This window comes from Parambassis ranga, chromosome 8, assembly GCF_900634625.1.
Source record: "Parambassis ranga chromosome 8, fParRan2.1, whole genome shotgun sequence".
NCBI classification, from domain to species: domain Eukaryota; kingdom Metazoa; phylum Chordata; class Actinopteri; family Ambassidae; genus Parambassis; species Parambassis ranga.
Genome location: NC_041029.1, coordinates 5,677,527 through 5,944,872, shown reverse-complemented (window position 1 = coordinate 5,944,872; position 267,346 = coordinate 5,677,527). Strand labels below are relative to the sequence as shown.

Below are 267,346 nucleotides of genomic sequence, written 5' to 3'. Positions count from 1 at the left end.
AGCATGACAGCAGGCCTGCATTGATCAGTGCTTTCATGCTGCCATATCCTCTGCTCTCCTCTCTCTCTATTCAAGTACGAGGATGCACAAAAATAGATTTCTCTTCGCTCATGAATGCAAATAGATTGACTTGGCCTCTTATCATTACAATAGGCGCTCTTTCCTAGCCTGTCTTCTCTGCGCTCTATTCAACTGTTAGTGTCATTTAGGTGAAGGAGTCAGCTTATGGCAGCCGTGCACTATATCATTCAGCAGATTGAAATGAAAATGAGCCATTTCTTGAAATAGCTGCGGGCGAACTGAGTGAGGGGGGAGAGCTAGTTGTCAGAGGATTGCGGGTGACTGGAGGTGAAGATATATGTTATGACTTTCTGTGTGTTTTAGAGCTCGCTGCTTGTTTGCTATGCTGAATGCCTCATGAGATATGTCACAGGTGTTATGACTGATACAGAACAGGGTGTGCTGCATTTACTTTGTGATTGCTTTACACTGTGCAAATGTGTGCGCTTGTATTATTGTGTGCATATTTCAGTCCCCCCCGGCCCCCTCCACACCCCCCCCCCCTCGGCCCATTGGTCTTTGTGATGGTGTGTCTGTATGTGTTTGCATATTTTGGTTGAGACACAGCAAAGGAGGAAATGAACGACTAACACGCAGCTTTGCATTTATCTTCTTAATAAAGATCAGTGAATTACTGAAGCGATTGTTTTTCGATGTAGGATTGAGACATCCGGGATAACAGCTGTTACCCCCGACAATGGAAAAAGTTTGAAGTTATAAGGTCATCTTGACAACCATTAGCGATGTTGTCATGATGCGTCCACACACACTCAAGGCATCAAGCCTCCCTGCTGTCCCCGCTCCACTGGGGCCGTGGGATATGTGCACTGACGCAAGCTCCAGTCTCTCTTGGGCAGCCATGCAGGTAAATAAACTGGTGATTGTGTGCTGAGGGAGGACATGACATGCTCAGATGAAAAAGCCCGTTGATTAGTGATTGGTTTATCCGCAGCAGCAATACTCTGACTCACAGCGTCTGGATGAGCACTGGATCAATGTTTAATAGGGTGACTGAAATACAAATCTTGTATTGACCTGCAGGAAAATTCTCCCGCGGCTTGTGTTTAATTGCAGGAAGATGATGTAAACTACCCTTCCCCTTAATAACAAGTCATAAAAAAACAAAAGTCTTTATATAAATGTAGAAAAGAAATGTCAGATTCAAGTTATATTTATGGATTTAAAAAAAAAAAGTTTATTCCCAGAAATCTGTGATTTAAAAGTGAGATTCAGGATTCAGAATTCTAAATTTTATTTATCGGCACTTTGTGACCTTAGAATTCTGAGAAGTCAAAATGGCAACCCTTTTTATTTGCAATTAAAATTTACTGAGTCAGAAAATCAAAGTTATTAAAGAAAAAAGCATTTCAGTAAATAAAAATCTGCCTTTTTTATCTCAGAATTCTCAGAACCCAGATATTAAATTCAAAAAAGAGAGGGGAAAAAAACCTGAATTCAGTTCATTTTTTCTTCCTTAGTCACAGTGATAGTGGTTTTGACTCGTATCACCTTGGTCAGACGCTGGTGACACGGCTCATACTTGGCACAGTCTTGGTGTATGATCAGTCGCTTCCTCTGTTTTTTTTTATATAGTCTGGAGAATGTTTGTGGCTTTGTAGCAGACAGGGTGAAGGGACCTGAGCTCTATGCGTTATGTGTTGTCATGCATTTGTGAAATCTCTATGTTAAGAGTTTGGTTTGACTCAGATTTTAAATGAGTGTGTGTCATGTAGTGTTTGCTTCACATTCTTCGTGGTTCTTTTGATGCATTAGCAGCAGATGTTAAAGGATTAACACTCCTTCTGTGTTGCCGTTGCTTATGTTAAGGAAGGTTAAGGTGGGATCAAACGCATACACACATATACATATATAAGGGTTCTTCACTTCCAACAATGCATTAATTAGTGTATATCCTGTGCTAACAAAGTGCCATATTGGGGGTTAACGGTCTTGAATATGAATGTTTTTCACTTCAAATGAAAAGCACTTGTAACATCACGAGTCCTATCCATCATTATCCCTCTTTACCATTATTCATCTCCAATAAGCGCTGCAGCTCCCCTCGGGGTGACAACACAAGGTTTGAAGCAGTTCAATCCTAATCAGACAGTATTTGCCTGTTTTGTGGACTGGCTGTTATGTTCGCTTGAGACGTTGAAAGGCGCGGTGCCTCAGGCACAGCTGACGACGATGGGGCCCCCACAAGGGGACCCCACGGTTGCTCCATGGGGAGGAGTTCCTAATCCAGGATTATTCTCCCAGACCCGCAGCCAGCTGGATTAGGGGATAGTCGGTGGAAAAGGGCACCGTCAGCACTTCTTTCCTCAGCAGCTCAGTGGATTAGAACGGTGCAGGCGCTGAGCTGCCAGAGAGGTGCAGGAACACTGAGCCTCGCCGGTCCCCCTCAGCAGCACCATACATGGAGATGGAAAAAAAAAAGGAATGGTTGAGTGCACACTCATTTTTCCAGTCTTGCCTTGGCGATCATATATGGTGTCAGGAGATAATGATCATCTTTAAGGGGAGATTGTGCTGAACTAGAGAATTGCAGTTAAATTAATTTAAATAAAAACCCATTTTTTTATACTTAGGCCTGTGTGTGTGCAGTTATTAGAAAGATCATCTTTACAGCCTGTGTGACTTTGTACAGTTTACTTGAAGTGAGAGCAAGTGAAGTGTGAAAACAGTCACTGGTTCGCTTGTGTATATCTTGTGGTCTATCTGTGTGAAAAAAAACGAGTGCATGATAATAGTAGCAACCAGCTCGTTTCTCCAGCCAGCAATCAGCTACTATTGATTGCAAAGTAGTCAATGAGAGTAAAGTCTCAATGTGCCCCCCAATGCTGCTGCTGAAGGGTCGATCCGCTGCTGCTGAGCCTTTGTGTGACCAGCATACTGGAATGTGTGCGGTGTTTTAGTGTACACTGCTCCTCTTGATATTCAGAACTTCCGTGTGATTTGTGAATGTGAAAAGCATTTCTTTGCAAACAGTTGCACGCATTCTTCCCTGTAGTCTGAAATGCATGCACCCACATTACCTCCTCATCAAAACCACATCCTATCAACTTAATGTAGATAAAGGGGCCATATTGAAATTGCCAGGTGCCTAATTTGGTCTTTGTCGCACATAATTGAAACCACTCATCCCTCCCCCCACTGAAGTGGAGAGAGAAAGAGAAAGAGAGAGAGGGAGAGAGGGAGATAATTGCCTTATAAGGCAGTAGGCTGTTATGGATGTGACGTCTCATTCCCAGCAGCATGCTGGCAGATGATGCGGTAAAGCCCACATCTCAAATCCATCTGAAGAAAGCTGGCTCTCACAGGCTTTGATTTGATAGCTCCAGCTGTCTAGTTTAGAACTGCATGTGTGTGTACATGTATATATATATGTGTGTGTGTGTGTGTGTGCGCGTTTAGGGAGGGGAAGGATGGTGGATGGGGGGGGCGTTGTGTGTGTGTTATTGACTCCTGAATTACTTCTCTGCAGGGGGATTTTGTTGGAATGTGCATGTGTGTGGCGGCGAGAACATGGATGATGAATACATAGGAGTGTGTGTGTTGTGTGTGCGTGAGGACGGAGAGGTATGCTGAGTCAGGTGGATGATTTGCAGTAGTTGAGGGCAGGTAGAGGCACACACACACATAGACATGACATGTAACACAATTTTTTTTCACTTCCTCTTTTGTTGTTTTGTTTTCATACTGGCGCGCCGCCTCCAGTGTTCATCTTTCTGTCTCTGCCTCCGCGCCTTCCCAACCCTCCCCTCCTTGTTCCATCCGTCTCTATCCCTCTCCTCTCCCAGCCGATCCCCTCTTCTCTCTCCATCACTATCCCTCTCCATCTCCTTGAATCTCACTGTACCCTTCCCCCAACCAGACAGCCAGACTTGATGTGTGCGTGTGTTTGTGTGCGTGCGCACTCCCAGCTGGGGGCAGCAGTAGGGAGGGATGTTCTTTGGGGAAATGGTGGACGGTATGCAGTCTGCTCCTCTTGGAAAGCCATCAGTGTATCATGTCTTCCTCTCTTTCTCTCCTTTGTTAGCTGTGAATCTGTTCTGCTGCTCTATTTTAAACATAACTGCTATAAAAAAAATGTTTCAATCTACCTGTCATCCCCTCTCTGCTCTCTCTCTTCCTTCCATCTCTCCCCTTGCTGGTGTGTGGGGATTTTTTTTCACTGTTGCTGGTGTCTTCTCAGCATGTGCGGCTGTCCCCCACCGAGAGGGGTTTTCTCCTGTCACTACACACTCCACACAGGGTATCCTCTTGCTATATACCAGCAGTGTCTTTAAAGCCCGGCCTTTCATTTATCTCAGCTTTCCCTTTTTTTCTTTTTTTTTTTAACCACAATCTCCTTTCAATTATCTTCCCTTTTGCTCTCAGCAGTCTCTGGGAGACAGCCTCTTTGTGCAAATATTTGCTTTTCATGAATATGCCATCATTAAGCACCCTGCATAGGTGTGGGCACGGCACTGACGAAATGTTAATTGTGGCTTGGTGAGGCCCTCATGTGCATTCCTCCCCTTGCAGGAATCTGGCAGGAGCTCAGACAGGGAACAGACGTCTGGGTCAGGGCAGGCTCAGGCAGAGAGACTTAGAAAAAGAAAGAGAGAGAGAGAAAGAGACGAAGGAGGTGAAGGAAAATGGGAGAAATAAGGGTCAAAGATGCAGATACAAGCAGGGAAGCTATTCTTATCCTCCAGGCTCAGGTCAAGAGCTGCTTTGTATATTTAAAACACATTGCCTGATCACATGAAGCCACGTTAGACACTTTTAAAATCAAACCTTAAAATGAATTCTTGCCAAATGTCCTCCTCTTTTGCCCTTTGTAATGAAACATGCGTTTTTTATAAAATGCATTATCACTATTATTACTAAATCCTGAAGAAATGAGAGCACACATGCCCCCAGGGGAGTTCAGTTGTCAATTCTAGTACAACTGGATGAGGACCAAGAGGCCCGCATGAAAAGAGGGATTAGAGTCCGTTTCAACGTAGAGCTGGTATCTGTTGCAAGATCGTCTTAATATGGTGAACAGCAACGGCTTTGTTTTAGGCGAGGAATGTAGCCGGTCAGCTAAATTAGAGGCGGCCATTTCCGTTGGCATAAGGGCTTGGCTAGGTTGGCAGAGCTTGTTGGGGGAAGCTATGTGATACGTAGAGTAAAGCATCAACAATCACAACCAAAGAGAAGCGATTGAGTCGAGTGAGGAGAAGTTTCTGCAGATTTTTTTTTAATTTTAATCACTGGATTGATTTTAAGTTGTTAGGTTTGCAAGTCAGGTGCTAATCAGTTATGCATCAATGCATCCAATCATTGCCCTGATTGGGTTCACACTACATAGGAAACAGCTGGGGAAGCCTTTCCACAAAGTTTAGGAGTGTGTTTATGGGAATTTTGACCATACTTTGTGAGGTCACATACTAAGGTTGGATGAGAAGGCTTTCACTCTGTGTGGTCAGGACTGTGCAGGCCGGTCAAGTTCTTCCACACCAGACTCGCTCGTCCATGTCTTTATGGACCTTGCTTTGTACACTGGTGCTTAGTCATGTTGGAACAGGAAGAAGCCATCCTCAAACTGTTCCCACAAAGTTGGGAGCATGGAGTTGTCCAAAATCTCTTGGTATGCTGAAGCATTCAGAGTTCCTTTCAGTGGAACTAAGGGGCCAAACCTGGCTCCTGAAAAACAACTTCACACCATAATCCTTCACACAAGTACCGTTCTCCTGGCAACCACTAAACTCAGACTCATCCATCAGATTGCCAGATGGAGAAGTGTGATTTGTCACTCCAGAAAACGCTTTGCTATGTGCTTGGTGATGTGTGGCTTGGATGCAGCTGCTCGGCCATGGAAACCCATTCCATGAAGCTCTTTCCACACGGTTCTTGAGCGAATCTGAAGGCTACATGAAGTTTGCAGGTCTGTCTGCAGAAAGTTGCGACCTCTGCACACTATGTGCCAGAGCATCCGCTAAACCAATCTGTCATTTTACGTGGTCTGAGTTGCTGCCGTTCCTAATTGCTTCCACTCTGTCACACTGACAGTTGAGGAATATTTATTAGTGAGGAAGTTTCACGACTGGACTTGTTGCACAGGTGGCATCCTATCACAGTACCACGCTGGAAATAACGGAGCTCCTGAGAGCGGCTCATTCTTTTACAAATGTTTATAGAAGCAGTCTGCATGCAGAGTAACTTGATTTCACACACCTGAGGCCATGGAAGTGTCCTGCTGTAGCATGGATTGTAGCTGATTTGTAGGTCAGAGTGAGTCTAGGAGAGATCTCCAGGCTTCATGACAACAGGAGGCTTCAGCACTGGAAACGGACCGTCAGACACACCACCATACGTAACCCAGATGAAGAAAGACAGCTCACTCTTTGTTGTTTATATTTTTAGTTGTCGTTCAGGATATGTGTGAAATTGCTGTACAGTCACACGGACAACATATGACTGTGGTTAATCACAGCAGGCCAACATGACTGCTCCCACTGATGAATGTGCTGTCTGTGCTTCGTCTGCTCCGCTGTCGTCTCACTTTATAAGTTAAGGGGTTTTCACATATCAGGCAGAGAACGAGCAGTGAGAAGATGCTCTTTTGCATTTTTTCCCCTTCAGCCTTTCACTGAAATGTGTTAACATGTGGATTTTTTTTTCATCTGGAGAACCTCCAGTTTCTCCTCTGCATGATTTTCTTTGCTTCTCATTCTGCCTCATTCTTTGAAAATCCTTCTTTTTTTTCCGTTACTGTCATCAAATTTGAAAGTATCATGTTCTTGCAGTGCAGGTGTGTGTGGGCGGAAGGATGCTTCCCTTTTTGTTTCTTTATTTTTTTTGCCAGGCGCCTCATTATCCCCTTGTTTCATCCGTTTGCTTTAACCCTCTTCCTCGGCTCTGCTCTCTTCCTTTTCCACAGGTGAATTTTTTTCCTCCCTTTGTCTCTGCTCTCACCCCCCCCCCCCTCACCCCTCAGCCCCCCTTCTCTCCCAACCTCCCATCCCCACTCTCCTGCTGCTTTCCCGAAGTCAACCTGTTATCAGCAGGGTCTATGAATAGAACAGGGTTAGAGCTGCGACCCACTCACCTCCCTAACGTTGCTCATGTCTTATGTATTGCTCCTGCATTTCAGGATCTCCTAAGCTCTACTTCTAGTCCAAAAAAAATCCCACACAATATGATAATATTGTAAGGAATGATGCGTATTTAATAATGCATTGAATGTGCATACTAAAGGAAATATTTCAGTGTGCTCAAATATATGTGAACAGTTCATTAACAGTAGACAGTTTATCTCTGTGACTGCTGGCGGCTCAGCTACTCCTGAGCTGAAAAGATCGAGGGAAAAAATGTGTGAAACTGCTAATAAATAATTAAACTCATTTGCATCCAGCACACTTTTTTCTCTCACCTTTTCTGCACCTGACTACTGTAAATGTATTTACTGGTTCTGGCTCTGCATATGTACCCACAGAGAATGCGCTGCAGCTGATGCCATCGTTCTTCCTGGATATTCAAGATGCTTATTTTTCCAAACCTGTTTACAATCAGTGAGCAGGGGTTATCATCATCTTCCTTCTTCACCTCCTCCTCCTCCTCTCAGTGTTTCTCCTGTATGCCACAGCTCCAATAATACACCAGGGACAAGGGGCTTAGCAGTGACAGCCCCAAATCCCTCTTTCCACAGCACTGATTTCTGGATTAAGGAGGGGAGATTTCCACACCTCTGAATAGTATTGTGTTACAGGGCTTCACACATCTTGTCATGCATCTTTTCTTCTGCAGTGTGAAATGGAAGTATTTCCTTATTTACACAGATTTAGAGCTCAAACGCAGTGATGAGGTTTGAGGAATGGAGGATGTAGAGAATAGGAGTGATTGTTGTGGTAAAACACCCTTTATGGGGGAATTTTGGAACTTCTTCATAAACACCTAAACAGGGTGCTTGTGCATATTTTAATTCCTGAAAAGCACGCTCACTGCAAAAGCATGCTTGGCACCGAATACGGCAATGCTTCAAATCTGGATTCTCCTATGACTTTGACAGATATTTTCATTCCTGTGTGATTAAAAAAAAAAAATCCTCCCTGCTTAATTCTTCCTCCTCCTCTGCCTCCAACTTGTTGGCCACTCCTCTTTTCCTCTCCCTTGTTCCTGTCCTCCATGACCTTCCTCACGCCCGTTCGTCATTTTTCCCCCTCATTCCATCACTGAACATTGTTTTGACTTTCCAGGTTCCGCATTCCTCCGAGCAGCATACCAACCTGCCTGTCAGGCTGCCGGAAGAATTCCTGGCCTGTGATTATGCACTCATATTTCATGTACACACACACACACACACACACATGAGGAGCAAACAAGAAATTAATGGCATGGGCTTTACTGTTTTATTACCTCTGAAGAAAGGTTTATTGTTTCTTGTTTCAGGGAATTAAATTGATTTACTGAAACATAGCAAAATGTCCAAATGCCATTGATCCACTTTGGAGTGATCAATCTGAGGAGATATGTATACGTAGTGTGTGTGTGTGCTGCTCTAATTGTCCTTCTTCTTTGTGAGCCTGATTAAACACAGCTTTATTTAATGTTTATATAGAGAAATTCACTTCTGAGGAGCTATCAATGCAGAAATAATAAAAATATACATCAATCAAACAGAAATTTCCCTCCCAACAGATACCAACGCACAACAGACACTCTGTCAGCACAACTGTATTTCTTTCCAGATGAACAAACAAATTAGAACTAGAACTGACACACACACACACACAAACACACACACACACAGAGCAGTCAGCAGTGGGTGTTAATTGTGTTGGGCCTCAGGGCAAAAATAACATTGCACCAAAGACAGAAAAATAGTGTGTCCTGTCTTTCAGCAGCCTTTCTGTCGAGACAAAACACACTCATGCCAAGATTACCATGAACTAGCTTCCTCATTAATATACAAATTATACTATTATATATTGTGTTTTGTTCAGATATATTTTTTCTTTTTTATTTACAGTCAATCCCAAAAGACAGTGTTGTCATGACTGTATGACTGTTAATTGCTAATTAGGCTGGTGTAGCAACAGACCCCTGTGTGAGGTGATAGCTCTGTGTCGGTGTACACAGAATAATTACAATGAAAGGTGTTGTAGGAACGTGTCAACATCTGCTCCCTGTGTGGCTGCACGACACGCGCGCACACACACACACACACACACAAGGTCTTTGAAAAGAAGCTCACGCAAATGTGACAGGTTGTAATTTTTTTGGCATGTTGTATTTATGCAAATTACGGAATCAGCCAAAAATTTCACAGGTCATTGGCTCCGGGACAGTTGATGAATGTGAGAACTGTGAATGGTAGCATAATTTTTTTGGTTTTGTATAAAATAATGTTTTAAAATCGACAAAGGTTGTGGTTAAACAATCAAATACACTTTGTTTGTGTGAGTAATTTCTGGGCTAAAGCCACTCTAGGAGGAAACCCATGACCGCATTTCTGCACACACAAGCTTTCGTGGGGTAAAAATGAAGCTGAAACCGAGAAATCCTCATGACTTCTGCAGTCATTTCACCCAGGACGAAGGCCAATTAGACCCTTTCACATTTGGATAAAAGCCACATGTTAGTTTGATTGTCACATAACCCATGACAGTAAATACCCCTTTATACCAGCAGGGGACAGTGGTCTGTATTCATCCTTTGAAAAATGGAAACCGAAAGAGTTACTTACAAACTGTACACACGATGCTTGTTTCCGTCCAGTCTTTGTCATGCAGTTCTTTAGTTCTCACCCCAGATGATTCTGGTGCTGGTTTGGAAAGCTAAAAGCTGAGCAGCCAATCGGAGCGATCCCTGTTTTCAGGAGGCTCGACCTCTAAATTATAGCATTGGACGTTAAATGTCACCTTGAGATAGCCATACAAATATTTGTGTGTCCTCTTGTGAGCATTGTGGATGGTTCTGACACACCTTTACCAGACTTGGTTTCACGGCTCAGGTTTATGGCAAAGTGTGTTCAGACAGTCATACAAATGTGTGTGTGTGTGTGTGAGAGAGAGAGCTAGTCAGTCAGTCAGGAATTTGGGGAGTTATAAAAACATGTAACCAGTAAAACAGGATTTAAAGGCTAAGAATGACAATGATCGTCTCATGAAATAATTACATCTATCAGCTCTCTCTCTCACACACACACCTCCCCCATGTTCTGCTTTACACACTGCCTATGTAAATCCTGTGTGTGTGTGTGTGTGAGAGAGGTCAGGGGCTGCAGCATGCTAAAACGCCTGTCTGTGGGTAGAAGTTGTCTGAAAACACATGTTGGTCTAATGGTTTTAATATGGCTGTAACCATCAGCGCAGCGTCGCAGTGTCAGTACCACTCACATGGAAATGAACAATACTTGAGTGTCCTTAATGGTTTATTCAAAGATTCATCAGCGGTGTGTGTGTGTGTGTGTGTGTGTGTGTGAGAGAGAGAGAGACAGCTGGAAGTTTTGCATATTGCATGTAGGCCAACATCTGGTGTGTGTCACACCTGTTCCTTTGAAGAAACAGAATAGAGAAAAAGTAATGGAAGTGAAGATTTTTTATAAATAACGTGCATTTATTTTGGATAAAACACAGAGAGAAAGGAGGAAATGCTGTGATGAGTGTGTCATTGTGGAGCTTGTAGTTCAGACATCTGTAAGGTGAACTTAATGACTTTAAGTATGTAATTACAGAGGTTGTTCATGGGAGACATGAGTCACCCACCTCTCTCTCTTTCGCTCTCTTTCAGTGTGAACCAAAGCAGGAAAGGCAAAGTGGAGTGATCTGTTTCGCTCTGACTCACAGCACCGTGGTGGCTTTGACCAAAACAAGCCACAAGATCAACCAGGCAGTGTGTGAAGTTGCACTGCAGCACTGAAGCGTAGATGTGCTGTTCCTCAACGTGGTGTGGCGACAAATTAGCCGCTCTGACGGTGACAGCTAACATAGTGGTGGATTCATAACATGATCTGTGTTGTCACATTATCAATCCATGCAGACAGCCTATGAAAATCACCATAGCTTTTTGTCATCACAGAGTCTGCTGGCCATATTTGAGATTCCTAATAAGCCAAGACTGTGGGCTACAGGCAAGCATAGACAGCAATGAGAGAATCTTCTCTATGAATATTAATGTGTGGTAAAGGGGGGGGGGTAGTTGAGGAGGAGGGAGGGTGGAGGAACCAAAGCCTCCTCCAAATCCTTTGCAGATAAACTGAGAGGGGAAGAGAGATGATTACACGCATGGTTTTTCACAGGGCTCTCCCAAATCTCATTTTCTGTAGTGCATTTTAATGGGATCCTCGCAGACACCTCAGCCGGGCTAAGTCTCTTGGATGCTGCCGTTAAAGACGTTTTCTCAGATAAATTCCCAGCCCCCGTGAATTTTTTATGCGGCACTATGAGGTCGAGCTGCAGCGCCCGCTCTTGTCACGGTCTTTTACGCGAGCAAAAACTGGGCCTTGTCGCCCTTTTGTCTTTGTAATGTGCCGTATGTATCACTGTCATTTAAATGTGGCCTCAGACAATGGGGAGATGGAGGAGACGGATGAGATGAGGTGCTTGAAATAGGAATCAAAGTCATTCTCTGCTGCATATGATGGAAGAGGGTCACCACGTTTAGGGTCCAGAGGGAGAAAGATTTGGATATATATGTGTGACATGAAGACACGACAGAAAATGAGTTTGTATGAAGAGGAATTACTCGTGTTTGATGATGTGTTTGCTTTGGACAAACACCCCAGCATTCCTGCAAGTGGAAAAAAAAAGGCCTGGATTGACCTTCATTCCTGTCATGATTTCCAGTTTTGAAATCCAACACTCTTACATTGATCTCCATCCACTGTCTGTCCACCTCCTGTTTATTGCTGATAGCCATCGGGGCGACCCGAGCACACACGGGGGACTATTTAATTACACACGTTCCACACATGCCCGTCAATAATCCAGCCGATGCAATCATTCATGTGGCATTTGTAATCAATACTTTCATGAGAACTAGCAGTCAGACTCTGGGTCATTTCACTGAGTTGTCATCATCACTACTAGTAGTTTATTTTACTATGTTGACTTTATCAGCCAGCATCAATTTGTTGTTATTGTGCTTTCTGTACTGGCTTTGTAACTTGAACAGAAATATATTTACTGATGACTGGCTTGTAAGTTAAATACTTTTTACACAAAAAACCCACTAAGACCCACTTACATTTAGCTTTTGTCTGCAGTTGAAGAGTTCATGCCTTGATCCTGCATATCACTCATTCCAGAGTACTAAATGTTGACCATGAGGTGCTTTGTTGACTGGTGCAGGTTCTGTATTGTATTTCTGGATCACTTCCTCTTTTTGCCTGGGCTTCTGCATGTGTACAGAAACATGTATAACATGAGCAGACTGGAGCTTACAATGCTAGAAAAGCCCATGGGCTCATATGTGTGCGCTGTGCTGGTTTAACCAACATTATCTGGACGTTTTGTTGCAATATATAGGAGCATATGATACATTGGAGATACCGTATGTGTACATGTGTGTGCATATGCATCATATATTTAGTTATTAGTGTCTGCGGTGTGTGTGTGTGTGTGTGTGTGTGTGTGTGCAGGGACGCTGCATATGTGAAACTTTCTTTTTTTGGTGTAGGCTGCCTGGTTGTGTTTCTGTAGCTGCATCCCTGCTCTAGCCGGATGTGTGAAGAGTGTGGTGTTATTCTGCTTCGACCACAAAGGTCTGTCTTTGAAAGATTCACACACATGATACCACTTTATCCAAACGGCAGGCTGCAAACAACAAGGAAGCTCTGCACACATTTCAATCGGCTCTATATTTTTACAGATTTTATGTAGCTTTAAATCTTTGTTAGATTTGTTGACTAAACTAATAAATAATAATAATAAAATAGAAACTGCCTTGTGAGCATGTGCGTGAACCCGAGCCTTTATATTTTATATGTATTGAGTAGAATGATAAAAAAGAGTGAGTTCAGGCATCCCTGCCTCCCTCCTGTCTTACCGCTCTGACACTCAGCCCAGGCCTGTGCAGAAGCATGTGTGCTCACAGGTATGCTGAAGAAAATCCAATAAATCTTTTCCTTAACTCAGTTTTAGCCACAGCAACCCAACTGATTGCACTTTCTGCAAAGGTGTGATGCACACTCTGAGATCTGATGTACAGTAGAGCCACAAACTCTTAAAAGCAGTTGTTGCATGTTTGCCCATATTTTGAGTTTTTTTTTCAGAAATGCTTTGTGTTTTGCATTCACACCGATCAATGAAACATGAATGAGAAGTTGTTTGATCTGATCTGAAGGGGGGGGGGGGTCACGCTGACAGCTTGTTAGTCACCCGGGCTTCTCAGGCTGCACAAAGACAAAAGAGACTCTTTAAAACAAGAACCCAGCCGTGACCCAAGGAGTTTGGCCAGAGCTTCGCCATGTCGAGGGCTCTCCAACTCGGCACACAAAGAAGACAACCTTCCCTTTGTCAGTGTGGGAGTGTGAGTAAAGCCGAACAGTCACGAACTGTTACTTCAGCTGTCATCATATCTGGATATGTAGCTAACTCCCTTATTTCCCACCCACAGTATCCACATCCTTCATTTATACCCAAAGGCTATCAACGCCAGCGGTGGCGGGAGTGATTAAGCAGGATTTGCTGCCGATCCTCATCTCTCCTCCTCCTCCTCCTCCTCCTCCTCCTCCTGCAAAGCCAGGTTCGCAGCACTTCAGAGTGTGGTGAGTCATGGAGGGATTGCAAGCTGTGTCAGAGATAAAGACGATGGAGGAGGCCCTGACTGCCAGGATGGAAAGTGTAAACACACACACACCCAAAAAAAACCTCTGGGCATTTGGTGTATTGATGGCTGTCTAGTTTCTCTCTGTGTTCCCGCTGGTTTGTGGAGACTCATTTACTTGTTTCCTTTGATTTAGGTCTTCTTGCCATCTTCTCATTCCTGCCTGCAAACCCTTCCACTCTACAGAAAAAAACAGCATTCCTCTGTGGATCCATTCCCGTGTTGTCTGCCCAGTAGGAAACTGCTGTCCAATCCATAAGTCATGATAACAACCGTCTTCCTCCTTTTCCCTCCTACAACCCTGACCCCCCCCCCCAACACACACACACACACACACACAGTAACTCTTGCAGTGGAGAAAACCTTCTACTTGTGTGGAGCATGATGTCAGATGTCTCTCTGCTGACACGCCTTGCCATGGGAAAAGCATGCATAAGTGTGTCAGCACACACACTACAGGGACCTTTCATGCACATCAGCTTGTGTGTCTAGCTGACCAAACAAAGTGTTCATAATAATATCCACAATTTTCAACCATGGCACAAGTTTCGTTGTGATGTAACCAAATGTTTGCATTCAACTCCACTAACGGCAAAAGTGATCAAACATTTATTTTTATAATGCAGTTTTAAAACCCATTTATTCCTTTGTGCCAGAATTCCACTTCAATTTAGCCTCCCATCCTTTAAGCTGCTCTATGAAATTCCCTCTCTCTCTCTCTCTCTCTCTCTCTCTTTCTCCCCGTATGGCTTGTGTTATTGATTTGCTATTATGTTGTGTGGGGGGAGAAAAATCCATGGGCCTCCCTTTAAATAACCATCACATGAAGACAAGAGAGATATATCATAGGGAAACCATATCGAATTGGAACACACGGAACACCCAGTGTAAGCACGGCAATCTTCTCTGCGCGTCTTACGCCTGACAAAGAAAGAAGCTGAGGAGTTATCTTAAGCTTTGCTGAATCAAGCTTTTCTAGAGACCCAAAGAGTATTGCTGGAAGGGATATCACTTTACATAGAGGCTCTGGCAACAAATCTGAACATACAGCGCTCATATCTCTCAGTTCTTTGTTGGCCCGGAATATATTATAAAACAAAAAAGAACCACAATGAGTGCTGTGTGGCTTTTTAAAGATAAAGTTGAGTTGATGTTGGTCTGACTGTTTGTGAGGTTTCGTGTGTTCAGGTAACGCCCTTGACATTTAAAACACATTCAAACTTTACACATATAAAGTGATTTGAATGACCAAATAAATCCTTTCTGTGCATGAATTGATAGAAAAAGTCTGCATTTGTGAATATGTGAATACGTGCAAATCATGGAGATATTCCACTCGCAGGCAGTTGCACTATAAAATGTGTGAACTGCATTGGTCAGGAGTGAAGTATTTATTAATTAATATTTCAGCTATTTCACTGATGAATGCCCGATGAAGGTCGAACTGTTGTGAAGGCGTAAATATTCCAGCAGTCAAGATAGTGGTGGCTGGTTTTTATTTATGTGTATGACCTTGGACTGAGTCAGTTCAGTCGAACAATCATGAACTTCCCAAGAATTGCAAAAGTGTTTTTATTTGCACAACCTTCAAAATATTGGATCATTTGCATCCAAAACAACACACACCCTCTTACAGTTACACTCATACATTTGACACACAAGATTTTTTTCGTGTACGTTCTCTTTAGACACAGAGCAAGACTATTAATGATTAATTTATAAAGTATTAATCGTGCAGGGGTATTATCTAATACACTTGTGGAGCATACGTCGCAGTGACATACAGGACATGCAGCAGACAGAGGGCTGTCTGCTGTAGTGTTCAGGAAGAGGCCGTGCTCGCTCTGATGTGGTGAGCTGCAGTACCTATGACACACACACACACCGAGTTCCTGTGTTGAGTGTATGATGTCTGCTACGCATGTTTAAGAGTGGCAGGGGTGACGACTGACAGACACACGTACTTGCCTGCCCTGCTTTTTATAGGTCCTGACATGCTTGCCTCGGGCCGTCAGTGTGGGAGTGAGAGGTGATTATGCAGTCATGTGGCTAATGTGGATGATTGTCTGAAAACTTTTTCTATAATGTAGAATAGTTTTATGCAAATGAGAGCACTGAGAAGACGGGTAAACAATCTGAGATGGAGCAAATTAAATTTTTTAATGTGTAGCTCAGGAATGAGGGAAAAAAAAAGAAGGAATAAGAGCACGAGCTAGAAAACAATAGATAATATTGAACAGCAAAGCCTTTGTTTACATTGTCATTTAAAACTGCTGTGTATGGCAGTTTATGTCACTTTTTTTTTGGCGACGCTCCATGGTGGCTTGATTATCTCTCTAAATTTAATACAAATCTTAAATCCCTGCTGTGGTCTTTGCTCAAGTAAAGGAAGCTTGCTTTATCTCTCCACTCCTCCTCTTCTCTTTTCTCTCCCCGCAGCCAATCAAAGCCAAGGCAAAGTGAATTAAGAAAAAAAAATGAAGCAGCAGCCTGTGTGGCTGAATTTCCATATAGATAGTCAACCACATTAAACTTGTTCATCTGCACCCTCTCTGTCCACTCCTTTTCTTATTATATTTTGATAGAAAGATGGCTGCTTCATCTACATTATAAACTCACATCACATTACCCCTCCCTCCCTCTCTCTCTGTCATGTTTCTATCTGCCCCGGACACTTGATTGTTCCTGAACCGAAGTTGACCCCATAAAGAGGAACCTGTGCCTGTTTTTTCTGTTGTGGTTTTGTTGTTCGTATTGCTCCATATAGCCTCTTCTTCCTCTTGTAAAACCAGTTCATGAGTCCTCAGTGGTGAGAGAGGGGGCAAAAAAGCACCTCCTCATCATGGTGCTTCCAGGCTTACATGTAAATTAAAACGCAATTAAAAACAGGCAAATAAGCACTTCCCGGGAGGTGGGGGGAGGTGGGGGAATGGAAGGAGAGGGGAGAAGAGGAAAGCGAGGAAAGGGTTCTCAGGATAAGGGCCTGTGTCACTCATCATTAGCATGGCATTAGACTGAAGGGAGCTAAATCTGAACACTGGGTCACAAGCACATTTATAGGAACTGTGCCTGCCACTGTCAGGTCTCTGCGCTAATGCAAACAACCACATCCTCCCTTCCAGAGGGAACCATTTCTGCTTTCCATCAGACAAAAATCCACACAATTATGTAGTGGATTATTCAGCTATTGTTCTCTGAAGCGTACTATTGTGTGCACACCATTGTGTTTTTTTTTCTGCACAAAGCTGTGGCGTATTCATCACTGATGGCAGTGAGCAAATAATTTCAACAGGCAGTAGCAGATATTTGTGTCACTGTGCTGCAGAAAGATGCAGCTTCTCTCAGCACTCCTCGCCCTTCCTGCTGCAGCTCAGTATCGACAAGGCGTGTGTTCAGCCTCAATCTGCCGGAATTCCACTGCACCACCTTCTTCTGGCCTTGGCCCTCACGCCTACCAACCCCCTGGAAGCCTGGTGCCCCCTCCCCTCACCATCCCCTCTCTCACCCTGCACACACCCCCCTCCCACCTCCTGCTCAGGCTCCTGGGTAGAAGAGGATCAATGATGGTGGTGGTGGTGGTGGTGGAAGGGGGGTGGAGGGTAAGGGTGGGGGGGTGAACCCCACACGACGGCAGCCTTGCAGGCAAGCAGGCGTTTGGGGTGCAGAGTGGAAGAAAAAAAACGGGAAGGGAGGGAGGGTTGGAGGCATGGCGGTGGGGGGCCACCCTGGCAGAGGAGCACCCCTCTCTGCAGACCTGTCGCCTTGGTGCAACAATGGCCGTGACAATGACACTGGAGGAGGAATTTCCGCTGCACCCCCCCCCCCCCCCCCCCCCTCTACCACCACACACACACACACCTCCCCACCCGGTCTTCATAGCGCATTAAAATCTGCAGTGCCAAGATGAATGACTTCCTAATAGCTTTCATTTGTTACAATTATCATAATTAAACATATGTCAGGGCAGACAAAGGGAAGGGGAGACTTCTATGTTAGCACCTGAAGCAGAAAGAATACAGGCGCTGGAAAGAGGATTGCTTTTGTTTCAGCCTAATTAGTCCAAATAGACTTGTATATGGGAATCAGTGAGCATATTTACAGCAGCTAATTACAGGCGCTGTGTTTCAGTAATTTAGAGTTTCCATAATCTGTTTCCAGCAGCAGCATGGACCTTACGTCTTTTAGGATTCTTGTTTCAACTGGATGTACTTACTACATCAGTGCATTTGATAGTGGAGCCTAATGACTGCCTGCTGAGCACTGTGAGAACGGCTGAAGGCCCTCTTAACATTTTTGTAATAACCCCCTCCTTCCCCTCCTCTCCACCCTGTCCTTGCATTCTGTCCCTTAAACCAATCAACTCCTTCCTTCCTTGTCGCTGAATGAATCAGGCCGATGCAGAGGCTCTCTCTCTCTCTTGTCTCCATTTTGCTGTCTCCATCTACCATTTTCCCCTCTTTTCCACCTTTTTTTCTGCAGTCCTGTCACACTTTTTTTGGCTATACCTTCTCCTTCTCCTCCTCCTCCCACCACCCACCCTCATCTCCCCATTCCCTCAGCTGGCACTCCTCCTGGCACTGTGGGTGGTGCGGTGCCAAGGAGAGGAGGCCTTCCTGGCTTTCCTTTAGAGCCACCATTTTGTGCACTACTCTGAGTAAGCCAGCTGTGTGGATGCAAAGAGTGTGTGCAAGTGTGTCTATGTGTGTGTGAAAGAGAGAAAGGGGGGAGAGTGATGAAAGAAATTGGTGTTGCAATGGATGTAAGGTCACAAGGCTGAGCTGTCTGTGCTTCCTGCTGAGACCAGACCAGAGATCATGACTTAACCTGACCCTGGCCCTCCTACACACACACACACACACATCTTTCATGTGCTCACATTTTCTCTTCGTGTTCAGGTTTAAAACTTTCTATAAGTCAAAGATAAATAGAGAAGCTTGAAGGTTTGCTTTTAGATTCTTGATTTAAACTGATGTTTTAATATTTTATAGACGAATAGTAAAAGTCGTTTTTGCTAAAACACCATATAGACTGTTTGAAAAGAGTCCCTATGAGAGATAAAAAACAGACTGGCTGACCCTGAGTTTATCCTCATGTTGTAGATAACAGCTGGTTTGACCTTGACGGGCCGCAGCAAGGACAAAATAAACATGGAGCTGTTTCTTTCCACGCTGCATGCGCGCAAAAACAAAAACAGGTCCACAAATGTGAGTTTCTACAAGTTTTCAGACGGTTTAGAAATAGAACATTGCTGCCTGCGTGTCTGTGTTAGGGCTGCATTATGAGACGTATCAGATAATGAGAGAATTTTAAGAGAAGAGCAATAAAAGCGTTTCTGCTCTGTTAGAAAAATAGACTAAGAACTTCTTCTTGTATCTTAATCAAAGCGCCATATTGGCACCGATATATTCTGATCGTTTCATTTTTGTGTGTGTGTCTTTTTATTTGAGTGGAATCTTTGCCTACAGTTTTACGGGTTTTTTTAGCGCTCGATAATCGAATGTGTCCGTTGATTTCCACTCACCGGCTTTTATCTTGAGCTTTAAAGTCACAGGTGGACAAATGAGAGAGGACGTGATCTCACCTGAGCGCAGTCCTGAGACGGCGCGCAGAGCAGAGGAGCGACGGCGCTGTGAAATTTGAAAAGAAGCTTGCAGAGAGGACAAACCTATCAATTTGATCTGATCATGTCTCTTCCCTTGATGATCAGCAATTACCGCAGAGCTTCGGGGGAATATGGATCTCTCGGCCACACAGAGAGGATGCACACAGCTCCTCAGAGCTGCTGTTTAAAGGGGGGGAAATGTTTTAAAGACAGAATCCCTCAAATGTTCATGACCTTAAAAGGTTGCAGTAAATTTAGAAAACCCAGCGCACGTTGGGGACGCTGTTTCACTTTACACTATAGCCACATCATTGAATCCCACTGAGCTAAACTCTGTTGATTACAGAAGCACTGTCAGGTATATTCCTGTTTCTTATGGGCGCTGTGATCAGATCACGCCGACAAGCTGAGTCAGAAGACTTTCTAAATCATCATCTGTGTATTTACGCAGACCTCGGGCGTCCTTCCATTGAGTACAAATCCAAAAATGAGACATAATTTGTATTTTGGGTGTCTGAGGAGTAAACGGAGCTGTTAGTGGATACATCTGTCCCTAAACATTTGCTCAGCAATGCTGTCAGACCTTTGCTTCTTTCAATATGCATTTCGATTCGGGAAGATGTGTTGACGGACAAAATAATGTTAGAGGAAACGACAGCTCCATTTTATCAAGAGCTTGTTTGTTTTATCATAAACTTAAATTCCCTCTCTCCCTCTCTCTCTGCGTCTCACTGCCTCTCTCTCCCCCCTTTCATGCTGTTGCTAGGGAAGCAGGGCGTATACGCTCCCTGGCCGCGGATGAAGGGCACAGGGAAAAAACGGGAATTGTGCGTCAATAAGAAGGGTTAATCGAACGTGTTTGTAACAGACAGGGTCTCGAACCCCACCAGTACCCATTTCAGGTCTCAAAGCCGAGAATTACGGAGCGTAAAGTGCGATATTTCGTCGCTTTTTCTCCATTACCTTATATGGCAGGGCAGAGATATATCGTGCCTGCATTTAATAGGCTGGCCGCTGCCGCTCTGCCTAAGAGGCTTCGTTTTAACCCTTGTGGTGCTGAATTATTTTAGGAGCAAGAAAAGCATCGGCTTTAGCCTCTGTAAATGTCTTTTTTTTACAATATCAGTGCGTCATAAACAAACAAAATGCGCCGTTTTGGTGTGAATCTTGTCTACGGATCGTACTTTACGCACAGAAATCCGTATTTTACGCACAGAGACGCGTATTCGCTACTGTTTCTAATTAAGCCTCCATAAATCAGTTGACTTAATGTGGGTGACATTTACAGCACAAAATACATGATCACTGGTGATGTGGTTTATGCCGCCGGGTTTAAATAGTCTTGATGTAGAGACGTGCTACGACCAATATTTCAACCAATAACAAGACGCAGTGATGGATTTAAAGGGGAGAAAACAAGCTGCGCGCTCTGGCAGCGAAGGAGTCCACCATTAGAAAGTTGCCACAGGTAGACTGCAGGCTGCACAGCAACCCTCTGCTGTGTGTCAAATTAACGGCAGTTGAGCCCAGAGGATACGACACTGGTTTGACTATCAGACTGTGTGAGTGTGTGTGACCTATATTTGCACAGCGCTGTTAGCAGATCGAAGTCATCTGTGCTGCTTTAAGGGGGATCGGAAATAAAAAGGGAACTTTTATCATCAGTGTATAAACAGAAGCTCTGGTGACTGTGTGCTGTCACGTCCTCACCATGTTGGTTGGTGCTTTGTTACACACTAATCAAACTATCTGTGATTGCTGCGGACACATAGATGACAAGCTGAATTTCAGCTCTCACTTGCAGTTTTTCTGCCTTTGAAATGATCGATGCTGCTGAACACATATTTTCTTTATTATTGTCTATGTTGTGTTTTCCGCATTTTTGATTTTCATACAGAAAATGAGTAAAAGTACTTACTCTAATATTTACATCTCCACATGAAATGTAGACTAACTTCTATACAAGTCAGTGTTTCCCCACAATAGTAGACATTTGGAGAAGGCGTTTCTCCAACCTTTATGGCACAAAATAATAGGCCATAACTGCGGAGTAGACATTATACATATCTCCTGTGACAGTAACGTAGTCATTGATTTGAATTTCCAAACATCCCTCCTGCAGTTCAGCACGCTCGGGATAAAACCCCAACCTTTCTGCAAGGTCTCCACCTCCCCCTCCCCTTCCTGACGTCATACACCGAGCTGAAGCTATTGCACGAAAAGAGCTGCTCACAGCTCCACTACTGTGAATGTCTCTATGCCAGGACTGTGTGTGAGAGTGTGCAAAGAAGCGAGAGAGAGAGAGAGTGTGAGAGAGCGAGAGGGGAGAGGTGGAGGTAATTCAGTTGGATTTGGATACAACTGGAAAACTACCAAGCGCGCACAGCACGCACGGAGCGGAAGGCACATCGACTGTGGTGCGTAGCCAACATTTCACCTACTCCCCGTCCCCCTGCGATCCGATCCAGCCGAGAATGGAGCTCCCTGCCGCCGGAGAGCACGTCTTTGCGGTGGAGGAGATCGAAAAGAAGCGCATTCGGAAGGTATCCGCAGCGGAACAGTCAGTGCAGAAAAAGCACAGTGCTGACGCTTAAATGTTGAGCCTCACCAATTTGTTTTTTTTTCTCCTTCACCACCATCACAGGGCAAGACAGAGTACCTGGTCAAGTGGCGAGGCTGGTCTTCCAAGTAAGTCTCAATATAAGCTTCTCTCAAATAGCTGCAGCGTTCCAGCAGCGCGGTAATACGCGCGAGCATTATGTAACAAAACGAGGTGTTGTTATTTCAAAATGACATCTTTCAAGGGCGTGCGCGCATTCTGTGGTTGTGTGCGTGTGTGTGTGTGTGTGCGCGCGCGTTTGTGTGTGTTTGAACTGGGAGAGCGCGGTCGCTATGTGTTCCAGTGTATCCGCGGATGCCTTCACTAATTTATGCGAGGGAAGGGGGTAGGCACAGCCATGTAATCCCGTTTTAATTATTTCTGCTCTGCCAGCGAATTTACGAGACAGTGGTGCTAAAATGGCCGACTGTATGTTGGTCCTGGAGGACGGTTTTTTTTTTGGTGAGCATATACACTTTTTGTTTGACACCCCCCACCCCCCATCTGCAGTATAGGTTGTTGGTGAGCTTCTGTGGGAATGTGACTAACGGTTGTTTTGGAATAGAACAAGAATGATACAAATCTATATTTTGACATTAAATTGGAGGCTCCCTCTGTATCTGCACGCCAATGGTGAAGATGTGTGTGTGTGTGTGTGGACACTGACAGAGGCCTGTAAGTCAGTTAGGAGGGGGACCAAAAAAAAAAAAAAAGGAAGTCTGCACGTGACAGCTCTCTGACAGTTGTTTGCTCCTCTCTGCAGATACAACACATGGGAACCAGAGGAAAACATCCTTGACCCGCGTCTCCTCGTTGCGTTTCAACACAGGTGAGAAAGATGTGGACTTCGGACGAGGCCGCGCAGCCTCCAGTTCAGCCATGACCATATAAGGGCATGGGAGGAGGGGCGCTGTGGTAACTCAACCCGCCCCACCACCACCACCACCACCTCCTCCTCCCCTCTGCTCTCCCCAAAGGACTGTCTCCTGGGGGAAAAAGGCTGGATAGAGTAGTGAGAATTCCTAAATCTTATTACTGGAAGGAAGTGACCTGCTGAAATATGCATGAATATATATATAAGACTTAAAGATTATGGGTTTGTCAAGGAACCAAAGGCAAGCTAATCTGAAAAAGAAAACTGAAGCTGCAGCCTTTTTCCTGCCAGAAAGAGTCTGATTGATCATGAAAAATCTCAGTTATTTGTATGTGATCATCTATTACCAAATAATTTGTTGATGCTCAGACAGGTGTTTATTTGCACTGAAACATTTTGCAGGCTGAATACAAACAGCTTTCCACCAGCAACCAACAGGCAATTCCCTTCATTTTGTCACATGGACCTGTGTATTTTAACACTGTGTGCATCAGCTGATGATGTGACTTCAATCTGGATGCACACAGGCTCGTATCAGAAACATGTTGTCTGTCTGAGAGGTGGAGATGTAAATTCAAATGCTGTTGCCGTTTTAGCTTTATGGCGGCGTGCACAGTTGCATCTCGGATCCACGAGGCCTCTGAGATTTCGTCTCTCTCTCTGTAGGCCGGCAGGCTGCTCATGGGACCGGGCTAAGTCATGATGGCTGGAGAAAGGAATTTGCGTTTCTGAAAAGGCTAATTGACACGCAGTGTGCATTTCAACATTTCCAGTGTAACGCTCTCATATTCCCCCGCAGCCTGCCTGCCTGCCCGCCCGCCTGCCTGCCTGGGTGTGTGTGTGTGTATGTGTGTCTGTGTGCTGCTGATGGTCATGGAGTGCTGCCTCTGCACTGTGTGTGTGGATTCCTCTCTGCTCCCAGTGGATGGGGGAGGGGATTCGATGAGGGAGTCTGTAATTGCCAAATCTTCTGTGAATAGGGGTCACCCTGTTAGACGCTGTTTGAAATCGTACGCAGGCTGTTTATTGTGACGATTTTCAGGCAGCTCTTGATAGTTTAAACATCTGTAATGCAAGGCCAACAATGGACTGGGGGTTACACAAGCCTGTGTTCGGCTGGCCTTCACCCACCGCTGGTTATTTATGAGCCAATGATGAGTCAAGGTTTTATAGCAGGGAGCAATATTTCAGCGCTCGGCCTGGTCACTGCAACTACAATAACACGTTTCTCTCTCCTCCCTCAATAAAAACAGAGAGTTGATGTTAGTTGTTATTTATCACCATGCACTGGTAAAGTGTAGGCGTAGCGTTGCACAAGACCTGGCAATGTTTTGGTGTTGCATGTATCGCGGAATTACTCCACAATGTTGTATTTATCCCATTCCGTTTGTGCCTCATGACCCTAATTAGAGATTGTAATGTAAGGAGTGGAAGGCTTGCTGAAGGAGGGAGGATGTTTGAAAGACAAGCAGAGATTCTCCCTGCTGTAGCCTTAATTGAATTTCTCCAGGATAATGAGAATATGGAACAGGCCGATTACCATGGAGAGCTATGCAAATAAGGACCATGATGCTTTTGTAGCGGGTCACACGTGGGCATTCATTAGTCTCTCTGAATCAAAATTCCATTTCTGACCTTGAATAGGTAAAAGAAAATGAAGGAATACTCCAAATGTCAAACCTGTAATTTGCTGTGTGATATTATTTTTTAATGTGGTGAGGTTTTTTTTTTTTTTGAGAAGAATGTGTTGTTTCTAATGTGATCGAATGTCTTTTGTTTCCACAGAGAGAGGCAGGAGCAGCTGATGGGATATCGTAAACGTGGGCCGAAACCAAAACATCTTTTACTCCAGGTAATCTATGAAAGTTTCACTCTGAGAGACCAGAAGAGGACAGTTACTGCCAGGTGTGCTGTATAGCTGCTGTCATTGTGGCCATGGTTATTTATAGTTTTCTATAAGAGAGCAGCAGAGAGCAGATCCACAGCTTGATCTCTTGTCTGCACTCACCAGCTCTGTTGTTCTGAGGTTGCAAAAGCGTTGCTTGAGTGCGCTCATTTTATCTGCATGTTCAGTGTTTCTGTAGGCCAAACGGCCTTGTATGCAAAACACAAGAGACTAGAGCGTTCTGTCAGTCTTTCTTTCATTTCCCTGTTTGTTTCCTCCCCACCAGAATAAATCTGTGAACATAGCAGTACGGCTGTACTTTGACTATCTTCAGTCAGGCATTTACAGGAGCACATTCTGAGCCAAATGTGATTATATATTTTGAGCTGATTGCTATGCAGTGTCACTCCTTTGGAGGCATACCCCTCTGCCAGAGTCACACGTGGCCAGCAATCAGGGATAAAGCGTGACATGTCTGGTGGCACTTCTCTGACCTCAGGTCAGAGCCAAAGCGTCTTGAGCGTTCCGCTGCAGTGCCCCTCTTGACGGCTGAGGGGGGGGGGGTCAGCCTGTGGAGGAGGAGGAGAGGACAAGACTGTGGGAGGGAGCCCGTAAACTGAGTCCTGATTGGATGGCTTTATTTTGCCAATCAGACGTCTTTAAATATAATTGATGCAGCAGTTGTTTTTATCCAGCCCATTAAAAATGTTGCTACAACATGCTCGGTGCTTCTGGAGGATTATTGTCAAGTCCGAGCAAAAAAAACCCTGCTGATGTCATAGTGATGTCATCAGAGTTATCTCTGCTTAGACATGAAATCCCCCCCGAGTAGACAATTATTTGAAAATGTTCATTTAGTAACAACATTTAATCTAGTCCTCCCAACATCAGCGGAATATCCCTTTAAAACTCTGAATCTTGGGCAGGTTTTTAAATTTTTGTTTGGGTCCTGTACCTGTGAATGTCAGGGTTTTTTACATGACTCTTGACTGGGTCAGTTGTAGCTTCCCAGTTTTGTTGAGTGTTTTTTTTGTTGGTATTTTAAAAAATTGTGTTTCATTAAAATGCATTTTAAGGTTATATTAGTCTTAATATTTTCTTCTTTGTTGCTTTTCTTGTGATGATCATTGGTAAAAATCGTAATTTCGTGTCTCGACTCTTCTTTAAGGTGCCCTCATTTGCCAGAAGATCAAGCATCCCTGCGGGTTTTGAGGAGATATCTCCAGATGCAGAAGGCAGCCACAAGTCTGATCCCCTCCAGGTCCAGCGCTCCCAGCCTCAGCAGTACCAGCTCAACAGCAAGAAGCACCATCAGTACCAGCCCAGCAGCCAGGGGGTCCCAGCTGACCAGATAGCCAACGGCAAGAAGAAGTTCATCTACCAGCTGAACAGCAAGAAGCACCACCACTATGAGCCTGACCCAAATATGTACGATGCCCAGGCTTCCAGGCTCAAAGAGGTGGTCAAAGTTCAGGAACCTGCCAGTAAACCAGCAAATCCTGGCTGGAACTTACCCTTGGCCCTGCAGCAGAAATGGGTCAGAGACAAAGACACTGGCTGCTTGAGCAAAGTCAAAGAGCTGGCAGTGGAAGTGAGGAAACCGGCTGTGAAAGAGGCAGAGAGCGAGCACGCCCTTAAACCTAATCCTAAAGATGCAACCCTGCCGAGCTCCATCAGCAGTAAAATGAAGATAATCAAGAACAAAAACAAAAACGGACGTATTGTTATTGTCATGAGTAAATATATGGACAGCAACAAGGTTCATGGAGCCAAGGGTAAACATGGAGAATCATCAAGAGAAGAGAAATCCCAAAAACCTTCAGAAAACAATCCAGCACACAGAACCAAAATGGCAGAGCACCCTGAGAACGGCATCCCCAAAGAGATCTGTAACGGCAGTTCCCTCTCTGCTGCAGAGCATCCCATAAAGTGCTCCCCGAAGGACAGACAGTTCTCCAAACCTTCACCGAGCACAGCAGAGGAATACAACACGGAGGTGGCTCGCGGTCAGGCTGATTTGCCAGACGATTTGCCCTTACAGCTGACTGCTAGCTCGCCGGTGGCGTCTTGGGCTGTTGATACCAACACCCCAACCCCAACCGCTGTCGACCAGATCAGGATCCCTTCATTTCCCGGTGACCGCAAGAGGAAGCTGTCGGATCCTGTGGAGGACAGGAGTGTCTCTAAGGTCTACCTGACGTCGAGGAGCTTCAGTGTGCCCAGCACTGTGGTCACGCCACCTCAGGACAAACCCATGGACCTGCACTGTAGCAGCTCACGTCGCAGCAGCACGTGTACATATGAGGATATGGGCAGCCAAGATGAACCGATGGACCTCAGCTGCCCTAAAAATAAGACACAGATCCAAACTGAAACACCGCCAGAGCCCGAACCTGTCCAGGACACGCCTCCTGTAACAGAGGACACACAAAAATCAGACACATCTAAAGAAGCTGTTAAAAAAGTCTCTCCTTTTATGGGAAATATCATCATCACTGACATCACGACGAACAGCCTCACCGTTACCTTCAAGGAATACGTTTCTTTCTAAGAAAACAGGACTACCAGTGTTTGTTCATATGTGCATATGTAAAAAAAAACATCAGAATTTTGTATATATGGAAATTTATAATTTATCATTGAAATTCAATATGTTTCTTATAATGTTTTATACTGTAACTCCTCTGTGATGTTGTAGCCAAGAAAGTGCCCTCGAGGATTTGAGTGAATGCATTCAGGTGGATGTGTTCCACTTAAAACAAAAAGCAAACAAAAAAACTACTTTGGAAAAAAAATGGTTGTTGTTTCATACTTGTACCAAACTTGTAACCTAAAACGTATGAAGGTTTATACATATTTTGTATTAACAATAACTCTTATTTTGGTCCTGATAGAAGGTAGAGAGGATTGAATATATGGTGATCAAAGATCCAATCGAAAGCACTTAATTACATTTCATTGCTTCTTTGTGTCATTAATGGAGAAACAGCTACTAGTCTTATTTTTGTGTTATAGAGGTACTCTGGCGTATTTTTGTTACACGTTTTATTTTGGGGGGCCAGTTTCCATTAATTAGCAGGTGCATCCATGGCAACACAAATGTAGCCCTTTTCCTTTGTGGGGTTTCAAAGCTGTTATTGCACATTTAAGGAGTAAAAACCTCACAAAGTTTTTAAATTTCCATTAGGAAAATTGTGTCATTTATCAACTATGTGACTTCCCGTTAGGATGATGTATGCATTGTTACTATAATTAGAGCATGATTTATGACCTCACTCATTGCTGGAGTTACTTTAGGAGGCGTTGTGTCACACAGATTTACAACGTTCATCTCATTCAAGCTCCTTTTAGAATCTGAAGAATACATCTGAGCACTGTTTGTTTTACAGTAAACAACAACAACAACAAAAAGCTACCAGGGTCATTGATGAGTATGTAATGGAGATTAAATGTGAGTCGACTTTGTGCACTGTTACATGCAATCCGACGAATGCAAGCTGTTTCTGATTATGCTGCTGTAAAGAAATCAGATTTAAAAGCTGTTGGATGTAACAATGGCCTTCTACATGCACATCTAATGCAAAACCAGTCCGAATGCTAACATGCTATAATAATATTGATGATTAAAAAAAAATGAAGAGTGCATATTTATTGACAGCAGTTACGAGGAACAGTTTCTCCTTCCTGAATGATTTTGCTCCTTTCTTCCTTTTTGCTTCGCTCATTGTTTCTTGCACTCGGCTTATAGTCAAAATGATTGTTATAAAGTATGATACACCAGGAGTTGGCTGACTTATTGATGTTGGCACAGCTTGTTGGATGATATGTTTCACAATAAAGAAAGAGATTTGACCTCTGATATTGTGTTTTTATGTGTTTTTATGCTGGAGGGAGGCAAACTAGGAATGTTTGTATGTTGTTTTTTTTCCCTTTTATTTTTACGGGCATAGTTTTCTTTGCGGTTCCAGATTCATGCATCATTATTCCCGCCCTGTAGTTCCAGTGAAAACTCTGGAAAGAACGTCAAACAGTAGAGACACTAACTTGGTTGAACCATGAATAGGAAAACAGATCGTGTTGCATAATCACAAACGATCCCTGCACAAAGGGCCCTCTGTATTGCATAACTGCACCGGTCACTTGTATTATTAAAACCTTACCCCTGCATTATTTTTCTATTGCAGCTGGACCCCAGGCAGGAATGTAAACATACAACATAACTTGGGGGGGCGGGGGAGGGCAGGGCTGGCTCTTAGGGGTCTTAGGCTTCAGGTTGGTGAGTGTGTTAAAAGTGTGCAATCCAACACAGTGGAGCAGGAACTGTGTCAATAATGTGCCTCCTATATAATGGTTATAATGCGGAGGCCTGTGTCACAGTGACACAGCACCTCTGACACAAAGCTGCAGACACACATTTGTTCACAACTTTTTATGAATGAACTTTACATGCTGACCTTGGTGGACCTCAGGCAGACCACTGAGGGCCTGAGCTGGACTCTGCTCAGACTCTGCAGACAGAAATAGTTATTCTGTCATGCTGGGATCTCTGAGTGCTTTTAACATGAAGGCTCCGCTTGTTGCCTATCAAAGCATGACATAGCCAGGAATGGAATGAGAAGGCAATTCTGATGAAATTATTAAAGGATCATTTATTTTTGGATCATGAACTGTTTGTATTTTCAAGACTTTGCTCTAATTTTAACTGATCAAATCTTCGCCTGTGCTTTAATGTGATCTGTTTGTCACTCACTTCCTGTATAGAAATGACTTTAAAGGTCATAAAAATTAAGATCAATGGAAATTATTCATCTTTTTTTAAAACAAATTATACAAACCAATGGGTGTAAGAATAAATGCACCAGAAGGAGCAGTATCTGATTTTGCCTTTTACAGAGCTGTAATCTCATTTCACAAGAATTACCTTCTTCTTGACCTCTTATCGAAATTTCCGCATGCAAAGTCTTCTCTGTGGTTTGGTGTTGGGTACAGTTGCTGCAATATGAGGCTGAAGAGTAATGAGCTGTCACTGTAGGCTATGAATGTATTTTACAAATGAAAGCGTTCACTTCTGATTTCAGTATTTAAGCACATTTCTGTGCAAAAGAAAATGTGACGATCAGTTGATTTTATAATAAACTGCCAACCAACGTGGCGTGTTTTCTAAAGTTCTTAAACTGACTTCACACATAAGCGAAATTTCAGTTCTCACGCACACACGCAGCTCACTTCTCTGTCTTCCTCTCGGCCTGCCATGAGTCAGACATGCATGAGCAGCTATAAGGAAACTGAAACATGGTTGAGCAGTAGAACATATTTATAGACCAAGTGTGATGTTTCACATTCCCTCTTTATCTTCGTGCCCAGCAGCGGCAGAAGCCTGCGCAACGTTGCTTTCCTCTGCGCGCAGCATGAACTTTAATCCATGCGTGTGACCCTGTAACCTGTATTAGAAATTAAAGAATTATATAAAGATAATAATCTGAGATCATGGTGAAGAAGTTCTGTCTTTGTCTTAGCAGACAGTCTGTGGCCTCAGTGGACTTCTCAGGATGTAACCTAAAAACCCTGAATAGGTTCTGTGTGCTTTCAGGCCGCGGTAACTAAAGGATGCTGTCTATTCATAACATGCGCTGAAACATGCCTGCTCTGTCGTGTCTCGTGGTTTTATATATATGTGTGTATATATATATGTGTGTGTGTGTGTGTGAGCCACCTTCAGCAGAAAATGTCGCCCGGTAAGTAGGACAGTGAAGAGCGAGCTGTGCAGCAGCCAGTTGCCCAGAAACCAGAGAGCCAATAATGTTTCTCACAGAGCCAGCTCTGTTTATTCATGTGCGGCTGTCGCCATTGCGGCTCCTGCAGACTCACTTTTCATCGACTCACAGCCAAATATGGAGAACCACAGCAGCAGAAGCTGCAAGCGTGCAATCTGAGGCTGCTGCTGCTGCTGCGTCTCCTCGGCACGCACAGGTCCTCTTTCTGCCTGAAACCGTGCAGGCTATAGAGCCATTCTAGTACCGACAGGAAATGTCGGGTCTACAGGCTATGAGTATCAAAATGGTGGTTCATATTTCGACGGCAGCCACAACGCATCATTTGTCCGCGGCGCGCCCGCCTTTGTCTGCTCCACTGCGGGAAGAATTTAAACAGACAGATAGCTGCGAATATATCCGCATATCTTTCCTTATTTTTAAACGTGGCGCAGACCGAAGGTCGCTGCTGCGCCTCTCCACAGACCGCAGAGCAAGGCAGGCTGCCTCTTTCACTTTAATGCTCTCGCTCATCTAATTAACCTTTCAAATAATTCACCTCAATTCTGAAGGTGATATTTAACGTGAAAAAGAAACCCCACCTTTTCTGGTTTGTTCAGTGAAACGGAGAACATTGATCCATAAAAAATATAGATATTACTGCGCAATTCTCTTAAATGATGCTAAAAATCCAGAGTAAAAAATCTCACTGTGTCTAAAGTTTCGTGTTGTAGCTGTGTCTTTCCATGAATGCTGCAGTGTTTTTTAAATTCTCCATAAATGTTTTCAAATGTAGATAAAAGGAAATATTTGCCCTCAGTCACAGCAGCAGCTAAAATGTTCCTGGCTTTAATATAATTATTGATGTGTGGAGTTTTGCTTTAGTCGTGTATTAAACAGGCACAGGCCTGTCCAAAGGCTGCGCAGCCACAATGTTGGTTCTCATCTTAAACAGGAGCCAAATGTTATCCAAATCATGCTGTTTTCATGTTGGTCATTCATTAGTTGGGTTTGGATTTATTTTTTTTAATTAATTTTAATTATTTAAAAAAAGACTGATTTTTCTCTGACATCCAGGCCTAATTTATTATTTTTTTAAATATTATTTTAAACGAATAAGTTAAATGTAAGGCCCACAGCAATGCCATGCAGTGGGATGAAAGCTCTATAATCACGTTTAATCCGTTTATTTATCCGTGTTTAAAACATGTTCCAGAAAAGCCTACTAATAAATAGGCTACTAATAATAACTGTAATAATAACTCATATTTTTTCTTCTTATCACTGCAGTTCCACCTGCAAGAGTATGTATGTTTTAAATCTGCATTTACCTTTCAAAAATGTTTATTTATGAAAGAAAGCAAAAATTAAACCGAAAATATATTATATCAAATGAGACAATACCCAATGACTGTGTGGATGTATTTGTTATTGTTAATAAACACATTGGTTCTGTGCGTCATATTTCATAGAAACTGTCAATTTCATTTGTTTCGGTCTAATTCTTGGTTAATTTTCATTTTGGTACATTTCCCCTCAAAATTTAAAACTTGATAACATGACTCGAAGGTCTCTCATGTTATTTAGAATATATATATATATATATATATATATATATATATATATATATATATATATATATAATCTGTCAGGCTTTGATACAGGTTATTTAAAATAACCCCATGACTTATTTGGATCGTCTGTAACAATCGAAGCAGTTAAAATGAATAATAAATCGAACTTTTCTTTGCATTCAGTGCGCTGCAGGTGAGTTCAGCCTGTGGAGTTTTATTATCTCACTGATGTTCAGTCTGTGGTTATGATTATAATCACAGACACTCACAGACTGAGTAAAATAATGATTCCATTATTATTCACACTGCCGTCCACTTCAACAACCAGACCTTATTCAACAGCTGAACCTGAAACAGTTTCAACTGTAAATGAAAGTTTACTGTCATGTTAAATTAATCATTGTGAATAATGACCGACGGGGCTACAGAGCAATTAAACTGTGTGTGTGTGTGGATTACTGCAGGCCAGCGGCGCGCATGACGCATCATCAAAAAAGGTACATTCAATGCGCATTAAATTCATGTATATGTATTAATAAATTATATTGATTATACTGAATTGTTTATGTTAAATCATATTTTACATAAGTTTCATAGTGGCTGTAATGGGGCTGTTTCTAAGATTGGCTCGGTTATTACACAAACATCTCCTGAAATCGTTGATTTAATTTCATAATTTTGTTAATTTAAATTTTTTTTTTGATTGCAGTGTGGATTCTTTGAGCCCACCCAGGACCGCGGGGGTCAGTGGACTCGCTCTGGGGAGCCTCTGAATTTGCTCGCTCCCCTGTGCCAGACATTCCTGTACAGAAGCCAGAGCAGCGGGACTCCGCCCCTTCACTCAGAAACCCGGAGCACGTAGCAACAAACTGAGCCAATGTGCTCCGCCACGATCCGTCCTACCGAGCGCGGTGCCTGGCAACAGAAAAAGACGTGATGACGTCCTCTCCAGATTGCGTATTATGGGATGTGCGGAATTAAACAACCCGAAGAGGACGAGGGAAGCCAAAAAATAATAAAAGAAACAGAAATAAACGAGGTGCATGGTGAATCATGGAGCTCTCGGCTATTGGTGAGAGCGTCTTTGCAGCCGAGTCCATCATTAAACGGCGAATCAGACGGGTATTCGCTGCTTTTTCACCCGCAGGCTGTGCCTCTACACCTATTACGCAAACATGTGTCCGTGCCCGGGCCGACAGGCTGGTCTTTGATAACCTAACTCTATTACGGATCTGTTTTGCAGGGTCGCTGGGAATATCTCGTGAAATGGAAGGGCTGGTCTCAGAAGTGAGTATAATATCCGAGGCTGTGAAGGACAGCGCTCCATCCTGGCCGCTCCTTACAACTGCACCGCCACACGGGCTGTCGTTACTCAGCCTGTGGATGTTTTTGAATCCATTTCTCGTGCTGTTTGTAGCGTGCTGTGTGTTCGCTGGCGTGTGTGCAGCCGTCAGGTGTTGAAAATGTTCATGAGCTTGATTGCGCGGAGCTGTTTTTTTTAAGTCCTTATACTAGCTTTAGCAATGGCTGGGTTCACCATGCGTCACTGTCCGCTACGTAGTCTGTAATTGCAGCGCACGCAGCAAGATTGCTTTTGATAAAAGTATGAAACCCACGCGTGTGCGACGTTTGCCACGCGATCTAATGAATGTAACGTGCGCCAAACATCTGTCTTTGTGGGTTTGTTGTGACACAGGTACAGCACATGGGAGCCGGAGGAAAACATTCTGGACGCACGTCTGTTCGCTGCCTTCGAGGAGAGGTGAGGGTTTGACAGCGAGACAGTATAGTAGGCCTCATGTGCAGAGATGGCAGCGCGCACTCTGCATCACCACATGTCCTTTAAAATAACTCCATTAAACTAAATTACAGCCTTTAAAACGTGTTGTGCTGAAAGTCAGGAAGAGACATGTGCGTGTGGTGAGGTGGTTTCCCCCCTCAGCACTTTCATCAGGTTATTTGTTTTATTCGTCCTTATTATTTGTTTTTAATTCCACCAGAAAAAAAAATGTGTTCATTTAGCTTCATTGTCAAACGTTGGGTCTCAAACTACAAGCTTTCATTTAATGTAAACTTTTTTTGAGCGTTTTAATTTGTATATTTTATTTTGTATTTATCAGGGAGCGCGAAAGGGAGAAGTTCGGCCCGAAAAAGAGGGGACCCAAACCCGAGACCTTTCTCCTGAAGGTCGGTTTCTTGCTTTTTCTGAGGAGTGCGATAAATGCTGCAGAGAAGATGAATCATTTAAATGATTTGGTCATTTTTAAACTTTTATTTTGTGGCTCAGATTAGATCAAATGTGTCATTCACACGTGATTTACACGAGGTTATGTTGGGCAAGGCTTGTACATTTCAGGATAATAAAGGATTACATATTTTATATATGTTCTATTTTATATCCTTGCATTCCTTTAAACCAGAGTCATTTTAGGGCCTTGACGTGCAGCTAAACAGATCATCATGATTGCTTCTCTTCCTCAGAGGACTTAAAATGTTCATCTCATGAAACCTCCATTCATAAATGTTATTTGCTCTGTTCTCAGGCCAAAGCCAAGGAGAAGACCTATGAATTTAGAAGAGAGGCTTCCAGAGGTATCCAGGTTTCCTATCCCGTCCCGGAGCATGTCATAACGCCGAGGGCCCGGGAAGGTTTACGCGCCGTGGTCCCCACAATCTTTCCACCAAGTACGGTCAACAGAGGGGAAAGTGTCCACATCCGACCACCGGAACCCGAGAGGAGGCCAAGGCCGACCCCACCAAGTGCCCTGAACGCCCCTGAATCCCTGCGGTTCCCCAAAAAGAGAGGACGCAAACCAAAGCTGCTTCTGCGTTATGACAAAGAAGATGGGAGCAGCTCAGCTGAGCCGCCGGACACCAAACGGAGCAGGTTACACGAGGAGCCCGTGTCCCACTGCCTGTCCAAAATGTCCCGACGCCTGCATCATTACCACCATCATCACCACCATCACCATCATCATCATCACGGAGAGACCTCTGAACACAGCCTGCTACAGCTGACCAAGAGGTTCCAGGAGGAGACCACGATAACACCCAGATCCAGCAGCGAGCAGAGACCCACGGGAGGAGCTGGCCTGTCCTACACCTGCGCCTTTAGTTCAAATCGAAGTGATCCGGGGGGGCACAGGACTAAATGTTTGAAGGTGTCGTCCATTCCCCAGCTGAAGCACTCTGCGGGGCAGCAGGGCCGAGAGGTGAAGGAGTCTGCCGCCATGTCCTCACAGTCCTCATCCTGGACTCCCTGTTTGACCATGGACTCCGTGACCGTGACAGATGTCACCATTAACTTCCTGACAGTCACCATCAAGGAGAGCAGCACAGACAAAGGCTTTTTCAGAGATAAACGATGAGCGCTGCATGTAGTTCAGAGGTAAACAATTGTTTAACTACAGGCCAACTGTCATTCTATATTTTTTCTATATTTCAAACCTGTACACACATATTTAATACGCTGCTGAGAACAGTAAAACTAAGTGACACGGTAGGTTTAACGAGTAGTATTATTGCTGTTTTTGCACTTTGTGCCATTGCTGCTTTTTGACTATTTCTAACATCAAGTAAACACCATATTTTAACCCTGTCTTCGTGGGAGTGTCGCGACATGGTGGTCATTCATTTCAAACACTGAGTGGAATTCTAAATAAGTGCGGACTCTTTGACCTCTTGCAGCCTGACTTTCATTTTTGGTTTAATCACGGTGTAACGCAAAATCTATACGTGCATCCTTTCTTCATTGCTTTAGTTACTTAAAATAAAAAATAATTATATTTTTATTTGCCCACAAATTATTGTGAATGTTTTTAGAAAGAGTGGTAATAAACCAAAAATATATTTACCTGCTTTTACAGTGATTTTTTTTTTGGACTTTAACTGTTCTTCAACATGAAAAGGTTTGGTACGCGTTTCTATTTTATATCATAAATATTCAATATTTGTTTTTAAATACACTTATTATTTGATTAAGAGAGGCCGTGTCTCTCTGTGGTCAAGTGGTTCCTTCAGTCAGATAAAAACGCTTTTATTATAATTACAATTTATTTTATTTAGAGTGTGTGTGTGTGTGTGTGTGTGTGTAGCACAGCATATTTGTTACCAAAAAATATAAAGTGTAAAATGTTTGGGTGACCCAGTCGATTCAGCTCCAAACTGTCAAATAAGGCCTGACCTCAAGTTCCTAGAATTCGTTAGCTTTTCATTTAGTTTATTAATTTGGATTATTGCAATAAATTTCATGAGAATAAGAAGTGATCAGTGGAGCTATTATGAATCTTATTACAAATTAAAATCTATACAAGCATCTGTTCTTCCTTACTCTGAACGCTTTCTGACTCCAAAGGTCGAGTTAGGCCTTAAAGATGACAGGCGGGTTAGTTTTTTCCACAGTGCAGTAACACTGGATTATTTAATGTCTCTCTGTAACATGTAACTGATATAAACTATAGTTTGGCTGTATGTTCTGCAGCAGAGCAGCTGGCCCCTGATGACCGCGCCTAAAATCAAAAGAGCCATGCTCTCCGATTTTATTCTCTGATGCTTCTAAATGCGGTCCTTGGTCTGATCATGGTTTTTGTTGGTTATCATTAACAGTTTTGTTCATTAGGCCAAGAGTAGACAAATGAAGGCTCTGACACATGCTTACATGTGACTCACTCTATCTGGTCATCCGGATCAAGAACACCTACGGCCACACTCACTTTAATTTGTTTAATTAAAGCTACAGGTTTTTACAAAGATAGGACATGTGTTGGAAGCGAAATTTTCCTCAAAATATGTACTTAAAGGAAAAATAAGAATAATTCAAATAATTCATTCGATCGTTAATTAATTGCCAATAATCATACTGATAATAATCACCCCCAACTTCATCCAAATGTGCTACTGAGAGCAGGAAACGCTTCTTCTGACTAAATTCTGCGTATGAGTGCAAAGACATCCCAAACCTGGAGGCGCTGGTCTGCTCTGCCCTCTGGGCCTCCGTCATTAAGTTAAGTTGAGAGAAGCAGCCAGCAGCCCTCACAGTGGCCTGCACGGTTCACAGAGTTTACCTCCACAAGATGTCGCCACCAGCAAGACCTTGAAAAGGTGCCAGGTGCCCCCCCCCCTCTCGCATTTCGCACCCTGCAGGTTGAAATTGAATAAACTGCTCCTCCTTAGCGGATTAATCATTGATGAAAGCTGGTTCCACTTATTAACATTATTAAAGGTCGTTGAGTTACAGCCCGATCCCGCTGTTGGATTTCTTCGAGGCATTTAAAAAAAAAAAGCTACATTTTATTTTCCAGATGTGAAGAGTGCAGCTGTGTGCTGCATCATTCCGCCACTAGATGGCCCTAGTACAAAAACACACAGCCTGCTGTTTAAATTATTTATTTACTTAAGCTCAGCTAATAAATGGATCCGATATTATACTCTTAACACGACAACAACTGGAGTGAAAGAAAACCACTTGCTGAGAGCGTGGAGGAGTGAAGTGTGAGTGAAGCACTGCGCAGAGAGGAGCGCTGACGTTAACAGATGGCTGAAGGCTTTCTGATGGTCTTTAAAGAGAGCAAAGACAAAAGAACTGCAGAGGCCAGCAGTCCCCCAACTGGACCAGTCCTAATTAGAGACTGAGTGAGAAGACGACAGTGCGTTAAACTGTGTGTGTGTGTCTGGGAGGGGAGAGAGAGAGACAGAGAGAGAGAGAGAGACAGAGGGAGAGAGACAGAGAGAGAGAGTCTTCATGAAGCGCGTCAGTTCAGAGGCTGCAGCAGCACTCCCTCAGATCAACTCTCCAGCCATGCACCTCCATCATCGTTTGGGATGTTTTACTTTTTGTGGGTGAGATGTGGCCACATGTGATCATTTTGATGTGTTTGGCTCTTCAGTTATGTCACTGTGCAGCTGATCTCTGCAACTGGACTGGAGGGTAAGACGCCTTTTTTTAGGATTGCAGTGTAGATAACTGAGCAACATTTTGAAGGGCACAATGTCTCCTAAGCTGGTGTCTCATAGACATAAATGTTTATTAGGATAATACTTTAAAGTACAATTTCAGATGCAATATTGTTTCATTCATCCATTGATAACCTGGATTTAATGTCTCAACACATTTATAATGCCTAACTGCAGACCTGCTTTTTTATAAAGTTATAAATCCACCAGCAGTTATTGCCTTTTGATTTGAGTTTTGCAGAATGCGATCATAAGGGCTCATTTAAATGTTTCCATCCAGCGGTTTTGCAGCTGGCCTGAACTCCAGGATCGTTCTCCAGGTTCGGCTACGCTGCACAGAGGGCTCTGTGAGGTGGGTCTACCCGGGTCAGGCTCTCAGGGTGGTCTTGGAGCCCAACGTGTCCTCCGCATCCCGGGGATCTACTATCTGCATCAAACCGTTTCCCTCCGCCTTTGGAGCGAGCGTCTTCATCGAACGCGCAGGAATCCTGGAGCTGCTGGTGACGGACGCGTCGAGCGGGCGGACCGAGCAGCAGGTGTTCTGTTTCCGGGCAGATGGTCCACATAGGCCCGCTATCTACCTCCAGGCTAGCCCGCAGAGTGACGGACCCTGGAGCAGACACACGGTGGGCTTTAGATACGAGCTGCTGGGCAACAGGAGTGATGCTGCGCCCAGCCTGGGCCACAGCGTGCTGAAAAGTGAGCACCTCTTCATTTCTTTGATTTTACATTTACTCAGTATAGTCTGTGGGGAAAAAAAGAAACTTGGCCAACTAGTAAATTTATGTAAAACACACGTGTATTAGTCCTGCATTTAATTTCACTGTAGCCAGAATATAAACTATGAAAATTGTGAAAATGTCTCATAAGACTGAAAACGGCAGTGGGAAATTGTGAATGGGTCTAATTTTTTTGTTTAGTTTTGTTTTAGCTATATAAAGTAGAATAAAAAAGAAAGCTACAATATAGGGTGACTGGTTTAGCAACCATTAAATAACAAAACCTTGATAACATGTGGGGCTCCGTTCGAATGCTTCTGTTTGGCTTTACGCACACAGCCTGTGTAACTGGAAACTGAAAGGTAACATTTCTTCTTAAATGCAGAACAACCAGACTATTCTGTCAACGCATGATTATGGCGGCAATATGATCTGTGGAGTCAACGCGTCACCACAGACTTTAAGCACGAAGTTCACGTGATGAAGTTGAAAGAGCTCAGGGCATCTAGAAATCCGTCTCTTCACTCCTTCCTCATAACTTGTTGGGGTCAGGCAGTCTAAATTATACTCTTACCCGGGGTTTGATTTGAGTCTGTCGGACCTTTTCTCGGTTCTTCTCTTTTGTGCGCACCTTTGCGCACGGCCCGTCCAGCGTCGTGTAAAATGGAGGAGAAGCACATGGCGGATCCAGCAGGTACACAGGCCTACATACAGGTTAGATCATGCCCGGATGCCACTGGAAGACGCTATAGGACTTATTATTGTTGTTGGACTGATTGAAAATTGGAACTTACATTGATTCAGTAGCTCTTGTAATGTAAGCTCTCTTCATTTAATATTTAGGACCGCAATGCATGGAGGTCCTAGACCAGTAGAACAGTTCGTATGAGATCATAGCTGCTTTTCGCCTCTAAAACAAGTGTTTTATTTCTATTTATTTATTTATTCATTTATTTTCTAGAATATAAACCAATATTAAATAAATCCTATAGAGAGTCTCATTGAGAATATCATTGTAATATCAAAGCTTTGTGTTGCCAAACAGCTGATTCATAGATATGTGTGAGAGTCTGCTGGCCACTTATAAAAATAGTAGTTATTTAATTAGGGAGTCCTGGACCATGCAGCTGCTGGTCAGTCTTGTGTTTTGTCTGGTTTCCATCAGGGGACAAAGCAGAGAGGACGGAGCAGACTGCAGAGAGGCTGCAGGGCACCAGGCCAAGGGGCTTGAATTGAGTCTGCAAATACTCTGCAGATTCCACAAATGCCTTATCATTGTGCATGTCTGTTTATTAGCATTCATCCCTGTGTGTGGGCCAGTCCCAGCGTGGTGATGTCACTCTGAGTCCATAATAATAGACAGCCTCTGGTTTCTGTATTACCCAAGAGTTTGACTCCTGCCGTCCCCTGATCGGCACGGGGGTCATTCAATTAGGTAAATACAATGAGAGTCAAACACAGGGTCAGACTATTGCAGGGTTTTTGATCTCGGGGTGGGCAAAGCACCAATACAGGAGCAGCATTCCTTCATCTCCATGGTCTCTGCAGTCTTGAGATGAATGCAGCTGGTATGTGGGGCAGATTGTGTGTCACTAATGTGGTGGGGCGGCAGAGTGGCGTCTATCAATCATTGTCACAGCACTGTGGATGATTGACAGAGAAAAGTGGGTCAGGTGAGAGAAACCATTATTTGCCGTTATGATGTATACATTTCTCTTTCCCTCCACAGCTTCATGTCGACCCTGCAACGACACAGAACTCCTCATGGCTGTCTGCAACAGTGACTTTGGTGGGTACGAAGCCTGCAGCAGATTCTTTCTCTACAGCTCATTGCTGATCTTTAAACACATATGGTTCTCCTTTTTTTTTTGGTCCTTTCAGTGGTCCGAGGCCACATTAAAAACGTCTCCCACAACTTCAAACATCAGACATCACTGGTGGAGGTGTCAGCGGTGAGGGTGTACTGGCAGCGCAGTGGAGTGTTTGAGCAGCGAATGGATCCGTCCCTGTTGTTTCCGTCTTGGCGTGGACACATTCACACACTCCTGCAGTGCCATGTGAAGCCCGGGAACGGAGAGTTTCTCTTCACAGGGTCAGAACACTTTGGGGAAGCTTGGTTAGGGTGTGCTCCGCGATTCAAAGACTTCCTGTCTGTCTACTACAATGCCCGGGCGACACATCAGAATTCCTGTGACTTCCCTTTGGACTGAGGGTGTGGCTTGTTTCAGCAGCCTATGTCCAAAGTAATCCCTGCTCTCGAGGTAGTCGTGTCACCAGTTTGGATAGACCTACTGAAATGCTGCTGAAAAAGAAGTGTAGCTTCTTGTTTTTCTGTTGAAATGTAAAGAACAGGCCTGAGTTCAGGCTCTGGCTCTGAACCAAACTGGCCCTCAAACTGCTTTGGTAGAAAAGGGTTAAGAGAGGGCCAGCCTTTGTCCCTCTCTCATCACTGCCCTCAGTCCTGGGAGACTAAAGAGGGGTTGGGTTGCTGCACTCTCTTTGTGCCTCTCCCCACATCAACTGTTGTTCACTTCGCTGGCTCTGTGTGACAATTGCCCTTTGAACTGAGGTGGGAGGACAGACTGAGGGACGGCCATTTGTCACTGCCATTTTGTCATGTAAAGGTTGTCAGTGTATGCTAGTAAAAGTCATCTTCTGTATTTATGCTGTAGTTTTAACTTCTTTATTTTATTTCTGTCTGCTGCAGTATACACAACGTTCCTCATTGTTCAGCTGGGGCTTGTGGCAAAAACATGTCTTGGTTGGGCAAATAAATCATGTACAAAACAGGTCTACATTATCTCATCCCAACTCAGTATAGTCCTATTTTTACCCTTCCAAGTAACATTTAAACCACATTGTGTCCACTTCTCATTTGTGATGTTTTAAGGTTTAATATGTGGACATTTGTTTTACAATGCCACGTCAAGACAAATACATTTAATAAAAAATAATACTTCAACCAATGCTGATTAAAATGTCTTATCTTAATTTTAAATATTGTACATTTTTTGCGAGGGAGTGTTTTTATGTGAACTGAGCACAAGAGCAACGAATAAAAAATCTTTAAATGAATATAACACTGTGTTTTTAAGTGGCTTTGAAACCAGTTGAATAAATGCACACCCCCTGTCCTCATCATAATTCAACATAATCCCTGTTTTTATCAGAGAATGGGATTAAATGCCAAAGTGTCCCTACAAGCTGATTTTGTCCCTTTTCCTTCTTCATCACATCTTTTCCCCTGATAATCAGATTTGTATGATAATAGGATAACCCTTCCATAGAACGACGCACAGGATCTCCTCACCCGGCTCTGAGCAGGCTGAGTCTTTTGAGTAGTGCGTCCCATGCATCACAGCAAGAAGACGAATGGACAGATGTGAGGCCCCTTGGACCCTCCCCTGCAAAGGAGAACAATTAATTGACTTATAAAGCGGCTGCTTTCTGAGCCTATTCCACACTTCTTCTTGGCTGAGCAGGGCTCACAAATTGGTGTGTTGAACTTTTTATGAGGACTAAATAGCTGCCAATGAAAGTGTAAATGACTGTGCGGTGAAAGGGGCCCACACAATGGCCCTGCAGTGACAAGGCCTCTGGCAGACATAATGACCATTGTCACAGTGGCTGTCATCTAGAAACCATCAGGGCTTATGAATCCCAGAAGGAGGGGCGAGTCCGACTTTTATTCCAGCCACATGTTTCTGCACTGATTTGCAGTTTGTCTCTTAAACTCAAATAAAGTGTGATTTTAAAGAAGCATCTGTGGCTAAAAAAAAATGCATTTTAACGCATTTCATGGTTATATGACTCCATGTTTGTGGGAGGATGGGCCTGACTTGCTTTACAAAAAATGAATAATAAATAAAAATGCAGCCTTCCACAGGAGCCCTGCTTCATGTCCCCTCCTTCAGCATTGTCCAAGGAGGCCACCATGTCAAATTTCCAAGCAAAATAGTGTCTCTTTCCCGGCCTTTTGAGACCACACAATTCTCATCTCTGGGAATTCCAGCAGGCTCTCATGGGGCATCGAGCCGGGAAGGGGGCTCGCCCTGGAGCTGCTGCACGGTGCGCTCCAGCTAGGAGTCCACTCAGACTCAAGGGGGGTAATTGGTTTATCCCGCCCGCCTGGCCTGCTTTCCCATGTGGGCCACTGCTGCGGGGAGGCCCAGGGGTACAATATGGAAACAGCATGATACCTTCAAGTGCTGAAGAAGCATTCACTGCTCCTGCTATAGAGAGCAGGGAGCAGGGGAGCAGGAGCACAAAGCTGCAGCAGAGATGTGCCTCAGTTTTCAAAAGGTTGCCATTTGGTCTCCTTTTAGAAGCGGGCAGCAATTCTGACTGAAAATGTGAAGTAATTGAATTTTGACTAAAGCTTCTTTTTTATATGAATAAATGTGGCAGTGAGTCTAGTGTTTGCACCTGGCTGAACATTAGATTAGGGGTCTTGGAAAAACACAGAGCAGAATTTATTGTGAGGTAGTTCTAAAAAGAGAGAGAAAGAGAATGCATAATAAAACATCACATGATCTACCACAATGTTTCAAACCACATACCCTGTATGTCATTATTGGAGGGAAATAATGCTTTACAGCTCTCTGAGGCTTTAACAGTATGATATTAAATCCATTTTTTTTGCAAGTTGATGATGTCATTTTGAATGATTGTTTGTCTTTACTGTGTAAACAAGTAGTCAAAAAGAGTCAAATAGGTCCAGTAGTTGTTCATGTTTGGTGGACCAAAGGCTGTGGCTGGATTCAGACAAGTGCCAGATGCATCTCCCCTGAATCTTCCCATGAAATATTTTATAATATTGTGTGAAAGTCACCTGGCCTAAATGTTGATGGTAACCATGCAGCAGGAGACTTCAGGTTTTGGTGCTCCTAGCAGCACCACCATGGTCTCCAGGCAGGTCAGGGTGACCCCTTCAATCAGAGTTCCATCTACCACAGAGCAAACACAGTTAAGTGGGTTTCGGGGTACTTCACTCTGAAGGCTTGAAGCTTGAACGTAAAACACCTTAATAGTAGACATCCGAATGTGGCAGGTTCACCTTCATCATAGCAGCTCCACGCACTCCTTCGACCAGCTGACATGCAAGATCATGCCCCCCACACAGACAGATGGCGGATTCAAGGTGGAGCATTGAAACAGGAACAACTGGGGAGACAAATATAAAGAAATTCGTTTCTATATGTTCACTTCAGCAAAAACATTTGTGGGGGTGAAGGGCATTAAAATCAACAGTCAAAAATGGTGTATTTAAATGAACATAAAATGCACATCCAGCTCTGCTGAGGAAGTCGTCATGGCAGAAAACAGCCACAAGGTGGCAGCAGATCACTCTGAACAGTGTTAAGTGGGGACTAACTGATCTGAAATCAGCCCAGAGGTCAGAAGGCACGCAAACATGTAGTCAGCTCTGAATAAGCCTACCTGTGACACAGACTGACTCTGAAGCAGCTCTTAACTGTTCGAGACTTTGTTGCGCGTTTTGTGTAATTAGGTGGTTTTGCAACACTTCAACTGTAAAAAAAAGTCAACCCACTTCAGTGCCTGTATCCACTCTGACTTTGCTGTGGACATGACAGACCTAAAGCTGAGTCAGTGCGTTTTTTTTCTCTCCTGCTGAGGTATCACATGTCACCATCGGGGCCATGCTGCTTACAGTCCGGGAAGTAAAGGCACTTCCTCCTTCCTATCACACTGGTTGTTCTGAAACCAGTCAGCGACTCTGACATTCGTGCCAATGGAGATCCTGACGCTCGTCACAGGTTGTTTCCACTGATTGTCCATTCTGTTTGTGTGAGGCAGCGGCGGCCAATGTCAGGAAACACATTCAGCTGCACTCATTATTATTATTAATACAAAAAGTGGTCGGAGTGCAGCCGTTCTTCATTCTTTTGCCAGTATGGCTGCGACGTAGCGCAACTTTTTGGATCCACGGGGGAGGATCGACCGCAACTTTTACAGACTTGCAGGAGACGCCGAGAAGACTCACATCATGAAGAAACAGTTTAATCGCATGAGGCAACTCGCCAACCAGACTGTTGGAAGGTGAGCGTTTAAATTCAACAATAATGCATTGCTGTATGTTGATGTCATGTATTTATTCTGGTAGGCCAGCGTGATTATGTTGAACCATTGTCATCCGTCTTCTTGTTGTGGGCGGTGTCGGAAGGGCTGGGCTGTAGTTTTTGTGTAATCAATACCTGAGTGGTCCAAACTCAGGAAAAGAAAGAAAGGATCTATTTGCAGTCAGTTAATGATGTCAATAAATAGGCTACACCAAAGTTGCCATCAAGTCACACGAAATTTGATCTGAAGGAGTTTAAAAAGAATTAAAGTGTGTCATTTAAAATGTATTTGTTGTTGACCATGACAGCAGGAACAGGTAACAACAGACATGTTTTCCAGGGGACCCCAAAAAGTGATGGACCCAATGAAACAAAAAGGCAATCAGGATGTTAAAAATACCACAAATCCATTTTAACACATTTCCAACATCACACATTTAAATAAAAAAAATAAACAGTCGGCACTTAACAACAAGTATGTTACAGACTGGTCCGTCACTTTTTGGGGTCCCCCAGAAACTTTTCTGTTGTTGTCTGTGTCTGTGTTTATTCGAGGATGGTGTTTCCTGTAGGTTCTGTTTTGTTATGTTTTTAAGCTGCAGTGTGTTACGCCTTATCTGGCACTATTTATAATTAATTTGTTTATAAATTATATTTACTGATTACAAAGCAGGCAGCAGTGAAGGGCTCATTGTTCTGTTCTCTCTTAAATGAAATGTAAGATATAATATGTTAAACCCTCATGCAATTGTATTTCTGAGATGCTATATGTACACATCAACACATTTTCTTATTTTTTTGGAGATGCTGGCAGTAACTTCACATACAGCAAAAGACCTGTTTAATGATCTCCAGGGAGTACAATCACAGCTGAATCCATATTCCTAAAAAAGCAACCCTGAAAAATCAGGCTTTACTTTCGTTTCTGTCTCCTCCGTCCCCTCCTTGGGTGGTGTTGTATTCAGGTTCAAGTCCCCACCAGGATGTAAAAGCAAGTACAAACAAAATAAATGCCTACAATGGTCTCCGTCACCATGAGGCTGTGCAGCCCTGTTTTCCCATCAGTAGCCACCGCTGATATTGATATCTCCAGTTATCACTGCATTAATAAATCAAATGTCCTCAGTGAAACTAAGCAGAATCACAGCAAAGGTGGTCTGCTGGCACACAAGCACGCTGGATCACTGCTGGATAGAGCTGCTTGATTTAAAGAACGTGGTTTAAAGCAACATTGTGAGAATGAGATGAGCAAATGAATACACTAGCTCTGAATCTGTGTCACCACGCTCCATGAAGGTTTGTGATGATTGGTGGTTTTTCAGGAGGAGCCAGGCTCAGAGGGTTTCTGTGGAGTAAGCATTTCCGTGGTTGTTGAGCGGGGGACACAGTAGAGGGCCGGGATCGTCATGCAGCCACAGAGAGGGTGTTATTTTATAAAAGAGGAAGCCCGTTTGATTTGCATGTGGTTAATAAGAGGAAACCGTTCACGTGCAGAGTAGATGCAGAGGAGCGGTGTTTATGAATCTGTGCACACCTGATAAGCACACATCAAGATTTAGAATGTGCTGATGGATTTGCAGTGTCCTTCAGTCTTCTTTCAGGGTCTGGGCTCCACCATTGTGTACATATATACGTCTATTTTTAGAACAATAGCTGCTGAGAGTGAAGCCAGTCAAATCAATGCTAATTCAGTATTGATGGAAATCTGTGTAGCTTTTTTCCTCTTGAGGTGAGCCAGTGAAGCCTTAATGTGTAATGCGATCATGTGGGTTCAGGGTGTAGGTATTCTGGCTGCAGATCATATGTCTAACACCATCACAAACTGTTCATCTACACCCATATAAATAAATGCTTTCCGTTGCAGTCCGAATGATTTATTCGCGTGTATTTTTACGACTTCTAGTTTCAGTTTCTTTTCCGCTTGTATTGTTTGTTATTTTTGGAAGCTGGGCTTCGGTATAACTTTATTTTTGTCAGCACATTTCAGCACAAACACACTTTGCTTTAATAAAATGCTCTAAAACTGGTTCAAGTAATAGATACCAAACCAAAAAATATTCATAAATAACTTAAATTTGGTCGGGTTTTTCTTTAAAACAAGCACTTAAATGATTATTAATCTGTCTGTCTGCCTTTGGAGCCATTTTCTATCACAAGTGAGGATATTTCAGGCATGAGAGAGGAAGGTCTTTGTGGGTGTGACATGAAGATTTTATGTTTTAGTCTTGCCGTATTAGGTAATAACTTGTGCATGGGAGAGCGTTAATTGATCCCTGTGAAATTTAAATCTATAGTGTGGGCCTTCGCTGGAGAGAAGAGAGGTCTTTATGGATTTGTGTGTGTGTCTGTGTGTGTCTGTGTGTGTGTCTGTGGCAAGATCCGAACCCGAGAAGAGTGACTCTGCAGCGCGTCAGAGGTCACACACAGCACTGGATATGTTTGTTATCAGTGATGTTATGCAGGTTGTTTTGGCATTTTGTCAACATTTCTTAGAAGTTTTGGAGTGATGTCACTCCGTTATATTTTCCACCACAATGTGCACTGTGTTTCAACAAGCTATTCCGCAGCCGCACACACACACCTTCACTTTCTGTTGCCATAACAAACAAGGTGCAGATGAGACAAAAGGAAGTGTGTTTTCAGAGGCAGGGTGGAGGAATCCAACAGGTTGCATAAATGTTGAGTTGTACAAAGTAGCCAGTGAATCCTAATGAATGTTCCTAATGGTTCTATACTGGTTTTCAGCATATTGTGATGTGCTGCAGGCACACACACACACACAAACAGTGCACACAGCAGACAGGTTGGGCAGGTTTGGTCTGATGGTCTGCTCACCAGCTGTTTTTCTACAGCAAGTTAAGTAAAGTGAAGGTTTTAAGTTCAGAGCAGGTTCAGTCTATAAACAGGCTCATCTGCTGCAAAGACGAAAGCAGCCAGTAATCTCCTTATTTCCATAGAAAAGTTGTCTCAAAAGACTGAGACACATGAACGTCTTTTTAGTCTTTATACACCATGATCACATTCATGTGCAAACTGAGTCTTAACACAGAACAGCTGTGTCCTTTATGGGACTGGAGTTTTGGATCTGATGCTAAAAATGTACATATTGATCCCTTGTTAATAACAATAACAATTTGAGATCATCTGGACAACAGGCGTCTGGATACTAATATAGCTGTGATGGGCTAATATCAGCCATTTTCTATTGACTTCATACAGAGTGTGTGCTTTAACTGTTGATTCACAAAGGTATATTACACTGTCAGTTTTTGACTCATGGCCTTTCTGCTTCTCATCACAGGGCGGAGAAAACAGAAGTCCTGAGTGATGATCTCCTACAGGTAAATATCACATTCACCTCAATGTAAAAAAAATACAACGATAGCTTCATTCTTTATACGACTGTACATTTTTATCATTATTTGAAGCTAACATTTATTATATATTGTTTGTTTTGTAAAGCTAATAGGTAAACAGATTATTTCTGGGGCACAGCTTCTCAAAATATGACAATGTGGCTGGTTTTTTTGGTGTACTATGTGTATCTTGAAAGGTTTATTCTACCAGTCACAGTTCTTCCAGGACTTGGAATAAACCCTGAAGCCTGTGTCCTGTCCCCTAAAGGTTCATGTCAATGTCTTAACACCACCTCCCTTAAACTAATGCCTCGCATGTGAACAGTTCTTCTAAAAATCTGGTGGAGTAAAATATGGAAGTTATCAAAAACCTGACATTCCCTTCAGAGTCTCTGTTAAAGCCATCATGTCTTAAGCAGCCCATTGATGCCAAGCTTCTCTGCTAGTCTTGGAGTAGGACCGCTGGTATTAAAACATGACTGGGTAGTCTTTCATTGAGTAAAGCCTCAGCAGCTCAGGGCTTTGGCTCTGCAGGAAGTGGTGCCTCAATGTTCTCCTCTCAAGGCAAACTTTGGTAATGTTCTGTTATATTGGATGTACACTGTTCATGTAGGGTGTGTGTGTGTGTGTGTGTGCTGGGGGATGGGAACAGCCTATGAAACTGTGGGATCACTGTTTTACCAGCTCTCATTCAGTCAGAGGTTTATGACAAGCAGCAGTGAACTATGAACTATGAACTCCGTGAGATTTACACACCACACTAACACTTGGCTCATTAACAGAGGTAATGGCTACATTTTTGCACAAACTGAGCCGGCCCCTCTGCAGCATTCTGTTCCTCGTCCTTTTGGAGCTTTGGGCTGTGTTAGACATTCCTGAAGCTCCAGCTCTCTGTCAGGAATGTGATTGTCAGGATGTCTTTTTGCTTAACAATGTCAGCTTCAGAACAAACACACATCTAATAGCCAGTCAGGACTCGTGCTGCACACAGTCAGCTCTCAGATCTGCTGCTTGATTACAGCAGAATGTGTGGCTCACAGTTCACCGATTCAGAGACCAGTGAATCAGTATCAGCTTCGTAATTTAATCACACTGCCTGGAAAAGTTTTTCTCCCTCTTTCCAAACATGAGCAGAAAGAGAACCCTTTTTTTCCGATCCCCCTCCCCACATGGGCCCACCCCTCCAAAACCCCCCCTTTCTATGAGCAGTCCAGCTTGTAATTTGACACTATGATTTCCATGGTGTTGTAGTAGTCTTTTCCATTTTTCCATGGTGTTTTGCATTGGTTAAAGGCATTTATCTTGTTTGGACACGTCCCGCCTCAGCGGGAGAGTTGAGAGGTGGATGTCAGGCTGGATTGTACTCTGCCTGCCTGGTCTCACACAGGAGAGAGTCCAGGCTACAACTGGTGCCTTATCTCAGCATTTGAATATAACTGAGGATATGATTGACTGCTCTTATGGTGGATACTGGTCTGTGATGATATCTGATACTGTATAATGAGCAGGTAACTGTCAGAGAGCCAGCTGGTGAGCTCACCACAACACCTGATTCGTTGTTGAGTTTTAGATTAGACAACTTACGTGTGTGTGTGTGTTAGTTATGAAGCTATAGCAGCCAATTAGCTTAGCCTAAAACCTGTGAGAACTTGGCAGCAACAAAACCTACAGAAATAATAACGGTCCCAAAATGCAACTTTCAACCAAGAATTTAAACTTAGAAATCTGAAATCTGAATTCAGAGAAACTTTTTAAGCAAACATGACTGTTTGGACCGTTGCTGCGTTTGAATCGTGTTTCTGTTTCTGCCGTCATCAGCTAGTCACCGACAGCACGCCGTCATGCCAACAAGGTCAGCCAGCTACTAATCTGCCAGCAAGCCAGCCATTAGTTAACCAGCTATCCAGTCAGCTAAAGCCAGAAAACAGAACTGTATCCACCCGTCTGGTTCCTCTATGACTCACAACGTCCCATATTTTCTGCTCTGGCAGGTCAGAGGTCGCCAGCTCTCTCTGCTCGTTGTTTTCATTGTCTGTTAAGAAAATGTGGGCAATGATTGGCCTGTAAACCTTTGGACAGATCTGTGAAAGGGATTGTCTCTGTTAATGTGTGGGCTTGTCTGTGCCTATGATCAGGGTGTTTTCCCATGTTTTCTCTGTGACATAAGTCGGTCTGGGTGTTTCTCTGTTTCCATAATTGAGGTTTTCCCAGAGGACTGATCTCTTACAGTGAGCACAGTCAATCCTGCAGCTTCAGAGCATAACAGTGTTTGTCAAGAGAAGCTGAGAAGGATTGTTAAACTTTTGACAAATTATGGATGTGAACTGTGCACAAAAAAGGCCATATGTGTTGTTTTGTGTGTCCACAGAGTCATTTAGTGTACTCTAACAAAAAACACAGACAGACAATGTGATTACCAAGTGTAGCAGTCCACAGTACCGCCCATGCTGCAGTCGGCCCTTTTCTTTCTTTCCTTCTTGGCACCGGCTGTTAGAAGTCTGGATTCAATCACGCCGTCACCAGATAGAGCTAGACTTCCATGCATTAATCAGAGTCAGGGATCAGCTGAATGGTGAGCAAATCAATTGGATCCACTGCGAGGAAGCCAAGTCCAGCTGTGGTCTGGCATGGTGCAACAGCTGCAGAAAAGAGAGAGCAGAGATGCAGGGAAGAAGAAGAAGAGACGTGACTCAAGTGGAGCAAAGAGGAGAGTGAACTTTGAGGATAAAAGTGAAGGAAAAAAGAATGGATCAGACATCAGATTTGTAGCGGTTAAGCTGGATGTTTACACTGAAACAGGAAGAGGAAGTGAATACTTACGACTGGCAGCTCATCAGATGCAAAATCAGCATGTCACAGGCTGTAGAAGCAGACTGCATTTTCACCATATCCTTTTTATTCTTACAACTTTAACTTTCATCACTGTGACTACAGCAGTTTATTCACAACTAGCAAAGACTTGAGACTTCACACATTAGACGTGACTGTTGCTGGTGGTGCATTCAAGGAAAATCAGATCAAAAAGAGAGAACATGAGAGTAGATGCTTCAGTTCAAGTAACTGTATTATATGTTACTCCATTATTTTAGATATATTTAAGCAATTTCCCAACAACATGTCTGAAAACATAGCCTGTATATGTCCTGGTATATGACCTGCTGGTGACAGTATAAGCCTGCAGTCAGACCGATTCATCTGCTTTCCTTGATGATATCTCTTCATATCTCATGATAGCAAAGCCTTCCTTGTTCTGAGTAAAGACTACAATCCATCACTCTGTTATCGTCAACAGACTCCTTTCATCCGTCTGTCAGAGCTGCAGGATCAAACCAGACAAACGGCGCATACATCCTCCATTATTAATTCAATAACACGAACAGGATGAGGTGTTGTGCTGTGCAGCATCTGCGTTTTGACATGAAGCTCTCACCTGTTTTTTAGCAGGAACAGGAAGATGTCAGAGGATGAAACTGTTCTTACACTGTTTCCTTCTTCAAGGTTTAAATCAGTTAAAGGTGGCAGACTCAGAAAGCTGGCTCTCAGTGTGTGTAGATGTGCACTGCGAGACTAAATGTTGAATTTTATGTGCAGATCGAGAGGCGGATGGAGCTGGTACGTTTGGTGTCGCACAACACGCACAAGAGGCTGGTGTCCTGTCTGCAGGGTCAACTGGGCACGGACACAGAAAAGAGACATGTAAGATCACCTTTTACCTTTATCAGATTTTATTCCACTAAACTAAAGCGGCCTGTTATGACCTAATTTTATTAATTAATTTTTATTCAAAGGCTCATACACAAACTAAATAAGGGCGAAGCACTGTGACACACCGCAGTCAGTATTAGCAGAGACCTTCTATCTTGTGTTGTGAACACGTAGCATCTCTTCTTATGTAACACATAGATATGAGTGAGACTCAGGAGAAAAATATTCAGCCCTGGCCTGCTGCCAGCTCCACTATCCCTGTGGAGCAGAAACAACCCACACAGCCGGTAAAACTGACAGAACCCAGTGGGGATCGCAGCTATATGTTACTTTGACATGCTTTTCCTTACCTTTTTCACTTAAATCATGTAGACAGCACATTGTTTGACACCACAGAAGTTATCTGATAAGGCAGCAGCGCATGGGGATTCCTCAAGGTTTATCTCTGACATGTGTTTTGGCTTTTTGTGCATAAACGTTTGGTTAAATCTTCAAATATGTGTCTTTTCTAAAATGTATTTGTTGGTCTTTGTGCAGAAAAAGCTGCCCCTGACGGCACTGTCCCAGACCATGCAGGAGGGAGGTGGACAACTAGGAGATGAGAGCCTGATCGGGTGAGAGTTTCAGAGGAACTGTTGTGTGGTTTGTTTTTGAATTGACCTTTAACTCACTACGAGACAGGTGGTGATAACTGGCCTATTTGCATGTTAATCTATGTGTGTGCATACATGCAGCAAGATGATGGAGGTGTGTGGGGAGGCGGAGGGCCGGTTAGCCACTGAACTGATGCAGCATGAGGTGAATATTGGGAGAGACATTCTGGATCCTCTCAACCTGCTGGCTGAGGTAAAAAAAATATTAACAAGACATTCTCACAGCAAATCTCCCTGCAGTGCTACCTGTAGTTTGACTATAAAATGCAAGTGTAGTCATGCTGTTCACTGTTTATCTCACAGGTAGAGATTCCCAATATACTAAAACAGAGGAAGCAACTGGCTAAGCTGGTTCTCGACTATGACTCTGCTAAGACGAGGTACATTTTCACACAGTCTTGTGCCAACTTTAGTTGCAGGCTTCACAGTTTTTAAAGAAAAGTGTGTGAGTGTGTTTTCTTGGGTTGCAGGTGGTACCAGGCGACAAAGTCCAACAACCAGACCATGGCAGCTAAAGCCGATTCACTCAAAGATGAGATGGATGAAGCTGTCAATAAAGTTGAAATATGCAAGGTAGATTTATTTTTGTAATATTTTGCTGCTCTACATCAGCGCAGTGTTGTAGGTATACTGTATAAAAAGAATCTCCTACAGACTAATAACTGTTCATGGCGGCTGGGGCCTCTACATAAGGTTAAGATCACATCTAATAACCTGGCTAAACAATGGAAGCTTTGTAACAGGAATGAATCATGCTATGCTCACTGTTAGGGCCATGTAATTAAAGGTCACTGCTTTGTCATCTGGACTTCATCTGTGTCTTAATGAAGGGTTTGTTGGTCAGCAGAAGGGTTAAGGTTGCCATCATATTTGCCATGTATGCAGAAATGTTGTTTTTTTTCCATCCTGCAGGACCAGCTCGCTGCAGACATGTACAACTTTGCTTCCAAAGAGGGAGAATACGCACGTTATTATGTGATGGTGAGTACACCTGAGTGTAGTGTCAATGGTCTGGAACTGAAATGGAAAATATGATGCAAATACTCCACAATCTGGGTGCCAAATATTTTGTGTATGTGGTCAATGTGTATATGTTTGTGTGTGTTTACCAGTTATTAGAAGCCCAGGCTGATTACCACAGGAGGTCTTTGGCAGCTCTGGAGGCAGCTATACCCACCATCCAAATGCAGCAAGGTGAGAAAGAGGACACATAAATCAGACATTTAAAACACATTAGCATCCAAAGCATACAAAGTGACTAAAATCACATTTGATTGCATCAGGTTCGGATGTTGCAATGCTATTCGCAGGCTGTAATCACTCCTATATACCTATGGCTAACAGCACCTGCTAACAGACAGCAGATAGTACACTCACACTCATGATGTTCCTCTCACCTAGACTCATGGATGGAGAAGCCGGCATTCGGCACGGCACTGGAGGAGCACCTGAAGAGGAGTAACCGTGAGATCGCTCTGCCCATTGAGGCCTGCGTCATGATGCTGCTGGAGACCGGCATGAAAGAGGAGGTACGGATGAGGAGATGACTGTTTAAAGTTCATGGCGACATGAGCAGACATAAATTTGTACCCGTACTTTCTGCTTGAGCTAGAAGGACATGTGGGACGTGTGGACCGCTCACGATAAATTATGGCATGTACAGGCTGGAAACATCTGTGGCCAAATTGTGGCCAGCTAGTCCTGGGCCTGCAGGAATACGAGCTGTGTGTGTGTGTGTGTTGGCAGACATCTGTTAGTTATTAGCATGTTCACTGTTGCATTCTTTAAATGTAGCAATATCACTAGGCTCCCAGTGGAGTGCGATTTAAAATGGAAACAAACCTCTTTTTTGTCTCTCTGGTGCTCATCCTGAAAGAGCCACATCTCTACTAATGACAAAGCAATTCCTCTCCTGGCTTTATCAGGCACTCAATAGGTGGTACACTTAAGTTTACTTCCACTTTCCAGTGACCAGCCAGGACTCACTTCTTTATTTTCAGGACTGAAATATGTCACCTGTACCCTGAGTGTGTCCTCACACTCTGCATTTCTCTCCCAGGGTCTCTTCAGAATAGCTGCTGGAGCGTCCAAACTGAAAAAGCTAAAAGCAGCACTGGACTGCTCCACCTCACAGCTGGAAGATTTCTACTCTGATCCCCATGCTGTCGCTGGTACCACCTCTTCACACAAATCCAGAAAAAAAGTAAAACCATCTGCTCCAGATTTTTTTTTTCCTCATAACATTTCTCCTCATACACAGGAGCTCTGAAGTCCTACCTCAGGGAACTTCCTGAACCTCTAATGACTTTTGGCCTGTATGATGAGTGGCTACAGGCCTCCAAGTAAGACATGCCTCTTTTAATATCCTGTAAAAAGACACACAGCGCTAACAAGCTATAAACACACACCTGAGGTAGTGTTTGCTGACAGGTTGTTTTCTAGCGCTTATACAACAGGCAGATATTGAGTGTGTGTGTGTGTTTTCAGTGTGTCTGACCCTGACAAGAGGCTTCAGGCCTTATGGGTGACATGTGACCGTTTGCCAAAGACCCACAAATCCAACCTCAGGTATGCAGATCTTTACGTCTGTTCTCCACGTGTCCTATACAGGATTCAGATGCTACAGCAGCAGATTCTTGCAGGCTGTAAAGCAGTTTGAGTCTCTGTTGCAGGTATCTGGTCAAGTTCCTGGCTAAACTGGCTCAGGACAGCGATGTTAACAAAATGACTCCCAGCAACATCGCCATAGTCCTCGGACCCAACCTACTTTGGGCAAAAGCCGAGGGGTGAGAATATTCACGTTACTCCATTGCACACTTAAGTGAATCGGTTGATAAAGCTTACTGACCTTCCTCCCTTCTTTAACGCAGCACGCTGGCAGAGATGGCAGCAGCCACATCTGTCCATGTAGTGGCCATCATTGAGCCCATTATCCAGCATGCTGACTGGTTCTTCCCTGAAGGTAAAACACACATCTCTCTTTGCAGAAATACATCTTCTCTCTGTCGTCCCGAAAAAGTTGTCAAATGCAAAAGAACACAATAGAAAATTGTATTAACTCTGCATGTTTGCCATGTTTCTCCCAGATAAACCCCAAAAATCAAGACAATGCTAGGTTCTGTTTGTCCATTGAGTTCAGATGGAGCAGAATTTATTTGCAGATGTTGTCTTAAACTGAAAAACTGAAGTAAAAGTAGCTGAGTCTACATGGCTGTGCACTCTGTCTGGTGTGGAAGTGTGGAAGTGTGGAAGGGATTAGGGACACATACAACATACAGCTTATTACCATAGATGGAGTAAAAACAAACATGATACATCAATAAAATCAAATTTTGACTTGTTACAGTTCCTTCTATGGTTAGTGTGGTTTAAAAAAAACAGCACTAATATTTGAGGTATTGATCCTCACACTCACTTTTTCCCCTCCAGAGGTGGACTTCAACGTGTCCGGCGTGTTCGCTTTGCCCACCCATCCGGCCACCCCAGACCTGGAGCCCAGCCTGGACAGGAAACGCCCCGGCAGCATGGGGCAGGACGGGGACAGTCACACCCCCCGTAAAGACAGGTACCTGTCTCGTCCCAACCTCAGCCTCAGCCTGCCCCTCACCCTCCCGTCCCGTCCCAAGACAATGAGCAGGCAGGAGTCGCGGGGCCCAGCCGTGTCAGCCCTTTATGTAGTGGCCGACGAGTCCATCACAGTCACTGAAACCCCCACTGAAGATCTGCCCAGTCCAGACTTCAAAGCTGTGTCATAGTCAAAATGTAGCTCCCTGAATCCAGTTACTGACACATGAAAGAAGGGATCGATGCTCTGTGTGATTTCTGCACTATGCTCCTGTCATGTTTGGGTCTAATCACTTATGTTTTCTTCAAGGTTGGTACGAAGTATGAAATAATTCTTCATGAAACACGCCATTTTGTGTTGTTTCTCTTGTGTTACTGTTGTGTACTCTTTAATTTCCTATTAAAGCTTAGGTCACACTGTAGGTTGCTGGTTTTATGTTTTGTGTGGGCTTCCTGTGTTGCATTTTGTCTGTACGGTGTGCATCTGTTTCTTCTGTCCCTGCAGCGACGGTGCAGTTCAAAGTATTTGGAAGGTCACTGTCATGTGGTTTTATGTCCTCTTTGGGTTCTCCTTTCTAAACTGGTTTTATTGAACTTGGGAAGTGGCGTCTCTCTTTCTGTCTCTCGCAACGTCTCCTACTGCTGTTGCTGTTCCTCTGTCTCTCTCGGGCTTCTTGCTCCTTCACTGTCTGACAGCGTGTGGTTTGCCTTCCTGAACTCTCTCCCCTCTCCCCCCTTCCTAGCCCTGTTAACAAACAGCCGGAGCCCATTCCACGCAGAGCCAGCGCTGTAAATAGAAAGCAGTCACAACTAACCTCACCCACCTTCCAACCCTCATTGCCCCCACTGGAAGCTGGGGGTCCTGCCCAGCTGGAGCACACGGCAGCAGAGGCTGAGCAGCCTGGCCTGAGTGGTGCTGGTATTGGTGGTGGTGTTGGTGGTGGTGCTGGTCTGGGTGGTGGGGTCCAGGTAGCCACAATGCAACCTCAGGTTGTAACCCAGCTCAGCGCAGAGGAGAGCAGGTAAGGAGCGAGCTGAGGTAGCAGCAATACTCCCACCGTCTGCTCGCAGCCAATCAGCCAGTCCGGAGCTCGCCCTCCCTTTATGTTTGTCATGTGTTTGATTGGTTTACAGTTCCTATACAGGAAGTCATACAACAGAAAATCATGAGAATAACAATGTCTACAACCTCCACAGCTTTTAATTTGGCTTCATTAATTATGGATGTAATGCACTGATAATCAAGCTTTGTTCACACAACGCTGCCCTCTGCTTGTGATGACTGAATGAACTTCTCTCTTCCTGCCTGCTTATCAGTGTGTCGGACCACTGTGATTTTGCATGCAACAGATTTACTGAACATTTGCTCCGCCTTTTGTACAAACTCATCATCTGTTGTTGCGTCCTGCTCCCTGCTCTCGTCTTTTTTTTTTTCAGTCATTTTTCATGTGATAACCTTCAACAGTAATTAGAATGAAATGGAATGAATGGACAAATGTGCAATTTGTTTGTATATCATGCATGATATCCTGCGCCAGATTAATTTGAGTTTAATGTAAATAAAAAATGACAAATGGTTTAACATTTGGACCTGTTTCCACAGCCCAGCCCGGGAGCTTATGTCGACTCCCCCTCCACAGAGGAATGGTTCAGTCCATCTCACAGTAGGAACCCCGCACTCTCAGGGCGGGTCCAGGGGGCCTAGTCCACACATGGTCCGCAGAGGTGAGAAAATGTACATTCTTGTAAAGTTATGACACATCTATGTGATAGTATCGCTGATAACCTTCTCCTCTGAAGGCACAAAGAAGCAGGCCCCAGCCCCACCCAAGCAGGCCAGCCCCTTCGCTTCTCAGTCCCCCAGCAGCACCCAGACACCCGGTTCCCCTCATCACCCTCCTATCACTCCCCGTCGTAATCCCAGCAAAGACGCCCTCATCCACGCCCCAAACCATCCACCGCCACAGCCTCCACAAGCACACCACACCCAAGGGGAGCCGGAACCGTCTCCCCCCAGCACTCCTACTCCCCCTGACACTCCGCCTCACGATGGATCACTCTCAAACCCACTCTCATCCTACCCCTCTGGGTCTCTGCCTCGCCCTGCCAGACCAGCTCCGAGGCCACGGCCTCGACCCAGCATGCCACCACCCCCACAACCTGCAACTAATGACAACGGTAATGGTATCTGCGGCTCTGCCTCCAGGATCATTACAGGTAAACCAGCCTCACAGGTGCTGTTTTTAAATATGGAAATGTTTTCTTATTATTGTTATACTGTTGATGCGGTAATATTATTGAAAGGATATTGAAATTGCAGATGTAGTACAGAAGACCACTCACAGGGATGTTAGTTGAAAATAATTTCATTGTGTAGGCATCTTAACATTTGAAACAACTTGCTTCTTTGTCTGCCGTTATCACTTCAGTACTGAGTGATTTCAGCTTCCTGTTGGGGCATTTGCTGTTTTTAGCTCTTTGGCTTTTTGGTTTCACTTAACCTCTCACACACACACACACACTAAATGGAACTATGGTGATCTGAAGCATGACAGGACATGTGTAAATATTGCAGATGTCTGAGCTGCTGGTCTGCCTGTAAGATGAGCTTTGCAAGGCAGGTGATGGTAAGGATCTGAGTGGCTGATGCACTGGCCTTGCTTCTGTGTCCACTGCATGTTTGTGTGTCCATGTGGGGAAACAGTAATGTCGGCATTTGTTCACGTCACTGTATGCATACTGTACATTTATATATGATGGGACAGTATGCGTGTGTGCATCTCCAACACAACTAACATGCTTGTGATTACCCTGGTGTGGAAGGTGAATGGCTTTTGGCTGTTTTTTTTTGTGATATCTAACATGCTCCTAAACAGGCCTGGCAGTGTGCTCTTAACTTTTGTGTGCTCTTTTAGCCTAGATTTGTGTTGGTTGCATTCAAAGACAACACACCAAGGAGCCTCTTTAAAAAAAAACTAAAAAACAGTGAACTGATACTAAACAGTCTGAAGTGTTGACATGATTTAATAATGAGAGTCATCCTTGGTGTCTCGGTGTGAAAGTTGGCGTGTGTGTGTGTGTGTGTGTGTGCGCTCTCCAGTTTGTAACTGTGTGTATGCTGTTGTGGTTGGGTCTGTTGCTGACTGGTCTCCCTGACTGTCCTCTGCAGAAGGAAGCCTGGTCCTAAAAGGCATTGGAAAAGCCTTTGTTCCCGAGGTGATCGTAGACCAACAAAGGGAGAGCTCTGCTGGTCAAGAGCCCACCGCCACTCCAGAACCTCAAATCCATACAGAGAGCACCTCTCTGTGAAGAAAGAGGGGGGGCTCACCTCTCACTCCACATTAGAATATTTAGGACCAAACGTCAGCCAGGTAACCACAAAACGCTACTCCAGCTCTTCCTGCTTCTCTCACATGATGCCATGACTGCTTTCTGGAACGAAGCGGCTGCCTTTTCGTCTGCTAGAGTGACTCAAACCAGAAACCTCATATTAAGAGTGGTGGTTTAAACCACAAAACTCCTCTCCAGCTTTCCATATTAGACTTTATATTGAACTCTTTTTGCTCCATATACTGCTGGGTATTTTGAGATTGGACTGCAGAGCCTTGGTAGTCACAAGGCTTCCTGGACTTATAACCTCAACTGTATAGCAGCTTCAAGTCAAAAAGTGCTGATAAAGCTTTAATGCCTTTTGTCCCCTGCTTTAAGTCTTGCCATCAGCGCTTAAAGGGACAGTTCTCAACACAAATACAAATGTTTCGGCTCATCCGAGGAGGTCAACATATACACCTGGGCAGACTGTCCACAAGCCAGAGCCTGGATTCAGATATGAATATTTGATTTTTGGGGTGAACGGTCTGTTTAAGGTTAGAAACAGAAATCTGTGAATCTGGTTTTAGAGTCATATTATTATATTTTCATCATCTCATTTAGCAAAACATGATGTTCAGGTTTTTTTCTCAAACTTTAACAGTATACTACAAAGGACCAAAGAAATGACTATGAGACAAATTCAGTTCAAATATTGAGCAAATATGGTTGCTAATGACCAAATATTTGGCAAGAGTGCAATATATCAAATGCCTTCCAGTGGTGCACTGTCCACAGCTGCCAGTTTTGGTATTTCGGGTAGTCTGCTTCATTATAATGGGGTTGAATTTAATTGTTTTCCATCTTAATTTCATTCGATTTTTTTTATTCTTAAAAAGGGATTCTTATCAAATTGATTGTAACTTTAGTAAATGATCATTCAAACATAAAGTTACAAAGTGATGAATTGGCATTGTGTATAATTTTGTACGATGACTCACAAGTTTTGGGTATTTTTCAGCTCTTTGGATTGTTTTGTTGTTTTTTCTTGGCGTTTTTAATGGTGGTTCTGCTGCACATAATGCATAATTACTCCTAATCATTAAAGATTGTTCAACTTTTCTGGGTTTGTTTGTAATTTTTGTGAAAATCTAATGTGTCAGTCATGTGTCGTTTAGATTTTTTTAAAATATAATATCAAAAGTTTTTATAATACATGCCTGATTATTTAAAAAAAGGAAAAGAAATAGGTTTATTGTAAATACGTAGTATTTTGCTTTACTGTGTCAGTTTCAGCATAAAAACAAGACGCTTCTACATTGTGAAAAATAATAGATTAAAATCTGTTCTGTGCGTACCCATTTACACAATGTGTCCATTTAGAGGGCCACAACCTGCCTGTCAGGCCCAGTAACCGATGATAAAGGCAGTTGCTGCGAGGCAAATGATGAGGTTGACGTTCACAATGAGTCGCAGGCGAGGCTTTTCCTCCAGAGAACAAGTAGACTGTTCAGGTGCAGGAGGAGTCGCAGGTTTGTTATCGTCGCCCTTTTTCCGTCTCTCCATCCCACACAGCCAGTAGAGGGCAGACAACCACTTGGACTGACTGCGAACGCTGGACGCATCTGATGCAGAGCCTGAAGAGTTAATAGAGAGGCATTAAATGCTTTGAATAGTTGAACGGGTGTGTTCACAAGCACGCCTAACAACTTGCCAAATGGAAAGAAGACATAAAAAGCAGAAGAGGGACCCACCTTTCCTGTGATGACATGCTTTTCCATTGCTGTTCTGCTCTCTCCTCTCATCCGTCACCTCAAAGTTTTCAATGCTTCCCTCCACTGTAAACACCTGATCCTTGGTCTCCACTGGGTCGAGTCTCGTAAACCAAGTGAGACGACTGATCTGTTGAAAGCAGCAGGCATTAGTTACAGTGAAAAGAGGCAGAATTAGTTTTCTTTGCAGACCTAAAATGATTACAGGTGATAATCATTGTGCTGCAAACTAGCCTGAGCTTTTATTGACACCTAGTGGCACTGTAGTGTGATGTCATGAGGTTATTGCTCTTTTAAAAGGATAGTTCACCCCAAAGTCCTCCACATGTTTATATTTTTGAAGCTTTGGGAGAATCCTGCCTTTTTTCTCCACAAATTGAGCAATACTGGATGGAAGGCAGAAACTTGTAGGTCTGATGCTACAACATCAAAATCAACCCCACAGCAGCTTTACCTGCTCTGGTTTAGGCTTCTGTGTAGCCAGGCTGACTACAACCACCACAACCAGGGTGATGAAGGACAGCAACATGGAGAAGTAAAGGTAATGGACATTTTTCAGCACCGCAGGCCTGTCATCGTCTTCAAAGCAGAGAGGAGCGGGGTAGATGAAGTCCAAAATCATGCGAATACAGCCCACCACCAGGCCTATAATCAGGCCCCAGAATGCACCCTGAAGGCGAGAGAGAGAGAGAGAGAGTGTCAAATCATATATATATATATATATCAACATTTTACAGCAAACACCCCTTTTACCTTCTCATTAGTCCTCTTCCAGAAACAACCCGTGAGGAAGATGATAGAGACTGGAGGCTGTAGGTAGGTGCTGATGGACTGAATGTAGATGAAGAGCTGACCGCCCTGACTGGCCTGGACGACAGGAATCCACAGCACAGAGACCACAACCAGCACAAGAACAAACACCCTACAGCACACACACATACAAAACACAGACAAAACAACGCTCAGGTGTGTGTTTTTAACCTCATGTCGGATGACTATTAAATTTAGAGTGGCTTCGACACATTGCATGGAAGTTATTGAAAAAAATATTGATGACTTTTTCTTTAAAAATATATATAGATAATAGAACAAGCTCAAATTAAAAGAGGTTTAGCAGTTAGAACAATTTGGAGTCACTCAGTCACATGACACAGAAGCTATTTATAACATTAACTTATCTATTTGAAATGAATAAAATATTAGTTTCCATAAATATTCATATATCTTTCCTCTCATTGCAGGCTTAAACAAACATTATCATTATGTCCAGATATCTTCTCATACCTGCCCACTATCATGAGCTCCCATTCAGAGGCATGAGATCTGAAACTCTTCCATAGGTCCATGGTAAAGATGGTGCTGGAACTGTTGAAGATGGAGGTCAGAGAGGACATGAGAGCAGCAATCATTACAGCCATCATTAGACCACGCAGTCCTGGAAGGACAGACACAAGAAAGAGAAAGAACGATTGTGTCCCTGAGGGCAGGATAAGGAGGTGCAACAGTCATCATTTTCTTTTTAAATACAGACATAGGTTTCTTACCTCCAGGCAGCAGCTCCATGACTAGTTTGGCATAGGCAATATCTGAACAACCCACTGTATTGCCGCATATCTGTTTGCAGAGCTCAGGGTCTGCACATGCCACTTCATCTGGACATAATATCATACAGTGAATCATGTTTTTTTTATGTTTAAACTCACTGACTGAAAGTCATCAACTTCATCCCGTACCTGTGTAGAGGATCCTGCTGATCATACCAGGAAGCATAACGGCAAAGAAAGGCAGAAACTTGAGGTATGCAGCCAGCAGAGAGCCGCCTTTGGCGTGGGTCAGGGTCTTAGCAGCCAGGGAGCGCTGCACAATCACCTGCAGAGAAGCCAAGGGTGACATTCTTAGCAGGTTTCAGTTGAATCATTAAAACAACCGTATGCAGCTACATAAGCATCTGTTAATGTGAATGGAAACAGCTTCCTGTTATCACTCAGGGATCTGTTAGGTATCATGGGCTTTATGAGCCAGTAATGCCAAATAATATTAAACTCTTCTACTATACTCTATGTCAAGAAGAATATCCTGTTTTATTCCAGTACCTGATCCGAGCACCAGTACCACAAAGAGGGGATGGTCATGCCGATGATAACACCAGGCCAAGGCAGGTCAGAGTTCACCGGGTCTCTGAATATATGGAAGGCATCGTCTCGCGGGATGCCACAGGTGGAGTTAGGCACACGGATGGAGGGGATGGCATTAGTGTATCCTTCCATCAGAGCATTCCATCCTCCAACTTCTGCAAAACCTTAAAGATGGAGGAGACGGCCGTGTCAGATTAACTGGAGCATAATGTGAACACGAGGGGAGTGTCAAGACTTACTGAAGCCCATCAGGGTCAGAGCTCCAACCAGCATGATGGCAGTTTGAACTGCATCTGTGTAAATAACTGCAGCCAAACCACCTAGGACACAATATATAAACTGTTACACAATAACAATAAGCAGGATGCTTCCAGCCTAAGAGCAATAAGATCAGACAGAAAAGGTTCACCTGCTACAGTGTAGAGAGCGGTGATTGACAGGAGCATCACCACAGCCAGGTAGATGTTCCACTTTAAGGCGAGCTGGATGAACACTGCCCCTGCATACATGTCCACCTGCCCAGAAACACACATACCAGTTAGAAATGTGCATGTGACAGTATAGAGAATTTCCATATGTTTTCCTCATACCGATATCTTTGTAAAGATATAAATAAATAAGGACAAGACAGCTATCAACAACTGCGTTCTTCGCCCACCAAATCGTTTCTGCAAATATTCTGGCATGGTGGTCACCTGCAGAGGAAGGAGATCAAAGATGATCACAACAGATTCAATGGACAAAATGATGCAACTTATGTCTGTGTGAACTCACCCCAGAGGCAACATAAATGGGCAGGAAGAGCCATCCCAGCAGCAGCACCATCAGCATACCCTGTTGATTAACAAACAGCCGCCTAAAATCAATTCGTTCTGCTAAAATCAAACCTATAAAATGCAATATTTTATGTTCTTACGTTCCATTCATATGCAATTGCCCCAATTCCGGCTGCAGCTCCAGATCCTGCCAGACCGATGAAATGACCGCTGCCAATATTGCTGGCAAACAGTGAAGCGCCAACCTAAATATAGATTAAAGAGTCAGAATCAGTGGGTTATCTGTAATTTATGATTAGGCTTTTTTAACTTTAGTTCGTGTGGTGTTTCACTCACAGGCCACCAGGTCATGTTCTTCCCAGCCAAGAAGTATCCATCTACAGTGCTGCGCTTTGTCCTCCACATAGACTGATAAAAACATGTCAGCGTAGAGTTTATACCGGTGCTTTAATGCTTTAATAAATGCATTTTATTGTAATGTTAAATAAACAGTCTCTGTACTTACCCAGATGCCAACAGCCAGCACCAGGACAAAGTAGACTACCAGAACCACAATATCCACAGTGCCCAGGGTGCCGGTGCTGCCTGACACGGGCGGCTCAGATGTAGACATGTTCCCTTGGTGGCCAACTGTAGAGTCAAAGGTTATCTGGATACCAAGAAATTAACCAAGTTTGTCTCAGGCTGTGTTAGAAAATACAGTGGAGAATTATTTTAACGCCAAGAACGCCTAAAGGTTCACTTTTTTTTTGTTTTTTAATATTGTAATCTCTGTCCCATATGTTCAAATTAGGGTTGAAGTGTTTTTTTAATGATTTAAAATCTGTTTTTTTTCCAGGACCCAGTAGTGTCATCAAAGAGAGCTGGAGGATGCAGCTGGATTAGTCTTGCAAGAGGGCAACATTCAAGAAGCCTTGTTTCTGCATTAGCAGCTGCAGCCAAGGCCAACAGAGATCATCCAGAACCTGAGCTGCTTAGGGTGAATAACCACATTATTCTGTTGTGACGGATTATGGGTTGTTTTTGCTGCACACAGTGCATCCTGGTATATGTGGGTATTGAAAAAAATGACAGCTATGTGTGTAAGACAAGACCGTTTTGCCAAGGTAGTGATATTAAAGTGAGAAAATTAACAAAAGAGCAAGAAATGCAACAAAGGTTACCACTGCTGGTAAGACAGAATGTGTACTTCCTATTTAAAGAACCATGGCTGTGTGTAGTACACACCAAAGACAAAGCTAATGAAGCATGAAGAGGTATTTGCTGATTGTGCTGGATTAGAATGGCAGAACAGTGAAAAGTAGTGAATCCATGTTGAAGATCATTTTGCCAACATTCACCTAAACAAAATAAAGGTCATAGAAAAACAGTTGTACATGTGTAAACTTGTAGTGTCTCCCAGATATCTGTTGGAAGGAATTATTGGATAAAACTCACCTTTTAGAAAGTTGTTACACCGTTTTCTTCCCAGCTGACTTATCTGGCCCAAACAACAGGCCACCAATCACCTGAAGACAATCCCCGAAATCCTACGTTTGTGTTGAAGCTTCGTCCATGCTCAAAAGGATCAAACTCCACTGTTGCCTTTTGTAGTTAAAATGTAAAAGATTTATGACTCTTCACAGGGAGGTGTTTATAAAGCACACGCTTGCTGTCAGTAAAATAGTTCAATGATTGGTGAATGAGTTTTAAATTAATCCTAGTTGCATAGAAGACATGGGCAGTTGCATAATCATAATGTTAAAGGTAAGCAGAATGAATGTATGTGTGTGTGTATCTGTCTGTGTAAGCTTTGGCTTATCTAAGCAAACTAATGTCCATGAGTGATTTCATCACAGCAGGTCAGATAAAGACAGCTGTAACAACGTGTTACGATAACACAATATCACGATGAGGAAATGCAGATCTCTTATGTATCTCTCTCTATGATAAACTCTTAAAATCACAAACATTTAGTCACATTTGGATCTCATACTCTCTTTATATTTGTCAGAATCAGGTTACAATACAAAATACAGACTTAACAGTTGTAGGCTTTAAATGGACAGCAACGTTTTAGAGGTTTACATTCTGTAATTAAAGCAGGGAAGACGGCTTACACATAGAAAACACTTTTATATACGGATTGCACATATTATTCTTATAACAATCGGCCTTACAAATGAAAAAATATTACTTGAAGCTTCAGTTTGTACAAAGCACATCTAAGAAGCTGGTATGCTGTATTATCATTACTGTTATTATACGTAAAAGGCTGTATTTGCTACACTAAATGACTCTGCTGTCCTCTCAGTAGTTACACTCTAGTCACTTCATATGGCACATTTAATAAAATAAATACTTAAGTGCTTCATATATTATAATGTAATGTTTCTTCATATTCTGTACACTCCACTCAAACAATATACCCAATAGTGAGACACAGCTTCATATATTGCACACTGCCCGCAGTAAGATCCACATGAACCCACTTTGTGCAATCTGTTATTAGTGTCTTTAATGGCCAGAGCCAAGTTAAAAACTTTGTTTCTTTTTATATAAAAACCAGCAGTAACTCCCACTAACTGTGTCTCATATGTATACACAGGTTGGTAGTATGTTATATATGTAGGATTTGAGAAAAATCCACTGAGACCAAGGCATAGATGTCACAAAAACGAGTCAAAGTAAAGAGTTTCTGCTACATTCGGTGTGATGTGCGCCTTATAAAAGTACAGGAAACTAACTGAAAAACTGCTTTTTGTGAAATCATCGATAAATATCTACTCGGGATATAATCAATAAATCTATGTCTTAATCCTGTATAGTTGACATACTGCACTAAGCAGGTGCTCAATGACCTAAACTCGGGCTTAGATAAATATAACTTACAGAGTAACTATCTTTCAAACAATAGAGATATTCTGATGTTCAAACAAGGCTGTGTCCTAAATCACTGTAGTTTTCAATACAGGAGGATACATACAGCACAAGACTAATATAAAGCTAAATGATCCATCTGTTTTGCAAAATACATTCATCTGAATGATTCTCCTTCCCATTTCATGTAAGTATAAAGAACTGTACACAAAACTGCTTTTTTTGCTTAGTATTGTACATAGACTGGTGTGTATGTGTTTACATGTTAGTGTATATATGTTGTATCAGAGCCAATCTGCTGAGAGATTGTCCACTTCCCACCAAAATTGTCTGCAATTCAAAGAGACAGCACTCCTGAGATAGTCCTTAATGAGACGAGGGGTGAGCTCAGTGGCTTTAATAATTACTTGTGCCAGCTCTAGTGAGAAAAATCCAATTTTATTAGTATATAAAACATAAAATGCTTCCACACAGATGCTGGGCAATGATTGGTCAGTTAAGATTATAACTCAAAGAAAACCCTTTAGATCAAAAAACATGATGAAAAGCTCCAGAATTTACCTCATGTGGAAACTATTCGCCCTGGACTATCTCACAAGTGCCCCCTATCATAAAGGAAGTTTGCTCCTATAGAGATATGTTTGTGTCTGTGTGTGGACTACAGTACTGTTTGTGGTCACATCCATTTGTGTGTTACCAGGCCAGTGGGGAGGCCATGCGTGGACTCCTAGGGCTCTTGGGGTTTTCTGCAGCCTGCTGATCACCGAGAGCTCTCTGTGGCCAAGAAGGGAAAATGAGCAGATTATTTCCCAAGTGATGAAGTAAAATATATTCATGGTCTGTCTTTCTAATGGAAAAATATTCAGGGTGCAGGCTGTTAACACACTGCCAAATACTGATCCTGCTACTGTACGTTGTGCAGCTCTTTATTAACACTACAGCTCTACATTCTATGTTTTTGATGCAGTGCAGGCTGCGCTCATTACTACACACACACACAGCGCAGGCCTTTATAAAAACAAAACGCTGGCAGAGCAGCAAACAGCAAGTAATAAGGCAGTCATTAGACTTTAACAGAGTGCAGTTGTTTATCTGCAAGCACTTGGGTTATGCATTAAAATAACTACAAAGAAACACAGATGGGAAACAAGGTTTCTGGTAATCATTATGCGAGGGAAGGCAGAGAACAGAGAATCATATGCATAAAACTTTCACTGTAATAATGCAGAGTGTAAAACTCTACAGTAGTCATTAGATTGTTGAGTCTCTCACCTCAAAATGACCTATGAAGTCAGCAAAGATACCAAAGAAGGCTTCGGTGTTGGTGGATTTGCCGTCTTCTCCAAAGAAAGAGGCCGTTTTGCTAAATTCTTCCATTGCTCTCTGTTGGAGGGATTCCAGAGACTGGATTGCTGGGTGACTGTTTTCAAGAAAGTTCTGCACAAAAAAAATCAAAGTCAAGGAACAAAATACATCGAATCTGATACATTAAAATCCTCTGTGCTGTGAAGGATACACTCATGACGACAGCAAAGCGGTCCTCAGCAGTCGCGGGCATCTTCTGACAGGCAGAGCGAATGTCTTGGATGGTTGTGTGAAGGTCGTTCAGATCAGATGTGACAGTTCTCTGGTTCACTAAATATCCAGGTGTGTGAAGCAGGAAAACAGAAGGTAGAAGAAAATAACATGAGAAGAACAACGGGAAACCCTCAGTGTATTTTTAAACAATCTGCATCTGCTGACCTTTTGCTGCAAGAGGAACCATGGTGAGGTCTTTGGAAAAATCCAGCACATCAGGAAAGTGTTGACATAATGACTTGACCAGGATATGCAGAAACGTGGACTTCCCATCCACTGTTTTCGTTGTGCTCAGCTGTAGTTGGAGTGGAGTTATATTATAACATGGAGAGAGAGACTCAAACAGTTTACCTTAAATGTTATTGGTGAATGATGTACCTCTGTAAGGAAGTTGATCTTGAAGCCTGTAGTCTTGTTGGTTTTTGGTTGGCTGTTATTTAAATAGTTCCCCATGGCCAGCACAAACTAAAAACAAAAAGACAAGTTTTAACTAATCTGTTTATACCGTATTTATGACTGATGTCTTCACCTGTAATACATTAGGTCACCTCCAGTATCTTAGCCAGCTTCTTGCTGGTCTTCAGCTCCGCTGAGGCCTTGTAGATACAGTCATACGCTCCCCTTAGCTCCTCTGTCTTCTCCTGAAGAGAACACTTGAAGTGGAGGCTTTGCAGCCGGGTCTTGTAGTCCGGTACCGATAACATCTAGTAGACACACAAGCAAGCATCATACAACACATGTGCAAATCAACCAAAGCTAACACCTGTGACTGTACCTGCAACACAAACTGGTCTGGCTCGCTGAGTTTGCTGGGGTTCTCGGAGTACTCCTCGTACTTTTTGACTTCTTCTGCATCGGGAGCGTAGAGCAGGAGCTGCTTGATGTGAGACGGCTCCAGCCTATCAGTGCCCATGTTCATCAAGATCTGACGCAGCTCCCCAGGAGACAGTTTCAAGTGGGCGATCAGGATGGCTATAAATGAAGAGCAAATGCAAGGGGAAGCAAAATACCTCATACTTTAATCACCACTTAGTCTGATTATAAGAAACTATACTTACAGGCATTGTACGCCTTCTTATGAGAAAGAATTTCTATAACATCTTTCTTTTTGAAAGTCTCTGGCAGGAGGGATGGCTCTGGAGCAGGCACTGAAAATTAAATCAGAGTATTTGTTATATACAAACTTACAAATCAAGTACAATTATGCACACAGACACTTATACCCACAGGAGCTCTTCTGGGTCCCAAAATGCAACTCCAGGTCCAGATACTTCACCATGTCGTGTAGTTTCTCATAGTCAGAATTTGCTCCCAACTATAAAAGACATGAAAAAACATTAATCTGGCAATCAAAACTGAGAAATATATGTATATGTCTTCAGATTTACACTCACCTGACCCCATATAGTCCCCTCTGAGTTTTCAACTTGCTCCCAGCGCAGCCTCTTCACGCTCATGTGGTTGGAGTCCATCCTGGAAAAACGGGGTCTAGGCAAAGGTGGAGGGGAGCATGGCGGTGGGAGGGGAGGAGGTGGAGGGGGCTCCAGATGCTCTGTGGGGTCAGAAAGTGAGTGGGGGAGGGATTGGGGCTGACCCTGGCTGTGGGATTGTTTGTGATGGGACTGGGATTGTGGCTGGTGTGGGGACTGCAGCAGGTGATGTGAGGGCTGCGACTGTGGGCGTGCAGTTTGGGTGGAGGTCTGGACCTGGTGCTGTGACTGGTGGTGTTGGGGCAAAGGCTGGAAGGTGGAGAGGGTGGGCTGGTGTGGCTGAAGGGGCTGAAAGGTAGAGAGAAGTGGCTGGGGCCTATGAGGCTGCTGGGGTGGATGGATGACATGAATCTGGTGCTGGTAGTCCTGAGGGAGGGGCTGTGGGGTCATGTGGTGGATGTGATGTATCTGAGGTGTACTGGAATGATGGTGGGTTTGCTGAATAGAGTGGGGTCTCTGAGGAGAGGGTTTGTTGGCCTGGGGGTGTTGGGTTTGGTGGATCTGCTGCTCTTGGTGTCTCCCCTGCAGTGATGCTTCAGTTTGATGATGACCTTTAACACTTCTCCGGCTCTGACTGGAGTGGCTGTCTCTGCTTAGCTGAACTGGGAGGGAGGCGGGCTCTTGCTGGGATTGGTGCAAAAGCTCTGTGGAAGAGTGATGGGGTTTGGGCTGATGTAACTGATGGGCTTGGTGGAGGAGTTCTGTAGAGGAGTGGTGGGTCTGTGGTTTGTGCATTTGATTGAGCAGCTCAGTTGATGAATGGTGGGGCTGTCCCCGGTGCATCTGATGAGCTGTGTGGAGAAGTTCACTGGAGGTGTGGTGAGGCTGCACCTGGTGCAGAAGCTCTGTTGAGGAATGATGTGCTTTGGATTTGTGCACTTGGTGGAGCATTTCTGATGACGAGTAGTGGGGATAGGCTTGCTGCATCTGCTGGAGCATCTCAGCAGAGGAGTGGTGAGCCTGAGATTGTTGCAACTGGTGGAGCATTTCAGTGGAGGAATGATGGGCTGGGGCTTGGTGCCTCTGGTGGAGCATCTCCGCTGACGAATGGTGCGGCTGGGTTCTTATGCCCTGATGGCTCTGGTAGATTCCCTCAGCATACTGCCCTTGCTGACTGGGGTGAATGTTCTGGGGCGACGGGTGGTGTGGAGGAGGAGCTGAGCGAGACAGACGTCGGTGGTGGTGACTCTGGTGGGCTTGTTGCTGCTGTGCTTGGTGCATCATGTAAATGTGGTGATGGGCGGAGTCAGAAGAGGGAAGCGGGGGCAAGGACTGGTGCAGTTGTTGGGCAGGCAGCGGTGAATGGGATTTCTGCTGTGTCGGCTGGGCGGGCATCGAGTGGTGGGTCTGGTAGATCTGCTGCATCTGCTGCTCCTCATAGGCCTTACGCTCCTCGTAGGCTTTATGCTCCTCATAGACCTTACGCTCCTCGTAGGCTTTTTGCTCCTCATAGGCCTTACGCTCCTCGTAGGCTTTTTGCTCCTGGTAGGCTTGAAGCTCCTCAAATGCTTTTTGTTCCTTGTAGGCTTGACGCTGCTCATATGCTTGCCGTTGTTCATATGCTTGTCTTTCCTGGTAGGCTTGCTGCTCTTGGTACATTTGTTGCTCTTCAAAGGCCTTTTGCTCCTCATATGCTTTTTGCTCTTCATAAGCCTGTCTCTCTTTGAAAATCTTCTCCTGGTAGGCCTGTTGTTCTTTTAGCAGTTGCTGTTCTTCATAGGCTTTTTGCTCTTCATATGCCTGCCTCTCTTTATATGCTTGCTGCTCCTCATAGGCCTGTCTCTCCTGGTAGGCTTGCTGTTCTTGGTAGGCCTTTAATTCTTGAATAGTGGCATGTACTTGAAGGTCCTCTCTTGACGGGAGAACTTTGTGTAAGGAGTGCCGTTTAGGTGGTGGATTGCTGCGTGGAGGAGGCGGTGGAGGAGGGCCGGATTTCCGGCGGATGGGCACATATGCTCTTGGAGAATGTTCAGGAGTGTAGCCAAGATGCTGCTGTTGCTGCTGAGATTGAGTCTGTGCAGGTGCTGGAGGAGGTGGAGGCGCGTCGTTGAACTGAACAGGCGGGGGTGGCGGAGGGCTCATGGGGGGTGGAGGAATGTGATCTGAGGAAGAGGAGTAAGTAAGGGAGGAGGCATTTTCTTCACCACTGCTGCTCTGAACATCACTTGGGCTGCTGAGCTCTGGAGCCACAAATCCACCATTTTCTTCTTCGTCCACTCCTAGATCATCTTCATTATCCTCATCTTCCTCATCTGGAAAGCCCATCTGCACAACATCCTGGCATTAACATCAATTAAACTTCATTAGATGTTTAATGTCCAATAGGAAACTTTGAAATTATTTTGGTACACTTGTCAAGCTAGATGAGACAGAAATATGCACAGAAACACTTTTTAAATGGGACCACAGTGTATGTGTGTCAAAGAGGTCTGCCCTATTTTACATTTGAGCACAAGACTTACATTAGTGTACAAGAGGGAATCAGTGCACCACAGAGAAATAACCCACCATTTCCAGAAACTATGGAATTGTGTTCGTTTTCAGGGTAAATTTGTTTTTGTTGTGCATGTACAACAGTCTCAAAAAATTGAAATGATTCTACCTCCTCGTAGTCATTTTCAGGAGTCAGGAAGTCATCCACGATGGCTACTCTCTGACCCAGCTGCTCACTCAAAGCATCCAGAAAGCGGTCTGTGTCCTCTGAACGAGGTGGCTTGGAGAAGGTGTAGCGGCGTTTGCTGCTGCGATGGGGAGGGGGACTAGACGGGTAGTCGGGAGGTTCTGGGGGTGAGGGAGGGGGGCTGTCTAAGCTGATGTAAGGGTTTGATTCTCCACTGGTCTGGCTTGTCAACCCTTGTGGGTAGAACTGAGCTGAAGGGGGACTGGGGAGAGGCTCCGGCCAGGATGTATGGGATGGGGGGCCTTTACGGCTACCTGAGGGAGATACATGAAGTTATGAATGAATGAGGGTAAAATTTGAATTTAATCTGGACAGATAGAAATTCTTCTCCAGTAAAACCCAGAGGTCTATGAAATATCAGCATATTCCAATCACTAGCCATCAAAGCAAATACATTTTGATCAAAGGGTGTGTTCAGTGGTGTGTTTTCTGGTTCCACTTCAACCACCACCACCACCTCCACCACCAGACTGACATTAGCTACTTTTGTCATTCTTCTTCCTTTTGGAGAGTCCCTCTACTAGAAACACATGCGCTATCATAATAGATCAGACAACAAATAATTGTAGATTCCAGCTTGTATAAATTTAGTGCAAAGGTTTATTTTAAGCTACCTGTGTTAGCATGCATTGTAGGGGATGCTGTGGGTGAAGGAGGCTCCAGATCCAGCAAACTCTCAGGGGCAGGAGGAGGGCGACTCTTCAGAGACTTGGACCTCTTGGAGGAATACATGTTCTCCAGTTCAGCGTACACTGCTGACAGCTTGTGTGGAGGAAATGTACAGAGAAAACCGGGATGAGACGTTTTGTTCTAATTAATTTACCTATTTATCTTTTCCCATGAAAGCAGGCCTGGGTACCTACATTGGTGAGGTTGTTGGGTGTCTCTGGGAGAGAGGTACCATCTCCTGACTGTCTTTCTCCTGGAGCCAACCTCATCCCTGTCTCCTGCCCTGGATCTGCACGGAGACCTTTGGTAATAAAACCCAGGAAGCTAAATTAGGTGACAAGCTTGGCCTGATTTGGGATTAAATGTTGCTATAGCTAACAGAGTCTGCTAAACAAGTGTACTGGATCTTGTGTTAAAATGACAATTTAACACGTTGTGTGTACTTAAGTCAGCTAAATTGATAACATGAAAGAAATTGGAAGCAAAAATTGACAAATTAAACAGAACTATGTTAATGGTCAAAATGAGAATAATGTGATGGTTAGGAAAGCCATGATAGGGATGGCGGCTGAGGGTGCTATGATAGTAGTACTGAAGATGATGTAAACAATGAATTTCAGTACCCATGCCCAAGTGTGTGCCAATGACCAGGTCATCAGAGCTACGTCCCCTCACACTGCTCCTGTACGTGGTCCCTGTCACTCTCATGGAGCTGCTACGACGATGGGGCTCAGGGGCAACCTCAGGCTCCGGAAGAGGGGGAGGTGGTGGTGGTGGTGGTGGTGGGGGTGGAACTGGAACACACACACATACCAGCAATGCAGAGGTAGAGGCAGAGGTGTATGCGGGGCTGTCTTTTAAACCAGTGATTTCCACAATGACCCATGACTGTTGACTGTCATCTCACGCCATTAAAGCCATTTTATTCAACATTTAATCAAAAGCCAAAAGTACAAACACATGTTGGAGAATGTACAGTAAGAGGACAAATGCGCGCGTACACACACACACACACCTGGTGCTTTGTATCCAAGGAAACGTGAAATCTTGTTCTGGCAGTGTTCCTGCTCTTCGTATGTCAGCAGCTGGTAAACAAACTGCCAGATCACCTGTTTGGCTGGAGTATCCAGCACCGGGAACACATCCACGATCAGAGTGTCAACATTCCTGTTGTAATGGAAACACAGGCAAGTTGACAGAAATCACCTGGTTGTCTAGTCAAAAGTCATAGGAATTCAGGTGCTTACAGGTAAGTGAACAGTTTCGATATTCCACTGCACATCTGTTACCTCTGTGAGCTAATTAACTTTCTTTTTGACAGCTCACTAATATAAAGACAACAGAAGAGCATACAATCATTTTAACCCTACGTTCGGTATCACTCCCCACCTGTGCTGGAAGAAATTCTCCAAAGCCTTGCAGATGGTGTACCTCTCCTGGATGGTAAGCAGATGCTCCAACTGCTGTCCAAAGGTGCGCCCCTGAACCCTGATACTGGGAGGCAGAATCTCTGCCACCCACTGCAGGGAACTGAGCACAGGAGAGCGGGCACGCTCCGTGGGAGCGCCTCCGCCCGCTAGGTCCTGCTCCACCAAGGTGAGGGTAGATGGGCTGTCTTCCACTACCAGAGTGGGCATGGCTCCACTTCCCTGCAGCATGGACACCACCTTCTCATGGGAGGAGGTCCTAAGCAGTTTTCAACAAAACGATATTTGTTAAATCCACTTAAAGGGGGATTCTGCTACCACTTATCTACATTCTGCTGTTTCAGAGAGTGCACTGTAAACTATAGGGCAAAGTTAAATTAGGTAAGACTTCAACCTCATGTCCAGTCCATTTAGAAACAGGATGCGGTCTCCTGGTTTTAAACCTGCCTTGTCTGCAGGGCTTCCTGCAGAAGAGAAAAAGTGAAAAAGATTTCTAACTTGACTATTAGAGAGACTTTTTGACTTTAGTGCTAACATGTATGAGTATAAGTGCTTAACTTACCAGGGATCACCGAGTCAATCCACACTGGAGCATGGCCTCTGAGAGTGAAGCCAAAACTCATGTTTCCCTTGCAGACCCTCACAGTCCTGGGGAGACACATTTTATCTTTACTTAATAGCCCTCCAGCTACTCTGAGAAAAATTTAGTCCGAATGTGGCCTTTTAGGTGATTTTCAGCAGACTACGGTATTTAAAATTCACATACTGCATGAAAAACCCCACTTATATATGGACAGTGAGTCCCCAGAGAGCTGTGTAACTTCATAAAGCAGGGCTATAAAAGGGATTAGCAATTTCTCTGGAAACTTTACTTCTATTACTTTAGGAGGAAGTGATGTTTACATTAATGTTGTTTGTGCGTTTAATGTCTTTTTAATGAAGCCTTGGCAGAAAAGCAAGATGAGAAACATCACAGCAGAACAAGAAAACAGGCACTACAGTATAACCAGGTTTATGTTGGCTTTACCACTGAAGGGTCTGTTTTTCTTTAGTTCTTGCATAGAGTGCTCCTAAATTTGATTATGCAGGATGAGACGATGTTATTTAAGGAAACTGGTTTCTTTGAAAACTGTAAGAGACACGCTGATGGGAAATAACTGCGACTCCAGCTGATTAAAGGACAAAACGTTCAAAGCAGATACAGCAAATCATGCCAGATTCACAATTCGACACCACTCATCACATTTAGCACATACCTGCAGTTGGTGGTGCCACTGGAGTGGCCGGCGATGAGAGAGGTGGTCTTGCGCATGCCTCGGGTGGGAGGGGCCACACCTTCCTCTGCGTGGGTGCGTGGCACTGAGCTGGCACGGGTGGAGACAAGAAGGCGTTCGGGGTGATCCTCGCTTCGGCTGCGGCGAAGGCGGTTGCGGCTAGGGTCACTGAAGCTCCGCCCCTTGAGTCGGCTCATCAGACTTTGAGAAACCACCTCGTCAAACCGCTCCCGGTGCTTCTTGGGAATGAAGATCCTGGCAAACATTGTGGAATCAGACACAACCTCAGAATAGACTATAAAAGGGATCTGTAGGAAAGCAGAGGCGGAGCAGCTTCCAGTTCAGCTTCTGTTGTGTGGGATATTGTTTCTACATGAGACACAATGAAACATATTCACATCAAAGAAGCATTACAGCCCAAATCCTCACAAAATCCATGATTAGTTAATCTCTCAAAGCATCCATCGTCTGAAAAAGAGCCATTTTTCTTCTGCTGCTGTATTGTTTCAGCTGCAGAATCCACTTAATTGGTTCAAAAATAGTTCAGTCTTCATCGTCCCATGAGGAGGCTGAGACAGGTAGGAGAAACTGGTTTGTGTGTTTGCATGTATGAAAGAAACAGCAGAGATAACAGCTGAGCTTTGTTGTGTGATCCTGTCACATTAGCAGCTGCAGGTATGACTGTGACAGCTCGCAGCTAATAGACGAAAAAAAGGAAGCTCAGAGCCAGACCCACCTCTGGGAGGAAGCACTCCTCTCCTCTCCGCCCTACAAGTGTTATTTTTCCCTCCCATTATCAACTCCTAATGTTTTTTTCCCCTCTTAAAGAAAAAAGCCCACATTCAGATGTGTTATATTTTAATTTGGGATGTTTAATGCATTTTGTGTGCTGCATGCGTCCTGATGAAAAGAAGTGGAGCAAGTGGCAGTGACATCCTCAAAAGCTGGACCAAACACATCAAAGATGGTTGATATTTCAGACGTATTCGAGGCTTGTTGGAAAATGTTGCATCCCAGGCTTCTGAAACAGACTTCTCCTGTAAGATTGTTGAAAATGGGAACATAGTGGGGAAGATCGTCTTACTTGGGACTAACGTTCAAAGCTGACGTTTACCACGGACGTTTTTTTTTTTTTAGCTTGAAATGTCTCTTCCCATCAAACTCGTGTAGTTGTGCCGCCTGCTGCGTGTGCTTTATATCTGACCAATTATCTGCAAGAAGCGGAAGATACATAACACTGCAAAACAGAAATGACCCAGAAATGGAAGAAGCATCACCAATAACTGTTTTAAAATGTGTTCCTTTAAATATAGGGCGCTTCTCCATCTCCCTCCCTTTGTCACACAAACGCGCGCACACACATACACACACCTCATTTGTCTCTTTTCTTTTTTTGCATATTTTCCTCCCCATCCTGCCTACTACACAAGATAACTCTCTCTCTCTCTTTCTCTCTCTCTGTCTTCAACATGAATCTCCTGGGTACTTCCGCTGTGCAGAAGAGAAAAGACTGCTTTGGTTTCTCAGACTGCACCAGCTCCAGTATACCTCCACATACACAGCGCAACTCCTAATTCTGTTGAGAACAAGTCGGAGCGGCGCAGCTTTGCGGGTACACCTGGGAACACTGTTAGTAGACAAGGATTAAATTGTTCTGTTGTTTCAAAAAACATATATACAGCAAGAATCAAATATGAATTAAAAGTGACAAAAACCTGAGCAGCCTTCATAGAGATATTCTTCCAAGACCAACAATTCTGACTCGCTGAAGTTTAGCAAGTGTGCCCTCACACACAACTCAGACATGAATGTAATTACAGCAAACCACATATGAACATAATAAATTCATAGCAGTCTATTTCTGTAATGTGAGTCACATTTAAGATAAAGCAGACTCTTGATTCAGCAACAAAAGATCATACGAATGGCATCAAACACCAAGCCGGCTGTTATTGTCCTCTCTCATGTCTAATTTTAGCATTTTTAACATATAGTAGCTCTGCATCATAGTCTGTGTCTTCCACATTTAAGCTTTTAAAAATCACAGCACCACACTAGTACCTAATGTTTGCTGTGGACTAAACCAGCTGATGACACCCTCGCAACAACATCTGGTCTTTACTTAGTCACACAGCAGAAACAGTCCTGGACTACATCAGTAATATGTGTGTTCTTAAGCTCAGACATCCCATCCCACCACTTTAATCCACCAAATATAATAATGTAAAATACACGTGTGAAGTTAGCACAGTCATCAATGACCTCCTCCTGTAGAAACCATCTCATGTTCTTGTGGTGAAGCTGGTGTATGTAGGTGACAGTGATTAAGAGCATGGTGTACTCATGCAGCAGAACACTTTCCCGGAGGGCTTCCGCATGCTCGTCTGTGACACCAGGCTGCTCTGTACTGCCATCTTGAGTGGAGGGACAGTCATGTGTAACAAGAGGTGGACTGTGATGCTCTATTTAGAGACATAACAGGCAGAAAAGAGTCAATAACCCTGGCTGAGAGTCCGAATTAGGTGGAAGACTGAGAAGCTAGAAGAGTTGGCGAAACATGAGCAGTAAAACAAATCTGCCAGAGAAGAACAGAGAAGTGGAGCTCTTTCTAGGCCAGGGTCATGTAACTAGTGGGAATGAAGCTAAGTAGTCTGCACTTACAGTCTATGTAGGCCACAAAACTTTTCTGTACAGCATCATGGTTGTTTGGAGAAACGGCAAAAGCATTTTTTTGTCTTCATATTGTTCTATCGACAACTGACTGCCTTCACTGTCATTACCTCCAACATTTCGGTGGAAAAAGAAGTGAGTAGAAACTTCACAGCGTTTCTCAGATGAAGTTGGATGTAGGCCTCGGGATGCCCTCAATTATAAGGAGGGCGAGGAGTCTATAATTAGGTCTGAAGGAGGGGTGGATCAGGGATATGATGCACAGAGGGATGAATGACAACTGCAATCTGCTGGGAAGCAGCAAGAACCATTATTATTAGACTCACTTCTGATCAGCCAATTTGACAGCTGGGCCAAAAGCTGAATTTGCAAACACAAAGCAGAACTTCACACACAGCAAAGTAAAATTACAGAGGATTAGAGTACAGTAGTACTAAAAAAAAAGTACAACAAAGAAGCATTACTAATAATTTCTCAAGCTTTTCAAAGCATGTAATCTGATTTTCACATGCAGATTATTAAAATGATCAATACAGATCTTGGTTAAAAAAAGCAGTTTAACAGCAGTTCAGCAACTTCATACACAACTCAGCATAAAACAACACAAAGCACAGCGAACACTGCGGAGATCAAAGCAAAAGTGCCGTACCGAAAGTGTCTGGAAAGGCTCCTATCCCTTCCCATGGCTCTTCGGGGCTTTGAGGAAGTGCCTGAGCTCAGTTAAGCAATGCAAATGCCTCCCCTCTTTCTTGGTGAGTCCCCATCTAGTTTGAATAAACAACTCTCCCGCACAAAGCGGAAAGAAGAGAAGGATGAAGGTGTCCTGGATCTCAGAAGTGCTTGCTGCAGGCTCGGAAAGCAGCCAGATGAAGAAAGAGAGAGAATGAGAGAGAGGGAGGGAGTGAATTATAAGAGCGGCTGTAGTTTACATCCCTCCACACCTCCAAAACATCCTCAGGCAGCATCCTCAGCTGTTCTCCAGCCTCGTGCATGGGACACCACTCTAGATGTCTTCCCATCTTTTACTCCCCTTCCGGGTCAAGACAGGATGGTCTCCTCTTGGTCGCTGCTTTAACGGATAATCCTCATTCCTGAGTTGTCCATCATTCAGCTGGAAAGAGTGAATGACAAATCTTCTCTTCCCTCAGTGGAGGAAGGAAAGAATGAGATGAAAAGAGGAGTAAGTGAGGAGGGAGAGAGGAGAGCCCCAGTGGAATTTCACAGGCAGGTCAGCACAATGACTGTGTGTGTGCAAGAAACAATGAAAGCACAGGAGCTTTGTCAGCTGTGTCTGAGTGTCAAGCACTCACTTCCAGCATTCAGGTGTCTCATTTCTTCTGTCCTAACAGTCCACTGTTTCTATACAAACTCCGATTCTGCAGCACCAGTCTAATGAATTCATATCTTTGAAGTCTATCTAAACATCCAGTGTCAGACAAAAGCCTACAGTTCACCCTTATTTCATTAATTTACCACAACACCACAGAACCACATCAACAAAAGAGCTACTAGTTGTTCCAAGTTTGTGTCTAATGACACTCCAGATACACTCTTTTGCATAACTTTCAAACTCGTCGCTGACCCCTGGGCTTTACAGCCGTTTAAAAACCGACACTGGCAGCGCCTCAGAAACCTGAGAGAGAATTTATTAAAAGAAATAGGCTGCTTAAAAATAGAACACATCCCGTGGGAGGGTGGGGAACATCAGCGAGGGACAGAGGCAGACTGAGCAGAGCGTGGCCTAGCTGGTCAACTCTTACCGGGCATACAGGAGAAATATCTTCCTGAGCCGTTAAGCACACCTCACATCCTCTGATACGTGACCTCTAATTAGCAGGCTGAGGCGCAGGGCGGATGGAGAGTTTTTACAAATCTGAGTGTGTGCGAGCGTCACAGGGAGTGACAGTGACTGAAAAAGGCTGACAAGACTGACAGACTGAGGGGAGGTGGCCGTGAGTAAGTAGAGACAGAACCAGCTTCAGGGACAGACACTGATTCTCCACACAAGATTTTTTATCTGTTAGTCATTCCAACTGTGTGCTCAAATCACAGTCAAACAAAGCGCATTTGATCAGACAAAACAAAGAATTAATATCAACATATTGAGGCCAGGAACACTCTGTCAACACAGCTCAGAGAGGCTGCACTTGGACACAAATAAATATTAATAAAACTATGGCACACAGCAACAAAGCTAACACACAGATGTTGATGAGTTTAATTGACAAATTTAAAAGACTGTTAGTTTGAGAGAGAAATTGACAGAAGTTAGCTTTGGAATGTATTGTGTAATAATATTTTTGTACCACTAGGTGGGCTAGTGAGTCAATGTTGCATTCAGTTTCCCCTCAGTCCAACCATAAAGGAAGGAAGGCTGGAAGCACAGAGTGTACTTGGAGTGCGTTACTTTGAGTATAAGCAGACAAAGACTTCAACCAAAACTAAAACTAAAAAAACAAACAGCCCTGAAACTCGCCTCTTAAATATATCATCAGCCGCAAGAACAGTGCCTCCACATCACACATCTCCCCTGATGCCCGAGACATCCCACCGACAGCACAAACCCTTTACACCAACACTTCCCTGAGGCATGGCTCAGGGACAACCTGAAAAAAACACCCCATCCTTTCCTGACTACAAAGTCAACACTACCATATAAAACCTGCAGAGCGTATTTGCCGCAAAGGAACGTCAGAAACAACACAGCAGGTAGAACACATGTCAAAGCACGGCCACATGGAATTATGGGTAATGGCAGCTATAAGATGCAGTTGCTTTTTCACTCTTGTAGGGATAGTTCCTGTACTTCTGCGCCACATAAAGGTGAGCAAAACAGCTAAAGAGTTCCGAGTCCTCTGAGGATACAGCTAATGCATTATTAATGGGACTTCGGTGCAAAACAAACATTACAAAGCATTTTTTTACAGGCAGCAAGAAAATGTGGGACAGACAGCAGTATCCAGAGGAAACTGAGACGGCTGGACCACAGCCTTGTTTTTTTTCCAGCCAGAGGGAGAGCAGATTACTCACCGAAAAATACAAAGTCTGTCACCACAGCACTGCTGCTTCCCCAATGACAAAACTGATGATCGCCTAAAACTCTGGAAATGACGGGTACTCACCTGAAGCAGCAATTCATAATTTCCTCCAACATGGAACTTCAGAGTTAGGACCGCCTGCGTGTGAGGAACCGTGCTGTGTGTGTGTGTGTAGATATTAAGCATGTTTGTCTGCATTTGTATGTGTGCATATCTCAACCACCGGCAGCGGAAAAAGCTGTTGCAGCTGAGAGCTGTATGCAGAGGAGGGAAAAAGGAGCATCCAGTGATGTGAGCCACAAAAAAAATAAAAAAATAAAAAAAATTGGTGCGTGTATCAAAAGAGAGCATCACAGCTGACAGGGAGAAATGGGAAAGAAAGAACCCAAATGAGATAAAGAGAGTGAGGAATAGACAAAGAGAGAGCTGGAAGTGTGTGCTGCCGTGTGGTGTTTTGGGGGTTTTGATTTTCAGATCAATGCTGAGGAGGAAGAAATGCAATCATACCATACTGTCATTGAGTGAGGATGACATTTTAGCCCCTGGGGGCAGCAGCCAGATCAGCCTGGTATCAAACTTTTTTCACATGAGCTCTTGATGTACGCCCCACACACATTCCAGAGTACAGTAAGGGCTGAAGGGGCGGGGGTGCTAAATTATTGATTTCACAGGCCAATTAATGTGCTTTCCCCCTCTCACTGTGCTCCTATTGTTATATAAGTCTTTGTCATACAGTAATCCCTGTAGCTGAACAGCCTATGTGACAGACTAGTGCACCTTCATAGACACAGTGGACCAGAGATTTCAATGGGCTTTGTCGAATACTGATACGAGTGTGGTTGTGAGCCTCATTTTTATAATGCAACTGGAAAGTCTGTCCTGATTGCATCACTGTGACTAAAGACAGAGCAGTGAATCTATAAGAGGTGTATAAACAGCTCCCCTAGTGTCCAATCACAACAGGAGAAGCATAGAAATACATTCATCTGATAATCGATTGAACTACCTGACGTTGTCAATCAGTTGTTGATGATCCTCTGTGATCAATATGTCAGGCAGGGCCTCGGCCAGACTCTCCACATCCCTCTCAGCAGCGTACTGCTTCAGCACCTCAAACAGCTGTTCCTTCACATCTGGCTCCTCTCCCAGCACCTCCTCCACCTAGTAGATGAACATATTGCAAAGAGATTATTAAATTTAAACATTTGAAATGTTGAATTTGTTGAAAATTTGTAGAGATCTTAACATCATATGCTGTCATATGTGCCATCTTGTTTTTTTTCACAGCAGCAGCCTGGGAGTTAAAGTGGTCAGACATGTCATCCATATAAAAACATGTCATGCATTATTAAATTTTAGAGAATTTGGACTTTTAAAACAGCAACTGGTCTCAGTTCCCAAACAAAAGCAGTGTGATGCAACACAGCGGTGAATGTGCTCCTATTTTCATTTGATAAAAATCACTGCATTCTCTTTTTATTTATACTTTACGTGTTTGCTGTAAAGTTTAACACTTCACACGCACTTTTTTATTAAACTCCATGGCCTTGTGCGCACGGCTCTCCCTGACACTGTCTCCGCTCTGAGACAGCACCCTCATGCTGCTGCTCAGCCGCTTGGGTCGTCGGGCCATGCTGAGCACGCCCAGGCGCAGAGGTCGACCCTGAGCCGCTTTAATCATGGCCGCCGCCGTTTCATGGTGCTTCACTGGGATGCCGTTCACTTCCATGACGTAGTCTCCAGCCTTCAGTCCGCTGCGACCAGCCGGGCCGTTCGGCATGCAGTCCTCCACCATCAGAGGGCTGTCTCCCACTATAGTGAATCCAAAACGGCCATCTGGTCCAGGGTTGATGTCAATCTGAAGCATAAAAAAAAGACAAACCTTAAAGTTTATTTCACCCCCCTTAATATTTAGTCTTCACCAAAATCTCGGATTATTGAAGTGACCTGTTCAACCCGGGACACCACTCCAATGCTGGGCGGTACCGTCTTGAGGGTCTGAGCCAGTGCAATCAGCGCCGGTGTGCTGAGGTTGGTTACATCCTGGCCCTCGATGTCAACCACCTGGTCCCCGGGCTGCAGTCCGGCCAGGTAAGCGCTGCTGCCCTCCACAACAGAAAGGATGTAGCTGGGCCCGGTGCCTCCCAGACGGAAGCCAAAAGCCTCCGGCCAGTTCTGATTGGTCGCTGGAAGGCCAAGGTCTGCATGACAGACAGAGGAAACTTGCAAGAGGTGAGAAAGAAGAAATAACGATGTTTCTTGAAAGAAGTCAAATTGCATCATATGCTCTTTTGTTTAAAGGGGTGTAAAGTACATGTCGGATTAGCGTGGTACTGGTGCTATAATCTGGGGTAGAATATTGGTGCAGACAAGTAGGTGGTGAGCTGTAAAAATGGAGGTCAAATTGTCTATGGTTTAAATAGGGCACCTCCATGATGGAGCAGCTTACATGTAGCAGCAGGTAAAGCCACAGATGTGACATCAAAAACACTTTTGGATTTGTTAGCTGATATAAATCACAGTAAGAAAAAAAAAATAGAGTGACAGGGGTTATTTATGACGGCTGGTATCTAGCCCACATGTTGAAGCACTGGCCTTCCCCTGGTCACTGGCCTCATTCTGCTTCTACAGAAAGTCTCCCAATAGACTCACTTCACTTCATCTCCACTCATCTACAGCCAGCTGGATATATCAAAGGTACATGTAGGGCATTATAGGGATTGGTCAATGCACTTTCTGCTTTTGTGTGTGTGTGACCTTACATGCTCTTATTTCTCTTTTGTATCACAGTATTATTTAGAAACAAATTGCTGTCATATTTTTGTGTCAGTTGTCTTACATCAACAGTAGTTTCACATCAGATTACATAACCCTGATGAAAGAAAAGGAAAATGGATAAAATATAAAGGCCCTGCTGCAGACACACAAACAGTCGTTCAGCACACCATTAGCTCCAAACCACTGTTTATGTCTTTTTGATCTGATCAGAAACAGTGAAAGATGGAAATGAAGAAAAATGTAACAGATGGAGAGGAATACATTTAAGATAAAGTGTCAAATTTTTCTAAAACAGTGCATGAGAAGTGAGAAAAGTCTGAATAATACTGTGTAAAGAACTGTCAAAATGTCAGATCTGCTTCATCACACACACAAAGACAAATCCGATCTTACTGGAAGACAGGGCTAAATATTTAGGGTGTGATGTGGCTGGGTGAATAAAACATTTCTAATTCCAAGACTTAGAGTCACAGAGGTTGCAAAAAGAAAGAATACATCAATCTGTAGCTTGATTATTGATCTAAAACAGATTGGAAATAGTGTGGTGGAGCTGTGGCTCTTAAGTCTTTTCTGCAGCACTGTGAAGACTTTTCTTTCTTGTGCTGCTCTCTGCAGCCGTTGCCCCAGATATAACATCTAAGCTCCGGCTTGTTTTAGCTTCCATCCTTATCTTACTTCCAGCAGAAGAAGCAGTTTAGGAACACCATGTAAAAATTATCAATGAGAAGAAAAGACTTACAAAAATCTTTGGAAGCGCTCCGGGTCCCAGACTTGCTCTGGCGCAGGGAGAAGCGGCCCTTTCTGCTCAGGAAACGCCTCATCCTTGCCCGGCTTGCGGCAGGGCACGTTCCAGCCAGCCTATCTTCACCCCCAGTGTGGGGGTTGATGCAGCCAAAGAGTGCCCGAAGACACCTTTGTGCTGCTCCTTACCTGAGCTCTCACTGTCTCCAAAAGTCTCTACCAGCTACCAGCTATAAAAATCAAGCGCTCCTAAAAGGTCACATCGGTAGGTTACGTAGGCCCCCCCACACCCGTTCTCAGAGAACCAGTAGTCTGAAGCAGAGAAGAGGGAGGCTGGAGGGGAGAGGAGAGCGTCTGAGAGTCAGGCTCTCCATCCTGGGTGAGGCAGTCCGCCTCAGCCTCAGTCCAAGCCCTGTGGCTTAGCGATCATCAGAAAACTGGGACACACTTGCTCCTGAAATGGTTCTTTGCAAGAAAAGGTACTGCGAAGCCCCATTTTTCTATAAATACCTTTCCCTCTCTCTCACTCCCACCCTCTCTCTCTGTCTCCCTCTGTCGCTCATGTGGATGAGGCCCTCTCAGAGGGCTGAGGAATGACCCAGAAACTGTGTGGTGTACTAGCCAGGGACACTTCTCTGATTATAGCGCCTGTGTTAACCTCAGTACTGGAGCACCAGTTAGAGATGGTGTTTAGCTCAAGGTTACACGCCTCAAATGCAGCACCACAGCAGAGCCTATCATCTACAGTGAATTTAACACAGGACAAAACAAAGGTTTAACAAAGTTCTGTTTCATGAATCTGTAATGAGGCTTACATGCTTCCCAGGGGGAGCTGTCAGGGCAGTGCTGTACTTTACCTCGCAGGTGTGTGTGCTTACAGGAGCTCTGAAGGCACACACTTTTACAGGTACTTATGAGTTTGCAGAGACTTTCATCTAGTACTGGATTATTCAGACCTTAAAGGGCATCAACTCAAACTTGAGATAAATGCATGACTACAGCTGCTGACCCAGACATCACAGAAGGAAAGCTGTAATGAATCTACCGGTACACTGTTTTAAGTAGTAAAAGACTGAAATTTACTGTTTGATTTCATTGAGGGAAAGCCATGAGGTGAACAGTTTGAACCAGGAAAATGAAATATGCATCTGTTCAGGTCTTCAAAATCATACAAATCTATGTGTGCATCTCAAATTAGTTAGCATATTTATCGCAGTAATCCATTAGAGCAAATCAATTTCTAAAAACTGAACACATAAAAGATGAGCACTTTGTATTTCACACATTTTCCTTTGCAATCTGTTCCATTCCTGTAAACCTTACAAGTACTTTGGCCTTAGTTTTGTAATTGATGAACTCACAAATGATGCTCAAGTCTTCAATAAGAGGCTACACTGTTTTAGTCACAGCCATCATACAACGACAGTCTGAATTTCCACCTCCTCTGGGGAGGTGATGACATATTCCTCTTGCTGCTGCACCATCTGTACTCCCTCCTCCACTGCTTCCTCTGTGGTAACCATGGTAACTGTTCCCTCTGCCGTCTCCACGGTACCTGCCGTGGCCAGTAATGTGCCGTCACTGATAGCGGAGGCCAGTGTCATTGCCACCTGCTCCGTTAGGCTTTCGGGTGTAGCGATGGTGATGGTGTCGCCACAGTCGGAGATGGACGAGCCGTCTTCATTCACCGCCACGTTTCGCACAATAATCTGGTGGCTGCCCGTGCCGCCAGCAGCTTGCGACTGGCTGACAATTTGTTGCACCACTTTCATGATTTGGTTTCCCACCTGGGAGGGGACAAATTAAATTTAGTTTTGCAACTACAATAAATCTTACACATCATTATGCATGTTCTCCCATGTGCTGCCTGTACTCACCTCATTTTGGCTGTCTTGAATTAATGTAACTTCTCCTTCCTGCATTTCCTCCTCTGTTTGAGTCTGAAGTATAAGAATGAAGCAAAGCAAATTTATAATATTGTGATCTGTTGTAAATGCTTTTGTGTTGCCTACATCACTGCATTAAAACCCAATGAGGTGCTGTCTATATGTTAGCACTGTAAAAAAACTAAATACCATAAAGGTGAACTTTCACCAGATACCATCAATTTTGTCTCATCCTCCATGACCTCATACAGAAGGTCAAAGCTTCCTTAGAATCAATATCCTTCAGCCTATTGTTTCCTGTAGTAATGGATGAGCTCTATACGTAAGTAAACCCTATAGAGGACCAATTGTCCCAACAGAGGGAGTCTTTTTAGAAGAAACTGCTACAAGGGAACTGTTTCATAAATCCCATTCCTGGTCTATTTGTCCATTTACTTCACTGCTTAGAGGAATACAAAGGTCTGGTCTTTTTATCTTTTTATGCCTGAGGTCATCAATGCATTTTTTTCAACATACAGAATACCTGCAACATGTGTGTCTGCTGTGTGGGCTGACATTTGAAGGCATCAACAGCAGTAGTTTTGTCAATGTTGTTTTGCTTATGAAACAGCTGTGACATAAAGTTTTCTCTTCCTCTCACCTTGATGATATACTCCTGTGTGTCTGCCACCACCGAGGAGAACTCCACCAAGACAGCATGAGGATCCTCTGAGATAATGGCTGCTGTAGCAAGGTTGTCTACAGATGCCTGCTCCTCGGTTACGTCACTTTCCTGCTCATTGGAATCGTCCTTACGACAGCCTCCTGAGACAGAGCAGGTTGTGTTATTAACACATTTAATATCAGTATTGCAAAAATGTATTTAAGTTTTGTCTCTCACCCTGACCTTTAGCCTTCATATGCCGATTGAGAGTCCCATGCTCAGCAAAGCCTCGTCCACACTTCAAACACTTGAAAGGCTTTTCTCCAGTGTGGTGACGGATATGTCGCACCAGAGAACCTTTCTCCCTGAAGCCTCTCAAGCAGAACTGACACACGTACGGTTTCTCATCACCATGAGTCCGCTGGTGTACTTGCAAGGCATTCTGAGCAAGATAAAGACATCTTTGAGTATATGCAATAATATATTCAACACAAAGACTAATGTCTTTAAATAATACTACTACATTTTAACAACAATCACCTTGGTCTTGTATCCTTTGTTGCATCTGCTGCAGTGGTAGGGTCTTTCATCCGAGTGGGCCCTCATGTGCTCACGTACATGTCCGATTGTTTTGTAAAGCTTTCCACACTCGCCACACTTGTATCTCCTTTCACTGACATGGACTTCCATGTGTTTTTTCAGCAGATAGCCAGTGAGAAACTCTTTATGACAAAGTGTGCACTTATAAGGCTTATAGCCTGCATTGAGAAAAAGGACATACCTACTAAATCAACCAATAAAAGAGCAACATGCAAAGACAGTTTTATGAGCTCTTTACTTAAGGGGAACAGGAATATGTACAGTAATACATGACTTGCATCAGCATTGGCTAAGGATAGGGATGGGGCCGATCCGATCCAGTATCGGTATCGGGTTCCGATACCAGCTTAATTAACGGATCGGAAATTTCCGATCCAACCTGGAGAAATTTCCGATCCAGAGTTAATGACTCACACGTGATCCCGGGCTAGGTGACGTGTCTGTGCTCCAATGAGACACTGACAGAGATGACACGCCTCCTTTAAGGAAATCCTCTGCAGTTTGCAAGTAGCAGTTTAAGCATTGAGCGCCATACAACATGTCCGCTGTGTGGAAATATTTTACGGTCGAAACGCCACAAAGTAAGACAGCAACGTGCAATGTTTGCAAAGCCATCGTTCCGAGAGGTGGAACCTCCGTTGCGACGTTCAACACTACAAATATAATTAAACACCTGAAAAAGCACCACTCGAGAGAGCACGAGGACTTTTTAACCAGGGGGCAGAAAGAAGAGAAGAGCCGCCAAGAATCACTTCTGGAATCATTCAAAAGGCAAAATAAACTTCCAGCAGACAACGTAAAAGCCAAAGGGATTACAGAGAAGTTGCTCAACTTCATCGTACTTGATGACCAACCCTTATCAGTGGTGGAAAACGAGGGGTTTCGCAGCCTGATTGAACACTTGCAGCCCAGGTATAGTTTACCGTCCAGGAGATATTTGTCAGAGACGGCGCTACCTGAACTGTACAACAGAGTGTCAACCAAGTTAGCCGATAAGCTAAAAGGAGTTCCAGCCCTGAGCTTTACCACAGATATTTGGACTTCAGATGTCTGCCCAATGTCACTGATAAGTCTCACAGTGCATTGGGTTGATTCAGATACACATAGAATTTAAATAAATATCCATTTAAACCCTTAAAGTTGCATATTTGTTTTCAGGATGGGATTTCTGCCGTTTTCTAACCTCATACTTAGCTCAAGTTGCTTTTTGGAGAGAAGTTTATTACAGCCTCGTAAAATCAACAATAATGATAATAATCATAGTGATATAAAAGCAAATAGAGCTATGGTATCGGAATACTATCGGTATCGGCAGATATCCAAATTCAGGTATCGGAATCGGATCGAAAGTGAAAAAATGTGGATCGGTGCATCCCTAGCTAAGGACTTACCTAAATGGCCTTTGACATGAAAGCGGAAATAATTCAAGCCTTTGAAGGAGCGGTTACAGTGTGGACACTTGTGCAATTTTGATGATGACTGGGCATCACCAGCTTCCTGGAGAAAAAAAAGTAGGAAATTAAAAAAAATGCAGCAAAGGATAATGATTGCTAACCACCTAGGCCCAGAGTCCTTGAAAACATAAACTTACCTCTTCAATTTCTACAAACTCTTCTTTAACTTGGATCTCAATGATACCTTCATCAGTATCAGGACAGTCAGAAACCACTTTATTCATTTCCTCAGTTGTCTGTGAAGTCTCCTCAACTACTGTTTCCTCTGTTTCCAATGCAATGCCTGAGTTGATGATGGCCTGGCAGATGAGGTTGTCACCTGCAGCCGCAGCAGCAGCCAGGGCTTCCGCCTGAGACTGCTCTACCACTACCTGACCAAAGAAAGACCAACAGACTAAATGAGAATTACAACACAGTCACGATGACTTAACTTTGTTTAAGATTGTTTGCAAAAATTAAAACCTATTAAGGAAAATATCATGCATGTATAAAAATGTGATGCCTCACCTGTTGGGCCTGTGTGGCCCCATCCACTTCCATTGTGAAGTGGACTTGATGGAGGACTTCTTGTGAGTCAGCCTCTACCACACTGACAACAGCAGTCTGTGTCTCTACCACCTCCTGTTCCTCTGGCTGCTGCTCAACAACTACCACTTCCTGTTGACCGGCCACTGCTGCTTGATCAGCTTCAACGCCTGAAAAATTCACACAGACACAAACTATTAGTTGACTATTCCAAATCTATGTTAAACATAGTACCACAAAACATTACTTATACAAATCAAAAGAATAGTATGAAGCAGTTAACTGATGTTTTCAGTTGTCTTCTTTGGCACAGAAAATATTTAGAACAAATCTGACCTTTCTGCACTCCATCCTTGCTGACCAGGATTTCCTTGTACTGAACAAATCGGATCTTTTCTGTGCAAGGTGTAAGAGCTTTCAGGTGTCGGGTAAGAGCACCCGACTCTCTGAAGGACTGGCCGCAAAGGGTACAGCGGTAAGGTCGCTCATCTGTAAAAGACAAAAATCGCATGTGAATTACCATTACGTTATTTTAAAGAACTTAGTGTGCTTTTTCTTAATTCTTCATACCAGTGTGACGACGGTTGTGACGAATCAGGGAACCCTTAGTACGAAATGAAGTATCACAGAGGTCACAGGTAAAGTTCTTCTGGTCACTGTGAGTTTTCATGTGAGTTTTCAAGATATTGGACTGTTAAATAAAAAAAAGCGATTATCAACACAATCCTATACCAAATATTTTGCTCACACTTTACAGTTACGTCCACATACGGAAATCGGTGACTTACTGTTTTAAAAGTTTTTTCACAAAGCTGGCAAAGGTAACGCCCCTCTTGGTTGACTTTGTAAGTAAGCTTATCACTGGCAGCATTGTCAGATATTGATTTGTCAGTCCCTTCTGGGTGGTTTGAGACCTTAAAAGAAGCAGTTTTCTTCCTGAAACCTCGGCCCAATGGACCACTGCTTTCATCTGTGTGAAAGGGCAAAACATCCATGAATCTAAGTGCAAATCAGAGATCCAATTCAAAGAGGACTTGAGTCATCTTGTTGATGATCAAACTGTAGTTTTATTTCCAATAGGAGCAAAACTTTTTCTGACATTTAGGGACAAATCAACTGCTTTAAAATGACTAGCAAATAAATACATATTTTTCAAGTAATAATGTTAAATCAATGTAGCTCACCACTAGTGGTCTTAGCTGAGTCATCTGAAGATGCACCTTCAGTTGTTTTTACCTCTGAAGAACCGTCATTGACTGCAATATCCTGAAAAAACAAAGTAACATTACTTCTTCCCCTGGGAACCTGCTAACCTTAGGATAAAAAGCTACACAGTTCATACCTCCTGGGTGTCATCTTTGCTCGTCTCCTGTGCCTCCACACGTTTGCAGGTGTGCTGCAGCTTGTGCTGGATAAAAGCTTCGAGCGTGCAAAACTCAGACTGACAGCGTCCACACTTGTGTACATCTTCGTCTATAAGCACAAAATAAAATCCTTTCAGTGTGCATTAACTTTATTTTTGCATTTGTGCTGCACCGTACCACCAGTAACGCTAACAGCCTTGTCTCTTAGTCTAGTAAAGCTGCAGCTAACAAGCGAATTTGCTAATGTTGCTAAAGGCAGCTAGCTGCTAGCAACATTTCACGACGGAGGAAGTTGACTAGGCCCAAACAAAAATAACACACGTTAAGCATTTAAAACTCGTTTCAGCTGGTAAGAAAACCAACCTTCATCTCCCAGTGTGGTGTGAATGGTGATTGTCTCGCTGCCGTCCTTCGTTTGCTCGCTCCCTGTTTCTGCCGTATGATTATTTTCTACATTCATGTCGTTAGAATTCTCCGTCTCTGTCGCAACGCTGCAACAGGGAGTGAAAACATGGCGGATTTACGACCCCGTAGTCATAACAACAAAAGGGCGCGTGCGTATGTTTTCACGTAGACGCAGACGAGAAAACTTTGCATTTAATTTCGGCTATAGATCACATGAAACTCGTCCACCCCAAATGTTAAAAATGACCTGAAATACACATGTACACTTAAATTACCTAGACAGTACTTATCCATCATATGATACACACATATCTTGAATCTGAATGAATTGCATGGCTTTGGACAGTGAAACTGAATTCATGTATCATGTCTCTATTTCTTTGTCTCGACTTTACATGTATGTTTTATGACACATACAATCTATTGAGGGAATGACCTTATGTCATTGCGTCCCATTTGTTTCTCCACTGCGTTTAGTTGTATACTTTTTCCGCCTTGGAATATTGACAGCAGTCTTTGCTTAAAATATGACAAAATTGCCCACTAAGAAGGAAAAGGAAAACATTTTGGCAACAGTGGCTCGTGTGAGGAATTTGACAAGTGATTAATCTATTGAGCCAAAATCCTAATTCTGATGTGTCTTCACCTGCCCTCTTTTTTTGCTTGTCTGCAACTTTTCTTTAATTGTATAGGAACATGGCCCATATCATTATTTTTTGGTCCGGAGGTTGCTTCTGTTGGACTCGAATTAAGTGAATTACGACACAAGAGTAAACAACAAACACTTTACGGCAGTAAAAATGGCGTCTCACTTCAGCGGTGTGCTGCAGTTGACAGATCTCGATGATTTTATCACCCCTTCTCAGGTAGATCAATGAAACTATCATAACGTGCTATAATATTATATTTATAGCAGAATGACCTGGACGACGTTAACGATTCGGTTCACATGAAAAGCATCCAGTGTCAACAGCGGAAACCAATTGGATCAGCTAGCATGCTACGTAACTTTTCTTGTCAGGGCTTTTGTGAGAGCAAACTCAAACATGACCATTATTTGTAACCTTTCTACACCGCGACTCACCACAAAACAGTGTTTAGTAATTGGTTTAACAGTTATTGTTCTGAAAGTGTAAAACAAACTCACTGTAAACGCAACAAAAGCGTGTTGCGCAGTTAACTCGATGCTAACAGTAGCGATGATATAAGTCGTGCAGCCTTGATGGACCTTGGGTTGATTTTACCTCTGAAAAACGACCATTGCCTGCACTGTCCTGGAAAACCGAAGCAACATTAGTTCCTCACATGTGAACCTCCTCAGATTTAGGAGTGCTTGTAGGGTAAAAAGCTACACAGTTCACACATTCTGCTGCTCATGTTATACATTCCTGTGTTTATGGTAACTTGAAAGTTTAGTCAAAGCGATCACTGTTGTTTTCTTTGGCTTACATTTGCGGCCTCTTGTTTTGTAGGAATGTGTCAAACCTGTGAAAGTAGAGAAGAAACAAGGCAAATCTGTGGCCAAAATTCATATAGAAGATGATGGCAGTTATGTCCAAGTCAGCCTGGTGGGTAACAAGGTTTGATTCAAATTTATGTGATATTATTTACCTGTCTTGTATTAATTTACTCTTTGTATGTAGGATGGTGCGAAGCAAAAGCTGGAGAGAGCTAAGATCACACTGAATGACTGTTTGGCGTGCAGCGGCTGCATCACTTCAGCTGAGAGTGTCCTCATCACACAGCAGAGCCATGAGGAGCTCTTTAAAGTCCTGCGCAGCAATAAGGTATTATTGTGTCTGAATCCCCTAACAATTTTGTATTAAAGTACTATCATCTTATCACCTACCATCGTTTGTACTCACTACACAGACCAATGAGACAGAGCAGAAGATTGTGGTGGTGTCAGTATCACCACAGTCCAGAGCCTCCCTTGCAGCACACTATAACCTCAGCAGCAGTGAGGCCGGCAGAAGGCTTACTTCTTTCCTCAAAGGTCTTGGTAAGTACAGATAGACTACAACAACAATAAGGATTTGTTTAGGTAGGTGTAGTCACCACTAGATTGTTGTTATTATTTGTTGTTGCAGGGGTTCATCATGTATTCGACACAAGCTTTAGTCGGACCTTCAGCCTGCTGGAAAGTCAGAGGGAGTTTGTGGAGCGTTTCCAGAGGAAGGAACAGGACAAAAAGGCCCTGCCCATGCTAACATCTGCCTGCCCAGGTATTCCATTTAAAACTCTTTTAAACGCAGTGAAATGTCAGAGTCTCTTGATCAGGCTGTAAGTGGATTAATGTAATCCACTTACAGAAACCTTTATTAGTCCCACAATGGGGAAATTGCTTAAGGCAGCCCACCAAAGAGCGCCATACACCAGTGAGTACACTGGAGGCTATGCAGGTAAAGTGCCTTGCCCAAGGACACACAACAGTGACTAGGGAGGAGTTGGGATCGAACCACCAACCTTCCAGTTACTGGACAACCCTGCTACTGCTGCTACAGCCATTGCTGCCCACAATTGTTAGCATATTCCGATTTGACATTTGTTCAAAGACAATTATTAAATAATAATGTGTGTGTGTCTCATGTTCAGGTTGGATCTGCTATGCAGAGAAGACCCATGGAGAGTACATTCTTCCATATATCAGCACCACTCGTTCCCCTCAGCAGATGATGGGTTCTCTTGTTAAAGATTATTTTGCTGAACAACAGGTATGGTTTGTATTTGTGCTAACTGTTGGCTGCTATAAAAAACAAAGAGAGACTTAGAAGTTGTCATTGAGCCTTGTGCTATGTGTATCGGTAGGGGCTGAGTCCACAGCAGATCTACCATGTGGCAGTAATGCCCTGCTTTGACAAGAAACTTGAGGCCTCACGATCGGATTTCTACATGAACAAAGTTGAGACCCGGGAAGTGGATTGTGTCATCACTTCAGGTACAGTAACTATTCTCACAATGCTTTTTTCCCCCCATATGAATCTGCAGTATTATGTTGCTTTTTGTCTGTTACAGGAGAGGTTCAAAAAATGCTGGAAGAGGAAAAAGTATCTCTTAGTGATTTTGAGCCTGCAGCTCCAGATACACTGTAGGTTCTCCATTTTTTTCTGTAAAATTTCTTATCTTAAAAATCCATGGATAAATCCAGCAGAACAAGTTAGCCAACATGATATATTTTTGTTCTTCACTAAGGTTAAGCAGTGTGTGTGGAGATGAGTTCTTGAGCCATACTGGGAGTGGGTCAGGCGGTTATCTCCATCATGTCTTTGCCTATGCTGCCAAACAGCTGTTTGGAGAGGAGGTGAAGGAGCTCACATACAAGACCCTCAGGTGAGTAACTGTCTGAATTTGTTTTGAGGCTTTGCATTTGTATGTCCAAATTAAAAAAAAAAGTGTTAAATTGCACCTTTTATCTTTTGCCAAAGGAATAAAGACTTCCAGGAAGTGAGTCTAGAGAAAGATGGTGTCGTACTACTGTGCTTCGCTTCAACATACGGCTTCCGCAATATTCAAAATCTTGTGCAGAAACTCAAGAGGGGAAAGTCGCCCTACCACTTTGTGGAAGTAATGGCCTGTCCGTCAGGTAATGTGAAGTCAGTAGTTCCAAAAATGTTAGCATTGCTATCCTTAGTCATTACATTGCCATATTCGTAGGTATGCTAGTTACACAATTACATAACATATATTGTGCTCTAAATAATTTGATCATTAGTGGGTAAACTACAGCTCTAAAACTGTATCCTTTCCTTCTGATATCCAGGCTGTCTGAATGGAGGTGGGCAGATAAAGGCCTCAACTGGTCAAAACCAAAAGGAGCTTCTGCAGAAAGTTGAAGAGCTCTATAAGGCAGAGCGCCCTCTATTGCCAGAAGATAATACTCGCGTAGCAGAACTGTACCAGTCCTGGCTCCAAAGTGTTGGAGAAGAAAGAACCAAGGAGCTGCTGCATACACAGTACCACACTGTGGAGAAGATGACGAATGGGCTCACTATGAAGTGGTGATGAATAAGAAGAAAAGAAGAACATGTTATTGTGCAGACACTGACTACAACCGTCCAATCAAACAGGGCCATTTTTGTCTCTTTGTAGAAACAAGGATTATGTGTTCAGGCTTGAAGAAGGTCTGATGATTTTCCTTAAAACCACTTTTCTGCTCGGTGAGAGACCAGGAGCTAAAAGCAGTGGCAAATTAATTCATGAGCTGATAATCAGCTCTTATACTTCGGAGTGTTTTTTTTAATCTAACTAGCAAAATTGTGCTTGTTGTGTGACGCCTTAAAAAAGCATAATATAACCATTCCTGCTTTATTTACTGATTACATGTATGTATATATATTTTATTTTATTGAGAAATAAAAACAGTATTTAATTGAAGTTTCACATTTTGTTTGAAAGTTCTTTTGGAAACACAAAGAGCGCACAGTATGTACAGTTTAGATTCAGACTCATGTTTTATTGACTAATGGTTTGTTATAAGCTCTTGTATAATGTGTTTGTTCAGCTGTACATTTAGAACGATGTACACTGCATGTCATACAGTATGTCCATACTGAACTTAAGTCCAAAGAATAAAACAAGAATATCAGACAGAAAAGGAAGTTAAAAATATTTACATAGAAATAACAGAATAAATGTCTGATACAAATTAAGGAATGAATTCTCTCAAAACAGAAATAAATACACATAAATCATTATAGGCCTCACTGAAAATCGCTATAATCAGACTTCTCATGAAGTTGTGCTGGCTGATAGACCAGCCAAGTTAATTACAGATTTGTAGGATTATTTCTTAGAAGCAGCTTTACTCTGACAATGTTTATATAGTGACTGACCCTTGCACCAAGGTACACTAAGTGGTCAAACCTAAAGTGTTAAAGCAACAAACACCATGCTCTACAGTCCTGTGTCTTATCAACTGCAGTATTTTATTCTAATCCCGTAGAGCCCTGCAACCGCATATCAAGGTCTGAGCAGTCCCCACTCCAAAGCTAACATGGCGTGTGGAGGAAGTCTCTCCTTGGGCTTCTTAAATTTGTCCTTCTCCTTCCGCAGCACCCTTAGCACCTCTATGGGGTCTGTCTTCCCTGTGAACTTTTGCACTCCTTCCTCACTGGAGTCAAGACAATTGGAAAGACAGATGACACGCTAAGGCAGTGTGCATATGTAAATATGCAGAAAATATGTGATGCATGTGTGCACATAAATAGCTAAACTCACGAGAGGCGAAGGAAAGGGTTGTATTCAAATTCCTCTATTAAGGTAGATGGCACTGTGGGTTTGTCATCGTCATCTCTCGCCTGCAGCACACCACAAAAATAAAAATGAATCTTTACAGTAATATCTACACATATGTAGATAGATAGAAAAATAGATGTTGACTTTTTAGGTATGTTGCTCACCCTGGCCCAGCTCAGCATCTCTTTAACCTTTTCATTCTCTGGCTCCACCAGCATGGCGAACTTTAAGTTCTTAATGGTGTACTCATGCCCACAGAACACCTTCTGCAGATGAACAAAGCCTCATTTAAAGTAAGGGTCAGATCACATCACTGCTTCAGTACTACAAGGGGGAGAAAAGACAGCCGGGTTGCACTCAATCCCTTCATTGTATGTGTTAATTCATCACTGTGACTCAGTCTTATGTGAGGTCATGTTAGCTGTTTTTAACCCTTTGACCACCCATTGCACCAACCACAATAAATATTTCCACTGACCGTGTCTTGAGGTAGGGAGCCAAGCACCTGGGTAAGGTTGTGGTACATCTGTTCTGCTGTTCCCTCAAGAAACCGCCCACAACCACCAATAAACAACGTATCCCCTGACAACCAATAGAAAGGATAAGGGAGTGTCACAGAAGGCAGTCACCGCCATCGCCACACACAACAAGGACAATTAATAGTGTGCTAGTCAGGTTGAGGTTTCATATCTCTAGCCACTCAAACTTAGTTAGGTGCTATAGGACACAGTTATAGAGCACACTGAGTTAAACAATGTGTGGAGGAATCTGTGTTAATTTTCAACTGGTTCACTGGTTCTTTATGTTAACAGAAAAAGACCTGTGAACACAGCAGGGGCGTCAGTGCACTCATCCTCCCAAACAAAGTAGCACATGTGACCAGAGGTATGGCAGGGAGTAAAGAGGCACCTCACATTGATGGAGTTAAACTGCAAATGGAGAAAAGATAACATCAAAAGACACAGCAACAATTTTCTGACATTCATTTAGGCAGTTTCTTCAAGTAAAGACACTTTACTCCGGTACATTGTGGGCACCTTCAGTTCCTGAGCATTTGTGACTTTGTCCGTCAGACCTCCAATCCGATCATCTCCCCCGTACACCCTCAGGTCTGGAACCTCCTTCAGCAAGGCCTCATTCCCTCGAGCGTGGTCCCTGGGACGTGCAAATAGGTAGCTTATGTATTTGCAATGGACAGGCTTGTTTGGCCATCAGTGACATAATGACATGTTCTCTTACCAGTGATGGTGCGTGGTGAGAACAGCTACAAGTGACAAACTTTCTCTCTTCACTATTTCTAGCAGCTGTCAGTAAACAGATGGCACAAATCACATTTAGTCAAAGTTATAAACGGTTTACAAAATACAGGGGTGTGCTGCAAATACAACAGACGCTCTGCAAGTACTGCAATGGAAATGTTTCCAGGGGGCCACAAAAAGTGCCGGACCTGGCTGGGAAAAGGCTACAGAATGAATTACATGAGCTAATTAAATACACCAGAACCACTGAAAATAATATTTCAGCCAATTTCCAAGACCACTGACGAGGAGCATACTTTAAGATCTGAAAGGCCACAGCACATCCTTCCTGTTTGCACTTCTTGCAGTCTTTCTGTATTTACTTGTGTTAATTTTCCTTTAAATCCAATGACCTCACAAGCATTTAATGTAATAATATTATAATAATGTGTCTCTCACCCGGTGCGGCACAGCAGGGTCCACAGCTATGGCCTGTTTACTCTGCTCCTCTATCACCAGGTACATGTAGTTGTCTTCTAGGATGGAGATCACCTTTACCTTCATGGCACCCACACGCGCATGCGCACCACCGTGCGCGACACTTCGGGAAGAGCTTATATTAGTACGCTTTACTGTCAACAATTACGACTGTGTCACCTGCACCTGATTTACCATGACGCTGGTGCTATTCAGCGTTAAAACATGCAACACTTGTTTAAGCTACAACAAGCTGCAGGCTGCACACTTTCTACGAATGTACAATTGAAGCAGGTCGATAGAAAGGCGGCTGTACCTCACGTTGACGGAGGACGTTCAGGCTGTTTATTCGCGTCCTGCTGTGATCAAAGTCCTCATTTAATATTCCACATTTCTGCATCCAGACCAGACTAGGAAGTCACCGTGACATCATCGAGCCACTGTCAACACCAAGGCATTTTAATCGAGCCGGAATCATTGAACTCTGTAGTTGGGTATCATGAGGAGGTACTTTACGGTGTATTCTCAATTTTAGCTGTACTTTTAACCAAAAATATTGATAATTAAAGTTAAGATTTTACAACAGTCCATTTAAAGTATTTCCTTCATCTTGACAAGTAACTATAAAACGCTGTCCTGTCTTGCTGTTAATGTCACATTAGAATCGAAGAATAGATTTTAATAACCTGATTAATCCTTAATTTTACTGGCCTCACTCTGGTCAATTCTTAAATCAAGAGTCAAGGCAATGCTCTTACAGCAAATGTCTTTTATTGCTTTTTGCATTGATTTTTAATCATGCAATACTCCATACATGTGGTAAAGTATCTAACATTTAATGCTGACACACCACTAAATAAGACCGCTGTGCTAACTGAATGCATGTAAATAAAACTAAAGTCAAATCAGATTTTTTGCAAACATGAAAATAAAAGCCATGAATAAACAGTTCAGGTCAGAATAAAAACACAAACCTGACCAAACACACATTACTAAACCAGTTCACACATTCTAACATCTGTTCCTCCCATGCTGCTCTGACCTGTTTGTTCTGTGAATGGTACATAAATATGTTACATCATACTAAATAGACTCTTCTAAACATTTACAGATTAAAAGCTAAATGTTTCATTTAAAGCATTCAATCAATGGCCTTGCATTCCTTAAAACTGTCAAACAGTCTTGTTATGTCTGAACTTAGTGATAAAAATGTCATTGAGCAAGAAAGTTGGAAACCAGTTTAAGTGGCTTTGCAGATAAGTTGCAGGTATTTCTGTAGTTTATAATTGACAGCTTGTAGTGATGTAAGCATGGGAAAAAGTCAACATGACTGCACAGGACTTCACTCTTTAGGCACACGGAAGCCATCTTTTTCTTTCCTGAGACTTCTCATGGTCTCAATGGGATCGGTCTGCTTAACGTGGTCTTGCACGGACTTCTCTCTGTATGCAAAAAAAAAAGATATGATCAAGTCAAGCAAAACAATCCAGAAGTGCAGAGGCAACAATAAAACTATACACACTTGACTCTCATGAAGGGGTTAAATGTAAATTCATCTGCCAAAGTGGACGGAATGGTCGGTTCTCCTTCGCTGCACTTCTCCTGCAGACATAAAAATACAACAAGTAAGCAATGTGAGTTTTATTTTGACTAACTGATCACCTGACAGAAGTCATGGATGGCTGGATGTGAGCACTCAAATACCTTTGCCCATTGCAGCTTCTTCTGAATGACCTCATTTTGTGGTTCCACATGACGAGCAAATTTAAGATTGCTGACAGTGTACTCATGACCGCAGTAAACACGCTTACACACAAACACAGCATGTTGGTTAGTCATGCAAATTAAACATGATTGGGCAAATGGGACACGAGTATGCATATTTACCGTTTCAGGAGGCAGGCGTCCCAGAATTTCTATCAGGGCTTTGTACATCTGCTCCGCTGTACCTTCAAAGAATTTACCGCAACCAGCCACAAACAGAGTATCCCCTACATGGGAGGAAACAAGAGAGGTCACACATGACAGACACTACAGTACCACCTGACATACAGTATGTGGTATTCACATGGTTAAGGTGATTACCTGTGAAAACAGCTGGCGGCTCGGAGCTGTTTTCTTTTGTCACGTAGTAGCAGACGTGACCAGTGGTGTGACAGGGTGTGAACAGGCATTTGACAGTGAGTGATCCAACCTAAGACATTAGTCAGCAATCATCGGTTATTAGGGTCTTATTACATTATTTGAAGAGAGAGACAGTGTGGTGGTGTTACTTTGAAACTGTTGGAATGAGTGACTTTCTTTGTAAGCGCATCAACTCTGTCATCTCCTCCATAGACCTTCAGCCCCGGCATTAGCTTCACCATTTTCTCATTTCCACTGGCATGATCCCTAAAATCAACAGGAGGTGTGCATCATTAGAAGAAGTTTCCTAATGTCTGACTGTTGCTGCGAGAAGCAGTGTAAATTCATAAAATGGTAAAAAAAAAACCCTTACCAGTGATGATGGGTGGTTAAAATTGTTGTAAGTTTTACACCATGTTTTCTTACGGCTTCCACAACCTGTGAAAAATATAAAGAAAATATCACATTAAGTTTGATCTGTGAATACTCTCATTTATCCAGGTCATGTCGTATCCAAGAGTTAAAAAATGCACACTCAGCACTTCCCCAGGATCACTTTTGCAGCAGAACTCTTGTATACATTTACCTTTAAATAGCACGTAAAGCAACTCCTTGTTTAAGCTTCTTCATGTAAGGATTTATTTTTTTAACCTATTATTATTACTATGCATAGTCTATTGTGATTGACTCCCAACAGATGGAGAAATAAAACAGTTTTTAAAAAGCAATTTGAAAAAAACTTCTATTATAGGACAATCTTTTGTAAGATTATTATTTCTTTTGGGCACAACTACACCCTTACACAATTACCAGCCATTTAATAAAGCATTTATCAAAATAGTAATAATGTAATATAATAAAGCGCAATGATATTAAAGTACACAACATAATGCTCACATGTACAGACCTTTATTGGCTCCACAGGGTCAACAATAGCTGCTTCTCTGGAGTCCACATCAATCAGGAGGTACATGTAGTTGTCAGTGAGTGCTGGAAGAAGTTCAATCCTCATATTTCTTTGCTCCACCAGGTAAGATTTTCTCACTGCGCTGTGAAGTAGAGCGGCGGCTTGTGCCTTAACCTCCACAGGTGCTACAGGAGAGAACTGAAGTCAATACTTACGGACAGCAGCGTCAGACTGGAGTGTTGACACCGTTAGATACTCTGAAATCCCTCTTTTTCTTAAAATTAATGCCAAGTTTTTGCAGACATCCATTGACTGAAATGCTTTAGAACGCTAAATAAACTTCATACACAATCCACCGAGTTTCTAACATGACCCAAATTTAAGTAAACAACGTAGCTAAAATGCTATAAGTTGATCATAAAACTGTCAAAGCGACACTCTAGCATGACTGCTGCAGACGCTGTTACATAACAGAGTGCAGGTGTGTTCACAGACGGGCCGTGTTTGACAGCTCCCGTCTTAAGACGACAAAACATAAACAATCCAGCAATTACTGAACATTCATGTAGCTAGCAAACGTGCTAAAATTGCTAAACTAATTTGCATGCTAAAGGTGGATCTTACCGAATTTGAAGGCTGTCGCAGCTCCTATTAGAGTGCAGGCACTCCCTACTATCGACTTAAATAACATAACACTGGCTATCTTATCACGTCTGCATAAACCAGAAAAGTTTGGTTATGGTTTAGTTCCGCTTCCGCCCCCTTTTCAACTTTACCCTGCCAGACCTCACCAATCAAATCCAGAGCGTTCGATTGAGAATAATCACTTGAATACGTGAATAATGTGTTAAATTTGCAATGTAAATGACACATCTAGAAAGATTTTTTATAGAAATCCACGACAGTTAGTTTTTTTGACACTCCTGAGCATAAAAATATCAAACATGCAGATTTGTTTTTGAGTTTTGCCCAAGTCCCTTCAGGCTTGCCGTAGGTGAATGTTTGCGTTTCGGGTACGGTCACCGGTCTCGGTCAAAGTTTGGTGAATCTAGTGCTGACTGCTTCAGAGCGGCTGGAACCACACACATTTCTACATTTTCCCCACTATGACAGCGCGAAATGTGTCTCGGTTTTGGGAATGGGGCAGAAAAATCATTTGTGTTGGCAGAAACTATGCAGACCACGCTAAAGAGCTGAAAAATGCGATTCCAACGGAGCCTGTTCTGTTCCTGAAGCCTCCATCAGCATATGTGAGAGAGGGCTCTCCTATCCTGGTGCCTCTGTACACCAGTAACCTCCACCATGAAGTGGAGTTGGGGGTGGTCATTGGGAAAAGTGGAACAGCAATCCCACAGTCCGACGCTATGGAGCATGTGGCAGGCTACGCTCTGTGCTTGGACATGACGGCCCGGGACATCCAGGACGAGTGCAAGTCTAAGGGTTTACCCTGGACGCTGGCCAAAGCTTTCAACACCTCCTGTCCTGTCAGTGAGTTCATCCCTAAAGAGCGCATCCCTGACCCGGGGAACGTCAAACTCTGGCTGAAAGTGAACGATCAGCTGCGGCAGAGCGGCTGCACCTCCCAGATGATTTTCTCCGTCCCCTATCTCATCAGCTACATCAGCGACTTCATCACCCTGGAGGAGGGGGATCTGATCCTCACCGGGACCCCGAAAGGTGTCTCCGCAGTGCAGGAGCACGATGAGCTGCAGGCTGGGATTGAGGACATTATTACTATGAGCTTCAGAGTGGACAGACGGGACGTGTGAGACATCTGTTGGGATCGGCAGATGGCGCTGCTGCGCCATCAATGCCGTGATGAGGTTTTATACCTTTCAAACACTGTGTTTGATCTCAGCAGCATCACTGAACCTGCCAATCAATTTTACCGTTTGTCGTGCACACACAGAAAACACACATTTTAATAAAACTGTGAATGTAATTTAAGAATTATTTACAATTGTGATAATAACCAGCTGGACAATATGGTTTTATAAAGTGGAATTATAAAGTACTTGATACATGAAAGTGGTTGTCTTGTCAGCTTTATTACAACTGTTTTTCCACAGTTGAAGAGAAGTCAAGTTTAATTTAAATATTACATCATTATTATTATTATTATTGTGCAGAACATCTCCATTATGTCATGTTTTAATTAAACAGAAAATGACTGTAAATGTCCAAACAAAGATAAGTCTTGATTTAGTACAACTTGTCCTGGTAATTATGTCCCAGCATCTGTTTTTTTTGCCTCCCACACCAGAGGATGTTCCCTGCAGACATTTTAACCAGCGTATAGTCTGAATTTATGTGGTGTATCCTTATACTAAAAGTTTACCCCGAGTGAGTTCAAGTTGAGCAAAGAGCCTTATTAGCAGGAGAGTTGACAGGACAGATGGTTTGGCAGTGCTTGTGCTTCAGCTTGGAACATACTGTGTTTTACTGCTTGTTGGATAAGCTGAGATGTGTTTTCCTTTAAAAGTTTGATGGGTTCAAATATTTCTGCTCCAAACCAGCACACATGCACGGACGGATGATTTGATAGAAATCTGTAAAGTAAAACAGTGAGAGCTTTTTTTACCTTGAGTGTCTGTTAATCCGGTGTAACTTTGAGTTTCAGGCGGTGTGTCTTCGCTTTAACCCCATTGTTCCTGGACCGTTTAGCTTCAGTTACAATTCTCCCACAGACGTCTCTGTCTTCAGGATCAATCAGAGCCTCCCATCAACCTGTCCCAGGCCAGTCTGCTGTAACCCGATTCTGTGTACATCATCTTCCCACACCTGTAGGGCATGTTACCTGCAAGACTCACTGTAACAAGCCCTGGCCCTCGGGGGACTCCGGGGTTATATGTGTCCATCATTAGAACACTTATGACAGATTCAATTAGATGTAGGTACTGGGAAATGTTGTCGCTGCAGCGCCGGGTCAGAGCGGTGCACTCTGTGGCATGTGCTCACAGGTGTTGTCTTTTATGAGATATGAATCATGCTGTTCGTTGTCCCCTTGTGACTGCAGGTATTACACCCTCACAGGTTTTAACAATATCTTCAAAGCTGGAGTTCAGGTCTGGACCACAGCTTTCCAATCTTACACTGAGCCAAACAGCAGAGCTTAGAGGGGAATCCTCATGTGAATAAGATGCATTGAATGTAGCTCTCAGTGTAAGTTCAGTCATGAAGACTCTATTTCACATCATCCTCCTTATATCTCTATCCGCTTCCCTCTTCACCATCCTCGCACTCTCTCTCTTTCACTGCACTGCACTCCCCCTAGTGACCTCCCACATAGTCAGGTGTTTAATAGATGGCACCTCCCTCACCAATCAGCTGTCGATCCTCTCCTGCCCAATCATAGCATAGCAAGAAATTTAAAAGCCTCTGTCTCTTCTGCAGCTGTCTCCTGATCGAATCCGGCAACTCTCCTCCACCCCAAGCACCTCCCGATCCATGCAGTTCAAGGTCTCCCCTCTCCTGCTCTCCTGCTTCTACACCACCACCAGGTCTAGACCCGGGGGGGGGGGTCTTCTGATCAGCGGCCTCTCCACTCGAGCTTTTCCCCCCTTTCACACATTTACAATTATTGTATTAATAAATTCTTTCTCATTCAGTTCGCTGAGTCTCTCATGACTGAAATTACATTCGACTGTGGATTTTTGTGACAGCACAGATTCTGTGTTCTCTTTTTTTTTGGTGGAGTGCAGCACCGTCTCTTGACATTAAATTTATTGCATGAAGTTCCAACATGTGAAAGTGTTTAACAGCATGGCAGTGCGTGTCAGTGTGTGTGTGTGTGTGTTCAGAAAATGACCCTTCGTGATGCCTGGCTTTGCGTGCTGCGCTGTATGTCACCAGACGGTCCTGTGGTGGGGCTATTCTTGGAAGAAAAAAGACCAACACACACACACACACACACACACACACACACACTGGAAGAACTGAGTCAGAGAGGATGCATATGACATATCGCATCAAAAAGACCCACACTCACATGGCAAGGAAATTGATTTCATTTCATTTTTGGAAAGGTAGGAAGGGCTCCTCTGTGAGTCAGGCCTGTGTGTTTGCATGAGTGTAATATACTTGGATGTCAAGACAGCTACAGTGAGTGTACCGATGAGATGTATGCAGTAAATTGTTGACATATTCTGATTGCATTTAAATTAATCATTAATCAGATGCACATGATTTATTGTGTAAAGTGTTTATAGGCTTTTGCCCCTGCATGCATGAAGTCCAGGTGCAAACCTCTTCCATTCAGAGCGACTGACTGCACGTTCTGTTTGAAGCTGCAGGTGAAAGGCAAAGTGAATTCAAAGCATTTTTCATTTAAGCATGCTGCTTACACAGATGTGGATGCAGCCAAATAAAAATGAATGCTCTTCCAAAAGTGTTTCCAGAGGGCTTATTTTTTAATGTGAAAGCTTTCCATCCATTTGGCAACACTCTGTACCTCATCAACCAAGTGCAAGCTTCTCTATAAACTCTTCAAGTTTTCCAATCAAGGCCCAGGAAGCAGACTAGAGCTAAAATAGTAGCTGAAATGTGTCCAGCAAACAATGATATAAAAGGCTATTGTAAAAGTTCTTAATCCTGAATCATATAAAGAAAAGCTCCCTCATTTACAGAGTGCTACAACGAGCATTTAAATAAAGGCTCCAACCCAAATTTCTCTCATCAATTAAAGCCGGAGTCTCAATTTAACAAGATACTGTGAGGCCTGACCACAGAGAAGAGAGAAAATCCCTGAGCATTTTCTTCCCTGAATCGGGGAGACTGCGGTAAAGGGGTGGAAAATGTGTGGAGTCCTCAGTATGAACCATCTTCATTTGTGGCTGCTCAAAGGGGAAAACCACGTTTACGCTCTAATCCCACACTTTTAATTCATCACTCCCATGTGTCCATTATTCATAAATAAGAGTCAGTGCACGCAAAAATATACATTCCTCATCGCTTCTAATCTGTAAACTAAATCTCCTCAGTGGCCAGTTACTCAATCCACTCAAGCAAACCACAATGTTAGGAATCGATGGCATGCATTACACTGTGAGCCTGACACACTGGAAGCTGCATGCCAGCCGCAGCTAAACAGATGACTGTTCCCATGAAACGGGAAAACCTGGTGTTTTATGAAGAAGTAATTTATTGTCTTTGCTCTGTTTTGAGCTGTATTTCAAACAAATTTAGTGAAATTGAATTGTCTTTGTAATGCCTTTGTTTGTGCTTTAAGCCTCATTTTACTGTGGCCAGAAGCAAATCAACGAGTTGAAAGTGATGGACCTGTCTGGGCAAAAGAGTATTTTCCGTCATTTTTTGGGGGGGGGGTCCCCTGGAAACATTTGCTCTGCGTGAGCGTGTTCATGTTGTGTTTGTTGTCAAATTGTTTTTCTTATATTAAAGTGGAGCTCTTTCAGCCATCACAATATTTACATGACAGAACTGAGTCAAGTTCTACTTTGTATATACCCCCCCCCTTCAATGCAATGCACTCTCCACCATTGTTTTTATTGCCAATCCTCTTTTACCTCAATTGGATTTCTCACATCATTACCAATGTTTAGTGGCAGCTGTAGATCACACTGAATGTCTTGGTGATTTAATGAAACTTAATGACTGGGCTAGTCCTATGAACACTAATGCTAACATCTTTCCCAGATGGCAGAATGGGATATCAGTTATGTTTTAATGCCTGCTGCTGGGCTGGCAGCAGCAGAACAGCAGTGCCACTTATCACTTATGCCCGGCAATGCAGAGCAATAAAAGTTGGCACAGATGAAGTGAGGCAAGCATGTTTGAAAATTTTTTTTAGTGAGGCCCACTAAAAGATGACTGCCAGACCTATAAAACAGAAGGAGAATGTGACAGAAATACTGACTGGAATTAAAAGGAGGAAAGACGCACGGACAGAGCCAAGGAAGCGGGTGCGTGTGCACATTCAACCTTACGCAAGAAGCCATTTTATTCACAAGCCACTGACATTTCCACAAACAAAACTCAATCTTATGTCATTTGATTTAATTTTTTTGGGGGGGTTTAATTAACCAAAGTACTAGTCAGGCATATTTTCCACCACATTTCTTAATTGGGATCATTTTTTGTTTGTTCCACCAGAGCAGATGTTTTTTTTTGTTTGTTTTCAGGATAGAATACCATGAAAGAGAATAGCTGAGAGAGGAAGGAAGGAGGGGGTGAACTGACAGCCATGATAATTAAAGGCCACAACACATGCAGCCCTCAGACTGTACATGTGGTCACACTGTGTGGAAATGGAAGGGACCAACAGTGTTGAGAGAAAGGGGAGCGAGAGGGAGGACATAGTTAGATTCTTCTCTAGTGACGGAGGTAAATAAAGTTAGAGCTGTGAGGGAAAATCAAAGGCTGTGTATACACATCAACGGTGTAAGCACCAGAGCTGGATTAAAGGTCTAAAGACATATGGAGGCAGCAACTTGGCACTACTGATGACAGTGTCATAGTTATGGTAGCGAAAGTGCACAAATTTTCCATATGCAAGAAATAAATCAGTAAATAAATCAATGTGTTTGAGCCACACACTTCAAAGTGGTGTTAAAACTTTCATTTCTGATAGAGAGATGCTAAAAAAACAACTTCACAGACAGAGAGACAGAAGATAAAACATCACACATCCTGCGGGTGTCATATCAGATCAAACTTTACTTCACAACACAGACAATCCATTTTTATGCACACCACTTTGTGCTTTGCATTCGGCACAAATGTAAAAAAAAAAAGTTCAAAAGAATCACAGGAGTGTATCGAAACAGAATATTAAAATATATAACATTATGCAGCTTTGAAGAGAACAATATCTACAAATACGTACCGACAAATGGAATGTGTGTATGTGTGGTTTCAATATAATACACAGATGAGGTATCAGCGGTATCAAATGTACAATATACTGCAACATGAGATTAGCATTATGTGGCGTTCAAGGGCTATTTGGGAAAAAAAAGTGTAAATGAAGCACTGTAAATGCAGCAAGGAGTATGACATTTTCCCCAAATGTCCTGTCAATTATCATTTCACTTCTTGTCATATAATAAATACATTTCATTAAAATGATGAAACTATAAATATCAGCTTATTTTATAAACAAAATTAGGTAAAAAAAAATATTTAAAGGCAGGAGAGGGGATAAACAAGAGAAATGGTCTAATGGTTTTTTTTAAAGCCATTGACTATGTGTGTAATGTGCATGTTAGCGGCACTTTGTCCATGTCTGCGTCTACTCTACAATGAAACATTGACAGTTCATGTGTGCTGCCTGTCATGTTGAGACAGATTGGACTTTGTCTCTGCTCCCTCCCTGAGAACGTTAGCCCCATGGAACGAAAATCTTTCCACAAAGTAAGACTCTTGTTTTTTTTATCTAGCCTATGAGAGGAGGGACCCTGTTAGTCCCAGCCAAAGTCCTGTCCACTCATCTGATAGAAGCGGTGGTTGAAGGGCCGGTAGAAGTCTCTGAGCCTCTGCAGTACCTCAGGGGGAATATGGGGATGAGGTCTTCCCTTTGACTTTCCGAGGCAGCGAGGTCTACTGCTCCCCTCTGGCTTCTTCAAGCATGGAAAACCTTTAGTCTGGTTGAAGTAGAAGTGTTTATCTGAAATAACTCTTTTCAGGCCCAGAAAGTCCTGAACCCGTCCCATCTCACCAGCCGGATCAGACACTAGCCGCTCTCCACTAACAAACAGAAACTGAGACAGAGGGAAGTGCTGAAGCCAGGTCTCCAGGTGCTTGACGTAAAGGCCGATGCGCAAGGCGCTCCACGTTGTGTCAATCAGACCTGTGGTGGCGTTTTTCAAAGCGAGGCTCTGGAAGGATGGAAGGCCTGGGTTCTTGGACAATGTCTGGGTGTAGTCAGACACAGCACGCGTAACCGGATCCCTGACAACCACAATAAGCTTGGTTTGGCAGTTCATGGAGCAGACACGGCTAGGAGCCTCCTTTGTGACGAAGTAGCTGGGTGTCTTCTCCATGGTGATCTGCCCGTCCAGTGTCCGAGGCATCAGGTTCCTGAACAGAAAGAATAAAGTGTCATTCCATCAGATTCAAAGCTGCATTGTGTTACACCTTCAACATTTGTGTGTTTGGCCACTTGGGGCAGCACAAAAAACTCCTTTTAGCTCTGCTTTGGTCTTCACCAGAGACAAACAGCTAAAACTTTAGCTGCCAAATGTTCCTCTATGGTCACAAGGAGAACATCACTTTGTTGTTTGCAGGTTAAGTTACATTTATTCATAATTTATGGTCCCATTTATGGGAGAGCACTAAAAAGAAACAGCAGACCAAACAAGTTAGCTTAAAGATGCTGAAACATTTAGTGTAAAGGTAATTAAAGGATCATTTGTGACAGAAAAGTTACATTAAAAGAACACCAAGACATAACATAAACACATTACATCCCCTCACCAGCAAAGCACCTCAAACTTTGCATGATTAAAGCCTCAGACACACCCCCGTGTCAATGTTCAGGGAGCCCACACAGTCCCCCTGAGTCTCACTGTAGGGTCTGCAGAACAGGACTCTGGGCCCGATGAGTGAAAACCACAAAGCCTCTAGAACCACTTAACAGCAATTTCCTACAGATTTCCACCCCCTCTTCTTCCTGCGAGAACAAAGTGCCCTACCTCCCCCCCTCCCACCCCCCTCACCCCTCCCCTTCAGGTTCCTACAAAGACTCTAGAAGGTCTGCAGGAAGTGTGACCGTGATGGCAAGCTGCTGAGCTCAGCTAGTGTGCTGAACATGTGGCTGCAATGAGTAGAGATGCTAGTTAAAAGATTTACTGAGAATCTTCACAGATACCAGAAATTTGGAGGTGGGTGTCGCGTCTACATCGACATCAATCATGCCTGGAGCCATTTTTGTCCATGGAGTGAATGCTGCCTGTATCTGACTGTAGACAAAATCCAGATGTTGGTGGGCATATAGTGTATATTAATCTGTAACTAATCACTAATCTATTGATTTATTTTCTTCACTGGTGGCCTGGCAATAGCCAAAGCCCTTTGAGACGACAAGGAAATACAACATTTCAACACACTCATTACTTACATACAATCACAACAACATCATAAATGACATGCATCCTAACACAAAACTGCCTAACGCACAACACAAGACAATGATAGACTGCATGAGCCAGTGATGTGGATTTGGATTTCAGGAACAAATTGCTTTGCATGACAAACGGATGATGAGTAATGTTTGAAACAGCAAATGAACTGTCTGTACTTCATTGAACTGAACACATCTTTTAGTGCGTTACTGGAAACAGAGAGCGTTCATGTGGTTTCCTATAAAATAAACAAGTAATGGAGCATATGTGCCTTATTGCTTTCAGATTTGAAATCCCCATTGAGTCCAAATGTCAATGACAAAAGGCTATTCAGAAATGTAGATGGCATCTGAAGGAGATTTATTTTCATTTTCCCAGTGTTTTTAAGTGAGATTGTCTGTGGTCAAAAACTGATTTGTTATTAAAAAAAAAGAAATAATAGATGAGTATTATTGCTCTGCTTTGGTCTCCACCAGCATCCAAGGGAAACTGTGTTGTGAAATGTTTGATCTCTTGTTTACGTATAATATAAACTCTAAGTTCTAAGACTTGTACTCTCTGACCATGGCTGTGAAGAAAACTTCTCTGAAGTTGTTCCTAAGTAAGCTTCTATTTCTTACTTAAGGTGAAGCCATTACAATCCACCCCTATTAAATGATCCCTATAATAAAAGACCATTAATTGATTACTATCCAATTACAAGAGCTGCAAATGGCCTATCGCTGCCTGCCTGCCTGTCCCCTGTTTACTTGTGTCTGATCAATATGTCTGTCTCTATATGACAGATTGCTCTCAGTGTGTGTGTGTGTGTGTGTTTTTCTGCACACAGAGGTGTCAGTGTTTACAGATGAGAAACCATCTCTCTGTCCTCTCTGCTCTCATCCGTAGTCTTGGATTTGCCCTTCACTCCTTCACACATGTGACACTTCAGTAATTGACCATAACTTGTCTTTCCATATTCATGAATAGTTAATGAATTGTGCCCCCCCCCCCCCCCCATCACCCCCATCACCCCCATCTTCCTCGTCACAATCACTCTCATTATCAGAGAATCAATAATGGCCATTTTCTATCATAAATCTGTCTGTCAGTAGGAACTGGTTCGTGCATCATGAAGAATGTAAAACACACATATACTTATTTCATTTCACACCTTTGCTGTTGTTGAGACTAAATCTGGGCATAAAGATGTTTTTCATTTAGCCAAGTATTGCTGACTATAGTCTGGAACTCCCTGCTGTTTAAAGGATGTAGCACTTTACCTCCCTGTAGTGCTGCAGAGCTGATTACACCACTGATACGTTCTAGGCAGTCTGAATCACACAATTACATAAAACCCTAGAAACAAGGATGTGGCCAACAGACTTCCTGCCACCAAAGATTATAGGTTCTTCCGCTGAAGTGGTGCAGCTACATCCCCTGTAGCAAAAGGCGCTGAAAGTGAAGCAGACTGTATAAAAAAGACACTAAAAATCCAATTATTGTGTCAAATTCCTAAACAAAAACACATTCCGTGGGTTATTATACTTATTTGCTGAACCATTTACACTAAACAATGCCTCGCTGAAGGAGACGAGCTCTGCCAGGCACCTCCACATTCAAAAACCTCTCTTAGCTGAGACCCAATTAAAGATGTGGAAAATTATGGCTATAAAAAAGAAAAATGACAAACATTTCCCAGCAGAGCAGCTCCGCTCAGAGGGTGACAGAAGCAGCCTAAAGGCCATGGACGGCCCATCAGGCTGACATGACTGGATTAAACATATGTCGCCAGTCCCCTCTAAACAGAAAAACACAACAACAATAGAAGTACTGTAAGCCCAACAAGGGAAAAGGGCACAGTTTACTGCAGAGGAATAGTCAGACATTTTGGAATTGTTGTAGATTAATACCAGCTTCTGTCATGGCTACAAGGTAGTAACACGAAGATGTTGCTACAACATGTTCAAATCATCTCCTGCTTCAGCACTGAAATACTTAAAAGTACTGACGCACAACTCTTTGTGTTACCTGTCTGACATCACACTGCAGTGACAAAACAGAAAGAGTTACCAAGACAGCACACCTACACATGTGACACTAAGACTCCACACACAAGAGGAGCCATCATTCTCGGTGGGAGGGTGAGTGTCGTCGTGCTGTCTCCATATTCTTTGTCTACACAGACACCTGAGGAAGTGTGGAGGTCTTAAAGTGTCATACAGACAGAAACACAAATGTGTCGAACCTCACCTGAGGCAATAAACAGACTGACATTTTAAACACATCTGATAATATTTATTTTCTAAAGGTGTAGTAAATATCAATGTATGTGTGTGGTCCAGTATCAGCCATTTGTTGACACAGTTAACTCATTCTGGTGACATGGTTGTCCCTAGAATGAGTTAATGGGTTAGTGTAAAGTTTAGCGGTGAGTGTTGAGGTAGAAATGTGTGAAAAGCCAGTGTTTTTCTCTGCCAGGGGGTGTATCGTTGTATTTTTATTGGATGCTGCTGCTCGTGTTATTCTTTCCTGGAAATGGCAACAAAACTAAAGGGGTGTCGCCAAGCATGCGAAACATTTACTCTTGGCCAACTGAAACAAAACCATTATTTCTTTGCACAGCATTTTTCTCTCAGGCAACAGAAAGCTAAATCCACACGACTAAAACCTCCCTAAGATTTTACAGGCACCCCAAAACGGACCACAATGCACCTCAAATTGTTATAATTCCCACCATATGGGGTGTGACTGTGAGCCTTTTCAAACCTTTGTAATACCACCTACATCCAACTCCAGCCAAAACCCACCAACCATTAAAACACACTACACCTCAACACTACAGAGACCACTTCCTGGTCTGTTACACCAATCAGCCTCTATCACTAATGGCCTCAGGGCTGGACACACAGAATGAGGTGTTGGGAAAATCACCCTGGAAAGCGATGCTCTGTGTGTATTATAGGCTCCACTTTCAACCTTTCAGCAGTCAAAAATCCAGACTGACACGCTGAGTAATTGAATCAGACCTGAAATAAAACATGCTCAAATGCTGTGGAGGATTTTAGGGTCGCTGAACAAAATGTACCAGCTCACAATGGAGGTAAATCTACTATTCATCCAAATAAAGCCCATATAGATGAGCACCTTCCTTTATGTGTTGTTGTCACTTTGCATTCTTATTTACATAAATCCATGTCTTTTTCAGGACCCATGTTATTTTCAGCAGCGCTGGCATTTTTTTGCTGCCCTTGTTCTGCTGCCCTTAAAGGATTTATACTATATTTTAATAGCAATCCAATCAGGCATGGCCTTTGGTGTCAAGACTGTAGGTCAGCCGATTGATAAGCTTTCAAAATATTGATGTGACTTAAGAACTGCGGTTTGCAGGATCTATTTTCATTATTGTAATAAACGGGTTTATAGCTTGTTTTTTGGTGTTCTGGTATCTGCCTCCTAAAATTTTAACTGCATGTTCTTCGACAACAACAACAAATGTGTTCAGTTTAACATCAGCAACACACACACATACATACAAAGACTCATTGCTCTTTCCAGGCTGCGCCATGGTGACAAGGCCGTGACAATTAGAACTATTGTGCCATGGAAAGCTGAGGTTTTTTTCTGTTTTCTGTGGTCCCACATGAAACCCATCACTCCACGAAGTCCCCTTAAAGCCATAAAACAACACAGAAAATCATTAAATCTGGGCTTCATTCTCAATGCACTATTTGAGGCTTTTCCATTCCCATAATGGGCACATATGCACACATGTAAACTAGAAAAATGGGATGGAGTGACAGGCAGAGAGAACTTGATCGCTCAGATAAAAGCAATGGAAAGCACACATGAATGAGGTCTAAGTTCGTCCCATCGAAGACGAAGACGCGGTTGGAACAACACATGTCGAAGGGAATGAATGTGTAGGTTTAACATCTGACAGCAAAGACTCCAATCAGAGTGACAACAAGTCAAGAATGAGACGGTAGATTACCAAGTGCTGTGTTATATGTCCGCAGGTTCTAAGATCCAGCTGGCTGTTTTTCTTACACTGCAGCTTTGTACAGCAGCAGGTGTGTGAGAGTTTGTTTGCATCCAGATGTGACAGTGAGCCGACCCTCTGCTCACTGACAGTCAGATGAGAAGGGGTTGCTTGTTCCACATGGATAGACTCTCTCTGTCACTGACTCACTCATACACATAATGCCGCTGCCTCTCAGGCTTCTCCAGCAGCTTCTCTTTGGGTCACCGCAGATGGCAGAAAGGAGATTTTTCCTCATTTCTGAGATTCAGTGACAACAGGAGGAATCATCTTTCGCTGATTTCACCCAGGATCATGTTGCCTACTGTTTTGTTGTATAAATCCCTTTAAGTCTTCTCTACTTCAACATCTCCTGAACTGAAAATTAACAAAATGTCAGTACTTTTGACCCAATTCTATCCAAAATTCCATGTTTTGTTTTGTTTGGGACATTATAGCATGACCTAACTTTTACAGGTCGTCCTGCAAGTGTTACAGCACCAACAAAACGACAGCATTAAAGCACAACAGCTTTACAGCACCAGCCGAGCTAATTAAAACACACAGAAACACACATAAAAACGTGCCCTGGAAACACAGGTCTGCCGCAGGTATTTTCACTACTAGTGCTAGCTACTATTACTTTAAAGGAATTGTGAGGAGAGGAAAACCTGGTGAGAAGATTGTGGCAGAAAGTGGTGAGAAAGAAGAAAGGTGTGAGAGAAAGGCTGAGCTGCAAATGTATGAACGGAGGCTTTAGGTTCACATATAGTGCTTATGAGTGTGAGAGAGAGGGAGAGGGAATTTAGCAGCATGCTAAAATTATCAGTGGTTAAAATGTTTCCATGTGTCCTTATGTTCCCACTTAAAACACAGCAAAGGCAAGAGAAGATTAAATTACGCCATGGAGTCCACGAAGGACCATCTTGATATCAAATTGCATCTTTTCCTGTCAAAACCTCTCCGGCTCTCTCTCTCTCTCTCTTTATGGCACCTTTCTCGCCTCAAAATAGTTTCTTGTGTCTTGTCGCTCTGCTGGGATCATGTCTAGAAGCTTGTAGAACATCTGGAGATGATCAGGAAAATCCTTCTTTAGGGCCTTACACTGTACACCAAATTATAGCTCTGGTCAGCCGTGGTCACCCCAAATCAGCTGCCATGGCTGTGGCAGTAGTTAATTATGACATGTAGAATTAAACCATGACATACAAACAGCTGGATCACAAATATTTGGGAATGCTCACACAGGATGTTGAAGTGTACAAATGGTGATTCGATGACTGTCAGGATGATGAACTGCTCCTCTGGGACCCCACAAGATCTTGGACTTACAGTGCAGCACACTGCGTTGAATACAGTTTGATGTATGGATGTGCCATATATTGATAGGAGATATCAGCACATGTGCACAGGTGACTGGATGCTCAGCTGACCAGCCTGACATCATACATCATATCAGCCAAGACGGCATCCAAAGCCATGTTAAAACTTCTTAATAGGATTTAAAATCTGTTACAAACATGCAGGTTGTTTTATGTGCGCCTACCTGTACCACTCCAGCCCTTTGTCATAAAACCTGTCGAAGAAGTGCGGCTCTGCGCCAAACGCCCTCACGTCCGGGTGGATGCGGAGAAACTCCAGCAGGGCGCGGGTTCCTCCTTTCTTCACGCCGATTATAATCGCCTGGGGAAACCTTTTGCTCCCGAAAGTGTTGGACACGGGTATGCCGTTGCTCTCGCCGCTCTCCTTTTCGCTGTCCAGCGTGACAGCCTGTGGCAGCTGTCCCGGTGCGTCCTCCTCCACCACCACCGCCACCGCCGCCGCCGCCGCCACCTGCCGTGCGTCCGCGGAGGTTGTGCCGTTAAAGAAGAGACGCGCCGCTGGGCGCAGGTCCTCCAAAATGCGGCGACGATCGTCCAAATTGTCATAGTCCCCGTCTAAAGCTTGGCGACTGTAAAGAGTTCTTGGAGCCGTGTCACAAAATCCGGTGAGGCAGTAGAAGAAGTAAGTGAAGATCAGGACCATGATAAAAAATACCGAGACTTTGGACAGCAACTTCCCAAAGTTAAACCTGACTCTGCATCCACTACATCCCATGAGTTGATCTGCTCGATTCCAAAGGGCCAAAGCGGTAACAGCATGCTGCTTCTTCCAACATGGATAGTTAATACGGTTAAATGTATCCAGCAGGACCTGTTGAGCAGATGTGAGGCATCACATGGAGCTTCTCTCAGCAGCAGCAGCAGCGGCGGAATGGCACTGTGCATTTGTCAGATGTGATCTTCATAATAAAGTTTTTTCTCAGTTATAATGACTTAGTTGTTTTGTTTTTTACGCAGTAAGCTCAGACTTTACGCCTTGTTTCATATGTGCGCTCTGAGGTCCTGTACTCTCTCATTCAAGGTTTCTCCTCCGCCACCACACCCCCTTTTTTTTTAGTCTCCACCCTTCTCCTCCTCATGCTATATGATAAACACAGGAGGCCTACATATAGTTGCATGTGTGGTTTATGTGGCACCACTTCCAAAATAAACGATTATACTGCACCAACAATAAGAATATTTGTATTAGGTGCATGTGCATATAAAAAATGCATTTTCTGCCTTTTTTCCTCACTGAAGATGTATTGCAAGCAATAATATTTTATTTTTTATATTTCCATTACACAGCTATTAAACATTTCAAGTACTTTATTGTGAAAGAGGCACATCAGTGTTTTATAAATGTAAGCTGAGCCCACAGAGTAAAATCCTCCTTGCCCCTTTGAACCTATTTGATAGATGTCTGAGTCAGCCCCTGTGAATAACAGAAGCCCTGAGGATGTCTATCTAAAACCTCTTGTACTCTCTGTGCACCCTCAAACTCCACATCACACATGACAAGTCTGCAGACACAAACCACAAAAACAATGGTTCATGGAGTTATAGGAGAGTGGAGGGGGGGGGGCTCCCATAAATACAGTACCTGAGAATGGAGTGTCACCTTTGGGGCTGTTCAGGAAGGATCAGCAGCGCTGGGACGTTCCCTTCACTCTGTAAAGCTGGAGCAGGTATTGAGTTTCTTCTGGCACTGAGATGAAGTTCAGACTTTGAACCTGCCTAAAACCAGGCGCGGCTGTTTGAATGGATGAGAGGGTAGAAAGAGAAGGAGGGGAGGCAGATAATCTGTCTAAAAGAGAGGCGCACACTATCACACACACACACACACACTCAGCCCTGGAGCACAGTTCGTTTCAGACAGAGATAATAAAAAAAATACCTGGCAAAGCTACATCGCTGGGTTAATTCACCTTCACTGCTTAATATCCGCAGAGAAAACAGATACTGCTTGGAAAACTTCAAGTTGGCTGTTAATAATAATAATTTGATTTCTGGCCTGAAGTTAAATGAGCCCGAAGATAAGAAAGTGTGGGAAGATTTTTGGTGTCAGAGCCAGCGAGGCTGATTTCAGTCTTTGCATCAGTTAGTTTTAACAGTTGTGACAGTTCTGTTAATCTTATTTTATCCAACTCTTGACAAACTGATGCATTTACTCAAATCTGTTTCCTTTCAGAAACACACAAAGTTAAACACTGCATGGCCTGTGATTGCCCAAACAAAGCTTCATGTGACCCAGGCAAATATAGAATAATGATATGTTTTGGAACGCAAACAGCCATTGTAAATCCATTGAAAAAGAGGCCAGCTTGGCATAAAGGAATTCACAGCTTGGGGAATGACTGCTGTCTGCTGGCTGGAGGTAGAGTTCAGTTAGAGTGAGGTCAGGATCCATGCTTTGTTTCCATCAAACATTTTATTTGCTTTTCCCTCAGTTATACTGACAGGTTTAGAAGCAGAAATATAAACACTGAGATTAAAGAAACAAACAGGTGGTAGCCGTGTTGAGGAAACAAATACGACATGTTGGATAATGAGACTCTCTATTGATATGTACATACGTCTCCCTGTCGTTGTGTATATCACTGTGCTCTCGTAGGCATGTGCAGGCATTTATGCGTGCACGTGTGCAGTCCAGACCATTTTTCCAACTGTCGAGCCCGCAGGTGTGTTCTGGTGCTGCATCCCTGAACGCACCACAGATAGACATTTCCATAGCCAGAGGCCTGCTGATGGCGTGTACATGTGTCAGCCATTACAGCAAAAAAAAAGCTGAATGTTCCGTAATTTCCCATTCGTGGAAGAAGCTGTCGCCCATTTACGATACCCAACAAAACCCTTGAAGCCATCATGACAGACCTTTGAAGTCATTGCTCAGAAGATTCAGCAGCTAAGGGACATTTTACCAAAACAAGTACACTTTAGAACTTTTGTCTTCTCCATTTGGCATTAATTGTAATTACACAAACAAACAGGATCAAAGAATGTGGTCCACAAATTCTTCGTCATTTGGTCAGTAGTACCTCTGCCGGAAACGACACATGGTTATGTTTATGCTAACAGATCATATGGACGTATTGTCTGGCATCAACAGAAAATATGATGCATTGATTGATGCCATCTGTTAATGGAACCGATAAAAGTAGGAGGCGGCAGGTTCGGAGGTATACCAGACTTTTACTCAGGAGAGGGTCGACTACCCCTGACTCCATGGGCTGTTGTGTTTTTACCTGGTGTTACATTTTGTTTTTACCCATGCTCAGGTTATGTTTTGAATTGCTGTTGGATTTGCTGTAAAAAATGACTGTTTAGATCCTCATCAACATGTAGAGATGTTGCCGAATAAATACACTCACCTGTTCTGTTTCCAAGGACTGAAATGTCAAACTCATGTTATATTACAGACATTGGGACTCAACCTGTGATGCATGAGCTAAGCTAACCTTGCCAGCTACCTTTGCTAAAACAGATTATTGTGGGTTTTTCTGAGTTGTCTTTGTGTCTAATATTCCAAAACAAATATAGATATCAGATTTACTTGGCATTTTACAAAGACGTTACACACTAGAGTCTGAGTTTGAACTTTCCGTAGAAAAAAAGCAGCTGCTATGAGCGCCCTGTACAACATAAAAGACTCACAATGGCCGAGCCCTTAGGTAGCAGGATCACTTAAAACAAAAACCTACAACAAAGGAGCTATGAAGCCCCACCTTCCTTACTTTAATCTGTAAAGTCAGAATGAATGACTGATACACAAAGTGAACAAAATCACTCTGATCTCTCCATCCACACAACTTTCTGCCCCCACATCCTTCTCTTCTCAGCCCCACCCCCCCTTCACACAGGTGCACTCCAAATTCATTTTCTGCCTCCAGCAGAGCTTTCAGCCTGCCAGACTTGGCCGGCAGCGTCACAGAGACACCACTGGATCTTAGAGGGAAGGGGTTGGAGCTTACGCAACAATGCTCAACGGCCTTGAAAGTATGAAACAGTGCCCACATCGTGCTTGGAGTTCAACATGGGAGTAATTTAAACCTAAGGAAGTGTTTGCATACCACTTTCATTTGGGTTAGAGTTGGGTAGAACCCAATTACACAACTGATATACATGTATAGAGACATGAGCCAGCAGATATTTTTTTTTTACGCAAACAAAAATGCATGCAAGCCTGCTCCAGCTCCTCGAAAACCAGCTGCTCCAAACAATTTTCAATATGTCTTTCATCTCGACAATGAATGCCTTTCCAGGCAGCGTGTCTGTGCAGAAGCCTCACATTTTTTAACTGTTATTTACCTTCACTCTGTACTTTATCATGGCAGCACAATCAGGCAGCTCTAAAGAGTATAGAGGGAATTAAACTGAATGACAATCATGTCATCACATAAGCCACAGACCATTCGGGAAATGCCTTCTTTTCTAATCCGCAGCTCTGTGGTGAAAAGTGGGATCTGGTGGTTGGCTCCGAAGTGATATTGGGTGTGTTAGGAAGGGTGGAGGAGACGGGGGGTGTTAGGGTTGACTATATGTGCTGTGTGCCTGTGTGAGAGAAGCAAATGGTGTTTAAAAAGTCTTGTGACTGCAAATCAAAGGTGAATAATTTAAACTGAGCAAACATCACTGTGGAGATGCAGAGACGTCCATGCCTTCAAGGTCTTTATGCACACATCCATGTGCCTGTGGAGATCTATTGTTCCAGTCTGCATGCACATGTACCACTTGTGGTACTCATATCCCAGACTTAACTTAGAGAAATGTTTGTGGGCTGCTCTGTGTGGCTTCTTTTCATCCAGAGGCCTCGTCTTTTTTAAATGTTGATTGCCATGACGTCAGCTCCAAACCTCAGCCTTGCCTTTTATGTGTCACTGTCACCATCTATTTCCGCCCGTGTGTAAAAAAACAACTTTATTTCCATCGGTGCAAATTCACTGACACGGACAGTTGGACTGAACACTGGGCTACTGTTACTGGGCCAGAACCGCCACCCAGCTGGAGATGCTTGTTAATTTTCACACTCTCTCAACTTGTCCAAAACAATTGACAGACTAAAGATGCACCTAGGGTGAACATCTCATGATTTAACTCGGTGGCTATGCGCTCATTTTATGTTAACAAACTCGGTCTCTGTAAATAAAAACACAAACAGTCAATGGATGGGTGTTAACTGGCTGTAATTGCTGGTGTAAAACCACAGCAGTTTGTCTCTCCACTTTCTGGAGTTTCCCATGTTTTTCAAATTCCAATCTGTCACAGCAACTGTGAGAAAAAAGGAGGAGAGCTGTCAGGCTGCGAAGAAGAGAGAGAGAGAGAAAAGTCCTCTGTCCATTGCCTCAGTGTTGAGTCAGCTCTGTTAAAATAGTATCACCTGTCCTGTGAGATCCTGCAGGCCAGAAGGAGTGTGTGTGTGTGTGTGTGTCAAAATGTTTCATGCTGCAGAAACAGGAGATAGCCTTCTACCCTGTGGGGCCTGTCTGCGTTTCACAGGAATGTGAAATCATGTGCGACTCAAACAAGCAAACCATCACCGAAGGTGCTGACGGTTGTTTTGGCCGAGGGGGACAGGAGTGTACCAAATATGTGACCTATACCAGGGAAAAAAACAGCCGTGATGGGAGATAAACGAGGTGTAAAAATAGGAGATTCATTTAATAGATTGACATGTTTTTTAGTATGACCCAATTAGCTGAGAAGTTGTATCATTGCTTTAACACAAACAGGACTACCTGGTACATTATCCCTTCACCGGCCGGTTAGTTCAGGTACTGTTGACCAAGGAAAGGACTCAATTTCTGTGATTTATAAGTCTGCTGTTCCTGAAAAAAAAGAACTTTTGCTGGTTAACTTTGTGGAAAGTTAAATATATTTGCAATTTGTTGTTATGGAATTTAATCCTGGTTGTCATTGATCATGACATCAAGTATGTATTTGACTTTGGGTGCAGTCTTTCTGATTTTACAAGGCAGATTACGCTGCATAGACACAGGCTAGCTGTTTCTCCATCACCAGCGGTTATGCTAAGCTAAGCTATCATTTACCATTAAGACATGAACCTGAACTTGAACTCATCAAACTACAAATTTAGAGGAAGACATCACTTCATCAGCACAGGTTCATAATTTGGAGCTGTGGTCGCAGTGAAGCCTCTTTCTTTAAAAACGCCACCACGCCCTCACTTTGTTGTAAAGCTGATAATCACATTGGGTTGTCTGAGATGAGTCTCATTCCTGTGGGAATGTATTCTGAGACTTTGACCTCTTCTTTTTTAACCTTTACCGACACACACACACACACAGTCACGCACACTCAACCCATCCTCTTTGCTCTCATCTGGTCTCACTTTAGGTTTTGAGGTCTATGTTTGTAGGGACACAACAGAAGCACAGTGATCCAAATGACAGCGCACGGACTTTCCCCAAATAAATAAAAATGAATTTGGAATCTGTTTGGACCGAGTGGTCAATCCCTTCCTGCAGTAATTGCCACAGATACATATGGTGGAAAAACAGAGTACTCTCTGCCGTTAGTATTGACATAACATGGTGTTCTCTGCACAAATCCAGAAACACTGCCAAGCCAATAAGGAGAGGCCGAGGGATTAGAAGAAACAATTACTCCAGGATGACTGACAGGTGAGATTATAGCAGTGTTTGCTTTTCTGGCACAAACATAAATGAGTAAAGCGCAAACGTGGAGAAATAAAAATGCTGAGAGTGAAGATAACGGATTATTTTTGATAAAGCAGCTGATGAAAGATAGTTGGCTCTGAAAGATGTAAAGGTAAACGTGTGTGTGTGTGTTTGTTGCACAATAGGTGCTGAGGGGCATAAAGATGGAAAGGTGTGTGGAATTCCCCTCATGCAACCTTGAGGATCCTTAAAAAGACGCACACACACTGTAAGTTATTTAAATACAATAATTATTATTGTTTGGAGTGTTTTTAAGGAACAGTCTGACATTTTGGAAAATGCATGTCAAGATTTGAATACCGAGCAGCCAGATTAAATGAGATTAGATTCGACTATATTAAACTATAAACTATAAACTATAAACTATAAACTATATAAATTTTAGCTTATAAATCTTGTCAGCTTCAAGCTAAATGTTGACCGATTATGATTGGGTCATAATCCCTGAGAGCTCTGTGCACAGAAGTTAGCAATCAGCATGACCAAAGGAGACATTTTCACAGTTAAGACCACCCATTTTAGGTCTGGGGGGGGGGGGGGGGGGGGGTTTACAGGAGTCTATATTGCTCCATATTGCTCCAAGTACACACAGACACTAAGAGAGAGGAAAAAAAATGCAGGATCAAACAGGCTGGGAGTCTTCTCAACATGATCTGGATCTCATATGAAGTACACTTGGATTACTAACCAAGATGACAGAGGATGAGCAGCCACAAATTGCAGGGAGCTTGGGAGAGTGGATGGCTGTAGTTTGGGTGGAGGTGGGAGGTGGGGTGGGTACGTATAGGGAAAGACTGAGGTAATGACTTCCTTCTCCACAGGACAGCTACGTCTCTGTCTGAGATGATGTTTTTTAGCGTGCCGCAAACTTCTCCAGACGTCAGAGGCGTCTGACATTTTCTGGACACGCGCTGACACAAACACGGCATTTTTCCACAGTGCATCATGGCTCTGACTGTCAGCTAGACGAGAATCCTTTTAAATCAATCAGCTGAAATCCTAAACCTTCCCAATAGTTCCATAATCTCAAGGTCGTGCGTTTTGATAAATGTTTCCTGGCCTCTGGCGCACTGTTATCTGCGGCTCTGATCGTTTTTTTGTTAACCAGCTTCTGACACTGAAACTTGCAGAGCAGACACAAAGAGAAGACAGTGACATGTTGAGGGCAGCATTCCTACACTTTCTGGATCACTGTGCCCACCACTGAGGCCTTTTAAAACACCCTCATAGTCTTCTGATCATTGCTGGATAAAAGTTGACATGTGGGCACGCTGTCAGTCGGCCTTTTGGTGAAGTTTTCAAACTTTTGTTCTTATCCCTCAGTTGAGAATGAGGACCTCTCTCCCTGATCTGTGCCACACACCTCAAGTATTCCTTTGAAGCTCCAAGACCAGCCTGCGCTTTTATCTCAGGGTCCTACTGTCTTAAAGACAGATCAGAGTGCAGATACTGAGCTGAGTTGTGTTTGCGAACACATGAGCTCAAAATCCTCAGTGATCGTGTGATAAGGATGACAATAAAGCGGCAGAGGTCGCTGAAATGTCCCCTATTTTCTCACTGCTAACCCTCGTATTAAGGGATTTGGGTTTTTGGCTTTGCTCTGCAGCCTCTCACATGTTTAAAGTGTTGGAAATACATGTGGAGTTTCCCATTGTTTCTTCCATAATTGTATTTTTATCGCTCCTCATTTTAGTTTTACAGTGTTTACAGCCCATCTAGATATGCATTTCATAGACCAGCACCACATTAAAATAAATCTGTTTATACTCTCACATAATTTCATGTTGTGGTTCACTGCTGGGTCTTTTTTTTCAGAGAGGATGAGCTAAGAAAAAAGAAATAAACTCTCATTTTGGTTTTCATAAGCCCCGTCTCTTCCAGAACACATGCTGTCCTGACAGAATTACAACAATGCCCAACCTGAAGAGCCTCCAGTTTCCACAGCGCTCCTTTGATCTGGAGCGGAAATCACATTCCAGTGTCATGTATAAAAAGCTTTGTTTATACTTTCATTTTATACAGACAGATGTTTGGCCAACATATGTACTGTATGTGGAAACATGTGGAGGGCAGCTCCAACTGAGTATGGATGGAGACATCATATATATGGTGGGTTAACGCACATGCTGCAGATATTACTCCCTGATGAAAGGAAATTTCTATATTTTAGTTACAGTCACGCATTCGGGTGCTCGAATCCTCCAACAAAGTGATCACAGCTTCTGTGGTGTGTGAAGCAGGGCCACTGGATGGCAGATGTTTTTTTTTTTTGGAAATACTACCTTAATGAACTTGGATGTAATGCGTGTGGATGCAGAATGGGACCATTTAAAACAGAAGCAGGTGCAGTGCCCGTAAACATCCACATCTAAGCAACCATATATGTTACAATTAAAACAAGATGGGAATGAGTCAGAGTGGTGCACACACACACACACACACACACACACACACACATATGTCTTGTTAAACCTTGAGATTTTGGCCTCAGGCCTGGGGAAGACTTTTGGAGTATAGGGGTGGTGGTTTAATGTAATTAAGGATCCCATTTGCTTCACAAGCAGGATGAGCCCCAGAGGTCAGTGGGAGGAAAAAAGTCTGTGTCGTGATTCTATCAGAGGATTACCACTTCCTTCTTCCTGTTTGGCGGTACAGCCGTGCTCAGATGCCAGACAGAAAGACTGCTCTCACAGATAGCAAATTCTAATTACAGTCCTGTGTTTTCAGCAATTTCCTTTCTACTCTCACATCTGGTTTATCTTTAGGGCCCAAGCGCTGAGTGGCGCAAGAGTCCTCTTATATCTGAGTGAATTATTATTAGTAGTAGTTGTAGTGCCACTAAAAATGGTGGGCACATGTATCATATCTACACTTTAAAAAAAGCCTCATGGAAACACACCAGAAGATTTATATATATATATATATATATATATATATAGGTCTCAACCTGCAGTCATATATTCTTAACTAACCAATCATCATCTGATAGCAGAACCCCAGTGTTTTATAGGCAGAGTCACCTTCGATTGAGCTCCAGTCACTTCAAACCCATTGCAATGCAGACCTATCAGAGTTGTGACTTGTAAGTTGTTTCCATGATGATGCAACAAATTGACATTTTGCCATGAAACAGGAAGTTGTAGTAACTCCAGGCGATATCCTTTGAGCAACAGTCCAGGTTTCTACATGTCTACAATATCAACCTTAGAACAGTGTCCCTACCGCACATAAAAGTTGCAAACTTTGCAGCTTTAATCATAAACAAAACTGAAAAGTGTGGACAAAACTCTGAAAGTGACAAAAACCTTCGATTTGTTTACACATAAGAGACACTTATGCCCCAGCTGCTTCCTTTAAAGTGAACTGAGTTTTGATCATCCCTCAGACACGATCACCATCTCATCAAATCCACAAAGTAGTCTTTGCTTTAACCATTACAGTATGTGAATGTTTGCACTTCCTGTCTTAATCCTTGGGTTGACACTGAAGCTTTCATCTACTCTTCTGATCTTCCATCCTTTGAAATAAGCAGCTCCACACCTGCTCATCCCAGACACTTAAACAGCAGCAGAGCTGTTGAACGTACCCCCACGTCCTCGCTTTGTTTAAAATTCCACCGCACCACTGGCCAAGAAGCTCTGAGACAGAGAGAAACACTTTGCTGAGAACAACAACACAGGGGAAACAGCCACGAAACCTCATGACAGGGAGAGGACACAGTGTTCTCCCTTTGATTGAAGATAGTTCTGCTAAGTTCCTTCCTTTCTTCTTTAGATCCTTCTTCATTTCATTTTCAGGCCATTCTCTCAGCTGCCACCAGTGTGCATGGACTACATGAGGAATGAGTCAACACGGGTTACGCTGCTCTAAGAGGCTCAAAATAAATGTGCCCTGCTGAGAGACCTTGGGATCAGGCTAGCAGAATGAGTGTTCATGTGGTCTTCAGGGCTCCTGAGCCTCTGATCACAACATAATACACAACCTGAAACGGCGTACAGCGCCATCAACTGATGAATCATATATTACACTACACTCATTTGCAGTGAGGCACTAAAGCAGTTTTACTGATTCTATTACTGACTATTCTAAAACATCAGACAACAGTTATACATTAACATGTACCACACAAATGACTGTAGTGGAATTTTCCCAGTCTCTGTTTATTTTTCGCTAAAAAACAAACTTGATTTCCCGTTGCTGTCCAGCATGACGACCGTCCATCAGTGCCTGGGCGATCCATCAGGCTTTGTCCCAGAGCACTTCATTCACTGCCCACACCTTTAGCAGGAAGATCCATTGTCCCCCTTTCACTCACTTTTCTGTCCATCTGTAGGAGAGAAAGGACACCAAACACTAACACTGGGTCAGCATCTGTGTAATGTATGTGACAGAGCAACAGAGATACAGACTCACTCTTATGGATGAACCTCAGTGAGCTGCTGAAGATTCAGAAGCGTGACAGCCCCTCTCTCGGTCCATCATGCAAGAACTCATGGCCCAGACCGTTGCCACACTTCCCACAACAAACCTGCAGAAACATGGATGTTAAGATGTTTATATCACAGTTCTATTACTGTTATAAAATCCAGTAACTACCTTTACAGGGCCCCATGCTTCAGGATGTTTAGAGACACTGTCTTCGTGGATCGTCTCTGAGAATGCAGGCCAAGGTGACGAGTGCTCAAACTTGGATGTGCTAGAAAACAACTGGTGGCCACATTCAGCACAAACATATACACCTGAGAGAAAAGACACAAACTTAACAGTGGGCCTTGCTCACGCTTCACACCTGGCTTCATGCCGCTTCACTCACCAGGATGAAAGTGATTTTTATATTCTTCTCCACCAGAAAATGAACAATATGACATTTCATCCATGTCAGACATCTTGGTTCCTTAAGGCGCAGAGTAGTTTAAAAGTAGAGTCAGCCAGCTTGAGCTGGGAAAAACAAGCACGTCTGTATCATGTGTCACCAGCTCTGTGGCGTGTGTGATACCGTGTCTTAGACTCTGGCTCCACCTAGTGGCAGTAATGGAAATAAAGTTTTTTCACTATCAGAACTTTATTGCCATTTGCACAGGCACAGAGCAGTACAGATAAATTTGTTAACCATTTGTTTATAGTGGTTTTTTTTCTGCTGGCATTTTTTTCTCTTTTTTTAGAAGTTTCCTCTTAATATATTTTGTATAATGTGTAGCACAAATTAAGCAGGATAACTGCATTTTAGTGCCACCACCATTAGAGTGTCCTGCTCAACACTTCTAACACTGACCTAACTTTGAATCAGCCACAATGGATTAAAATGATGAAGACTTTTTTTTAATAATTTAAAATATTTATTTGATTTCTTTTCATATGAGTCATGAGGTGATCAATTTACATACATATTTTTTCAGAGCAAAATGAAAATAGCATATTAACTTTGAGCACACATCAAACACAGCAAGTGTACCGCTTTGTGGTTTAAAATAAATCTGTGATCTTTGGAAGTGCTTAATCTATTCTTAGAGTCACTTTTGTGCACTGCTTCCTTCTGACAGGCTGATGTAGTGGAGCAATAACTCACACATCTTCCTTTCTCATTGTTATTCAACAGTATAATTGCTAAACTCAACAGCGGCTGTTTACTGAATCTGTGATGATTGCATAGTAGAGGTATTTAGACCAGCCCCTCTGATCTTGCTGTCCAGTGAGGCCATCGTTCATCAGAGCCCTGGTGCTCCCAGACTGGGATTTATACCAGAACACTTCATTGACTGTCCGCACATTCAGCAGCTCAGAGAGACTTCGAGCTCAGTAGTATTTCATGCTCACCTTACTGTCCATCAACCTTATCTATAGAGAGGAGACAAAGAGAAACATGTGTAGTTTATGTTAAATAAGTATCTGAAACACTCACTCTTTCCTCCTTTTTTACTTTATAGGAAACATGTACAGCATATCTAACCAGACAGATAAAACAGTACCACATTGGCGTTGTTTCTTCTTCCTTATACCTTTAGGGACGAACTTCAGTGAGCTGCTGAATATTCAAAAGCGAGACAACCCTTTGGCTGGTCCATCATTTACAAACTCATGTCCCAGTCCATTTCCACACTTCCCACATCGCACCTAGAACAAGACAGCACACCTGCATCTGACTCTGTATTGTCAATATTCAAAGCAGGAAGCAAGCAAGCGGCCAGTAATTATGGAATTTCCCAGCTTGGGATAATGAAAGTAATTCTATACTATTACAGGTAGATTATTAAAAAATCTATGTATTTGTTCAAACTTAGCACACAGAGGTGAAACTGCTGCACGCAGGGTACCTTGAATGCTCCGGGTCTCTCCTCATGTTTGGACACACTGTCCTCACGGATGGTCTCTGTAAAGGCTGGCCAGGGTGAGGAGTGTTCATACTTTGAGCGGCTGGAAAACAGCTGGTGGTCACACTTGGAGCATACATAAATCCCTGAGGAGCAAAGTAAATCATTATTTAACAAAGAAGAGTAGAAAGTCCAGTTTCATGTTTCCTTTGAGTTTTAAATAATTTCATTTTCAGATTGTTTTTGTAATGTTGATCGTGTAGAATAAACGTTGACTATCTGTCATTGTTCAAGTGTTGCTTTAAATGAGTTTACCTCCTCTTCTGTGAAGCTAAATCCAGTTTTGTAACCAAGTTATGGTAACTCCCAAATAAGTTTTTCATTATATAGATAATTATTTGCACACTTACTTTACTTACTTTATTCAAGTGAACACACAAAGACTGCAGCCGAAAACTTTGTAAGATCTTCAAATGTTTGAAAAGTTATTTACCATGATAGCAAAACAGCTAGTCGGTAGCTAGTCGTCTCTAATGGACATCAAACGAGTTCTAAACAGCACCGTGTATGCAGCAGCTTCGAATAAAGTTTACAAGAGGTCAGTGCAACGGGGGTACCTGGATTGAAGTGGTCTTTATAAACTTCTCCACCGAAGAAAGAACAGAACGACATCGTTATCAGTGTTACGACTTTAACCGGCCTCCTGTTCACAGCAGACCGACAACATTCCAACGCAAATAACAAACACTTCCGCTATGCGTGGCTGACTTTCAAAATAAATGTGCGTTTACTAGAAATTACCACAGCATTGGACTGTCCATGAAGTTATGAAGGTTTATTAGGGCCACAGAATTCTGACGTCGGATTCTAAAAACTCAAATAGTTCTGTTTTCATGTGTGTTCACCCAATAACGCAGCATTTGTAGTCCTGTAGTCCTATTACAATTATTGTGTTACAACATTTAAAATGAAGTATAGCATAGTTTTTGCTTTAGTTAATGTTATGTTTATGTTAATTCATATTGTCTTGCACTATTCTTGAATTGGTGCTTTTATTTTGAAAAAACCCAATCGGAAGTACAAGTGTTGGATTGACCACTTCAGTCTACTTTTTTGGTATCCAGCCGTCACTACTGATGTTTTTACGCCGCACTTCCCTCCAGGGACATGGACACCACGATGATTCAGCTGAGGCTGTTCGTTCACCAGCGGCTGTTCTCGGCTGCAGAGGAGATCCTCGGAGAAGTGGAGAAAACAGTAGCGTTAGCTTTACACGAAGCCGATGTTAGCCGATCTAAAGAAGAGGCGGAAAGTCTGCGACACCAGCTGGATCACTTGACGAAGCAACCGGGTGTGTGGATTCTCTTTATAGTAATGAAATGTAAGGGGTGGTAGTAGGAAAACTTCTCCCATCACTTCTCACATTTTCTCCTGGAGAAGTAGCTTTATTGCTAACTGTTTTACGCACACGCATGCGCACTGGAAAGGCCTCCAGCAGCTTTGCGTATCTTCATTATTTTACTTAGTATCCAGATTTATTTCCATTATCTTTTGGGTAACCTTTGGAATATGTTCTGTTTAGCTGCAAGACCTCCTGTGACCACCAGCAACATGACCGATGGAGAAGAACGTGGCCTCCAGCTGCTGCAGGAAAACCTAGAGGAGAGTCCAGAGGTCCCAGTCCCCTCTAACCCCAGTACAGATCTTGATGAGACAGATTGGAATCACTGCTTGGTGGGGACTGAATTCAAGGTGCCTGAGATAAAAGAGGAGCAGGAGCAAGCTGGGGATGAAGGCCCAACACCTGAGGCTGTTTGTCCTTTTCCTGAAATTGGAAAGTTTGAGGAAGATCAGCCAGAGATATCATATGAAATACAGCTAGAGTCTTCAGTCTGCTCTGCAGCTGGGAATGACAATGATGAGGAACGGGTGAGCAGCATAGGAGAACAGACAACGATGCAGGAAGCAAAGGATGGCATGGAAGCATGGGATGACAAAGCAGCTCTGCCTCATAGGAATCCCTCTGGTAAAGACCTTAAAGACCGCAGTTTTTGCTCTTTCTGTGGCAAGGGGTTCCTTTACATTGGCTCTTTAATGAAGCATGTTAAAACACATAAGCGCCAAAGTAATTGTAACAAATGCGGAAAGATATATCAGTCCCCAAAAGCGCTGATAAAACATTTGAAAAGTTGTCACAGCAAATCATTATTTTGTGACATTTGCGGTGAGGTTTTCTCTGACCGTGGATGTCTCCAGAGGCATAAAAAAACCCACAAGGACGTAGAAGAGTTTGTGTGTCAAGAATGTGGCAAAACATTTCAACGCATGGATCATCTCAACGTGCATGTGAGGATCCATTCTGGAGAGAAACCATATCAGTGTAACATCTGTGAAAAAGCTTTCAGTCAGAGCCAGAACCTCATCATTCATAAAAGAATTCATACGGGGGAGAGGCCGTACAAATGCAGTCTGTGTGACAAAGGGTTCACCACAAGCAGCCAACTGAAAACCCACATGATGGTCCATTCAGGAGAAAGGCCACACCCGTGTGATATATGTGGTAAACATTTCCCACAGAGAGGAAAAATGAGGAGACATAGGATCATACATACAAAAGGCTGCACACCTGCCATATCTGTGGTGTGAGATATGAGTCAAAGGTGCACTTGGAAACTCGTGGATAGCCAGCTGAAGAAATGTAACCATGACGTACAATCTCAGAACATGTGCTCAATTTAAAGCGACTATAAGCCATCATTTAGAAATAACCAGGTAACTTGACCATTCCTGTGTATTATATTATACACTCTGCCTGACATTCCTGAATCGAGCATTTGTTATTGGAATAATTTGATACATGTCACCTAGGCTGCCACCTCACAGTGAACATCAAGTCAAATATTCTGGTTCTGAATGGAAGAATCAGATGAGCCTTGTTTGTTGTGACACCTGTGGCCATGAAGTGAACTGCAGTCAGCAGCCTGCGCTCAGGAGTGAGCATCTTAAACAGGAATTTAATCAATATCCAATCCTTTACTGTTGCCATGGCTCTGTCTAATATCTTTGAATCAGTTTTAAAAGGTTAAGTCAGTTCAGTATGTTCGCCCCAGTGTGCACATCTGCATCTGTTCCTCACCACATTTCATGTTTGTGCACGTTTGTTGCCCAGGTGTATACACAGTGCCAACTGATAAAATATGTTTAACTATTTGATGACTACAAGCATTTGGTATCCAAAGTTGAAGATTTACAGGTTAAAACTGCTTCTTCTGCTGGCAGTTCATCTTGTTTACTGTTCACTTGAATGGTAAAATAAAAGTTGACTCTTCATCCATCTTGTCAGTCAATGAATGCATGACCCTCATCAGCAATATTAATGTGAAAATAAATCAGCAGTATATTTAGCACAAGCTCTTCACTGCATGACAACAGCATTTTAGAGTTATACTGGGAGTTGTAATGATTTGCCCCCAGTGTCTGTAGGCTTACAGGCAGCCAGCCGTTAAATGCCAGGTCAGAGAAAGCCGGGTTACAACCTCCCAGCATTTCACATGGGCCTGACTGTAACAGGAAGGCACAGCTGTAAAGTGTTTTTATGTCCACGTTTATTCAGTTTAATTCACAATAAAGTCTTAATGATTGAGATATGTGATGTGTGATTAAATTAAACATGAAAACGTTTTGGAAAGAAGGTGAGCACACGTCAGCTTTCTTTCCAAAAGAGAGGTAATATAGTGCGCAAAGAAAAACAGTAATGATTTTGTTTTTTTAAAGTAACCCTGGCGAGTTTTTTCAGGTCGTGTAATTACATAAGTCTGCGCACAGGACTGCGGTGTCAGAGTGGATCAGGAGTTGATCTCAGTTTGTGTTTTGAAGCTGAGCGCAGAGCAGCTCGTCAACTGTTGGCCTCCCAAATCTAATCTGGATTAGTGTTTCGTCCAGTCTGCGTTCAGGACTTGAATAATCACATTATTCTGTGTTTGGTTGACGCCTCCTGGAGCGGTGGGAGGAGGGAAGAATGCAGCGATGTCAAGCGGTGGCAACGTCGCTGACGAGTTTATCTGAAAGCGGAACTGCTCGTTTAAACGCGGGGGACAGAGAACGCTGTCAAGAGTTTGTCTGCTTTGTTTTTGGAGCAAGACAACGAGCGACAAAGCTGAGCAAAGTTAGGAGGATATTTTGTTGCCTGCGGTCGGTGGATGGCGTTCATCCCTGTGTGCAGCACTCTGCAGCATCCAGAGTGATCACTGCAGCTTGAAGCACACCGATGCCTCTTGTTACTGGACCTCACCCAACCTCTGCCATTGATAACACAGGGGCAGCTGGTCCAACACACCAGACTGAGGTAAGAGTGTATGTTTTTTTTCTGACAGCAATAAATTTATTGTTTTTATAAATTAAAGAAGCAGCTTCAGACTTCATCTGGTCAGGACAGAAGGAAAATACTGCCATCAGAGCTGGAAAGCTCTTGTTCCGATGAAGTTCTGCTCCACTATCACTGATCCATGAGATTCCTAAACATGCAAACCAGTCCCTAATGTGTCAGTCAGAGGGCCAAATGTCAGAGCACATCATGATTAAGCACAATTGTACCATAAAATAAACTGTGTGATGCCAGGCTGCAGGGCCAGTCTTCACATGATCCTAGCAGGAACTACAATACATTTTTTTAATGTTTCATTCTTACAAAAAATAATAATGTTCTGTCCTCCCTAATCCAGGATAGAAAGGTCAAGAGGAGGACAGAGCAGGCAAGATGTGAGAGTTTGGCAGAATTAATATTGACGACAGCAGTAAAAAAAAAATGGGACTTCCTGTTGGTGCTGTAATTTTTCTGTGCCTCCCCATTTTAATCCACTTCAAATAATCTGCTACAGATACAGATGTGCATCACTCACTGGACACAAATGCACATGATTTGACATCACTGCTGGCAGTTTGTTGACTGAAATAACATTTTGATTTAAGTTCTAATCAAGAGGCTTCCAGTTATTATAGATATAACACATTTGTCCACACAGACAACAGAAACGTTTCTAGGGGGACACCAAAAAGTGACGGACCCTTGTTGTTTTTTGACTTTTGTTAAGTCGAGTTACTGAAGTCTGCTCGTCAGAGTGTTGGAATGGAGCTGAAGCATACGTTGTTTTCTTAATCCTTTAACAATCTGGTCACTCCTCAGACTTTTGTTTATTTACTAGCCTGGTTCGTCACTTTTTGGAGTCCCCCTGGACACATTTGCTTCTTGTAGCAGCAACTGCAGCTCCACTGCAAAATATAAAGAGAAATATCTCCTCCTACTACACTGCTCTCCCAGTGGACAAACTAAGACTATCCAGGCCTGTTTCAGCTCTTTGGTGCTTACACTTTTTTTTCTCTACCTACTTGTGCAGAAATTCATCCACAGTCATGACTGGAATGCTGCCAGAACCCTGCTGACTCTGTATTCTGCAGGGGTCCCCCCACCTCAGTCAGCATGAACTGATCCAAATTGACTTGATGTAGAAATTGATCAGGGTATTGCTGAACTGTCTGGAGCAGTTTGAGCACTGGCAGAGCAGCACTTTTGGTTAATTAGATTTGACAAACAACCCAGCAGGTTGGTGCTAAAATTAATACCTCTCATTATGAACAGCGTGCAGCAGAGAAGCAGGAGATAAAATGAGAGCTGAAAGCAAGTTAAAATACACGAGAAACATTGTAAATGCAGATTTATGCCATGAATACATAGCTCTTTCCAAAGCTACACCCACATTGAATAATTTGCTTTACACTCCACCTGCTACAGTACATACATGTCAAGCTGTTAAAGGCTGGTTAGAGATCCCCTATCAAAGAGAGATCGCTCCCAAAGCCCTGATTTCCTGAGGGAGTGTGGAATTGTGACACTTTCAAAGGCATAATGGACAGCGGTCGTAAAAACACAGCTTGTTTTCCCATTTACTTTGATGACACAGAGAGACTGAGTCATCACTGATTTTCAACATTTTGCTCTCAGAAGAAGTGGAACGTTTTCTTCTGAAAAGGTTCCACAGCCAAGTGGATCATGGCTTAAGCATCACTGCTTGGCTGGATCATTGCATCTACTTTGGGATTAGCTGAGATTCTCTGTGCTAATGACCCCGTTCCACAAACAAAGTACTAATGCCCTGCCCTGTCTCAAGCTCAGACTGTATGTGAATGGACAACACACTGTGAGACCTAGCTCTCGGTGTGCCAGCAGAAGAACAGGTTAGACAGAAAGGGTGAGAAGTGAAAGAGGAGAGAAAGCTTTTAAAGAGAGAAAAGGAGGTTGAGCAGCAGAGGCTTGTTGTTAAATGTCATGCTGTCATTTAAAGTAATGTTAACGTCCATTTTCCTTACTGCATTTCCAGGGTACAACATGATGGACTACATGCTGCCTGACTCTATATGCAGACTCCCACTGCTGGTACTCATGCTCCCTATCTTAGTGGACTGCAGCTTCATTTCTTTGACCAGATTCTCACCTTAGATTCTGGCCATCATGGAGGAAAGCAAGCTCTTCTTCAGCCTTGACCGCCATGAAGAGGGTCCTTCTGTGGCTTTTTCCAAAGACAAGCCACAAACCAGGGAGAGCCACCCTGACCTCAGCTTGGGGATGAATCTGGATCTCAGCCAAGGCCACCGGCCCCAGGCTCCCTTCCTGCCTCACTCCCCCTCATCCCCGGGTTCTTTGGCTGATCTGTCAGCGTCATCAGCAGGTCCGCTTGTCGCCACCAGCCTCGTCAAATCCTCCTCCACAGACCTGGAGCCAAAGGAGAGCGGCTCTCTAAGAAGCAAACCGCTCCTCAGTCTGGTCAAGTCACTGAGCACAGAGATCTCCCGCCGCGTTGAACCAGAGGTCAATCTCTCCAAATCTGACTCTAAGCTACATTTGCATCCTTGGAAGCAGCTCACACATCCAAAGATTGCAGAGGCCAGGTCTGACACTGAGGGACTGAGAGAAGATGACGACTGGGTATCACCTCCTTCCACTGGCAGCATGTCTCCCACTGAACCGCGGAGCAGTTCACTGATCGCTGAGCTGGAGGACACACGGAGGAAGTTCTCTGAGGCCATGCAGGATCCACTCAGCATGTTCAGTAAGATCATAGGTGATGAAAGCCCCAAGCAGGGGAGGGCTTCTGCTGCAGGAGACTCACCCGCCTCCCAAAGCAGTTGTGGAAGGGATGGGAGCAGTGAAGAGTCAGACCTTAAGTGCCGGAGGAGAACAGATGATGAGCACAAAAGCGTGTGTGACACTCCCCTCAGAAGACTCCAAAAGGATTTGTTTATAAAATCCTCTGTTTCCCCAGAATGCCAGACCCACAACAGAGACAGCCATTTAAAAATCTGCACCTATGGAGATATGATTCAGGTGGTGGAGCTCCAGAACAAATCCAGAGGGACACATCATAGAACTTATCCCGAGTCTCGGGTCACTGTGCCAGGTTCATCGTTGCCTCTTCACTGGCTCTTCCCTGTAGGCCTTCTTGCTTATGGGTTCTTTGTGCTGCCTCTGCCTCCTTATTTGACAGGTCTGTCTGTTGGGGTGGCATGTGGCTTTATGTTGGGTTTGGTGGTAGTGTTCATGTTTGCACCGCAACGTTCTGCTGCCAGAAGGAACCAGGGCGGTCACAGCAAATCCAGCCCCATGAATAGTGATACACTGGACAGAAACCTCACAGAACCAGAAGTTATAGAGGTAATGACACATCATCCATGAATACAAGTATAAAATTTGCTTAGATTTATAGACTATGTCTTCTGCTTCTGCCAAATTTTAAGAAATTCTGTATAAGGTGTTCTTCTTCCCCTTGCTGTCACTGGTGCAGACATCAGTCTCTGCTGCTTGTGCTAATTTACAAATGCTAATAAAGAAAGGTGTTTATAATATATATATATATATATATCAGCATTTGAAAATTGTCATTAAACACGCTAGCATGCAGTCATTACAATTTAACTCACGTCTACCTTAACACGGAGCCATCTGCATGAGCTGTGCACTGTTTTAGACTTACTTGCTCTATATGCATAGAAACGCCTGCAGCTCTCTGTTACCAATTTGGCTACATGGAAATTAGCTTCAGGCTCATGCTTTTTTTGCAGCATGAGAGATCAAAACATCAAACAACAGCAGTAAAGAAAGATAGCACTATACTGGATTAGCTCTGAGTCAAACTGATTGCTGCATATATATAAAAAAAACCTGCCCTCCAGCACGCAAGCTCAGCATCACAGAAATCGGATAATAGGTTCCCGGGAGTTCTTGTTGACCGCTCTGCTGAAAGAGTTGGGCTGACTGTCACAATAAATGCAGAGTTAGCAACATCAACTAAAGTAAAGATTAAGGATAGAGGAGAACAGTGAGCTGTATGCTGCAGTCCACAGTGTTAAATGAGACAGATGGTTTGTGCCATGGATCGTGTTTCCCCTCCTGCTGAGCTGTACTGTGTGTCACAGTTTGCACCACTCATTGTGAATATAGTCTTTTCTGAGTTGACATATCTAATCGATATTTATACAGATAAATGAGCCTTTAAATTGCCCTAAATACAGCTGTCAGCCTTGTTCAGTTCCAACAAGAAAATGTTAAAGTGCTTTTCAGTTGCAGTGTTGCAAGCAATAATTAAATCAAGCAATAATTAAATCCTCATTTTTTCCCTTTTTTTCAGGGCTGGATGAACGAGACACACAGCTACGACCCTGAGACTTTTCACCCCTCCATCACACACTCTGTCTATGCCACCCTGGAGGGAAGCCGGCTGCGCCTGGCATACCCACGTGCCAACATCCCCCGGTGGGCAGCTTTAAATGAGACACCCCATGAGGCCGAGTTTTTGCACTCATGCACGTATGAGCTGGCGAACTCTAAGGTCAGTGTGTTTGTGAGAAAGTTTGTTATCATTTAGATTGTTACCATTAGATACAACTCAGGGATTTAAATGGTGTCTAAGTATTTAGATATTTATTATATATGTCTATTTCATATTTCAATTATCTTTTCTTCTATTTGTCTGTAACAAACAAGAATTTCCCCTCGGGGATAAATAAAGTAATTTCTGATTCTGATTTACTTCCAAAAGAGCAAATATGTCTATTTATGATAGACATATCTATCTTATCTATATGAACTATTCACTCTTATCTTTCTGCACCCACTCATTTGGTGAAAGACCAGGAGCTTCTACTCACACACACAGCAGAGTACAGTTGCTGTGATGTTAATGAAACTATGCCTGGACTTCACCTATGTCAATTCTTTATGCAAATGTTTACCCCAGGTGTCTTTGGTGCCCCCTGGCTTGGCTCGTAAGAGGGTATGGAACAAGAAATACCCCATCTGCATCACTCTGGCAGAGGGGGAGGTAGGAGAGGAGAGCCTAGTTGAAGGACAGGAGGAGGAGGAAAGATCAGAGAAAGTCACGGTCAGCCCAGACCACCAACCTCCTGTCACACTTTACCTGTTTGGCCGCACAGGAAGAGACAAGGAGGACTGGTTTCAGCATTTCATGTCTGCCTCTAGGACTGGAACCCAGGGCAGTGTGAGCACCGAGGAGAACACAGGTAAGAATATTTGCTCATGGTGATGTGAAGCTGTGTGTAGAATAAAGACATTACTCTCTTAGGTTAACTTTAATCTCACTCAGAAACACCAGTCGGTGGAGAGGCTGCTAAGGAACCCACAGAGGACATGCCCGACGTGCTGATGAAGACAAGAACGCTGTTGGACTACAGCACCTACATGACTCAAGTGATTGGCTCAGAAACCTGCAATCTTAACCCCAGCCCCTGCCACAGCAGCAAGGAAAGTCCTACAACTTGCAAGAAGGTTAATGCCTCTGTTAAGCTTTAGATCTCACATCACACTTCAATGCATGTAATTCTAATTCCCTACACAACTCCTGTAAATCAGCCACTGATCCATTGATCCATGTCCAGCATGCTGACTAGACAAAAGTCCAGAAATATCAGGAATCACCTGCCTGAAAGAATAACAATAGTAAGAGACTGATGCATCAGCATTATACCTCACTGAACTAATCTCAGCTTCAGTGCTTTGGGACATGTAGAGACTGTCTGGAGAAGCAGAATGCTCAGATCATATAACGTTTGAAAAGGCTGTGACAGTTTCTTCGTGATTCTCTGCAGACTCACACTGAAGAGCAGGGTTCTGGAAGTCAAACTGGAGCAGAGGCTGGTGCGGGTTTAGAGCCTGTGGGATCCTCTGCAGAGAGCCAGCCCGCCTGGGTGAACTCTCTGGTGGGCAGAATCTTCTGGGACTTTCTCCGGGAGAAGTACTGGACCGATCAAGTGGCGCACAAGATACAGAAGAAGCTCAGCAAGATCAAGGTGAGAGTGGAGGGGGGGGGGATCAACACCCTGCATATTCATCTTCATATCCGCAACCATCATTAACAGCAGAAGCAGCCACAGTGTGTCACAGTGACTAATGATGTGGCTGCTTTTGGAGTTGGGTGCAGGGAGTTAACTGTAGGACAGAGCTCTACAAACTGTCTGTGGAGGGAATGAGCATATGCACTGGTTTGTTCCCAAGGTCAAAACACATGACATTAGACACATTAATAATGCAGCTCTCCTGTATGTCTGTGTGTGTGTGTAAGAGTGCTGATAATGCATAATTGCTTCCCAAAGCAGGTGGTAGGAGTCAGTAGATGAGCACTGATGGCACCACAGCGTCCCATTACTCATTTCCTATGCTTCTCTTTGAGACAATACCCTTTTTACTCTTCTTCACACACACTTTCACACACTGTTAGGGTCTCTGCTTGCTCATATGTTGGAGGTAATTAGCTGCCTCTTTGGATCTGTTATATTTTTTTACACAGATTTATTTATTTATGTGGAGGTTTTTATTGCTCACTAGATTCTGTGTGTGTTTTTAAAGCTGCCGTACTTCATGAATGAGCTGACTCTGGCTGATCTGGACATGGGCACCTGCCTTCCCCAGGTCCTCAACACATCCAGACCTACACTGGACTCCAGAGGTACAGTTCTGGCTTTATGTAGAGGAGTAGAGGAGCTTGTGCTTTATATCCAGATCTTTCTCTCAGTCAAACTCCTGAAGTCAGTTCAGGCCATGATCTCATTTGTTTCATTATAGGGTTTGTCGTGCCCGCCTTAAAAGCTTTCCATTGTCTAACACTGAAGCGATTAGCAATCCTCTTAGCCTGGACTAAGCTCAACCAACAATAACATACCAAAGCTAGGTCCCATCTTCCACCACACTCTGCCAGAGACCAAATAAAAAAAAAGATGTTGGCTCAGTCTCCAAACCACACACAGGGTTTAGATCAAAGTTCATTAAGAAATCTGCTGCTGCTAGCTGTTAGCCGTTCCCTTCTATCTGCTTACCTCCTTCCACCTCTTTATCTCCTAGGCCTGTGGCTGGAGCTGGAGTTGATATACACAGGCTGCCTTCAGATGACCCTGCAGACTAAAATGAACCTGTGTAAGCTGGGTAAAGAGGGAGAGGACGAGCCACACAGTGTTTCAGAGGCCCAACAAGTGGGGTGAGGCCTGTTTCACTTTTGTGGATTTGGATAAAGCAGATATTTCTAAGCTCAGTCTGGTTTTTCAGCTCCAAGCCGAGGCTGTGTGTGCTGGCTGACAGCGATGAAGAGTCTTCCAGCGCAGGCTCGTCTGACGAAGAGGAAGTCCCACTATCTGAGCCACAAGGATCAGTGGGAGATAAGAGTACAGTGGCAGCATCTGATGGGTAAATTAGCTTCTTAACTGACATTTCCTAATATGGATGTAAATATACCATGATGCATAGGCTACAAAACTGCACTGCAACTTCTTAGTCCCTCTGCATGACTTCTACAGGCATACTGGTGGCAGCACAAGTAGGAAAATTCTGAGAATTGTGGACAAGATAGCGAAATCCAGATACTTTCAGAAAGCTACAGAGAACGAGTACATCAGGAAGAAGATAGCCGAGGTCTCCAACATGCCCCTGATGCTCAGCGTTGAGGTCCTGGAGCTCTCTGGGACTCTGGCTGTCAACATTCCTCCTCCTCCTACTGATCGGATATGGTGCTTACATTCCTTTGTCTCTGCACCATTTTAATTTCACCCTGTTTCTACCCAGGATTTCAACTTCATTAACACAGTTTTGGTGCTGTTCTCTCTCAGGTACAGTTTCCGGGTGCCTCCCAGGTTAGACCTTCACGTGCGTCCCATGCTTGGTGAGAGGGAGGTCACCTTCACACACGTGACTGAGTGGATCGAGAAAAAACTGCAGTGCGAGTTCCAGGTCAGTCAGTTACTGCACATAGATGCTGATGCTGATAGATAGCTTGATCAATAATTCATATTTTGACAGTATGAGAGGAGTAATTAAAGTGGCATTTTTAGAGACACTTTTAATAACTGCACAAATTTGATCTTGTGTTTTTTCACCATTCAGAAAGTGTTTGTAATGCCCAACATGGACGATCTTTATCTGCCACTGATGACATCTGGCATGGACAACCCGCCTGGATCCCATCAATCCTCAATCCACTCCTCATCCCAGCAGTCCTCCGTGGAGTCTCATGACTACCTGTCAGAGTAGTACCACCTCAAGGGCACAGATGGGATTATGTTGCTGCAAAGTAACCATCGTTGTCATAAATATGTGATGGATTCTGAGGCTGCTGCAGCCGGGTATCGGCTTGGTGTGTTTGACTGTTACCAGTGCAGGACTGGCTCGAAGCCATGCAGAGCTCAGCAGTGTCCTGAGGCTGTGAGAATGGTGCTATGGTGCCCCCTACTGTAAAGTTTGTTACTGACAACAGAGCTTTTGATGACCAAAAAAATATCCATCCATTGTCTTATCCACGGTGCAGGAGTGTAAGGTTGAATCAAGCTACCATGGAGCATGTATTTCTAAACAGTGTTGATGTCCTCGTGGATTAATCAGTGGACAATAAATGTGTTCAAAACCAAAAAAATCAGTGTTAAACCTTCACCAAATGCATTGCAATTTAGACACAAACACACTGCTATCCGAGTTAAATATCACCAAAGATAAACATGTATTTAAAACTCTGTGTAATTTTGTGATATCAGTTCTTTCAGGCCTCCTCTGACAGAGGCTCAGGGAGAGTCTTCTTGGCATCCTTCTTCAGTGGCCCCTGCAGTTAAACAACAGGTTTGAGGTTAAGTAAAACAAAGCTGAATACTTTCTCAGTCATTCATATTTTGTTTCACTCTCACCATAAACACCCTCTTCTCCTGCGCCGTTTGGAAGCGGCCGTGACCAAACTTGGAGGTGGTGTCAATGAATTTGAGTTCAATGGTCTCCTTGGACTTGCGTGATGAGTGCTTGACCAAAGACTGCAGGTAAAGATGTACACATGCATTTGATTCTTTGGTGGATTATACTTCACAAAACTGTCTGTTGGATATAAGCGAGAGTTAACCTTTCTGAGGGTGAGGACACGTTTCTTCGCCCCGACAACGCAACCTTTGAGCATGAGAAAGTCATTGTTCACTTCACCATACCGAGGAAAGCCTCCCTACAGGGACAAAACCCAGAAAAAAAGATAATGAGCCTTAAAATGTAGGTCAGTTAGAGACATCTCACTAATTGCATACCTACTAAGTAATGAAATATAAAAATATGTCTGTAGAAAATGACGTTTGTTTAGTATATGCCAGATTCTATTAGTTCTATATCTATGATGATGCTTTTTTATTAACTTCTGATGTGATTTTGCCACGTTAAAGTTACCATGGGGGTAATGGTCTTCTGAGTGGTATCATAGTTAGTGGATGCATTGTTCCGGACCACTTTTCCATCCTGGATGTGAACACCCCTACTAATACGAAAGATCTGAGGAAAAAAAAAACACAATCGGATATTAATGCTTAATTGAGCAAGCATCAAAACAACTAAAGTGTAAACCTGAACAAACCTTCTTGTTGATCTCAGTGCGGTGGTGATAGCCTTTCTGACCGGCACGAGCAATAGTATAGCTCACACGCGAAGGATGCCAAGCCCCGATACAAGCCACCTTCCTCAGACCCTTGTGTGTCTTCCTGGGGAGTTTCTTTGTGTGCCAGCGGTTTGTCACTCCTATCAGTCCAACCAACACATATACCCTGACTGAATGCTGTTGTTTATTTTCCAGTGGTTTTGGCAGAACTCTAGCACCATGTTTCCTACCTTTAAATCCATGACCTTTGGTGACACCAATCACATCAATCATCTCATCCTGTTGGAAGATTGCAGACACGGGCACTGCCTGCTCCAGATGCTCCTTTGCCCAGTCCACCTTGTCTGAGATGGTGCCGCCATTGAGCTGCACCTCCATCATGTGAGCTTTTTTCTGCTTTATGGGCAACAGTCTCATCTGGAAACAGACAACAGAGCCCAGTGAATATCAACTGCAAGTTAAGGCCAGAAAAAAAAAATTGCCATTCGTTACTGAGGCCAAAGAGACACTCACTGTGAGCCTACTAAAATTAGATTTATTACTCAGCATATGATGATGTTTTGACTCGGTCATATCAGGTAATGTCTCTGACATTTAAGTGCGTATGATTTTGTCCCCTAAGCAGTGATAATAATTGAGATCTAAGCTGATCTTCACATATTTTACTGACAACGTAAAGGTTTTCTCTTGGCAAAGCCTGGGTGAGCAGCCAGGTTGTACCCTGAAAATTATTTTTAAACTGTTATCTGAAACTCCTCCACGCAGACAGACCATCGAGGTCAGAGTTGTTTGGCCAGAGGAGTATCTGCCGCATGTAATCAGGTGGGCAACTGAGACACTTCTGCCCTTTTGCAGGGGGAGGATTCAAGAAAAGGAGAAGGCAGTCATAAGACCGAATGAACTGAGTGCGATCTGAAAACATGGCGACACGTGTCAGTGAAAGTTGGATGATTTTTATACATTCTAAATGTGTCACACCAGTGAAATCTGCAGGCTTACCTGGGAGTGAACAATAACCCTGATGACTGAACAGTACTTTTTCATCTGATGAAAGTCCTTCTCCAGCTGTTTCTTTCCGGTCTCATGCTGCCACTTCTTACTGTACTTGGTAAAGGCCTTCTTCTTGCTCTTGTACCTGAAACACAGAACTCAGATTAGAAAAAGGAAACAAAACAGTGGGAGGTCAGTGAGCTGTTCACACAAGAATAATGATGAATGCACACGCACCAGTTCTTGTAAAATCTGCGCTTGCACTCATCACTGAGATGCTCTGCAAAGATGGTTTTCAGGGAGCGCAAGCCACGGACAGTGCGAATGTATCCCACGATCCCTACCACGATGACAGGAGGAGTTTCAATGATAGTGACCGCCTCGACTTCTTCTCGCTTTGATTGTTCTGTGTGGGAAATATTCATCTGCTGAGATAAACACCATCAAAGTGACAAAGAGACAAACGATGAACATTTCAGACACCCCCTACAAATCATTCTATTTTTGTATTATGTGTAAAAAGTGCACCAAACACACAGTTAGAACTACAACTCAAAGTCTACTTGGACATACTGAGGCCAGTGCGATGCACCTCCCTCAGGGTGTGAGTCATGCCGGCCTTGTAGCCCAGGAAGGCAGTGAGGTGGACGGGTTGGCTGGGGTCGTCTTTGGGCCATGTGCGCACTTTTCCCCTGTGCTTCTTGCTACGCTTATGGGGAAGGAACCCCATGTGTCCATGGCGAGGCGCATGGAATTTGCGATGAGACTGAAAAATAAAGACATAATATAGACGGATATGAATGGTTCACCTGTTTTAGTATGCCACGTGGTGTCAAAGTGCTTCAGCTTCTCTTATAAAATCAAATAAACTGATACATTATACACACATGTAGCAAAGTAATGTAGATAAAGAGTGCACTATGACAAAAGAAAGAGAGAGATAAACATGTAAAAGGAGCACTGACCATGTCCACTCACTGTCCTGCCGAGGCAAAGAAAGAGAAGGAAGCCAGCGCTGATGTGAGGGTCGTACATAAGATGATCCACAGAGTAAGAGCTCTAATTTGGTGTTTGGCCCAGCTCAGGATATGTATTCACTTTCAAACAAGGCAATCTCTGCCAAGTCCTGTCAGGAGAAGACAGGAGGAGGGGGGGAGGAGGGTGAAGCCAGAGGTGGGGAGGCCCAGTGGACAGGAACCATACCTCCAAGAAAGGAAGAAGACAGTCTGTATTGTCATGTGGCCACTGTTCACCAGGTCTGTCTCAAGGCTGGCTTTTAGTGCTGGGTGTAAAATATAAAGCACACTTCATACTGATGTATTATTACCCTGCTCTGTGTGTGTGTAAATGAGTATGTTGCTGAATATATCTGCTCTGAGTCAAGTGTCTGAGTGTGTTTCCTCATATAATTCATGGTCATTTCATAAGCAACAAGTGTTTACCAAGGTAAAGAGCTGCAACTATCTACAGATCACCACAGAAACATATTCTCAGGCATTTATGGTGCTTTCCTACAATGCTGGGTGGACATAATAAACATAATAAATGACGTTTATTATGCCATTTTACATATCACTGTAATTTGATTTAGGCTACTCATAGAGCAGCAATACTTACACTACTAGATATAACAACATATAAAGTTATTCTTTTGGTTTAAGTTTTCATCTCCGCAATGCAGTGTTCTGTTTCATGATCATCCATATAAAACCTCATCAAGAGGAAGACGGACTCTTTTTTATCACACATTACAGCGACTCAGACAAATAGGTAGGGCCCATCTCTCTTCTCATCTGGCGACTTTGGAGGTTTGAGGAAGTCACCTCAGTCTGGGTGATGTGGCCTGAAGATTCCGGTTCGGCTGCTGCTGTGGATTAAAGGTGGAGATGGAGACAGAGCGATGGGTGATGACAGACAGGTGGGGGAGGACAGAGGGTGATTGACCCACAGGTGTTCAGGCCCCGCCCACCAGCAGGAGGAGGGTGGACTCCCTTTGTGTGTGTTTGTGAATGTAAATATTTTCTCACCATGTTTTCATGTGGTTTTGTACATGTGAGCAGTCAGCTCAGACTGGCTGGTTGTTAACTGAACCTTAGGTTCACCTGTGTCCCATTAAATACCTGAACACAGCGCAGTTCAGGTATTCAGCAAAATCTGCTGCTCGCCTCATTCAATCAACCTGTCCCATCATACACTGCACCTGACTGTAAGCAGGGACTATGGCAGACATGACTGGGAGGTTGAACATACTGACAGAGATTGAAATTGAGCAATGAACAGTTCCTAAGAGCTGTGATCAGCTCATTAATGCTTCAATGAATCAAGGTTTCAATAATTCGTCATGTATAGACCTAAATCAGACTTAAAGTCAGCATAAAATGTCACAAGACATCTTGGATTATCAGCCTATATATATATATATATATATATATATATATACATATACATATATATATATACATATATATATATATATATATAATGTTGGTCATGTGTTTCATGCTGATGAGCTTCCTGTTTCTCAGCAATGGTCATCCTTGTGGCTGACGGCTTTTTATATCAATAGTTGAATGCCATCACATAAGCAGATGGAAAACAGGCATCATTATTTATATATATATATATATATATATATATATATATGTATATATATATATATATATATATATATATATATATATATATATATATAGGCTGATAATCCAAGATGTCTTGTGACATTTTACGCTGACTTTAAGTCTGATTTAGGTCTATACATGACGAATTATTGAAACCTTGATTCATTGAAGCATTAATGAGCTGATCACAGCTCTTAGGAACTGTTCATTGCTCAATTTCAATCTCTGTCAGTATGTTCAACCTCCCAGTCATGTCTGCCATAGTCCCTGCTTACAGTCAGGTGCAGTGTATGATGGGACAGGTTGATTGAATGAGGCGAGCAGCAGATTTTAGTCAGGGCCACACAGACTTTATTAGGTATTTCAGGTGTTACATGAGTCCAACAGGTGAAGACAGTAAATAGAAAATTGACGGAAGACTGAGCGAAGACTGAGCGGAAGACTGAGTCCAACTGAGCGGTGCTAAACGTCCTGCAGCTTCAGGGCGGTTAGTGATTGGTTACAGTGAGGGGTAAGGAGTTGTGAGTGAGCGGTGAAGAATTACAGTTATACAATTCACTTTTTTCAGGTGTGGTGGAAAAAGGACTCAGGCACAGGTAGGAATGAACTTGCAGGTGAATGTTTATAACAAAACTAGAACAAATCCAAAACTTACTGAAACATAGGAGAAACAAAGAGTAACGGAAGGTGAAGATGATGATCTGGCACAAAGAGGAGCACAGGACTTAAATAGGCGATGAACAAGACACAGGTGAAACACATTAGGGCGGGAACACAAGGGAAGTAAAACACACAGACAAGCACAAGGAAGACAAGACTTTCAAAATAAAACAGGAAACCAGAACCAAAGCAACACCACAAGGACTGCCAGAAACAAGACAACACAGGGAACTCTAGGAAACCTAAAAACTAAGCATGAACTCAAGAAAACAAAGGAAGAACCAAACCACAAATCAGCAAATCATTGCTTTTGCTCGGGCATCAGGTCGTCAATACTATCGCCACCCTCCAGGCGTTTCTCCATGTCCACCAGCAGTTTGACGCCATCCACCACCATCTGAACCAGCTCCACCTCAGAGAAGCCCAGACGGTCCGCATTGGAGATGTCAAATACACCGCCCACGGCTGCTGTATCCACACCACCTGAAAGACAGACCAGAAGTGATATGACCGTCCAGTCAACTGATGATCAACTGATCCACACTGTATCTGTACCCTGAAAGGGTAGGGTGCATACCTGTGCCTCTCTTTTGCAGCCTCAGATTCTTTAGGATCTTTCCAAACTTATCATGCTTGCTGAGGTTTGGCAGTTTAACATGGACACCAGCTCTCAGGCCTGTCCCCAAGTTGGATGGACAGGTGAGAACGTAACCCAAGTGTTCGTTCCACATAAACTCATGGCTTCGCTCTTTGAACAAAGCCTCAATCTGCCAGAGAGAGAGAGACAGACAGGTGGTCAGGTGTGATGGGTTTATGAACGCTGCAGCAAACAGGAAGTGCAGTACCTTAGCAAGTCCGGTGCAGAAGCGGTTAAACACCTCCCTCATGTTCCCTCCTGTCTGCATGCTGATGACGCGCAGATGGTCTTCCTCGTTTACCCACACCAGGAAGGTCTTGTTGTCATTGTGCCTGCAAAAAGTCCATCAACATGTCTCACCAAATTCCCGGTAATCAATAAACTGTATGATGACTCAATGGTCCCCACAATGCTCACCAGATGCCACGGCCATCGGGCCAGTCACGGGCCATACCGGATGCCAGGAGCAGCGGGGAGACGGGTTTGTCAAACAGAAAGTGGTCATCGATCAGCTGCTGCTGCTCCTCCTCCAGCATGTTCTTCAGGGCATAGTACTTCCCCTTCAGGTCCCCCTCCAGGGCATCCAGGCCTGGTGCACACAAGAGGTCATGCTTAGGGGTGAAATCTTTATTCAGCAGGGACTGCAGATTTGCTTTAGCAGAAGCACTGTGTTCAGACAGCAGGGGGCAGCAGAGTCTAGTCTGCCAGGTTCAGCCATCTCAGTCCAGTTATGCCTAATTTGACTGTGAATGTGGGGGTTTCTGATTGGCTGAGCTGCAGCCTCATTAGAAGTCTCAGCAGGAAACTCATCTCTCCATTACATAACAGTGTGATCTGCTGCTGCTGAGTGTGACACGCTCACTGTAGCAGGATGGGAAATATCTAAATAAAGAGTCCTCATCTACCAGTCAGAGCTAAATAAAACCAAGACTGTCGGTCTGCAGGGAGCCCATCCACTTCCTGTTACTGCTGCAGCTCAGCCAGAGGGTGCTCTGCAGGACCGGAGCTACAATAACTATTACTCAAATAATGTAGTCATACAAAGTATGGATTGCTTATCAGGATTGCTTATCAGTGAGTTTGCTTCTTTTCACTGGTGCAGATGTGAAACAGAAGACTCATCCTAGTTTCAGGACTCAGCTGTTTCCTCTGATCTGTTTCATGTTACAAAGACCAGTCACTCCACTCACTGTCTTTTAGTCCCATCATTACCAGCAGTTTGACATTACATACCAGCACCAAACTCAGGTCACATGATCAGTGAAACAGGCCAAAGAGGAAGATGCTGTTTGAATGTAGTTAGTTCAGGTTGTTTCACTTTGCTCTGCTCTGATGAATTTTAGAGGAGATCAAGCAGAGCTGACTGCAGAGTGTAATGTGTAACGCAGCAGTATGCAGACAGGGGGCAGAGTGACACTGCAGCATGCAGGACACAAGTAGTGACGACATACTTTCAATGGAGAGGTTTTCGATGGCACGGCGCTCCCCACGGCTGCAGTGTGGCGGCAGACAGAAGCCACGGATGCTTCGTCCTGTCCGAACCCGAGAGCTCAGCACATATTTTGGATCCAGATCATCTCCACCCTGAAACACAACAGATGACATGTCAGGAGAGGCAGGTCCTGTCAGCACCGCATGCAGTTCTGACAGAGGGGTTCCTATTCTGTTCCAGCATCACAGTTGACAGTTTTGATGAAATCATCTCTCAACCAACCAAATGAAAGCTTGATGAAGGGGGCGTCTGAAAACAATGTATTGAATCTGTGACATCAATACATACATTAAGTGCAAACAAGTGTAAAGAGTAAGCTGACAGCACCATGTGAGGGACTCCAGCCAACCATGCTGCACCTGTTTTAGTAACAGGTGGAAATGTCCAGTGATATTTTTGCTTGTGTGTCTGGGTCTAAGTTTGGGTTTGATTCTGGGTCTAAGGCTGGATCTGATTCTGATTCTGATTCTGATTCTGGGTCTGATTCTGCTCTGGGTCTTTGTCTGATTCTGGGTCTGTGTCTGTTTCTGGTCTGGGTCTGGGTCTGATTCTGGTTCTTGGTCTGATTTTGGGTCTGAGTCTAATTCTGGTCTGGGTCTGATTCTGGGTCTGAATCTGATTCTGATTCTGGGTCTGATTCTGGGTCTTGGTCTGATTTTGGGTCTGAGTCTAATTCTGGTCTGGGTATGATTCTGGGTCTTGGTCTGATCCTGGGTCCGAGTCCGACTCTGGGTCACACGCGTTGCCTACCTTTAGGTTTTCAGGGTTCAGGTCTGTTTTGTGTTTGTCTGAGGGTTTGTATCCTCCGTGGCGGTCTTCGATCACTGGGTCCAGCAAGTCTTTGAACACCTCGTATGTCTCCTCATCTCCGGCCACACAGCCCACCGTCATGATGAACGGGTGACCTGCAGGGACGCACAAGGACCAATCAGGGCTACCAACTGCTGTTTATGAAGAGTCTGTTCATGCTAGTGCTGCTAAATGAAACTAAGTTGGATCTGGTGTGGAGGTTTCCACAGGAAGTAAACATGGTGTCCCGCCTTCGTAGACGAATTAAGGAAGAGAAATTAACCCGATGTAATGTGAAGGTGACAAACATGGAGTCACCTGGTCAGGAGAAGAGATTTCTGGTTTGTTACCTAGCTGTCGATGGCACACTAAGGGGAAAGTGTGTGGTTCAGGATTGGTTTTAGGGAAGGTGTCACCTGGTCTGCAGGAGTGGTTACCTGCCAAGGTGCTACTTGGACTTGGTAGTCATAATTGTGTAATTGGAGGTCCCCTGGTTTAGAGGACTGCATGTAGGATGTAGTGTCATCTAGGTGCGAGTTTTCATACTGCCACTACGCAAATTGGAAGAAGCGTGTAACATATATGCAGATAATGTTCCGCTTGTTAATATGCACCCTGATCCTTACAGGTCTGTGGGGGTGTGGGACAAGTCACCTGCTTTGTGTGTGGGTGAAGTTACCTGGGTTGTCGACGCCAGTCTGGATGACATCGTCCAAGGTAAAGCCGCTGGATGTTTCCTTGTCCCTCAGTTTGGCGTACATCTCAGGCGTGAGCACCTTGGCCATGTGGTTGTTGTGCTGGGAGAGGTCGGGGTACTCCTCCTCAGCAGGGTAGTTCAGCTTCAGCTTGTTGTGAGTGTTTCCAAAAGGCATGATGATGTCCAGCTCCTGACCTGAGCAGACAGACACACAAATAGTAACTGATCCTCCATCTATTCTCCTGTTTTTTATCTTTCATAACGGTTCAAAAGTTGAAGAGTAAAATAATTATTCTTTTATTTTGTTTAAAGCCTGATCCGGTTCTGGTGGAACCAGCTTTAATATATATGAAGTAGGTGAATCACTGGAACAATGTCAGAGTCGCTGTGGATTCTGAATTGCAGGTGTCAGAATCTGGGGCTGTTCTGAGAATCAGAGAGAGAAAGGAGCCCTGTGGGGGATCAATGAGTCTAAACCCGGACACAGGCTGATTATGATCTGCGGGAGGCCCCTAATGTATATTATGTGCCGCTGAAATTGGTATGTATGGATCTTCCAGTGGTACATACAGCTCTGTGGCTCATATGCCTGTTTTTAGTGGAATGCCACTGTCTGTGTCTGTAAGCGGACAACCACCCAGCTTCCTTCTCTCCTCCTAACACCCGTGCCGGTGAGCGAGTGCCCGTTTTATAGATTCCAGTTGTCACCACCTACACCCACGTGACGCAAATATTCCCCATCACCATGACAACCAGACTAACAAAACGACAAACTAGAACAGGGCATTTTCTGAAGAAAATGCAAGTTTGATTGCTGCAGCTGAAGCATTGCTGTGAATGCTGATGTGAAGGATTGCTCTGAATTGCTGGAGAATCAGAGAAATTCAGAGCTTTGTATGCCTCTGTGTGTCAGCCTGTCACCATTTTAACACCGTTTTAACACTAAAATGGAGTCTGTAGGAGATACATTTGGCAGATGACCCTTGTTGAAGGCCTCTCTCATAGACTCCCATGTTAAAAATGACGCACACATGCCTTAATGTTTGAAAAATTATAATTTTTAAAAGTTAAACTATAATTTTTTGAATTGAAAATTGAAGTTGACCCAGAATGTCCTCTGTGAGATTAACATTTTGATAGTTAGTTTGATTGCCGTTGCTAGGCAATCAAACTATTATTCTGTTATTCACCCTCTTTCTTCTATCTCCTCCTACAAATTTCACGCTACAGACTCCATTTTAGTCTTAAAACGCTCATTAGATGCTCCTCTATCAAACTTGTATTCAGAATTTTCTAATTCCGGATCGTTTCTGCATGCAACGCTCTCAAAGTTGGAGTGGTTTTTGAGGTGTCCTCTGTTGTCACCACGGTGACAGGCTAACACACAGAGGTATACAAAACTCTGAATTGCTCTGATTCTCCAGCAATTCAGAGCAATCCTTGGAATTAAAAAATTCTGAATACAAAATAAAAGAGCTTCATCCTTGCAGATTGGTCAACGTGTTTCAGCAAATTAAATTCAGATTGCAGATTCTCCAGCAATTCAGAGCAGTCCTTCACATCAGCATTCACAGCAATGCTTCAGCTGCAGCAATCAAACTTGCATTTTCTTCAGGAAATGCCCTTTTCTAGTTACCGCTATGAATTAACGTTTTTAACAGTCAATATGCATTTGCATCTAATCTGTATCTACACACGCCGCACGGCAATCACAGTCAAAGTACTCGATCAAATGTAAAAAATATCGACACTAGCACAAAACAATACCATCAGATTCCATCTAAAGATCAATAAGATAAAGTGGAAACAAAGTTACATACTCACGATGTTTACACTGTAACTGAAGGCAGCGGCTCCACCAACTAAAGCTGAGTGCACAGTTATCCTTATAACCGCGCTCTGTCTCCACGGTAACACGACGCTGTAGCTAGGCAGCTGGAATTCTTAAAAAACACGTCATAAAACGCAGTTAGTGTCTGTTTCTAAATAAATTATTTAAATGAATCTGGCTTTTTTATATAACAAAACAACTACACAAACACAATATATGGCTCCTACAGTATATATGATTGCTGTTCCTGTCCTGATCCATAATGTGGTCGGCTCGCTCCCTACACACGCACGCACTCACTCACACACATTCACCCTGAGCTGCCTGGTTTACAGAGACACATCTCATAACGTACACTGAGTGATACAACGCGCTAGAGCAGACTGTCAAACTGACGAAGGTTGGTGGTTCGATCCCAACTCCTCCCTAGTCATTGTTGTGTGTCCTTGGGCAAGACACTTTACCCGCATTGCCTCCTGTGCACTCACTGGTGTGTGGCGCTCTTTGCTGAAGCAGCCTGATGGGATTATTAATGTATTTCAACAAAAAAAAGTGAGTCACAGAACCACTAAAACAGCCAGGCATGGCACTTTGAGATCGGCACATACCACTTCAGCAAGCTTGGCATGCCAAATGCCACTTTGGGATCTCGCCAACTGCATATAAAGTGTTGAGACATTTTTTAAACCTGAAATATTATTGTTGGCGATTTATCGCCACCTACAGTATTTAAATAATACAACAGTTTAACCCATGACCTATACCCTTCGACCTCATCGTTGAAAAATATTGTCTCGTCTTAGTTCTGTGTTTATCTTTATTTATATCTTTACATAATGACTTGTTTACAACAGGGTGTTTCTTAAAAACAACAATAAAATGTGTTGTATTTTTAGACCTTTAGTTCGCCATAATGGTGCATCCTGTGCGCATGCGCTGCCTCGAAAGGAGAGTGGTCGAGGTCGAATTCTAAGCTTGCAGGAAAACAAGGCAAAAATGCCTGAAGACTATGATAAAAGAGCGTATCCCGAGCCTCCTCGACAGACTCCGGCTGTGGATAAACAAACAGCGCTTCCAAATCCGGCACTAATTCTGTCTAAAGTATTCTATTACTCAGTGGACCTGCCGGTCACCACATTTAGAGGTAAGTGGAAGCTAAACTGGCTAACAGGGTAGCTCAACAGCAGCGCTAGCACACGTTAAGGATACAGAGATGTCGTTTGTTTTAACTCAACAGGTGGCAGAACAAGATAACAGTTTGATTCAGCTGCAATACTTTGTAATGACCTTTGAGGGGAAATAATGCTCTTAAGTCTGTAACTCTCGGTGACGTGTTATGCTAGCTAGCGTTAGCTAACAGACAACAAATCACAGTACAACCCTCATGACATTGACTGTTTTTCTTTTGTGTTTTCCTCTACGTCCAGATGTCATTGACAGCATTCGGTCTAAAAACAAGATGGTCTATTACCACCAGAATTTTCGTCGTGTTCCCGACCTGACAGACTGCCAGGAGGGAGATTACGTCTGCTATTATGAGGCAGAGATGCAGTGGAGAAGAGACTAGTGAGTAAAAACACGAGATGTATTCATACACTAATACACGTGTGTGTTCAAGAGTGCAAGAGTAAGTCAAATACATATACAGTTCATGCATTGTAGTTGATATATCTTGGCAAACTACATGGATTGGACATGGTTAGGTATGTCATGGATCAGTACAGGTGTGTCTGAGTCCAGCCATTCTAACTGATTTCTCTCCGGACACAATTTAAATTGCTGTTGGAAAAAATACAGTATAAGGAATTATCCCTAATAGTTGTAGGATTGTTATTGTCGGCCCCTGTGTAGCAATGATTTGAGTGTTTGTGTTGTTTTCACTCTTCAGTAAAGTGGATCAGGAGATTGTGAAAATAGTACAGGAGCGTTTGAGGGCCTGTCAGCAGAGAGAGGGACACAGCTACCATCAGAACTGTGCCAAGGAAATGCAGCAGTTCAACGAGGTGTCCAAGAACTTTCAGTCCCGCTGTAAGTACTCTGCTCTTTCAGCAGGTGCAGTCAATTAAACATTAGTATCTTTTGCTGTACAAGTCCTTTTTATTCACAGTGTGGTGTCCTCACATGTTATGGCATTAACATTTATTGTTTTCACCTGCCTCTTTTCAGATGGTGACCTGGGAGCGTATGCCAGTGCCAGGAAATGTCTAATGAAGCAGAAAGAAAGAATGATGGCAGCTCAGGCCTAGAATGCATGTCTCTACCCCGTTCTATGTAATAATTTTAAAAAATAAAGCTTTATGTGACACATCATTTGTGCTCCGTTATTTAAACAAGACACCTTTTGGTATCAAAACCGCTTCATACCAGGAAGGGACTAGTTATAATTTTTGGTAATACACTAATTTACCTATTAGCAGAAGCAGCAACGCACCTAAACATTACACCACGTATGCAATGACTCTGTGCAGAAGTATTGTAGATTTGACTTGACTCTTGAAGAAAGAGTCAATGTTTTATCAGTCATCGGTGTATTAATATGTACATGTGTAAACTACCGTTTTGCCAGTGTTGTGCCTTGTCACAGGACTTATGGCAGCTATACTATCAGGCACTGAAAGCAACACAATGATTGTGTCACACGTTTCATGTCTACATCATAATACAACACACAGCAAATGGGATTTCAGAATGTTTATTCAACGATTCTCTGTACAAAACGTTTAGGAGGCAGCGGCCTGGACAGCCTGTCCCCTCTGCACAGACACCCTGGTGTGAGTCTTGGCCAGATGGTCAGTGAACTCCTGGAGTAAGAACAAGGAGAAAGCCGTGTTAGATACATGCACATCACCAATCGCAACAACCTGTCCAGCCTCTATACCGACCTGGTAGGGAGACTTTGTGAAGACTGTCTCCTTCCACAGATCAGGGGTCAGGTAGCTGTAAGTCTTGGAGATGGCGTCAAAGGTGGCCTTGGCTGAAAAGGAAACGAAGACAATGAGTAGATGTTTAAAATAGAGGACCAGCAAATTAGTTCTTTAGTCTTGTTTGGAGAAATGTGGAGCATTTAAAATAGGGGAACAGAGAAGACCACTATAAAGTCTTTCTGCCGTGCAATACTCATTTCTTTCTCTCCTCTTAACGACAACTACACCACAGAAGAGGTGAAGCTGAGCAGAGCTAGGAGAAAACCAAACGGCACACAGCTGAGACACCTGAAAAAAGCTTACCAAAGTTGCCAAGTGTGGCTGTGCAGCCTCTGGCGGAGGTGTAGCAGTCATCGATACCAGCCATCATGAGCAGCTTCTTAGGAACAGGGGCAGACACAATGCCAGTACCACGAGGGGCAGGAATGAGACGCACCAGGACAGAACCACAGCGCCCAGTCACCTTGCAGGGCACAGTGTGGGGCTTGCCGATCTTGTTACCCCAATAACCTCTCCTCACAGGGACGATGGACAGCTTGGCCAGGATGATGGCACCACGGATGGCTGTGGCCACCTCTTTGGAGCACTTCACTCCCAGACCCACATGACCATTGTAGTCACCAATGGCAACAAAGGCCTATGAAATGGAAAGCAAAGTGGTAAGAGTTAATATTCTATTAAAAGGCTAAACACAACCATGAAAAGATTAACACTCACCTTAAACCTAGTGCGCTGACCAGCCCTGGTCTGCTTCTGGACAGGCATGATCTTCAGCACCTCGTCTTTCAGACCAGAACCCAGGAAGAAGTCAATGATCTCAGACTCCTACAGACAGGCACAACTATTGGTTAAAAAGATGCAGCAGCTCATTGAACATAAGCATGCAACATATAACATGGAGTGACAACTTAGCAAACCATAACACACACATAACAAGAATAACCGTTATGGAAATGACAGTGTTTACCTTGATGGGCAGAGAGTACAGGTAGATCTCCTCCAGGGACTTGATCTTCATGTCCTTAACAAGGCGGCCCAGCTTGGTGACTGGCACCCACTAACACAAAAAAAGAACACCTCAGTCAATTTAGGTCTGAAATCAACATTTAATATAAGTTTTTAATCCAAAACTTACTTCCTTGTCTTCGGACTTGCCTCCCCGGGCACCGCGTCCCCTACCACGGCCTCTGCCGCGGCCACGGCCCCGACCGCGGCCCCCTGCGCCGAAACCTCCGCGAAAACCTCCTCTACCACCGGCGTCGTCCGCCATTTGCTGTAAAACACAACCCACAAATACAATTCATCATTCGTTCAGTCGCTGAAGTTGCACAGCTTCGCAAGTATCCGCTGTATTTGTTGAACAGGACACGAGCATCGCCGCCATGTTCACAGAACGTTTTCCACAAATATTTTAATCTAATTCCAAAACAGCTGTCAAATACACGCTGGATATTGAAAAGACGTGTTCATATGTGATTCTATGAATAAAACCACTGTGTTTGGTTCAACGATGCCCTAGATAGTAAAGGATTCTGTTCAGAATGAAATGTAACGCACTCGACTTACGTGATCAACAAAACAGGAAGAAGGCCTAGAAGAAGTTCCGTCGGGTTTTATTCAGAGAAGTTATCGCGATATTTCCCCCGAGAGAAAACGAGTTCTCTACTGCTCCTAGTGGCAGCCTCCTCGAAACACAAAAGCATCTTTTCCTGAATTTACGCATAGAATACATGAAAAAATACATTGTATTTATTGTTTTACTTGTTTAAAGATTTTATTTAAGTACTCTACAATCAATGAGCCATGTTTTATTAATCTGTAAAAATATTATGATTTAGAAAAACAGAAATGTTCATTTAAATGCTTTATTTACAAAATGCTGACTCCACAAATCAGTTCTTGTAATCAGATATACCAGTTTACATGATAAAAAAAACACAACCCTTTAAATATCTGTACACAAATTATACACAGCAGTAGCCAAACAGCAACTGACCCATTCCTCAGTTGCTGTTGCTGGTTGGAGTACCAGTGGAGCTGCCACTGCTCTCTCCAAGGTCCTCTTCTTCCACCTCGTTCAGATCATCCATCACCTCCAGGCTCTCACAGATAAGCCCTATCTGTCTCTTCATGTGGGCCATTGTGCTCTGCATCCTCCTCATCTTCCTCTGCAGAGCAGCAGCAATGGCTCTGTGGTTCCTCTGTCTGGCTTCGTACTCCTGCCTCAGCTGCTTGTAGCAGTTGTGCTGGGCCTGGGTGTGGTGGGAGAGTATCGTCCCACAGCCCATTTGGCATGGCTGGCGCCAGTGTTCACAGTGACGAGAGTGAGTCTCCAGGTCTCTTCGGAGGAGCTGCGCCCTGCAGCCCTGGTATGGGCAGGGGATGAGCTCATACAGACAGCTCATGCTGTGGCAGTACTGCTCTGAGAGGGGGAAAGTCTCTGCACAACCACGGATCTCATTCTTACACTGTGAGGGATCAGAGAGGTAAACACACCACTCCTGTAAATGCTCTTAGATGAACAACAAATATGTGTTAAAATGTAAACACTACTTACCTTGACCTTCATGCGTCCAATAGATTTGCTCAGCTTGAACATGACGAAGATCAAGTTTGGGTTAACTGCCTTTCTGCAACAGGGGCAGGTCTCCTGTCTACAGAGGATATATAACAGTCATTTAATAGATCGATTACAGCATAGGTTTGTATTTTGTGATTATTTATACCTCTTCAGCCACTGTAAGATGCATTTCTTGCAGAAAATGTGGTGGCAAGCAGCTCTCACTGGACACCTGAGGACCCCTTGGCATATGGTGCAGATCAGATCATAGTCTGGAGTGTCCACAAACATCTCTGCATCATAGCCCCCACAATGCGTCGATACCTCTGGGTCCGCCTTGATGTGTGTCATAAAAAAATATCAATCATTCATTATCATGTATTTTAAGAAGAGAGATGCCCCCCCCCCCCCTCTATCATGCTTCTACGGCTGCCTGGACCTGTACAGAGTGTTGTCAACATAAAGGAAAGAGACGACAAAACAGAATTGTTCTGGAAAGTCATATGACTGATCACATGACTAAAACGGTTTTACAATATAATTTCCAATGATAAAATAAGGAATAATCGCCAAACTTTGACATTATAAGTTTCACTAACTTAGAATAAATAATTAATAAAAATAAATAAAAATAAATAAAGGGCTTTTCATACAGTACAGTGTTTTAAACGGAAAGTAAACGACAATGTTCATCCATTGTATGAGGAGAGTAGTTTAACTCACCTGTTTTAAATTGACTACTAATCTGCGTCCATAAAACTAAATAAAATCTAAATCAAAACAAACAAACAAACAAACGCTGCTGTTTACTCACCATGACAAACTCCCTTCTGTCACCGTGTTTCCATTCCGGGTGCCGGTTTACTCCATATCGATCCCCTCACATGTCACACACGGAACACACACCCGTGTTATCAATACAACACACACATGAACATTCCTGACAAAACATGAAGGTGGGACCATGTGCGCGCGCATGCCCGGACAAATGAAAACAGAAAATTATAGTATGGTTCAAGATAATGGAGGTCGCTTTGAAGAGCGTCCTTTCCCTGCTGTTCTAGCATCAAACTCAGCCCCCGCAATTCAAACACGAAAAGTAAAAGCATTGTTTATTAAAAAAAAAATTAAATGTCTTATATACATTTTTTTAATTTCTACTATTATTTAAAATTTCAAAAATTTACAATTTTTTTCATTTTAACTGCGTTAAGTCTATTTACATGTTATTAATGGAGGTGGGATTTATGGAGTGAAAAAAAACACCTGACCAATCACTGCTCCGTGCGTTCCGATGACGTAGAATGCGTGCGACACTCGGCTATCAACATGCGGGATAGTTGTGTTGACTGTAAAAACGTGTGACATGAGAAATAAGTAATTCACTTCGCCTGTGCCTGTAAAAATATTTAGGTTTCCGCTTTTCTCGTGATCAAGATGGCAAATGCAAATCTCACATTCAAAACGAAGTAAGTTTGGTGCTTCTCACGTGGAGACTGCAGATCTTGCTAGCTGGCTAACACGAGCTAAGCTAATGTGTCATTAGCGTTGCTTCATTTATCTCTTATTCTTTTACAGTTATGCTGTTTCTAGCAAGATTGAGCCGTTTTACAAAGGAGGAAAAGTGCAGGTGAGTCTCTCCTCTTTGTAATCATGTTAACAGAGGACTCAATAATAAAGTTGACTTGCCTGTAGTAGAGAGACACTTTCAAAAACATACTTGACAGCCCTACTGACTAATCCAAAGGTGAATAAGTTGCTTGACTTGCTCTTTAACTTCTGTGTTTGTTTTTCAGATCAGCAAAGATGAGAAATACATCTTTTGTACATGTGGATCCCGTGTTAATGTTTTAGAGATCAGCACAGGGAAGATTGTTCACAGTGTAGAGCATGTGAGTTCACGCTTGGACATATTTGCATATCGATAGATAGAAAACAATAATCTCAAAGATCCTAAAATATGTTTTTTTCCTTTTTTTGTCCTGTTTGTTCTGCAGGAAGATCAAGAAGACATCACATCATTTGCTCTCAGCTGTGACGATGAGGTAAGTAGTGAACATGTGTAATTATTTCACTCAGAGTTTGATCAGATTTGATCGGGTTTGATCAGAAATGATTAGTCATTTGTGTGATTAGTTGTTAAGTCTGTAAACAGTATGTCTTCTCTCACAGATGCTGGTAACAGCTAGCAGAGCTCTGCTGCTGAAGCAGTGGGACTGGAGGCAAGCTAATTGTACTCGCTCCTGGAGGGCCATTCACACTGTCCCTGTAGCCAGTATGACCTTTGACTCCACGTCTACTCTCCTAGCCACAGGTCAGCTATGACACGGTGCCGCAGAGCTTCTGCCTGATCTCTGATATTCAAAACATTGTATGGGTTACAGTGGTTTTCCTGATGTTGTCTTGCAGGTGGCTGTGATGGCACCATAAAGATTTGGGATGTGGTGAAGCAGTACTGCACTCACAACCTTAAAGGGTCATCTGGTGTTGTACAGTAAGTCAGAGCATCTGTGAAGTAGACACAGCTGGTGCTTGTTTCTTTCAATGATTTGTTACTACATACTTTGGTGAAAACATCTAAAAAATAAATGTTTACAAGAAAAAAGTAATGCAATAACAATCCTTGTCTGTTTGTGCAGCTTGGTCCAGTTTCACCCAGATATCAGCCGGCTGCAGCTCTTCTCCTCCTCCTTGGACTGTGGCATTCGGCTGTGGGATCTGCGCTCCAGTCAGTGTGTGTGCGTGCTGCAGAGCCACTACAGTGCCGTCACCTCGCTCAGCTTCAGTCCTGATGGCGACACCATGGTCAGGTACTCTGCACTCAGCTGCTCAGGAGATTTTGAATCAAACTAAAGACATTTCAGAAGATTCTGATGTGTGTATAATGATCTTTACTTGTAGTTCTGGGAGAGACAAAATCTGCACAGTGTGGGATCTTAAAACTCGCAAAGCCAAGAGAACTGTTCCGGTCTATGAGGTAAGAATGTTTGTCCTTTCTTTGCCTTTGTCTTTTAGGATTAAACCACTAATTACTATTATGATATACTTGTTTGAATTCTCCAGGCTGTGGAAGGTGTTGTACTTCTGCCTGTGAACACAGACCTGTCTCAGATTGGAGTCAAGAGCGAGGACTTACATTTTGTCACAGCTGGCAGCAAAGGTTTGTCTCCTGAAATGTCAAATCCACACTTCTGTGCACAAGTGTAGATTTTGTGGACAGTTTTAAACGTCTCTCTGGCTCACTTCTTCTCTTCAGGTGTATTGAGGGTTTGGGAGGCGAGCACAGCACGTTGTGTTTACACACAGACCCTCTCGACTGTCCCCGAGGAGGAGGAGGAGAATGACGACGACAATCCTCGCAGTCTGACGTACCTCTTCCTCCTGCCCGCCTCCTCCAGACTGGCCACAGTCACGGCGGAACACAATATTCTGCTCTATCAGCTGCCTGGTCTCACCACACAGCAGCAAGTGGGTGCATTATAGCTAGCGATCTGCAATGTGCGTTCAGTGTAACAGCTTCTCTATTGCTTAATTTGTCCCCCTGCTTGCAGTTTGTGGGTTACAGTGATGAGGTGCTGGATGTGAAGTTTCTGGGTAAAGGCGACAGTCACATTGTGGTGGCAACGAACAGCTGCCAGCTGAAGGTGTTTGAGCTGCTCACCAACAGCTGCCAGATCCTCTACGGACACACAGGTGAGTCACCAGCAGAGGGCGGTATGTGTGTGCTTTAAACACCTGGGACTGGGAGTGCGTTAATTCATTCACAAGAGGGGAGGAAGTTTCACCGCGACAACTATAAATGTCTGTTTCTCCAGTAAAAAATGTGGAAGAATTTGTTTTGTTGATATTCTCTGTAATTTGATTTAAAAATGTTGTATTTAAAAATGCAAAAAGAGCTGTCACAATTAACTTAAACAATGCAAAAGCTAAAGCATAAAGATGAGGAGTCTCCACATACTTTGCAGCACTGTGGAAATGGAAAGCCTCAATTAAAGAAGCGAGAATCTGAAGAATGAGCATGAGATGATATCTGGTTGTTTCAGCTTCGTTAATAAGTGACTTGCCGAGCAGGTTAGAGATGTTTATCTCGGCTCATTTTTATCTGTTTGTCTTCCCAGATACTGTCCTCACATTGGATGTGTTCAAAAAAGGCTCCCTCTTTGCAAGCTGTGCAAAGGTAAGCACACAACCCTCAAAATATGAGGACAGAAACAAACAGTAATAATTACATATCAAGCCTTGGTGAAGCATTTTGGCACATTAACATGATAAAATAAAAATATACTGATTGAAGCCAATATTAAGCTCAGCATGTTGTTTACCTGTAGGACCGGTCAGTGCGTGTGTGGCAGATGGACAGTGACAGCGGTCAGGTGCGATGTGTGGCGCAGGGCTTCAGCCACACCAATGCCGTGGGCTCCATCGCTTTCTCCAGGTAACACTTCACATCCCTGCAGCCTGACATGTGTGTAGTTTCATATCACACAACCAGGCAAGGGTGGATACTTCATAACAGCAATTTATGCCATACCAGCACAGCAAATGCATTGATTTCACTGCAGCAATCAGTCTGATTCGGATAAGTGGTGAGTTTATGTAAATCTGTGTGGATATAATGATTTCCCATTTCTATGTTTGTATTTAGGATGAAAGCATCTTTCATTGTAACTGGCAGTCAGGACTGTACAGTGAAGGTCTGGGATCTACCGGATGATATATCCATAACAGGGGAGGACATCCATCAACTGAGTCCTCGAGCTACAGAGAAGGCGCACGATAAGGTACAAGGATTTGATCTATGCTTGTAATCATCTTGTTCATGATATGTGCATGTTTTTTGGCAGACTTGATTAGTCATTTAACACTTCTTGTGTATAAGAGGCTGCTTTCTCTTGAAATTCATACATGAAAGCCCTTTAAGCGTACACAAAAGAGTTGCTCATTAGATGAATGGGTGTTGATTAATTCTTCCTCTTTGAGATCTTCCAGTTTAGAAACAGGTTTTCCACATGTCCAAATATAGAACAAGAAAGATTTCTGTGGAACTTTTGTTGACTTGGTGTAATCAGCTTTTAAAGCAAGCATCAGGTGTTCCTGTAAAACATCCGCAGTAAATATCTGATGAAAACAATGTAAGACGTGAGTCACGATCAAGTGAAGCAACCCTGGGTCAGTATAGTCGGAGGAATGTTGAAGACCTGTCCAGTTTGAAAAACTGTGATTGACACCTTTACCTTACTCTCCTCCAGGATGTAAACAGTGTTGCAGTATCACCCAATGACAAGCTGCTGGCTTCAGGCTCTCAGGACCGCACAGCCAAGCTGTGGTCCTTGACGGCCGACGGGACCATCAGCCTGCTCGGGGTGTTTCGGGGCCACCGGCGTGGCGTTTGGGCCGTCTGCTTCTCTCCAGTCGACCAGGTGCTGGTCACCTCATCTGCAGATGGCACCACTAAGCTGTGGAGCCTGCAGGACTTCAGCTGCCTCAAGGTGGGAAGTGGGGACAAGCTTGATTGTGTCAGTGCAAGATTCCATGCTTTCATTTTGCTCATTGTTGTTTCTCCTTTTAAGACATTTGAGGGCCATGATGCATCCGTTCTTAAAGTTGTCTTTGTGAGCCGAGGCACTCAGCTGCTTACCAGGTAGGCACAGTTCGACCTGGTTGTGTCTGGAGAATACTCTAGCTCCACTAAGCCCACACCTGGCCGGGGTTGACCTGCATGTGTGTGCTGGGATTTACTGTCCATTACTGTAGTAAGCATGTTGTTTGAAGCTGTACTCACAGGGCAACATTTAAGTGTGTGCTCATAAGATGCTGGCTTTCTGCTCCTGTGAGCTTGACATGTAGTTGTAATAATACATGAGGTATACATTTTTGTGCAGTGGCTCAGACGGTTTGGTAAAGCTGTGGACCATAAAGACCAACGAGTGTGTGAAGACACTGGATGCCCATCAGGACAAAGTGTGGGGTCTTCACGGCAGCCGCAAAGACGACAAGATGGTGACTGGCTCTGCGGACTCTACTATCACCATATGGGAGGTAAGTAGGGTCGGTCCAGAAGAAAGCAGAAACCTTTTTGCTGTCCTCAGGACAAGTTTGGCAGTCATTTGCTCTCAGTGCCTGTTGTGTCAGTTTATGCACAAAGTCCTTAAGAAGGGAACGTCAGCCAAAGGTTTTTGTTATGACAGCCAGTATTGTTGCTGAAGTATCTTCCATCTCACCCTTCACTTGGACCTCTCTGCATGAGAGAGTCTTCCTGGATGCTGATTATACCAACATAAACAAATGTTGTCTATTGTGCACCGCTAGGATGTGACCGAAGTGGAGCTGGCGGAAGAGCAGGCCAAGCAGGAGGATCAGATACTCAAGTAAGTAACAGAGTAGGTTGCTGTCACTCATCTTTGTGCCCTGTATCCCTGTCTGTTCACAACTAGTGAACTAGAACAGTATTTTTTTTATTTTGTTGGAGGTGTGTCTAGTTTTTCACGTTTGTCGCCTTTTAAATAAACAGATGAATGTTTTTGGCCCTGGTGGGTTCAAAGGTCAGTGGGTCAGAAAGAGTCTGTGTGTGTTTGCTTTGGTGCTCTGATGAGCAGCACACAGAGGACGTCTCACTCTGATTTATTATCAGGTTACACCTCAAGCAGAAAGAGAGTCATGCAGTTGTTATCTTACGTTATCATACTCGGTGTATACGTGTGTGTGAACATGTGTCTGCGTTTTGTCTGCAGGCAGCAGGAGCTGTCCAACCTGCTCCATGAGAAGAAATATCTGAAGGCCCTGGGTCTGGCCATCTCTTTGGACCACCCTCACACCGTGCTTAGAGTTATCAAAGGTATGTCATCCAACATGTTTATGAATTTATTGTCTTCGCATTTTGCCGTCTTGTCGCATGTCACCAAGTCATCTGTCATTACGGATGACTGCTCGCTTTAAGAGCAGACACAGCGTCACAGCTCCGTCACGGGTCTGTAAAGACAGAAACAAAGACCTGGATTCCACGCTGACGGTGCCTTTTTGTTCAGGATCATAGTGTGTTTTTTGCCGTGACGTTTTAGACTGTCTGTCTTATGAGACAGATGTAGGATATTAATAAGGTGCACGTTTCGAAGGCATAGTTACACGTAGAGAGGGGAAGTTTTGAACATGTGGGCGTCTGGTTATAATCATAGAGCTGTTTATAGTACAGTTTCCACCACCAGTGTTTTTTTTTTTTTTGTTAAGTGTATGTGGCAAACGCCACGAAGGAACAAACTTGGTACCAATGTTCAGACTCACGGATCACCTAATGTCAAAGATCACTGTGACTTTTTCAAGTTTAGAAAAGCCTTGACGGAAGTTCTTCAAGATTTGTCACAAATGTTTACTCAGATCAACTGATGCAAATCACCGGATGAGGTGATTTTAGATAATATATTTGTATCCTTGCAGAACTAACTTTGTCTCCTACAAGTGTATGATGATTAAATGTATTCTGACTGTCTGTTTGTCCTGTGTTGTTTCCAGCCATCCGTGAGGTGGAGAACAGCCACGAGCTGCTGGAAAAAACACTGCTGAAACTTCGGGTGGATCAAAAAGGTAACTTTTTGAAAAGACCTTTTTATTATGAAACTGCTGTAAAAATGATTTACCAAGGCCTCAGAGGTCATAGTTTAGGTTACCACCCTTTCGAAATGGGCGTAGCCCACTCAAATCACAGTACTGTTCGTGCACTCAGACATCACAATGGAAAGAATCCCTGTTAAAATCTCTCCTCTTGCATCATCACTCAGAGTCACTGCTGCGCTACTGTGTGGTGTGGAACACCAACGCCAAGAACTGTCAGGACGCCCAGGCCGTCCTCCAGGTGCTGCTCACACACCTGCCGCCTGAAGAGCTGCTGCAGTATCAGGGGACACGAACACACCTAGAAGGTCTCATTCCATACACAGGTCAGCAAACAAGCTGTAACTCAGATGATAAAAAAAACCTACAGTATTTATTTAACATACATAATCTAAGATGAGGATTTTCATGTTTATCACTTTAACTAAACTGAATTGTTTCTGTATCTTCTCTCTTCTAGAGAGACACATGAAAAGGATTGGCAATCTGCTGCAAGCATCCATGTTCTTGAACTACATGTGGCAGAAAATGAGAGTGGCTGGAGCGCCATCTGGGTACGAGAACACATACTCTGTTATCAAAAGGTTATTTTGGTGTCAATTAAACAAACACTGGCGAATGTGTTTATTTGTGTTTGTAGCACATTAGCATAAAAGATAGTAACTGATAGGGGAAGATCCTTCTCTCACCCTTTGCGTGGGCCAAACCTGACATGTTTGATTTGGTCAAGGCTCCAGCACAACACAAAGAATAGTTGTGTCTGTCTGAGGGGAAGTCCAGGACAAATAAAAGATGGTGTGTTTGCTTCTCATGCACATTTCCCCTCCTTTTCTTAATGAAACTTTGACCATTTGTAAAACTGATGCCATCCACGATACCTGTATTTATTTATCCACTTTATCCAACAATCACATTTTTTGTCTGAAAAGTATTCATCGTTAATCTGATCCTTGTTATTTTATCCTGTCTAGCCTGGTAGATGAAGAGATGGATATGACACCTCTCACAAAAACCCAGCCGTTCTTTGTGAGTGACAAGGAGAGAGAAAAGGACGGCGGTGAGGACAGGCGTGAGGACAGGCGTGATGCAGGCGATGACAGTGACAGCGAACAAGAGGAAGATCCAAATTGTGCTCAGGATGAAGAGGAGGCAGACGACACCAGCGCCACAAAGAAAGCCTCAACCAATGGTGGGCATGTAGGAAATGGAGAGAACAGCAATGGCAGCCACGACTCTGAAAGTGAGGAGAGTTCCGAGGAAGAGGAGGAGCCTCAAGCAGCAGTAAAAATGACAACATGTCTCCCGGTTTCTTCAGCTCCACAGTGCCAGACTTTCGCCAGCTGACAGCCATCACAACGATGAACACAGGTGACTCATTTCTGGGGATTAAAAACCTCAGGAGGCCTCAAAAGCAGCTGAGTGCTGAAGACACTGAACTGTGCATCAGGTCCTCCCTTCATATTTTAAACAGAGCATGAAGATAACTAAACGACAAAATGAGCTCCGGGAAGGAAAGAATAATAAGGACCAGAGGGGAGGAAGACATAGCTGCACAAACATCCAGGCAGAAAGCAGTCTCCACCCGCAGCACACGCTGCTGTGCAGTTCTGCAGTGTTGCATATTCCTGATCAACCTGCTTGATCACAAGAACACAGCTTCCTGGTGTAACCCAAACAATGTCATTTATACACATTTATAAAATAAACATGTTTGATTGTTTAAAATCGAATCTAAGTGAGAGTGTCTGGAATGTTGCTACAACGAAAAATGGTGGGAAAAAAAGCCTGTGGGCTGACAGGAGGTTTGGTATCTTAGGTTTCCTCATAGTTTCCATGATGCATCCTGCACTGGAAATAAATCTTGGGTAGCTTTGTGTTAACCAGACAGGTTTAAGCTACGGCTTATCATTAACACCTTTATGTGCACTAGTCGTCGAGGTTGAACCATTATATTGATGAAACACCCAGTTCGATGAAGTCTAATCTGCTTTAGTTTTTCCCATGTTGCATGTTCCTTTTAGTCTTGAAAAAAAGTGCAGAAACAAGCAGAGTTCTCAAATATTCTTTTATTCTCAGAGTTTTATGTAGTTACATTTGAATACACAGAATTCTCTGGACATAGTCAGACTCTGGAGTGTACAACAAACACTGCAAAGAACACACGGATCGCTCTCCATGCTCTCCACACAGTCTAAATGTGGCACAAGGTTTCCAGTGTGGAAAATAAACCAGTGGATGTTCTGTTCAGTGCTTCTGAAGGTAGCCTGTTGGTATTGTTTAATGAGCAGAAGGTGTTTTGTCTTAGCCGAGCAGATGAGCTGTTTCTTGCTACTGATACATTCATCGACTGAATATCTCCGTCTGTGTGGGGGTCTGGCCGCCCCTGGCTGCGTTCTTGCGGGTGACTGTGGTGCATCGGGTGAGGATCTCCTGGGCCCGAGGTCTGGGTGGCACCTTGGGTGAGGAGGGTCCCTTGTAGAGGTTGGGGTCTGAGATGCTGGGGATTAATTTACCCTCAGGGCCGCCTGTTGGGCTAAGGCGGTTGCTCACCATGGGTGGAGGAGTTCGGCTGAGGCGCAGCCGGTCATCGTTGGCGCTGTAGCTCAGGTTGATGGATGAGCCTGAAGAGGAGGAGCTGAAGTCATCGCTGAAGCTGAAGTCACTGCAGTCACTCATAAAACTTGACTCGGCATCTTCTCTACTGCCGCCGTATTCCTCCTCCTCCTCGTCTCCATCCAGCTCCACCTTGATTGTGGGTGGAGGAGCAGGCTGAGGAGAGCTGGATGGTGTGTCGATGCTTGTTGCAGGCTGTGCAGGAGGTGGCTGAGACAGAACGTTAAGAGACCGAGACTTCCGCTTGCTGTTGGGTGTGATGGGACGGGGGGAGGAAGACCTGAAAGGTGGAAGCTGCAGCAGGTTTCCTTGGGAACGGCTGAGCTTGGACTGCTGCTCCAGGCTGGAGGTGGGGCTCAGGAGGGGGGAGGAGGGGCGCGAATCTGGCTGGTGGGATGGCATGTGAATCTGCGGGTGGTGGTAGGGCTGCAGGTACATGGTAGGAATGTAACCTACTTTTTCCTTGTATCTGAAAACAGACAGACACGGACAGATGAGAATCTGCAACCTGGAGGAAATCCCTGCCGCCTTGCATGCCTTCTTTCTTTGCACCAGAGTGATAAGTATTATGATATCATCCTCAGCACATAGCACATGGTAGCACTATTGCTGGTGCAAAATATATTTTAAAATCAAATGCACAAGTACCTGATGAGCCACCAGCCATTCTCGGACATCTGCATGACCTCCACCACCGAACCAATAGACACGGTTATCTCGTCGTCTTTGGTGGCCTTGTAGTTTTTGATGGCAGTGTAAAGCATTCCTATAGGAAAAAAAATCATATATAACATATCATAAATCAACATATTGGCCTTTTCTCTCAGACTTGACAAAAAAAGTATGAGAAATAGGTGATTTTTTTATAACAAAAACTCAGATTTTAGAGAGAAATATTCAAATAGACAAAATTCAAACAGTGGTTCTGCTCCTCCAGATATAACATATGTGTGGATAGTGTCATAAGAAATCTATACATGTATACCTCTTCCACAAGTTCCACCTGTCTCATCCACCTCATCATCATCGTCCTCGTCATCATTTATCTTCTCCAGGTAGGGTGCAGGAAACCAGGCCATCCGCTTATCTTCCTTCTCCACCAGCCACCATCCTGAACCAACACAACCAACGCGTTCATTGTATATGTAGCTGATAAAGAAGAAGGAGACGTCGACAGGCTTGTATTCTCACCTGCTTTGTCTTTGATGAGGACGTCCACTTTTTCATCCACAGCCACTTTGAATGGTTTGTTCTTTGTGTCTTTGGTCTCATACTGGGCCACGCATCTGTACGTCTCTGTGATGAATGGCTGGCTCACGGTTCCACCTGTGCCGTGTCGTCCGCCGCCTCTGACCGCATCATCATCTGACTGCATGATCATGATGCTGAAGATGATAAGAGATGCAGATTAGTTGTGAAGAAACTCCATGCGAACAGAGGTATGAAATTTTAAATGATAAGATTATCTGTGTTATTTCTGCGGGGGCCAGAATGATGGTCTTACCTGTTCTTAGTGAAGTCTGGCTGCAGCTCCTTGTCTTTTGGTTGGAAGAACTTGAGGAGCTCTGCAGACTGGCTCACCCGTGGGTCGCTGCTCAGAAGTTCATCACAGTATTTCTGCAACAACTTCAGGTGCACCATGGACTTGGTGGGTCCCTTCTGTGTGCTGCTCTGCTTCATCTTTTTGTCTGAAAGCACAGATGGGACACTTCAGTCACAACTCCTCCAGCCTGTACATATCAGTGTTGTGGTGTACATTAGAAGCAGCATGTACCTTGAAACTTGGGGAGGACTCTGTCAGATTTCTTCAGCTTACTTGCAGATGGGAACTCCTTCTTCAGTTGTTTCTGGAACAATTCAAGTAAGAGAGATGTGTTGTTAAAACACCGCTGCTGTAGAAGGCACCAAATGAAGTTCAGTGTTTTATACTCACATGCATTTTCTTAAACTCCTGGAAACTCCTGTAAACTATGATGTCGCTCTGGTCTGACCACAGCACAGAGGTCATGTACATCTGGAAAAAAAAAGTAAATACAGGTTGAATCACATGTAAAACTGATTTTACACCACAAGAGAAAAAAAATCTGCTCTCACTTTGCTCTTCTCCTTGTGCATCACTCCGACTAACCGGACGCTGATGGGGTACCGCTCCATGGTGGCAGGCGGACAGAGGTGTGCAGATCAGTCTCGAGCCTCTCGCTCTTGCCCTGGTTTGGCACTAAACCAGGAAGACAGGGCAGGTGAGTTTATATTTCCTCCTGTGGAGGAGGGGTGGCTGTCACACAGGTGGAAAATTCTCTGCGTGCAGGGAATTCCTGCATTGCTCCACAACCACACCTGCTACAACAATAACCTATACGTGTAAAGGTTTTAATTCTGGGGAAACATAAAGGACATTTTAGAGTTGGTCATGTTCCCATTTTCCATCAGAAAACATTTGTTTCAGCCAATCTAGAAGAATGAGACACTGTGATGAAAACCCCCTGTTTAAACATGCTGCTCATTAATCCAGCCCAGATTAATGACATCAATTTTCCTCTCATTATTTTCAGGATAAATAAACTGAAAAAGAAATCAACAAAATTTGACAAATTCCCAGCGACTACTACACATATATCTCTTCATCCTTGTTATGTTGGCAAAGTCTATATCCTGTACCTTTACTTGCTGTATTTTATTCATGTCTGAACGACAGGGATGGGCCACAAACTAACTGGATGTATCGACACGCATTAACCTATTACTGCAAACAATAAGAGCTCAGGATAAGAAGGCACCATTGTTAAAATCAGAGGAGGAAGCTGGTGCAGACATTTCATTTCATTTCCTTCTGTGGTTCACAGGAATTCACAGAATTTCCTCCTAAACTTCTTCAGCTGTAGCACGTATACACCAAACATCATGTTACTGATGACCAGTGGTGGAGGAAGGACTGAAGCTTGGTACTTAAGTAAAAGTACAATTACCCAGCAAAATATATACTCAAGCAAAAGTAGATGTACTACATCAACAATCCTACTTAAGTAAAAGTTTTAAGTACTTACTTTTAAATGTACTTAAAATATTCAAAGTACTCACACACTGAATATATTTGATTTCCATTGCAAAGGATCTGAACAGGTTAAAATAATCAAGATAAGATAAAACTTTATTAAAGGAAAGGAAATTCTTGTGCCAGAGGTATCAAGTTACATTACATGCAGTTAAGTACAGAGTATAAGAGTACAAGTGTCACTATAATCCAAATAAGAGTACAGTACGCAGTATGAGCACAATATATGATACATGGATACAATATGGAGATGTAAGGTGCTAAGTAAGCATAAATATAGACAAGTGGAGGGAATGACAGTGATGCCTGACATGATTATCTAGCGCTTCTCCCTACAGAAAGGGGAGGAGTTATACAGTCTGATGGCCACTGGCAGGAAGGACCTCCTGTGGCGTTCTGTGCTGCTCCTCGGTCTCAGTCTACCGCTGAATGTGCTCCTGTAGGACAGCAGTGTGTCCTGCAGGGGGTGAGACATGTTGTTACCAATACTGAGTAGTTTCCTCAGTATCCTCCTCTCCGTCACCTCCACCATAGACTCCAGCTCCACTCCCAGCACCGAGCCAGCCTTCCTAATGAGCTTAACAAGCCCCAGCACACTACAGTGTAGAAGATGATGCTGGAGACCACCGAGTGGTAAAACATCTGCAGCATGGTCTGGCAGACGGACCTGAGTCTCCTCAGTAGATACAGGCGACTCTGTCCCTTCTTGTATATTGCCTCTGCGTTTGTGCACCAGTCCAGTTTGTGGTCAATGTGGACACCCAGGTATTTGTAGCTGTCCACAATGTCCACGTTGGTACCCTGATGACCCTTCCTGAAGTCCACCACCAGCTCGTTTGTCTTTGTGACATTCAGCTGCAGGTGGTTTTGTCCACACCACTCCACGAAGCTGTCCACCACACTCATGTACTCCGCCTCCTCTGCAGGTGGCAGGACTGTGAGCAGTGTCCGAAGTCCGATGTATAGAGTGTGAACAGGAATGGAGACAGTACTGTGCCCTGGGGTGCCCCCGTGCTGCTCACTATCGTGTCCGGGGTTACAGAGCTGAGTCACATTATAGAAACACAGCTGGCAGCGTGACACCACCTCCATGCAGAGTCTGACCTCACATCAGTCCAGCACAGTGTTCATCATACAAACACTGTAGAAATGTAGTGGAGTAGAGTATGGATAATAGCTGCAAAATGTAATGGAGTAAAAGTATAAAGTACACATTGTTAATGTCACCTTTAGTGTCTGATCCTGAAGAGAAGTCTTTCCATCACCTTATAAAAATAACCACAGGATTAATGGAACCCTGAATGTGACACTGTCCCTAGTATACCCACAGGTTTTTATTGGAGATGTGCTGCAAACATATTGCATTCGAAGCCTGTCCTGAACACCCTCGTTACACAAGATGACATTTGACACCTACTAAATCAGTTTGTAAGCATTGAAGCTTGCACACAGCAGCACTGATTCACAAACCTTTTGGCATGAGCCCAGCATCAAGGAAAGAATTTGCTTTTCATGGATTACTACTGACATCTAGTGCCGGCTGCTATATGCTTGATTAGGTGGTAGAGCAGTTGTCCACTATGTTTGAGGGTTAGTGGTTTGATCCCACGCCCCAGCAGCAAGATTTACTCCACTCTGTGTGGTGAGTCGGACAGAAATAAAAGCAGAGAATACAAATGTGTATGAAATAATTTTATTTCTCTCAGAGCAGAATAATATTACATCTTTTTCTTTAAACCTATCTCTTCATCACCTCTTTATATATCCCACTCACAAATCAACAATCTTTTTGTGCCATTTTTTGTTACATGATAAATAAAAAAAGAAAAGAAAAAGACATTTTAAAGGATTGTAGCATCTGCAATCCACTTGCTTGGGTTTAAAAGCAGCGCCAACAGCTTTTCCATCAAATCCAGCTCAAAGTCTGTAAGTGACAGGCAGGCAGGCGGAGAACATGCTTTCTCTGGCAGACAACTTTTATATCAACCTTGTACAGAAAAACTTTTAAGAATTCTGACATGTCGATGAAACCTCTTTTCAAACATAATTTTCTGATTTTTCAAATCAAACATTAATAAAGGAAACAAAACGACAGACATTTAAAATCTAAGGCAGCAGCAGGTTTTCTCTAAAGCATTCAAAAGTTTCATTCCCCCCCCCCCCCCCCCCCTCCCCCCAACAACATACTGTATGAAGGTTCAAATCAAGCTCCTCATGCCATGCCCAGACGTCTCCTTTGCACTGGGCTGCTGTCTGGGGGAAACAATGTTCTGGTAACAGAACCTGAAATGACTTCAGGTTCAGTTTAATTACATGTGTACTGTCACATAACTGTGCTTCAACTGCATGTTAATAAAAGGCCTCTTTATTGCGTCCCCTTATGATTATACATAAATAAACTGTCCTTGAAGATAACTGAGAACCTTGGCTTACACAGAGCAAGTCTGACATGAAGTCATGGTGTCGAAACAACTCTTTATAGGATAGACTCAAACTGATTATCTGTTACTATTGACCCGTTCCCTCCTGTCAGTCACTACATACTTTTTGCCTAACCACCCAACATATAGCCTTAAATATCTTGCATAAAAAACTAGACTTCTGCTCAACCTTGCATGTTTGTTTTTGGCACCATGAATCACTCTGGGGCATCAAACTAATTATGTTTAAAATAAGTGAAATAAATTATTCTTTACCAAACAATTACTTTTTCTCTTGCTATTCTTAAGTGAAGAGCAGCTATATTGAGTGTCTCCACTAAAGGAAAACAGGAAGGCAACATTTTAAAACTAAAAAAATGGGCTAAAAAAAAGAAAAAGTAAATTTCAACCATCAGCTCTGCAGAAACCGTGAGACGTATCCATGTCTCACTAATCATTGTCGTCTTTATTCTTCTTCATCTGTGCTTTCTTTCAGTGCAGCAGGAGTGTCTGACCACTTGTTAATTCCCTCTCAGGGAGGAACACAGGTCACCTCCATCCATTCTTGGCATTAAGGGCTCTTTCCTATCCCTTTAAAGCACAGGGCAGCATGAGCTGTCCCTCATTTCTCGCAGTACTCTTGTGCATTTAATGTCACCGGAATTCATAAATTGGCACACTGTGCTCTCGAATGTGGTTCAGGCTCAGAGACTGATACCTGTAAAAGGAGATATATGCATCAGAAGAAGAATACATTAATTTGCAATTAAAAGAATTTTGTTTAAACTCTGGTAGTTACCACTCTGAGCTCCTATGATAATAGTAGCCCTCAATAGTGGCTGTGGACTTCTGGAAGCAGATGTAGTAAAAGCCTGCAAAAGAAGCTCCACTGATGTCTTTGATAGTGTGGTCTGGGACTAGAAACTGCTCCTGAGTATAACACAAGAAGACACAAGATAGAGCTTGGTGCTAAGAGAAGGGGAAGGGGAAAGAAATTTAGTGAAAATGCACCAACCTTCCACCTCATGAAGATGTAATCACTGTTTTCCAGCGCCTCGTAGTCAAAGTCATCAGAGTTGAAGTTTTTGGCATATTTGTAAAAAGCCTGAAACTTGCCCTGGTTAGAGAACAGAAAATAACGATGATCTACAACTGCAATTAAGGTTGTCTCATTCTCTGACAAATCATTAATGATTACATGCCAACATGCAGTTCCTTAACATAAACAGATCTCTTCAAAACAAGCAGAAATGAACCTCAGTAAAGAGCTTAATCAATAACAGCTTTAATTGTCCACAAAGTAAAATCACAAAGAGAAACTGGAACATACCCAGTGCTTCCTGTCCACATCTTCATCTGCGTCCCACTTCCTGGTTAAAAAAGGCCTTTTTTTGCTGATAATTTCACCAGCAAAGAAAGTTGTGAGAGTGGGATACTCCTGTCACACAAACACAAAATAAATCTGTTTAAGTGATTAAACTGCATAAATTTGACACTTGGCAACATGAAGTGTAAATAAATTTAAAGTTATGTGGTGATGTGTAGGTTGTGCTGCAGGTCATTTAGTATGAATGAACAAAAATAAATTATAGGAAGTGTACAGCAACCCTCATGGCAAGTATAATAGTCATTTTCACATGATCCTAAAGAGTCCAATAATCTATAAGTTTTGACAACAGTCTGTATATTTTCCCCAATTTGCTTATAAATACACTGTGAGTTTAAACATGACCTACTACCCCTCTAGAGGCGCACACAACCTGACTACTCATCTTTCACTCCCTTATGTCACAGCCAAAATATACTCCAGTACCCTGCTGACCTTTTTCCTTCCATACGTTACATAATGTAATGGGTATACAGTTGACACACTTACGCTTAAGAGTGGCTAGAAACTTAGTTTCCTCAAATGTGTGTACTTCTAGCATTGTCACAATAATGCAGTCTGCACCAAGCAAGTGTAATCCAGTTTCCAGTCTTTGAAGAATAAAGGCCAGTCTTACTACACCTGACCTAGTTTGAAGGCTTACCTCAGTCAGGCCTTTGATTTTCAGGTATCCACACAAATATGAGTCCTCTACAGTCACATGCTGTCAAAGACAAACAGATTTTAGAAACATTTTACTTACTGTCTGAAATCACAGCTAGAAAACCAACTACAAGAAATGGCAGCAGGAGAGGTGTGACCAGAGATAAATGACCAAGGAAGCTGCTATTCAATTTTCAATGTCTGTGGACATTACAGTCATAAATACAAATTATATGGAGGTAGTTGTTACTGTGATAATTTGGTTCAAATGAAAAATGCCATGACACAAACATCTGGGCTGGTCCAGAATTAGGTCATTGCGTCAATACCTCAACCCCAAAAAAGAGCTAAGGGTAGCTAATGTCTACTAGGTTAGCAAGTTAGCAACTCAAGCTACACATAAGCTGGCGATACATTAAACAATAATATTAAATAAACTAACTAACAATAACACCAGAACAGGACGAGTGCTCTTCTATTACCTGCAAAACAACCTCCACGTCGTAGGAGTTGCCTTTGCTCTTCTGGTAACCACGAAACTGGGAGCCGCTGTACAGTAGCGACGTGGCCACCCCCGGTTGGTGGGTGTTAATCGGGGCAGGGGGAACAAGAGAGGCCGAGGATGGGCAGGCCGGGCCGGGCGTACTGCAGCACTCTGCTCGGACAGGCATGATGAGCGCCAAAGTGTCCCCGTCAGCAACCGTCATTAACTTTGTGACCGAGCACACCACAGCTGGAGAGAGGGTGCTGACAGAGAAAGCTCTGCCCGCTAAACAAAATCCCCGACGTCCAAAAGTTTGCTCAAATTTGTGAGCTGCCCATGGACTGACTGCTGAACAGGAATGCTGCAACGTCTCATTTGAGAATCCGGCTTCTCTGAATTCTATTGGCTGAAAGCTGGTGCTCAGATTCTTATTGGATGAGCTACCAAAAGGTATTCTGGGAGTTGTAGTCAGGATTTGATTAAAAAAAAATATGATATTATTGGAATATTGCAGACGTATTTTATATATATATATAATATATGTACCTATATTGGTTTCATTGTACGTGTAATATTTATTTTAGCCTTTCTGCATCATTTTATGTAGTCTATTGCATTTACGTGTTTGCGCTAGATCTTATTCCTCTTAATATAATTTGTACAACTAAAAGAAAGGGAATAAATAATAGTTCTACCGTTTTCCTTAACCTAATGACTCTAATACAGTTTAATCTTTTGACAAACAGTTTAGAAACTTAAGGCTCTCGCTGCAGGCTAAAATGAAGCTAAAGATGGCAGTGATTCGACAGAGTTGACACCAACTGCCGCAAAACACTCAAAGAAGAAGAAGAATCCGGAAACAGACATGAGACCGGAAGAGGAGCGGAATTTAAAATATAAACGGGTGATTTCAGTGCATAAAAACCCATGATAACAGTAATATATATATTATAAAGAGAGAGACGGACCAGGCTTTGTTCAGTTGGAAATATCTGCTGTTGTTCAGGATCGTTCCTAAACAGATAAAACAAGGTAACATACACAAAATTATAGCTTAGCATTAGCTAGCAGTAACTGTATTGTTACATAGAAACGGTACAGTAACTTACGGTACAATAAAAGATTAAACGAATACAGACAACAACACATCGACAACAACACATCGACAACGTTAAGCCTATATAACACCAGATTTATTGTAGATTTTATTGGTCATGGTTAACGCATTAGCCACTGGAAGCAGCTACCTAAAGAGCCAGCAGGTCACCATACGCCTTTATGTGTTGGTCACCGGAATCAGTTTATATAAACATTATATGTGACATTTGTTTATGTTACACAGACAAATGTTTTGACAATGTCATTGTAAAATCAGAGCTGTCACATGTTCAGTCAACACAGGCAGTAAATATATGGACACAATTTTGTGGATTAAAGTCATGAAGTCATACATTCTGTGAAGCAATATTCTTTAAAACAAACACTACTCTGTTTTTTTCTTTCAGAATGAGGAGTTTCTCCACGATCCACTCTCCTCCTCCATCCCCTCAGCCCACCCCCCACCCCCTCTCGTCCTCCTCCTCTGTGACTTGCTGTCCTGAACTCGACCTGTCAGTCACACACAGCCCGATCACCAAGGCAGGCCACCCGCAGCCAAAACCACGCTCACTGAAGCAGAGTCAACAAACTGTCAAATCACAGATGAAGCCTCAACTGCATGGACAGAGCAGAAGAAAGAGGAACGCACAGGTGATGGATGACACCACCTTATAGTCCTTATGTGTTCATGTATTGTATTTACTTACACCAACTGTATATTATGTAAGGGATTTTAAACGTATAAATGTGCAGATGTTTTATGTTTACTTTGCATACCTTTGCTCTATTGAAGGTGTGTTTTAAAGAGCCACTGGTTGTCACTGTAACACCGGAGCCTCATATTGCACCACGTAGAAGTGCCCCACTTCAACAGCCAATGAGAGGGCAGAGAAGGAGCCAAACACGCCATGGTAAACAGTCTGACATTTTTACTGACACATTAAAATAAAAAAGTAAAGTATTTTTTTCTGTCTAATCAATAAGTCTTGGTGGTCACCAATAGCTCATTTTATTTTTCTTCTTCTTTATGCCTGGTGAAGCTCCGAGACATACAGTGGAGCTTCCTGTTGCAATATGCAGCTCAGGTCCAGGATGTCTGGAGAAGGCTGAGCTAAATACCACTTTGGCCCTGAAAGTGGAGCTTCAGTCACTGCAGGTTTGCACAGTTCATTAATACTATCAACGAATCATCAGAAAAGTAGAGACTCCTGAGCTGACCGATAGCAATTTACCATCTGTTGTCCTACAGGGGGCACAGTTTGACTCCCAGAGGGCTGTTCAGGAGACGCTACAGAGGTCAGAGAGGACTAAAAATCTCATCAATGCCAGAGCTACAGAAGGTAACACACACCCGCTGCATGTGATCCATTTCCTCTTTATATGTTGTAGCCCTGTTTAATTCTCTCTTTCTGTCTGTAGTGGTGAATGTCTCTCGCTCTCAGCATCTGTTCAACTCATTGGTCAGTGTTGATGTGCAAGAACATCAGCTGATCAGCCAGGTGTTGCAAGAGAAGCTGCATCTCGCCCCACCTCCACGCAGTCAGGAGAGCCAGGCAGCAGAGGGCCCCACCCTCAACTTCTTCTTAACATCAGACCTGCTCAGACAAAAGCCCCTTCCACCAGAGGAGGAGCCAGTCAGCTGCAAACCCTCCCCATCACCATGCCCTGTGTACTCCACCTTTGACCTTTACAGACGGCAGATGTGTTGGGAGGTAACACCCTGACACAGATTTACAGTTTGTTATTGTACAGTGTAGTTAATAATGATCTAAGTGGCTTTTAAATTATTGTATTCTAATAAAGTTTTTCATACATTCTATGAAGTTGTTGTGCCACAGTTGTCCTGTCAGGGGTTTTCTATAGTGTAGGTACATATATAAAATGGGATTGGGCCTAAGACAGCCTGCTAAGTTTTAAAGTTTTAAGTTTCTTTGGCCTTACAATGGCTGGCCAAATGTCCTTTACTGCACTGTAAGAAATAATTAAAAAATAATTTCCTCCTGAAAACACCAACCACACACAAATAAATTCTCAAACCTGGGATGACTTTTTCACAAACAGATTTATTGCTGAGTTTGTTACTGTATTTTCATGATAAAGTATTCTATTTACAGTAGTGTCACATTGTAATTAGATTCACTTTGAGTCGATATATTTTTTTTTAAAGAAAAATCTTTTTGGGACTGAAATGCCTGTAGTTTGTTTTTTTTTAGATATTTATGGGAGAAAAATTAGGACCACTGTTTAAAAACAAAACAAAAAAACTTCCAGATACATTTGAGATTTGATTTCCTTACTGAAATGTTACTCAGAATTCTTTTTTTTTGCCAGTGGTCCTTATTCTCTTCAGTACATAAATAGGTGAATTTAGAGACATGAGTATACATCTGAATGTGGCCATGAACTTGAAAAAAAACTGTATGAATCCCCAGAAAGTAGTTACTGGGAAAACAGCTTGGAACACTTGTAGCATATGAAATGAAAGCTACATTTCAGTTTTAGTTAAAAAAAAGCAGCAGAAACTATACAAAAAGGGGGGAAAAAATCAGTAAAATGAGTCAAAACTACCTCCAAGTGCCAACATATCAACCGTTCACATCTACTCAACCTCAGACACACTGTGACCAACACATGGGCTTCAATAGACAGATGTAGAACCCAGCTGGAACCAGGCATCAGGAGCAGCTCCTGATAAGCGCTCAGGTTCAGTAGAAAGTAGCGCAACATATAGATGTGATGATAACCAGCCCAGGTACTACATAACGACGCAGGACATATTGGGTATATTACTTTACCACGTCCCAAATGCATACTACATAACATGACTTTTCCATTCACCTGCATAATGTTCTCCAAAGTGTAAAAGTTAACAAAAAAAAAAAAAAAAAAAGCATTGATGATGGAAAGAAGGCTCCAAAAAAATGTTTTGTGTCAGTTTTATTGGCAGTGATGGCATCATTCATATCATTTAATTTAAAATGGTAAAGAACATGATATACTACATGCTAAAACAATACTACAAAATTTCTGACATACTATGTGAAATCATGTAGTATGGCTTTGGGACATGGCTGGAGTGCCTGCAGGTACTTCCACAGCAATAACAAAGTTTTGTAAGTACATTATCTCAGTTATAGCTATTTATTTCTGGGCATCAACTTGATTCTTCTTTTTAAATTCGGGTTTACTTAGTGCTGACTGATGCGGAGGAGAGGAATGCTAGCTTTATTAACCCTAACGTATGACATGAACACAAAGGATAACATTAATCAGCAGAGTGCACTGTGTTTGCATCCACATGGATCTTGCACATGCAAAAAAGGTCAAGAAACTAAAATCCAGTTACGATGTTAGAACACAACCGGGAACATGTCATACGCACATTTTTTTGTCGAGTGACGACTGCACAATGAATCACCACACCAAACGCACTTTAAACCCAGGGATGTGGAAACCTTTGAAATATTGTTAACGTCAGAACAGGAAAATGAAAACAAACATGTCTTTAAAATGTTGCTGCAAGGGGAACATCAAACTATAGTACAGGTTCCCAGTCAAACGGTATAATTTGTCCTCTACTAGAGACAAACTAACACGAGGGGGGGATGAGGGGCTTCTAACGCATCCTGTACTCCAACGTCTTGGACATCTCACACAGCTGACCTCTGAAGTCAACATCTACGGTGAAGTCCAGGTCTCTCTGCAGAAACAAGACGGGTTTAGAAAACACGTATGTGGTGAACCAACACAAAAACTTCATACAGTCGAGCAGATCTTACGTTGTTCTTGGCGTTTGGCTTCATGCTAATGGTGCCAAAGATCTCTTCACCCGTCTTGACAGTCAGGTAATCATCCAGGTAGAAAACAGTCTGCTTCCAATGGGTGTATGGAGACTCTGGGCCTGAGAGAAGAGTGACCATGAATGCAATGCACTGCTAAACTACTGTAGAAATCATTAGTCAGTTTTACTTATAACGCCAGTAGATATAAATTATTGATGAGTATCAGTTACAGCAGTACCACTAGGTTAACTATACGATGGCATCAACCGGCCCTGAACATTCATAGGTGTGTGTTGGAAAGAAGACTGACTGGTTGAGAAGCCGATCCTCTTGTGACAGCGGGTGAATTCGATGTTGAAGTAGGTGACCAGGGCGTGGATGTAATCGTTCCTCTTCACCTGCAGGCAGAACGGCGAGGTGAAGGTCAGGTCCTCTGCTTTCACTGTGTAGATGTCCACCTCCTGAACAAAAACACCAACGAGAAACGGAATGAGATCAAAACTTCTGCAACACCCTGTAGTTGTTCAACAAGCATAACATTATCTCATCAGCTCTTCATCCACTCACCCTGATGAGACAGGAGTTGCTGACCAGCTGCTTGGGATCAACCACATCAACCAGGGGTTCCTTAATCGCCACCTCTTTGATGCATGACATGTCGAAACCGTACACATTCTCCCACCCTGACAGAGGGACAGACACTCAGTCACTTCAGACCATTTAAATTCCAAACTATATTGAAGATCAGCTGCTAAATATAAATCCTGTGTGAGAATGCCTTTTGATGTTCTACTCACAGTGGATTTTGTAGTCCTTGTACTGCCTGTCTTCGATGGCAGTGACATAAAGGGTTGCTCTGTCAGGGAAAATAAGTCCATCTGGTTTCTGTCGAAAGACAAGAAGGAATATTAGAAGACTTTAAGTGCCCTGACATTTCTGGGTGTCTGTGTCAGACTGTATTTGTGTAACAGTATCGCTCTGCTCACTCAGACAGTATAAACATACTTACCAGCCATTTGTCCCTGGCATAAATGACTGTGTTGAGCATGGACTCATAGAAAAGGCAGTAGCCCATCCACTCTGAAATGATGATGTCTACTTTGTCCACCGGAAGCTCCACCTCCTCCACCTTCCCCTTAATGATCGTCACAACTGGAGACACAAGAAGAGGTCATGACTGCCATTACCCGAACCCAACATGGCCCATAAACCCAACAGTACTGGATTCCATTCACTCACCATCGTCCAGGTTGTTGGCCTTTACTATTTTCACAGCATAGTCTGAGATGCTGCTGCACTCTATCTATTGAGACAAAAGCAAAAAACAATATAATCCCTTTCTTACACAATCAAGATCTTTACTATTGATCAGTTTGTGACTACAAAAGTTCAGACACATACCCCTATAACTTTCTTGGCTCCAGCTTTGGCAGCGAACATGCAGAGGATACCTGTCCCACTGCCCACGTCCAACACCACCTTGTCTTTAAACAGGTGTTTGTTGTGGAACATGGAATTCCGGTAGGTCAGGGTGCGAACCTCATCCTTCAGCATCTCCTACAGAAATTTATCATCAAATCATAGTTAGATAAAAGAACTAAATGTTTAACAAAAGGGCATATATATATATATATATATTTAGGAAAAGAGAAATTACCTCATGAATTCCAAAGTGGGCATATGAGTCAAAGTAGTAGTCCTTTGAGGTCATATCCTCAGCTGCAGGTTTGACTGAGCTCTCCCCCTGAGAAACCTCAATGAAGACAAACACAGTTATTGCCTGAAGAAAGCCAAGGCTCTGATCATGCACACAATTATAATAAGGAGCTGAACAAGGCTTCATGAGGACACCATCACCCAGAGATGGAAGATGTGGGGAAAAAAAATCTCAAGCAACACACACAAGAGACTTCTCAGGCTATTTCAGACTAAAAGCTCTGCATCTAATCAAGTCATCCATGTTACCATTCACAGGCCAGGCTGCAACTAAATCTGGATTTTCAGTTAGAAACTCTTGATCATGAACACGATCTATGTAGTAATGGCACCTTTTCTTAAACCAAAACTGATGTGACTTGAAATAAATTAGTGTTAATAAGAGTTAATAGCAGTAAAATAAGAGATTAGTTTTATTATCGATGTGCATACCAAAAGTAAAAAAGGCTTATTTAATTATTTGCATAAAATAAAGAATTAAAAAAACTATAATACTTTAAACGGTAACAAACTACAACCCCTTGTAGCTTACAACAATTGTACAGTTGTGTTTCTGTGGCTGGGAGTGTATCATACCATACTACCCGGCAGCACAATAGATGTGAGCACATGGTTGATACTACTCTGATGTGATCTTGGCCTTCCTCAAGAATTGCCACAGATCATTTCTACCCTCACACACATCCCGCTGACTCTACACAAGTCAAAAAAAAATAGTTATATGCCAAGCGTAGTGACCAGCCCTCTACAAACTGTAGAGATAACTACTATGCGCCTGTAAGTAGTTACAAAAAGCAATGCTTGTATGTTGAACATATTGTTTAAAAAAACATCACTGCGTAACTAAGATTAATACTTGTGGGGCGGATCATTGAGTTAACAATAGTAGATTATATCCGTTCTAACTGCGCAGCATCCTCCTAAAGTAGGCTACCAGGTGGACCGAGTTAAATCACTGGGAGAATGAGGCAGCATCTATGTCTGTAGCACTGCTAGCTAACTAGCTTAGAAGCTAACACGTTAGTCCCCATGCGGTCCCACAAGATCTGCCGGTATGTCGCATCAGCTCAAACAACGGTTCAACTGATAGAAATCGCTCAAACGTTCAATCCAAGCCATAAAGCTAGACTACATAGAAGCAACAGAATATGTACGGAGTTGTTATAATTCTGTTCCTCTGTCTAATATGAGATGCTAAATGAATGAGCAACAACGGCATCACTGAAGTTACGTTAGCTAAGTTAAAATGGATGCAACATATCTACTACGTCTGTGTGGAAAAAAACCCAAAACGCTTATAAACTGTATGGCATTTTGTTCAATCATTCCTAGATTAGTAAAAATCAGCTTGTGCGGCTTACAAGGACAGAAAAGACAGCAATGGATTTTCAACGGTAAGACCTTACCTCCATCCTCTCTGCTGGCGCCGCCATTTCGATCTCCTGGCTGAGCTGCGTGAGTTTGAAGTCTTCCTTTGCCACGCCCACGACAGGGAGCTTTCATCTCTGATTGGACCGGTACTTTCATGATGCGTTCACAAACCTGCGGATATTCAACAATTTCCTTTAAAATAATCTAAAATAATTTTTTTTAAATCAAAGAGGAGAAGAAAACATCAGATGCTGGGGATATTATTTAACTTAATTCATCGCCTCTCTTTGTTTCACAACCCTCTTAGATGCAAAGACGAGAGAGTGGTGATGCGTTCAAGTGATCACGGAAAGTTAATCATTCTGCTAGGCCCCGGTGTCTCCATATGATATTAGGCTAGGCTACTTATTAATTCTCTTAATTAGGAGGAGGCTCCCCCCTTATGAGCCTGGTCTTGCTGAAGATTTCTTCTGAGTGTCATCTGCCACTGTCACTACCCAAATAAACTGTTTGGCAAGTGGCCATTTTTGTAAAAAAAAAAAATAAACAAAATAAATAAAAGTGAGCTCCAAACTGCTACTTAAGTGAGGGGTTGGATGGATGCTGTCCGCTGACCTTTGACATCCTTACACTTTGTCTGACACAAGAACATTATAGTTTTATATTTTGTTTTAAATATTTACAAGCATAATTAGCACAATTACTTGTCCGTGTTACTATTACACATATTGTGAACTGAGGAAAATAAAATAAATTAGTACTGCATAAAAGGAAATTCTAATTTTGCTTTTTATTATCAGTTTATCACCCAGCTTTGACCTTCCTTCCGATGTACGGTCAAATCAGTTCCCTTATAATAAAGTCTGAGGAAAAATGATGTATGTAAACCAGACATCCCATGACAGTGTTCATGCAGTGTAAACATGGCACGTGTTCTTCTCGATCAGATGCATAATGTGTATGATGAGGTCAAACGTGACTTTCAGCAATTCCTACAAAAGCTGATGGAGGAGACGTGACAACAGGAAATTCTCCTTCCACTCTGTCTCTACAGTTTAACTCCTTTCTCTTGGAGGACACGTCCCCGTTGCTCAATCGGTCGTCTTTCAAAACACAGGGCTTCATGGCTGAGCAGACAGTTCAGCATTTTGTATTATTTTTTCATTTTTCACACTGGACCAATCAGCTCTTGGCTGCACTCGGCCGACGGAAAGGAGCGTACGCGTGGACGTTGCGCGGTCACGCTGTTTTGCTGTCACGAGCCTTATCCGAGCCGTGGAGTGGAGGCTGGAGAATTAGAACGGACATCAGTTATACAGGACATCTTATTTTAGCCAGATTATTGCGCGATAAAGAGCGTAAGGCTAAACCTTCATATTGCTGGTTGGCAATTGAGACTCTCTACTGGGTTATTCCGGTCAAACAGTGATGTACTCCAGTATTTGAATGATATTGCTAGCCAGCTAGCTAGCTGTTAAGCTAGCTTTACGGTGCGTGACTCGAAGTAACTTAACATCATATTATCGGAGGATATTCTTACTAACACATCTGACTGCATTCATCTTCGAGACATCCAAATAGTGGGTGGTTTTAACTTAAGCGAATTAATTCTAGGTGTTACACGTCGCTTCCAATCCTAGCTAGATAAGGATTGAATGAAATATCGTTAGCTTTCCATAGCCAGCGGAAACGAGCCAGCTAACAGGGATAACGTTAACTTATCCTGCTGCTGGTTGATCCACCGCCATCCAACGAATCCAGCAAATGCTAACTGAGCTAGCCTCCTAGGAGCACAGAGTGAGTTGGTAGGTAACCGTTAGTCATAAAGTTGAAACGAACAACTGGTAGTGCGAAGCAGCTAGCTACCAGAAAACGTCAAGTTGGCCATCTTCCACTTCAGTCCAGTGTGAACGGCTGACCAGCGTCAGTTCATTTTTACGGATAAGGCCGGTGTGAGGACAGAAACCTGCAAAAATGCCGGCTGTGTCGAAAGGAGATGGAATGCGCGGATTAGCTGTTTTCATATCGGACATTAGAAACTGTAAGTGACTTTCTCTTATTATCATTTTGTGTAATTTGAAGCAAGTGACACTGTTTGACAATACTCATGTTGTTGCTGGCTGTACTCATACATGCTGTAGTGGAATGACGTGGTGGCAAAGAGCGGTAATCGCCCTTAGGTCTGTATTTTTTTGTCTACTAGCTTCAAAGTAAACCACAATAAAATTGTTAATATGTGCGCAGATGTTACTAGTACCATGACTGCCACCACTAGCTACAAAAGAATTAAGGGTACAACTCCAGGATACAGAAAATGAGGCCTTCTGTTTTTGAAAAATGTGTGTGTCGATGTGGTCAAACAGAACACGGAACATCTGTAAGATATTAGAAGTCCAGATGTATAAGGTAATCTGTGGAACCGGAAGTTCCTTTCACTGTCGAAAAGGGATGTTTGTGTTATTATTTCAAGCATGGCTGTTCACACGCCTGCCAGTGTAGCTGGTAGTAACTTTGACAGCCAGCAAGAAAACAATGTGTTTTTACTGGAAGATAGAAACTTTATTGGAGACTGAATCTCAACCCTTCCCATGCTAAGGCAGGGCCCCGTGTAATAATCTACTGGCCAGCTCATGTCAGTGACTAAAAGGCAGTAAAGGAGGGGTTATTAAATAACAAATGGTTAATAAATGCGGAACAATCAAAACGATGGGGAATAAATACTGCAGATTTGTTAATGTTCAGTTCACATAATGTTGATATTATAGGTCAAATGTACCTTTATTTTGTGAAAATTTACTGATTGTCATTCTTCATAGTGACACTACAGTTGTCACATTGCTGCAGTGAAACTATTGTAATGCATGCTTGGCTGTAAGTAGGTCAGCACTTACTGGTTTACATTACATACACTTTACATTATTGCTGACAGGCCGAAATCTGTCCGTCGGATCTTTAATATTACAGGTTTCACTGCAGATAGCTCTATTAAATACCAACAGGGCCATTTAGCCACTTTGACTGGACAAAGTAGATTTAATCTGAAGTAGAAATAAAGGTGCAAATATTAAATTAGCAGGTGGATATTACTAAGTTGGGAGATTCAATCCAAACTAAAATTGACACGATTTAATCACCATCTTTACTATTGTATGTACATGTAAATATAACTGAAATAGGCAGTTCACTACAGTCTGAGTGATACTGAATTTTTGGGACCAGTACATTTAAAATAGCCTGGGGAGAGTGACATAATCAGATATTGATTTATATAAATATCTTTACTTAAAACACATGGAACAGATGAATGAAGGAGGCTGCATATTAATTCAAAAACAGATAATGATACATGCAACATTAGCGCCAAAATGTTTGATGGAACTCGGTCTTAGAGCTGCTTTTTTTCCTTCTATGAACATTTTTAACTGGAGTTGCTGATCATTAACATGTTTTGTAGAATGTAACCAGTTATTTAACACTGCATCAAACTAAGGTTTGTTGATGCTGTGAGACTTGAGTGTTGCAAAATAAGCTTGTAATTATAAACTCCCTTTTAATGTAGCTTTGAACTAGTGCTGTGTTTAAGTGATTATTTCAGTGTTGTGACAACATTAATACAAATGATGTGTTTTGACCTAAATAGTTATTTTTATAATGCCTTGAAAGTGCTTCTTCTGGCAGTGACAAAATCACTGGCTAATGCTGGCAAATAAAACAGCTTTCCCAGAGTTTAAAACTAGTAACAGGCAAACTGGTATTGTCTTTCACTTGTTGTTTTGTGTATAATAATAATAATAGTAATGTGTGTGGATCTAGTTTCCAGTTGGAGCATATCAAGGACTAGTCCATGCAGTGTGGGGAAATATAATGATAGGTTGTTGTCAAAAGCAGAATTATGTTCAAGACCCAGTTAAGATGACGGTTTGAGAGTACACAGGCTAAAACTATCTGAACGTCCCATATTGTAGAGGGTGAGTGTATGCACCCTGATCCATGTCACCTTGGTGGAGAGGAGAAATGTAATTGCTTATTTATTTGTCCTGGAGAGTATGCTGTGACATTTAGTTTGAGATTTAAACTATGTTCTCAGACAATAGCAGAGGTATACCAGTCCTTGTTAGGCAGTTAAAGCATATAGGCTGAGTGGTGAGGGTAAGCAGTGCAGACCCAGGCACTCAGCAATGTTGTTTTTTAATTAAAGTATGATTTCAACTCTTAACTCAGAGCCCAACTCCATCCACTATGTAGTTTTAAATATGCTACACGAAGTGGGTAAAGGGTCTGAGTTCAAAGGGTTGTGTAGGAGTGGACTTCACATCTGTTTGGACCTTCCCTCCTCTCCATGCTTATATTTTGTTGTCAGACAAGGACATTGTAGGAATATTTTTTCTGTAGCCTGTAAAATCATAAACCTTTCAGGTCAGTTTCAAAAATATAAATTGTATGCCAACTTTTATTAAATTAAGTTTACTATTTATTGCAATTGTTGTTTTATTCCACAAGGCGGAGCCACAAGGAGTGAAGTAATGGTCATCCATATCATTTTCCCTGAATGAAAGTAATGTTTTCATGTCACAATTGTATTACACAGATATAAAACATATAGAGCATGATGTAGGTGATGTTACAGCTTGTGTGCTTGTTACTATAAGGGGGATCTGGCACATGTATGATGTGTAGCTGATGGGCTATTATGACACTAGCTGCTTGTTAGGAACTGCTGTGGTTCAGTACATTGTGTTTCACTAATACTTCCTCTGTCAACTGTGGATTTCCACCTGCAGAGTAGAGTCTGTTAATCCTTAAAGAATTTGCAGTCAGTTTGGCTAAAGAGCTTTTTTATCCCTCCTTAAGTAACTTTTATTGTTCATGGAATGAATGTTAATCAGCTGCAGTTTTTATGATCCTCATCCAAAATGGCATTTTAAAGAAAGAGTATGCCACTTTTTATTTTATTTTTTTTAAACCAACGCTTTGTAACAAGAGTCTCCATAAATATCCAGAATGTCTCTTTGACTCTTGAACTCAAAAAGTCCAGTTTTAAATTCTGACAATGTTCTTGATCCTTTTCCCCCATCAGGTAAGAGCAAAGAGGCTGAGATAAAACGGATCAACAAAGAGCTGGCCAACATTCGCTCCAAGTTTAAAGGAGACAAGGCTCTGGATGGCTACAGCAAGAAAAAGTATGTCTGCAAGCTGCTCTTCATCTTCCTCCTCGGCCATGACATTGACTTTGGACACATGGAGGCAGTCAACCTGCTGAGCTCTAACAAGTACACAGAGAAACAGATCGTAAGTCTGCTGTTGTTTGTGTTGAGTGGATTTACTACAAATGTTGCAAAGCCTTTGTTCATCAGAAATTCTTAGCGCTTTTTTGTTTACCGTTGTTAAACCATTTATCAAACAGCCCACTCTTCCACTGTGGAGCACATCAGATCCAAGGTTTCTGACTGTCTGTGTTGACAGAACTAGAGATCACTGACCTGCATGTCATTAGACACAAACCTACCAAAACCACACTAGATACCATATGCTACCTAACACAGAATGAACAGCAGGTCCAGCTCACTGGTTCATGATTAGTTCTCAGTTGCCTGCTGTGGGATTTGTCTGTGTGTAAATGCAAGGAGAAAGTTCTGGAGTCATAATCTAAATGAAGATTCTATAATGTGTTCAAATGTCCATAATAGTGGGTCACACAGTAGGCTCTTAACTCCTTGTCATTGTCAGGTCAGGTTTTGTAGCCTTGCAAGGCTGCAGGATTCTTGAAGTAACAATTTCTCACAAAATCATCTTGCCAGCTCTGTGGTTGTGGCCGGGCCACTGGTGGCCTGGACCAATCGGCACCCAATGAGGAAATTATGGAGTGTTTTCAGTAAAGCGAGGGCATATGATTAGGCAGAGAGAAGTGACTGTTCAACAGTTGCTTGCTTGCGTTCAAAGATCTTAGCAGTTTGTTGGGTTTGTTGATCTGATTCGTTAAAGTGAGCTTATGATAGGCAGTTACTGACAGACATGTTTTTTTATCCAATCACAGTATTTTTTGTACTTCCTCTTGTCAAACAACTTACAAGGGTGACCTCCCAGATGGCTCTGTGTAACAAACAAATCCTCTGCCGCATCAGGTTACATGTACTTGTAGAAATTGGTAGTGATCCAGAACGGATGTGTGAGCAAACCCTCCACATGGGAGGCCCATGCAGCCTGAAAGCATGAAGTCTTTGGAATTGCTTGCATCTGATACTTGGAAAAAATGTGTGGATGATTTTAATGCCCCAAGTGTTGTAGCAGCACAAATACTTTTGCCACTGCGACCATTTCATTTCCTAAATCACTGTGGCGGACTGTTTTTCTCAGGAACAGGAAATGTTTAGTAAGCAAAATGAGGATGAGTCAGGATCCATGTGGTTGGAGAGACAACTGCTACATCCAGAGACCGCACAACTGCTGCTCAGACACATTCCTTTAGTATCTTTGCTTTGGAAGGTGGATGCCGTGTAATACCAGCCATTAACTCAACTGTAAGAGTTTTTGGAAACTTTCACCTGAAACAGACTTTACTTATTTTCCTAAGACATGTGAGGGAGGACATGGGAGCAGGTGCTGGCACTGGCAGATCCCAGGGCCTAGTAGAAGCTGCCATCTGTCACTTCTTGCATTCTGCAGAGCTCACAGCTCACACACAGTCTGGATCTTTTGTGTGAAAAAACTGATCAGTATAGGAATTACAATGTAATTATTATTCAGGTTCATATTACTGTCATTGAAAGGTCAGAATGCAAAACCGAGTCCGAAAGAAATATTTATGAGAGACCTGCTGCAAGTCTGTTTGACTCATGTTTTATTATAACAAGAAGTATTCAAGTATACAACAAATATGCTAAAATTGTTTTATAGCTATATGACAGTGATATTGGTGGTTAAAGGTCATGTTTTGTCCTGACAATGCAACATCTTAGGAAAGCACTTAAGGATGCATTGGTTTTGGTGGTAAAAGATGTCATACAGACCTTACAACTACCTCAGCTGGTTAAAAACAATATCTCATGAGCTTGATGCTGTGGTATACAGTGTAGTACTTACTTCTGTTGTAGTGAGTTGTGTGTTATGATGCTTAGATGCTTCTAAAGTTTTGTTGAAATGATTATGCAATAGGAAATGTTTTGTCTCCATCTAATGGTTAATATGAAACTAACCTTACACTGTGTGTAAATTGTCGAGGTGAAATGAGTCTCATCTTTTTCTCCAGGGCTATCTGTTCATCTCAGTGCTGGTCAACAGCAACAGTGAGCTGATCCGTCTGATCAACAACGCTATCAAAAATGACCTGTCCAGCCGAAACCCCACCTTCATGTGCCTGGCCCTTCACTGTATTGCAAACGTGGGAAGCCGAGAGATGGCCGAGGCCTTCGCCAGCGAGATCCCCCGGATACTGGTAGCTGGGTAAGTGAGAGGAAGCAAAAATATGAATCATCTTAAGTTCTCTGTTCTGTATTCATGTTTACATTCCTGCGCTTTAACATCTGGTTATGTTTGTGCCATCAGTGACACGATGGACAGTGTGAAACAGTCAGCTGCCCTTTGTCTGCTGCGGCTCTATAAGACGTCTCCTGACTTGGTGTTGATGGGCGAATGGACATCACGTGTGGTGCACCTGCTCAACGACCAACACATGGTAGGACCAGGAATTTAGTAATATGTAGACTTTTTGTTGTGCTGTATTGATGAAAGAGATTAAGATTAAGAAAACCTTTGTTAAATTAATTTTCCTTTGTTTAGGGTGTGGTGACAGCTGCCATCTCTCTTATAACCTGCCTGAGCCAGAAGAATCCAGATGAGTTCAAGACTTGTGTTTCCCTGGCTGTTTCCCGACTCAGCAGGGTGAGTGTGTGGAAACATTACTGTAAATACTTCTCATTTCTCAATATTCTGTGCAGAGTAAGTTCAGGCTTCCAAGATGTAGACAGTATGTGAACAAGTGGAATTTGTTAGTCTAGGGTGTTTCCCAGTCTGTCTTACGTCACTGAAAATGACCTGGAAAATTCTTGAAGGAAGGTTGTAAGCTGCAATTAGACCTTTTAGCAGTGTCTTGCGTGATGCTGCCTGACCATATTTTTCCTGTTTGTTCTCCAGATTGTGTCGTCTGCATCCACTGACCTGCAAGACTACACCTACTACTTTGTGCCGGCACCATGGCTGTCCTGCAAGCTGTTGCGCTTGCTGCAGTGTTACCCTCCACCAGAAGACGGTGCTGTCAAGGGCCGCCTGGTAGAGTGTCTGGAGACCATCCTTAACAAGGCCCAGGAGCCGCCCAAGTCCAAGAAGGTGCAGCACTCCAATGCAAAGAATGCCATTTTGTTCGAGGCTATCTCACTTATCATCCATTATGACAGGTGAGCATCAACTTAGCAACAACATCTGATTACTTTTTTTATCAGTGAAATAAAGTTTTGGCATCTCTTCCACAGTGAGCCAAACCTGCTGGTACGAGCCTGTAACCAGCTGGGCCAATTCCTGCAGCACAGAGAGACCAACCTGCGCTACCTGGCTCTGGAGAGCATGTGCACTCTGGCCAGTTCTGAGTTTTCCCACGAAGCTGTCAAGACGCACATTGAGACTGTCATCAACGCCCTTAAGGTGGCTCCATGCTCCACTCACTTAAGACAACTCAACTGATATATTAGTTTGTTTCATGTGTCTGTAGGCCTGTCTCTTCATTTCTCTTCTGTCCCTGCCAGACTGAGAGAGATGTGAGTGTACGACAGCGGGCAGCTGACTTGCTTTACGCCATGTGTGATCGCAGCAACGCTAAGCAGATCGTAGCTGAGATGCTCAGCTACCTTGAAACAGCAGATTATTCTATCAGAGAGGAGATGGTGAGTGTCACTGGCCGTCTGTAGACAATAACAATACTGACAATTTCAAAATGACATTTAGCCCTGTAGCTCTGTACCAGGAGATTGAGGTGTGTTTTGTTGTGCTGTCCCCCCTCAGGTGCTGAAAGTGGCCATACTTGCCGAGAAGTATGCCATAGATTACTCGTGGTATGTCGACACCATTCTCAACCTCATCCGCATTGCTGGTGACTATGTTAGCGAAGAGGTGTGGTATCGTGTTATTCAGATAGTCATCAACCGAGACGACGTGCAAGGCTATGCTGCCAAGACAGTCTTTGAGGTAAAGCTAAGTTAAACACTTGTGTTTTGTGTGCAGTGCTAAATTGACATGATATCTGATGTTAAGCTAAGATGCACTGAAATAGCTCAAAGTTAATGAGATAGTTGTCAAACTAAAATATTTAAAAGGGTTTTGAGTGCATGTCTTTTTCTTCTTAATAGAAATAAGTAAGTCTGTGTCTTCTAGGCCTTGCAAGCCCCTGCCTGCCATGAGAACATGGTCAAAGTTGGAGGTTACATTCTGGGAGAGTTTGGTAATCTGATTGCTGGAGACCCGCGCTCCAGGTTTGTTTATTTTTTACATGTACAGTGCAAACAGCTGTCACTTCAAAGGATACACAATAACTTTACTGTCCTGTCATACAGCCCGCTGGTCCAGTTCAACCTTCTCCACTCAAAGTTCCACCTGTGCTCTGTGCCGACCCGTGCCCTGCTGCTGTCGGCCTACATCAAGTTTATCAACCTGTTCCCAGAGACCAAGGCCACAATCCAGGAGGTGCTGCGCTGCGACAGCCAGATCCGAAACTCGGATGTGGAGCTGCAGCAGCGTGCTGTGGAGTACCTGAAGCTTTCTTCCATTGCTAGCACTGATGTCCTGGTGAGTTTGAATGACTTGGGAGCATGTTGGAGAGTATAATTAGTTTCATGTTGCCAAACTCTAAACGTTGTCCTCTGTGTTCTTTCAGGCCACTGTCTTGGAGGAGATGCCCCCCTTCCCAGAGAGGGAGTCATCCATCCTGGCTAAGCTGAAGAAGAAGAAGGGGCCTGGGGCTGTTTCAGTGACAGATCTGGAAGACAACAAACGGGAGGGTGGAGAGTTGAATGGAGGTGGCGACCGGGGGCCAGACACGTCAGCCATGGCTGCGTCTAACGCTGTAAGCATAGTCTCTGTAGTCCTTCACGAATAAAACAACAGCCTGCTCATAACCAAAATTCTACTTCAAGAAAGAGATTCCGCTTTAAGTTTCACGTGTCTTCCAGTCCACACCATCACCATCAGCAGACCTGCTTGGGATTCGTTCAGCTGCACCCATTGGTGCCGCTCCAACCAGCGCTGGTAGCCTATTGGTGGATGTGTTCTCTGAGGCAGGGCCTGCAGCACCATCTGCGGCTGTGAACGACGACGGCTTCCTAAGGTGAAAGGTCATCTCTTGTTGAGCCGAAGTAGAGTTTCAGTATAAGCCCGAGTCCAGTATGAGAGGCTGCAATCCATGTCTCTCAAATTAGGCAAATATTAAATCATCACCAGTGCAAATAGCTGATCGATGCTTATACGTATATGTAATACTGTGAAAGAGACCCCCCCCACACAAAATATTTTACAGTTCAATTAAAAAAGGATTGCAGCTTGATGTGCTTTATAGTAGCACACATTTGTACCATTCATGTACTCCAATACTTAGATAGTTGTTGAGATTTCTGTACTCCTGCCTTTACACCGTAGAGGCTACTTTTCACATTAAGTTGAAATGTTGAAACACCACTGCTGCCTGTAATGTATTATCTACTTTCAGCCATGTCTGTACTTCTTTGTTATGGGCATACCTGTGAAAAAGCCTCATATTGTAAACGCCAAGCAGAAATCTTGCCAGGGAAATCCCCTAATCCCCTCAGAGCATTTCTGCATGACTTTTAACCTACCATAACTGAGGGTTTAGTACATACTGGACAGGCCCGAATGGGGTCTTCAACCTTCATTGTGGAAACACCTTTAATCTGTCTTGTGATTTTGTGAAGTGTTGTAATTAGTTGTGAAGTTTGTGGTGTGTTTGTGCTTTTAGACTACTACTATACACATAGCTACAATGTGTCTGTGTTGGTTGTCGCTCTGTTCACTCTGTCTTTCTTTGCTCTATCTTTGTCTAATATGGTACCTGTCAACCTGGAGGCAAGTAGTAAATGTTTAAACAATCCTGTCAGCCAAACATGGCCGACTTAATAATTCAATCTGGCCAACGCCCTTTCTCTTCTCTTTGCACTTGACGTATACAAGGTTTGTTTGAAATATCAGGTTAGCTCATATCTCAGAGACCAAGACTGTACTACTTACAGTAGATGTACAAATCCTAGTGACATCATGCATAGGTTATCTGAATGTCAGTTTTGAAGTTTAGTGTAGAGTCTCAGGCCATCAGCATCTTTCTGATTTCACCTAACTCCCAAAAATGGGCAAAGACGTGGAGCTGAACCAGGCAGGTGAGCCTTAGGCAGACAGCTAGCAATCTGTCACTTATAGTGGTCACGCCCCTGATGTTGAATAAATCTGGTGAGATTTTTTAAAAAGAAACATACAGTTCTTATGAACAAGGAAATTCTATAGGCATACCAGGCTGTATGTAGTTATAAAGTTGGATTCTGCCTCAAGTGCCCGTTGGAGGAAATGCATCTCCTATTAACTTTTTTCATCCCCACTCCACGGTTGGCGGGTCTGTAACACTTGTCTGTTCTTTTTAACTTGCTGTCTATGTGACTGTCTTTCGTCTTTTTCTCTCCTTCCCTTTTCTCCTTTTCCCTCTGTGTGTGCGTGCGTGCGTGTGCGTATGTGTGTGTTTTGATTTGAATGTGCGTCTGTCTCCTGTCCTCTACCATGATTGGACATTGACAGAGATCTGGAACAGCCCACCGAGACCTCCGATTCCCTTTTGGTGGAGGGTTCCGGTGACTCGGAGTAAGGGCCCCAGTAGTAAACTACAGAAATAGAATTAGCTAGAAAAAAATTACAAACACTGCACCTACAGATTGTTTTTGTTTATTTTGTTTATTTATTTATTTTTTTACATTTTATCTTTGATTAAATTTGTCCTTAGTGATATACAGTATAACTGAGTGGGTAGCTTGTTGCACATCAGTCTTGCGGAACTCAAATATTATTGTTTGGGTTTGTATTTATTCACTAAAAAATTAAATCAAGTCTTAAACAGATGACTAACTGCAGGGTAGAATCCTACTGATTTGTACATTCATACTTAACATTATACATACTATACAAACCAATGACTGTCAACCTGTTTGAATACAATTGACATAAAATGGGGTGCGCTCACTGAGATTCTTCACAACATAACTGCAATGCACAGCATCAAGCTTTCTGTATAGTATGTGCTTTGAAACAGTGTTGTTTGCATTTGGTATTTCTTACTGTGCTGGAATTCGGTATCAGAACCACAAAAAAATCCCACTGACTGCATAAATATTTGTTGCACACTTTAACTAAGAGACAGATATCTTGCATTGTGTTATTATATCATATTTGTACAAACTGCTTTTACTAACCACCTCTGCATTTTATTCTTTTGTCCTTTCTTCTTCTCTCCTGTCCTGTTTCTCTTAACCCATCTCCAAACCCATCTGTTGCTGTATTGAATGGATGGCTTGTCCCACATTCTAAACCTACTCTTATCCATTCACTCCTGGTTTGTCCGGTTTTTCTCTCTGTCATCTTCATCCCTCCTCTGTCCGGTGGGCTGTCTCTTCATCCCTTCACTGTCCTGTGGTCTCTCAGCTCTGCTCCTCCCTCTGAGGATCCTGCTGCTCCTCTGTCTGAGGCAGACGACCTTCTTAACAAGTAAGGTGTTTCGCTGTGTGTCACTATTGTCATGTGTTAGCCTAGCTGCAGCTTTGTGTATCAAAATGTATGCACTGATTATTAGTGTGTTACACAATGCACTACACTTCTTTCCTAGATGGACTGTGTACACAAATGCTGAAATCTTCCTATATGTGCTTAATTTTGAAGTGATTCTTATATCCTGATCATTTCTGTTGCATTGATGACTGATTTTCAGCTGATCATTAATTGAACATTGTTTCATTTTTTTCTGTAGCGGTGCACGCTTCAAAATAAATTAGATAAGATATGTAAACAGTTGGTGATATGAATGCCAGCATGATGCCTATCATTCTTCTAATTCCTGCTCAAGAGCATAATTTAATTAGTGGATAAATAGAAGAATTTATTTCATATTTTGACATTGTAGTGGTTATTAACCATTAAAATGCCTTCATCCTGCAGGTTTGTGTGCAAGAACAATGGGGTTCTGTTTGAGAATCAGCTGCTACAGATCGGCATCAAGTCAGAGTACCGTCAGAATCTGGGTGAGTCCTTACAGCAAAGTGGGTGGAACTTGGCAGGCTTGTCAGCATGTATGTACTTGTGCGGTCTGTTGACTACTTGATTTACACTGCTAAGTCCAATCTGTGCTGTGGTTAAGTTCAGTCTCCCAGCAAGCGGTGAGATCGTTTTCTCACATGTTTATTAATGAGTGTGTCTTTCTATTTTAGGGAGAATGTACTTATTCTACGGTAACAAGACGTCAGTGCCGTTTGCCAGCTTCTCCACCACAGTCAGCTGTCCCGGAGAGCTGCAGTCTCATATCCTTTCTGTGCAGTTCAGAAAATAAAAAAAAAGCAAATAATAATGCTGGCTTACTTACAAAATGTAGGGCTGCAGTGACAGTAGGACATTTTTCTTTCTCGACTGTCCTTAACGACTGACCACAGCTCAATGTTCAGTCCAAACCAGTGGAACCAGTGGTGGAGGGTGGAGCTCAGATCCAACAGGTCCTCAACATAGAGTGCCTGACTGACTTCTCTGAAGCCCCACTGCTCAACATAAAGTTCAGGTAAGCTTCAAGAACGAAACCAAACTTTGCTGGGGGAGCAGCAAGTACTACTCTTAATGATGTTTATGGATAAATATCTTCTGTGTTTTTCTTGTCGTCCCTAATCGGTCAAAGGGTGCAAGGTTGTAATCAAGTCCATCTTATGTGCTGAAAAACAATGGGTGACAGTTGTTGTGTTATTATAATCAGATATGGAGGAGCTCTGCAGAACTTGACTCTCAAGTTGCCCGTCACCATCAACAAGTTCTTCCAGCCAACTGAGATGGCCTCAAATGACTTCTTCCAGCGCTGGAAACAGCTTAGCCAGTAAGTATTTGTGCCAGAGACCATACAGATCCTGAACGCTGAGTTTATAGGTGAATCAGTGGTTTTGTTTCCATACTTGTCACATCAGCTTGTTTTCATGTTTACTGATAACATGCAGTTACTGCTGATGCAAACTGAACCTTTTGTTGCTGCTTCACATTAACAGCTTGTGCACCAGTAGATTGGTTTTATTTTGAATTTTAACTGTGCTAATTACTATTGATATTTATCAAAAATCACAGGTTAGATCACCCATATATAGACATATATTACATTATGGTTCAGTGCAACTAAATGATGAAAAAACATGTCCCTTTTAATAAAGTGTATATGTGTGCCTCTGTGTTCAGGCCTCAGCAAGAAGCACAAAAGATATTCAAGGCCAACCACGGCATGGACACCGAAGTACTTAAGGCCAAGGTACAGATCATTCCTCTCTTTTTATTCTTTTTTCTCTCAGTTGCTACAACCATCTGTTGTGTTTATAGCTGAGATTTGTGTGTCTTGATATGTTTTTGTATAGCTGTTGGGACTAGGAATGGCCCTGCTGGACAACGTTGATCCCAACCCGGAGAACTACGTGTGTGCTGGAGTGATCCAGACCAAAGGGCAGCAAGTTGGCTGTCTGCTAAGACTGGAGCCAAACGCACAGGCACAGGTACACACACTCACTGGACAATGTTGGAATTAAAACCTCAGTGGTCTTTAAAGCTGCAACATGGCTCACTGTGTGTGTGTGTGTGTCCATGCAGATGTATCGTCTGACTCTGCGCTGCAGCAAAGACTCTGTGTCCAGGCGTCTCTGCGAGCTGCTGGCCGAACAATTCTAGAGTCCTGACCTCCACCATGACCAGTACACCCACACCATCCCCACCAGCGACTTCTCCCTCAAGCCCTCCTGCCACACACCTCCTCCTCCTCTTCCTCCTCCCTCCAACAAAGAATCTTTGAGTAAAAAAAAAAAAAGGTGTAACCTACATAAGGGAAAAAGCAGCCGCTGCCAGCAGCAGCAGCAATATTATTGTCATTATTGTCCCAGATTCTGATTCCAGTTCATCTTCTACTTGTTTATTAACATGATGCTACATTCTTGTTTTGTTGGTTTACCTGTGTAGCTGGTGTGTGTATGGCCAGGAGTGTGTGTGTGTGTGTGTGTGTGTGTGTGTGTGTGTGGGCGTGTGTGTGTGTGTGTGTGTGGGCGTGTGTGCGTCCCATAGTTGTGCTGGGGTCTCATTCTGCTCCATCCCGACTGCTCTATAGTACTGATGCTTTGTATTTCTGTGTATGTGTGTGTCTGTTTGAGAAAATTAGAACATTCCTTGAATTTAAATGGGAGACGCTGTTAATTACACATCTTACCCCCCCCCCAGTTGCAAGGCCTCCATGATTCCTTTTTATGGGACCCAATAATGAAATGAAATGAAAACAGAGGGTTTGTCTAGCATTCCCAGAGAAAATGCACTTTGAGACCCTCCAGCATGAGTCCTCTCCTGAAGCTCTGCTGTGAGTAAGCCCCTCTCCTTGTTTCGCTAAAACCGGTGCACTTGTTTCTGTTTTTGATGTGTATGTAAATATGTGCCAGTGAAAGACTTTTGTTGCTTTGTGAGACATTCCCATCATGCTTGTTTAGCTCGCTAGTGATGTTTTAAGCCCCATAGCTGCCTGAGCTGGAAGGACAGCACCAGAATGAGAGGAGACCTGCGGTGTTCTTTCTTTTCGAGTCGGTTCCATCCTTTTGATTGCCATTGAAAAGCTTAGGGATTTAACGGAGGTTAGGAATCAGACATTTCAGAAAAACACATAAATCTCTGCTCTTCTGTAGAAAGTGAGATTAATTATTTTAGAGCAGAATGCTTTAGTTTTACAGCTGAGGTCGTTGGCTCAGGAGTGCTTAGGTTGCTGTGTTGGTGTCTATATGAAGTCATAGATTTATTTTTCTGAAGGAGATCTTAGCTACAATTAGTTTAGAGCACAGCAGCTAAATACAGCACCAGCTTGGACAGAGAGATCAGTCAAAAAACAGATTTCTGCACATTTTTTTTTTCTTCAGTCTAGCCGATCATAAATCTGATCAACCACTACACTAAATGTTTATAGAACACAGGCTTTTCAGGTTCATTCAGTTCGCAGCTTTTCCAAACTCCCTCCTGGGCTTCCTGTCGCGCACAAGCACTGATGTTGTGGAACAGGACAGGATGTAAGACACCCAGATGTCCATTACAACTACAAGGGACTTTGTATAAATGTGTGTGAATGTGAGTGTGGCTGTAAAAAAAAAAAAGCAGGTAAGAGAAAAAAATGTTTAAAAAAAAAAAAAAGCCTAAAGACATTTCTAATACATGGTCGCATTACATTCTGTGGTTGCACAGCAATTGCAGGACATTGAACTTTGTAGTGGGAAAAAAAATGTAGTCATTTTGTCATTCTGTGAGTGTGTGTACGTGAGTTTGTGTGTGTGTGTCTATGCAGTATCCACTAGCTTAAGCAGCCTCATGTATCGGTGTTAAGAACCTGTCCAATACCTGTGTTAGACTTAAGATTTACTCTGTAATGAAAAAATGTGAAAGTAAAACTATGCCATATATCCACCTGGATGCCTCCAGTTTTATTTTGCATGTTGACAGCAGCATGATTTAATATGGGTGGAGATGGGTGAAACATTGAATTCTTAGAATTTGGCCAAAAAAGCCACATGAGAAATTTGATGAGATGCTCATCTGCTGACTGATATCATCATAGGAACACAAAGAGGTATCAAACACTTATTATGTGCTAATTGTGTGCTAAATCAATAAATACATACAATTTTCTGATTAGAAAATCAATAAAATCCTGTGAGGATAAATGTGTCAGAGCAGATCCAATAGAGGTGAGTACCACTTACTAAAATCACCTGACAAAATACAGCGGTCATGGAGAGCATGAAACATCACGTGTAGTGTATTTAGTGGTGCAGATGTCACCCAACATGATGTAGCTAGGTAATAATATAAGCATAATAATATATAATCCAACCAGGTTTTGCATGACACCAACTTTCAGAAAATAGGTCATCCCTATGGAGCTGCACAGAGGTAAACACACACACCTTATTCTTAGTATGCTTTATAAACTCTCATCGTGGCCCCTCCTCTCTGGTTCTACAACTGCTGAGTAGGAAATGAACCATGAACTGTCCTGATCCTGGATGTGCTTCTTGTTTGTCCTACTTTAACCCTGCTGTCCTGGTGTGTCCGCCTGCAGCCTGCAGGAGGAGCTAACAGCTCTGTGCACATTATTGCTGTTTGTGGTGGTGAAGGCTCAAGCAGATGTTACAGATAAACATGGAGGGGGGGGGTGCAGAGTGGATAGTTCAGAGTGTTCTGCTGCAGACACTGCAGTCTAAATGAATGAATGCATGAGCAGTTTGTCTCTGAGCTGAAGCCTGTGACAGCAGGCTGCATGTCTTATGTCACTTGCACACACTGTTGCTGATGAGAGAGCTGTAATTCTGCTTGCTTCACGCTGACAGCCTGCTTTCTCCTCCTTGGTCCCTCCGTTTCTGCTGCTGCTGCTGCTGCTGTGAGATGCGTCTGCGCGTGTGTAAACCCAGCAAGGCAGCTGATTGGCTGAAAATGACATCATCCTGTGCGGGTCTATTGTTGGAAAGAGGATGAGCTCATCGCTGAGGAGCCAGTTTGAGACAGCAGAGTGAGGAGGACGGAGCTCCACGCAGCAGCAGTGTCTTTATCGGAAAGCTCCTGCAGACCCGCAGCTGACTCTGCAACAACAAGAGGACTTTTCAGACAGTAAGTGATAATATTAAGTAGATAAAAAAATATTTTTGCATTCAAATAACACAAGAAAACAACATAATTTCACTATTTTCTTGTTCTTAATCTGTGCTGCGAGTATAAACAGCTGCAACAGAATAACATTTTTAGACAAGTTATTTCACGTATATTTGAAGATCCCTGGACAAATAATTTGCATGTTGCATACTTGTTGTTGCAGACATGGTTTGGTCCCGGGAGAGTGAAGCGGAGCGGCCTCCGCTGTCCGTCATCCTGCCGCGGCTCTACCTCGGAGCTGAGAGAGACGTGACGCAGGTAGGAGCGCGCGTCAGATGTTTACTCAATCAAACACGCCGCCGACAAGTCAGAGGATCGATGGGATCAATCAATAAGTCAATCAATCAAAAAAACTGCGTCTGCGGCAGCATTCTAAGAATAAAACTGTCTAGAAATTAACTTTGATTTATTTTTTTATTTTTTTTATTTATTTAACTAAAGAGTTCAAACACCATTAATTCATTAATTCATCTTTTTTCATTAATTCAATTTCAAAGTCGATTGAACAAATAATATAATATATATAAATAAACAATTGTATGATAAAATGTGATGGAAAAGATACAAGAAACAATAAATTAAAGTTATATTGCTGCGTGAAGCAGGGAAGCTAGCTAGCAAAAGTTTATAGCTCTCAAACATTTTTTTTAAAGTTTCTATATTATATTATATTATATATAATATTTAGGAAGGTATTCTTTAGAACTATTTTTTGAACTTTCAAATTCTTTTCATTGCACATCATGTATGTTGTCAGTGTTTGCTCTCTGCTCTGCGGCTTCTTTGTTTACCTAGCAAGTTAGCAGTTATGCTAACATTTTAGCCACAGTAGGGCTAAACCTAACGACATGTAGTAGCAACATTTGAGGTGTAGTGGAGCAGAATAAGGGTGTAAAGTGTGTGCTGTGTGTGTGTGTGTAGGACCAGCTGGCCTCTCTGGGTATCTCCTACGTGCTGAGTGTGAGCCGCTGCAGCCCTCAGCCCTCCTTTCTGCCACGCTCCAGATATCTTCGCATCCCCATTGATGACTCCCTGTGGGATGACCTGCTGCCCTGGATCCCACAGGCGCTGAGCTTCATCGGTAAGGAGCGACTCTTCGCCTCCTGCTATCATATAACACAAATAACAGTGTAATAACTGCTGAGTTTCTGTGTGTTCAGATGCAGCCATGTCCTCTGGGGCCTCGGTGTTGGTGCACTGTGCTGCAGGAATCTCTCGCTCCCCGGCTCTGGCTGTGGCCTACATCATGTACAGTCTGGAAATGGACCTGGACCACGCCTACAGGTACTGCTGGTGGAACACATTCATAGTACATAGATTTCCACATCTCTATGGAAAAATCGCATCCTATGTAGCTCTGTTTAAAGTTTGTTTTAATATCATCTGTTGTCATATGATTAAAACAGCTGGTGTTTACATAGATATACACCCCCCTGTGGCTGTGTAAATATGTGCTGTATAATATCCCAGTTAGGATGGGATTTGTCTCCATGGTACTTAGAGTGGACCTTGTTGTCTTATTCACTGTGTTTTTCTGTTAGTCTACATATAATGCTGTTGTTGTTGTTGTAACTGCAGATCAGTGCATATTATTTTGCAGAGTCAGTGTGTGAATTGCGGAGTACCCCTAACCCACATCCTGTCTTTTGCCTGACTAGGTTTGTGAAAGAGCGCCGGCCCTCCATTTCCCCTAACTTCAACTTTTTGGGTCAGCTGCAGCACTTCCAGGGTGCTCTGAGTCAGAAGGCCTCTGGTGGTGACTTCATCCAGCAGCTGGACAATCGCCTTCCGTCCATCAACCACCACTCCCAGAGCAGTCATAACAGCACTGACACTGCTGTCAGTGAGCACTCGGCACACAACAAAGACCAAACACAGCATAAAGACTCTCTCTCAGATACAAGTGGAAACCAACAGCAGAAACTTTGGACTCTTAATTTGAACCAGCAGCAACAAGTCCAGACATCATGTCATGAGACTTCACCTTCAACCCCTTGTGAGCCCATCAAACCAGCCAAAAAGCCCACACTACAACTACAACTCCCATCATGCTCTGCTTCTCTAGCAGAGAAACGTAAAAGCCTCACCCTCTCTCTGACCCCTTTGGGAATGAGCCCTCCATCCCCGACAAGCAGCAAACAGGAGTCAGGAGAGACCACATCATCAAAAACTGTCCACAGCAGGGAGACGGGAGAGAGACTGGAGGCAAAGACACCGAGCAACACTGGCTCCTGTGGGCAGGCGGCTGAAGTGAAGGAGCAGGGCCTGCTGTCCCCTTTCAGCTTCACTCTCAACAAGCTGCTGGACTGGGGGGAGAGGGTGCTGCTGGGAGGGGTGTTTGTCCACAATGTGAGGATGGGACAGCCCGCATTACCATACAGGTGCTGAGAGTAAAGGTCCTCTGTGCATGTCTGTCATAAAAGAAACCAAACCACACCACGTGATGTACATACTTACAGAACCTTTGTCTTCTATATATATTTATTTATTTATGGCAGAGCTGAATATAAGAGGAAACCTCCACATAAACGCTTCTTGTTGACAGAGGTCAGCCTATCTTGTCATTTGTGAGATGCAGCTATTTTGGCACAATGGCTGAAAATGTGTTTACTGATGATTAAAGATTACATCTTTAAAAAAAAAAAAAACATTTTAACCACGTCTTATTGACTTTTTGTGTCAGGATGCATCCCAGAAAGTAGAAAACACACATAAGTTGAAGTGAAACACACACAAACTGGAGGGAAACTTAGAAACTTAGAAGTAGTTATTTGTCAAACACATGTACAAACATTTTGGATTTGTGTGCTTGAAACTTGTCAATATTTTCTTTTTCTGTAACTGTAGGAGGAAATAATAGTTAAAGGGTTAACAAATGTACTGTGATGATGGGGGTCAAACACTGAACAGCTGGTCCTGATGTGGGATCACAGATTACAGGATTTGTCAAACCTGAACGCAGCAAACTCTGGCGGCAGCGACAGTTTACGAACCTACCAGCTGGTGGCGGTAATGCGTCAATTTGTTGTTTGCTCACCGCCAATAAACTCAAAGAAGAAGAAGTAAACAAACACTGCTCGCTGCTGCTGTTGTCTGTGCAGCTTTCTTTTCTTGCAAAGAAGAAAAACATGTTTAGATTAAGTAGTGGAGGAGTCCGTCGTTGTTTTGATATTCCCGCCACTTCCTGTCACCTTCTGACGCTAGTTTCCGTGTCTCAACCTCTATTTTCATTGGCTGTCGACAGCACGTGTTTGCAGTTACCGACTGCGCCCAGACTTTCTCAGCCTGAAGAAACTCAAACATGTGTGGGGCTGAGGTCTGGTCTGGTCCCCACTACGCATGACGGCTGGTCAGACACCTGGTGCAGACTTTGCCCGACAGGGAATTGTGGGTAAAATCGGAGCGAATAATCTTGTACATGGAAATATTTAGTGAATGGTTTAATGGGTATGAAAATATATTTAGACCATGAATCCGTAAAAGTATAATAATACAAAAAAGTATAAAAATGCTCCCGTTGAGTAATCGCTACAGATTATCTGATAATCTATGTATGCCCTCAGGGCACGGATTTCTAAACTGTGTGTTTCAGCTGCAGTTTAAAGGTTTTAAAGCTGCGTCTTCGACTCCATTGAATAAAACTTTATTTACCAGCGAGGGGGAAATAAATCAATAGATAATAAACATGTAAACAACAACAGCGAAGAGCTCGCGCACAGAGTCGGACTTCACATCCTGTAGTTTGAAACATGATGTCACAGACAGACTACTCTAAATGACCAAATAAGGAAACTGACACATGAAGGTGGAATTTATTCTGCTTTCAGGTTTAAAGAGAGGCGGCTGCAGTGTGAGAGCATCTGTGTTTATCTGTGTGTGTTAAATGTACAGAGAACACGCACACACACGCTGCGTGTGAACACGGCTGTTCGTGCGTGTTTCTCGAGGAAAAAGAAAAGAGGAAGCAGTTCCGCCCTCCGACTGCGCCTGGAGGCCGAGCAGAGACAGGAGGCAGCCAGCGACACAGCCCCGCTGCAAAAAAAAAAAAAAAAAAAACTCGCTCACACTTCAGTCGCTGCTGCTGCTTTCTCGGATGGACCGTGGACCTTCAGCCGGACCTTTGCTCTCAGGTGTGCCGCTCATCTCTGATTTTGCGCGCTAAGAGAAACAAAAGCGTCGTTGTGTGAAGAGGAAAAAAATGAACTTTGTGTAGATAAAGTTTCAGTTTGAAGCGGCGGCCCTTTTGTCAAACAGGCGGGCTCACTCGAGTGCTTCACTTTGGATCCGGGCCCGGTTCGGTTTGGCTGTAGCCGCTGCTGCTGCTGCTGCTGGGGCTGCTGGACTCAGGCTCTGGGAAGTACTTTGACCCGAACAGATCAACAACATGAGCGGAGAAGAAGAAAGATTCAAACTGGTGGTGGTGGGAGGAGGAGGGGTGGGGAAGAGCGCTCTGACCATCCAGTTCATCCAGGTACGGACTCTCCACCACATGTGTGCACGATTAGTTTCCAGATTATTTCAGATTATGTTATAGAGAGGCTGCTGTTGATGGGTACACTAGTCTCAGACTCTGAGTCACACTGAGTATCAAACTGAATCATGAAAAATGGAGATTACTCTTCTTTCAGAGGCCACTGCAACCATGAGTAATTTGCTGTAATGTACAAAGGCTAATTTAGAAGCAGAGTAGAGAAACATATGCCTAAAACTCAGAATTGTATTACTCTTATACAAAACAATGAGGAGTTGATGCACTACTCCACCAGCAGGAGAGATGTTTACTAGTAACCAGCACCAAGTTGGAACAGTGACACCCAGAACTTTGATGCTCAGACATCATCTGTGAAAACAAAGATACATCAGTCCACACGGCCTCATGTCGTTTGATTTATCGTCCATATATAGGGGGCGCTGTAGGGTCTTGCCAGTTGATCATCATACAGGTTGATTGTTGGGTGATGTCTATAATGGATGCAAACATCTTGTCTCATGTTGGACAGAGGCCAGACTAGATGCTGGATTGTCTCACTGTCTGGTGACACAAAGTGGTGTTACTCAAATACAATATGCTTTAAAAAAAAAAAAAAAAGTTCTTTGCACCAACAGGTCAAAGCTTTGTTGTGTAAGCTAACTTGTTGCTAACATCGCGTCGTCTCCCACAGTCCTACTTTGTGTCAGACTACGACCCCACCATCGAAGACTCCTACTGCAAGATCTGCACTGTGGATGGAAAGGAGACCCGGCTGGACAGTAAGGCCGCATCACACCGGACATGAGTTCATGATTCACACACTGTGTGTCAGAGTGATTGCAGGGTTTGTGAAAGACTTAGTTTGAAAAGCGTAGGGTGTGTTGCTCCGTGATATGACACAGACAGTGTGTTTACTCTCTGGGTGTTTCATTCCCTTGTTAGGACTTGTACTCTGCCAGTGTTGTCAAGATGGAGTGTGTTGGGTGTTTTCACAGTACAGTAACATGTGAATCATCAAGTGTTGCCACTTTTAGAAATCATTCATATTCTTCTGTGCACCGTAACAAACATTACAGCAGGCCAGGCAACGCAGGTTGGAGAGACGTCAGCTTCTTTGGTGACCACCAAAAGCAGGAAGTTATTATCACAAAATTACCACGAAAACCTGCATCATTGTATGTTTGCTGTTGAAGTGATACACACACAGATGCTGCAGTGTGTGTGTGTGTGTGTTGTGGGTGGTTTAAGGGTGGGACCAGCAGCCTATCATGACACACGAATGTTCTCATCGAATCACCAATTCTCATCAACAGGAACAAAAGTTTTTCTCTTTCTGTTTCCTAAGTATGTGGAAAACAAAGAAAGAGCATTATATAAAAATCTATATGTGTTCTTAATGACTTCAAAGATTACACGTCATCAGCAAAATACACTTTTCTAAAATTATGACTTAAATGGGGAACTTGTTTTCTTTTAATAGTTAAAAAGTCCACATATTATAATATATACTAGGTTTTATTATAAAAAGACTGTAGATTGTAGAAGGAGCCATCTTGTCTTGTTTTTGCAGGCCTGATGAGATCTACCAGCGTCCTCTGCCATGATAACCTCATAGCTCCACTCAGCAGCACTTATCACTTGTTTTTTGTCTTTGTGTCAGTCCTGGACACAGCAGGTCAGGAGGAGTTTGGTGCGATGAGGGAGCAGTACATGCGCTCAGGAGAAGGCTTCTTATTGGTGTTCGCTCTCAACGATCGGGGCAGGTAATGACCAGAGTGTGTGTGTGTGTGGCTGATGTAAGCACTCACTGTCCAGCTGTTATTTAAACAGATACAGGGAGTAGACTCAATAGCATTAAATATTAAGCATGCACATGTCACACACACTGTGCTCAGAGTGAAAGTGTCTTCCTGTCATTTTTTTTCCTTCCAACAGCTTCCATGAGGTCCAGAAATTCCACACCCAGATCCTGAGGGTGAAGGACCGAGATGACTTCCCCATGGTGCTGGTTGGAAACAAAGTCGACCTGGAGCAACAAAGAGTGGTAACAGCCTCCTGCATCTCTGCATTCTCCACTGTAGGCAGCTGAGCTCCAGTAGGAAAGGAACCATGTTAGGACATTTATGAAACTGTTGGTTGTGTCTGAACTTCATTCTTACACAGCTGGAAGAGATGAAAACACCCCAGCACAGCAACACATCACACCTATAAAAATAAACCATTAATAAATCTAATATTACCTACTATAGAAAACATGCTGTGTCTCATGTCCAGGCATGATATAGATTATTGTCTCTTAGATCTCCAGGGAGGACGCCCAAGCATTCGCCAGAGAGAACAGGATCCACTACATGGAGGCGTCGGCGAAGAATCGCTACAATGTGGATGAAGCCTTCCTGGAGCTGGTGCACATTATCAGGTCCTTTTTAATTATTGCTTTAATGCTGAATCAAATCGATCATCATGCATACACACTTCAGCTGTGCAAGGTACTGAGAAATCGTCAGGTCGGCCTTTGTGGCTTTAATGTATGACGGCAGCTTTCGTAAGACAGATTTGTGAAAACAGCAGCAGCAGCTTACAGCCCCGTGTGTGTCGACACTGTAGGGGGTTCCTGAGGTTGCAGACGGATGAATTAAGTGTTTAAAGGCCTCTGATGTTTAACCTTTTATAATTTGCAGGACTCAGACACGATCTTTGCATCTCTGGCTACAATCTAGAAGTAATAAAGTAGAAATTATATTTTATATTTCTTCTCCTTTTTTTTATTCACAGACGATTTCAGGAGATGGAGAGTCCCCCTCCTACAACCCATCACACAGGGAAACAGAAGAGAAAAGGCTGTCCCTGTGTCATCCTCTAAGCACTGTTACTATGGACACCAAAGTCTCAACCCTCTACAGCTTGTCCAAAAAGGTGTGTGAGAGTGTGTGTGTTTGTGTGTGTGAGAATGTGATGGAGAGAAATCAGCCGTTTTCACACTTGCACTGTATCCCTGAACTTTTTCTGACATTACCTGCAGGATGTGTATATGAGAATGTCAGGAGTCATCTCTGGATGATGTCAGGATCTGATTCTCAGGACTTGTGTGAAAACGTCCTGAGAGAGAGAGTGTGTGTGTGTGTTAGTGTGTGTGACAGATAAGGTGCATCATTATCCTTCAAGATGGTTTTATTTGCACTTTTGCCAAAAGCAACTTTTAAATCAGTGTAATCTTTAATTTTAATGAGAGGACCTAAAGGGAGAGGTGTCAGCAGCAGCAGCAGGGCTAGATGGGTGGAGAAACGGGGAAGTGAGCACTGTGACCGCTCCACCAGTAACACAGACTGGACATATACCATCGCACCATCACCTGTTGTATATGACCAGACTTCATGGTGTACTCTTTGTGTGTGTACAGACATCAGCACCGGACTGACTATGTGAGCAAATTTTATTTCCATATGTTGTTCGCGACAGAAATGTCACACTTTTCAAGTTGCTTCTGAAATGTGGCACGCCCCAAAAGAGGAGACAGAGCATCTCATGTTCCATGTTCTCCTGCAGGGGGCAGCAGAGCCCCGTAGCAGAATTACAGTGTGTCACAGGAAAGGGAGGAAACGCAGCAGCAGTTCCAGACATGTTTCCAGCGGCTGTGTGTCTGTACCTGCTCACCAGCATTCCTCACATGTTGCTATAAAGAGACAGATTATTGATTAAAGAAACATCCATGTGGGTTTCTCAGAAAAGGGGCTAATTAATGTATTGCTAATGTAATGGTTTGACATGGCGGGGCAGTATTAATGACAGCAGTGTTCTGTGTTTGCACATTTCAACATTGAGGTGGGGTTGAGTCTCTGGATGATCATTGTATCGGTGGAAGATGGACTGCGTTCTGGTACTTTTTTTATTTGTATACTTATAATAATCGTTTAAATGATGTCATAATGAACAATTTCCATAGAAATCAACAGCAGACACCGCTCGTTAAGTTCAGTAGAAGTTCACCAGTGTAATTCTTACCAAATGTTCCCGTCTTTGCAGCTTTCTCATTGTCTTCATCAGTGAATGTGATGTATAGAGGCGGGGAAGGAATGAGTTAAAGATCGACTCCTGATGACCTTTGACCTCGTTAGGTGTCTAGATTTATTCAAACTGTTCATGAGGTATAAGAGAGATGTATATATGTACATGCAGACTTACAAAGATGACATCTGACGGAGCTAAACTCACCGTCACAGAGAGGTTAAACGTTCTGGAAGAAGCAAAGAGAGCTAAGATGGTATAAACTAAAGGGTTTCATTCTTAAAGCTGTCAGGTTATCACAGACGATTAGGGCTTTTTAAATCAAAGAAGAAAAACATCTACAGTGGTCCTAACCCTCATCGTTGCATCGGATGTATCCATCATAAACAGCTAATGCGTGTGTACTTTTATTGGCAGTTGGTCAATGAAAAATCTGACTCGGGCACCTTCCTGTTTTGTTTTTTGAAGCTCAGAACATTTTTGAAAGGTCCAGTTCCCAAATGTCCAGTTTTATACCTGCTATTAGTAACACTTTCACTTCTTTTTTTAAAAAATGAATTGTATTTATATCCACCACGAAGCCTACAATCCATGTCGTTAGTGTTATCCTGTAATAACTCACTTTTATTCATCAATAAAACATTTATCTGAACTCTTTTCTTTGTGTGTCTTTAATACCCCCCCCATCCTTTTTCAAATGTTGGTTTCATCTATGAGATTAGACACCTTCAGCACAGCTCATATGACTATAACAAAGGTGTCCGTTTAGTCATGTGACGCTGTTTCCTGGTTCAGACTCTTCACCCCACGCACTGTGTCATCTACTTGTGTTTACATGCTGCAGACTTGAATGTTTAACTTTCTGTTTTATGTGAACATTTTTTTGAATTTGGCAGCTCTTCACTCAGACTTGTCCAACAGTAATTAACATTTAGCATGAGACCACACCCCCCTGCGCAGTGCTAATGAAACCTGCTTTAGTCATGGTTACTCTGCTGCTCACAACAAAAATCAGACATGATCCTGACGTCCTTCTTCAGGCTCTACTTTCTCTACATAAACTCACAATGCTGATGTGATGCTTTAACTTTCTTTTAAATAGAACGTATATTTATATCTACCTCAAACCTACAATCCAGCATGAACTGGAGTGAAGTGTGAGACAGAAAGGCACACAGGTTTGTGGAGGATCCTCCCTCCCCCCAGCTGGTATGTCGTCTAACAGGTTCTCTAATGTGACGTTTTTAAGGACACCAGCACAACAGTTTTCTGGCCCGGCGGCTTTAACATTAAACTCAGGATCAGGAAGTGCCTGTGTTCTCAGCACCCCACTGAAAATACAGCTCGACAGGTGGATCAGATTGAAGTGAAGTGGGGGCACCGGTCAGGTGAGTGGCCTCCTCAGCGTAATCCAATAGAATTGTTGGAGTGATTTTCACAGAAACTCTCCCTTGTCGTCTGCGTAGTTTGGTTGTTTCAATGGCAGGCTCGTCAGCGGTGTGGATCACTCTGTTGCCCTTGCTGCAGCTGACCCACTGCTCTGTCATCTACAGACATGTTCCAGGTAAGCCACACCTCTGCTCACTCCAGCTATACACTCACCAAAGAAGAAACTGCCATAGTCTGACCTGTGGATTATTCCTGGAAACTCATATTGTGGAGATATGAGAGGAAAACTGAACCATTTTTCTCTGACGGTAATGATTGATCTCTGTGTGGCTGATGTATTCAAGATAACACTGAAATGTACAGAGAAGAGTTGGCTAAACAAATTGCAGTAGTCAGTGTCTTAAAGGTGCGATTTGTAGAACCCGTTAGCAGTAGTTTGGTTATTAACTGGACTTCCTGTTATTTGGACAGCACAGGAATCACAGTGTTTGTGTTTATTCTCTTAGAAATCCTCCAAAAATCAATGCATGTGATCAGCTGATTGACCTCAGCTGTTATCAGCGACCAGGTGATGGGCTGTCGGAAGCAAAGGATTTAGAAAGCAGCTGGTTTAATACCACGCTCCTGTGGTCATTCACTGAGAAATTCAGCCGTCGTTTACTGTTTGATTTATTGATTAGCTGTCTGTCAACATGATTGACAGCAAGTTAGAATAATAGACTGTATAAAAGAGAAAACTTGCTGCTTCCTCTCATGATGGACTGAAGGCAGGGCAGGCGTTACATTGACTCACCATCATTTGCATCTGTGATGCAAAGATAAAGGCTGGTGTTAGCTGGTTAGCATGCTAAGATATCTACTACGCAGAAATACTGTAGGTAGCTTCCCATTTCTTCTCATTTTAAATATATAAACTGTAAACTGTGCCTCTAAATGTGTGACCCTAAGTCGCAGACTTCAACACAGGTATTCATAGTGCAATATATTATGTCAGCATGCACATCACTCAGCCAGATGGTACCTTATGGTGAAGTTCAAGGAGGGTCTGTTCTCAGGCACAGTGTTGTAGTTGTATTTTCTGCCTCCTGCAGGACAGCCTGTGGTGGTGGATGAGGAGACGGCGGCGTCCTTCCTGTCCCGCTCACTGCTCTACAACAGTTGGGACTTTGAGCTGGTTACGCCTGGCGATCTGGAGAGAGAGTGCAAGGAAGAGCTGTGCAGCTACGAGGAGGCCAGAGAAATATTTGAGGATGACTCTCTGACGGTAATGGCACTGATAGTGACTTTGGTTACACCTGTGTGTGAATGTCGCAGAGTGGATAAAACTCATTTAAAGTATTGTTTACTTGCAGAATTATTGCCCCAAAAAACATACTTAATATTTATGATAGATGTACAAAGCTGTTGCTTAGCAGTGAACCAATAAAATCTCATGTTTTCCTTCATTTGTAGGCAGCATTTTGGGACAAATACAGCCATCAAGGTAACACTTTCAAACATTTGTTTTTGTACTCTACGCCTTGGCAACTTTGTCAAAATGTTTATCTATCAGATTATCTTCAAAATGAGAAAAATAGTCATGATTGGACTTTTGTGTCTTTGAAGAGAATGTGCCCAGAGTGGATGTGTCAGGTCTGGTAGCAGGGATTCTGGCTTTTTTAGTCATTGCTGTTATTGCCACTGTGCTGGGAATCTACTGTTACAAAGCCAAGAAGAAGGGTGGACGGAGGTCGGCCCAGTAAGTGCTCAGGATGTGTGACAATCTAACATCCTTCATCTCTTGTAAAACATCTTTTTTTTAAAAAAAAAAACTAAAAAATTAAACATATAATATACTGTGCCTGTTTGTTATGTTACCTCCAGAGCTCCGGTGAGAATGGCAGCAGACGGGCGACCAGCCCCAGAGACAGTGCCCCTTTCTGGGATCCCTGGCGCCGGTCTACCTAGCTACAATGAGGCCCTGACTCGCAGTGGGCAGCATGATGCCCCACCTCCACCTTATTCAGGGTACATATATGTTCTACTACTACTTTTTTTAATTCACTCTTTACATATCTACAGCCCTGTCTGAAGCTTGACCCGTTTTCTGGCCATAAAATCATTGACTGTGCAATGATCTTCCTCTCTTTCACCACAGGGGGGCGCCGTCAGAGCCTGCGAATCCAGGAGACAACGAATGAGAGCCTCTTCATTAAGCCTTGATGGGCACCGGTGGATTGAGTGAACTTTTAAATATTGCCCTTTCATTTGTTTTTGTTTTGTTTTGAAATAAATTGTATTTATGAGTGACGTTTTAAAACACCTTCCCACAGAAAGGACTGCTACTGAAAATATGATCTGCCATATTGGGTAAATAGTGGTCTGTCCACTACAGATGTGGGGATGCATCTCAGGGTGGGGTTTTAATATTTGTTGGCTGCACTGTACACCCAGGAATATTGGGTCTTCTGGTATGTTTTATATAATAAATTACATAACAATGACACAGGTCTGGAATCATGTCTTATAAGTTGTGAAGAACACTCAGGGGGGATGTCAGCACATCCTTCTGTACATGTGTGTAGTTTATCACAGAGATGCAGAAACAGATCTGTTCTACAAAGCAACAACACACAGCGTGCATGACAAAAAAATTGTTTTGTGTGTGAGAGAGAGAGAGAGAGAGAGAGAGAGAGATGGAGGATGAACGCCAGCCCAGTCATTCCTCTTAAAAATGGCGTCTTGTGAACAAAATGAGCGGAAATATGTTCTGGTGTGCAGCAGCAGCAGCAGCAGCAGAGCAGCTGTCGGCTCTGGATCAATGTGAATGTTTCTTGGCTTATTAAAGCTGCTGCTAAAGAACGTGGCCCATCAGCTTAACACGGGAGACAATAGACAGTGAAATATATGAGGAGAGGAGGGAGGAGGTGCTCCTGGCTGATGTGACCCCCCCCCCTCCCTCCTCCTCTTCTCCCCTCCCTCCCTCCCTCCTCCTCCCCCCTCCTCCTCCTCCTCTCACTCCTTCTCCTCCCCATTCCTCCCAGTCTACAGGCTCGTCAAGCTGAGAAATAAACAGAATCGAGCGCTATAGAGGAGAAGACATTCCTCCCTCCCCTCCCCCTCACTATCTGTCCATCTTCATCCAGTCCTTTCTTTCATGGAGAGGAATTATCCCGCTGCAGGGTTCGGAGACCTAGGGGCTGGGACGGGATGGAGTTACGACAGATCGGCCAAAGCAAGGTAAGCTCTAAGAGCATGGGAACACATATGCTCCAATCTGGGGTTGCAGCGATGAGCTTAACTGGCTCTAACAATGCCATGGCACATAGCGCTGCCTGCGCCTCTGCATTCAGCCAGGCTGCATATGGTACTGCTCCACGGCCACCAGTCTCAGGTACAGCCCGCCGTATTGTCATTCGGGGGAGGGGAGGGTAGGGGGCTGTCTCTAACTAAAATGCATGGAATGCGATGGAAGGTTAATAGTGATACGGAGGAGAGGGGAGAAACGAATTGTGTGTACGTGTTTGGGGGGGATGGGTTTGCTGGAAGCTTGTGTGTGTGTGTGTGTGGTTATTTTCACATAAAAATCAAAAGAGTACATCCAGAGCTGCATTGTCTCCGCTGCAGCTTTTGTCTTAAAAAAAAAATACTTAACATGACAGCTTCTTACTCGCAGGTTGAATGGCAACGTTGATGGCTACAGTGCTAATTGGCTGCAAGTCAAAGCAGCACAGATGTACTGCGAAGAGATTTAAAAAAAAGAAGAAGAAAAGGAAACGTGTGTGTAAACGACGTGTGCCTGTGTTATTTATCCATCCTGCATTTAAAGATGGAGAAACTAAAAGCCATTATACGGCAACAACAGCTGGATTTCCCCACAAAATGTCTGTCTCTGAATGAACTTGTTGGACTGTGACGCTATTAGTAAACAGTACTTTACAATAATATCACGTGACTGGCGAACGTGCCCTAAATGTCACCGTAATAAACGACAGCTAATTAGCGACCTTAAGCTAACGCTAGCCGATAATATGAGGTAGGTTTTTTTTTTAGTTCAGACCGTTGTAACATTCGGCATTATTCCGTGTGTGACAGTGAATGCATCAGCAGCTGCAGTTTCCCCCCTCGTGTTCCCATCAAACTGGCAAAAACGTTAGCAAACAGGCTAATTATCCACGAAGACAAGGTAACGCCGTCTCATACACGCAAGCTACCGTGAAAAATTCAACTCCGTGTCCTTGTAGCTACTGTTAATACACAGCAGACAGGGTGGGTTTTCTCTTATACGCGAGTGTTGTTGTTGTGTGCGAAAACGAAGCGCGGCCTCCAGTCATGCTAAAGTTAGCAAGCTCCTATTAGCTTTGCTCCACGTTAGCGGTCGCCTTGACAACCACATCAGTCTTCCGTCAGACTCCATAGATTCCATCTCTGGGAGCTCAGTGTAGCAGCCTCTCTGTCAGGAATGCTGCATTCCTATACATCAAGACATGTATTGTTTTATTCAATTTAAGTAAAACAAACAATTATATCAATATATATAAAAAATACATTTCTCCAATATGAAGTGGACTCTTTAAATGCCAGGCTTTTGTCTTGCACAAGTAAATCTGCTGGTTTTTATTGCCTTATTTCTGATCCTCCTGCTTTGGTTGACTGTGAGATGCTGTCATTAAAGTGTGCATGTCCTTGCGCTCTGTAGTACAGGGATGCTTCACCTATTGTCGCTCAGGCTGCAGTAAACTAAAGGTTAATTCACATTTTCTGAGGAGGCTGTTCTGTTGTCAGAGTTTAACTTGAGCCGCCTGCAATCACTGTAACGCCAGCTAATAAGCAATTATTATAATGATTAATTTAAAAATGATACATTTTGACTCGAAGACGAGCTGAGGAAACTGGAGGAAAACTGAGAAATGTATCTGATATAGATGAACACTATGGTAAGAATGAATATTTTAGCTAGAGCTGCATGAAGAACAGAGAGAAAAAACGGTGCATTTTCAGTGGCTTTTCATATTTGAAAACGTTGAATGTTGTCTGTACATACTGTAAATTAAGCTTTGTATTGTGTAACCATGAAGCTCTTCACTGACAGATGATCCAGCTAACACAGTCTATCAAATTACAAGTTCTTTCACATAACCAAAGAATTTACAGTGTAATAAAATGTAATTTTTATTACTTGCAGTGCATATTGTATTTATAAGCCTAGTAATTTAAAGGAAAATAACTTTTGAAATTAAAAGTCGGTGTACCCTGGGTACATTTAAAAGACAGGTCTTGTACTTGCAATTACATACACAAAGGTCCAGAGAGTACAAGCAAAGACAATACCATCCTGTAGATGTTCAATCTACAGTGCATGTATGGAATGCCTCCTCCAGGCAGACCACAGGTGGAGCGGTATGTGTAAAGACCTGCAGCTGTCTGCTTCTGCAGTGGAGTGTAATAATCTTAGTCTTGAGATCTTTTATGAGACCATTCAGGGCTGTAGTATCTTGTTTGTGACTACAGTTAGGTACCTGTGCAATCTTTTTCAATGACAGATCACTTTAACTCTTCACATAATTTCTATTTTACTGTGAGTACATAAAAGGAGACATGTAATTAGCAGCAGTGTGAAGAAACAGAAGGGTGACATCCGTAACTAGTGTATTGGCAACATTACACTAAAATATCCTCGAGTAAATCATCAGAGTTGTTTGTGATTACCTCCTCCATAACAAAAATTCAGCATGCAGAGACACAGAGCCAGTATAGGAGAGTACGAAATTACATGCAGTTCAGTGTCAGCATTTTCTCTCAGGTAGACCAGTATGAGCATTTTTGTTTACGTAGACATTTTAAGTAGTCCAGACATAGTTCTTCAGTAATGTTTACGCTCACAATCAGATCCCTGACACAAAATCAATACCCAACTTTTCTTTCTCAATCCATCTTGCTGTGTGTCTGTCAGTGAGCGCCACAGTCCATGCTTGTGCCCACTGCATAGCCAATAAATGCCCCCCCCCAAAAGGCACTTGCTCTAATTTCCTCTCAGATGCCATATTTAATTTTTACAAACCTCATTTCATTTTCTATGCATGTCCTCTGCTATGTGGATCAATAAAAGCTCCTCCTATGGTTCAGAGAGAAATAGGTATACAGTGGAGTGTTAGGTGCACCCATGACCACCAGTCATTTATACATATGGTAACACTCCATATATATATATGGCAATGTGATGCTTACAACTGAAACTACTATGAAAATCATTGCACTCCGAGATTGAAATCTCTCACCAACTGCATCCTCCATTTTGCTATCATGCTCCTTGTTGTACAATTGCAGTTATTTTGCAGTATCTTCTGCACCTCCGCTCACATCTTGCAGAAGTATAGAAATAGATAACTAACTGCCAGATACAAAGGTTTTGATCTACCCACAGTCGTTTCTGTGAGAATTAAATCTGACGTATGGTTATTAAAGTCTGTTAACGTATTGCAATGGCTGGCCCCCTGGGTCAAAGAGTCATGTTAAATCTTTAGAAGCACTGCTTGTAGGATGGCTTTGAACACAGTCAGGGAGCTTGTAAGAGATTATGTCTTTGTTGCAACTGAGCTTGGTCTATACACTCGTGCTGTGTATATCCTTCTATATAGTGTGTGTACATCATGTGGCACAGATAGGAAGCTTGTTTGTGTTCATATAGGCAGACACTCAGGGGTATTTGTTCTGCCACAAAGGTGTCAATGAGAATCTTTAACCCTCTTCTCTTTTCCATAAACCTGCAGAGATCTGAACAGGTCATTTCTGCCTAAATGTCAGGTTGGCAGTTTGAGCGACATGCAGTTGCAATAAACGGATAGGTACATGAGAGATTATAACCATGAAAGAAGTCCAGACGTCAGCGGACTTTCGAGGACCTCACACATCCAGGAGCAGAGGGAATGTGAGGACAGGGCATGCAGAAAAAAAAGAGAGGCTCTCTCTTGCTGTTGCTGTCATGAATATGTCTGAATGCAGCCACGAGGAACTTTAACATAAAAGTGCCCTTTGTCTGAATGACCTAATGTTGTTGTCGCCACAACAGACTAATGAACCCAGCATTGATATTCCACAACCGTAAGTAGATTGTTAATATGTGATTTGGAAATGTGAATTTAGTGAAGTTTCGTGTAAGTAATTGAACTTAATTTGTAAACAAATCAAGAGTCAAACCTATTAAACCTGTGTCCAACAGCCTAATGTATGGGAGCTCCAGGTCATCACACCCGGACTCAGAACTGCTCCACCGGCAAGCTTATGGCACCCCACACCCCCTCCAAGGCTATGCAACCAACCACCACCCAGGAAGCGCAAGACAGGGTGGAGCCTGGGGAGCCCCTGGACGCACGTTGGGTTTGTATATCTGTATAAATCTCAGATTGAGTCTCATGTTTTCTGTGCATGTAATTTCTTATATACACACCGCAACTGTTGTTTTGTCTCGGTGTGATACCTGTTTGTAGTATTCTTTTTTTGAACTCCTCCAGTGTGTCTGTTAATTGCACTCAATTACAGCCTTCGATTTACAGTTTAATTTTGTTGTATGATTCATGTAACTATTCGGATGCTGGTAGCACTTAAATTTGGCTACAGTAAAGGGAAAAAACAAGCCTGTGAGGAATGAGGGAGTAACAATAGTGCATGTTAGAGGAAAGGAGAAAAATAAATTATGCTCTGGGATGCAGTGCTGGAAAACAGAACAACAGCGAGTGTTTTACTGGACTAATTGTATAATGTATGACATTATTTATATAAATTAGTTTTTTTTTGTTGGCAGGCCTGTCAGGGCTGTTTGACTCCAGCCTCCATCATGCGAGTCCTTCAGGGCCCGACCCCTCCGTGATGAACCTGATTTCCGCTCTGGAGTCTCGGGGTCCGCAGCCCACGGCTGCCTCCTCCCTCCTCTCTCAGTTTCGCACCCCTTCTTGGCAGACTGGTGAGTGTCAGCCTGTTATGGAAGCGTGACACGTAGGGGGGGAAAGGCTCACTGACACTAGTACTAATTGAAATGATAATATTGATAAATAAATCATTTTCAGAATGACTTGCATTCATTGACCAACACTGTCTTATTTAATGTTGTGTCCTGTAGCAATGCATACACCAGCCCCAGCGGAGCTCTTTATTTCAGGAGCTCTTCCAGGTTCCAGCTCATTCCCCTCCTCCTCAGCCCTCTCTGCATACCAGCACCCTGGCTCCTTTTCCGGAAGATCATTCACTCCCTCGCTATCCCTGCAGGACGTGCCTACATTTAGTCCAACCTCCAATGGTCTGCTGTCCCCTCATGATCCCCTGCTGCACATCAAAACACCCTCCCAATCCAGCTTGGGCTTTGATCGCTTGCTGTCTTCCCAGAGTGCCAACTACCGGGGCTCCCAGGAGCCTCCAGCTCCCTCACAGACCCAAGCCCCTTCCTCCTCCTCCAGCTGCCACCTGCCTCCTACCCAGTTTAACCTGTTGTCCTCCCAGCTCCACAACCAGTCCTCTCAGCTATATAATGCGTCCATGTTCTCTTCCACACCAGCCCTGCCACCTGCGGTGCCTCCTCAACCTCCTCCAGAGAGGGCGGTTTCCAGGCAGGACAGTGTGATCAAGCATTACCAACGTTCATCCACAGCCCAACCTACAGCCCTACAGCAGTATTCCAGCTGTGGTGGATCATCTGGCTACCAGCAGATAGTCAGCCACCACAGGCATGCAGGAGTGTCCTGCAGTCCCTTGGGAGAACAGAGCCCGTCCTCTGACCCCAAACCTTCACCACAGATGGAGCCACAAACGTATCAACCTATAATCCAAACGCCCTACACATCATCATCCTCCAGTTCTTCAGCTCCTTCATCTGCAAGTAAGGGAACCAAGAGCTCCAGCTCCACAAGCGGCTACTCCTCTTCGAGTTCAGCATCATCCTCTTCCCGTACCCCACATACTCCCCCATCAGCCTCCTCTGCCTCATCCTCATCTTCCTCTAGCTCCAAGACAAGCACCAGCTCCCTGCCTGCTCCCTCCCGTCAACAGCCTCCACCTCAGCCAGCACCGGCACCACCTCCTATACCAGTGGTGCCATCCACCCTTGCTCAACAGCCAGCAGGCAAGCAATGCCTGTCCACCTATGGGTCGCAGTCTGTGGCCAAATCTAGCTCTGGACTACCAGATCAGACCCCTCCCCAGCAACATGCCCAGTCCTACTCTCCCAGCCAACCTCCATCTGCACACATGGCCCAGCCTTATGGAGGTTTTAGTTCACCTCATGCCCAGGACCTGAGCTCTGGACCAGGAAGTGCTGGGGGAAAAGCTTTCACTGGTATAGGCTCAGGAGGGCGCTCATTCTCTGCAGAGATAGTCTTTGAGGACACAAGTTTTGGCTCAGCGTCTCTCAGGAGAGCAGCCAGTCCTTCATTAGGATACGGAAATGGATCAGCAGGTAGTGTACCTGTATCAGGAGGGCCTGCACTTGGGAGTGGAGTTGGATCTGCTGGATCAGGCAGCGGTACTGCTAGTGGTAGTAATGGAGGAAGCAGCTCTTACCACCTGTCTGAGTCTAGTACATCACCCTCTGTTAATTCTGCTATCAGTCGCCCTGGATTGCATTCTCCCGCTGCAGCTCGTCCTGCACAGTCCCCTGGAGGCTCCAAATACTTATCTTCCATCCTGTCTCCTCCTTTTATGTCCTCACCACAAGGTTACCCAGATACACGACAAAGCCAGAGCCAGTCGTACCACTCAACACCTCCAAAGCCAAAAACAGTGACAAACATGATGGGCGTTGAGCAGTCCCAAGATGAGGAAGAAGATGATGATGATTTCCTCATCCACCACTTACTACATGGCCAGAGCTCAACTCCCCATCCTTCCCAGCACCACCCGCATCGTCAGCAGTTACCCCAGCCGCCACTCCCACAGGCTCGGGATGGGGAAGTCAAAGGGGGGAGCTATGACATGAGTAAGATGTCAGAGGAGCGTTACCACCTTCAGAGTGTCATTCGTACCAATAACAACACCAGCAGTTCAGGTCCTGGATCAGCAATCACTGACACAACAAGTAGCTTGAACAGACCATTAGAAATACCACAAAAGAAACAGACCAAGTCTGAGTTAACTGTATCAAAATCCACCGCTGGCGGGGTCACCGATTCTCTTTCCCATTCTCATACTACCCACTCACATCAACAACAGCACGAGTCCCTGGGGTCTGTGGTCCACTATGGAAGAGGGGACCCTTATGCGCAGCACCCACACTCCCAACATCCTCATCACACTTCACATGTGTCCTCACACGGTCAGCACTCCCAGATCTCCCAGCACTCACGGCACACTCAACATACACAGCACTCTCAACATTCCCAGCATAGCCTTCCCAATTCTCACTCGCACAGCCACCCTCATATGGAGCTGAAAAAACCATCAGATGCAGGTGACAATGCATATATGTGTAACACACCAGATGTGCAGCAGGCTCGGCAAAGCCAGGTCCCTCTCTCGCTGATGGATTCATCACCTGACCCACCTCAGCAATCTCACATGCTGCAGTCTGTCCTTTCTCACACTACCCGCACCAAGATGGACCCTCAGCAAGTGACTCCACAGCAGCAGCAGCAACAGCAACAGCAGCCACAGCATCCTTTGAGCCAGCAGGCCATGATGGGTTCTGGAGGCTCAGTGCCTGCTGGAGTAGAATCCCACCCACAGAACCAGTCCTCACAGCTGCAACTCCAGCTCCAGTCCCAGGGTATAGATGCCCACTATGGCCTTGGGACCCAGACAAGAGATCAAACCAGAGCCAGTCAAAGCTCAATGTCCCCATTAGATATGCTAGACCAGTCTCTATCCCGGACCAACAGCAGAGACAGTGGAGGAGCTATGGACAGATCTGGAGTTGGGGTTGCTATTACAGGAGGTGAAGGAGTTAGTGGAGATAGGCACAGACAGCAGCATAGACTTACACCCCACCCCCAACAAACAGCCTCAGATCTCCATGACTTTCTTGCTGAACCAGATTTGGGTTTATCCACCCCTTCACATATGCACCACCTCAACCAGCCTCAGAACCACACCCACACCCATCCCCTCCACCAACAGCAAGCACACTCTCACCATCAGCTGTCACACACTCAGCTAGCACACCCACACTCCCACCAGATGGCAGCAAATATGGGGACTCCCCAACAGCAGCAGCAGCAGCAACCCCAACCAAGAGAGCCGGAAACGCATATGTCACACTCCCAGTTAGACCAACTGAAACAGCACCAGTTTGACACAGTGAGCTCAGTTGATAAAGTGGGGCAGAATCAAGCTCAGCAGCAGCAGCGCTTTGCACCTCTGTCATCCATCTGCTTTCCAGACTCTCTCTTACCTGATGAAGATCGCTCTTTCTTTCCTGAGATGGAGGACATGTTCTGTTCCGCTGAATATAAGTCAAGCTGTGCTGGAGATTCTGGGGCAGGACAGGCCACTCAAGAGAGCCTTAGCCAGGCTCATGGGCAAGAGGGTATGGAGGCGTTAAAACCCGGAGGTGCTGGAGAAGGATATGACATGGTTGGTCACCACAGCGATCAGAACTATGGACAATACTGCCACAGCCTCCCAGGAACAGGAAATGGCAGTCTGCACTTAGACCTGGACTCTCTAAAGACCCACGAGCTCCCTTCCACTGTGAATACTGACCAGCTTGGCCTCATCCAGTCCCAGACTCCCACTATGGGAATGGGTTCAGCAACTCAAGGAGATGGGTCAGTCAACAAGATGATGGGAGCTGTGGGAGTGGGTGGAGGTTCCAACACCACCGGGCTGACCTCACCTATCTTTTGTTCCTCTCGACCTAAGAAACTGCTGAAGACCAGCTCTTTCCACTTGCTCAAGCAGCGGCGCGAGCCACAACCTCAAACAAAGAAAAATTATGCGCAGGAGTATGAATTTGAGGACGATGAAGATAAAGCTGACGGTCCAGCAGATATTCGCCTCAACAGTCGGCGACTCCCTGACCTACTGCCGGATTTGGTGTCTAGTTGTAGGAAGGCAGGTGGAGCATCAGGGGTGAGTGGGCTTATTCCACTCATGGGTGATGTGGACTTCTGCCACCCTTCCAGCTACTCCTCCCTTGGACACCCTCCACAACTCCTTCCTCACGATGGCCCTAAGAAAAGAGGCAGGAAACCAACCAAACCAAAACGAGAAGGTCCTCCTCGCCCGCGAGGGAGACCACGCATACGTCCACTTCCTGAGCCCCCATACTGCAGAGGACTCATGGGACCAGTGCCTGGAGAGACACGGAGGGGGCGTGGTCGTGGTCGAGGGCGAGGCAGGAGGGATGAAGGGCTGGTGGAAACTCATCGAGATATGAACAAAGCACAAAGTATGTCACCGTATCAGCAGCAACAGCATCGACAGCAACAGTACAGCCAACAGCAGCACCACAGCCAGCAGGCTGACCTCCACCAAGGACCACACCAGCAGCCACAGCAGCATCACCTGCATCATCATCAGCAGCAGCAACAGCAGCATGTGTCCTGCTCTCACCACCAAATGCATCATCAGCAGCAGCCCCAGCAGGATCCAATCAGACCTATCAAGGTAATGAGTGATAGAATGTGGACACATAGAATCGGTCACTACAGAAAATATAATATATGAGTGTAAATGTTGAAAATTAAATCTGCTATGTCATGCTGTCTTTCTGTTTTAGATAAAACTGCCCGTCCCTTCCATCCCTCCAGCAGAGTCTTTGTTGAGGACGGACTCGCTGTCCAGCAGTGAACCTGTTCTGTCTGATGGATCAGTGGGATCAGCACCATCGCTGGGCCTGAGTCCTGGACCCAGCAGCACTATGGACATCAACAGAAACGAGCTAAACCAGACACAAGACAGGATGATGAAGCATCAGCAGAGAGCCGGAGAGGTAAGAAAAATGCACATCATCCCTTACAAAAAAAAAAGATGCAGTAGAAACACCTGGTAGGATTCTGTTTTATCTCGTATGATTTAACACTAGGCCTAGTTAGTCTCTGCTTTGGCTGACAGTTACAGTGAGTGTCTGTCTAGTTCTGTCTGCTCATTAGTTGCAAAGCTCCTTCATTAGTTTCTTCCTGACAAAAGCCTGTCATTTTGAAAAAGATGATTTGAAATTTTTCTATCATTTCAATGTCAAGCATTCAAATATTAAAAAAGGATGGTGAGGACCTTTATACAAATTCAGTGCAGATTTTATGCAAATGTGAATGGACTGACACTGCGTGATGTGTGACCAAAGCTGAAAGTTTTCTCATAACAGGGTTGAAGTTGCTAACGTGACAGCTTGAGCATGTTTCACAGGGGAAATGACAAACATCTTGCAGAGCTGAAAAGAAGCATTGTTTGTGCAGAAATCTTAAAAAAATCTGAGTCTAATATATATTTATCTTAACAATGGATATTTTTTAAAAGAACTGTGACTACTGCCTATTTAATGTAGCACATACAGCAGATCTGTAGGTTGTAAGATCAAGTGAAGGACCTTTAACGAGCAGAGCAACAAGTCCTTAAGGTCTAAACATTAAAATGACCTCATTAGACTGTACCATGTATGATGAGCATCACCGAACCAAATGTCTCCTGTCTTTAGTCGGTAGACTGCAAATAATTTGGAACTCAACATTAAAAATATAGATTTTATTCAACAAAATAAAATCCCTCTCCTCATGTTTTATTGTGAATATAATATAAAGGAGGATGATAAAAAAAGAAATATATAAATATAGATAAATGTCTCCATAAATACAAGGGACATTTATTTTTGCTGCATGTATTTCTTCTCATAAAAAGACACCGTCTCTTTACATATATCATATTAAGGTGTTCTTGATATTATGCAGTAACTTCTAAGATGATCATCTGAACTAGATTATATAAGAAAAGTAAACCTTTGTAAAATCTCCCTAAAAGCAGCTTTCTCTGATGTGAACACAGATGATGGTGGACGGATGGAAGAAAGAAATTGACGATCCGTTGAATCCTGAAACCTGGGCTGCTATGCAGAAACTGTCCAATTCAGTAAGTTGCTTTATTGTACACCCTCCGCAAAAATTAGCAAAGCCAGAAGCTTCATATATAATTCATACCTCATCCATTCAAACTCATGCCTCTGGTAGAGAGGACAGTCTCTACCTTATTCACACATCAGGTGCCCATAGGCACTTAGCCAGTACCGGTGTGAAGAGGTAACATTCTGTCCGGGGGGGTTTGTGAAAACACCTGAATGTATGAAAAGATTCGCCGAAGAAACAGCAAGACAATAATTTCCATTTTTCTGTGATTTGAGGTTTGGAGAGAAGGAGGTTATAGTTGACTGACAGCCAGCTCTTTCTGACTGACAAAAGAGAGAGGAGAGAGATGCCTGTTACCAGGGCAGCTGTTGCCACAGTTACTGCATTTTTCAGCACAGGACCCATGCTGCCACCTGCTGTCTGTTCAGCTTCATTACTCATGCCTTAATGTCTAGAATCTATATTAGAAATGCCTCCTTTGCACGTTTCTTTCCTCACACTTTTGGGGTTATTTTTTTAAAGAGTTGTAAAACGGTTAAAGAGTTAAATGACTGCATGTTTTATAATGTTCATCGTTCTACAAACGACTCAATTTCTTTTTGTCGTTCATATTTTCAGATCATAAATATACTACATTTTTGTTTATTTGCAAGGAGATATATGAACATTTTCACACAAATAAAGCGCTTATCATCCATATTTAAACAGTCACAAAGGACTAGAGTCTGACCGACAGTAGTTGGCGCTTGGTGAGAAGCAATTGTCAACCTTGAACAGGTTGCTAGTCAGTCACAGTGCTGAAAGTCAGACAGCCATTCACAGCTGAGCTCTGGACAATCTTGCTGTGAGGTGACACTGCAAACCCTTTGTCAACTATGAAGAAGCTTTTGAGTAAAAATGCTTCAAATTGCCAGGTGCAGGCTGAAAGGAACCACAGTTTTTATGTTAGTGTGAAAGTAAAATTAATATTTTAAGGCTTGACCTGACAAAAAAAAGACAATTTTGATGGCGTTTGAATATTTTAGTTTTTACTTACTTTTACAGAGCAAATCTGTCAGTCTTTCATGCTTTGTCTTTTCAGGAACTCAAATGGAGAAACACAGGAAAATGTGTGCATTTTAACCTGTGTTTTATTAAAGTGGGACATACTCACTGCTTTCCCTGATCAGTAGCTCACAATAGAAACATTGTTTGAACAAAAACAACACCTCTATTTATTTGTAGTAAAGCAGCACATCCAAACAAGTCATTCTCTGGACTGGAGAAATAAAATTGGTGTGTAAAGACTGTCTGCAAAGTGCAGCATCAAAAATGGATACTCTCTGTTTGTTGTACAACCAACAGGAGACCCCTGGTGGTCAAACTGAGTTCAGTGGAATCAAACTGTTACTGAAAGAACCAACAAGATGTGTAAAGTGGTGTTAGTGACACTGTAAGAGTGATAATGTAAATCAATGTTAAATGAATACACTGTTGTCATTGAGATTCTTCTTTCATGCAGGCTGATGAGAAGACATTTGACTTCAAACCTGGCTTTATGGCCTCATTTCTAGACTTCCTAAAAACCGGCAAAAAGCAGTCAGACCTTGAACCAGGACATGATGGAGGCGAGCAGGACGTTCTGAACCCCTGTTCATCTCTGAAGGGAGGCATCAGGCCCTTATCCCCACCTCCTCCGTCCTTGCCGCCAACTCCTCCACAGCAGACTGCAGGAACATTCAGCGATGGTGGGCAGGGGGAGGGAGCAGACCTGGCCCTTAGTAGCTGCTCAAGTCCCTGCAAGCCCCTGGATGAGGAGCTGAAAAGGAATCTGGAGACACTGCCGTCCTTCTCCTCTGATGAGGAGGACTCGGTCAGTAAGAACCAGGACCTGCAGAAGAGCATCTCATCCGCCATCTCCGCCCTTTACGACACACCACACTCACTGGCTGCTGCAATGGCTTCTGCAATGGTCAAGGCCCAGCCTGCCCTCTCCCCGCCAACACCACAGGAGCCATCGCTAAGCCCCCCTCTCCCTGCCATGCCTCCTCTTATCTCCAGCATGGAGAACAGAAAGGAGGAGGCACTTACATACACACAGGACGAGGATGAAGAACAAAAACTGGTGTCTCCTCATTCAAACAGAGAAAAAACTGAGGAGTCAGAGCAAGGGGAAGAGGAGGTGGAGGAAGAGGAAAGAGGAGGGGAGGCTGTAAACTATGAAGAAATAATGAGAGATCCGCAGACGATGCAGCAGGGAATCACAGAAGAGCAGCAGGAGGAGGATGAGGAGGAAGAGGAAGAGGAAATGAGATCTGAAATGCAGATGTTGGAGGTTCCTAAAGTTGAAGGTAAGGTTTGAAACCCAGCTTTAAAAATGTCATCAGTTTTGCACAAATTCAGGAATGGATGATGCGTTGAAGTTCTGGTTTAAAAGTGGGACAATTCTGTTTTTAGTTGGTCTTCCTTATAATGTCACATCTTTAATCAATCCACATACATACGATAACTATACATTCTATACAATATATGTTTCAAATAAGTACTGCTAGCTGTTCTTCTGCTTGTAAAAGAGTCTTAAATATTACATTTATGTTCTCACTGCTAAAAGAATGATGCAGGTCGCACCACTTCTGCATGTGGTTTGATGCATCAGCTCAATTGCAATTGTAAAATCAGATGAAAACAATTACACGCATCAGACTTTCCTCCTCTCACTCTGTTTTTCAGATTCTCCGTCAGCACTCGGAATTGCTCCTGCACCTCCATCCCCATCACCGTCCATCTCCCCCTCACCACCCACCTACTCCTCCCCCTCGCCCCTCCCTCTCCTCACTTTCTCCGTCCCTTCCCCGCTACCCATACAGCAGAATGAGGAAGACGCAAGTCCTCCCTGTCCTCCTTCTGAGCACCAACTGCAGCAGCAGATGCAGACCTCCTACCAGCAGCCTTCAACTGCAGGCACCTCTCCACCACCCTCCACCTCTCCTCCGGCCATCCTATCATCACCTCTCTCCAATCTTCCTCTTGGTCAGTCCGTTCCCCCTCCATCCACCACACCTCCCCCTTCCTCCTCTGATCCAGACCAGGAACCTGAAGCTGGGCAGCCTTCCCCCTGTTCACCTTCCTCTTCCTCACCATCCTCGGCATCCTCTCAGCCACCATCACCTCCAACCCCTGAGGAAGCCCCGGCTACTCAGCGTCTCACTTCCCTCCATCTGGCAAAGAAGCAGGCTGGCGCTGCCATCGCTGGGGAGAGCGAGGAGGAGGACAGCGAGAGCGGAGGCGAGGGAATCTTCCGGGAACGAGACGAGTTTGTGGTTCGCACAGAGGACATCGCAACTCTTAAGGTGAGTCACCGCACAACTCCCAGGATGCATGCTCAATAAATTATCATCCATAAATTATATATATATATACACTCTTTGCGTTACTAGATGGCGTTGCAGACGGGTCGGGAGCCCCCACCCATCTGGAGGGTGCAGAAAGCTTTACTCCAGAAATTCAGCCCAGAGATTAAAGATGGTCAGCGGCAGTTCTGTGCAACTAGTAATGTGAGTTTTCTAGGGGACACATGTTTAACACAGTCAATGCAATATTCTGGTCACACTGTGTAACTCCACTAAAACTCAGGCCATAACCTTATCAATCACTGACATTTAGGACATGCAGTACTTTGATTCTCACTCTGATCCTCTGCAGTGTTTCTATATAGATTATTAATAATGTCTCTTTCTTTAGTATTTGGGCTACTTTGGTGATGCCAAAATGCGCTACCAACGTTTATATGTGAAGTTCTTGGAGAACGTCAACAAAAAAGATTACGTCAGAGTGTGTTCTCGAAAACCGTGGCACCGAGCCGGCCTGACTCTGAGGTAAGGCCATAAACAAATGTTTTGATTGTCTCTTAGAGGAACGAGCATGACGATGAACCTGGAAAGTGCTCAAAGTCTTAGATCTTAAGACACTTTGTTTCTCTGCTGATTGACAGGCGGCAGTCACTGCCTAAACAGCTTCCTGCCATTCACAATCAAACACAACCTCGAATGGAGAGAGACGACAGGGAGAAGGAGAAACAGAAAGAGAGAGAGCTGAAGGAACAGAGAGAAAAAGAACAACGCGAGAGGGAGCACCGGGAAAAAGTGGAAAAGGAGCTTAAGGAAAGAGAGAGGAAGGAGGAGAGGGAGCAAAAAGAGAAGGAGAAACAAGAGAGGGAGAAGAAAGAGAAGGAAAAGGAGGACAGAGAGCGAAAGGAGAGGGAGCGCAGAGAAAAGGAGAAGGAAATGCAGGGGACTGAGCAGAAAGAAAGAGAGAAAAAAGAAAAGGAGCAACAAGAGAGGGAGAGAAGGGAATATGAGAGGGAGCTGAAAGAGAGGGACAGAAGGAACAGGGAACAGAGGGAGAAGGAGAAACAGGAGAGGGAGCAAAGAGAAAGGGAGAAGCAGGAGAAGGAGCAGAGAGAAAGAGAGAGGCAGGTAAGGGAGTGGAAAGAAAGGGAAAGACAGGAGAGGGAGAGAAAAGAGAGAGAGCGACAGGAGAGGGAGCAGAAAGAAAAGGAGAAACGGGAGAGGGAGCACAATGAAAGGGAGAGGCAGGAGAAAGAAAAACAGGAGAGGGAGAGAAGAGAAAAAAGAGAAAAGGAGAAACAGGAGAGGGACCGGAGAGAGAGGCAGAAGGAGAGCGATAAAGAGAGAAGAGAGAAGGAAAAACAGCGAGATCAGGAGAAAGACAAAAGAGCAGAGCGAGAGAGGAGAGATGGCGCTGTGGAGTTTACAAGACTGAAAGAGGAGAAGAGAGGAGAGAAGAAGATGGAGTGTCAGTCCAGAGGAGCTAAGACTTCGAAGGACAAGGCCGAGCCTCCGCCCAAGAAGAGGAAGAAGTGGCTGAAGGAGGTGCCCTCCTCCTCCTCGGAATCTGACTCCTCTCCACCCAGTGGTGATGAAGGTCAGCTGGTGTCTTCATGTATGTACTGTACATTTCTTCAATACAGCATGCAGGCCCTGTGTAAAGCATCTTTTCTGTGTCTCAGGCCCCCTGCGAGGAGGACTTAACAGCCGAGCCATGAGAGAAATGTTCAGGAGCTACGTGGAGATGCTGGTCAGCACAGCACTGGACCCGGATATGATCCAAGCACTGGAGGACACTGATGGTGAGCGCTCACACGGGGAAACATTGTTCCTCTGGTTATACATGTGTTTGTGGTGGAATCAGACCGGACATTCTGGATCATCTCAGAGGGAAGATAACATTAATTACACTCCACAGTCCAGCCAAGCCGCCAATGCTGCGTCGAGTTGTGTTTATCTGTAAGTTCTAATCTGAGGATTTGGTGCTCAGGACTTCAAGTATCTCAAGATATTTTCACATCTATTTGTAATACAGGCAACACGTTTAAGAGCGTGTACACAGTGATGAAAAACTACCATTTACATAACTTAAATGTAACAAAGCCTTCTGCTGCTTTAACACCTCAGATGAGCTGTACCTCCCGCCCATGAGGAAAATCGATAGCTTGCTCAGTGAACAGAAGAAGAGGCTGTTGAGGAGAGTCAGCATGAGTGCTCAGCACCAGGTAAAGCTTCACGTCACTTAGTCGCCTTAAAACTGACTCTCTGTCCATGATTGTCTTTGCATCAATCTGTTTTTTTTTCTCAACCTTTCAGGAGGCTTTGCATATATTTCCCAAAATGACAGCAGACCCTCTGGAATCCGGAGCCGTCAAAGTTCACCTTGGTGGGGAGGGTTACAACCGTAAAACCCTAAACCGCATCAAGAGGAGTATTCCTAAGCAGCAGGTGAGAAATAGTAGAAAGAAAGAGACAACAAAGCTGTTAAAGACACAGAGGCCATTGATTGTACCTGAAAACAGGAATATTTTCTTAGATCTGTTGCCAAATTCAGCAGCAAAATGGAGACACGAGCCTGTGATGAGAATACATGATGTCTGTTGTTTGTTAATGTTGTGATGTTTTCCTGTGATTCCCACCAAAACAAATGTGATCTGTGCTCCGTCACCTACCAGTTATTCTTCTGGTAGAGACAGTAGAGCAAGCTAACATTTGATTTACTGACAAAGTAGGTTTAAAAACGCTTTACTGCCAATAAAAGAGAGGATCTTCAAAAAGAATCTTTCATTCTCTTCAGGATATGAAGCTTTCGATTGAAACGTGCAGAATATACAGTCTGTATCATTCTCTGCACCACTACAAGTATCACACCTTCCTGCACTGCAAGAAGGAGGTAAGCATGGCTGCATCATTCACAAATACTTATCAAATGTTGTTCATCTATCTGGACTGCCATATTTATTATGACTGTACATGATACTCTGCTCTTAAAAGAAGTGACTAGGCCATGGCGCTGTTGTGTATGTACCTAATTTTGTTGTCTCCTGGGCAGACGGACAACATTGAGCAGGCAGCGGAGGACCCTGGCCAGGAGGAGGTGGTGCAGCAGTGCATGGCTAACCAGGGCTGGCTGGAGAGTCTCTTTAACTCCTTCATGGAGCTGCTCAGCCTCAGTGCCAAGGCGTGAAGAACGAGCGCAGCTCTCTAGACTAACACATCCACCTACAGTATTTAAGTAGATGGAGGCATCCGGAGTTTGTGAAACGCCGCAGAAACTGTACGGATGCTCGTCGTAGTGCAATGGTTCCAGTGAGAACAGCCGCCGCCGGCTAGTTTGTGGGAGGTTTACCTTTTAAAGTATTTGTTTTTATTGTCCATCTTAAAGTACCTCTTGATTTCAAGAACTGTATGGAAAAGATGGAGGGTCGTGAACAATGTGAATGTGATGGATTTTTTTTTTCCCTAAAAGTGGTCAGCACTACAAAAAGAGACGACACACAAATGCAAGCTGTCTATAAATATGTATTGATAACTATGGTTTATATAATTTATACAAGGACGTTTTTAAAAATGAACCATCCTTGTTTTTTGTTTATTTTATTTTTGAAAAATGTTACATATAAATGTGCCGCCTGCTTTTTATGCCTCTGTTGGACCAGCGGAGGTGGTCAAAGTGAGCTCAGAGTGAGGTTTAAGAGGACTATGTGATAGTCTCTCTAGTTTCTGCCTGCCTTGGTTAAAAAAAAAAAAAAAAAGCAGTTTGAGGGGAAATGTATTTAAAATGTGTTCTTTTTGTTTGTTCCTCAAAAGACAATGAGACGGAGGGTCTGACGCCGTCTTTCGTCAAAGGGGGAAAAAAAAAAATAAAGCACGACTTTCTGAAAGGAAGTGTGAGGTGATCCAAAAGCATAAATGTCAGTGTTTAATGTTTGTCATTTTTATCTGTTGTTGATTGATATTTCCCATCATTTGGCCTCTCTGAGGATAGTCTTGCAAAGCAATTTTTGTTGTTTTACTGTTGTAAATATTGTACAGCTACTTCATTCTCTAGTTCCCAGTTGCTCTTCTGTACATGAAATTCCTGTATTTGACATAATGAAATAAACTGTTCAAATGACAAACGTGATGATAAATCAACAGCTTCAAGCTCGAGTCATTTACACATTTCTGTACAAGCTGAGCTGTGATTTTTAACATTTATGATCTATTTAAGACGTTAATTACCTGTTTTTTTATTCCTTATCTCTATGCTCTACAAGCATATACGCAGAAGGGTTATTGATTGTTTGCTTCTCTTGCCTGATGATGTTTTTAAGTTCTTTTTTTTTCCAGAGATGGTGTCTGAAGTGGAGACAGCCACTGAGAGCATTGCCCTGCTGCCCAGTTACAATACCCAGGTCACAAATGGTTGCCATAGCTACTACATCCATCTGGCACTAAAAATATTCATGTTTGTAACCACGGAAACAGCCTGCATGATACAGTAAGACTGGATATCATTGGTAGAATCTCTCGGTGTGTGCGCCATCGGCTCTACTAATAGGGACACACCCACTGCTGCTCCCGCCACCTAAAAACTTTATATGAGCTTTAATGCTGGGAGAGAAATATTGATTTTTGTTTGCTTGTTTGTTTTTGCTAAAACTATTTAGATTATAGACAATACAAAAAGTAGTAACATACATTGCACCCATATAAAAAACCTTCTCTCAGATTATAGGGACGTTTGTCCTCATTTATGAGGAGGAGGATTATTGGTCATACCAGAGGTGACTGTTCTGAGTATAGATTGTCTAACATTTATTTCTCCTCTTGTACATTTACATACTTATTCCAGCAGTCACGGAGCCCTAAAATGACTCATGTGATGTATAGATACTACCATGGAGTACCATGGACTGGAAGTTCTTTCCCTGTTTCCATGGAAGACTTCTGGCTTGTGGTTTGCTGGAGAGCGTGAAGCAGTGGCTCTGTGGTATGCTGCCACCTAGTGGCCGCTGTGACGTGGTGTTTTTCTTTTTAGCAGCCATGAGGCCCTGAGCTCAGGCTGCAGCAGGTAAATACTGTCCAGTCTGATACAGGTCAGAGTGGATGTATTCTCACTTGAAAGTGAACAACACCATTTCCCAGACTTGCCCTGACTATGGGCTTTGGATTGTCAGCAGTGTTGCGAGGCTGAATTTACTTTCCATGCTTGGATGTGCAGCTGTATTATAGTGCCTGTATGTAAGAACACATCACTGAGATAGAGGAAACGGGGGAGGGAAGCTGGGCTGAGGTTTAGAGTCTTTGGCCTGGAGGAGGGACGAGTAATGTGAAAAAAATGGGAAGGGGAGGGACACAGAGGGAAAATCAACAACACACACACATCTGGAAACAATTGAAGAAAGGGAGAGAGAGAGAAAGAGAGAGAGAGAGAGAGAAAGAGAGAGAGACACAGTTCAGTTAGAAAAAGCAAACAAAATGAGGGCTAAAGCCTCCAAGATGGAAGTCATATAAAGTCATTAATATAGGTCAAGAATTTGGGCAGAAAAATCAATCAACAGTTAAAAGCAGAGAAGAAGAGAAGAGGAAAAAAAAGATAAGAAAGGAAAGTCGCTCCTGTTTCAGGGACCAAACTGAAGACATAAGGAAAACCAAGTAAAGAGGCACACCAGGAGGAGAGGGGGGGCTCGGATTCACAGAGAGGAGCGAGAGACTTAAAGACAAAGATTTAAAAGGACTGAAACTCACCTTCAGGTAAACACAGAACTACTGCACCATCAGAAACATCATTCACCGCCGTGCTGGAATGTGGTCTGCATGCATGAAAAGTGGTTTAGATTTCACACTTGGCAACATGTGTAGATCCAATGAGAGACACTGGTTTTAGCTTCATTTACATGATGCAATAAAGGAATGTAAAAAAAAAAGACAAGTTTATTTTGAAAGTTTATTAAACTGCATGTCTTACAATAGCTTTCAGTTACTGCCTGTTAAAGGATATCATCACCAACCAAAACCACAATAATGCTTGTTAACACACCACATATAATAGCTGCGAGAGTCATTACAGTGTTAGCCAAAAAAAAAAAATGGCGGAGATGTTTGTTGATGATTTAAGGGGGGGAATTGATCAGATCAGTGAAAACTAAAGTGAAGTAATGATTTGAATATGAATGTTTAACACAAGTCAGCAATTAGTCAGCAGTGCCTCATCTGTCCCAAGATGGCAGCCATGGTTTCACACTTTTCACAGCACCTAGTCGTGAGTGTGAACGCACACGTGCGCTCAGCGATAGTAAATGTAAGTGTGGAGGAAACAACAAATTAGCAATTACATTCTGAGGTGCGGTTCTTCTGAGTTCTCCTGTAAATCACGGCCAAACCTGTCGCTCACATGAGTCATGGGAAATGCCTTCTGCAGTATAATTAGGTCTACAGAGCAGGGGAGGGAGCTTCCTTCCTGTCAGCAAATTGACTTCCTGCTTGGGGTCAGTGGTCGGTGTGCTTCCACAGTGGACACACACAATAACATACACAAATGACGTTATGATTTAAATGATGTGTTTACATGTTTTTTTATCTTGTAGCTTAAAAAAGTGTTTTTTATAAATCTGCACATTTAAAGACACAGTCAGTGTCCTCAGTCGCCAAGGAGACCCGAAACATGTCACAACACGCCATGAAAGATACTATACATTCACTCCTCTGGAAGTTATATAACCATGGTAACACAATGTGAAAGCACTTCACACTTATTGCTATAAAGAAGTAGCATGCAGCACTGTTCAGCCGTGGTTCTTTCTGTTTCAGGATGTCAGCATCTCGGAGGTGTCTGTTATGTGTCAAATATTTGATGTTTGTCTTTAATCTGGTCTTCTGGGTGAGTCGGTCCTCCACCTGTTTATGCCGCCATTTACTTCACACACACTGCTGGGATTTCCTCACTCTGTGACGTTATGTTTCCTGAAAAGCTCGGGGGATGCGGCCTGTTCGGCGTTGGAGTCTGGCTGTCCTTCACGCAGGCAAAGTTTTCCTCTCTCCCCCTGTCCTTCCCGTCTCTGTCGGCTGCCAACCTGCTGCTGGTTGCCGGCGGTATAACTATGGTGACGGGCTTCCTGGGCTGCCTTGGAGCCCTTAAGGAGCAGCGCTGTCTGCTGTTCATGGTGAGAACACACACTCTGTAAAAGTCTTTTGTGCTGAATGCAGATCAGTCTCTAATGGTCTCCCCTGTTGTGCAGTTCTTTGTGATCTTGTTAATCCTGGTCCTGACAGAGGTGACTCTTGCGGTGGTCATGCACATCTTCCACGACAAGGTGAGGTTTAAATCAAATAATCAGCTCATTAGGTGGTTTTGTTTCACTGCAGAAGTTCTGGGTTCTGGGTCCTTTAGGGGGCGCTTCCCTGCCCCCTAAAGGAGGTGGAACACACATGAAGGCTTCCCTAAAATGGCCTGTTAGTTCCTGCAGTGGGAAAGTGTCTATTGTGTGCTGTCTATTGTGGATGGATAGATGGAGGGGTAGTTTGATTGGCTAACAGTGTGTCTTTTTTTTTAGCTGGATGCGAGAGCACACGATGATTTAAAGAAAGGTTTGAAGATTTATGAGTCTGAACCTGGACTCAGAGAGTCCTGGGACAATGTCCAGGAAATGGTGAGTTATATAATGTTCCAACATACCTTTAGGTCTTACATCACCACTGCCTTATAAGCTGACCAAATGTAGTGATGTCAGTGTCCTTCTCTCCCAGTTCAAATGCTGTGGAGTGACCAACAAAACGGACTGGTATGATGTGCTGAATGGAACGCTGCCGTCCTCCTGCTGCTCTGTGAGGACAGAGCGCTGCACCGACGGATGGAGCGAGGTCGGTTTGAAGCATTTGTGAACAGTGACGTCATTTTTCCGGTGAGCTCATTTCCTCTGCGTGTCCTCTGCAGCCGTGCTATCAGAAGGCCAAGCGCTGGCTGCTGGAAAACATCCCCTCTGTCCTGGTGTTTGGAGTGTGTATCGGTATCGTGCAGGTATTTACCTCCTTTTATTTATTCAGCGTGACAAAGACAGACACAGACACATGCATGGATGATGATGTTTGATCATTCTAATGTGATCAGAATGTTTAAAGATCTGTCTTCTCTTGTCAGATCTTGGCTTTGGTGTTCTCCATGCTGATGTACTGTCAAATTCACTGTGCTGAGAAACACTTCGACTGAATCCAGACCCTACCCCAGCCCTACAATGATGCTGGGCCACAAACTGCCCTTAAAAAAAAAAAAAAACATCAAAAGGAACCAACAATGCCAGAACTCGTGGCTGGTAAAACTTTATATATAAATGTATTTTATATACAAAAAAAGCTGCATACATTGCTCCATTAAAATGCACTAATCCAAAATGACCTTTATCCTTTGATTCCTAAAGAGTTTAAAGTTTTGTATAAGCTACCAACAGTTATGTTGCTGATGAGACATAAAGAACAATATTTCTGGATGTTGACCACTAAAACACATATTTCTGTCAGTAAATGGAGAAAAATGATATTCAGCAAGGCCAAACAGGAAATGTAAATTTACCCACAATTCATCATTTCAGTATTTTTAGGATTTTCCTTCAAAAACAAAGAAGGTCCTTAATAACCTGCTGGTTCAGTTTGTGAGTTAAACAAAGCACTAAAATGGTGGAAATGCTTTTGACAAGTGAGCCCACTGCAATAAAAACATGTTTCTTCTGTTTATTGTGTTCATAATGTATAGGCTGATTTCCCTTTTATATATGAACCATTTCTGGATCATTGATTTGAATCTTTTCATCACTTTAACAGGTTAAAATATTCCCACAATGTCTCAGAAAGAAAAACAACAAACAGTCAAACTCATCTTTCACTTTGTTTTATTGTGTGTTTGATTCAAAGTGTTTTTTTTCTGGCTCTTTTACATATTTATGTCATAACGCTTTAACAATATAAGATACAGGCAATCAAAATAACAACGTGCACCACATCCTGAACCACCATGCTAACCCACATTGGGTTAGGGTTAGCCTGTGCTAACCCTAAGAGTTAAGAATGCCTTCATAATAAATACTTTGTGAACACAGCATATGTACACATATCAAAGTCAATATAACTCTTCAACACTACAGGCGTCGTGCTTTCAGCTTTTTATGATAAAGAACTGCCTTGCAGATGAACACTGCATATTGCACTGATGAGTTGATACTAGGAGAAACAATGATTCACTTAAATAGTTTCCAATTTAACTGTAGTGCAGTGCAGCCATGCAGAGATAACTCTTCTGTACGGCTCAGTTTAGGGAGTCCGAACAGTTGATTCACACATAATAATAATAATAATAAAAAAAACACAGTTTGTACCGCCGACATCCCAGCGTCCTCTGACAGAGAGCAGCTCTTTGGTTTTAGGTCAGATATATGATAGATGATGACATGTGTAGAGCGTGGGACTTTTCATTGGCCACTGCTGCCATGGTAACATAAATAATTTTTTTTTTTACAATTTTACAATTTAAAACAAAACGGTAACTGGCTTCACTTTTTTTCCAAGATACTGGCACTAAATTCTATCATTTTATGAATGACAGGAGCTACACCTCTAAGAACACATTGGAGAGTAAAAATGTTTGAAACACCGTAAAATATAGATCATCTGTTTCCACATCTTAAAAACACAATTACAACAGCAGTGAGTCTCTTTTTATACACATTACAATAAAATTCTTCTTCGTCTGACCAAGAGAAACCTCTGGGCAGAGCAGGTTACTGTCAGGAAGAAGAGTCTCTGTCAGTCCAGGTGAGACTCTGTGGGACAGTAGACACAAGTCCGTCTTCACGTTAATGTCCTGATCCAGAGAGGCTGGACTACAAACGTACCCAGATCTTAGTCGTACTCTACATACTCCTCCAAATGTACCACGTTCTCCTGAAGGTGTCATAAAAGTTTGTGTGAAATTCAAAATGTTATTTCATGCAGATTTCATGGTGATCACAGAGATCGGGTGTCGTGCAGTCACTTACCCATCCGCCTTGGCTTTTGACCCATGGGATGAACGTGTCCATGTAGCGCTCTGCGTAGCCTTGTATACGCTGGGTTCCTGTTGCCGTCACTATCCGCCGTGACGCCTCCATGGTGACAGCGATTTGTTGCAGTGTTGGACTATCTGGCGGCGGCAGGACTTCGACTTCAGATACCTGACTGCTGGTGTAGGTCTCCAGAACCCTGGCGAAAGACGCGTATGAGAGACGGGAGATGCTGTTGCGCAGGAACGGGTCGGATTCGATCTGAAAGAAACGACGTGAAAAAAACGACTTTTCAGTGTGTGAGTGTTTGCTGGGAGTCAACAACTTCTCTGAATTAAGGAACAGGAGGTGATGATGAGCTGCCACCCACCTTAGTGTTGATAGAATCTCCTTCCAGAGACAGGACCTGAACAAGCCTCTGCACCACTGCCTCTTTATTGCACGCTGCTACAAAAGAGTCAAGTCATCAATAAACAGAAAGATTGTTAACAGTAACTTTTCTATGTAGAGGGTTCTATACAGGCTTCCTGTATGCAACACTCCATAGAATCTCATCATAATGGAGACAGCTGCTATATTTATCTTTGACATTAGTGTTTGGGTGGCCTCTAATCTTCGTAGTTTCTCTCATACTTCTAAACGGACCCGTCTAACTATAGCTTACATGGAGCTTCCTTGTGTAATTTCTGGTTTGGAATAAACAGCCACTTTAAATTACATTGCAGACACAGTGTGTGATTACCTGATGGTGGCGGGGCTGTGGGACTCCGTCGTTTCACACTGGTGGTCCTCTGAGCAATCTTCTCCAGCTTCTCTGCCACCTCACTGTAGAACTCAGGGCGATGACCTGTATCCACATGTAAGAAACATGCTTGGACTGTGTATGGATGGTGATTACAGGTTTAGGACTCTACAGAAAATAAACGGCTGAAGCTTACCAGGAGAGACGATGCTCTGTGCGGCCTCATGTTCTTTATCGATCGGCAGTATCTGGGGCCTCGTCGGTAGAGATCCATTTGCCTTCTCCTTCTCCTTCTCTTTCTCCTTCTCTTTCTCTTTCTCCTTCTCTAACCTTGACTTGAAGAAACTAGAGATCTTTTGTCGAATGCGCTTTTTGCTCATCTTCTTCTGCTGTTTCTTTCCACTTTCATCCTCCTCTGATGTAGAGGAGGGTGAGATGACGTCATCCTGTGGAAACAGAGTTCAGTGCTTATTTTACAAAGTAACCGAACATAAATGGAACACGGTGTCAGCAGTTCTTACATCTAAGTCCTTGTGGTGCTGCACTTTTGTCTTGCTGTCCCTCTCCAATGAGCCTTTAGAGTCTTTGGCAGGACGCCGTGAGTTGCTACGACACGGCAGCTGCTTCATCAGACCCTTGAGTCTGGTCTTTTTCTCCTCTGATGAGCTGACATCTTCAGCTTGGGAATCCCACCCATCCTTTGGCTTCGGCTGTGGCCTTACGCTGTCGAAGGAAAAAGATCAGAATGTGTTGGTCGGCGGGGCTGGTAAAGATAAATGTGTAACTGTTCCTCTTAAAATAAAACGTTGCTTGGACCAAAACTGAACTGAGTAACAGAAGCCCAGCGTGTTGAACTACCTGTACTTGTGGTGATCACTGTAGGCTCCTCCCACCCTGCCAGGCCGCTCTTTCACAGGAAGGGAAAGAGTCCGTTGGAGAAAAGCTTGGAGGACGAGATGAGTCTCAGCTTTGATTTCATTCAGAGAGATGGAGGAGACGGAGGAGACAGAGCTGGGACGTCCCGCAGACTCCGACATCGCTGACATGAGGTGAAGACAGAAAAAAAAGAACGCATCTTAACTTTGAACAACCATCCTCCGAATCAATAACAGAATAAACTAATCGATCATTTCTATGCTGCGAATTATGTGCATGATTCTATATTTATATTTTCTGTAACATAAGGACAAATATATTAATAATTCATCCTTTAAATGTGCAAACAGACAAAGTTCTGTAGTGTGAACTTGAGTCATAATTAAAATCATGATCACATGCTGCACTAAGATGGTGACCACAGGAAACATTTTACTGTTCAAGATCAACTTGCTAGCATTTAGCTTAAAGTACAGCTGTGTATAGGTTTAGCCTCACACTAGCACTAGCATGCCATGCTACTGCTTTGCATCCATGCTAAGGGATAAGGGCATCCGGTAGTCTGATAAAGACAAACAACTGTGTTAAGGACTCCATGCAATAGCTGACTCTCTGGGTATAAACTTGAATCCGAAGCAAACAAGAAAACCTTCCCTTGTATTTTAAGGTGAGCAGACCTCAGAGCTCTAATGGAAGAAAAGTGAAAGTAAAGCAAACAATCCAGATAATCCGGTCGGTTAACATTCTCTGTAGTGACCATGTCGAAGACGACACACAAACATACCATCACTGACACTGCTTTGAAATGACAACAGATGAACTCACTGGTTGTAAGTACTCACAGTGATCTGCCATGTTAAAACAGTAGGATGTCTTTATAAACAGCTGCCTCTCTGTCGCCCATCATATCCTGACATGGACACTGCATAGTGTGTTATTATACTAGCACACAGATGCAAAGATGGCCTCTTTTGGGTCAGATTTAGATTCATGTTGGTCATTTATAACTTTGACAAAGTACATTTAAAGTCACTGACAGGACATTTACTGCCAAGCAGCCATCTGAGATGTCACTATTACTTCTAAGAATGGAGAAAATAAGGAATATTGACAAGAAAGTACAGTAAACAAATAAAGTTTTTCAACTTGAAGGGACTTAACTAGAAGAAAAGACACATATGAGCTGTCTTTACATATACATTCTGAACCCACACATGGTCCAACCCCCGCTTCAACATTCATTTAGTCACTCAAAGTGTTCGGTGATATTCAGCATTAGTTCATTAAAGCTTCCGAGTGAAAGAGGGGGGGGGGGGGGGTGCTGCCGGGGCACCGTGGCTCCTTCACCGGCCGGGGCGGGAGGAAAACACCTCTGCACCGCCACCAGGAAATGCTATCAGGACCTGTTCCCAACGAAACACAGCGCCAGCGGTAACAAACACACGTTTCTGAACGTTTCCTTTTTAATATCTTTAAATAAACACGGTGCCGATAAACGCCAGCGAAGTCTGAACGCGCTAACTTGAGAATGGATCTCCAGAATGAGCGGAGGCAAAACTCTGTAAAGTCCACCGCCGCGGAGTTACTACAGAGTTCACCAAAACGTTGTAGGAACGGTTAAACGCTGTAAATGAGGGGTGTGTGAAGACGTGTGACACTCACAGAAACATTCTTACCTCTTTTTGTGTGTTTCGGCTCATCGAACTGCACCCGGACAGAGATTTTGTTTTCTCTCCGTCTGTGCGCGCAGCTACACTGAACCTTACGGTAACAGTGCGTGGAGCAGTGTGGGTATTGTAGTCCTGCCGGTCCTTCCTTGTGTGTGTTGACTGAATGTGGTCTCGGTCTCCAAGACTACAATTTAGGTTCATCATGAAGCTTTTTACAATTTACAATTTACAGACTAAATGTTCATAAATATGCAAACAAGACTTAAACTTGAATTAATTTAGTTTAGTCTCTTTTGTGTATTACAGCAGCAGGATCCATGGGCCTTACGTCATTAATCACTCATAATTACACTGAGATAAAGAAAGGAATCTGTCATGTTGAACCATGAGCCACACCTTTTCACAGCAGTCAGAATTATTTGTTTCACTGTCGCTGGTGCAAAATGTTTATTTTTTTCCTTCCCTGTTGAGCACATATATGACTTTGTGTCTTTACAATCATATTGTAATAATATTGACTAATATTGCTCATTAGCCACTTATTGTTTAACAGTATCTTTGTTTTTGGATGACAAAAAATTGTCTTAATGACATTTAATATTTTCTGAATTTGAAGTGATGGAAGTAACTAGTTAACTAGTAATAACTAGCTGATTATTTGACTTTTCAGCAAACCAGAACCAGGACAAATAATAGTTTAATTAAAGCTGCAAGCAGCGATGACAGGCCCTTGCACTCCTTGCGGGCCATGGGACTCGCAGCCGCCGCCTCTTCTATCGCCCCACATACTCTCTCCCCCGGTACCGGCACGAGCTGTGGTCTGCAGGGCAGAAGAGTACACCAATACACACATATACAAAAGACCGGTCCTCCGGCCAGTAGGTGGCGCATCTGTGCAGAGTCAGATGTTCAGCATGACTGTAAAGTTTCATCCACGTTGGATGAAGTATGTGGGAGATACAGCCACAAAAACATCAATTTCCAGTGCGCCACAGCCAGACCGTAGGCTGAAGTGATGAGTTTTTGATAACTTTTGGTCCCTGACCCCTTAAGGGCAAGCACACCAATTTGAAGCCCTATCAAGCAATTCCCCTAGGAGGAGTTTGCAAAAGTTCGGGGAGTGCAAATTGGAACATGGCATGGTTTTTTCAAAATGACGGACTTCCTGTACGTCGTAGAATTTTCATGCAAGAATCGTTTTTTCTTGTCACGAGGCAATACATCAGTGCACCAGGTTTCAAGTCTGTAGCAGTTGCGGTGAATATTTTCACACTTTAGGGGGCGCTGCAGAGCCATGTAGCCACGCCCGCCAATGGCCAGTTGTGATTTTCCTCAGGGGACAATTTTGTGCCAAATTTGGTGAATTTTTGTTCACGTTCAGGGGGTCAAATTCACGATACCGTGGAACAATTTTCAACGTTTTGTGCTCGGGCCCTAATAAACAAAACAGTTTTACTAACCTAGTGGTGGTACTACACTAACAGATTATTAAAACAAAATAGGTCTGTTACTTTTTACCTCTGTGCCACCATAATGTGCGTTTATGGAAAGCGTGCTTGTAGCTGAAACTCAGAGCTCACCCAGCAAGTCAGAGCTCTGAATAGTTGGATCATGCCTGACTAGAAGTGAGGGGACTAGGAGGGAGAGGAAAGAAGGTGGTGGAATAGAGATGATGGTGGTAAATAAAAACACAAAAAAGTGCTTACCAACAGGTCTTGCAGGGGCAGGCCCTCTATCTGCTCCACCACTGGTCCCTGTTCCACCCGATGCTGAAGCAGCCTCAGAATTGTATATGTGTGTGCATGAAAAAACAAAAACTTAAGAGCAGCATTCACAAGGATGATGAGGAAAAGTTTTAACCTCCATCCACCAAGAAGCAGTGAAAGAGGACTGCAGGAATCACATCATGAAGATCGCTGTCATTCATCCCATTAAGGCAGTGGTCCCCAACCACCGGGCCGGGGACCGGTACCGGTCCGTGGGTCATTTGGTACCGGCCGCACAGAAAGACTGAGCAAAACATATATTATTCATTATCTGAGTCTGAAAGCTGTTTCATTTATAAATCGATCAGATTCATCCGCCTGTGCCTTTAAGCACCTGCCCAGACGCTTGTCTCGGTCACGGGATACGGAACCCCAAAATTAAGCCCACAAGCAGCAAAAATGAATAAAAAACAAACGTCTTTGGAGAGCTTCTTCGGAAAGGGGAAAAGGCCTAACGAGGAGACAGAAGAAGAGGAGCCTACCCCTTCAAAGAAAAAGAAACCCGCATTTAAAAGACTATATCAGGAGTCCTATTTAAAATACGGATTTATTGCAACAGGTGATTCTCACACACCAAGTCCGCTCTGAGTGATGTGTGGCGACAGACTCGCAAATGAGGCAACGAAGCCTTCAAAACTGCGAGACCGAGCACCCTGCATTAAAAGACAAGCCATGGAAGAAAACATGAACAAGAACGACTGAAGCAATTAATGACGGCCAAAACAAAATTACGGAGTGGACTGGACATAAGAAACACACTTCGGGTGTCATGTCTCCCATTATCCCCAGATGGGACCGGCTCATTGCTGAGAAAGCTCAAAGGCCCCCACTAATTAAGCATAGGAGTAAGTTGTCTTTGTATGCACTTTTTTTTCTGTGCCGGTCCGTGAAAGTATTGTTTTACATGATACCGGTCCGTGGTGCAAAAAAGGTTGGGGACCGCTGCATTAAGGAACAGGAAAACCAATCAACAATTTTTGTTTGCATTTTGTCAGATTGTAGTGATTACAGGTGTTATTGGACAGTTGATTTGGTGTTTTTACTATTCAGAAATTTAGAATTAAGAAGAAAGCAAGAAGCCAGATGACCACATTTTTATGTTTGTGCTTATAATATTATGCAAATATTTAAAATATGTCATTTCAAGTGCCTTTCAAACATCCAAATGTTTATGTTTTTGGTAAATGTTATTATTATTTTACATTAAATTAATATAAATTAATTATAAAGTAATGCATTCATAATTAATATTACTAAATAATAGGGATGTCCCGATCCGATCACGTGATCGGAAATCGGGCCCGATTACGTGATTTCAGACTCGATCGGAATCGGATGTTACCTCCCGATCAGGACTCGGTTATATATTTATTAGGGCTCTCAAAGTTAACACCTTGTGTGCAGGGTGGCTCTGTGTCCTGTAGTGTAGGGGTATGACTAGGCCTGTCACAATAAACAATAAATCAATTAATTGCACGATAAGTTAATTTTTTTTCGGCCGCGATAAATTACATTTGCATGCTGGTTTGTTTTCCTCTCTTTCTCTCTCTCTCCCTCTCGCTGCCAAAGAGACTGGATGACAAAAGGCGTCACTCCGGTGCGTCGTAGCGTATAAAGGCCGTCGGACTTTATATGTCCCGCGGCTTCTGTCTTAAAATGTGTCAAATCAACAGGTAGTTTTTATTTTTTTAACTCATTGTGTAACGTTTTTCGGGATGTTCTGAGCAGACCACGGTCAGCTCGCTGTCTGCGTCGCCACGGTGCGTCACAGCGCTGCAGGGCTTGGACGTTACAGCAACACAGAGAGCTCTGAAGCTGCACAACACCGTTTCAACACTTTGCCACAATTCACCACGACACTAAACCTGCTCATGTATAGAACCTGCTCTCAGAGAGAGTCCGCGTTGTACGAGTGTAGTTCTCTGCCTTCTCACTGGCGGCACTCGCTGCAGCGCCACCCAGTCTAGTTCTCTTGCCCAGTCCTCTTGTGCCATCTCTGCTGTCAGTTTCTGTCTACATGGTGGCGTTTGTAAAATTCACTGCAGCTGTCTGCAGCGGCCTGATGCGCATACACACATGCAAACGCGTGCGCACACAAGCACATGTGCGTACAGGTGAGCCCACTCCCAGAGAGTGCGTGTTGTTTGGCTCTCTGTTGCTCATGACGTGCTAGTTGGTTTGACTTAACTCCATTGACTATGCTCAGATAAGCCATGGTAATAGGCCTACCACTACTCATAATAATAATATTAACATTAATATTAATATCATTAATAATAACAATAATAATAATAATAATAATGTTGATGGTTGGGGCCTTTCCAGTGTTAAATGTTCTTTAGAAATTAAAGTTTATTGATCTTTGAAATTGTGTACTTGCATTGTATGTCGTTATCATTATATTAGACGAACATAGTCTCAAAACGACAATATTATCGATTATCGCAATAATTTCTCTTGGCAATTACCCAGCAAAATCTGTTATCATGACAGGCCTAGGTATGACAGTTGCTTTTGGTGCGAGGTCTTGATGAGCTGCTGCGTGTCTGAAATCCTATTTACCGCCTTTATAGAGAATCTTGAAAGTATCGGATCGGGACTCGGTATCGGCAGATACTCAAAATCGAATGACTCGGACTCGGACTCAAAGGCAAAAAAACCTGATCGGGACATCCCTACTAAATAATTAAGAAGAATATAACAATGAGAAGGTTAGTACAACAACACAGAAACACCAGCAGTGAAAGTTACAAATTATAGGTGAGTATTGCCAGAGAAATTTACTTTAGTATTTGTCCTAAAAATAATTAGTTCTACTTAGTAAATATTGCTTAAGTCAAGATCACAAGCATTTTTTGAGTGCAAACAACTTTCCACAGTTTTTCTAAGTAAATGTCACTCCAAATTTATTTTAGTGTATAGCTTCTTTTTTTACTTAGATCCAAACACTTGATATATTCCTAATATTCTTATAGTTTCATAGATTTTTGTACATATTTTTGTATGTCTGCACCAAATACCAGGACCAAGTGCCTGCAACACATTTCATCATGGCCATGGCAACAGTTGTTCTTTGTTTACGATCAAAGTGGGCGGAGCAACATGACTGATGTCATTTCATATGGACGTTATGATGTCATAAAGGACGTTATGATGTCACTTAGAAGATGCAACTGGAAGGTACAGCCAGAAACTTTATTATTGACATTTCAAAACAGTTTTGGACACAATGGGCAGAAATTTGGACAGACAGAAGTTTGCTGATATACTCACCAGAGTTGCCATGGAGGAAGTTTATCCCATTATAAATGCATTTTATAATGGAACAAGTCAGGAACAATGGGACGGATTGATTTCAGGAAAGCCTGACACTGAAATGGTGAAGAGGCTTGAAGAGCTGTTTAGGGAGGTCATAATTAAGATCACCAAATGTGTTTTGGTGTCACTCCCTAAAAGGCAAACAGTTTCTCAACAGGAAGTTTTTCCCACAGTGGTCAACTCACTTCCTCAGACGTTTGCCAACGCTCTGGACATTTCTAAAAAAGTCTGTGGTCCCCCCTCAGACATTTTCTCCTTATATCTTACTAGTGAGGTGACAAAGGTGGTAAATTCTATCATCTCTTTTAGCAAGGATTATGAGGAGCCTAATATTAAAAGGTATATGCCTGCCACACTTGAGCACTTAAGTGCATTGACCTACTACATGGGAAATATGATGAAGCAATTCTTCGATGTGAAGCCTAAAACTCAGACACAGAAGCCAGATCTTGTCAACGGTATGCTGCCTGGCAGCAGTGATGAAGCAGAGATGAAGTCTACTCCAGTAGCTGGCTCCAAACCTGTCGGAGAAGGATCAGGAAAGAGTTCAGAAGTTTCTTCTCCTAAGCAAGCCAAAAAGGGGATACTTCAGAGATTCAGGGAGATTTTTGGTGTGTCACGCAGTGTCTCTCCCTCTATGACCACGCAGGAGTCACCTAAGGCAGTGACCTGTCCAGTGGACATTTTTGCGGTAGAGAAGAGAAAAGCTTTGTCACCCAAGTCAACAGGAGTAACACCCAATGAAGTCACTCCAGTGGAGGTTTTCGTGCCAGAGCAGGATGCAGAGGAGGACCCCACGAAATCTGAGGAGAGACTTCAGAAGAGAAAAGCTTTATCACCCAAGTCAACAGGAGTAACACCCAATAAGGTCACTCCAGTGGAGGTTTTCGTGCCAGAGCAGGATGCAGAGGAGGACCCCACGAAGTCTGAGGAGAGACTTCAGAAGAGAAAAGCTTTATCACCCAAGTCAACAGGAGTAACACCTAAGACGATGAAGCCTCTGCACGAGTCAAATGATGCGACTCCATTGGTATATGTGACACAGAGAGGGTTACCTGGAGTCGTCAATGGTGGCAATTTTGTGCCACAGATGGTGTTACCTGGAGTCGACAATGGGGGCAATTTTGTGCCACAGTTGGTGTTACCTGGAGTCGACAATGGGGGCAATTTTGTGCCACAGATGGTGTTACCTGGAGTCGTCAATGTGGGCAATTTTGTGCCACAGATGGTGTTACCTCGAGTCGTCCTTGTGCGCAATTTTGTGCCAAAGATGGAGTCACCTGAAGTCATCCTTGTGGAGGATTCTCTGACAAAGTCTACAGAGAGAAAGGCTTTAAGAAAGACAACTACGCCATCCAAGCCTCCTAGAAAGGGTAGGCAGTTGAGGAACAACTGGCACTTGCCATCCAATACTGAAAGGGATAAAAGTGCCAGCATTGTGCCTGTGCAGCAGACAGCTGAGGCCATCTCTGTGAAGTCTGAGAAGTATGACTCCTTCACACCTGTGATTCACTTTGTGGACGACATAGTGTCTAAGATGGAAAACAATGACTTGGGCAGATTTCTTTTTGATCTAATTATTCAAGTGAATAGAAAGTTAGAGAAAACATTGACCTTGAAGGAGTGTCAAGAAATCCATGCCCGGCTTTATGACAAAATTTGGGATATACTGGTAAAGGAACATATTACTATTCCTCCAAAAAATTTCCCGGGTCTTAGCATGCTGGTTTATGAGAGCCTGATCAAAGAGTGGAAATATCCATTCATTCTGGCCCTTCACATGTCTACTGGGCTACCGATGATGGACAAACAGATAATCAGTAGTTTCCTGGAACATGCTACAAGAAGCTAGAAGTCAGCTCTACGAAGAACAAGAACTTCTTCTCAACAGTTTGCAAAGCCATTTCCAAGCCATTTAGATGACTTCAGGCCTGTCTTCCTTAGACACCCGGGGGCACCTAGTAGAGGCACACAACTCACAAAAACCTGTTTGTGAACTTGTCTGCAGGCTACAAAAAAAAAATAAAAAAAATAAAATAAAAATACAAAATCTCATCAACTTCAATACATTAACAGTAGAAAATGTCAAATTTACCTATTTTTCTCGAAAATAAAACCCTTACATCAAGGGTGATCAATGGGACCTAAGTGGAAAATACCATTTAAAACTACTGCTACACAAAAACTAATAATGCATCAAACTCAATATTTTGGCTAATCTTTGACATATCCATGACAGAGATAAGCTAGACAGCCAGACCGTATGACGAAGTGCTGCGTTTTTGATAAATTTTGGTCCCTTATGCTTTAAGAGTACCAGAGACCAATTTTCAGGTGGATTGGGCAAATCCTCTAGGAGGAGTTCGAAAGAAGTACGGGGAGTGAAAAATTCAAAATGGCGGATTTTTTTCAAAAATGGCGGATTTCCGGTGTGTTTTAGAGGATACCTCCAAGAGACTTTTTGTCTCGTCTAGAGGTGATACATATGTGTGTAGGTCAAACAGGGACTCAGATCTTATTCTAGGGCGCGCTGCTGAGCCACGTGGCCATGCCTGCATATGATGATCAGGTGGTATGAAAAGGTGCACAGGGGCTGATGTCATGATAGGAGGCAGGTACACAGCGAAAATTGGAGAGTTAAATTTTTAGGAGTTGATTTTAACTCAAGTGTCAACACTTTCAGAGTTACATTGTGTCTAGTTGTGGAGTTGTTTGACAGTTGATTCCATCAGTGTTAAATCAACACTGCAGAGTGTGAGGTCTAAAACACAGACCTACTCACTTCTGCAAGACAAAGATTCTCACCTTGTGGTTTGCTGCAATATTGATTTGCACCATCAGTGAGGAGGGTGTGTTGGTGTGTGCATTTACGTGTACACGTGTGTACGACCTTTAAACTTCTGGATGGTTGAGTGAATCTCCCTTTCCACCTAGTAGTTTTTGTGGCTATGCTGCCTGCACTAGACCTCTAAGTTTTCCATGAAGGTCTGACACTGAACTGGTGGTCAGACCCATGAGGACATGTGGGTGTTATGTTTTATGCAATAGGGTGGGTAAAATACTAAAAATAAAAATTAAAATATACTAAAAATACTCCATACTTTAATGCTCATATGAGAATGTTCGCTCTTTTTTTTGGTCAGCATTTATTTCACTGCCCCCCAACCACCCTCATTCATGGTGCAAATCCTCGATTCAGGGACTGAGGCATCTGTTTCCTCATATTTTCCTAGTATTGTGAACACCACCAGTGAGGAGGGCTTTACACATGTGTATGTGTAAACATCCGGACAGTTCAAGGTGATTGTGGTACCCCCTCCTACCTGGTTGGTAATGTGGTTATGCTGACTGAAGTGCACCGATTTTCAGCCCTGTCAAGCAATTCCCCTAGGAGAAGTTCGGGGAGTGCAAAATGGAAGATGGCGTGTTTTTTTTCAAAATGGCGGACTTCCTGTACGTCGTGGAATTTTCGTCCAAGAGGCTTTTTTTTTCTTGTCATGAGGCGATACATCAGTGTACCGAGTGTCAAGTCTGTAGCAGTTGCGGTGAATATTATCACACTTTAGGGGGCGCTGCAGAGCCATGTGGCCCACCCGCCAATGGCGACAGTGTCAAATCGCGATTTTCGTTGGGGGACAATTTTCTGCCAAATTTGGTGAGTTTTTTAAAGACGTTCAGGGGGTTAAATTCGCGATACTGTGGCCGAAAGAAGAATGACGTATAATAATAAACGCTTGCATTTCAATAGGGCTCTCGCACGTTTCGTCTCTTCTAATTAAAAATCAGTGCTGGTTGCTGTAAGAAAGAATCAGAATCATCAACGTGTAGTTTCTGAAGAATAAAGCAGGGCTACAGTACCTTATCTTAGACAGGAGGATGTGTGCAATGTTTTCCAAAGTATCAGTCAATAAAAAAGTCTAAAGGAATTCACGCTTTAATTATTTTTTTTTTTCTGGTCCACATCAGATCTTACAGCATTTAATACATTCAGTGTAATACATTATACATTAATATATTACATTTACAATATGCTTACACTCAGTGGCGTAGGAAGCATTAAAAATGTGGGGGGGGACACCTTCTGTGGGTGGGTGGTGAAAAAAAGTACATCAGTATATTATGAAATATAATATAATAATATGAAGTAGTTGCGTTTTCCTGTGGATTTTAGCAGGTTGTTAAACTATTTTACCTACAGAAGTAAACACTTCATGACTATTTCAGAGACAGATTCAACAAAAACTCGGTGACAAACAGAAACTAATTCCAAGTGAAACAACAGTTTTGTCAAACATACTGGTGCTACTACACTAACAGCCTCCATATCTGAGGCCTTCTCTCATTTACAGAGACAAAAAACTGGCAAATCCCATAGAAAAATGAACCAAACTGCTTAATGCAGATAATACTGAAACACTAAAAATACTAACTTACAAAAAGATGCATGTCTTTATTTTTATTTGCTTATAAAACTACTTAATTCACAACAAACCTTGTGGATGTGTTTATAATGATGCACTCATCTGCTACATCAGTGTTTCCCTGTTCATATAATGCTCCACTGTGTCCTGACGGTCCATCACATGTGTTTTATTCTTGCTGATAAGAATAGGAGCAGGTGGCTATGTGCACTGGCTCGGCGAGGCTGAAGCTAGCAGGCTAACAGGAGCTAACCTGGCCTCATAACAACATGGGTTAATGCTGAAAACAACTCTAACTCTCCGTGTCTTTGTTAGAATCTCCTCATGTCCATTGTGTGTGGGGAGGGAGCAGAAAAGACAACAACATGTCATCAGACAAATAAGACCGTCTACTGTAACTGACAGTAAACAGCAGCTTCCTCCCAACTTTTCTAAGTTGATTTAACATCAACCTAACGTCTCCTGGGGCCATGTGACAAACAGTCAGGCTTCAGCATGAGCTGGACGTTGTGGGATGACACTGACGTCACCTCCTCCAGCTTCGACCAGCACCGACGGTTCTCTTTACGGTGTTTTACGCTCGCTCGAAGAGACCACTGGCTTTGTTAGGTCTGTTACTATAGTAACGGTATTGCAGCGCTGTGGTAACCAGGAAAACATGGAGTGGATTTCAGCGGTGAGGTTATTCTCTTATGAACCAAGTGGAACGGAGTTTTTCACGAGCAATCGAAACAGCGTTAGGTGGAGTTTCCTACTCACTAAATGTGGGGGGGTCCAAACGGGCCGTTTTAAAATGTGGGGGGGCATGTCCCCCTCTGATATAATGGTAGCGACGCCTATGACGTTAGCACTTAGCTTGGTGAAAGCTGCCAGCCTACCTGCAGTGGGCTCTCTGTGCCTCCCTACGATGGTGTACTACACTCATTCAGCCTTCCACTCTAAACATGTCCTAAGACACCTGAGTGACAGTCATCGCTTCCACATCAACAGTAGAGAGGCAGCCAGATACATCCAACAGCTAGAAGACATGCAGGGTCAGCCATCTTACCTCCACTCTCTTCATATTTCCTCCTTCATATCGTCAAACTCCAAATGTAAAGTCTCCTAAATCTCTCCTCAGCCAGTCAGCTCCACAAAGAGGCTACATCTGTGACACAACACTCCTCAGACAAAGACTCAGCTGCAGCAACTTCACATCCTCCATGTCTGACTGCAGTGTTGAAGCAGCCTGGTCCAAAGAGGAAGAGGATGGGGAGGATGAAGACTCTATATCTGGTCAGAATTCACAAGCTTCTCCACGGTGTGTCTGTTGATGGACCTGCACTGTTCCCTTCTTCTTACTGGGCAGGTTAGTCCACAAAGCTTTTCATGTGTGACTGTTTTATTGAAGATGTCATTTTATCTACTCTCTTCTTTTGGATCAGCTGTCACCATGGAGATGAAACAGGTGAGCAAGATGCAGATTTCTCTCTGTTTGGAAATTTCCTGCATCAAAAGCAAACAGTTGTTTTTCTCTGTGATGGTGAGGTGCTGTTGACAAGAGCTGAGGAGGGAGTGTCTGTGGACTGATTTACAGCCAGAGGCATAAAGGGCTTCTATATAAAGGACGACTGAACCGGTCTGACAGCTGGGTGACTCTGCACTCAGACCTGTTCTATCCACTGTTAACCCCTTCATGTCAGTGTTGTGTCAGGTGTGCTGTGTTCAAGGCGTGGTTTCTGTTCATTGTTCATTTCCTGTCAGACAGACTGCAGCAGAACCAGCAGCTCCACACATGAAGGTGGATGAGCTATGAGTGCTATGAGTCAGTGTGAGGACAGAGAGGAGGGAGTCCCTCCCTCTAAGAGGACTCTGTGTGGGGACCATGAGAGCCGGACCACAGCTCAGAGGTAAGAGGACGTCTCTAACTGTCCAAGACTCTTCTCCATGTCACAGCTCACACTCACATTATTCACACATCTGCATGTGTTCAAGAACAAAGCAGCAGCACACTGCACACTCTGCTGGACCTGGACCTGGACCTGGACCGGTCCATGGATGAGGCCATTTATTTCAAAACTGTATATTTCTGCAGAAACACAGACAGCTTTACAAGCTTTCCAACACTACTGTAGCTGTTAGGCCTATGTTTAGCTGGGACCTAGACTCTTCCTCCTCCAAGTCTCAGGGTCCTGGTTTGTTTGGGTCCTGCATGCACACACCTCAGTCATGCACACCATACACTGCTGATTATTCTGACTAACACAGCCTGTACAGAACTCTAATGTGGATTCTGTACATCACCAAAATGGAGGTCCGAAACCAGACGGAATGATGATTCTGTCTGGACCCTTTTCTGATAACTCTGATAAATTCATGAGAATAAATCTTTTCATAGAGCGTTTTATTCCCACGGTCACGGGGACAGTCGCTAACCAGTGTGATTGCAACAGCGGAGAATAAAGTTAGACTAGAGAGCGAGAGAAAGGAGGCGATTATTAGATTATTAGTGTTAGAGACAGTTGAGTTGAAGAAGGCAGTGAAGGCAGATGAGGAGAGACGTAAGATTCTATATCAGGCATATCTGTGCTGCATAGATGATGATTGTGAGGAGTCCGGTAGTACCACTGACATTAAACAGGAAGTAGAGAGCGAGGGAACTCAGGGGGCTGAGATACCGCCTCCCTATTCACCCGCCTCTGCTGTAGCTTCTGCCTCGCCTCAGACCCCACCGCTGGGATGTACCCCATCATGACTGTCCCTGATGGGAGGGGGCGAGTAACAGACAGACAGACAGGAGTGAACTCTAGTCAACCTGGTGCCCAGCAGCACTGGTATAGACAGGCAACAGAGGAGGGGCTTTCCCGGTTGCTTCAGCAGGCCCTGAAAAATGACCCTGATTTACCAGGAAGTGATTCTGTTGATTGGGAGAGACATGTTGTACACCATATGAATTTACATATAGAAAACAACTGAGTACCTCAGCCTGCTCCCCCACCCCAGCCACAGTCCCCAGTTGTGGGTAATCCTGATATGTATTTAACGCCACCTTGGGCCAACATCATAGAGGAAGTAACTGGAGGGGAAAAGAGGGTGGCCGTGGGGGAGGGGGGCATGGAAGGGGTGGATACAGCGGTATGAGTGGGGGTGACTGCTTCTACTGTGGAAAACCTGGCCACTGGGAAAGAGACTGTCACTACAAGCAGCCCCGTGAGTGACCACAAGGGGCTCCCTGGTATCCTCCCCAGGGAAGTGGCATCTCACATTATTCCGTCGGTTGGCAACATCTGCCATTCACAGAACTTGTAAAACTGTGTCAGCAGGCCAGCACCACAGTCATTGTTTCATTCGCTCCAGCTCATCACCAGTGAATCTGATGCCCAGAGACTGGAACCTCCATTATGTGCTCCCCAGATGGATTAATAGGGACATTTGTTACTGGACAGACTTTTTATGCTCCCAGAGTGTTGGAGTAACTGGACAGTGGCTGATGAGAACCACTACGATACAGATGTCTTGTGAAGATATCTGCTGGACTCGTTTTCTGTCTTGTTTGTGGCTGAGGAGGGAGTAGCTGCTGACGTATAGTTAACACCAGAATAGTTTAAATGGCTCAAAATGGCAGATAATAGTGTGCCACTTGTTTGCTTAGTCATTGTTCCACACATAATATTACAGAATTAGGCTCCATGGTTAGGAAAAGCTATTTCTAATGAATAGGCCATCACAGACGATAGGTGTTTAGAATTCTTCATCCTTTAAAGCTTATTAGGTTACCATTCATACAGTAGAGGCATAATAAGGCTCAGGAGATGTTAGCCACACTATCACACAGCATACGGTCTTCATCATTTACTGATGTAGGTTTTGTGCCTCCTGTACTCTTGTCTCTTTCATTGTCTCAACTTCCACCGATCTGGCTCACCTAGATCACTTAGCTCCATTTTATCTGGATGTTTCTGAAACAGGTGGAGTTGTGAATGGTGTTCTGTTCCAGAAAAAAAGAGGGTGAGACAGGTATTAATGTACACTCAACAAAAATATAAACGCAACACTTTTGTTTTTGCTCCCATGTTTCATGAGATGGACTTGAAGATCTAAACTTCATTCCAGATACACAATATTACCATTCCTCTCAAACATTGTTCACAAATCTGTCTAAATGTGTGATAGTGAGCACTTCTGCTTTGCTGAGATAATCCATCCCACCTCACAGGTGTGCCACATCAAGATGCTGATCTGACATCATGATTAGTGCACAGGTGTACCTCAAACTGCCCACAATAAAAGGCCACCCTGAAATGTGCAGTTTTGTCTCACAGCAAAATGCCACGGATGCCACAAGCATTGAGGGAGCGTGCAATTGGCATGCTGACAGCAGGAATGTCAACCAGATCTGTTGCTCGTGCATTGAATGTTCATTTCTCCACCATAAGCCGTCTCCAAAGGCGTTTCAGAGAATATGGCAGTACATCCAACCGGCCTCACAACCGCAGACCACGAGTAACCACACCAGCCCAGGACCTCCACATCCAGCAGGTTCACCTCCGAGATCGTCTGAGACCAGCCACTCAGACAGCTGCTGAAACAATTGGTTTGCATAACCAAACAATTTCTGCACAAACTGTCAGAAACCGTCTCAGGGAAGCTCAACTGCATGCTCGTCGTCCTCATCGGGGGCTTAACCTGACTCCAGATCGTCGCCGTAACAGACTTGAGTGGGCAAATGCTCACATTCGATGGCGTCTAGCACGTTGGAGAGGTGTTCTCTTCACGGATGAATCTCGGTTTACATTGTTCAGGGCAGATGGCAGACAGCGTGTGTGGCGTCGTGTGGGTGAGCGCTTTGCTGATGTCAATGTTGTGGATCGAGTGGCCCATGGTGGTGGTGGGGTCATGGTATGGGCAGGCATCTGTTATGGACGAAGAACACAGGTGCATTTTATTGATGGCATTTTGAATGCACAGAGATACCGTGATGAGATCCTGAGGCCCATTGTTGTGCCATACATCCATGAACATCACCTCATGTTTCAGCAAGATAATGCACGGCCCCATGTTGCAAGGATCTGTACACAATTCTTGGAAGCTGAAAATGTCCCAGTTCTTGCATGGCCAGCATACTCACCGGACATGTCACCCATTGAACATGTTTGGGATGTGCTTGACCGGCGTATACGACAGCGTGCACCGGTTCCCACTAATATCCAGCAACTTCGCACAGCCATTGAAGAGGAGTGGACCAACATTCCACAGGCCACAATAGACAATCTGATAAACTCTATGCGAAGAAGATGTGTTGCACTGCATGAGGCAAATGGTGGTCACACCAGATACTGACTGGTTCTGAGTCCCCAGACCGCCAATAAAGCAGAAACAAAATGCACATTTCAGGGTGGCCTTTTATTGTGGGCAGTTTGAGGTACACCTGTGCACTAATCATGATGTCAGATCAGCATCTTGATGTGGCACACCTGTGAGGTGGGATGGATTATCTCAGCAAAGCAGAAGTGCTCACTATCACACATTTAGACAGATTTGTGAACAATGTTTGAGAGGAATGGTAATATTGTGTATCTGGAATGAAGTTTAGATCTTCAAGTCCATCTCATGAAACATGGGAGCAAAAACAAAAGTGTTGCGTTTATATTTTTGTTGAGTGTATTTGACCCAGGTTCTGCAGGGGGGTTGCAAGGTGGAGCAGGCTTTAGGCCTAAAACATAGGTATGGTGCAGTATATCAGCCACAGTCACAGGGAAAAGTGGAAAGGATGAAACTAAAACCTAAAACAAAAAATGGGCTACAATCTGTGCACAGACCAAATTAAAATGGGTTCAAATATTTTCTATTGACTTGATGTGTGTATGATGTTCTGTTAATAACCATATGATTTACAACCTATGAGCTTCTTGCAGGTCTACAGTTTCCCGGACCAGCTGGCCCGCTGAGACTGAAAGAGTATGCAGTATGGTGTTAATAGAAACCATAATATAATGAATTTAAAGCTTTGGTGTCAGCTTTTGCATTACAGGTGAAAGGAGAGACGGAGAGTCCAGGCGGAGCCACACCACACACAGCCGAGTGGGCCCTCCTGAAGGTGATAAAAAGGAAGTGGTCGGAGCCTAGGTGGACTGGACCAAATCAGATGGTGGACAGGACATCCCATGCGGTGAGGCTTAAAGGGAAAGGCGACATCTGGTATCATTGGATACCATACTAGCTAGCTAGTTGTTAAAATCACAAATCTGAATGCCGTGAATATACTGAAACGTCTCATGTGTTATTTTTACCGTACTAACCGGGTGAAGTTACCATGGAGACGGCACACCACAATCAAAACAAAACACTGAACTAAGCTCCACGGCGACAACCTTTGATGACATCATCAAAGGTTGTCGCCGTGGAGCTTAGTACACAAACAAGAGCATTTTGGCACACAGTGATTCAAGCATTCAGGATTATTTTCCATTGAGCGAGGACTATTTCTTAGAACACAGCAGAACAATATTTCCAGCATTCACGATCATTTCTTCAACTAAAGATATGTTCAGGAGCGAGAGTGCTGCTCTGCTACGTGCAGAAAACGATCAGCTGCGTGCCGACCTGGCTTCTCTAAAAAAGAAGATGGCCCACAAGGAGCAAAAGTGGGAGGAGCAGGCAGCAGCATTAAAGGAGGATCTGGCCATTAAACAGCGTGCATTGGCAGGCATGCATGAGGACATGTATTCACAACAACAGTTTATGGATGTGCAGCTCAAAGAAGCCACCGATGAAAATCGGTGCCTCAGAGACACTGTGGAAGAGCTGCAGGTCTACAAAGGTGTTTCTATGAGATGGTCTATAATTTTGGACAGGAGGTGTGCTGATATGACCTGTAAACTTAGCACTCTGCACTCCCACGTAGAAGAGGATAAAGACATCATCATCACTATGACCAGTAAAAAAAACGCTCTCGACTGCCAACTGAAGGAGAGCGCAGAGGTGATGCACACACGACTGCTGCACCTGGAAGAGGTGCTCGCAGTTAAAGACGAAAGCCTTGAGAGCATGCAGCAGCTCCTTAACGAGGTTAGAGAGGAGAAGAGGCTCCTGGAAGAGAAACTCAGCGAGCCTAAGATTTCCAAGAAGGAGCAAAAAAAGGCAGATAAGAAGCTGCAGAAAGAACGTGAGCAGAGGGAGAAACAAGAAAAGAAGGATCGCAAGAAGAGAGAGAAGCAGGAAAAGAAAGAACGTGAGGAGAGAGAGAAGCAAGAAAAGAAGGATTGCAAGGAGAGAGAGAAGCAAGAAAAGAAGGATTGCAAGAAGAGAGAGAAGCAAGAAAAGAAAGAACGGAAGGAGGCGCCATGGCGTATGAGGAGCTGACTTCTCTTCTTCAGCTAGACACTGCGGACCAGGCCAACCAGACTGGCTTTGCCTGTGTAGCAGGGAGGCGTCCCACACCTGGAACTGACCTGTTATTTCTTCAGCTTCTAACATGTTTGGTGCTTCTGTTCTTTTTTTGTTTTTGTTGAACATACATGAGAATAATCTGTTCACTGAAAAACTGTAACTGTGTGTGTGGTCTGTTGCATTAAACATTCAATGTCTTACATTTGTTATTTTAAAATGCTGCACAAATAATGAAACCCAGATATGCTGGCAACAGTTTACTGTATTTGGATTTGAATAAAATGCATTACATATACAGGATAGAACAAAAACAGTGATAACAATTATTATCACGTGCTGTCCTCAGGCAGGTGAAGACTGGTCTGGTGCAGCGTCTGGTCATAAGATCACAGAGCTGTGGAGAGAATATCACAATTACACAATGTACAGTAATTACAGCAAGACATAAAGAGAGCAGCAGTAAACTGAACAATGACAACAGCAGCAGGTCTATGACAGACGACGCTGCTCTGCTCGTCCTCAGCTACAACAACAGAGAGACAACGCAGCATGTTTAGCAGCACCCATAATGATAACGACCATCGACAAGAACAAAGTCTTTGTATCCACATCAAGTTTGTCAGATCAGATCAACGGTAAATGGAAGAAAAACTGCTTCAAAATGCAGAAAGAGCCTGTTAGCATCACGTTAGCATCACGTTAGCATCACGTTAGCATCACGTTAGCATCACGTTAGCCAGTGGCGTAGGAAGCATTAAAAATGTGGGGGGGACACCTTCTGTGGGCGGGTGGTGAAAAAAAGTACATCAGTATATTATGAAATATAATAATATGAAGTAGTTGCGTTTTCCTGTGGATTTTAGCAGGTTGTTAAACTATTTTACCTACAGAAGTAAACACTTCATGACTATTTCAGAGACAGATTCAACAAAAACTCGGTGACAAACTAAACTAATTCCAAGTGAAACAACAGTTTTGTCAAACATACTGGTGCTACTACACTAACAGCCTCCATATCTGAGGCCTTCTCTCATTTACAGAGACAAAAAACTGGCAAATCCCATAGAAAAATGAACCAAACTGCTTAATGCAGATAATACTGAAACACTAAAAATACTACCGTATTTTCGCGACCATAAGGCGCACCGCATTATAAGGCGCAGTGTCAGTTACACGGTCTATTTCTGTCCTCAGCGCATACACAAGGCGCACCGTACTACAAGGCGCAGGTTACGCTAAAACATACCAGTACGTAAATTCAGTAAAAACCGGCTGGATATCAGCGAGGAGCCGGTGCAGCCGCTCTCTCGACGGTGGCAGCGACAGAGAAACAGCGTGTGTGTTTCTATGGGCAGAGCAGTGGCTGCTGCTGAATGCCTGTTGTGATTCCAACTTTATCTTTACACTTTATTAACAAATAAAGACCATCTTTGGATATAAATTGCACCACAGTGATTCCTAATTCATTATTGCTCTGAAATTATGCCGGCTTTCACAAAAGCTCGGACAACAGTCACTGAGACGCTAAGACGCATGCTACGCTAAAACATACCAGTACGTAAATAAAAAGGTAACGGGACAAAAACATAGAGTTAAGTCGAAATTTATTACAGCTATGTACAATACACTCACATTTTAATCAATCCTCTCCCGCAAACCCATCAAAGTCCTCATCTTCAGCGTCAGAATAAAACAACTGTGCCAGTGCTTGCATACCAGCTTCCCTCTCATCGCTGTCAGAGTCACTGTCGTTGCCGGCTGGCTGTTCTGAAATTACGCCGGCTTTCACAAAAGCTCGAACAACAGTCAATGCAGAAACATTAGCCCATGCGTCCACAATCCACTCACATACACTGGCGTAACTCGCCCGGCGCTGCCTCCCAGTCTTGGTAAAACTGTGCTCGCCGTCTGCCATCCATCGCTCCCACACCGCTCGCAGCTTAGCTTTAAACGCCCCGTTTACTCCGATATCCAGTGTCGGGGTGAAAATCCCCTTGTTTCCTTCTGATCACCCCCTGAATTAGTTTGTAAGGAAGGAGCGGATAAATTCTGGTCTCAAAATTATAATTTATTAAACAATGAGGCAAATTCTGAGTCGCAGAGCTCTGGGTTGTTGCACACAAAGAACCAAACAAGAACAACACAAGAACAGGACAACCAACAAGAACAAACAACCACACAGCAACAACGAACAATGCAACAACAACTGGACATGGAATTCACACATTGATATACCCCATGGGCGTTCCTGCCTGCCGGCCCACAGGGGCATCTACCGCCCCCCTGCAGACCCTGGTTCATACAGCAACTAGACCATTAGTGTTTACTGCCAAATAAGGTAAAACTTCAATTCCTCAAATCTCATAGGTTGTGAGTCCAATCTGGGGGTGACCATAAAACTGGGTACTCAGGAGAAAAACACATTCCTTTAGAATCTGGCTTTTATCAGGTCAAAGGTGCTGCTGTCCTTAGTCTGAATTTATGACCATCTCGTACCAACCGGAGCTCTCTCCAGAGAGCAGAAAAACAACTGATCTCATCTGCCACAGCCTGAACTGCAGAAAACAAAGTTATATGACACACTATGAAATTACTTATTAATACATTCAGTATCCTCGAATTACTTTGATTTTCTATAAAACTTCCTAACACATAAACACTTATGAAAATCACATTATTAAGCGCTAAACACATATAAACATGAATACTTATATATCTGAACACACTGCATGTTAACACCATGCAGAATAAATTCTTTCACCCAACAATTCCCTCTTTTGAGCTCTTATAAGAGCTCACAACAAATCTTCCTCGTCGTCACCTGGCACGGGCACCTCTGCTGCCAGCAGAGGCATCTGATATGAAGGAGAATGAAAACCTGAATCCTGCTTTTCAATTGCTGACACAATTAACCTGTAACCTAAACAGTGCACACAGGGAATATAACAACAACCACATGTAGTCAAAATACCCAAAAATGCTGCAAAAGAAGTGATTAGTGACATACCATACTACCGCCTTCCAGGGTCCCAGCACCCTAATCAGCCAGTCGTCCAGGGGGTTATCTATCCCTGAGTGCTCATGCAACATACTGGAAAGAGTTCTCAAACCTTCTAAAGCTTTAGTGACCTTACCGTCGGGAGCAGTGTTATTGGGAATGAAAGTACAACACATTTCATCAAACATAGCACATACACCTCCTTTCTCTGCCAATAACATATCCAAAGTCATCTGAAATCAAATCCCCATGCATCGTCTGGATATAATGGGGCAGGTTCAGTGTACAGGTGGGGTCTCGCTGATGCACAGGCAACACAACCTGACATATTTTGCTCCCTCACCTGTTTTACCATCCATCTGAACCAAATATTACCATCCTCATAACCAGTAGATAATGCTAATACATCGAACGGGGTGAGCTTATGGACTACAATGTCGGGTTTGGAGTCCCAACATTGGCCAGGCACTCCGGAAGATTTAACATAAGGGTTGTGGTCCAGGCCAGTAATTGATAACATAATAGGATTCTGCATGCAGCTCCAATCTCTTTGTATATGGAAATACCCACTGAACAAGATCCGCCCGCCTGAGGTGGTTTTAGCTTTTTTAGGTGCCCAATTTGTGTGCTGCCACCCCAATCCACAAACATAGACGCCATACTGTCTCCACGACACATTATGTCCCCCGCAGTTGATTACTGCGCACAAATCAAAGATAAAAGAGAACTCTGAACCCTTATAGTAGTCTAACTCTATACCTCCCCTGTTTCTCACACATACATCTCCTCCTGTCCCTGGTGCTCTCCTCACCCTGCGTGTGCTGGGCCCTGGATTTGACTTACCATTGGATCCTGGAAAACTGACAAAATAAGTACACACGAAATTATGTTACACAGAAAAAGTCAAAGATACACTAACTACAGACATGAAAACACAAGCTCCCAACACCCTCCAGTTACCCCACAGTCCCATCTTGTCAGCCGGAGTCTTCTTGACACAGGAACTAGAACCTCTGCTCCTGAAACTTTAGACCTTCCTCTCGACAGCTGACCTTACTGATGACTGTGGTTCGTCTCCTGGTGGGGTGATGCGCTTAACTTCGCCTATCACCCTTAGTTGGAGTGATGCGCTTAACTTCGCCTATCACTCTTAGTCCCACGCTGATCCTGATGATTGCTCATGTATGTGTATTCACCGTCTCATCCTCTTCAACCAAGTAGGGTAGACTACCTACTGGTCACACTCCTGGTTTCAGGGGATTATTCTGCCCCTTTCATTTTATCCTCCTCCTGCTCCTTCTAATGTCGGCCAGCGTCCATCCTGGCTCCAGTGATACCAGGTGTCTCCTTTCCCTTTCAGCCACACAGCATGGGATGTCCTCCGTACCACCTGATATGGTCCCGTCCACCTAGGCTCCGACCACTTTCTCTTTATCACCTTCAGGAGGACCCACTCGGCTGTGTGTGGCTCCTTCTGGACTCTCCATCTCTCCTTTCTCCTTTAATACAAATACTAACACCAAAGCTTTAAATTCATTATATTATGGTTTATATTAATACCATACTGCATACTTCTTCAGTCTCAGCCGGCCAGCTGGTCCAGGAAACTGTCGACCTGTAAGAAGCTCATAGGGTGTACATTATATGGCGTGATTAACAGAACATCAATACAATAGACAATACTTGAACCCATATAAATTTGGTCTGTGCACAGATTTTAGCCAATTTTTGTTTTAGGTTTTAGTTTCATCCTTTCCACTTTTCCCTGTGACTGTGGTTGATATACTGCACCATACCTATGTTTTAGGCCTAAAGTCTGCTCCACCTTTTCCAAGTCTAAACTCTTAAAATGAGATCCATTCTGGGAATCCATGCTGTGGAATGTAATAGTTAATCAAACAGTTTATCATCCGGTTTAAAACTCAAATACATTAATACTTGTCTCACCCTCTTTTTTCTGAAACAGAACACCATTCACAACTCCACCTGTTTCAGAAACATCAAGATAAAAAGTAATCTAGGTGAGCCAGATCGGTATGGAAGTTGAGACAATGAAAGAGACAAGAGTACAGGAGGCACAGAACCTACATCAGTAAATGATGAAGACCAGATGTTATGTGGTAGTGTGGCTAACATCTCCTGAGCCTTATTATGCCTCTACTGTATGAATGGCAACCTAATAAGCTTTAAAGGATGAAGAATTCTAAACACCTATCCTCTGTGCCTATTCATTAGAAATAGCTTTACATTTCTTAACCATGGAGCTTAATTCTATAATATTATGTGTGGTACAATTACTAAGCAAACAAGTGGCACACTATTATCTGCCATTTTGAGCCATTTAAAACTGTTCTGGTGTTAACTATACGTCAGCAGCTACTCCCTCCTCAGTCACAAACAATTTATCTGCTGTGATGGACCAATGTAGTCCCTCTCATTAGGAGGTAGAACCTCTCCTGATAGAAGAGATCCTCACACCTGTCATAGAAGAGAATAACCTACAGGGATCAGTGGACAGCCTATAGGGTCAGAAAGACATTATCCAGGGTTTCCACAGCTGGAATAGACTGAGGAGACCGCCCCCTTAAGGAGACTCAGGTAAAAACGAATCCAGCAGATATCTTCACAAGACATCTGTATCATAGTGGTTCTCATCAGCCACTGTCCAGTTACTCCAACACTCTGGGAGCATAAAAAGTCTGTCCAGTAAGAAAAGTCACTATTAATCCATCTGGGGAGCACATAATGGAGGTTCCAGTTTTGATCAACAAGTCTCTGCCCATCAAATTCACTGGTGATGAGCTGGAGCGAATGAAACAATGTCTGTGGTGCTGCTAACACAGTTTCACAAGTTCTGTGAATGGCAAAGGTTTCCCAAAAGAAGCCAACCGACGAAATGATGTGAGATGCCGGTGTGATCTTTGACAGCCATTTCCCTGGGGAGGATACCAGGGAGCCCCTTGAGGTCACTGACGGGGCTGCTTGTAGTGACAGTCTCTTTCCCAGTGGCCAGGTTTTCCACAATAGAAGCAGTCACCTCCACTCAAACCGCTGTATCCACCCTTTCCATGCCCCCCTCCCCTACGGCCACCCTCTTTTCCCCTCCAGTTACCTCCTCTATGATATTGACCCCACCCACCTTGATAGTGGGGGCGGGTGACCCAAGATGGGGTTAAATACATATCAAGATTTCCCACAACTGGGGACTGTGGCTGAGGCGGGGGAGCAGGCTGAGGCTGAACCACCCTCTGTGATGCAGGGGTGTATTTCTTCATTTTCCTCTGATATGCTGCTTCCTTTCTAGCTTGAGCTAACTGCAGCTTTAATAATTGTGTCTGCAGCCCTTTCATCTCCATGGTCTCTGTGTCTGTGTTGTCAGTGTGTAAATTCATATGGTGTACAACATGTCTCTTCCAAGCAACAGAATCACTTCCTGGTAAATCAGGGTCATTTTTCTGGGCCTGCTGAAGCAACAGGGGAAGCCCCTCCACTGTTGCTGGTCTATACCAGTGCTGCTGGGCACCAGGTTGACTAGAGTTCACTCCTATCTGTCTGTCTGTTACTCGCCCCCTCCCATCAGGGACAGTCATGATGGGGTACATCCAAGGAGGTGGGGTCTCAGGCGAAGCAGAAGCTACAGCAGAGGCTGGTGAATAGGCAGGCGGTATCTCCGCCCCCTGAGTTCCCTCGCTCTCTACTTCCTGTTTAATGTCAGTGGTACTACCAGACTCCTCACAATCATCGTCTATGCAGCACAGATATGCCTGATATAGAATCTTACGTCTCTCCTCATCTGCCTTCACTGCCTCCTTCAACTCAACTGTCTCTAACACTAATAATCTAATAATCTCCTCCTTTCTCTCTCTCTCTAGTTACTCTATTCTCCACTGTTGCAATCACACTTTTTAGTGGCTTTTATCATCTCCTTTCACTCCCTGCTCTGTCATTGCTGTACACACTGCTGCTTCCATCTCAGCTGCAGCCTTCTGTTGTCCCTCTGGTCCTGCCTGTCCGCAGCAATGGCTCAACATCTTACTCATCTG

General features: G+C 43.4%; 32 protein-coding genes and 1 pseudogene across 49 annotated transcripts; 17 read left to right on the top strand and 16 right to left on the bottom strand.

Moving 5' to 3' along the window:
- Positions 1-21,677: 21,677 nt before the first annotated feature.
- Positions 21,678-28,682, top strand: cbx4 (chromobox homolog 4 (Pc class homolog, Drosophila)). Its single transcript, XM_028411670.1, has 5 exons — positions 21,678-22,008; positions 22,110-22,153; positions 22,828-22,893; positions 24,724-24,790; positions 25,992-28,682. Exons 1-5 carry the CDS (start codon positions 21,940-21,942, stop codon positions 27,372-27,374), a joined length of 1,629 nt encoding a protein of 542 aa, XP_028267471.1. The 5' UTR covers positions 21,678-21,939; the 3' UTR covers positions 27,375-28,682.
- A 4,313-nt stretch (positions 28,683-32,995) lies between these two features.
- On the top strand, positions 32,996-36,000 carry cbx8a (chromobox homolog 8a (Pc class homolog, Drosophila)). Of its 2 annotated transcripts, none has more exons than XM_028411671.1 (5): positions 32,996-33,219; positions 33,391-33,434; positions 33,844-33,909; positions 34,268-34,334; positions 34,691-36,000. In XM_028411671.1, the coding sequence occupies exons 1-5, from the start codon at positions 33,115-33,117 to the stop codon at positions 35,513-35,515; spliced, it is 1,107 nt and encodes a 368-aa protein (XP_028267472.1). In that variant the 5' UTR covers positions 32,996-33,114; the 3' UTR covers positions 35,516-36,000. The 2 variants fall into 2 exon arrangements, with proteins under 2 accessions (XP_028267472.1, XP_028267473.1); XM_028411672.1 differs by having other exon boundaries at positions 33,063-33,269.
- A 1,990-nt stretch (positions 36,001-37,990) lies between these two features.
- Positions 37,991-41,362, top strand: LOC114440255 (meteorin-like protein). The gene is made up of 4 exons (XM_028412588.1): positions 37,991-38,073; positions 38,380-38,798; positions 40,548-40,607; positions 40,700-41,362. The coding sequence occupies exons 1-4, from the start codon at positions 37,991-37,993 to the stop codon at positions 41,026-41,028; spliced, it is 891 nt and encodes a 296-aa protein (XP_028268389.1). The 3' UTR covers positions 41,029-41,362.
- Positions 41,363-44,270: 2,908 nt separating this feature from the next.
- Positions 44,271-60,607, top strand: arhgap17b (Rho GTPase activating protein 17b). 4 transcript variants are annotated; one of them, XM_028412188.1, is made up of 21 exons: positions 44,271-44,878; positions 48,200-48,239; positions 51,846-51,950; positions 52,497-52,573; positions 52,694-52,805; positions 52,916-52,992; positions 53,083-53,185; positions 53,525-53,593; positions 53,725-53,806; positions 54,014-54,141; positions 54,672-54,783; positions 54,873-54,954; positions 55,100-55,180; positions 55,285-55,398; positions 55,483-55,574; positions 56,042-56,177; positions 56,920-57,198; positions 57,780-57,901; positions 57,977-58,393; positions 58,752-58,797; positions 59,346-59,370. In XM_028412188.1, exons 1-20 carry the CDS (start codon positions 44,826-44,828, stop codon positions 58,757-58,759), a joined length of 2,289 nt encoding a protein of 762 aa, XP_028267989.1. In that variant the 5' UTR covers positions 44,271-44,825; the 3' UTR covers positions 58,760-58,797; positions 59,346-59,370. The 4 variants fall into 4 exon arrangements, with proteins under 4 accessions (XP_028267989.1, XP_028267988.1, XP_028267987.1 ...); XM_028412187.1 differs by having other exon boundaries at positions 44,272-44,878; positions 58,752-58,803; positions 59,346-59,482; XM_028412186.1 differs by lacking the exon at positions 58,752-58,797 and having other exon boundaries at positions 44,272-44,878; positions 59,346-60,607.
- A 234-nt stretch (positions 60,608-60,841) lies between these two features.
- On the bottom strand, positions 60,842-65,741 carry slc5a11 (solute carrier family 5 member 11). Its single transcript, XM_028412192.1, has 16 exons — positions 65,606-65,741; positions 64,674-64,817; positions 64,505-64,576; positions 64,309-64,413; positions 64,167-64,226; positions 63,983-64,087; positions 63,802-63,907; positions 63,632-63,712; positions 63,351-63,556; positions 62,991-63,126; positions 62,802-62,909; positions 62,542-62,692; positions 62,011-62,179; positions 61,712-61,927; positions 61,240-61,387; positions 60,842-61,122 (listed from the first exon to the last, which is right to left on the bottom strand). The coding sequence occupies exons 2-16, from the start codon at positions 64,779-64,781 to the stop codon at positions 60,887-60,889; spliced, it is 2,007 nt and encodes a 668-aa protein (XP_028267993.1). The 5' UTR covers positions 64,782-64,817; positions 65,606-65,741; the 3' UTR covers positions 60,842-60,886.
- A 1,931-nt stretch (positions 65,742-67,672) lies between these two features.
- Positions 67,673-85,452, bottom strand: grid2ipa (glutamate receptor, ionotropic, delta 2 (Grid2) interacting protein, a). Its single transcript, XM_028412185.1, has 24 exons — positions 85,371-85,452; positions 83,801-84,054; positions 83,379-83,711; positions 82,860-83,014; positions 76,128-76,400; positions 75,434-75,519; positions 75,266-75,335; positions 74,834-75,130; positions 74,460-74,611; positions 74,068-74,238; positions 73,639-73,745; positions 73,390-73,537; positions 72,698-73,029; positions 71,104-72,372; positions 70,000-71,055; positions 69,833-69,920; positions 69,664-69,753; positions 69,381-69,577; positions 69,154-69,309; positions 68,984-69,070; positions 68,771-68,900; positions 68,544-68,662; positions 68,300-68,464; positions 67,673-67,801 (listed from the first exon to the last, which is right to left on the bottom strand). The coding sequence occupies exons 1-24, from the start codon at positions 85,450-85,452 to the stop codon at positions 67,721-67,723; spliced, it is 5,898 nt and encodes a 1,965-aa protein (XP_028267986.1). The 3' UTR covers positions 67,673-67,720.
- On the bottom strand, positions 84,813-99,634 carry LOC114439976 (hydroxyacylglutathione hydrolase-like protein). Of its 2 annotated transcripts, XR_003671094.1 has the most exons (10): positions 99,516-99,634; positions 99,182-99,323; positions 98,724-98,788; positions 98,522-98,639; positions 98,305-98,413; positions 97,963-98,066; positions 97,649-97,750; positions 97,467-97,546; positions 97,055-97,359; positions 84,813-84,824 (listed from the first exon to the last, which is right to left on the bottom strand). XR_003671094.1 is itself a non-coding variant. In XM_028412194.1 (9 exons), the coding sequence occupies exons 2-9, from the start codon at positions 99,284-99,286 to the stop codon at positions 97,209-97,211; spliced, it is 834 nt and encodes a 277-aa protein (XP_028267995.1). In that variant the 5' UTR covers positions 99,287-99,323; positions 99,516-99,634; the 3' UTR covers positions 96,791-97,208. The 2 variants fall into 2 exon arrangements, 1 of the variants encoding a protein (XP_028267995.1); XM_028412194.1 differs by lacking the exon at positions 84,813-84,824 and having other exon boundaries at positions 96,791-97,359.
- On the bottom strand, positions 86,428-92,349 carry e4f1 (E4F transcription factor 1). Of its 2 annotated transcripts, none has more exons than XM_028412190.1 (14): positions 92,208-92,349; positions 91,823-91,953; positions 91,665-91,746; positions 91,269-91,450; positions 91,051-91,171; positions 90,817-90,969; positions 90,463-90,650; positions 90,093-90,326; positions 89,893-89,998; positions 88,442-88,659; positions 88,139-88,343; positions 87,899-88,062; positions 87,250-87,312; positions 86,428-87,159 (listed from the first exon to the last, which is right to left on the bottom strand). In XM_028412190.1, the coding sequence occupies exons 1-14, from the start codon at positions 92,302-92,304 to the stop codon at positions 86,785-86,787; spliced, it is 2,319 nt and encodes a 772-aa protein (XP_028267991.1). In that variant the 5' UTR covers positions 92,305-92,349; the 3' UTR covers positions 86,428-86,784. The 2 variants fall into 2 exon arrangements, with proteins under 2 accessions (XP_028267991.1, XP_028267992.1); XM_028412191.1 differs by having other exon boundaries at positions 88,145-88,343.
- Positions 93,024-96,623, top strand: narfl (nuclear prelamin A recognition factor-like). The gene is made up of 11 exons (XM_028412193.1): positions 93,024-93,115; positions 93,722-93,817; positions 93,893-94,036; positions 94,122-94,251; positions 94,340-94,474; positions 94,845-94,963; positions 95,058-95,187; positions 95,265-95,337; positions 95,442-95,579; positions 95,675-95,832; positions 96,010-96,623. The coding sequence occupies exons 1-11, from the start codon at positions 93,050-93,052 to the stop codon at positions 96,249-96,251; spliced, it is 1,431 nt and encodes a 476-aa protein (XP_028267994.1). The 5' UTR covers positions 93,024-93,049; the 3' UTR covers positions 96,252-96,623.
- Positions 99,635-100,438: 804 nt separating the features above from the next.
- LOC114440345 (hydroxyacylglutathione hydrolase, mitochondrial-like) lies at positions 100,439-103,012 on the bottom strand. 2 transcript variants are annotated; one of them, XM_028412746.1, is made up of 9 exons: positions 102,855-103,012; positions 102,231-102,415; positions 101,697-101,761; positions 101,473-101,590; positions 101,285-101,393; positions 101,087-101,190; positions 100,904-101,005; positions 100,722-100,801; positions 100,439-100,641 (listed from the first exon to the last, which is right to left on the bottom strand). In XM_028412746.1, the coding sequence occupies exons 1-9, from the start codon at positions 102,919-102,921 to the stop codon at positions 100,542-100,544; spliced, it is 930 nt and encodes a 309-aa protein (XP_028268547.1). In that variant the 5' UTR covers positions 102,922-103,012; the 3' UTR covers positions 100,439-100,541. The 2 variants fall into 2 exon arrangements, with proteins under 2 accessions (XP_028268547.1, XP_028268548.1); XM_028412747.1 differs by lacking the exon at positions 100,904-101,005.
- Positions 103,013-103,220: 208 nt separating this feature from the next.
- Positions 103,221-104,258, top strand: fahd1 (fumarylacetoacetate hydrolase domain containing 1). Its single transcript, XM_028412748.1, has one exon. It carries the CDS (start codon positions 103,337-103,339, stop codon positions 103,997-103,999), a length of 663 nt encoding a protein of 220 aa, XP_028268549.1. The 5' UTR covers positions 103,221-103,336; the 3' UTR covers positions 104,000-104,258.
- A 4,819-nt stretch (positions 104,259-109,077) lies between these two features.
- On the bottom strand, positions 109,078-117,665 carry LOC114440406 (heparan sulfate glucosamine 3-O-sulfotransferase 6-like). The gene is made up of 2 exons (XM_028412841.1): positions 116,854-117,665; positions 109,078-110,264 (listed from the first exon to the last, which is right to left on the bottom strand). The coding sequence occupies exons 1-2, from the start codon at positions 117,402-117,404 to the stop codon at positions 109,646-109,648; spliced, it is 1,170 nt and encodes a 389-aa protein (XP_028268642.1). The 5' UTR covers positions 117,405-117,665; the 3' UTR covers positions 109,078-109,645.
- A 9,737-nt stretch (positions 117,666-127,402) lies between these two features.
- LOC114439851 (methionine-R-sulfoxide reductase B1-A-like) lies at positions 127,403-128,337 on the bottom strand (annotated as a pseudogene).
- Positions 128,338-128,685: 348 nt separating this feature from the next.
- On the bottom strand, positions 128,686-130,414 carry LOC114439845 (methionine-R-sulfoxide reductase B1-A-like). Its single transcript, XM_028412030.1, has 4 exons — positions 130,292-130,414; positions 129,678-129,820; positions 129,363-129,477; positions 128,686-129,201 (listed from the first exon to the last, which is right to left on the bottom strand). The coding sequence occupies exons 1-4, from the start codon at positions 130,344-130,346 to the stop codon at positions 129,182-129,184; spliced, it is 333 nt and encodes a 110-aa protein (XP_028267831.1). The 5' UTR covers positions 130,347-130,414; the 3' UTR covers positions 128,686-129,181.
- Positions 130,415-130,778: 364 nt separating this feature from the next.
- LOC114439869 (zinc finger protein 16-like) lies at positions 130,779-133,004 on the top strand. 2 transcript variants are annotated; one of them, XM_028412067.1, is made up of 2 exons: positions 130,779-131,025; positions 131,257-133,004. In XM_028412067.1, exons 1-2 carry the CDS (start codon positions 130,842-130,844, stop codon positions 132,318-132,320), a joined length of 1,248 nt encoding a protein of 415 aa, XP_028267868.1. In that variant the 5' UTR covers positions 130,779-130,841; the 3' UTR covers positions 132,321-133,004. The 2 variants fall into 2 exon arrangements, with proteins under 2 accessions (XP_028267868.1, XP_028267867.1); XM_028412066.1 differs by having other exon boundaries at positions 130,779-131,055.
- Positions 133,005-133,568: 564 nt separating this feature from the next.
- On the top strand, positions 133,569-142,488 carry LOC114439570 (testis-expressed protein 2-like). Its single transcript, XM_028411603.1, has 12 exons — positions 133,569-134,019; positions 136,049-137,379; positions 138,353-138,553; positions 138,962-139,244; positions 139,328-139,509; positions 139,830-140,030; positions 140,587-140,686; positions 141,079-141,211; positions 141,280-141,417; positions 141,528-141,737; positions 141,837-141,957; positions 142,111-142,488. Exons 2-12 carry the CDS (start codon positions 136,180-136,182, stop codon positions 142,255-142,257), a joined length of 2,916 nt encoding a protein of 971 aa, XP_028267404.1. The 5' UTR covers positions 133,569-134,019; positions 136,049-136,179; the 3' UTR covers positions 142,258-142,488.
- Positions 142,489-142,690: 202 nt separating this feature from the next.
- Positions 142,691-145,735, bottom strand: LOC114439571 (60S ribosomal protein L3-like). Of its 3 annotated transcripts, XM_028411605.1 has the most exons (10): positions 145,579-145,735; positions 145,187-145,379; positions 144,851-145,019; positions 144,623-144,758; positions 143,854-144,040; positions 143,603-143,763; positions 143,419-143,520; positions 143,108-143,203; positions 142,902-143,021; positions 142,691-142,819 (listed from the first exon to the last, which is right to left on the bottom strand). In XM_028411605.1, the coding sequence occupies exons 1-10, from the start codon at positions 145,579-145,581 to the stop codon at positions 142,760-142,762; spliced, it is 1,227 nt and encodes a 408-aa protein (XP_028267406.1). In that variant the 5' UTR covers positions 145,582-145,735; the 3' UTR covers positions 142,691-142,759. The 3 variants fall into 3 exon arrangements, with proteins under 3 accessions (XP_028267406.1, XP_028267407.1, XP_028267408.1); XM_028411606.1 differs by lacking the exon at positions 145,579-145,735 and having other exon boundaries at positions 144,851-145,041; positions 145,187-145,327; XM_028411607.1 differs by lacking the exon at positions 145,579-145,735 and having other exon boundaries at positions 144,851-145,038; positions 145,187-145,326.
- Positions 145,736-148,005: 2,270 nt separating this feature from the next.
- LOC114439526 (creatine kinase B-type-like) lies at positions 148,006-153,839 on the bottom strand. 4 transcript variants are annotated; one of them, XM_028411525.1, is made up of 9 exons: positions 153,826-153,839; positions 153,327-153,449; positions 151,489-151,701; positions 150,771-150,925; positions 149,980-150,112; positions 148,946-149,117; positions 148,737-148,860; positions 148,469-148,658; positions 148,006-148,374 (listed from the first exon to the last, which is right to left on the bottom strand). In XM_028411525.1, exons 3-9 carry the CDS (start codon positions 151,679-151,681, stop codon positions 148,193-148,195), a joined length of 1,149 nt encoding a protein of 382 aa, XP_028267326.1. In that variant the 5' UTR covers positions 151,682-151,701; positions 153,327-153,449; positions 153,826-153,839; the 3' UTR covers positions 148,006-148,192. The 4 variants fall into 4 exon arrangements, with proteins under 4 accessions (XP_028267326.1, XP_028267325.1, XP_028267327.1 ...); XM_028411524.1 differs by lacking the exon at positions 153,826-153,839 and adding an exon at positions 153,565-153,756; XM_028411526.1 differs by lacking the exon at positions 153,826-153,839 and adding an exon at positions 153,565-153,756 and having other exon boundaries at positions 153,331-153,449.
- A 434-nt stretch (positions 153,840-154,273) lies between these two features.
- ndufb10 (NADH:ubiquinone oxidoreductase subunit B10) lies at positions 154,274-155,647 on the top strand. Its single transcript, XM_028412124.1, has 4 exons — positions 154,274-154,481; positions 154,765-154,903; positions 155,226-155,365; positions 155,504-155,647. Exons 1-4 carry the CDS (start codon positions 154,334-154,336, stop codon positions 155,581-155,583), a joined length of 507 nt encoding a protein of 168 aa, XP_028267925.1. The 5' UTR covers positions 154,274-154,333; the 3' UTR covers positions 155,584-155,647.
- A 366-nt stretch (positions 155,648-156,013) lies between these two features.
- Positions 156,014-157,895, bottom strand: rps2 (ribosomal protein S2). Of its 2 annotated transcripts, none has more exons than XM_028411948.1 (7): positions 157,828-157,895; positions 157,397-157,534; positions 157,229-157,318; positions 156,979-157,086; positions 156,565-156,898; positions 156,220-156,311; positions 156,014-156,138 (listed from the first exon to the last, which is right to left on the bottom strand). In XM_028411948.1, exons 2-7 carry the CDS (start codon positions 157,529-157,531, stop codon positions 156,058-156,060), a joined length of 840 nt encoding a protein of 279 aa, XP_028267749.1. In that variant the 5' UTR covers positions 157,532-157,534; positions 157,828-157,895; the 3' UTR covers positions 156,014-156,057. The 2 variants fall into 2 exon arrangements, with proteins under 2 accessions (XP_028267749.1, XP_028267748.1); XM_028411947.1 differs by having other exon boundaries at positions 157,819-157,850.
- Positions 157,896-158,210: 315 nt separating this feature from the next.
- Positions 158,211-159,740, bottom strand: rnf151 (ring finger protein 151). Its single transcript, XM_028412583.1, has 4 exons — positions 159,636-159,740; positions 158,988-159,157; positions 158,819-158,915; positions 158,211-158,729 (listed from the first exon to the last, which is right to left on the bottom strand). Exons 1-4 carry the CDS (start codon positions 159,636-159,638, stop codon positions 158,265-158,267), a joined length of 735 nt encoding a protein of 244 aa, XP_028268384.1. The 5' UTR covers positions 159,639-159,740; the 3' UTR covers positions 158,211-158,264.
- A 385-nt stretch (positions 159,741-160,125) lies between these two features.
- tbl3 (transducin beta like 3) lies at positions 160,126-168,156 on the top strand. Its single transcript, XM_028412011.1, has 23 exons — positions 160,126-160,290; positions 160,400-160,451; positions 160,618-160,713; positions 160,819-160,866; positions 160,994-161,135; positions 161,231-161,315; positions 161,461-161,631; positions 161,723-161,798; positions 161,885-161,981; positions 162,078-162,289; positions 162,373-162,514; positions 162,940-162,998; positions 163,150-163,256; positions 163,467-163,602; positions 164,071-164,310; positions 164,392-164,462; positions 164,704-164,860; positions 165,131-165,189; positions 165,553-165,656; positions 166,328-166,399; positions 166,594-166,752; positions 166,887-166,980; positions 167,398-168,156. Exons 1-23 carry the CDS (start codon positions 160,259-160,261, stop codon positions 167,768-167,770), a joined length of 2,784 nt encoding a protein of 927 aa, XP_028267812.1. The 5' UTR covers positions 160,126-160,258; the 3' UTR covers positions 167,771-168,156.
- Positions 168,157-168,634: 478 nt separating this feature from the next.
- LOC114439830 (NADPH oxidase organizer 1-like) lies at positions 168,635-171,243 on the bottom strand. Its single transcript, XM_028412012.1, has 8 exons — positions 171,134-171,243; positions 170,973-171,053; positions 170,814-170,886; positions 170,544-170,727; positions 170,231-170,424; positions 170,025-170,150; positions 169,688-169,805; positions 168,635-169,508 (listed from the first exon to the last, which is right to left on the bottom strand). The coding sequence occupies exons 1-8, from the start codon at positions 171,191-171,193 to the stop codon at positions 168,767-168,769; spliced, it is 1,578 nt and encodes a 525-aa protein (XP_028267813.1). The 5' UTR covers positions 171,194-171,243; the 3' UTR covers positions 168,635-168,766.
- Positions 171,244-174,294: 3,051 nt separating this feature from the next.
- LOC114439831 (glucose-induced degradation protein 4 homolog) lies at positions 174,295-177,403 on the bottom strand. The gene is made up of 6 exons (XM_028412013.1): positions 177,023-177,403; positions 176,542-176,601; positions 175,842-175,949; positions 175,527-175,628; positions 175,311-175,441; positions 174,295-175,229 (listed from the first exon to the last, which is right to left on the bottom strand). Exons 1-6 carry the CDS (start codon positions 177,245-177,247, stop codon positions 175,166-175,168), a joined length of 690 nt encoding a protein of 229 aa, XP_028267814.1. The 5' UTR covers positions 177,248-177,403; the 3' UTR covers positions 174,295-175,165.
- A 465-nt stretch (positions 177,404-177,868) lies between these two features.
- Positions 177,869-180,124, top strand: ppp1r35 (protein phosphatase 1, regulatory subunit 35). Its single transcript, XM_028411970.1, has 6 exons — positions 177,869-178,056; positions 178,530-178,773; positions 178,916-179,033; positions 179,163-179,278; positions 179,372-179,462; positions 179,542-180,124. Exons 2-6 carry the CDS (start codon positions 178,531-178,533, stop codon positions 179,844-179,846), a joined length of 873 nt encoding a protein of 290 aa, XP_028267771.1. The 5' UTR covers positions 177,869-178,056; position 178,530; the 3' UTR covers positions 179,847-180,124.
- A 707-nt stretch (positions 180,125-180,831) lies between these two features.
- Positions 180,832-185,102, bottom strand: prmt1 (protein arginine methyltransferase 1). Of its 2 annotated transcripts, none has more exons than XM_028411968.1 (10): positions 185,027-185,102; positions 183,562-183,657; positions 183,306-183,461; positions 183,144-183,207; positions 182,914-183,056; positions 182,702-182,789; positions 182,472-182,587; positions 182,215-182,365; positions 181,902-182,023; positions 180,832-181,822 (listed from the first exon to the last, which is right to left on the bottom strand). In XM_028411968.1, the coding sequence occupies exons 1-10, from the start codon at positions 185,051-185,053 to the stop codon at positions 181,739-181,741; spliced, it is 1,047 nt and encodes a 348-aa protein (XP_028267769.1). In that variant the 5' UTR covers positions 185,054-185,102; the 3' UTR covers positions 180,832-181,738. The 2 variants fall into 2 exon arrangements, with proteins under 2 accessions (XP_028267769.1, XP_028267770.1); XM_028411969.1 differs by having other exon boundaries at positions 183,562-183,648; positions 185,027-185,100.
- A 1,116-nt stretch (positions 185,103-186,218) lies between these two features.
- On the top strand, positions 186,219-201,680 carry ap2a1 (adaptor related protein complex 2 subunit alpha 1). Of its 2 annotated transcripts, XM_028412933.1 has the most exons (21): positions 186,219-187,032; positions 190,069-190,280; positions 192,238-192,431; positions 192,534-192,663; positions 192,768-192,869; positions 193,122-193,381; positions 193,457-193,625; positions 193,727-193,864; positions 193,983-194,165; positions 194,352-194,449; positions 194,531-194,762; positions 194,851-195,039; positions 195,146-195,300; positions 197,667-197,729; positions 198,177-198,259; positions 198,446-198,535; positions 198,663-198,786; positions 198,976-199,092; positions 199,443-199,512; positions 199,616-199,750; positions 199,845-201,680. In XM_028412933.1, the coding sequence occupies exons 1-21, from the start codon at positions 186,966-186,968 to the stop codon at positions 199,920-199,922; spliced, it is 2,889 nt and encodes a 962-aa protein (XP_028268734.1). In that variant the 5' UTR covers positions 186,219-186,965; the 3' UTR covers positions 199,923-201,680. The 2 variants fall into 2 exon arrangements, with proteins under 2 accessions (XP_028268734.1, XP_028268735.1); XM_028412934.1 differs by lacking the exon at positions 197,667-197,729.
- A 1,128-nt stretch (positions 201,681-202,808) lies between these two features.
- On the top strand, positions 202,809-205,491 carry LOC114440476 (dual specificity protein phosphatase 16). The gene is made up of 5 exons (XM_028412936.1): positions 202,809-202,880; positions 203,086-203,180; positions 203,844-204,003; positions 204,083-204,206; positions 204,581-205,491. Exons 2-5 carry the CDS (start codon positions 203,088-203,090, stop codon positions 205,308-205,310), a joined length of 1,107 nt encoding a protein of 368 aa, XP_028268737.1. The 5' UTR covers positions 202,809-202,880; positions 203,086-203,087; the 3' UTR covers positions 205,311-205,491.
- A 750-nt stretch (positions 205,492-206,241) lies between these two features.
- rras (RAS related) lies at positions 206,242-212,050 on the top strand. The gene is made up of 6 exons (XM_028412937.1): positions 206,242-207,393; positions 208,085-208,172; positions 209,054-209,156; positions 209,329-209,437; positions 209,694-209,812; positions 210,169-212,050. The coding sequence occupies exons 1-6, from the start codon at positions 207,307-207,309 to the stop codon at positions 210,254-210,256; spliced, it is 594 nt and encodes a 197-aa protein (XP_028268738.1). The 5' UTR covers positions 206,242-207,306; the 3' UTR covers positions 210,257-212,050.
- A 595-nt stretch (positions 212,051-212,645) lies between these two features.
- On the top strand, positions 212,646-215,217 carry prrg2 (proline rich Gla (G-carboxyglutamic acid) 2). Its single transcript, XM_028412482.1, has 7 exons — positions 212,646-212,786; positions 212,865-212,962; positions 213,879-214,051; positions 214,240-214,270; positions 214,393-214,525; positions 214,651-214,794; positions 214,925-215,217. The coding sequence occupies exons 2-7, from the start codon at positions 212,878-212,880 to the stop codon at positions 214,965-214,967; spliced, it is 609 nt and encodes a 202-aa protein (XP_028268283.1). The 5' UTR covers positions 212,646-212,786; positions 212,865-212,877; the 3' UTR covers positions 214,968-215,217.
- Positions 215,218-215,822: 605 nt separating this feature from the next.
- Positions 215,823-234,183, top strand: prr12b (proline rich 12b). The gene is made up of 17 exons (XM_028412065.1): positions 215,823-216,006; positions 219,986-220,143; positions 220,568-220,726; positions 220,883-225,357; positions 225,470-225,682; positions 226,729-226,812; positions 228,307-229,135; positions 229,515-230,134; positions 230,222-230,338; positions 230,526-230,659; positions 230,776-231,259; positions 231,329-231,728; positions 231,814-231,933; positions 232,259-232,356; positions 232,448-232,579; positions 232,929-233,024; positions 233,184-234,183. Exons 1-17 carry the CDS (start codon positions 215,924-215,926, stop codon positions 233,316-233,318), a joined length of 8,337 nt encoding a protein of 2,778 aa, XP_028267866.1. The 5' UTR covers positions 215,823-215,923; the 3' UTR covers positions 233,319-234,183.
- Positions 234,184-235,511: 1,328 nt separating this feature from the next.
- Positions 235,512-238,843, top strand: tspan4b (tetraspanin 4b). Its single transcript, XM_028412586.1, has 8 exons — positions 235,512-235,870; positions 236,927-236,996; positions 237,088-237,279; positions 237,355-237,429; positions 237,670-237,765; positions 237,863-237,976; positions 238,050-238,133; positions 238,254-238,843. The coding sequence occupies exons 2-8, from the start codon at positions 236,928-236,930 to the stop codon at positions 238,320-238,322; spliced, it is 699 nt and encodes a 232-aa protein (XP_028268387.1). The 5' UTR covers positions 235,512-235,870; position 236,927; the 3' UTR covers positions 238,323-238,843.
- Positions 238,844-238,981: 138 nt separating this feature from the next.
- On the bottom strand, positions 238,982-243,409 carry bcl2l12 (BCL2 like 12). 2 transcript variants are annotated; one of them, XM_028412585.1, is made up of 8 exons: positions 242,605-243,409; positions 241,745-241,925; positions 241,408-241,609; positions 241,083-241,332; positions 240,887-240,991; positions 240,515-240,588; positions 240,142-240,405; positions 238,982-240,046 (listed from the first exon to the last, which is right to left on the bottom strand). In XM_028412585.1, exons 1-8 carry the CDS (start codon positions 242,615-242,617, stop codon positions 240,005-240,007), a joined length of 1,131 nt encoding a protein of 376 aa, XP_028268386.1. In that variant the 5' UTR covers positions 242,618-243,409; the 3' UTR covers positions 238,982-240,004. The 2 variants fall into 2 exon arrangements, with proteins under 2 accessions (XP_028268386.1, XP_028268385.1); XM_028412584.1 differs by having other exon boundaries at positions 240,515-240,591; positions 242,605-243,408.
- Positions 243,410-267,346: the final 23,937 nt, after the last annotated feature.

Coding starts and splice junctions, on each gene's coding strand:
- cbx4 (XM_028411670.1), top strand. CDS start 21,940: ATGGAGCTCCCTGCCGCCGGAGAGCACGTCTTTGCGGTGGAGGAGATC. Junction 22,009..22,109: donor AAAAGAAGCGCATTCGGAAG/GTATCCGCAGCG, acceptor CCACCATCACAG/GGCAAGACAGAGTACCTGGT. Junction 22,154..22,827: donor TGGCGAGGCTGGTCTTCCAA/GTAAGTCTCAAT, acceptor TCCTCTCTGCAG/ATACAACACATGGGAACCAG.
- cbx8a (XM_028411671.1), top strand. CDS start 33,115: ATGTGCGGAATTAAACAACCCGAAGAGGACGAGGGAAGCCAAAAAATA. Junction 33,220..33,390: donor CATGGAGCTCTCGGCTATTG/GTGAGAGCGTCT, acceptor TCTGTTTTGCAG/GGTCGCTGGGAATATCTCGT. Junction 33,435..33,843: donor TGGAAGGGCTGGTCTCAGAA/GTGAGTATAATA, acceptor GTTGTGACACAG/GTACAGCACATGGGAGCCGG.
- LOC114440255 (XM_028412588.1), top strand. CDS start 37,991: ATGTGGCCACATGTGATCATTTTGATGTGTTTGGCTCTTCAGTTATGT. Junction 38,074..38,379: donor CTCTGCAACTGGACTGGAGG/GTAAGACGCCTT, acceptor GTTTCCATCCAG/CGGTTTTGCAGCTGGCCTGA. Junction 40,608..40,699: donor TGTCTGCAACAGTGACTTTG/GTGGGTACGAAG, acceptor TGGTCCTTTCAG/TGGTCCGAGGCCACATTAAA.
- arhgap17b (XM_028412186.1), top strand. CDS start 44,826: ATGAAGAAACAGTTTAATCGCATGAGGCAACTCGCCAACCAGACTGTT. Junction 52,574..52,693: donor GGAGATGAGAGCCTGATCGG/GTGAGAGTTTCA, acceptor GCATACATGCAG/CAAGATGATGGAGGTGTGTG. Junction 54,955..55,099: donor GAGTGGCTACAGGCCTCCAA/GTAAGACATGCC, acceptor GTGTGTTTTCAG/TGTGTCTGACCCTGACAAGA.
- slc5a11 (XM_028412192.1), bottom strand. CDS start 64,781: ATGTCTACATCTGAGCCGCCCGTGTCAGGCAGCACCGGCACCCTGGGC. Junction 62,910..62,990: donor CAGCAGGATCCTCTACACAG/GTACGGGATGAA, acceptor TATTATGTCCAG/ATGAAGTGGCATGTGCAGAC. Junction 61,388..61,711: donor AGAAGCCTAAACCAGAGCAG/GTAAAGCTGCTG, acceptor TGCTTTCAACAG/ATCAGTCGTCTCACTTGGTT.
- grid2ipa (XM_028412185.1), bottom strand. CDS start 85,452: ATGAGGCGTTTCCTGAGCAGAAAGGGCCGCTTCTCCCTGCGCCAGAGC. Junction 75,336..75,433: donor GATTGACTCGGTGATCCCTG/GTAAGTTAAGCA, acceptor TCTCTTCTGCAG/GAAGCCCTGCAGACAAGGCA. Junction 67,802..68,299: donor ACTTCATAGGTCATTTTGAG/GTGAGAGACTCA, acceptor TCTTGGCCACAG/AGAGCTCTCGGTGATCAGCA.
- e4f1 (XM_028412190.1), bottom strand. CDS start 92,304: ATGAATGTAGAAAATAATCATACGGCAGAAACAGGGAGCGAGCAAACG. Junction 90,970..91,050: donor TCACAACCGTCGTCACACTG/GTATGAAGAATT, acceptor TGTCTTTTACAG/ATGAGCGACCTTACCGCTGT. Junction 88,660..89,892: donor TCATGTCAAAGGCCATTTAG/GTAAGTCCTTAG, acceptor TTCTCAATGCAG/GCTATAAGCCTTATAAGTGC.
- narfl (XM_028412193.1), top strand. CDS start 93,050: ATGGCGTCTCACTTCAGCGGTGTGCTGCAGTTGACAGATCTCGATGAT. Junction 94,475..94,844: donor GCTAACATCTGCCTGCCCAG/GTATTCCATTTA, acceptor TCTCATGTTCAG/GTTGGATCTGCTATGCAGAG. Junction 95,580..95,674: donor CTCACATACAAGACCCTCAG/GTGAGTAACTGT, acceptor CTTTTGCCAAAG/GAATAAAGACTTCCAGGAAG.
- LOC114439976 (XM_028412194.1), bottom strand. CDS start 99,286: ATGAAGGTAAAGGTGATCTCCATCCTAGAAGACAACTACATGTACCTG. Junction 98,640..98,723: donor CTCACCACGCACCATCACTG/GTAAGAGAACAT, acceptor TGCACGTCCCAG/GGACCACGCTCGAGGGAATG. Junction 97,360..97,466: donor AACCCTTTCCTTCGCCTCTC/GTGAGTTTAGCT, acceptor TCTTGACTCCAG/TGAGGAAGGAGTGCAAAAGT.
- LOC114440345 (XM_028412746.1), bottom strand. CDS start 102,921: ATGTTATTTAAGTCGATAGTAGGGAGTGCCTGCACTCTAATAGGAGCT. Junction 101,762..102,230: donor ACCCTGTGGAGCCAATAAAG/GTCTGTACATGT, acceptor TATTTTTCACAG/GTTGTGGAAGCCGTAAGAAA. Junction 101,591..101,696: donor TTAACCACCCATCATCACTG/GTAAGGGTTTTT, acceptor TGTTGATTTTAG/GGATCATGCCAGTGGAAATG.
- fahd1 (XM_028412748.1), top strand. CDS start 103,337: ATGACAGCGCGAAATGTGTCTCGGTTTTGGGAATGGGGCAGAAAAATC.
- LOC114440406 (XM_028412841.1), bottom strand. CDS start 117,404: ATGGGATGTAGTGGATGCAGAGTCAGGTTTAACTTTGGGAAGTTGCTG. Junction 110,265..116,853: donor AAAGGGCTGGAGTGGTACAG/GTAGGCGCACAT, acceptor CTTTCTGTTCAG/GAACCTGATGCCTCGGACAC.
- LOC114439869 (XM_028412066.1), top strand. CDS start 130,842: ATGGACACCACGATGATTCAGCTGAGGCTGTTCGTTCACCAGCGGCTG. Junction 131,056..131,256: donor TCTCTTTATAGTAATGAAAT/GTAAGGGGTGGT, acceptor TGTTCTGTTTAG/CTGCAAGACCTCCTGTGACC.
- LOC114439570 (XM_028411603.1), top strand. CDS start 136,180: ATGGAGGAAAGCAAGCTCTTCTTCAGCCTTGACCGCCATGAAGAGGGT. Junction 139,245..139,327: donor GAGCACCGAGGAGAACACAG/GTAAGAATATTT, acceptor AATCTCACTCAG/AAACACCAGTCGGTGGAGAG. Junction 141,738..141,836: donor CCTCCTACTGATCGGATATG/GTGCTTACATTC, acceptor GTTCTCTCTCAG/GTACAGTTTCCGGGTGCCTC.
- LOC114439571 (XM_028411605.1), bottom strand. Junction 145,020..145,186: donor GGTGCATCGCACTGGCCTCA/GTATGTCCAAGT, acceptor TTTCCCACACAG/AACAATCAAAGCGAGAAGAA. Junction 144,759..144,850: donor CGCAGATTTTACAAGAACTG/GTGCGTGTGCAT, acceptor TCTGTGTTTCAG/GTACAAGAGCAAGAAGAAGG.
- LOC114439526 (XM_028411525.1), bottom strand. CDS start 151,681: ATGCCTTTTGGAAACACTCACAACAAGCTGAAGCTGAACTACCCTGCT. Junction 150,113..150,770: donor TGAACCCTGAAAACCTAAAG/GTAGGCAACGCG, acceptor GTTGTGTTTCAG/GGTGGAGATGATCTGGATCC. Junction 149,118..149,979: donor CGAAAACCTCTCCATTGAAA/GTATGTCGTCAC, acceptor TGTGTGCACCAG/GCCTGGATGCCCTGGAGGGG.
- ndufb10 (XM_028412124.1), top strand. CDS start 154,334: ATGCCTGAAGACTATGATAAAAGAGCGTATCCCGAGCCTCCTCGACAG. Junction 154,482..154,764: donor GCCGGTCACCACATTTAGAG/GTAAGTGGAAGC, acceptor CTCTACGTCCAG/ATGTCATTGACAGCATTCGG. Junction 155,366..155,503: donor CAAGAACTTTCAGTCCCGCT/GTAAGTACTCTG, acceptor GCCTCTTTTCAG/ATGGTGACCTGGGAGCGTAT.
- rps2 (XM_028411948.1), bottom strand. CDS start 157,531: ATGGCGGACGACGCCGGTGGTAGAGGAGGTTTTCGCGGAGGTTTCGGC. Junction 156,899..156,978: donor GTCAGCGCACTAGGTTTAAG/GTGAGTGTTAAT, acceptor TCCATTTCATAG/GCCTTTGTTGCCATTGGTGA. Junction 156,312..156,564: donor AGCCACACTTGGCAACTTTG/GTAAGCTTTTTT, acceptor TTTCCTTTTCAG/CCAAGGCCACCTTTGACGCC.
- rnf151 (XM_028412583.1), bottom strand. Junction 158,916..158,987: donor ATCTTACAGTGGCTGAAGAG/GTATAAATAATC, acceptor TATCCTCTGTAG/ACAGGAGACCTGCCCCTGTT. Junction 158,730..158,818: donor TTGGACGCATGAAGGTCAAG/GTAAGTAGTGTT, acceptor GATCCCTCACAG/TGTAAGAATGAGATCCGTGG.
- tbl3 (XM_028412011.1), top strand. CDS start 160,259: ATGGCAAATGCAAATCTCACATTCAAAACGAA. Junction 161,632..161,722: donor GATGGCGACACCATGGTCAG/GTACTCTGCACT, acceptor CTTTACTTGTAG/TTCTGGGAGAGACAAAATCT. Junction 166,981..167,397: donor GTGGCTGGAGCGCCATCTGG/GTACGAGAACAC, acceptor TATCCTGTCTAG/CCTGGTAGATGAAGAGATGG.
- LOC114439830 (XM_028412012.1), bottom strand. CDS start 171,193: ATGGAGCGGTACCCCATCAGCGTCCGGTTAGTCGGAGTGATGCACAAG. Junction 171,054..171,133: donor TGCACAAGGAGAAGAGCAAA/GTGAGAGCAGAT, acceptor TTTTTTTTCCAG/ATGTACATGACCTCTGTGCT. Junction 169,806..170,024: donor AGGTGGAACTTGTGGAAGAG/GTATACATGTAT, acceptor TTTTTCCTATAG/GAATGCTTTACACTGCCATC.
- LOC114439831 (XM_028412013.1), bottom strand. CDS start 177,247: ATGACGGTTGCTGACGGGGACACTTTGGCGCTCATCATGCCTGTCCGA. Junction 176,602..177,022: donor ACGTGGAGGTTGTTTTGCAG/GTAATAGAAGAG, acceptor TGTCTTTGACAG/CATGTGACTGTAGAGGACTC. Junction 175,950..176,541: donor AAATCAAAGGCCTGACTGAG/GTAAGCCTTCAA, acceptor TTTGTGTGACAG/GAGTATCCCACTCTCACAAC.
- ppp1r35 (XM_028411970.1), top strand. CDS start 178,531: ATGAGGAGTTTCTCCACGATCCACTCTCCTCCTCCATCCCCTCAGCCC. Junction 178,774..178,915: donor GAAGAAAGAGGAACGCACAG/GTGATGGATGAC, acceptor GCTCTATTGAAG/GTGTGTTTTAAAGAGCCACT. Junction 179,034..179,162: donor AAGGAGCCAAACACGCCATG/GTAAACAGTCTG, acceptor TGCCTGGTGAAG/CTCCGAGACATACAGTGGAG.
- prmt1 (XM_028411968.1), bottom strand. CDS start 185,053: ATGGCGGCGCCAGCAGAGAGGATGGAG. Junction 183,462..183,561: donor CCCACTTTGGAATTCATGAG/GTAATTTCTCTT, acceptor AAATTTCTGTAG/GAGATGCTGAAGGATGAGGT. Junction 183,208..183,305: donor GAGCCAAGAAAGTTATAGGG/GTATGTGTCTGA, acceptor TTGTCTCAATAG/ATAGAGTGCAGCAGCATCTC.
- ap2a1 (XM_028412933.1), top strand. CDS start 186,966: ATGCCGGCTGTGTCGAAAGGAGATGGAATGCGCGGATTAGCTGTTTTC. Junction 187,033..190,068: donor CATATCGGACATTAGAAACT/GTAAGTGACTTT, acceptor TTCCCCCATCAG/GTAAGAGCAAAGAGGCTGAG. Junction 198,260..198,445: donor AGAGTACCGTCAGAATCTGG/GTGAGTCCTTAC, acceptor TTTCTATTTTAG/GGAGAATGTACTTATTCTAC.
- LOC114440476 (XM_028412936.1), top strand. CDS start 203,088: ATGGTTTGGTCCCGGGAGAGTGAAGCGGAGCGGCCTCCGCTGTCCGTC. Junction 204,004..204,082: donor ACAGGCGCTGAGCTTCATCG/GTAAGGAGCGAC, acceptor CTGTGTGTTCAG/ATGCAGCCATGTCCTCTGGG. Junction 204,207..204,580: donor GACCTGGACCACGCCTACAG/GTACTGCTGGTG, acceptor TTGCCTGACTAG/GTTTGTGAAAGAGCGCCGGC.
- rras (XM_028412937.1), top strand. CDS start 207,307: ATGAGCGGAGAAGAAGAAAGATTCAAACTGGTGGTGGTGGGAGGAGGA. Junction 207,394..208,084: donor TGACCATCCAGTTCATCCAG/GTACGGACTCTC, acceptor CGTCTCCCACAG/TCCTACTTTGTGTCAGACTA. Junction 209,157..209,328: donor GCTCTCAACGATCGGGGCAG/GTAATGACCAGA, acceptor TCCTTCCAACAG/CTTCCATGAGGTCCAGAAAT.
- prrg2 (XM_028412482.1), top strand. CDS start 212,878: ATGGCAGGCTCGTCAGCGGTGTGGATCACTCTGTTGCCCTTGCTGCAG. Junction 214,052..214,239: donor TTGAGGATGACTCTCTGACG/GTAATGGCACTG, acceptor CTTCATTTGTAG/GCAGCATTTTGGGACAAATA. Junction 214,271..214,392: donor GGACAAATACAGCCATCAAG/GTAACACTTTCA, acceptor GTGTCTTTGAAG/AGAATGTGCCCAGAGTGGAT.
- prr12b (XM_028412065.1), top strand. CDS start 215,924: ATGGAGAGGAATTATCCCGCTGCAGGGTTCGGAGACCTAGGGGCTGGG. Junction 220,144..220,567: donor AGCCCCTGGACGCACGTTGG/GTTTGTATATCT, acceptor TTTTGTTGGCAG/GCCTGTCAGGGCTGTTTGAC. Junction 225,683..226,728: donor ATCAGCAGAGAGCCGGAGAG/GTAAGAAAAATG, acceptor ATGTGAACACAG/ATGATGGTGGACGGATGGAA.
- tspan4b (XM_028412586.1), top strand. CDS start 236,928: ATGTCAGCATCTCGGAGGTGTCTGTTATGTGTCAAATATTTGATGTTT. Junction 237,977..238,049: donor GCACCGACGGATGGAGCGAG/GTCGGTTTGAAG, acceptor TGTCCTCTGCAG/CCGTGCTATCAGAAGGCCAA. Junction 238,134..238,253: donor TGTGTATCGGTATCGTGCAG/GTATTTACCTCC, acceptor TTCTCTTGTCAG/ATCTTGGCTTTGGTGTTCTC.
- bcl2l12 (XM_028412584.1), bottom strand. Junction 241,333..241,407: donor AGCACCACAAGGACTTAGAT/GTAAGAACTGCT, acceptor CTGTTTCCACAG/GATGACGTCATCTCACCCTC. Junction 240,992..241,082: donor ACAGAGCATCGTCTCTCCTG/GTAAGCTTCAGC, acceptor ATGTGGATACAG/GTCATCGCCCTGAGTTCTAC.